This window comes from Pseudophryne corroboree, chromosome 4, assembly GCF_028390025.1.
Source record: "Pseudophryne corroboree isolate aPseCor3 chromosome 4, aPseCor3.hap2, whole genome shotgun sequence".
Classification (NCBI taxonomy): Eukaryota; Metazoa; Chordata; class Amphibia; order Anura; family Myobatrachidae; genus Pseudophryne; species Pseudophryne corroboree.
This window is the reverse complement of record NC_086447.1, coordinates 448,932,721-449,221,078: the sequence shown is the minus strand read 5'-3', so window position 1 is coordinate 449,221,078 and position 288,358 is coordinate 448,932,721. Positions and strand designations below refer to the sequence as shown.

Genomic DNA, 288,358 nt, shown 5'->3' with positions numbered 1-288,358 from the left:
CGGATTCGGGTGTGTTTTTGGATTCGGGTGTTTTTTTCCAAAAACACTAAAAAACAGCTTAAATCATAGAATTTGGGGGTCATTTTGATCCCAAAGTATTATTAACCTCAAAAACCATAATTTACACTCATTTTCAGTCTATTCTGAATACCTCACAATATTATTTTTAGTCCTAAAATTTGCACCGAGGTCGCTGTGTGAGTAAGATAAGCGACCCTAGTGGCCGACACAAACACCGGGCCCATCTAGGAGTGGCACTGCAGTGTCACGCAGGATGGCCCTTCCAAAAAACCCTCCCCAAACAGCACATGACGCAAAGAAAAAAAGAGGCGCAATGAGGTAGCTGTGTGAGTAAGATTAGCGACCCTAGTGGCCGACACAAACACCGGGCCCATCTAGGAGTGGCACTGCAGTGTCACGCAGGATGTCCCTTCCAAAAAAACCCTCCCCAATCAGCACATGATGCAAAGAAAAAGAAAAGAAAAAAGAGGTGCAAGATGGAATTGTCCTTGGGCCCTCCCACCCACCCTTATGTTGTATAAACAAAACAGGACATGCACACTTTAACCAACCCATCATTTCAGTGACAGGGTCTGCCACACGACTGTGACTGATATGACGGGTTGGTTTGGACCCCCCCCAAAAAAGAAGCAATTAATCTCTCCTTGCACAAACTGGCTCTACAGAGGCAAGATGTCCACCTCATCTTCACCCTCCGATATATCACCGTGTACATCCCCCTCCTCACAGATTATCAATTCGTCCCCACTGGAATCCACCATCTCAGCTCCCTGTGTACTTTGTGGAGGCAATTGCTGCTGGTCAATGTCTCCGCGGAGGAATTGATTATAATTCATTTTAATGAACATCATCTTCTCCACATTTTCTGGATGTAACCTCGTACGCCGATTGCTGACAAGGTGAGCGGCGGCACTAAACACTCTTTCGGAGTACACACTTGTGGGAGGGCAACTTAGGTAGAATAAAGCCAGTTTGTGCAAGGGCCTCCAAATTGCCTCTTTTTCCTGCCAGTATAAGTACGGACTGTGTGACGTGCCTACTTGGATGCGGTCACTCATATAATCCTCCACCATTCTATCAATGTTGAGAGAATCATATGCAGTGACAGTAGACGACATGTCCGTAATCGTTGTCAGGTCCTTCAGTCCGGACCAGATGTCAGCATCAGCAGTCGCTCCAGACTGCCCTGCATCACCGCCAGCGGGTGGGCTCGGAATTCTGAGCCTTTTCCTCGCACCCCCAGTTGCGGGAGAATGTGAAGGAGGAGATGTTGACAGGTCGCGTTCCGCTTGACTTGACAATTTTGTCACCAGCAGGTCTTTCAACCCCAGCAGACCTGTGTCTGCCGGAAAGAGAGATCCAAGGTAGGCTTTAAATCTAGGATCGAGCACGGTGGCCAAAATGTAGTGCTCTGATTTCAACAGATTGACCACCCGTGAATCCTTGTTAAGCGAATTAAGGGCTGCATCCACAAGTCCCACATGCCTAGCGGAATCGCTCCCTTTTAGCTCCTTCTTCAATGCCTCCAGCTTCTTCTGCAAAAGCCTGATGAGGGGAATGACCTGACTCAGGCTGGCAGTGTCTGAACTGACTTCACGTGTGGCAAGTTCAAAGGGCATCAGAACCTTGCACAACGTTGAAATCATTCTCCACTGCACTTGAGACAGGTGCATTCCATCTCCTATATCGTGCTCAATTGTATAGGCTTGAATGGCCTTTTGCTGCTCCTCCAACCTCTGAAGCATATAGAGGGTTGAATTCCACCTCGTTACCACTTCTTGCTTCAGATGATGGCAGGGCAGGTTCAGTAGTTTTTGGTGGTGCTCCAGTCTTCTGTACGTGGTGCCTGTACGCCGAAAGTGTCCCGCAATTTTTCTGGCCACCGACAGCATCTCTTGCACGCCCCTGTCGTTTTTTAAAAAATTCTGCACCACCAAATTCAAGGTATGTGCAAAACATGGGACGTGCTGGAATTTGCCCATATTTAATGCACACACAATATTGCTGGCGTTGTCCGATGCCACAAATCCACAGGAGAGTCCAATTGGGGTAAGCCATTCCGCGATGATCTTCCTCAGTTGCCGTAAGAGGTTTTCAGCTGTGTGCGTATTCTGGAAAGCGGTGATACAAAGCGTAGCCTGCCTAGGAAAGAGTTGGCGTTTGCGAGATGCTGCTACTGGTGCCGCCGCTGCTGTTCTTGCGGCGGGAGTCCATACATCTACCCAGTGGGCTGTCACAGTCATATAGTCCTGACCCTGCCCTGCTCCACTTGTCCACATGTCCGTGGTTAAGTGGACATTGGGTACAACTGCATTTTTTAGGAGACTGGTGAGTCTTTTTCTGACGTCCGTGTACATTCTCGGTATCGCCTGCCTAGAGAAGTGGAACCTAGATGGTATTTGGTAACGGGGGCACACTGCCTCAATAAATTGTCTAGTTCCCTGTGAACTAACGGCGGATACCGGACGCACGTCTAACACCAACATAGTTGTCAAGGACTCGGTTATCCGCTTTGCAGTAGGATGACTGCTGTGATATTTCATCTTCCTCGCAAAGGACTGTTGAACAGTCAATTGCTTACTGGAAGTAGTACAAGTGGGCTTACGACTTCCCCTCTGGGATGACCATCGACTCCCAGCGGCAACAACAGCAGCGCCAGCAGCAGTAGGCGTTACACGCAAGGATGCATCGGAGGAATCCCAGGCAGGAGAGGACTCGTCAGACTTGCCAGTGACATGGCCTGCAGGACTATTGGCATTCCTGGGGAAGGAGGAAATTGACACTGAGGGAGTTGGTGGGGTGGTTTGCGTGAGCTTGGTTACAAGAGGAAGGGATTTACTGGTCAGTGGACTGCTTCCGCTGTCACCCAAAGTTTTTGAACTTGTCACTGACTTATTATGAATGCGCTGCAGGTGACGTATAAGGGAGGATGTTCCGAGGTGGTTAACGTCCTTACCCCTACTTATTACAGCTTGACAAAGGGAACACACGGCTTGACACCTGTTGTCCGCATTTCTGGTGAAATACCTCCACACCGAAGAGCTGATTTTTTTGGTATTTTCACCTGGCATGTCAACGGCCATATTCCTCCCACGGACAACAGGTGTCTCCCCGGGTGCCTGACTTAAACAAACCACCTCACCATCAGAATCCTCCTGGTCAATTTCCTCCCCAGCGCCAGCAACACCCATATCCTCCTCATCCTGGTGTACTTCAACACTGACATCTTCAATCTGACTATCAGGAACTGGACTGCGGGTGCTCCTTCCAGCACTTGCAGGGGGCGTGCAAATGGTGGAAGGCGCATGCTCTTCACGTCCAGTGTTGGGAAGGTCAGGCATCGCAACCGACACAATTGGACTCTCCTTGTGGATTTGGGATTTCAAAGAACGCACAGTTCTTTGCGGTGCTTTTGCCAGCTTGAGTCTTTTCAGTTTTCTAGCGAGAGGCCGAGTGCTTCCATCCTCATGTGAAGCTGAACCACTAGCCATGAACATAGGCCAGGGCCTCAGCCATTCCTTGCCACTCCGTGTGGTAAATGGCATATTGGCAAGTTTACGCTTCTCCTCCGACAATTTTATTTTAGGTTTTGGAGTCCTTTTTTTACTGATATTTGGTGTTTTGGTTTTGACATGCTCTGTACTATGCCATTGGGCATCGGCCTTGGCAGACGACGTTGCTGGCATTTCATCGTCTCGGCCATGACTAGTGGCAGCAGCTTCAGCACGAGGTGGAAGTGGATCTTGATCTTTCCCTAATTTTGGAACCTCAACATTTTTGTTCTCCATATTTTAATAGGCACAACTAAAAGGCACCTCAGGTAAACAATGGAGATGGATGGATTGGATACTAGTATACAATTATGGACGGGCTGCCGAGTGCCGACACAGAGGTAGCCACAGCCGTGAACTACCGCACTGTACTGTGTCTGCTGCTAATATATAGACTGGTTGATAAAGAGATAGTATACTCGTAACTAGTATGTATGTATAAAGAAAGAAAGAAAAAAAAACCACGGTTAGGTGGTATATACAATTATGGACGGGCTGCCGAGTGCCGACACAGAGGTAGCCACAGCCGTGAACTACCGCACTGTACTGTGTCTGCTGCTAATATAGACTGGTTGATAAAGAGATAGTATACTACTAATATTATATACTGGTGGTCAGGTCACTGGTCACTAGTCACACTGGCAGTGGCACTCCTGCAGCAAAAGTGTGCACTGTTTAATTTTAATATAATATTATGTACTCCTGGCTCCTGCTATAACCTATAACTGGCACTGCAGTAGTGCTCCCCAGTCTCCCCCACAATTATAAGCTGTGTGAGCTGAGCAGTCAGACAGATATATAATATATATAGATGATGCAGCACACTGGCCTGAGCCTGAGCAGTGCACACAGATATGGTATGTGACTGAGTCACTGTGTGCTGTGTATCGCTTTTTTCAGGCAGAGAACGGATTATAAATAAAAGTGGTGGTCACTGGTCACTATCAGCAAAACTCTGCACTGTACACTACTGAGTACTCCTAATGCTCCCCAAAATTAGTAAATCAAGTGTCTCTCTAATCTATTCTAATTCTAAACGGAGAGGACGCCAGCCACGTCCTCTCCCTATCAATCTCAATGCACGTGTGAAAATGGCGACGACGCGCGGCTCCTTATATAGAATCCGAGTCTCGCGATAGAATCCGAGCCTCGCGAGAATCCGACAGCGTCATGATGACGTTCGGGCGCGCTCGGGTTAACCGAGCAAGGCGGGAAGATCCGAGTCGCTCGGACCCGTGAAAAAAAACATGAAGTTCTGGCGGGTTCGGATTCAGAGAAACCGAACCCGCTCATCTCTAGAAAATTTCTCTGAGTGCCGCTGCTGTTTGAATAGGAGTTTATGCAATTATTTCCAGAGTGCACCGGAGTCTATATTTATTGCAGAGGGAGGAGTGCCGGTCCAAGAAATATATATATATATATATATATATATATATATATATATATATATATATATATATATATATATATATATATATATATATATATATATATATATATATATATATATATATATATATATATATATATATATATATATATATATAGAAGATTAACCCGGCACTCCTGTAAAGGGTCTGCGTGCCCCGGTGCCATCAGTGAAACTGGATATTGTAAAAAAATGCTGCGGCACTCAAGGTCTTGTAAAGCAGTCAAATGTGTATTGGCATCACACAATAAAACACCAACGTTTCGGGGTGTCTAACCCCGTTGTCAAGATGTGAGAGTGAAAATGGAGAAGAAACTACTTACCCTTGTAGAGACAGAACCCGCCAAACCGGAGAGGAAGCCGCCTACGGTCCCGTCGTGCGCGCTGCGTGTCACTGAGTGATGACGCGTATACGCGTCGTGGGGCGCATCTGTGTTGTCACGTTGCTAGGCAACGGACCAAGCACAGAAGTCCGGAGCAGTGCGGCTGTGTAACCCGAGAAACGGAGTATAAACACCACATAGTGAACTATACACATGCACTGTGCACTAACGGGACAGACTGCTGTGGCTACTGCAGAACAGATAGGGGCTGCATAGGCCAGGGATGCCCCATAGGAATTACTGTATACATTATAATGGATAAGGGGCCATTCGGCACATAGTGAATCAGCCTGATGCACAACTGGAACACTGTACCGCCATGGAAACAGAGCGAGGTAGTGAAGGAAGAGTGAGCAGAGGTTGAAAGTGCATGCACCTGGTGTAGTGCAGATACAATTAGTACATAAATACAATGATTCGGTTCTGAAACACCAGATGGGTGTTCCTAATGTCACGTCCGCCATAGGGACCTGCACTCAATCTGTCACTAATACTGCACAGAAGCCTGTTGGCCACATATGCTGCAGTGTGACAGAGAGCGGGGTCCCAATTGCATATCTGGAACGGTATTGTCTGTAATAAGTGAACTTAGTAGAGTCCTCCATTAGGAACTACCCAAAGATGCTCCATGTTATCCTCTCATTAAGACCAGTCGGGTGTATACTATTAAGTTTAAATATCCAGGATGCCTCCTTGCGTAGAAGCAGGCCCTCCCGGTCTCTTCCACGCAGAGATCTGGGCACATGGTCTATAATGATGTGTTTGAGGTCAGAGAGCCGATGTCTGAATTCCTGGAAATGCCTGGCTACAGGCTGGTCGGAGGAGTTACCAGAGATGGCCGCTTTTATTGCCGAGCGGTGCAGGGCCATACGCTCCCGTAAGGTTCGAATAGTTTTTCCCACGTAGCATAAGCCACAGGGACAAACGATGACATAGATGATGAAAGAAGACGTGCAGGTTAATGTGTGGCGGATATTAATCTTCTTGCTGGTTAAAGGTACGTTGAATACGGCTCCCGTGATCATATGGCTGCACGTAGTGCAACCAAGACAACGGTAGCAACCAGATTTTTTTCTTAAAAACGAATCAGACTGCGTTTGGAGAGGAGTCCTGGCAATATTGGTTATATCTGCATGGACAACCATGTCCTTGATGTTACGTCCCCTCCTGTAGCACATCATCGGGGTCTTTTGCTTGAAAGGAAGATGGATATCTGAAGAAACAATGGGCCAAAGGGCCCTGTTGGCCCTGCTGAGCACCGGACTAGAGGTATCAAAGGTCGTGTTCCAAATAATTCTGTTATCGGTGGATCTTACTTTTGTCTGCATTAGATCACTACGTGACATTTGGAGCACCTCGTGCTTGATGGTTTTTAAAGCGGTGCAATCGTATCCTCTAGCAGTGAACTTGGACACCATCTTGTCTAATTCGCTCTCTAGGCGTTCCGACTGACTATTGATTCTGGCAACCCTAATCATCTGGGACTTGGGAAGTCCGAGTTTTAGTGAGCGTGGATGATGACTATTAGCCCGTAAAAGGGTATTTCTGTCAGTGGGTTTGCTATACACTCCTGTTTGCAGTTTTCCATTGCAGATGGTAACTTGAACATCCAGATAATGGATAGTTGTGGTGGACCACTGAAAGGTGATCTTGATTGGAGAGGGCCTGGAGTTAATGGACTCCAATAGTGCTTGTAGAGTTAATTCTCCTCCAGTCCAGATTATGAACAGATCGTCAATATATCTTGTGAAGAGGGCTATATGCCTTGCCGTATTGCGATCTTGGAAGAACATCTGTGCCTCCTCTTGGAGCATGTAAATATTGGCGTAGGAAGGAGCTACATTACTTCCCATCGCGCATCCGGTTCTCTGCTGATAGAACCGGCCGTCGAATAGGAAGTAATTTCTTGTTAAAATTAGCTCCAGTAGAGTCAAGAAGAGGTCCAAATCCACATCCGACATCTTTTCTGTAGTCAGGAAAGCTTTCATTGCCTCCAGGCCACCCATATGCGGGATGCTGGTATAGAGACTACATATATCAACCGTGCACAGGATCGCACCTTCCGGCACCGCGCCAAATCCATCCAGCAGCTTCAAAAAGGAGGTGGTATCCTTCAAGCAAGTGCGCTGTTTTAACACTAAAGGTTGTAATATACAGTCCAAAAACTGAGAGACTGGTTGGTATAGTGACTGGCAAGCTGAAATAATCGGGCGTCCGGGAGGTGTTTGTGGGTTCTTATGTATTTTGGGCACGGTGAACAGCACCGGAACCAGTGGAAATTTCTGCGTGAGTGCCTTATGTAGTTTGTCAGAGATTAAATCTTGTGACAGAGCTGTCGACAGAATAGCATCAAGTTCCTGCTTGTATGCTGAAGTGGGGTCATTTTCCAAAAGACTGTACGTATTGGTATCTGCCAGTTGGGATAGGGTCTCTGATCGGTAGTATTCCATGTCCAGAACAACTACCCCGCCCCCTTTGTCGGCGGGGCGGATAACAATGTCAGTATATGCTCCTAAATTCTTGAGAGCTGTCCATTCTTTTTTGGAAAGGTTACGATGGATTTGTGGTTTTGCTTTGGTATATTTACTTGCAGCTTCGTCGACCAAACGGATGTAGGATTTGATGGATTAGTAGATGGAGGATCGAAGGAAGACTGACTGCGTTTGTTTAGAAAGGGCTGAAAAACAGGGTTGGGTATAGAGGCTTGTGTCGGATGGAGAGCAAAGTATTCCTGTCTCCGTAATCTCCTGGCGAATTGGTAGAGATCAATTTTCCAGTCAAGTTCTTTATGCTGGTTAGTGGGGACAAACGAGAGGCCGTAGTTCAGCACATCGACTTCAACAGGAGTAAGGGTGCGTTTAGAAAGGTTGAAAATTAAGTTTTGTTTTTTACAGCTCGTTCTATTGAGTCTCGTGTTCTGCCCACCCCGACGGGTGGGCGCCCTTTGGTTTTGGAGCCTGTTGCGACTGCTTGACCTAAAGGGGCAGCCTGTGCTCCCTGCGACCTGTCTGAGTCTGCTACAGCGAACTCGCTGTCGCTGTTTGACGATGCTGTCGGTATAGATACATTCTCCCTACGACGACGCCAGCCCTGTCTAGGACTGGGACGAGATGTTTGGGAATTGTCGGTGCCATTCCCCATCAGCCACCTGTAGACTCTGTTGTTATCATAGTCGTCTTGGACCGTGCTCAACTTATTCTTCTTGAATTTGACAAGGTCTCTGCGATAGTTATCGCATTGAGAGCGTAATTTCAGGAGCCAGTCGTGTGATTCGTCTTGCTGCAGGGTAGACAAGTGATCCACTTAAAAGGCGGTGATTTTTTCTTTGACCACCCTAAGTTCCCTGCCTGCCTCCTCTATCACCAACAGCATAAGGTCCAGGCTGCATTTGTTGGTGATGCCGATCCACTTTTTGCAGAAGTCGGGGTTATATCTCCCAATAGTGGGTGAGTTTCTAACCCTAAAACCCCTGGGGATCATACATTCTCTGTGATAGTCAGACAGAGAGATGCCGTGCAGCAGGAAATCTATCTCTCTCCGTTTTAGTTTGAATAGTTGTTGGTACAGCTCATCAGGACCCTGCTGCTGGTCGGTAGGAGAGAGTTGTTCCTTGACAGGGCTGGCGTCGTCGTAGGGAGAATGTATCTAAACCGACAGCATCGTCAAACAGCGACAGCGAGTTCGCTGTAGCAGACTCAGACGGGTCGCAGGGAGCACAGGATGCCCCTTTAGGTCAAGCAGTCGCAACAGGCTCCAAAACCAAAGGGCGCCCACCCGTCGGGGTGGGCAGAACACGTGACTCAATAGAACGAGCTGTAAAAAACAAAACTTAATTTTCAACCTTTCTAAACGCACCCTTACTCCTGTTGAAGTCGATGTGCTGAACTACGGCCTCTCGTTTGTCCCCACTAACCAGCATAAAGAACTTGACTGGAAAATTGATCTCTACCAATTCGCCAGGAGATTACGGAGACAGGAATACTTTGCTCTCCATCCGACACAAGCCTCTATACCCAACCCTGTTTTTCAGCCCTTTCTAAACAAACGCAGTCAGTCTTCCTTCGATCCTCCATCTACTAATCCATCTATCAAATCCTACATCCGTTTGGTCGACGAAGCTGCAAGTAAATATACCAAAGCAAAACCACAAATCCATCGTAACTAGAGATGAGCGCCGGAAATTTTTCGGGTTTTGTGTTTTGGTTTTGGGTTCGGTTCCGCGGCCGTGTTTTGGGTTCGACCGCGTTTTGGCAAAACCTCACCGAATTTTTTTTGTCGGATTCGGGTGTGTTTTGGATTCGGGTGTTTTTTTCAAAAAACCCTAAAAAACAGCTTAAATCATAGAATTTGGGGGTAATTTTGATCCCAAAGTATTATTAACCTCAAAAAACATAATTTACACTCATTTTCAGCCTATTCTGAACACATCACACCTCACAATAATATTTTTAGTCCTAAAATTTGCACCGAGGTCGCTGTGTGAGTAAGATAAGCGACCCTAGTGGCCGACACAAACACCGGGCCCATCTAGGAGTGGCACTGCAGTGTCACGCAGGATGTCCCTTCCAAAAAACCCTCCCCAAACAGCACATGACGCAAAGAAAAAAAGAGGCGCAATGAGGTAGCTGTGTGAGTAAGATTAGCGACCCTAGTGGCCGACACAAACACCGGGCCCATCTAGGAGTGGCACTGCAGTGTCACGCAGGATGTCCCTTCCAAAAAACCCTCCCCAAACAGCACATGACGCAAAGAAAAAAAGAGGCGCAATGAGGTAGCTGACTGTGTGAGAAAGATAAGCGACCCTAGTGGCCGACACAAACACCGGGCCCATCTAGGAGTGGCACTGCAGTGTCACGCAGGATGTCCCTTCCAAAAAACCCTCCCCAAACAGCACATGACGCAAAGAAAAAAAGAGGCGCAATGAGGTAGCTGACTGTGTGAGAAAGATAAGCGACCCTAGTGGCCGACACAAACACCGGGCCCATCTAGGAGTGTCACTGCAGTGTCACGCAGGATGTCCCTTCCAAAAAACCCTCCCCAAACAGCACATGACGCAAAGAAAAAAAGAGGCGCAATGAGGTAGCTGTGTGAGAAAGATAAGCGACCCTAGTGGCCGACACAAACACCGGGCCCATCTAGGAGTGGCACTGCAGTGTCACGCAGGATGGCCCTTCCAAAAAACCCTCCCCAAACAGCACATGACGCAAAGAAAAAAAGAGGCGCAATGAGGTAGCTGTGTGAGTAAGATTAGCGACCCTAGTGGCCGACACAAACACCGGGCCCATCTAGGAGTGGCACTGCAGTGTCACGCAGGATGTCCCTTCCAAAAAACCCTCCCCAATCAGCACATGATGCAAAGAAAAAGAAAAGAAAAAAGAGGTGCAAGATGGAATTATCCTTGGGCCCTCCCACCCACCCTTATGTTGTATAAACAAAACAGGACATGCACACTTTAACCAACCCATCATTTCAGTGACAGGGTCTGCCACACGACTGTGACTGATATGACGGGTTGGTTTGGACCCCCCCCAAAAAAGAAGCAATTAATCTCTCCTTGCACAAACTGGCTCTACAGAGGCAAGATGTCCACCTCATCTTCACCCTCCGATATATCACCGTGTACATCCCCCTCCTCACAGATTATCAATTCGTCCCCACTGGAATCCACCATCTCAGCTCCCTGTGTACTTTGTGGAGGCAATTGCTGCTGGTCAATGTCTCCGCGGAGGAATTGATTATAATTCATTTTAATGAACATCATCTTCTCCACATTTTCTGGATGTAACCTCGTACGCCGATTGCTGACAAGGTGAGCGGCGGCACTAAACACTCTTTCGGAGTACACACTTGTGGGAGGGCAACTTAGGTAGAATAAAGCCAGTTTGTGCAAGGGCCTCCAAATTGCCTCTTTTTCCTGCCAGTATAAGTACGGACTGTGTGACGTGCCTACTTGGATGCGGTCACTCATATAATCCTCCACCATTCTATCAATGTTGAGAGAATCATATGCAGTGACAGTAGACGACATGTCCGTAATCGTTGTCAGGTCCTTCAGTCCGGACCAGATGTCAGCATCAGCAGTCGCTCCAGACTGCCCTGCATCACCGCCAGCGGGTGGGCTCGGAATTCTGAGCCTTTTCCTCGCACCCCCAGTTGCGGGAGAATGTGAAGGAGGAGATGTTGACAGGTCGCGTTCCGCTTGACTTGACAATTTTGTCACCAGCAGGTCTTTCAACCCCAGCAGACCTGTGTCTGCCGGAAAGAGAGATCCAAGGTAGGCTTTAAATCTAGGATCGAGCACGGTGGCCAAAATGTAGTGCTCTGATTTCAACAGATTGACCACCCGTGAATCCTTGTTAAGCGAATTAAGGGCTGCATCCACAAGTCCCACATGCCTAGCGGAATCGCTCCGTGTTAGCTCCTTCTTCAATGCCTCCAGCTTCTTCTGCAAAAGCCTGATGAGGGGAATGACCTGACTCAGGCTGGCAGTGTCTGAACTGACTTCACGTGTGGCAAGTTCAAAGGGCATCAGAACCTTGCACAACGTTGAAATCATTCTCCACTGCACTTGAGACAGGTGCATTCCATCTCCTATATCGTGCTCAATTGTATAGGCTTGAATGGCCTTTTGCTGCTCCTCCAACCTCTGAAGCATATAGAGGGTTGAATTCCACCTCGTTACCACTTCTTGCTTCAGATGATGGCAGGGCAGGTTCAGTAGTTTTTGGGGGTGCTCCAGTCTTCTGTACGTGGTGCCTGTACGCCGAAAGTGTCCCGCAATTTTTCTGGCCACCGACAGCATCTCTTGCACGCCCCTGTCGTTTTTTAAAAAATTCTGCACCACCAAATTCAAGGTATGTGCAAAACATGGGACGTGCTGGAATTTGCCCATATTTAATGCACACACAATATTGCTGGCGTTGTCCGATGCCACAAATCCACAGGAGAGTCCAATTGGGGTAAGCCATTCCGCGATGATCTTCCTCAGTTGCCGTAAGAGGTTTTCAGCTGTGTGCGTATTCTGGAAAGCGGTGATACAAAGCGTAGCCTGCCTAGGAAAGAGTTGGCGTTTGCGAGATGCTGCTACTGGTGCCGCCGCTGCTGTTCTTGCGGCGGGAGTCCATACATCTACCCAGTGGGCTGTCAGTCATATAGTCCTGACCCTGCCCTGCTCCACTTGTCCACATGTCCGTGGTTAAGTGGACATTGGGTACAACTGCATTTTTTAGGACACTGGTGAGTCTTTTTCTGACGTCCGTGTACATTCTCGGTATCGCCTGCCTAGAGAAGTGGAACCTAGATGGTATTTGGTAACGGGGGCACACTGCCTCAATAAATTGTCTAGTTCCCTGTGAACTAACGGCGGATACCGGACGCACGTCTAACACCAACATAGTTGTCAAGGACTCAGTTATCCGCTTTGCAGTAGGATGACTGCTGTGATATTTCATCTTCCTCGCAAAGGACTGTTGAACAGTCAATTGCTTACTGGAAGTAGTACAAGTGGGCTTACGACTTCCCCTCTGGGATGACCATCGACTCCCAGCGGCAACAACAGCAGCGCCAGCAGCAGTAGGCGTTACACGCAAGGATGCATCGGAGGAATCCCAGGCAGGAGAGGACTCGTCAGACTTGCCAGTGACATGGCCTGCAGGACTATTGGCATTCCTGGGGAAGGAGGAAATTGACACTGAGGGAGTTGGTGGGGTGGTTTGCGTGAGCTTGGTTACAAGAGGAAGGGATTTACTGGTCAGTGGACTGCTTCCGCTGTCACCCAAAGTTTTTGAACTTGTCACTGACTTATTATGAATGCGCTGCAGGTGACGTATAAGGGAGGATGTTCCGAGGTGGTTAACGTCCTTACCCCTACTTATTACAGCTTGACAAAGGGAACACACGGCTTGACACCTGTTGTCCGCATTTCTGGTGAAATACCTCCACACCGAAGAGCTGATTTTTTTGGTATTTTCACCTGGCATGTCAACGGCCATATTCCTCCCACGGACAACAGGTGTCTCCCCGGGTGCCTGACTTAAACAAACCACCTCACCATCAGAATCCTCCTGGTCAATTTCCTCCCCAGCGCCAGCAACACCCATATCCTCCTCATCCTGGTGTACTTCAACACTGACATCTTCAATCTGACTATCAGGAACTGGACTGCGGGTGCTCCTTCCAGCACTTGCAGGGGGCATGCAAATAGTGGAAGGCGCATGCTCTTCACGTCCAGTGTTGGGAAGGTCAGGCATCGCAAACGACACAATTGGACTCTCCTTGTGGATTTGGGATTTCAAAGAACGCACAGTTCTTTGCGGTGCTTTTGCCAGCTTGAGTCTTTTCAGTTTTCTAGCGAGAGGCTGAGTGCTTCCATCCTCATGTGAAGCTGAACCACTAGCCATGAACATAGGCCAGGGCCTCAGCCGTTCCTTGCCACTCCGTGTGGTAAATGGCATATTGGCAAGTTTACGCTTCTCCTCCGACAATTTTATTTTAGGTTTTGGAGTCCTTTTTTTTCTGATATTTGGTGTTTTGGATTTGACATGCTCTGTACTATGACATTGGGCATCGGCCTTGGCAGACGACGTTGCTGGCATTTCATCGTCTCGGCCATGACTAGTGGCAGCAGCTTCAGCACGAGGTGGAAGTGGATCTTGATCTTTCCCTAATTTTGGAACCTCAACTTTTTTGTTCTCCATATTTTATAGGCAGAACTAAAAGGCACCTCAGGTAAACAATGGAGATGGATGGATTGGATACTAGTATACAATTATGGACGGACTGCCACGGTTAGGTGGTATAAAAAAACCACGGTTAGGTGGTATATATTATAATAATAATACAATTATGGATGGACGGACTGCCTGCCGACTGCCGACACAGAGGTAGCCACAGCCGTGAACTACCGCACTGTACACTGGTTGATAAAGAGATAGTAGTATACTCGTAACAACTAGTATGACACTATGACGACGGTATAAAGAATGAAAAAAAAACCACGGTTAGGTGGTATATATTATAATAATAATACAATTATGGATGGACGGACTGCCTGCCGACTGCCGACACAGAGGTAACCACAGCCGTGAACTACCGCACTGTACACTGGTTGATAAAGAGATAGTAGTATACTCGTAACAACTAGTATGACACTATGACGACGGTATAAAGAATGAAAAAAAAACCACGGTTAGGTGGTATATATTATAATAATAATAATACAATTATGGATGGACGGACTGCCTGCCGACACAGAGGTAGCCACAGCCGTGAACTACCGCACTGTACACTGGTTGATAAAGAGATAGTAGTATACTCGTAACAACTAGTATGACACTATGACGACGGTATAAAGAATGAAAAAAAACCCACGGTTAGGTGGTATATATTATAATAATAATAATACAATTATGGATGGACGGACTGCCTGCCGACTGCCGACACAGAGGTAGCCACAGCCGTGAACTACCGCACTGTACACTGGTTGATAAAGAGATAGTAGTATACTCGTAACAACTAGTATGACACTATGACGACGGTATAAAGAAAGAAAAAAAAATACCACGGTTAGGTGGTATATATTGTAATACAATTATGGATGGACGGACTGCCTGCCGAGTTCCGACTGCCGACACAGAGGTAGCCACAGCCGTGAACTACCGCACTGTACTGTGTCTGCTGCTAATATAGACTGGTTGATAAAGAGATAGTATACAATACATACAACAATATACTACTATACTGGTGGTCAGGCACTGGTCACCACTAGTCACACTGGCAGTGGCACTCCTGCAGCAAAAGTGTGCACTGTTTAATTTTAAATTAATATAATATTATGTACTCCTGGGGGCTCCTGCTATAACAACCTGCAGTGCTCCCCAGTCTCCCCCACAATTATTATAAGCTTTGCCTTTTATACATTGATGTGCAGCACACTGGGCTGAGCTGAGTGCACACAGACTGAGTCACACTGTGTGACTGGCTGCTGCTGTGTATCGTTTTTTTTCAGGCAGAGAACGGATATAGCAGAGAACGGATATATTATATTAAAATAAATAAAAGTTAACTAACAACAACTGCACTGGTCACTGTGGTAAACTCTGTCTGACTCTGCACAATCTCTCTCTCTCTTCTAATCTAATTTCTAATGGAGAGGACGCCAGCCACGTCCTCTCCCTATCAATCTCAATGCACGTGTGAAAATGGCGGCGACGCGCGGCTCCTTATATAGAATCCGAGTCTCGCGAGAATCCGACAGCGTCATGATGACGTTCGGGCGCGCTCGGGTTAACCGAGCAAGGCGGGAGGATCCGAGTCTGCTCGGACCCGTGAAAAAAACATGAAGTTCGTGCGGGTTCGGTTTCAGAGAAACCGAACCCGCTCATCTCTAATCGTAACCTTTCCAAAAAAGAATGGACAGCTCTCAAGAATTTAGGAGCATATACTGACATTGTTATCCGCCCCGCCGACAAAGGGGGCGGGGTAGTTGTTCTGGACATGGAATACTACCGATCAGAGACCCTATCCCAACTGGCAGATACCAATACGTACAGTCTTTTGGAAAATGACCCCACTTCAGCATACAAGCAGGAACTTGATGCTATTCTGTCGACAGCTCTGTCACAAGATTTAATCTCTGACAAACTACATAAGGCACTCACGCAGAAATTTCCACTGGTTCCGGTGCTGTTCACCGTGCCCAAAATACATAAGAACCCACAAACACCTACCGGACGCCCTATTATTTCAGCTTGCCAGTCACTATACCAACCAGTCTCTCAGTTTTTGGACTGTATATTACAACCTTTAGTGTTAAAACAGCGCACTTGCTTGAAGGATACCACCTCCTTTTTGAAGCTGCTGGATGGATTTGGCGCGGTGCCGGAAGGTGCGATCCTGTGCACGGTTGATATATGTAGTCTCTATACCAGCATCCCGCATATGGGTGGCCTGGAGGCAATGAAAGCTTTCCTGACTACAGAAAAGATGTCGGATGTGGATTTGGACCTCTTCTTGACTCTACTGGAGCTAATTTTAACAAGAAATTACTTCCTATTCGACGGCCGGTTCTATCAGCAGAGAACCGGATGCGCGATGGGAAGTAATGTAGCTCCTTCCTACGCCAATATTTACATGCTCCAAGAGGAGGCACAGATGTTCTTCCAAGATCGCAATACGGCAAGGCATATAGCCCTCTTCACAAGATATATTGACAATCTGTTCATAATCTGGACTGGAGGAGAATTAACTCTACAAGCACTATTGGAGTCCATTAACTCCAGGCCCTCTCCAATCAAGATCACCTTTCAGTGGTCCACCACAACTATCCATTATCTGGATGTTCAAGTTACCATCTGCAATGGAAAACTGCAAACAGGAGTGTATAGCAAACCCACTGACAGAAATACCCTTCTACGGGCTAATAGTCCTCATCCACGCTCACTAAAACTCGGACTTCCCAAGTCCCAGATGATTAGGGTTGCCAGAATCAATAGTCAGTCGGAACGCCTAGAGAGCGAATTAGACAAGATGGTGTCCAAGTTCACTGCTAGAGGATACGATTGCACCGCTTTAAAAACCATCAAGCACGAGGTGCTCCAAATGTCACGTAGTGATCTAATGCAGACAAAAGTAAGATCCACCGATAACAGAATTATTTGGAACACGACCTTTGATACCTCTAGTCCGGTGCTCAGCAGGGCCCTTTGGCCCATTGTTTCTTCAGATATCCATCTTCCTTTCAAGCAAAAGACCCCGATGATGTGCTACAGGAGGGGACGTAACATCAAGGACATGGTTGTCCATGCAGATATAACTAATATTGCCAGGACTCCTCTCCAAACGCAGTCTGATTCGTTTTTAAGAAAAAAATCTGGTTGCTACCGTTGTCTTGGTTGCACTACGTGCAGCCATATGATCACGGGAGCCGTATTCAACGTACCTTTAACCAGCAAGAAGATTAATATCCACCACACATTAACCTGCACGTCTTCTTTCATCATCTATGTCATCGTTTGTCCCTGTGGCTTATGCTACGTGGGAAAAACTATTCGAACCTTACGGGAGCGTATGGCCCTGCACCGCTCGGCAATAAAAGCGGCCATCTCTGGTAACTCCTCCGACCAGCCTGTAGCCAGGCATTTCCAGGAATTCCGACATCGGCTCTCTGACCTCAAACACATCATTATAGACCATGTGCCCAGATCTCTGCGTGGAGGAGACCGGGAGGGCCTGCTTCTACGCAAGGAGGCGTCCTGGATATTTAAACTTAATAGTATACACCCGACTGGTCTTAATGAGAGGATAACATGGAGCATCTTTGGGTAGTTCCTAATGGAGGACTCTACTAAGTTCACTTATTACAGACAATACCGTTCCAGATATGCAATTGGGACCCCGCTCTCTGTCACACTGCAGCATATGTGGCCAACAGGCTTCTGTGCAGTATTAGTGACAGATTGAGTGCAGGTCCCTATGGCGGACGTGACATTAGGAACACCCATCTGGTGTTTCAGAACCGAATCATTGTATTTATGTACTAATTGTATCTGCACTACACCAGGTGCATGCACTTTCAACCTCTGCTCACTCTTCCTTCACTACCTCGCTCTGTTTCCATGGCGGTACAGTGTTCCAGTTGTGCATCAGGCTGATTCACTATGTGCCGAATGGCCCCTTATCCATTATAATGTATACAGTAATTCCTATGGGGCATCCCTGGCCTGTGCAGCCCCTATCTGTTCTGCAGTAGCCACAGCAGTCTGTCCCGTTAGTGCACAGTGCATGTGTATAGTTCACTATGTGGTGTTTATACTCTGTTTCTCGGGTTACACAGCCGCACTGCTCCGGACTTCCGTGCTTGGTCCGTTGCCCAGCAACGTGACAACACAGATGCGCCCCACGACGCGTATACGCGTCATCACTCAGTGACACGCAGCGCGCACGACGGGACCGTAGGCGGCTTCCTCTCCGGTTTGGCGGGTTCTGTCTCTACAAGGGTAAGTAGTTTCTTCTCCATTTTCACTCTCACATCTTGACAACGGGGTTAGACACCCCGAAACGTTGGTGTTTTATTGTGTGATGCCAATACACATTTGACTGCTTTACAAGACCTTGAGTGCCGCAGCATTTTTTTACTATATATATATATATATATATATATATATATTATATATCCATGCGTATATAATGGCACTCACTGTCCTTTTAACGGCCACCGGGGTGCCCTCCTTCCATAGTATAGCAAGTGATGGTTCTCTGGGACGGATTACTGCTCCTCTCCTCTATGTATAAAGAACCAGGCGGCACTCCACGGGTTTAAACAAGTAAAAAATGTATTCAAAGTGAATCAAGAAATAACAAGCATAGTGGACACCAACGTTTCAACGCCTCCTGGGCGTTTTTGTCAAGGTGCTACGCTGTGTGGTGAAAAACAAAACAAAAACCAACTAACATTACAGTTGTATTTCCTTACCTTTTAAAGGGTGTGTGTGTAAGACTGCATCCCCTCCATGCCGGCGTCCTCCTGGGGCCGGGAGCCTTGTCTCGCAGCACTTCCGGTTGGACGCAGCGGGCGTAATGACGTTCATCGCTGCGTCCTCTCTGATTGGCCTGCGCGCGGCTGCTCTCCGTTGCCAGGGGTACCGTCACTATGGAAACAGGGAAACAGGAAATGTTACAATGCCGTGATTATATCCTGGAGCAACCTAGCTCCGTGATCGGTCATCTAATCCAGTGACTAACTTAACAGTGCTACTTGCTTGGGACCAGAAGTATTTTGGATATCGGATTTTTCCGTATTTTGGAATAATTGCATACAATAATGAGATATCATGGTGATGGGACCCAAGTCTAAGCACAGAATGCATTTATGTTACATATACACCTTATACACACAGCCTGAAGGTCATTTTAGCCAATATTTTAATAACTTTGTGCATTAAACAAAGTGTGTGTACATACACAGAATTCATGTATGCTTCATATACACCTTATACACACATCCTGAAGGTCATTTAATACAATATTTTTAAAACTTTGTGCATTAAACAAAGTTTGTGTACATTGAGCCATCAAAAAACAAAGGTTTCACTATTTCACTCTTACTCAAAAAATTCCGTATTTCGGAATATTCCGTATTTCGGAATATTTGGATATGGGATACTCAACCTGTGTGTGTGTGTGTGTGTGTGTGTGTGTGTGTGTGTGTGTGTGTATATATATATATATATATATATATATATATATATATATATATGTATATGTGTGTGTGTGTGTGTATGTGTATATATATGTATATATAATATTTATTTATTTATTTATTGTGATATACCCCAGTGTATTATACTATTATTTTTATTTAACACTGTAGGTAGTCTGTCCCCAGGGGTGCTATGTTGTTGTCTATCAAGGGGCTGCTTTGTCTGCCTGTTCAGGGGCTGCTCTGTCTGACAATGGGCTGCTGTGTCCTCCAGGGGTGCTCTGTCAATCTAGGGGTGCTCTGCCCCAGTTTAAACATAATAAACTGACATATGTGCAGTCCATGCAATGTAATGTGTTCCACCGCTATACCTTTCTCTTGGTTCCACCCTTGCTTCCCATTTGTTGTTGCCGGAAGTTATTATTGCAGTTGACCTTGTATTCCACCACATAGCGTCTTTCTGGAAATAGCATCGGCGTTCCTAGGGGGTAATTCCAAGTTGATCGCAGCAGGAATTTTGTTAGCAGTTGGGCAAAACCATGTGCACTGCAGGGGAGGCAGATAAAACATGTGCAGAAAGAGTTAGATTTGGGTGGGTTATTTTGTTTCTGTGCAGGGTAAATACTGGCTACTTTATTTTTACACTGCAATTTAGATTGCAGATTGAACACACCACACCCAAATCTAACTCTCTCTGCACATGTTATATGTATCTGCCTCCCCTGCAGTGCACATGGTTTTGCCCAACTGCTAACAAAGTTCCTGCTGCGATCTACTCAAAATTGCCCCCCATATATGCTTATGTATACATTTCTGTATCTCTCTGTATTGTTGCTATGCCGATTTCCGCTCATCTCCAGGTGGGACAGATGTAACGTGTAGAAAGATTTGGCTGGTGTGAGTTCAAACTGAAATCTAAATTGCAGTGTAAAAACAAGAGTTATGGTAAAACTTACCTTCATTAACTCTTTTCCTTCGAGATCCATAGGCTCCACAGGGTTAACCTTTGGGTATGCTTGGTGGAGACCAGGATTCAGGCACCTGTGATAGCAAGGTCCACTGGCAAGTGCCTGCTTCCATTGCAGGGCAGGATATTTTACTTTCAGCTTAGTGCCTTATCCTGATTTTCATTCTTATTCAGTTCTGATACTCTAAGATAAGCTCCTATGATATTACTGAATGAGGAAGAGCATCATAAGACCACCTAACTTCATTCAATCCATCCCCAACTAGTCTTGGCCAGTGGTCCCAGGCCAGAGCCCCAAAAAAGACAGATCCTGACAATAAGTAATGCCCAACAAGCTAATGCAGCAGAGGAAAAGCCAGCAGTTGTGTGTAAATTAGATACCACAGAAGAAGACAAGGTTGAGGATGCTATTAACCTTGGCGACAGAGGAGAAGACTTCTTTGAAAGTAAATGACAAGTTAACGACAAACCCTCTGACAGTTACAGTACTTTAAATTCTTAATGCCTAAAATACTTTCCATTAATGAATTTCAAGTACTGGATATGGAATGCAATGAATTTTTACCTGCAGCAGAATATGAAGGTTCTGGGCAACCAATAAAAATTGACTGTCTGGAAGAGTTATGGCACTTCTGAAATTTTGGGCTAAACACAATAGGCTGCGAGTAGCTGGTGGTGCCGGACATTGGGGGTCATTCCGAGTTGATCGTAGCTGTGCTAAATTTAGCACAGCTACGATCATCTTACCTGACATGCGGGGGGACGCCCAGCACAGGGCTAGCCCGCCCCGCATGTCAGTCCGGCCACCCCTTCCGCAGAAGTGCCATGGCATCGCACAGCGGCGATGCCTTTGCACTTAAAGAGTAGCTCCCGGCAAGCGCAGCTTTAGCGTGCTGGCCGGGAGCTACTCATCGCTCCCCGGCCCGCAGCGGCTGCGTGTGACATCACGCAGCCGCTGCGGCCCGCCCCCCGTTCGGTCCGGCCACGCCTGCATTGGCCGGACCAAACCCACGAAACGGCGCCCAAATGCCGCCGTTCCGCCCCCTCCCTCCCAGCGATCGCCTCTGCCTGTCAATCAGGCAAAGGCGATCGCATCCCTGCTACACAGTGAGCGAACGGGTCAGAATGACTCCCTTTATGCGAGTCTGCCAGTGAATTTCCTGCTTATGGCCTCATTAAGACGTACTGAAAATTTGGCGACATTCAAGTAAGTACTTTTTGCTGTAGACTGCTTAGGTGCTAATGAATAGGTGAACGTTAATTATAGACCCCCTATACATGCTACCATATATGGACTTGCTATTTCATTCTGGACAATGAGTTTACAGATCACAAAGACAGCTTAAAAAAAATAAGGTGAAACTGAGTGACACCAGAGGCACAGTGGTTTCAAAGCTACTGATTCATTCTAGTAACATCTCATACCCGGAAAAGACTGAGGCTCTGATGTACTTTCAAGTTTGAGAGACGTTTCCCAGGGCATGTGATAATTGAGTCCTGTCAGTTTAATTGCTTAACTTTGCTTAATTTGTGAAAATCCGAATTTTGATTATGCATATTGCAATTGCTATTGTATTGCAAGGAATACATGTGAGAGCTTTGGGGTTGAACTAAGAGTAGGGAAGGACTGGGGCCATAAAATAGCCATGGTCTCGTTTGCCAGGTGGCCAAGCAGTGTGCCAGGAGGCATAGTTGATTGGCCAGCCCGGTCTCTATATCTGCCGTGTGGCTGAACCGGCCCATTCTAGCATATACGAGAAGAGCCAGCCAGTCCAGCCCTGAGTCTCAGAGCTTTTGTTTATGAAGCTTTATGTGAATGTAAATGGCCGTGCTGCATCACAAATAGACTGGTTGGCAATATATTTATTTGGAAGAACAAAAATTCATTGAAATGTATTATTTTTTGATCGGTCACTCGGTTATTATTCTTTAATATGTGAAACCATTAACACATTTCCCTTATGTGTGCTTCTGACTGCTGATAAACTATAATGAATTAAATGCTTTAAACTATGTTTTATGACATTAAACGTAAGGGTTGTAAAACAAAGTTCAAACCAGGCAGCCTTCTCAGTAACCTGGGAAGTGATAAGGACTCAGATAGTATACAGTAGTAGCAATGAGCAATATCAGAATGATTTCCTGAGTAAATAGAGATGTTGTTGACAGTCACATTGGACAGTACAGTTCAAGTTCATATAATAGAGCAAACATTTTTTTTTCAAAAACATTTTGAATACCTATGGTGTTCAGGGTCGTAAGTTCATACTAGGAGCTCAGAGGTAAGATTTGTTGGTGCCAAAAAAACCCGCCCGCATTCACTACCAACACCCTGTCCCAGCAGCACCCAGACGCACACTCACTCCATGGGTGCCAAGATAGGGAGGGGTACAAATTACCTAGCCTGGGCTTGTTAGAGAGGCCTGACCAGGGTCATTTGCTAAGGGGTACATAGTCCCGCCCCCCCCGCCCCTTCCCAAACAGCTGTCTGTGCCCTTTGCACAGCTCCAAGGAGGAGGGATGTTAGGATGAGGGGAGTGTGCACTCAAGAAGCAGTCTCTCCCCATAGGTGCTGACTGCTGTACCCCAGGGATCTGTACTTGGACCAGTGCTTTTTAATATCTTTATTGGTGACATTGCAAATGGCATTAAAGGGAAAGTATGCCTTTTTGCAGATGACACAAAGGTATGCAACAGGGTAGACACACCAGGTGGGGTAAAACAAATGATTGAGGATCTAGGTAGATTAGAGGAATGGTCAAGAGTCTGGCAATTACAGTTTAATGCCAAAAAAATGCAAAATCATGCACTTGGGTCTCAAAAATCCTAAAGCTAAATACAGTATTAATGGCACTATACTGGAAACTACTGAGAAGGAAAGGGATCTAGGAGTCACTATTTCAGATGACTTAAAGGCAGGTAAGCAATGTAACAAAGCAATGAGGAAGGCTAGTCAGATGCTTGGCTGCATTGGGAGAGGAATCAGCAGCAGAAAGAAAGAAGTAATAATGCCACTGTATAGGTCATTGGTACGGCCTCATCTAGAATACTGTATTCAGTTCTGGAGGCCATATCTTCAAAAGGATATTAATACATTAGAAACTGTACAAAGGAGGGCAACTAAAATGGTGCATGGCCTACATCACAAAACATACCCAGAAAGACTAAGAAATCTCAATATGTATAGTTTGGAGCAGAGAAGGGAAAGGGGGGACATGATAGAAACTTTCAAATATATCAAGGGTTTTAACAAAGTCCAGGAGGGAAACATTCTCCAAATGAAGAGAAGCAATAGGACACGAGGACATGCACTGAGGCTGGAGGGGGGGAGGTTCAGGGGAAATTTGGGGGAAAATTATTTTACCGAAAGGGTAGTGGACAAGTGGAATAGCCTCCCATCAGAGGTGGTAGAGGCTAAGACAGTAGAGCAATTTAAACATGCATGGGATAGACATAAGGATATCCTTACAAAGAAATAAGGATCAAATAAGGTTAGAGATAAAAATAATATTAAAAAAAAAAAAAAAAAGGGGCAGACTAGATGGGCCAAGTGGTTCTTATCTGCCGACAAATTCTATGTTTCTATGAGGAGCCCTGCCTCTTGCAGATCACATTCACCCTCCACATTTATGTACACCCCATCACCACCCAGACAGGGAGAGTGAGGACTGCAGCACATGCCCCCTGGGCTTCCGGCTTATTCCTGCATTGGGGAACATACAGTAGAACCTGAAGCAATGGAAGAGATCAGTGTACCCCCTTCTGGACTGGCACTTGGAGACTTGGAGACAACTGCCTTCTTTTGTCTCCTTTATTTATGCCCCTGATGGTGCTATTCAACAGCCTTCAATGGAATATTGCATGTGCAGCTCACTGTCCTGAAAGTAGAAACACATTCTAGCACGTTTTAATATTGAGTTTTTATAGAAGTGTCTGGCAACTGTGTGACAATTATTCATTGTATGGTTTGCAATGCCACATTGATTTGCTGCATACCTTTTGAACAATGGATAATGTATTAATTTTAATACTCCAGATTTCCTCCACAACCCTTGCAACAGTACATTAAATAGATAAAGGTAGTGAGAAAAAATGACTACCTTGAACTATGGTGAGAACAACAAGGTTCTCAGATGCTGAACCTTAGAGCTGCAGCAATCAAGGCTGACAAAGCAGTTTCAATCATATCATTGTTTCCAGTAACTGCTATTTCTGGAATTAAACATACATATTGTAAGAATGTATACTTCAAGTAAAAGCTGTAAGATACATCAGATTGGAAAGGCGATAATCAGTGTAGTATTAATTCAACAATATATAGGCCCTCATTCCGAGTCGTTCGCTCTGTATTTTTCATCGCATCGCAGTGAAATTCCGCTTAGTGCGCATGCGCAATATTCGCACTGCGACTGCGCCAAGTATCTTTGCTATGAAGATAGTATTTTTACTCACGGCTTTTTCATCGCTCCGGCGATCGTAATGTGATTGACAGGAAATGGGTGTTACTGGGCGGAAACAGGCCGTTTTATGGGAGTGTGGCTGAAAACGCTACCGTTTCCGGAAAAAACGCAGGAGTGGCCGGAGAAACGGGGGAGTGGTTGGGCGAACGCTGGGTGTGTTTGTGACGTCAAACCAGGAACGACAAGCACTGAACTGATCGCACAGGCAGAGTAAGTCTGGAGCTACTCTAAAACTGCTAAGTAGTTTGTGAGCGCAATATTGCGAATACATCGGTCGCAATTTTAAGATGCTAAGATACACTCCCAGTAGGCGGCGGCTTAGCGTGTGTAACTCTGCTAAATTCGCCTTGCGACCGATCAACTCGGAATGAGGGCCATAGTTTTAGTTATTCCACAAAATGTGGTTGATGCAGAGTTGAAAGCAAATCTGATGTAATTACTCCAGCATTCTATGCATGGAACTAAATGTGTATGTCTCACCCCATTTATAGATTAGTAGGCATTTATCATAATTTTCAGGGAGCACTTGCACCAGTCAGGCTTGGTATATTTGGTAGACAATTTATAATGTCGGCATGAGAATGTAGACATGGTTATCAAGTTTACATTCATCATTTCACCAAGGTCAGAATGTCAACAATGTGATATCCCTAACCCGTAACACTAAACCCTAACCTTAACCCTAACCTATACGCCTAATGATAATGTCGACATTTCATATGTCAACATTAGGTCCATGTTGGTATTTTCCAAGTGTCAACATCAGAGACGTAATTTGGGTCTTTGGCACCCAGGGCAAAATGAAGAATAGAGAGCCCTCCCCCCTTCATTGCTGTCCCTGGTAGTTTTCTCCAGCTGCAGCTCTCAGTAGAGAGACCACAGCCCCACACTGGGCATTGAGAGCAGGGAGGCCAGCCCCACCGCCTGCAGCAGCCACTTCTCCTTTCACCCAGAGCCGTCTTAACAGCAGTGTAGGCCCCTGGGCACAGCAATGCACTGGGCCCCCTACCCATGCTCCAGCGGTAGCGGTGGGAGGAGCTATCAGCAGCAGCTTTGATGTCCCGCGGGCAGTAGGGGGTGCTCTATCTTCTGCTCAGCATGTAGGACCTGAAGCAGTGATTTCTGCTAATTACTCCTTTACTGCACAGATGGGGCTAAACTGTAGAAGGGGTCATTGGGCTGAATGAAGAAGCCCTGGTACATGACTTCCAGGGTGGTAAGGGGTGTTTAATAGGTAGGGGAGGGTGTATAGTGGAGTGGGCTTAATATTTATAATTTTACAGTGGGAGGGCAGCTTGCTTGACTGCAGATATCTCAAGTTCCTGAAAATATATTACTTAGCTTTGAATGGGATAAAATACTAGAGAGTCCCACCTTTCAGAAGATTCTGGGGACTTGGGGATCAGAGTTCTGGAGCCAGAGCAATTCACCAACGAAAATCTAAAACTGCATATTAGGCATGTGGAGCTGGAGCAATGACCAACTGCTTGAAGACTGATATCTCTGGTTCTGGGCATAGTAGAGACACACTGCCAGTGTCCACTAAAAGGGGAGAGTCCCAGCTTTTGGCTTATACCCTTAGAAATACCCAAAGTCAGACAGAACCCGAAATATCTGGCTGGGAAAAGCAATTAACAGGCTTGGATGGGGACCACTGCTTTTAAGTCGGATATCTCCGGTTCCCCAGGGCCAATTTTCAAAAATCTGGTACCCCTGGAAAGAGGGGACCCTCAGCTATCAGCCTAGGGCCCTTATTCTCTTGGGGCCCTTGGGCAAGAGCCCATTGAGCCCATACGAAAAGACGGCCCTGCTTTCACCACATGGGAAAACCATGCCCCGTGCTCGTTACGCCACTGGTCGACATTTATTATGTTGCCATTTTTACATCCTAGTATTGACATTATGAATGCTGACATTGTCAACGTTTGCAAACTGATTGTAATGTACACTCCAACAGCCTATAATTGGAGAAAATGACATGCCTGGGAATTGGTATTTATGAATGATTTTCACAATAGGCCCTTGGTCATTTTCAGCCCCAGGCCCATGGGTTCCTTAATACGGCCCTGTGTCACACATTTATTAATATTATTTCTCCTACGTTCCTCAAAAAAATAGTTCTCCCTATATAAGACAGACTGCAACATTACCAACTCATTCACTTTTTTTGGCCGACTGTAATCTTGCGGTTATCAGATAAGACTTCATAGTTTTGCTTCTAAACATAATGTCAGTGATTTCAAGTTCATCTCTACATGGACCTTCACATCACTAATGTATTGGTGAGATATTGCTGCTTTTCTAACTAGACTAACCAGACTTATTGATACATGTATCCACAGAAATAAGTCTATTAACCACTTGCCTGGCATGGTCGCATCAGATGCGACCATGCCTGCAAGTGCTCTATCTGACCTGGTTGCACAGGATGCGACCAGTCATATAGAGAGTGTTAGCAGCGGCAGGAAAGATAAACTTCCCTCTGCTGCTGCTGTCAGAGGGACTGGAAGGTCCCTCTGCCCCCCTCCCCCTGTGTCTGCCGTGCTGCCGATCACTGCTGATCGGTCAGCACGGCAGGATCCACCCCCCCCTCCAGCGGCTGCAGACAATGGCAGCCCCTGGGGAGAGTAAATGAACCCTCCCAAGCCACCCCCAGACCCCCCTCCCCCTGTATACCTGCAGGCTGTCCCGGCTTTCAAAATGAATGGTTGTCATGTTCCCGGTGTTCCGATGGTCACAATGTTCCCAATCGATGTTTCGGGGTTATTTTTTTATTAAAAAAATAAACAAATAAATTTTTTTGCCTTTTTTTAACTAAAATCATTTGGGATAGGGTTAAAGTCATGTTCTTCACCTAATTCACTCAGAAAAAAACTGACAATTTCGGAGCGGTTTTCAGCGAAATAAATAGTCAGTTAAGTGGTTAATACAGTATATTTGTGGCATGTTATAGGAGGGCTTTTTGAATATGATCTCTTAATGTTCCATGTAAAAACATATTAATTAGTGTACTGTATGTGATACAATTACAGTGTTATATTGTAACACCATCAATTATTGCTCTTAATATTGCTCTAATATTTTTATCATATGATTTTATACTGCTTATATCTCTGAATGTGTACATTAAATTTTTCACTATTTTATAGTCAATAGATGCTGATATAATAATTTACCTGTGAACTGCGCGTTACAGTGCTTTGCTAAAGTATTCACCCCCCTTTGCATTTTTCATATTTTGTTGCCTCACAACCTGTAATTAAAATGAATTGTTTGAAGGTTTGCATCATTTCATTCACAGAACGTGGCTACAACTTTGAAGATTTTTTTTTTTATTGTGGAGCAAACAACAAATAGGACAAAATAACAGAAAACTTCAGCGTGCATAACTATTCACCCCCCTGAAGTCAGTTCTTTGTAGAGCCACCTTTTGCAGCAATTACAGCTGCAAGTCGCTTTGGATAAGTCTCTATGAGCTTGCCACATCTTGCCACTGGAATTTTTGCCCATTCCTCAAGGCAAAACTGCTCCAGCTCCTTCATGTTGGATAGTTTCCGCTTGTGAACAGCAATCTTCAAGTCTGACCAATTGGATTGAGATCTGGGCTTTGACTAGGCCATTCCAACACATTTAAATGTTTCCCATTAAATCACTTGAGTGTTGTCCTGCTGGAAGATGAACCTCCGTCCCACTCGCAAATCACAGGCAGACTGAAACAGGTTTTACTCAAGAATATCCAAGTATTTAGCACCATCCATCTTTCCCTCGACTCAAAACAATTTACCAGTCCCTGCTGCTGAAAAACAACCCCACAGCATGATGCTGCCACCACCATGTTTCACTGTGGGGATGGTGTTCTCAGGGTGATGGAATGTGTTGGGTTTGCGGCAGAAATAGCATTTTCCTTGGTGTCCGAAAAGTTAAATTTTAGTCTCATCTGACCAGAGCACCTTCCTCCATACATTTGGGGAGTCATCCACATGCCTTTTGGCAAACTCAAAACATGCCTTCTTATTTTTAACACTAAGTAATGGCTTTTTTCTGGCCACTCTTCCATAAAGCCCAGCTTAATGGAGTGTACGGCTTATTGTGGTCACATGCGCAGATACACCAGTTTCTGCTGTGGAACTCTGCAGATCCTTCAGGGTTACCTTTGGTCTCTATGCTGCCTCTCTGATTAATGCCCTCCTTGCCCGGTCTGTGAGTTTTGGTGGCCAGCCCTCTTCTGGCAGGTTTGTTGTGGTACCACGTTCTTTCCATTTGAAGATTATGGATTTGATGGTGCTCCAGGGGATCATCAAAGATCTGGATATTTTTTTTTATAACCCAACCCTGACTTGTACTTCTCAACAACTTTGTCCCTAACTTGTTTGGAGAGCTCCTTGGTCTTCATGGTGTGATGCCTCTTGCTTAGTGGTGTTGCAGCCTCTGGGGCCTTTCAGAAAAGGTGTGTTTATACTGACAGCCCATGTTACACCTAGATTGCACACAGGTGGATGTCATTTCACTAATTATGTGACTTCTGAAGATAAATTGGTTGCACCAGAACTTCTGAGGGGCTTCATAGCAAAAGGGGTGAATACATATACACATGCCAATTTTCAAATTTAGATTTATGAAAATTATTTTTATAGAGATTTTTCTCATTTCACTTCGCCAACTTAGACTATTTTGGGCAGATCCATCACATAAAATTCAGATTAAAAAAATAAAAATTAAATTACAGGTTGTAATATAACAAAATAGGTAAAAAGCCAAGGGGGATGAATACTTTAGCAAGGCACTGTATCTGATTTTTATCCTTGATAATAGACAATGAATGCAGCACTGTTAATCTCCCTTTTTTATGTTTTTACTTATGGTTGGCAACCTAATGTACTAACAGCTGCTTGGTTCACTTTATTTAATGTCATAATTATTCAATTAGATTACTCTAGTTCAGGGCTTTGTGTGTGTGTAGTTTTTTGTCCTTACTAAACAGTTCAATGAGGAAGAATTGTGATCTCAATGACTTTGATTGTGGAATGATTGTTGGTGCCAGATGGATTGATTTCAGTATCTCAAAAACTACTGGTCTGGGATATTCATGAACATTTGTCTCAAAAGTTTACAGAGAATATTGTGCAAAACAAAAACATCCAGTGAGCCACAGTTCTGTGGACACAGCTAGAAGTGAAGGGGTTAAAAAAGGAAGCTGTTTCCCTGCAGGAAGATACATTTCCCCACCAAAAGCTAGAAATGAATGAGTAAAGGCCCATGAAGGGTGATTCGCCTTTTCTGGCCTGCAGACGCAACCCCCATAGGTTTCTATGGGGGATGCGATTCTGCCAGATTTTCCAAGCTCCGTAATGCAAAGCATTCCGGGAACTGGCTCCCCACAGCTAACGCTGCTGTATGGGCTATACATCGCTGTCTATGGGCTACACATCGCAGACTTAGCCGGGAGAGGTTTCCACCGGAACCCTCCCCAGCAATGGCTGCCACACATGCATGATCAGCATGACCATTGTACATTGCAAGGACAGGCTGCCTTCGGAGCTTTTGTCCCTGTGGGTGAGGATTGATACATCCCACCATTATAATCACATTGTGCAGTGTGATTCTGGGTGCTAATATCACACCCAGATAACATTGCAAATGAATTTTTTGATAAATGGGCCCCTAGGTTTATAGAGATTACAGAGAATATTGCACACACAAAAAACAACCCAGTGAGCATCAGTTCTGTGGGCAAAATTGCCTTATTAATGAGAAAGGTCAGATGGCAATGGCCAGACTGTTTAAACTTACAGAAAGATGTCAGTAACTCAAATAACTATGCATTACAACAGTGGTATAAAGAAGAGCATCTCTAAATTAATAGTGTTCCACTCCTGTCATCTAAGAAGAGGTTTACTTTGCCTTCGATCTGCTCTGTGGGACATCATAGCAGGGATCTGATCAGCACTCTGCACAAAGTGAGCCATGGAACCTTACCGAAAAGGGACTCTCTTCAAAGATTGGCATAAGCAGTCTGAAAAAGCGAGCAATGTGCCTGTGAAATGTGTCACTAGCGTTTAAGCATTCCCTATCCTGTAAAGTCATATGTGATAAGATGATCAATGTTTCTTGCCAAACAATTTCTAATACATTTTCAATGCAAAGATAAAATTAAGAATTTTCAATCGTTGGGACTTGTGCCTTAAGGATTTATTGAACTTTTTAGGATAGGTTTTGAAATATTGCCCCTTTAGGGCAGCAAACACTAAAAAGACTGGTTGGACTGTTTCTTCAGTGTGTGGGTGCAGATCATCAATTTTCAACTCTCAAGTATATCTGAATTGTTAAGTAGTCTGTCTTGCTTGTATTACTGCCTTGCCTATGCCTAGTACTGTATTTCTGTTTTGTCAAGTATCTTTACCTTGCCAAAAATATATGCATTGCCAAGTAAATCTGCATATGTCTGTTGCTTTACCAGAGGTCTGAGAGGTATCCATCATCTTATTAGAGGTCAGAGAGCTGTTCCTAGCCTTTCTGGATGGCAGAGGTGTATGTTGCATTGCTAGAGGCCTCAGAGGTGTCTCATACCATCCAACATGACCCATTTCACTAGGTACAAAATGCTCTGTTCCTGGACTTCCTTGCCAGTGGCAGTTACAGAGGTGAGGCTGCAGCACAGTCCAAAATTCAAATAGGTTAGCCCCACCAACTGTCATCCCAAACACGGCCAAACATCACCAGCCAGGACTTATTGGCAGTTGGTGTGGCTCCCGTTGAATTTTGAACTGTGCTGCAGCCTCACCTCTGTAACTGCCACTGGCAAAGAAGCCCAGGAAGAGAGCATTTTGTACTTAAAGGAGTGGGTCATGTTGGAGGGTATGGTGTCTGCAGGGCCGGTGCTAGGGTGTTCGGCGCCCCCCTGCAAACTATAAATTTGCGCCCTTCCATATTCGACAAAGGGTCAGCGCGCGCCTTTGGCGCAGACCAGGAAAAGGGGTGTGGTCTCACAAGTAAGGGGCATGGCCACACAATAGTAACCACATTTAAATTTACCCCACACAGTAGCACAATCTTATTCATCTTATACGTAATGCCCCACCCGTAGTAGTAGCATCCTTATATGTAATGCACCCCAGTAGTAGTAGTAGCATCCTTATATTATTTGCCCCCCTAGTAGTAGTAGCATCCTTATACATAATGCCTCCCCAGTAGTAGTAGCATCCTTATACATAATACCCCCCAGTAGTAGTAGCGTTCTTATACATAGTTCACCCCCAGTAGTAGAAGCGTCCTTATACGTAATGACCCCCCAGTAGTAGTAGCATCCTTATACGTAGTGCACCCCCAGCAGTAGTAGCATCCTTATACGTAATGCACCCACAGTAGTAGTAGCATCCTTATACGTAGTGCACCCCCAGTAGTAGAAGCGTCCTTATACGTAATGCCACCTCAGTAGTAGTAGCGTCCTTATACGTAGTGCACCCCTAGTAGTAGCAGCGTCCTTATACGTAATGCACTCACAGTAGTAGTAGCATCCTTATACATAGTGCACCCCCAGTAGTAGTAGCATCCTATACATAATGCCCCCCCAGTAGTAGTAGCATCCTTATACATAATGCCCCCCAAGTAATAGTAGCGTCATTATACGTAATGCCCCCTCCCCCAGTAGTAGCGTCCTTATGCGCAATGCCCCCCCAGTAGTAGTAGCATACTTACATGTAATGCCCCCCCAGTAGTAGCGTTATTATATGTAATGCCCCCCCCCAAGTAGTAGTAGCGCCCTTACATGTAATGGCCCCCCCCAGTAGTAGCATTGTTATACGTAATGCCCCCCTGTAGTAGTAGCGTGTACTTATATGTAATGCCCCCCCCAGTAGTAGCGTCATTATATGTAATGCCCCCCCTCAAGTAGTAGTACTGTCCTTACATGTAATGGCCCCCCCCAGTAGTAGCGTCGTTATACATGATGCCCCCCCAGTAGTAGTAGTAGTGTCCTTACATGTAATGCCCCCCCATAGTAGTAGCGTCCTTACATGTAATGCCCCCCCCCAGTAGTAGTAGTGTCCTTACATGTAATGGCCCCCCCAGTAGTAGCGTTCATAATGCGCGCACACACAGACATACCTCACACAAACAATTCACACAGATATACACACACACACACCATACACACACACACACCCACCATACACACACACATACATTTCTTTCTCACCCTCCACTTACCTAAGTCTGGCTGGCCGCCACTGTAATTGCTGTCCCTCTCTCAGCAGCCTGGTCCGTGTAGCCCCGCCCCCTTCAGTCCCATTAGCCCCTCCCCTTATGTCCCGTGTAGCTCCGCCCCCTCCTCTGATCCGTACACAGCACTGTCACACAGGTGAGGGGAGGGGAGGAGGCTTTTCATGCTGCCAGCGCCGCTGCCTGTCATACAGTGGCAGGCACAGCAGCTGGCAGCAGGGGGGACGGCGCAGCAGCAGGGAAGGCATGCAGAGCAAGGGAAGCACCTCTCTGTCCCAGCGCCTCCCTGCACTGCATCCCTTCGCTGAGCGGGTAGCGCCGGACCTGGGTGTCTGTTTCCTTGCCAGAGTTCCAAGAAGTGTATGCTGCCTTGCCAGAGGACCAAGGGGTATCCGCTGCCTGGTCAAAGAAGTGACAGACACCCTGCCAGATGTCTGAACAGTGCCCGCCACCTTGCCAGAAGTTCAGGAGGTGACTGCTATCTTGCCAGAGGTTTAGAGTTCTTCCAGAGAAACCAACAAACTAAGCTGATTGCTTTATTGCACACTTTAAATGGATACCTTTGGAATGGACCTGTCTGTTACTAGGTATTCCCTGCAGATAAGCACTATGAGTACCGAGTCTCCAACAATCGAGTTATGCTTAGGTTTCCATCAAACTCTGCCAAAATATAACAAAAAATGCCAAAGGAAAGGAAAGAAGAAACATAAGAACAGATGACCATTAAGCAATTTGGAAACCACCTTACAGAGGAGGCACAATATTAGAACTCTGTTCAGTTTCCCGGCAGTATGATTCCCCATCACCAGGGTTGCCAGGCCTCCTGCTATGTGAAATGTCATACTGGATCTTTCCAGAGATGCTACTCTTTTGACTTTGTTCTGCAGCAGGGGTCAGGTGATTGATTACTTGTTCATTCACAGCATGAACTACACCTGACACCTGCATATTTGGTTTGCCTTATCCCAGCATTTAGTGCTAACGCATCAATGTTTCCTGCAATGTTACTGAACTTATTCTCTGTGCTGGACTTGTGTTCATGTGAGCTCCTCTGGTCTGCCTTGCCAAGTATATCTGTCTTGCCAAGTATATCTGTCTTGCCAAGTATATGTGCCGTGCCAAAAATATATGAATTGCCAAGTATATCTGCATTGCCTGGTGTTCCTGCATTCCATTGCCAGTGTATTATTCCTTAATAAATATTGCACCATACTCTGCGTCTCCTTGTTCACTACACCCTGGGGCTCATAACACTTATGGTCATCTTTATCGAAAATAACTAGCTAATGAGTTAGATATGACTCATGTGGAAACTTTTACAGTGAGCACTGCCAACTTCTACATTAGGTTTCATCAAGTCACAAGTGTTGAAGGTCCTTATGTCCAACACACAGAAAATGTTTTGTCTTGTTTACAAGCAAAACGTAGTTAACATCAGTGCTAGGAGGTTAAAAATTAATGAAAAGAATTACGTAAATATAATAACCAAGTTGCTATTAAGGCTACACCAAGGGCAGTACAGTGCATTGAGAGCCAACGTTTACCTGCTCAGTGTCAGATCATTGCTGAAAATAATTTTTAAATGTTACTAAGTATGGCATACAGAGATCTGGGTGTCTCAGCCGTGAAGGGTTTACTCTTGCCACCTGCATGTTTAGTGATAATTTACTTCATGAGCATGAATCATCTCCTCAGCAAATAAGCTCTTGGCATTAGATATATATATATATATATATATATATATATAAAACACAAATGTCCCGGCACTCCACATAAATACCTTTACTTGGTTTGGTGCCCTCATAAAGATTCAAATAGAACTGGATGCTGATGCGGCACTCGTAACCGATTGGCAAAGAATGGAATCAGCATTTATTGCGTGATTCCATTCTTTGCCAATCGGTTATGAGTGCCGCATCAGCATCCATATATATATATATATATATATATATACATGGAGATGGACAGCAGTCCTGTTGAATACAAGAGTAAAAGTCCTAGTGCCAGCGGTAGGTGCACAGGCAGTACACCAATATATCCAAAGAAATCATCCACGGCACTCAGTAAATAATACGCAAGGAGGCAGAAATATAGCAACGTTTCGAAGGATTTATTCCCTCATCGTCAGGCACAAAATACAATGAAAAAACATCTCACCTTATACCCCAGGTAACCCACGTGTTGGCGGCGGCGGCCGGAAATCAGAGGGACGTCGTCCACAAAGGACGTCATCAACCGCTGCCCGTTGCCATAGCCACCTAACAAAACAAACATATAGAAAAACGGGATACAATGAAGTTACGGGAAGATGCATAACTATAAGTTTTCACAATAGCATCACAATACAGCTTACAAGAAAATATATATACCATGATAAACAATTAAACAATCAAAAAACAGAGTAAAGAAAAAATCAGAATAAAGAGAAAAAGCAGACCCCTAATCAGATGCACGCATAAATCCCCGACTGCTCGTTCAGGCCCTTAGGTGCTAGAGTCTGTAGCCGATGAATCCATCTGGCCTCACACCTAAGTTCACTAAAATTACTTAGGTGTGAGGCCAGATGGATTCATCGGCTACAGACTCTAGCACCTAAGGGCCTGAACGAGCAGTCGGGGATTTATGGTATATATATTTTCGTGTAAGCTGTATTGTGATGCTATTGTGAAAACTTATAGTTATGCATCTTCCCGTAACTTCATTGTATCCCGTTTTTCTATATGTTTGTTTTGTTAGGTGGCTATGGCAACGGGCAGCGGTTGATTACGTCCTTTGTGGACGACGTCCCTCTGATTTCCGGACGCCGCCGCCAACACGTGGGTTACCTGGGGTATAAGGTGAGATGTTTTTTCATTGTATTTTGTGCCTGACGATGAGGGAATAAATCCTTCGAAACGTTGCTATATTTCTGCCTCCTTGCGTATTATTTACTGAGTGCCGTGGATGATTTCTTTGGAGATATATATATATATATAATTTTTTTATTTTTATTTTTTATTCAAGCAATGTGTGAAATATTAAACAATGGACATAGGGCCTAATTCAGACCTGATCGCAGCAGCAAATTTGTTCTCTAATGGTCAAAACCATGTGTACTGCAGGTGGGGCAGCTATAATAACATGTGCAGAGAGTTAGATTTGGGTGGGGTGTGGGATATGGCCAGGCTTGGACTGGCCCACAGGGGTACAGGGGAAACCACCGGTGGGCCCCACTGCCTGGGCCCCCACCTCCTGCTCTAAGGATCAGGTTCCAGACTGTGCACTTGAATTATACATTATACATATGTTACCTTTATACTGGAATATGGTATATTTTCTACAGTGCATTGCTGTTATTAATCTCTTATTAATCTGGTACTTTATAATGCATGCAGCAGCTGAATTTATGGTATATATTTATGAAGGAGCCCAGATGTTGCACTCTTTCATGGTTAGTCAAACAAATTATGTGGCAGGCCACACCCCCTCTGAGGACTAGCCACACCCCTAAAGATGGGCCCCTACTAGTGCATTTCCCCGGTGGGCCCTACATGCCCCAGTCCAACACTGGATATGGCTTTCCTACTTTTTAGTTTTTGCCCCCTGTTTTCAGTCATTCTCAAATTGTCTGTACACCTTTACATCTCTTGTGTCTTTAGAATTGACCGTGCCATCTCAATGGATTGCCGTAAAATATATGGCTGTAGTATGTGGGCATGGCAAATTATGCAATGCATTCTAATTCATCAATTATGAATTTTGTTACATTTAATTATCCAATGTCGGAAGCTCTATAGATGGGGATTTACTCGAGACGGCAACTGGCTCAATCCTCTCATGGGCAAGTATTGTCTTCTCTACGTTCCAGCTGCAATGTTGACAGCTGAATGCAGGATTTATTTTTCCTCACTGACGGGAGCAAATGGCATTGCACTGGGGTTCAAAGTTCCATTTGATAGCAGCAAACATGAACTTGAGCAAGGGCCATAAAAAAGGAAGAGCTGGTATTATCCTCTCGCTAGTATTATTAGTCACAAAGCTAATTCTATAGATAACAGCAACTGTTACATGATGACTGGCAGTGTACAAAGAGTGCCTTGAGTTACAAAAAGAATAAGTATGTTCCTCCAGGGATAACAGTCAAGTTTGACCGAATTGAGACATAATCTAAACATATGATTCTTGGGTTGACTAGCATTATCACTTCAGAATTACACTGAGGCCTTCTAACCTACAGTTGACACAGGATGGGTAAACTCACATTGCCTGGACTTTATTATGGACATTTATAAAAAAAAAAAAAAAAAAAAACATTCTTCAGTGTTAAGAGATAGAAATAAATGTAGGTTTTTTTTGTCTGAAATAACGTATTCTATTTATATTTCACAAGTCATTTCACTGCTTACTTTCTCATTAGCTTTGATATTGACATAAGGAACTACTTGATAGTAGAACAGGTCTTGAGAGTGTTGGAAGATTTTTGGCATGGAGTTTATTTACACTTTAAGAATGGTGAGAAGGGTCTTACAATGTTTTTTAGTCATATCCTTTTTCTTATTTTTGTTGTCCTTTTTGGTTTATATCTTGTCAGTATTTTGTCTGTGATTGTGGTGTGAATGTCAGTATTGTTTGGGATTAATGGATTGTCTATTTCTCTAACGTCCTAAGTGGATGCTGGGGACTCCGTAAGGACCATGGGGATAGCGGCTCCGCAGGAGACTGGGCACATCTAAAGAAAGCTTTAGGACTATCTGGTGTGCACTGGCTCCTCCCCCTATGACCCTCCTCCAAGCCTCAGTTAGATCTCTGTGCCCGAACGAGAAGGGTGCACATTAGGGGCTCTCCTGAGCTTCTTAGTGAAAGTTTTAGTTTAGGTTTTTTATTTTCAGTGAGACCTGCTGGCAACAGGCTCACTGCATCGAGGGACTAAGGGGAGAAGAAGCGAACTCACCTGCGTGCAGAGTGGATTGGGCTTCTTAGGCTACTGGACATTAGCTCCAGAGGGACGATCACAGGCCCAGCCTGGATGGGTCCCGAAGCCGCGCCGCCGGCCCCCTTACAGAGCCAGAAGGCAGAAGAGGTCCGGAAAATCGGCGGCAGAAGACGTCCTGTCTTCAACAAGGTAGCGCACAGCACTGCAGCTGTGCGCCATTGCTCTCAGCACACTTCACACTCCGGTCACTGAGGGTGCAGGGCGCTGGGGGGGGCGCCCTGAGACGCAATAAAAAAAAAAAACACCTTGGATGGCAAAAAATGCATCACATATAGCTCCTGGGCTATATGGATGCATTTAACCCCTGCCAGAATACATAGAAAAACGGGAGATAGGCTCGGCCCCCTTATCGGCGGCCTTATCTCCTCAGCACACTGGCGCCATTTTCCCTCACAGCTCCGTTGGAGGGAAGCTCCCTGTCTCTCCCCTGCAGTCACTACACTACAGAAAGGGTTAAAAAAGAGAGGGGGGGCACTAATTACGCGCAGTATTAAACATACAGCAGCTATAAAGGGAAAAACACTTATATAAGGTTATCCCTGTGTATATATATAGCGCTCTGGTGTGTGCTGGCAAACTCTCCCTCTGTCTCCCCAAAGGGCTAGTGGGGTCCTGTCCTCTATCAGAGCATTCCCTGTGTGTGTGCTGTATGTTGGTACGTTTGTGTCGACATGTATGAGGAGAAAAATGATGTGGAGACGGAGCAGATTGCCTGTAATAGTGATGTCACCCCCTAGGGGGTCGACACCTGAGTGGATGAACTGTTGGAAGGAATACGTGACAGTGTCAGCTCTGTATAAAAGACAGTGGTTGACATGAGACAGCCGGCTACTCAGCTTGTGCCTGTCCAGACGTCTCATAGGCGGTCAGGGGCTTTAAAGCGCCCGTTACCTCAGATGGCAGATATAGACGCCGACACGGATACTGACTCCAGTGTCGACGGTGAAGAGACAAATGTGACTTCCAGTAGGGCCACACGTTACATGATTGAGGCAATGAAAAATGTTTTACACATTTCTGATAATACGAGTACCACCAAAAAGGGGTATTATGTTCGGTGAGGAAAAACTACCTGTAGTTTTCCTGAATCTGAGAAATTAATTGAGGTGTGTGATGATGCGTGGTTTTCCCCCGATAACAACTGATAATTTCTAAAATGTTATTGGCATTATATCCTTTCCCGCCAGAGGTTAGGGTACGTTGGGAAACACCCCCTAGGGTGGATAAAGCGCTCACACGCTTGTAAGGGCTCTACCCTCTCCTGAGATGGCCGCCCTTAAGGATCCTGCTGATAGAAAGCAGGAGGGTATCCTAAAATGTATTTACACACATACTGGTGTTATACTGCGACCAGCAATCGCCTCAGCCTGGATGTGCAGTGCTGGCTTGGCGTGGTCGGATTCCCTGACTGAAAATATTGATACCCTAGATAGGGACAGTATATTTTTGCCTATAGAGCATTTAAAAGATGCATTTCTATATATGCGTGATGCACAGCGGAATATTTGCCGACTGGCATCAAGTTTAAGTGCGTTGCTCATTTCTACCAGTAGAGGGTTATGGACACGTCAGTGGTCAGGTGATGCGTATTCCAAACGGCATTTGGAAGTATTGCCTTATTAAGGGGAGGAGTTATTTGGGGTCGGTCTTTCAGACCTGGTGGCCACGGCAACAGCTGGGAAATCCACGTTTGTACCCCAGGTCGCCTCTCAACATGAGAAGACGCCGTATTATCAGGCGCAGTCTTTTCGTGGACAAGCGGGCAAAAGGTTCCTCATTTCTGCCCCGTGACAGAGGGAGAGGAAAAAGGCTGCAGAAATCAGCCAGTTCCCAGGAACAGAAACCCTCTCCCGCCTCTGCCAAGCCCTCAGTATGACGCTGGGGCTTTACTAGCAGAATCAGGCACGGTGGGGGGCCCGTCTCAATGAATTTCAGCGCGCAGTGGGCTCACTCGCAAGTAGACCCCTGGATCCTTCAGGTGATATCTCAGGGGTACAAATTAGAATTCGAGACATCTCCCCCTCGCCGTTTCCTAAAGTCGGCTTTACCGATGTCTCCTTCTGACAGGGAGACAGTTTTGGAAGCCATTCACAAGCTGTATTCCCAGCAGGTGATAATCAAGGTACCCCTCCTGCAACAGGGTACGGGGTATTATTCCACACTGTTGTGGTACCGAAGCCGGACGGCTCGGTGAGACCGATTCTAAATCTAAAATCTTTGAACACTTACATACAGAGGTTCAAATTCAAGATTGAGTCACTCAGAGCAGTGATTGCGAACCTGGAAGAAGGGGACTACATGATGTCTCGGGACATCAAGGATGCTTACCTTCATGTCAAAATTTACCCTTCTCACCAAGGGTACCTCAGGTTTATGGTACAGAACTGTCACTATCAGTTCAGACACTGCCGTATGGATGGTCCACGGCACCCCGGGTCTTTACCAAGGTAATGGCCGAAATGATGATATTCCTTCGAAGGAAGGGAATTTTAGTTATCCCTTACTTGGACGATTCCCTGATAAGGGTAAGATCCAGGGAACAGTTGGAGGTCGGTGTAGCACTATCTCAGGTAGTGTTGCGGCAGCACGATTGGATTCTCAATATTCCAAAATCGCAGCTGGTTCCGACGACTTGTCTTCTGTTCCTAGGGATGATCCTGGACACAGTCCAGAAAAAGGTGTTTCTCCCGGAGGAGAAAGCCAGGGAGTTATCCGAGCTAGTCAGGAACCTCCTAAAACCGAGCCAAGTCTCAGTACACAAGGGTTCTGGGTAAAATGGTGGCTTCCTACGAAGCAATCCCATTCGGCAGATTCCACGCAAGAACTTTCCAGTGGGACCTGCTGGACAAATGGTCCGGGTCGCATCTTCAGATGCATCAGCGGATAACCCTGTCACCAAGGACAAGGGTGTCCCTCCGGTGGTGGTTGCAGAGTGCTCATCTTCTAGAGGGCCGCAGATTCGGCATTCAGGACTGGGTCCTGATGACCACGGATGCCAGCCTGCGAGGCTGGGGAGCAGTCACACAGGGAAGGAATATCCAGGGCTTATGGTCAAGCCTGGAGACATCACTTCACATAAATATCCTGAAGCTAAGGGCCATTTACAATGCTCTAAGCTTAGCAAGACCTCTGCTTCAAGGTCAGCCGGTGTTGATCCAGTTGGACAACATCACGGCAGTCACCCACGTAAACAGACAGGGTGGCACAAGAAGCAGGAGGGCAATGGCAGAAGCTGCAAGGATTCTTCGCTGGGCGGAAAATCATGTGATAGCACTGTCAGCAGTATTCATTCCGGGAGTGGACAACTGGGAAGCAGACTTCCTCAGCACGACCTCCACCCGGGAGAGTGGAGACTTCACCCAGAAGTCTTCCACATGATTATAAACCGTTGGGAAAAACTCGACAGGTATTGCGCCAGGTCAAGGGACCCTCAGGCAATAGCTGTAGACGCTCTGGTAACACCGTGGGTGTACCAGTCAGTGTATGTGTTCCCTCCTCTGCCTCTCATACCCAAGGTACTGAGATTGATAAGATGGAGAGGAGTAAGCACTATATTCGTGGCTCCGGATTGGCCAAGAAGGACTTGGTAACCAGAACTTCAAGAGATGCTCACGGAGGATCCGTGGCCTCTACCTCTAAGAAGGGACCTGCTCCAGCAAGGACCCTGTCTGTTCCAAGACTTACCGCGGCTGCGTTTGACGGCATGGCGGTTGAATGCCGGATCCTGAAGGAAAAAAGGCATTCCGGATGAAGTCATCCCTATCCTGATCAAAGCCAGGAAGGATGTAACCGCAAAACATTATCACCGCATTTGGCGAAAATATGTTGCGTGGTGCGAGGCCAGTAAGGCCCCGACGGAGGAATTTTCAACTAGGTCGATTCCTACATTTCCTGCAAACAGGAGTGTCTTTGGGCCTGAAATGGGGGTCCATTAAGGTTCAAATTTCGGCCCTGTCAATTTTCTTCCAAAAAGAACTAGCTTCAGTCCCTGAAGTTCAGACGTTTGTAAAAGGGTTACTGCATATACAGCCTCCTTTTGTGCCTTCAGTGGCACTTTGGGATCTCAATGTAGTTTTTGTGTTCCAAAAGTCACATTGGTTTGAACCACTTAAATCTGTGGAGTTAAAATATCTCACATGGAAAGTGGTCATGCTGTTGGCCCTGGCCTGGGCCAGGCGCGTGTCAGAATTGGCGGCTTTATCCTGTAAAAGCCCTTATCTGATTTTCCATTCGGACAGGGCGGAATTGAGGACTCGTCCTCAGTTTCTCCCTAAGGTGGTTTCAGCGTTTCACCTGAACCAACCTATTGTGGTGCCTGTGGCTACTAGGGACTTGGAGGACTCCAAGTTGCTAGACGTTGTCAGGGCCCTGAAAATATATGTTTCCAGGACGGCTGGAGTCAGGAAAACTGACTCGCTGTTTATCCTGTATGCACCCAACAAGCTGGGTGCTCCTGCTTCTAAGCAGACTATTGCTCGTTGGATTTGTAGTACAATTCAGCTTGCACATTCTGTGGCAGGCCTGCCACAGCCAAAAATCTGTAAATGCCCACTCCACAAGGAAGGTGGGCTCATCTTGGGCGGCTGCCCGAGGGGTCTCGGCTTTACAACTTTGCCGAGCAGCTACTTGGTCAGGAGCAAATACGTTTGTAAAATTCTACAAAATTGATACCCTGGCTGAGGAGGACCTGGAGTTCTCTCAATTGGTGCTGCAGAGTCATCCGCACTCTCCCGCCCGTTTGGGAGCTTTGGTATAATCCCCATGGTCCTTACGGAGTCCCCAGCATCCACTTAGGACGTTAGAGAAAATAAGAATTTACTTACCGATAATTCTATTTCTCGTAGTCCGTAGTGGATGCTTGGCGCCCATCCCGAGTGCGGATTGTCTGCAATACTGGTACCTAGTTATTGTTACCAAAAAAATCGGGTTATTGCTGTAGTGAGCCATCTTTTCTAGAGGCTCCTCTGTTATCATGCTGTTAACTGGGTTCAGATCACAAGTTGTACAGTGTGATTGGTGTGGCTGGTATGAGTCTTACCCGGGATTCAAAATCCTTCCTTATTGTGTACGCTCGTCCGGGGCACAGTATCCTAACTGAGGCTTGGAGGAGGGTCATAGGGGGAGGAGCCAGTGCACACCAGGTAGTCCTAAAGCTTTCTTTAGATGTGCCCAGTCTCCTGCGGAGCCGCTATCCCCATGGTCCTTACGGAGTCCCCAGCATCCACTACGGACTACGAGAAATAGAATTATCGGTAAGTAAATTCTTATTTTTTTTTTCATGTTAAGTATTTTTTTTTTTATTATTATTATTATGGACCGTGTGGAGTATATGGAGAGAGCGAGAGAGAAAGAGACAGGAAGCAGGAGATAGCCAGTTATGACAGGAAGAGACAGGGAAGTCATTAGATTAGCGTCTAGCAGAGCTAGGGAAAATGAAGCTAACCAGTTTGCTAAAACCAAGTCTGCATATAGAATGACTCTCACCTTCTGTGTAAATATCGGTATCCACAAGTAACAGCCCTTACTATACAGCACAATGTGTCACTGATACTTTGTTGCACCCAGGAGATGGAGTACAAGTTTACATGAAGGTGGTTCAGATAATAGAAGCAGTATACTGTATGAGCTGGGATAGTAACAACAAAACAACCACAATGCACTCTGAGGTAAATGAAAAGACAATGTCTGACCACAATCCATGCATAGTAGAAGTCATATAACCAAAACTAGGTTGAAACTGGTGATGTACATTATCCTTGCTGATCCCTCTTCAGTGTCTACTTCAGCAGCAACCTTCAAGGGGTGTGTTTGTAGCATCTTTCACAACTTGAAGGGTTGAAAGGCTGAGCATTGATGACATGGTGGTGCAAAGCTTGAATGAGAATTATCTACAGTATGCTGCTTAATTAGTAGGTCCTTTTGCCTTGCTCTAGATATTCCATGTGTTTCTTGTTGGTTTCTCAGGTTCCAGTTCCAGCCTGTCTCCTACAATTGCACCACTGCTTGTTACCCTAACCTGTTACCTCAATACTGAATCTTTACTAGTGAATTTGACCTTTGGCTTTGTTTGACCAGTCTCAGGATTCTGATACTGTACTTCATGCAATATGCAGTCTCCTTGCCAGCAAGTTGCTGAGATGTGTGTACTAATTTGTGAGATACACAGGTGATAAATAGTGAACACCAGCAAAAAAGAGGTATTTGAGGTACACCAGGTGAATAGACTTAATCAGGAGCTTGGGTCTCTTGCAGTGCGCAGATTGTATAGCTGTACCTACAGTAACACCAGTGGATATATTGGAAACTGATATAGCCAGAGGCTGATCTAGTCAGTGTCAAGAATTCAAAGTGTGAAAATGACACGCGTGCAGTACGGACAGCAGCTAGACGTTTGCTTAACTGTTGTTTTAGACCCACGTCTGGTAGCCCCCAGGTTCATTTTGACAGTGAGCTGCTCCACTGTAGCGTGTCGGTTGGCCTTCACGCACCTTAGTAACCGACTTTCACCTCTCACATCAATGGAAAGTGGGGCTCCGCAGTTTCCACGCCAGTTATTCGCGATGGTACCATTTGTTCAGTCATAATACACCTTCATCACAGCAGCATGTGAATAGTTCACAAACTGCGCTGTTTCAGAAATACTGCCACCCTTGGCCTGAAAGCCAATAATCATCCCTTTTTGCACCTCGGATAAATTGCCCCTTTTACCCATGACAGCAACAACTGGTATGTGTGCAGACGGCCTATTGCACACCTTATATACCCACCAAGCCAGCGCACGACATGTGGCGTGCCTCATGGGCTACATGCAGCCAACAAATGTAGAAGATGGTCAGAATAATGTGACTCGACCGTGCATAAGTGTACTTAAAATTAAATATCTAAGATGGACTTACAGTGGACTTAAACTGAATGGAAACTAAAGGAGAAGCATCTTATAACTACATCAACAGATGGACAGCTTCAAAACTTCAAATATATGTTCATTTCTCACTCTGTATGTGAACACTCGGATTGATTCAGAGATGTAAGCTAACCCAATGGTTAGCGCACATCTCCAATGATGGAAGGACTGCGCATGCACAGGATGTGTTCTACACACGTGCAGCCCTCCATCTGATAGTCCTCTCGCAGTGTCTCCCAGCTGAAGTTTGATTGACAAATTGCGGCGTTTGGGAAACGGAGAGGGGCCAATCTTGCCAGCATTCCTGGAAACAGGTGCATGTCTTCCCTGTTTTCTGGAATGGACGAGGCCAGGGTCTGCGTGGCTGCATGCTTACTTCCTGGCCTTGCAAACTGCAATGAACTGGCAAGGAGGATGGTCGCAATGGTGCACTTGGATCGCAAATGCAGTGCTATACTCCGTGTGTATGCCCTACAGCGATAGCTATGCATGGGCCCGCGCGTCACTATCGCCGGTGCTAGATTGGCCTGCATGCAGGCACAATCTAGCATATCGCTTATTTCACCACTGGGTGAAATGAGCGCCCCCCTCGCTCAGCACACATCACGCTGTGTGCTGAGTGGGGTAGAGATGTGTGCTGAGCATTGGTGCTAGATCGCTCAGCACACATCTCTGGAAGAAATCTCCGTGTGTATACGGGGCTTTACATCTGATCAGCAATCTGTAGTTGAACTAATATTTCTTCCAGTATACCATTTATGTGAAATTACACTTTTTTAGTTTGCTAATTACAAAAGAAATGGACTCTTAATTGACATTGTATTTGACTGAGTTAGTTTGTCATCCTGTGTTACACATATGGGGATCGGCCACTTCAGGGGACTCTCTCCTGCACTGGGATCTACATTGAGCATGAGTGTTTTCCTTGTCTTTGTATATGTAAAAAAAAAATGCTATGTGATATTTGGTTGGCTCAGATTGAACTGAATTTGATTATAGCCTACTATTTTGTTACAATTGGTTATCTACCATTATCTCAGTATTATAGATTACCTGTGCATCTATTCACCATTTTATGAAAATGAAAAATTGACATATGCACTTTTGGTACAGCCTATGTGATTTTAAATGTCCTATCATTAAAAGTTACATTTTAAATACAATTTATTAATACATGATAATAGAAGTGTGACCAAGAAAAGACTGATAGCCTTTTTTGTTCTACCTCCTACGTAGAACCCGTCCCTCTATATGCTTGATTTTGTAATGAAGGGAGGAGATGATGTTGTGGCTGAGATGCAACACAGGGAGGAGATGATGGTGCAGCTGAGAGACGAAAGGGGGAGATGATGTGGCCCAGAGATGCGAAGGGAGATGGTGTGACTGAGAGGCGAAGCAGGGAGGAGATAATGGTGTGGCTGAGAGACAACACAGGGAGAAGATGATGGCTGAGAGGTGACACAGGGAGGAGATGAAAATGTGGCTGAGAGACAGGGGGAGAAGGTGTAGCTGGGAAAAACAAAGAAGAGATGGTGTGGCTAAGAGATGCAAGGGGGAGATAGTGTGGCTGAGAGGCACAAGGGGGAGATGGTGTGGCTGAGAGATGCAGGGAGGAGATGGTGTGGCTGCGAGATGGAGGGAGGAGATGGTTTGGTTGAGATGCAAGAGAATATGGTGTGGCTGAGAGGCAATGCAGGGAGAAGATGGTGTGGCTGAGAGGCAAGACAGGGAGAAAATGATGGTGTGGCTGAGAGGCAAAGTAGGGAGGAGATGATGGTGTTGATAAGAGGTGATGCAGGGAGGTGATGATGGCATGGCTGAGAGATGCAAGGGGGAGATGTTATGGCTGAAAGATGCAGGGAGATGATGGTGTGGCTGAGAGACACAAGGGGAGATGATGTAGCTAAGATACAGGGGGAGGTGGTGTGGCTGAGAGACACAAGGGGGAGATTGTTTGGCTGAGAGGCAATGCAGGCAGGAGATGAGGGTGTTGCTGAGAGTCCACACGGGAAGCAGATGATGGTATGGCAGAGAGGTGATGCATAGAGGAGATGATGGTGTGGCTGAGAGATGCAGGAGGTGGCTGAGAGGCAATGCAGGGGGAGATGGTGTGGCTGAAAGACACAATGAGATGTTATGTCTGAGAGATGCAGGGAGGAAATGATGGTGTGGCTGAGACACAGGAGAGATGATGTAGCTGAGATACAGGGGTAGGTGGTGTGGCTGAGAGACACATGGGGGAGATTGTTTGGCTGAGAGGCAATGCAGGCAGGAGATGAGGGTGTTGCTGAGAGTCCACACGGGAAGCAGATGATGGTATGGCAGAGAGGTGATGCATAGAGGAAATGATGGTGTGGCTGAGAGATGCAGGGGGTGGCTGAGAGGCAATGCAGGGGGAGATGGTGTGGCTGAAAGACACAATGAGATGTTATGTCTGAGAGATGCAGGGAGGAAATGATGGTGTGGCTGAGAGACACAGGAGAGATGGTGTGGCTGAGAGATGCAGGGGGAGGTGGTGTGGCTGAGAGGCACAAGGGGGATGATGGTGTTTCTGAGAGTCTACGCAGGGAGATGATGGTGTGGCAGAGAGGTGATGCATAGAGGAGATGATGGTGTGGCTGAGAGGCAATGCAGGGGGAGATGATGGTGTGGCTGAGAGATGCAAGGTGGAGATGGTGTGGCTGAGAGATGCATGGGGGATAGTGTTGCTGAGAGACACAGGGGGATGGTGTAGCTAAAAGACGCAGGATGGAGATGATGTGGCTGAGAGATGTAAGGGGAAGATCGTGTGGCTTAGAGATGCAAGGGGAGATGGTGTAGCTGAGAGATGCAGGGGAGAGATGATGGTGTGGCTGAGATGCAAGGGGAGATGGTATGGCTTAGAGACACAGGAAGTAGATGGTATTGCTGAGAGACACAAGGAGGGAGATGGTGTGGCTGAGAGATGCAAGGGGAGATGGTGTAACTAAGAGACAATGCAAGGGGGATATAATGTGGCTGAGAGATGCAAGGAGGAGATGGTATGGTGGAGAGACACAAAGGGCAAATGGTGTGGCTGAGAGATTCAAGGGGAGATGGTGTGGCTAATAGACAATGCAGAGGGGAGATGGTGTAACTTAGAGTCGCAAAGGGCAGGAAGTGACACAGGGGGCATGAGTCTGGTTGAACTGATGTTGTATGTTGGTAATATTCCTACAAAAACAGGCATCTTCTGGACCATGTGATATCCTACATGAAAACTGAATACCCACTGAATACGCTATCTTCCCAGGGAGGAAATATTTCTTCAAAGGTTCCCCATTGTGAGAAACCTTCATATAAATGAGGTGCAAATGAAATTAAAAAGAAACGGGTGGTGTGTCATGTTGACACACCTCATTTTCTGTGACCACACTCCATCTGGCATGTGGCCATGCCCATTTTTTGGGGCATGCACATAGTTTGGGCGGGGGGGGAGGGCCATTCTTCATCCTGCCCTGAGCACTAAAGACCCTAGTTATGCCTCTACCTCTGACATTCCCTCTATTATCTTAGGCAATTTCAGCATCCCAATTGATATCCTCACAAAATCCCCTGACTTTAACTCCTTTACCTTACATCTTCGCTTGGTCTCTCCCAGTGGACATCTTTATCCTCCCATGTGAATGGGGGCTCACTTTATCTGGTCTTCACAAACCATTGTGGTATTTCTGATTTCTCCAAATCCCCATTTCCCCTCTATCACTACCACCTGCTCTCTTTTAACTTCTTCTTCTCCATCTCTACTGCCTAAGGCTACCATCATTAAGCGCAACATTAAGGCAATTGAAACCTCTTCCCTATCCTCCCTGTTCAACTCAGTTCTCTCTCCTATTCTCTCTCATGCCCTGAGCAAGCCACTTCCCTATATAAATCATCCCTTACTTCTGCTCTTGACTCTGTCACTACAACAATCACTATTCACCCTCTCAGCTCAACACCTCAACCCTGGCACACCAAATATCTGCAAAAATGCTCATGTACTGCTGAGCGACAATGGATATCCTAGACTTAAGGGACTCTCGAGACCAAAGAGGTCCATGAAGTATTGAATTGAAAAGAGTGTGGAGGTGGGGAAGCATAATGCCAGCAAACTTTTATATTACACTACAAAGAACCTATCTAGGCTTGGCGCCTTTCCAGATTTCTGGGCTTTGATCACGTCAGTCATTTCATCTTCCGAAATATCTGTACTAAGAATCTCTGCAGATTGGGGAGATAATCTGGGGAGATTTGCTGCATCAAGAAATTAGTTGATGCGGAGTGTTTGATAGAGATGAGCGGGTTCGGTTCCTCTGAATCCGAACCCGCCAGAACTTCATGTTTTTTTTCACGAGTCCGAGCGACTCGGATCTTCCCGCCTTGCTCGGTTAACCCGAGCGCGCCCGAACGTCATCATGACGCTGTCGGATTCTCGCGAGGCTCGGATTCTATCGCGAGACTCGGATTCTATATAAGGAGCCGCGCGTCGCCGCCATTTTCACACGTGCATTGAGATTGATAGGGAGAGGACGTGGCTGGCGTCCTCTCCGTTTAGACACTTGATTTACTAATTTTGGGGAGCATTAGGAGTACTCAGTAGTTTACAGTGCAGAGTTTTGCTGATAGTGACCAGTGACCACCACTTTTATTTATAATCCGTTCTCTGCCTGAAAAAAGCGATACACAGCACACAGTGACTCAGTCACATACATACCATATCTGTGTGCACTGCTCAGGCTCAGGCCAGTGTGCTGCATCATCTTATTATATATCTGTCTGACTGCTCAGCTCACACAGCTTATAATTGTGGGGGAGACTGGGGAGCACTACTGCAGTGCCAGTAGGTTATAGCAGGAGCCAGGAGTACATAATATTATATTAAAATTAAACAGTGCACACTTTTGCTGCAGGAGTGCCACTGCCAGTGTGACTAGTGACCAGTGACCTGACCACCAGTATATAATATTAGTAGTATACTATCTCTTTATCAACCAGTCTATATTAGCAGCAGACACAGTACAGTGCGGTAGTTCACGGCTGTGGCTACCTCTGTGTCGGCACTCGGCAGCCCGTCCATAATTGTATATACCAGTGACCTAACCGTGGTTTTTTTTTCTTTCTTTATACATACATACTAGTTACGAGTATACTATCTCTTTATCAACCAGTCTATATATTAGCAGCAGACACAGTACAGTGCGGTAGTTCACGGCTGTGGCTACCTCTGTGTCGGCACTCGGCAGCCCGTCCATAATTGTATATACCAGTGACCTAACCGTGGTTTTTTTTTCTTTCTTTATACATACATACTAGTTACGAGTATACTATCTCTTTATCAACCAGTCTATATATTAGCAGCAGACACAGTACAGTGCGGTAGTTCACGGCTGTGGCTACCTCTGTGTCGGCACTCCGCAGCCCGTCCATAATTGTATATACCAGTGACCTAACCGTGGTTTTTTTTTCTTTCTTTATACATACATACTAGTTACGAGTATACTATCTCTTTATCAACCAGTCTATATATTAGCAGCAGACACAGTACAGTGCGGTAGTTCACGGCTGTGGCTACCTCTGTGTCGGCACTCCGCAGCCCGTCCATAATTGTATATACCAGTGACCTAACCGTGGTTTTTTTTTCTTTCTTTATACATACATACTAGTTACGAGTATACTATCTCTTTATCAACCAGTCTATATATTAGCAGCAGACACAGTACAGTGCGGTAGTTCACGGCTGTGGCTACCTCTGTGTCGGCACTCCGCAGCCCGTCCATAATTGTATATACCAGTGACCTAACCGTGGTTTTTTTTTCTTTCTTTATACATACATACTAGTTACGAGTATACTATCTCTTTATCAACCAGTCTATATATTAGCAGCAGACACAGTACAGTGCGGTAGTTCACGGCTGTGGCTACCTCTGTGTCGGCACTCGGCAGCCCGTCCATAATTGTATATACCAGTGACCTAACCGTGGTTTTTTTTTCTTTCTTTATACATACATACTAGTTACGAGTATACTATCTCTTTATCAACCAGTCTATATATTAGCAGCAGACACAGTACAGTGCGGTAGTTCACGGCTGTGGCTACCTCTGTGTCGGCACTCGGCAGCCCGTCCATAATTGTATATACCAGTGACCTAACCGTGGTTTTTTTTTCTTTCTTTATACATACATACTAGTTACGAGTATACTATCTCTTTATCAACCAGTCTATATATTAGCAGCAGACACAGTACAGTGCGGTAGTTCACGGCTGTGGCTACCTCTGTGTCGGCACTCGGCAGCCCGTCCATAATTGTATACTAGTATCCAATCCATCCATCTCCATTGTTTACCTGAGGTGCCTTTTAGTTGTGCCTATTAAAATATGGAGAACAAAAATGTTGAGGTTCCAAAATTAGGGAAAGATCAAGATCCACTTCCACCTCGTGCTGAAGCTGCTGCCACTAGTCATGGCCGAGACGATGAAATGCCAGCAACGTCGTCTGCCAAGGCCGATGCCCAATGTCATAGTACAGAGCATGTCAAATCCAAAACACCAAATATCAGTAAAAAGCCTCTTTTTTTCTTTGCGTCATGTGCTGTTTGGGGAGGGTTTTTTGGAAGGGACATCCTGCGTGACACTGCAGTGCCACTCCTAGATGGGCCCGGTGTTTGTGTCGGCCACTAGGGTCGCTAATCTTACTCACACAGCTACCTCATTGCGCCTCTTTTTTTCTTTGCGTCATGTGCTGTTTGGGGAGGGTTTTTTGGAAGGGACATCCTGCGTGACACTGCAGTGCCACTCCTAGATGGGCCCGGTGTTTGTGTCGGCCACTAGGGTCGCTTATCTTACTCACACAGCGACCTCGGTGCAAATTTTAGGACTAAAAATAATATTGTGAGGTGTGAGGTATTCAGAATAGACTGAAAATGAGTGTAAATTATGGTTTTTGAGGTTAATAATACTTTGGGATCAAAATGACCCCCAAATTCTATGATTTAAGCTGTTTTTTAGTGTTTTTGGAAAAAAACACCCGAATCCAAAACACACCCGAATCCGACAAAAATAATTCGGTGAGGTTTTGCCAAAACGCGTTCGAACCCAAAACACGGCCGCGGAACCGAACCCAAAACCAAAACACAAAACCCGAAAAATTTCAGGCGCTCATCTCTAGTGTTTGACCTTAAATAACTGAGGCCTTCTTGGGCTGAGGGAGGTTATATAAGTATTGGTAAAAGCCTCAAAACTCTGAGTGAATTGATTGGGGATTATAAACTATAGCTCTGCATGAGTTCTTAATAGCCAGGAGATTATAAGCGGAAATTTTAGATCGGAGTTTGGTGGCCAGAATTTCAATGGCTTTATCACCTTTCTCATAGTAATGTTGGTTGAGCGATTTGAGCTTGTTAGCTGCCTAATTGTAAAAAGCAAGAGGTTAAGTCTGACACCCTGGATTTGCCAGGGAATCCTAGGATTTGATGTTGTTATGTTTGGATTCAAGAGTCTGGAGGGTGTCAATCAGATGGGACAATTTAGCAAGCATATCTCTTTTACATTTGGAAACTAGGGCTATAAATGGCCCCTGAGTACCACATTGTCCCCTTTGTACGCCTTTGTGGGGTATTTAACTCCTGAACAGTATGGGAGAGTATATGAAGAGCTTCTATTATTCCTTTTGAGTACTTTTGCGTATGTATAAAATGTATTGTTTCTCTTAAATTCTCTCTTTCCTCCAGTTGATTGCTGGTGGAAAGAGAGAATTTAAGAGAAACAATACATTTTTGCAAGATCTTCAACAGAAAGGAGAACAGACCATTTTTTTTTTTGTAAGATCTGTCTATTTTCTTTCCATTCATTACATAAATCTCGTATAAATCTGACCATATTGTCAAAATTCACTATAAACTTTATATATCTTAAGTATAGGTCTTTTGTCTCATACAATATTGTCTGGTTGGCAATGCACATCTGAGGTTTCTTTGAGATATGATGGTAGACACATTGTTGTTAATGGGTATCTAAAAAGATACTCGGCAGTTCAGTAGGTCCTCCACGTCCTGTTATTATGGGTCTTCCCAATGGGATTTTATCATTTTTGTGGATTTTAAATAAAATATAAAAAGTGGATATGGTAGAATTTTTTCCCCTTTCACAATTTCATGTTCTGTTTTGGTACAGCTATCATTTTGCAATATAGCACCTGGTAGTTGTCCACAAGGTTAGAGAAAAGCACTTTATACCATGTTGGATTTTTCAAATGTTACTACAATTACTGCATTGCCACCCTTATCTGTATTCCCTTGGCATGTGTTATCATTTTATTAAGGTTGTCTTTTTGCATCTTATTTTTCTTTTTACACTTTCCAAATACTTAAACACAATGTTAATTTGGAACAGTTGATGTTGGTAGGATAGAATCTTGATGTTTGTACATCGGTCTGTTGGTTGCGTGGTTAAAGGTGTTATCTCTTGAACTTCTGTTGAACTGTGTTCTTGCAAAAATTCAGTCAAAGCAGGCAGAATTTCTTGGTCTTCTTCTGTAAAGGTAGTTTATTGATTGTAGAGGGAGAATTGTCTTTTGGGGATGGAGTGTTCCTTCTGTGCTTGGAATTTAGGGCATTAATCAGAGGTAAACACAGCCGCTGCGTTTGCACGCACATCCATTTCCCGGGGGTCTGCTCATGCACAGCAGCTAAAGTGCGCGTGCATGACCCTTCACTATGTAATCGCATCCCAGAAAAATGCAATCGCATAGTGATTGACAGGTGATGGAAGTCCAGGGGCATCGATGTGGCATTGGGGGAGGAGGAAAGCAGGAAACACAGGCGTGTCATGGCCATTTTCAGGGCAGCCCGATGATGTTGCCTGCATTTTCTGTGATAGGAAAACATGGTGGAAGACCGCCTGCATATGCAGCCATGCTGCGTAGGCGGTTCCGGTATGAATGGTCGACCATGTTATGGTCGATAGTCATTAGGTCGACCACTATTGGTCGACATTGACATGGTCGACATGGACGCATGGTCGACACATGAAAATTGTTGACACATGAAAGGTCGACACACGAAAAGGTCGACATGAGTTTTTTTACTTTTTTTGGTGTCGTTTTTTTGCGTAAAGTGACTGGGAACCCCAATTAGTGCACCGCGTCCCCTCGCATGGCTTGACCGAAAGTGACCTCACCGCTGAGCAGAAAGTTCCCACCATTGGTTACAATGGAGCGCATAGGCGCTACATTGTAACACTGCCGTGTGCCGCCTGTCAGTCAGTACAGGAGCACACAGCCGATCAGGAGGGTGCTACAACGTGGCGCTCCCTGATTGGCTGAAGAAACCCACTTAGACAGAAGTCAGAGTGGGTTTCTGGCATTCGGGGAAAGGGGACCCATGTGAAAACATGGGTCCCCTTTCAGTGCGTGGCTCGGGTCTCCGTTTTATTTTTTTAATCAAGTACGTGAATTACAAAAGGATTATCCGAGGAGCCTGGTACCCTGGATCTGGTGAGTCTAATTTATTCAACAGGTACCCCATGGATTCTACTGGACAAGAGGACCGACCTGCGTGTGAACATAAGGTAAGTATGTATGTATGTTTGTGTGGATGGATGTAATAAAACTTTACTTTCAAGGTGTGTGTGTATTGTCTTTTTTTGGGTATTTTTTTAGTAGTAGTACTACAGGTACCAGCGGGCCCGTTTTTCCGCCGCATGCTGGTACTTGTTGTGCTCCAAGTACCAGCATGTGGGGGAGGCTTGCTGGGCCTTGTAGTACTGCTACTAAAAACAATATCTTACACTTTTACAAAAAGGCTATCAGCCCCCCATCCGCAGCCCATTGGATGGGGGGGACAGCCTCGGGCTTCACCCCTGGCCCTTGGGTGGCTGGGGGGGGGCCTTGATTGAAGGGGTCCCCACTCCCCCAGGGTACCCCGGCCAGGGGTGACTAGTTGGATATTTGATGCCACGGCCGCAGGGCACTATATAAAAGTGACCCCCGGCTGTGGCATTATCTGTCCAGCTAGTGGAGCCCGGTGCTGGTTTTAAAAATACGGGGGACCCCCTACGCTTTTTGTCCCCCGTATTTTTGGAACCAGGACCAGGCGCAGAGCCCAATGCTGGTTGCTTAAATATGGGGGAACCCCTGTCATTTTTTTCCCCATATTTCTGCAACCAGGATCGGCTCAAAGAGCCCGAGGCTGGTTATGCTTAGGAGGGGGGACCCCACGCCATTTTTTTTACAGTTTTACAGTGCCACACAGATCCGGCCGAGATTCATTTAGAAAAAGTCGGCAGTGTTTTGCTAATCACTGCCGTAAAAAACGAAAAAAAAACACGAATGACATCGACATCGGAAAACCCGAAAATGCAGAATACGGCAGCTTAGTAAATTAGTCGTAATAAATTCAAAAAGTTGCAGTTTTACACTTTCGATGTCATTCGTGATTATTCTCCCACCAAATCGGGAGAATTACGAATGTTAGTAAATATACCCCAATGTGTGTATTGGAAAGAAAAAGAATTGTGAAATAAAATATTTGTCAGTTACATGCCTGTCTTCTCTTTTTCAATGAAACATATAAATGACATGTCTGTAATGAAATAGATACACTTGATTCTGCTACTGTCTGACCACAGCAATAAACTATTTTGATACTTCTGAGCAGTGGCGTAAGTTCGTCCCAGTTGCGCAGAGGCAAGATAAATATTGGTGCCCCCATCCTACAAAATATAAATAAATATAGCGAGGCTGCAGATTCTCATTATATGAAGCTACTTAGAATTGTCAATTCAAAAGCATTGCAACTCAGCAGATCTACGTATGTAGTGTGCAGCCACACACTACATAGATCTGCTCAGTCACTCACAATGCTGATGATTTCTCTGACAATTATTTTAAAAGTGTCATACGCAGGATTAGAACCCATGACCTATTACACTGGAAACAGGCACCTTACTGATGGAACTATTTGCTCCTGTATGGGAAGCATGAGAATACTAACTATATGAAGTTACGTGTAATTGTCAGAGAAGTAACTTAATATAGTTAGAATTCTCATGCTTCCTATACAGGAGCAAATAGCTCCATCAGTAAGGTGCCTGTTTCCCGTGTAATAGGTCCTGGGTTCTAATCCTGGGTATGATACTTTTAGATTGTGCATCTATAATAAAGAGGGTGTGACTTGTAAGGTGCAAGGGAGGGGAGTCGGCCACGGAAGATATAGGAGTGGCTGTCAATTAACTTCATTGAATGGTGTCGCAGAACATGGAACGGGAGGAGAGGTGCCCCCCTAAAGAGCAGGAGCCTGGCAGCAGCCGACTCCGTTGCCTCCCACAGTTACGCCTCTACTTCTGAGGTCATTATGGTCAGGGCCGGCGCTACCACTAGGCAGCTTTAGGCAGCTGCCTAGAGCGCCGGCCACTGGAGGGCGGCACTTAGCACAGCAGCACATTAACATGAGGGATGAGCGGGATGTCCCCACGCAACCCACAGTACCGGTTTAAAAAAAAATATATTTCTGCGGGTTTCGGAGGGGCAGGGTGATTGAGGATAAACGCCGGCAATTGATCAGCAGCTGCAGCCGCCCGTCCCTCAGCAGCTGCAGCCACCCGCCCCTCACCAGCCGCAGCCGCCCGCCTCTCACTAGCCTCATTAGCCACAGCCGCCCGCATCTCACCAGCGTCAGCGTCCACCATGGACTATGGAGCCGACACAAGCAACGGGAGCAGTGCCTCCCCGCCAACAGCAGCAGTGCTATCCTGGACGGCATCGTGATCCGGGAGATGGTGGCAACAACAGCATGGAGCAGTATTCCCACCATGGCTTCCTGGCCAGCGGTAAGATGCCGCTGCCTGGAGTCACACCCTGGACAAGTGACCAAAATTCACCCTGGCTGGGGGAGGAGGGGGGTTGGATTAATGTATATATGACTATGTATATTTGGAGTCAGTGTATATATGGAGGCAGTGTATATATGGATGTATATATGGAGGCGATGGATGGATGGATATATGTATGTATGTATGTATGTATGTATGAGAGAGACAGTGGATGTATGTATGTATTTATGTGAGAGGCAGTGTATGGATGTATGTATGTATGTAAGAGAGGCAGTGTATGTATGGATGTATGTATGTATGAATGAGACACAGTGTATGTATGTATGAGAGACAGTGTACGTATTATATATGGGAGGGCAGTGTATGTATGAGAGAAGCAGTGTGTGTATGTATGTATGTATGTATGAGAGAGGCAGTGTATGTCTGTATGTATGTATGTATGTATGTGAGAGGCAGTGTATGGATGGATGTATGTATGAGAGAGGCTATGTATGTATGTATGTATGTATGTATGTGAGAGACATTGGATGTACGTATGTGAGAGAGAGGCAGTGTATGCATGTATGGATGTGAGAGACAGTGTATGTATGGATGTATGTATGAGAGAGACAGTGTATGTATGTATGTATGTATATATATATGTATGTATGTATGTATGGGAGAGGCAGTGTATAGATGTATGTATGGGAGAGGCAGTGTATATATGTATGTATGTATGTATGTATGTATGAGAGAGACAGTGGATGCATGTATGGGAGAGGCAGTGTATGGATGTATGTATAGGAGAGGCTATGTATGTATGTATGTATGTATGTATGAGAGAGACAGTGGATGTATGTATGTATGGGAGAGGCAGTGTATGCATGTATGTATAGGAGAGGAAGTGTATGTATGAGAGAAGCAGTGTATGTATGTATGTATGAGAGAGGCAGTGTATGTATGTATGTATGTATGTATGTATGTATGTGAGAGGCAGTGTATGGATGTATGAGAGAGGCAGTGTATGGATGTATGTATGTGAGAGGCAGTGTATGGATGTATGAGAGAGGCTGTGTGTGCGTGTTTGTTTGTATGTATGGATGTATGTATGTATGGATGTATGTATGTATGTATGTATGTATGTATGAGCGAGGCAGTGTATGTATGAGAGAGGCAGTGTATGGATGTATGAGAGACAAAATCAAATAGAAAGCGATAGGCAGCTGGATAGTAGGGTGCCAGGATCTGGGAAGGGGGTACCCATCAAATAATTAAGGATGTCTTTGAGAGATACATCCTTGTTGTAGTCAATGCAGTCAGACGACTGGGAAATGTATACGACTCTGCCTAATCACTTTCCCCTTACTGACTGGGAAAGTGATAGGGGTATTTGCAATTGCAATCGAATTCCCGAAATTGTCGAATTTCGGGACTTTTTCGCCCAAAAAAAAAAATCGTCAATGCAATTCAGTACTTTCCGTCCAAAAAACGGACTTTCAAAATTCGACTTTTTGAAATTCGACTTTTGTCAAATTCGACTTTTCTGCAATGATACAAGTGCTGCAATTCGACCAAAGTATATTCAATTGAAGTTTGGAAATTCGACAACAGTGCTTTTAGACAGTAAATTCGACATTTTCAATCCGCCACACTTTGGTGGGTGAAACTAATAAAAAAAAATTAAAACATGTTTTTGTTTGTGTTTTTTTTTATTGATAATAGCATATCTATTTATATTAGAAGGGATTAGGTGCTTGGTTTGTCTTTTTTGGAGGCACAAGTATTATTTATATATTTTTTAAAATAATATATATTTTTTTAGATGGAATGGTAAAATTCAGAAAAAAAATGGCGTGGGGTCCCCCCTCCAAAGCATAACCAGCCTCGGGCTCTTCGAGCTGGTCCTGGTTCTAAAAATGCGGGGGGAAAATTGACAGGGGATCCCCCGTATTTTTAAAACCAGCACCGGGCTCTGCGCCTGGTGCTGGTGCAAAAAATACGGGGGACAAAAAGAGTAGGGGTCCCCCGTATTTTATACACCAGCATCGGGCTCCACTAGCTGGACAGATAATGCCACAGCCGGGGGTCACTTTTATACAGTGCCTTGCGGCCGTGGCATTAAATATCCAACAAGTCACCCCTGGCCAAGGTACCCTGGGGGAGTGGGGACCCCTTCAATCAAGGGGTCCCCCCCCCAGCCACCCAAGGGCCAGGGGTGAAGCCCGAGGCTGTCCCCCCATCCAAGGGCTGCGGATAGGGGGTTGATAGCCTTGTCAAAATTGAAAGAATATTGTTTTTTTCAGTAGTACTACAAGTACCAGCATGCGGGAGAAAAACGGGCCCGTTGGTACCTGTAGTACTACTGGGGAAAAAATACCCAAATAAAAACAGGAGACACACACCGTGACAAGTACAACTTTATTACACACTGCCGACACACTTAGGTGTGCGCAGGGGGGGTGCCTGGTGCGCACAGGCACCCCCTAATGTCTGGAACCCCGATCTCACATGCCTGATGCAGCGATCCCCTGATGCAGCGTCCCCTCTGCGCTGCACCCTGCCGGGTTAATGAAAGGTGCCACTGCCACCGGCTTTCAAACTCCCGGCTCCACCTCCATGTACAAAAACAGCATGATGTGACGTGATTACGTCATGCTGGTCGCACGTACACCCGCCACACGCCCACCTCTCTCCTTCTATTCTATGCCAACGCCAGCCACTGATGAGGAGCAGCATGCAGCCAGCGTTCCTCTTAGGAAGACAAATTCAATACTGACAGGCGGTCGGCAGCAGCATTGACACGTCACTCGTTTTTCCAGCAGCAGCAGTACTAGTCTGCGACTGTCAGTGTCAGTGAGTGACTGACTTGTACGTAAGCTGCTGCAGCTTGCAGAGGGGAAAGAGAGGGGGAGCCAGACCAGGCTGAGGAGGAGCACTGTATTTGCAGTGAGTGCCATCAGGGGTGTTTGTTTGGGGCACACCACAACATCTGACAATGTATCTGCTTCATTAGGATTGGTACAAGGGTAGATATTTTATATTGCGTTGACCATCAATAGATGGTGCTAGACAGGCCCAAAAGGCAGTGCTAGATACACCCCTCCGACGGTGCACCCCCTAATAAAATGTCCTGTGCACGCCTATGCCGACGCACACATACTTACCTATGTTGACACGAAGCAGTCGGTCCTTTTCTCCAAGTAGAATCCACGGGTACCTGAAAATAAAAGATAATTATACTCACCTCAATCCAGTGTCCAGATATAAATCCTCGTACTTGGCAAAACAAATAAACGAACACCCGATCCAGCGGACTGAAAGGGGTACCATGTTGACACATGAGACCCCTTTCCACGAATGCAGACACCCCCGTGACAGCTGTCACAGAAGTGTCTCTTCAGCCAATCAGCGAGTGCAACGTCCTTGCACTCTGCTGATTGGCTCTGTGTGCGTCTGAGCTCAGACAGCGCATCGCAAAGCCTCTCCATTATATTCAATGGTGGGAACTTTGCGTCAGCGGTGAGGTCACCCGCGGTCAGCGGCTGACCGCGGGTAACCCCACCGCTACCCGCAAAGTTCCCACCATTGAAAGTAATGGAGAGGCTTTGCGATGCGCTGTCTGAGGTCACAAGCGCACAGCCAATCAGGTGAGCGCCACGGAAGTAGCGCTTCCTGATTGGCTGAAGGGACCTCAGTGACAGGAGTCACGTGGTGTCCCGGCATTCGGGGAAAGGGGTCTGATGTGTAAACATGGGACCCCTTTCAGTCCGCTGGTACGGGTGTTAGTTTTCTTTTTTTAACAAGTACGTGGATTATCTCCCGGACACTGGATTGAGGCGAGTCTAATTTTTTTCACAGGTACCCGGGATCGTCGGAGACTGTGTGGCAGTCGGCGGGTCAACATAGGTAAGTATGTGTGTGTCGGCAGTGTGTAATAAAGTTGTACTTGTCACGGTGTGTGTCTCCTGTTTTTATTTGGGTATTTTTTTCCAGTAGAACTACAGGTACCAGCGGGCCCGTTTTTCTCCCACATGCTGGTACTTGTGGTTCTCCAAGTACCAGCTTGCGGGGGAGGCTTGCTGGGACTTGTAGTACTACTGGGAAAAAAAATATTCTTTCAATTTTGACAAGGCTATCAGCCCCCCATCCGCAGCCCTTGGATGGGGGGGACAGCCTCGGGCTTCACCCCTGGCCCTTGGGTGGCTGGAGGGGGGGGACCCCTTGATTGAAGGGGTCCCCACTCCCCCAGGGTACCTTGGCCAGGGGTGACTAGTTGGATATTTAATGCCACGGCCGCAAGGCACTGTATAAAAGTGACCCCCGGCTGTGGCATTATCTGTCCAGCTAGTGGAGCCCGATGCTGGTGTATAAAATACGGGGGACCCCTACTCTTTTTGTCCCCCGTATTTTTTGCACCAGCACCAGGCGCAGAGCCCGGTGCTGGTTTTAAAAATACGGGGGATCCCTGTCAATTTTCCCCCCGGATTTTTAGAACCAGGACCAGCTCGAAGAGCCCGAGGCTGGTTATGCTTTGGAGGGGGGACCCCACGCCATTTTTTTTCGGGTTTTTCCCGTTTTTCAAAATCGCGGCAAAATCCGGCAAATCGGCCGTTTTTTGCCCGCGGGACTGTCGAATCCATTTTCCATTGAATATGGTGAATTTCGGCAACCACTTGCCGAAATTGGACGGTCGAATTGTGTCGAATTAAAAAACGGCGATGATTTGCCGCGATTCGCCGCTAATTGCATATACCCCATAGTGTTGGGGGGCAGTAGGGAGATGTTTTGCCTAGGGTGCCAAGAAACCTTGCACCGGCCCTGATTATGGTGGGTACACACTTAGTGATATGCTCCTTGAGGGATATCGCCTAATGTTTTCCCTTGACTCCCGGACGGCTGATATAGTGCATACACACTGGACAACATCGCTAACGATATCATTCAGTGATGTCACACGGCGGACGGCCTGAACATGCAGTTCTGGATGATATGTCCAAATTGAGCTGCTGCACAGGCAACAGAGGAGGTCGGTAACAAACCGCAGAAGCGCGCATCGTCCATCGGTCGTAGCATACAGACTGGGCGATATTTTAAACAATATTGCTCAGAAGGGTGAAAATTAACTATATTATCAAAAATATCGCTTAGTGTGTACGCACCTTTAGGTGTTAGTCTAACTTAGATATTATCACGCTGATTGTTGTAACATTTGTATAAATACTCCATTCATTAAAGAGCAAAATTTATTTATATGATGATTTGTTAATGAATTAAGAAACTTTCCTTAAAAACACTGGGGAATGACCCCACTCTATAGTGTGTGTTTTTAATACAGTATATCTTTATTACACAAATAAATTTAGGTCAAAGTTATACAGTAACTGTGTGAAATGAATTTTTATTTGTTTGAACACTGGGGATAATCCCTCTAAGCATTGTATTCTCTATTATATAAAATCCAAAGGTTATAAAATAAGATTTTACTTACCGGTAAATCTATTTCTCGTAGTCCGTAGAGGATGCTGGGGACTCCGTAAGGACCATGGGGATAGACGGGCTCCGCAGGAGACATGGGCACTTTAAGAAAGAATTTAGTTCCTGGTGTGCACTGGCTCCTCCCTCTATGCCCCTCCTCCAGACCTCAGTTAGAGAAAATGTGCCCAGAGAAGATGGACAGTACGAGGAAAGGATTTTATTAATCTAAGGACAAGATTCATACCAGCCACACCAATCACACCGTATAACTTGTGATAACTACCCAGTTAACAGTATGAAAACAACATATCATCAGTGCAAGACCGATGCAACTATAACGTAACCCTTATTGCAGCAATAACTATATACAAGTATTGCAGAAGAAGTCCGCACTTGGGACGGGCGCCCAGCATCCTCTACGGACTACGAGAAATAGATTTACCGGTAAGTAAAATCTTATTTTCTCTAACGTCCTAGAGGATGCTGGGGACTCCGTTAGGACCATGGGGATTATACCAAAGCTCCCAAACGGGCGGGAGAGTGCGGATGACTCTGCAGCACCGATTGAGCAAACATGAGGTCCTCCTCAGCCAGGGTATCAAACTTGTAGAACTTTGCAAAGGTGTTTGTAGCAGCTTGGCACAGCTGTAGTGCCGAGACCCCCCGGGCAGCCGCCCAAGAAGAGCCCACCTTCCTAGTGGAATGGGCCTTGACCGATTTTGGTAACGGCAATCCAGCCGTAGAATGTGCTTGCTGAATCGTATTACAAATCCAGCGAGCAATAGTTTGCTTTGAAGCAGGGGCACCAATCTTGTTGGATGCATACAGGACAAACAGCGCTTCAGTTTTCCTGACTATAGCCATTCTGGCCACGTAAATTTTCAAAGCCCTGACCACATCAAGTAACTCGGAATCCTCCAAGTCACGAGTAGCCACAGGCACCACAATAGGTTGGTTCATATGAAAAGATGATACCACTTTCAGCAGAAATTGCGAACGGGTCCGCAATTCTGCTCTATCCATATGGAAAACCAGATAGGGGCTTTTATGTGACAAAGCCGCTAATTCTGACACACGCCTAGCCGAAGCCAAGGCTAATAACATGACCACCTTTCACGTGAGATATTTTAACTCCACCGTTTTAAGTGGTTCAAACCAGTGTGACTTTAGGAAACTTAACACCACGTTAAGATCCCAAGGTGCCACCGGAGGCACAAAAGGAGGCTGAATATGCAGCACTCCTTTTACAAACGTCTGAACTTCTGGTAGAGAAGCCAACTCTTTTTGAAAGAAAATGGATAGGGCCGAAATCTGGACCTTAATGGAGCCTAACTTTAGGCCCAAATTCACTCCAGACTGTAGAAGAAAACGGCCCAGCTGGAATTCTTCCGTAGGAGCATTCCTGGCCTCACACCAAGAAACATATTTTCGCCAAATACGGTGATAATGTTTAGATGTCACGTCCTTCCTAGCCTTTATCAGCGTAGGAATTACCTCATCCGGAATGCCTTTCTCTGCTAGGATCCGGTGTTCAACCGCCATGCCATCCAACGCAGCCGCGGTAAGTCTTGGAACAGACAGGGCCCCTGTTGTAACAGGTCCTGTCTTATAGGAAGAGGCCACGGATCTCCTCTGAGCATTTCTTGCAGATCTGGATACCAGGTCCTTTGTGGCCAATCTGGAACAATGAGGATTGTTCTCACTCCTCTTTTTCTTATAATCCTCAACACCTTGGGTATGAGAGGAAGAGGAGGAAACACATAGACTGACTGGAACACCCACGGTGTCACCAGGGCGTCTACAGCTACTGCCTGAGGGTTACCTGGCGCAGTACCTCTGTAGCTTTTTGTTGAAGCGGGATGCCATCATGTCCACCTGTGGCAGTTCCCACCGACTTGCAATCTGTGCGAAGACTTCGTGATGAAGTCCCCACTCCCCCGGGTGTAGGTCGTGTCTGCTGAGGAAGTCTGCTTCCCAGTTGTCCACTCCCGGAATGAACACTGCTGACAGTGCGCTTACATGATTCTCCGCCCAGCGAAGAATTCTGGTGGCTTCCGCCATTGCCACTCTGCTCCTTGTGCCGCCTTGGCGGTTTACATGAGCCACTGCGGTGATGTTGTCTGACTGGATCAGAACTGGTTGGTTGCGAAGTAAGGTCTCCGCTTGACGTAGGGCATTGTATATGGCCCTTAGCTCCAGGATGTTGATGTGAAGACAAGTCTCTTGACTTGACCAAAGACCCTGGAAATTTCTTCCTTGGGTCAGAGGCTTGCGTCCGTGGTCACCAGGATCCAATCCTGAATGCCGAATCTGCGTCCCCCGAGAAGGTGAGCACTTTGCAGTCACCACAGGAGTGACACCCTGGCCCTGGGGGACAGGGTGATCAACCGATGCATCTGTAGATGTGACCCGGACCACTTGTCCAGTAGGTCCCATTGGAAAGTCCTCGCATGGAACCTGCCGAAGGGAATGGCCTCGTATGACGCCACCATCTTTCCCAGGACTCGAGTGCAATGATGCAATGACACCTGTTTTGGTTTCAATAAGTTCTTGACCAGAGTCATGAGTTCCTGGACTTTCTCAATCGGGAGATAAACCCTCTTCTGGTCCGTGTCCAGAATCATGCCCAAGAAGGGCAGACGAGTCGTAGGAACCAACTGCGACTTTGGAATATTGAGAATCCAGCCGTGTTGCTGTGTAACACTTTCAATGAAAGAGATATGCTGTTCAGCAACTGCTCTCTTGATCTCGCTTTTATGAGGAGATCGTCCAAGTACGGGATAATTGTGACACCTTGCTTCTGCAGGAGCACCATAATTTCCGCCATTACCTTGGTGAAAATTCTCGGGGCCGTTGAGAGACCAAACGGCAACGTCTGAAATTGGTAATGACAATCCTGTACCGCAAATCTTAGGTACGCCTGATGAGGTGGATAAATGGGGACATGAAGGTACGCATCCTTTATGTCCAGTGACACCATAACATCCCCCCCTTCCAGGCTCGCGATGACCGCTTTTAGCGATTCCATCTTGAACTTGAACCTTTTCAAGTATAGGTTCAGAGATCTTAAATTCAATATGGGTCTGACCGAACCGTCCGGTTTCGGGACTACAAACATGGTCGAATAATAACCCATTCCCTGTTGAAGGAGGGGAACCTTGACCACCACCTGCTGAAGATACAATTTTTGTATTGCGTTTAACACTATCTCCCTCTCTTGGGGGGAAGCCGGTAGGGCCGATTTGAAATACCGGTGAGGAGGCACCTCTTCGAATTCCAGCTTGTAACCCTGAGACACAATCTCTATTGCCCAGGGATCCACCTGGGAATGAACCCACATGTGGCTGAAATTCCGAAGACGTGCCCCCACTGGGCCCGACTCCGCCATTGGAGCCCCAGCGTCATGCGGTGGATTTTGTAGAGGCCGGGGAGGACTTCTTTTCCTGGGAACTAGCTGTGTTGTGCAGCTTCTTTCCTCTGCCCCTACCTCTGGCAAGAAAGGACGCACCTCGGACTTTCTTGTTTCTTTGTGAACGAAAGGACTGCATTTGATAATGCAGTGCTCTCTTAGGCTGTGAGGGAACATAAGGCAAAAAATTTGACTTTCCAGCTGTAGTTGTGGAGACCAGGTCCGAGAGACCTTCCCCGAACAATTCCTCACCCCTGTAAGGTAAAACCTCCATATGCCTTTTTGTGTCGGCATCACCTGTCCATTGCCGAGTCCACAGGACTCTTCTGGCAGAAATCGACATAGTGTTTATTCTAGAACCCAGTAGACTAATGTCTCTTTGAGCATCTCTCATATATAGGACAGCATCTTTAATATGCCCCAGGGTCAATAATACAGTATCCTTATCTAGGGTATCCAATTCCTCAGATAAGGTATCCGTCCATGCCGCTACAGCACTACACACCCAGGCCGACGCAATTGCCGGTCTTTAGTAAGGTACCCGAATATGTATAAATGGACTTCAGGTTAACCTCTTATTTGCGATCAGCAGCATCTTTGAGGGTAGCCGTATCCTGGGACGGCAGGGCTACCTTTTTGGATAAGCGTGTTAAAGCTTTGTCCACCCTAGGGGAGGATTCCCAACGTAGCCTATCCGTTGGCGGGAAAGGATACACCATAAAAATCCGTTTGGAAATCTGCAGTTTTTTATCTGGAGATTCCCAAGCTTTTTCACATAACTCATTCAGTTCGTGTGAGGGAGGAAAAGTTACCTCAGGCTTCTTTCCCTTATACATATACACCCTCGTGTCAGGGACAGGGGTTTCCTCTGTGATGTGCAAAACATCCTTTATTGCTATAATCATATATCGAAGGGATTTAGCCAATTTTGGCTGCAACTTTGCATCATCGTAATCGACACTGGAGTCAGAGTCCATGTCGGTATCTGTGTCAACAATTTTGGATAGTGGGCGCTTATGAGACCCTGACGATCCCTGCGACCTAGGGTCAGGTACCGGTTGAGACCCTTACTGTCCCAATGCATCAGCCTTGTCAAATCTTTTATGCAAGGAATTAACATTATCATTTAAAACCTTCCACATATCCAACCAATCAGGTGTCGGCGCCGTTGGCGGAGACACCCCATTCATTTGCTCCCGCTCCTCTCCCACATAGCCTTCCTCATCAGACATGTCGACACAAGCGTACCGACACACCACACACACACAGGGAATGTCCTTTCTGAAGACAGTTCCCCCACAAGGCCCTTTGGAGAGACAGAGAGAGAGTATGCCAGCACACACCCCAGCGCTATAATATCCCAGGAATAACACAGTAACTTAATATTAACCCAGTAGCTGCTGTATATATAGTTTTTGCACCTAATTATGTGCCCCCCCTCTCTTTTCAACCCTCTTCTACCGTGTATCAGCAGGGGAGAGCCTAGGGAGCTTCCTCTCAGCGGTGCTGTGGAGAAAAAAATGGCGCTGGTGAGTGCTGAGGGAGAAGCCCCGCCCGCTCGATGGCGGGCTTCTGTCCCGCTTAAACAGTAATTTTTGGTGGGGGCTCATACATATACACAGTGCCCAGCTGTATATATGTGTACTTTTGCCAACATGAGGTCCCAAATGCTGCCCAGGGCACCCCCCCCCCCCTGCGCCCTGCACCCTTACAGTGACCGGAGTATGGGAGGTGTGTGGAGCAATGGCGCACAGCTGCAGTGCTGTGCGTTACCTCTATTGAAGATCATGAAGTCTTCTGCCGCCTGTGAAGTCTTCTTTTCTTCTCATACTCACCCGGCTTCTATCTTCCGGCTCTGCGAGGGGGGCGGCGGCGCGGCTCCTGGACGGACGGCGAGGGTGAGATCCTGCGTACCAATCCCTCTGGAGCTAATGGTGTCCAGTAGCCTAAGAAGCAGGACCTAGCTTCAGAGAGTAGGGCTGCTTCTCTCCCCTCAGTCCCACGATGCAGGGAGTCTGTTGCCAGCAGAGCTCCCTGAAAATAAAAAACCTAACAAAATACTTTCTATCAGTACACTCAGGAGAGCTCACTGAAAAACACCCAGCTCCTCTGGGCCTTGTATCAAACTGAGGTCTGGAGGAGGGGCATAGAGGGAGGAGCCACCAGGAACTAAATTCTTTCTTAAAGTGCCCATGTCTCCTGCGGAGCCCGTCTATCCCCATGGTCCTTACGGAGTCCCCAGCATCCTCTAGGACGTTAGAGAAATTAATATTATGTAGTGAGTCTATGAAAAGATGTGTATCATCTTAAACTTGGTACACGCCTATACCATCACCCGATATAGGTGTGTACGTAGTATGGTTGCGGTAGTGCTAGCTGATAAACGTCTTAAACCACTCCTGCAGTGGTCGGGCTTGGGAGGTTGCGTCTTATGTACTGTTTAATATTTATCGTCCTGGTTCCATAAAAGCCTGTGCACACTGAGCTATTTCTAGCACAGGGTGTATGGGGCTTGCAGGAAGTCATTGGCGTTTCTATAATGGGTGCAATGTGTGCGGTGCACACATTGCACCCATTTAAATACTTACCTTACCGGAGTCCAGCGGCGGGCGCAGCGTCCGCAGCAGTAATGGCCACCAAAATGGCCACCGCGCATGCGCAGTAGCCAAATTGGTCTCCGTATCATGGCGGGCGCCATGTTTCCGGAGACCTGCGCATGCGCAGTAGACTCCGGCACATTGCTGGAGTCTACAGCGCCGTTCAGAGGAGGGAGCCCACCTAGAGGTGCACACGGGCCCCCTCCTCTGTAGAAACGCCCCTGCAGGAAGTCAAGCTGGGGACATACTGCTTGACTGGTTAGGAGCGTTAACACAATCTGCCAAGTGATCGGAAAGGTGTGTACTGTACCCAGTTTTAGGGCGGGATGTGCTATAGGAAAAATACGTCCAAAACCTTGTTTTCGGACTTTGATCGCATAAACCGTATGTACTAAGCACTGGGCGGTGCGGAGGGTAAGGCCAGCTTTTGCTGACATTGCCCTATAAAAGCCTATGAGCTCTTTTTGCATCTTCCTGAGAGGGATCAGATTCAGATCCCTCACAGCATATACTATAGAAGCCTATGGGCTTCCTTCTGCTTTCTTCCCGAGAGGGATCCTATCTGATCCCTCCTAGCACCCCTCGCAACCCTTTGCACATGCACCCTCTGTGCACGTGCAGAAACCCAGAAGTCCTAGCATCACAAAGTGCAGCTGTTTTTGGAAGAGCTCTCCTTTGCAATACTAAGTAATCACATATGTTAGTACATAACGCCTTGTGTCTTAAAACTGCAATTTCAGACAGTACGTAATGTTGCAGTGTTGACATATGGCTACAAAGGTACCTGTACATCAGTTCTGGTATAGGCAGTCAGTGTAATTTGATACTTAAAAGTTGCCAATCATCATTTTTAATTTGTTTGATTTTTATTTTGTTTGATTTTCTTTTTATATGTTCTAAGTTCAAGCCTCACCCACATTTAAGACGTTAATCATTGAGTGTATTGTAACTCACAGGAGTTGGTACAGGTTGAGTCTCCCTTATCCAAAATGCTTGGGACCAGAGGTATTTTGGATATGGGATTTTTCCGTATTTTGGAATAATTGCATACCATAATGAGATATCATGGTGATGGGACCTAAATCTAAGCACAGAATGCATTTATGTTACATATGCACCTTATACACACAGCCTGAAGGTAATTTTAGCCAATATTTTTTATAAATTTGTGCATTAAACAAAGTGGGGTATATTTACTAAGGTCCCGATTTTGACCAAGATGCCGTTTTTTCTTCAAAGTGTCATCTCGGTAATTTACTAAGCAAAAATCACGGCAGTGATCAGGGCATTCGTAATATTTTGGAAGTCCTAGGAAAAAATCACGAATCAATACACCATCGGTCAAATACGCCTGCAATTTGGCAGAAATCGGGAATTTACTAAAAAGTGCAAAACAGAAACACTGCCGACAATAGCCAAACACTGCCGTGATGAAATACAAATCGTGAAAAAGTGCTAAAAAAAACCAGACCTGCTTTTTTATCCCGTGTTTGTATAGGCATGCACGGATCCATGAGATCCGTGCATGTTTTTCAGTGGGAAGGGGGGGGAAATGTTATAAATTTCCGAAAAAAAAAATGCGTGGGGTCCCCCCTCCTAAACCAAACCAGCCTCGGGCTCTTTGAGCCGGCCCTGGTTGCAAAAATATGGGGGAAAAATTGACAGGGGTTCCCCCATATTTAAGCTACCAGCACCGGGCTCTGTGCCTGGTCCTGGTTCCAAAAATACGGGGAACAAAAAGAGTAGGGGTCCCCCGTATTTTTGAAACCAGCACCAGGCTCCACTAGCTGGACAGATAATGCCACAGCCGGGGGTCACTTTTATACAGTGCCTTGCGGCCGTGGCATCAAATATCCAACTAGTCACCCCTGGCCGGGCCGGGGTACCCTGGGGGAGTGGGGACCCCTTCAATCAAGGGGTCCCCCCCCCCAGCCACCCAAGGGCCAGGGTGGCTGGGGGGGGGGAACCCCAAAACATACTCACCTGTCCAGGGAGCCGGTGTCCGCTGCTCCGGTGAGCGCTGCCGGGCGCCGGGTCTCCCATATGCTGCAATGTGACCCCGGTGCAGTAAAGTGACGCTGCAAAATGGCAGTGCTCTTTACAGCACCGGGGGTCACAGCGCAGGAGAAGGACCCGGCACCCGGCAGCCTCCTGAAGCAGCGCGGACTGGCTTCCTGGACAGGTGAGCATATTATCCTGCTGGGGGGGTGTCTGCGGCGCGCAGGGGTAGTCACTACGGCGGGGGGGGGGGGGGAGTCGACTGGGTGGCGGTGGTAGAGGCGATGTTGGCAAAAAATACCCCGATGATGCTGCGAAGAGGCATCGCAGGGACAGAGCTTGAATGCAAGCTCTGTCTCTGCATGCGATAATTGATACATCCCTGCGATGTAATCAATTATCGCAGTGCGAGTTTGGGCGATTTTATCACCTGTCATCTGCATCCTGGATGCGGATGGTGATAAATAGGCCTCTAAGGCTGGCAAAGACTACAGTAGCCTCCTCATAACTGAGCAATGCTCTAAAATAAGGAAAAATAAATAGTTTATATTTTATAAAATTACACACACACATCTGACGTAGGGGTCAATAAATATCTGTGCCACCTTGCCTCCCTTTACTCCAGTTTCCCCTCCTCACCCGTATTCCACACATTAGAGGATGATCCAATGGCCGCTGCTTCTTTGCTGTATACTGTTATAGGCCCTATACATTAGGCGATATCACTGAAAGATATGAACGATCTCGTTCATTAATCAACGAGATATCGTTCATATCTTTCAGTGTGTAGGCACCAATGATAAACGATGCGCGGCCCTGCGCTTGTTCATCGTTGGTGCCAGGTCGCTTATACATGCAGGCCAATATGGACAATCTCGTCCATATTAGCATGCAGTGCTATGGAGCTGGGTGATGGGGGGGTGAAGAAACTTCACTCCCGTCCCCCGCCGGGTCGTCCGTCGGCCGTATCAGCCGTCGGGCACCTCGGCGGCATATCGCCTAATGTGTAGGGCCCTTTATAGTTAAATAACTACACTGATGTAAAGCCACAATGTGCAGTAGACATCAAATGACACCATTGGTAAAGATACATATCACCATATTTATCAATGCTACTCTGTATTACCTGAAGTGACACACAGCACACATCTTACATAAAGGTAATATATAACACATCACAGGGAAGGGCTCCTATTGGAGCTACTGTTCCTGCATGTGTATTTATTACATTCGGTTGAAACTTCTTTTCTTAATGCCATGATATGCGGGTATAAGAAATTATAATTATTGAGTCTTAAACCCTATAATAAATATGCCTGGTAGTTTTTGATGCAGTTTTGAAATACAGTTTTGTAAAACTGAAAAAATGAATTCCACAAAATGTGAGGACCATGGATCAATACATGCATTGTATCTGATTAAAGATATATTTTAATTAAAAAGGTTAAAAATTACATTACATTAATTCCAGCTAACTCTTAAAGTGTTGCTAACCTTTTCAATATATAGGTTTTAGCAGATTCCATATTCTGAGGATTCGGGTGCCTTCAGTTCCCCACAGAGTATCATATTCCACTTGCACTTAAAACCGCCCCCACATGCCACGCAGACCTTCTTAATACCACTCACACCACACACATGCCACCTACACAAATATGACACTTCCTGCACAATCCTCACATGCCTACCCATATATTGCGTACACCTTCCTCTGGTGCCACTCACATATTCCCCTCAGTGCCGCCGGATGGGGGGAGCAGGGACAAATGGAAGCTTTCAGGAGGGGAGGTTTCCAAAAGTTTGATTTTAGAGCGATTGGTGCCAGGCCATGAAGGATGAATGATTAGCATGTAACAAGCTATAATCTGCCCCAAAGGGCAGTTCATATAATACAGTATTTCAAACATATGCAGGTCCAGTGATCACAGTAAGCCACTTACCAGATTCTCTCTCTGGTGCAATGATTGAGCACTCAGATCTGCAGACAAACACACAGCAGAATTGGCAGGAAAATGTGCTGCCACTGGGCATGTGCAGCAGCTCCATTCCGACCTTTATACTGCATATAATGGCCGCTGGCCAGGCTGTGGGGAAGGGCGGTTTCTGGGCAACTGGAAACCCCCTGTATTTGCCTGTTGAACATGGGTACTAATTACTCAGGCCATGGCTTGTTGGATAGGCCTGGCAGAGTCTGCCACCATCCCCTCTTACCTGTCGGCAGCTTTCTCTGCAGCTCAGTACACACAGTCTCTACCTGACTGAGGAAAGTAGGGGGGGGGGGGGGATGGAGTGATCTCACTGATTTTGCCCCTGGCTGAGAGGCTTATGGTGTCTTTGTTCATCAAGCAGTGCTTCTTTGTGGCTCTACAAATACTTTTTTCCCCATTCTGTCCTAAGGGGTCATGGTCAAGCTTCCTATGCTTTGGCCACATCCCTGAAAAGTACCCGAGTCCGGACCACCGCTCTACGGCTCTGATCCCCCTCACACCAATCACAGTGTAATCAACTTTAAATACTATTACAGATCAAGCCCAGTGGAAAAAGGGAAAGCAAGAGCTGCAGAATACTCTGTATTCCCTCCTTCTACGGTGTGCTACCTATCCTCCCGGCATTGTGAAGAGGAGGTCACATGATGTGGAATTTGACTGTTCTTATTCTCTGCTTCATAACAAAAAAAGTAGAGAACATCTGATTCTAAGTTGTGAATATTTGGGTATCCGGTCTTTAGATTGACCTCACTTAGGTTGACAGTCATTAGGTCGACCACTATTGGTCGACATGCATTAGGTCAACATGGTCTTTAGATCGACATGACAAAGGTCGACATGAGGGTTTCGGTTTTTTTAAACTAATTTTTTTAACTTTTTCTTACTTTACTATCCACGTGGACTACGATTGGGAATAGTAACCTGTGCAGAGTGCAGCAGTAGCGGAGCAAGGCAACTTGCCAAAAGCGTGGCAAGCAAAGCGAGTCATGTGAGGGGACACGGTGCATGGTGACCTTTTCCGCGTTGACCTCATGACCGTGTCGATCTAGTCACTGTCGACCAATAGTGGACGTCCTAATAACTGTCTACCTAGTTAGGGTTGACCCATTGATCCACACCCGGATAACGGCATTGCAGCTGCATAGCATCTATGCAGCTGCATTGCCCCAGGGGGTCATTCCGAGTTGATTGCTTGCTAGCAAATTTTAGCAGCCGTGCAAACGCTATGCCACCGCCCACTGGGAGTGTATTTTAGCTTAGCAGAAGTGCAAACGTTTTTATGACAGATCAACTGCAAAAAAAATTTGTGTCGTTTCAGAGTAGCTCAAAACCTACTCAGCGCTTGCGATCACTTCAGACTATTCAGTTCCGGATTTGACGTCACACACCCGCCCAGCGTTCGCCCAGCCATACCTGCATTTTCCCTAGCACGCCTGCATTTTTCCGAACACTCCCTGAAAACGGTCAGTTGCCACCCAGAAACGCCCACTTCATGTCAATCACTCTGCGGCAACCAGTGCGACTGAAATGCATCGCTAGACCCTGTGCAAAACTGCATCGTTTGTTGTGCCCGTACGTCGCGCGTGCGCATTGCACCGCATACATATGCTCAGAACTGCTGTTTTTTTAGCCTGATCGCTACGCTGCGAACAAATGCAGCTAGCGATCAACTCAGAATGACCACCCCAATCCATATTCTTGATCAAAGAGTTGTCGTCATTATCAGTGCATACTTACACAAGCCCTATACCAGGTGCATAAGATGCTTCTAAAAACATGGATCTCTTGTTGCACTCAACACAAGTGGAGATGTGTACAACTCTGATAGTCTTATTTATCAAATAATATTTGTGGTACTGTATATACCCTATAAACATCTATTTTCAGGGGATACCTGCAAATATTAAGCATCTCCATGTTGAAGATATCTGCTGCGGTCCCTCCATTTCCGACAACAACCCCAGCCGCCATAGGTTTCTGTGGCAGTGGCAAACGCTGGATTTCTAGAGGGGGGTTTCCAAATGCAATCCACAATCTCCCCCTACTGTATGCAGAACATTGGAGCAAGTGTGGGAGTCTGAGGGAGCAGTAGAAGATACTAGTACCGACCCTGGAACACATATGTGCACATTATACACTAGATAGTGCATGGAATACAGTATTAATAAATACCACTATGGATGGTCTATAGCATAGACTCATAGTAAAGTGCCTGTCTCTTCTTCCTGGCAGCTACTTTCTGGTCCAGTGCACCGATGGAGCACTCAGAGCCACACATACACAGCAAATTTGGTAAAAGAAGCTGTTACCACTAGGCATGTGCTCTGCTCTGTCCCTTAAACAGCATTTTGTGGCGGCAGCTCTAGAAATAGTATTATGCTATTGTTATCATTTCAGCCGCTGGCCAATAAGAGGGGGGTTTCTGAGCAACCAATCCCTTTTCCCCCAGCCTCTGCGTTTGCCTATGTGTGGGGAAGCAAAACAATTTTTCAGGAAATTTACCAGGAGAGGGTTCTCAACAGCAATGGCTGCTGCACATGTGGTCAGCGTACCGAACATGTGAAGTTGTGCACCAGGCGTCTCAATATAGTAATGAAGGGACCACTGCTGCCATCACTTCAATACTAACACATCACAGGGTAACAGGTGCCCCAGTCCCTGGATGTGATGTTTGATACATCTGGACAGTAAATAATTTTGGTATCCGGTCTTTAGGTCGACAGCACTTAGGTCGAAACTATTTAGGTTGACCACTATTGGTCGACATGCATTAGGTCGACTTGGTCTTTAGGTCGATGTGGTCACTAGGCCGACATGGCAAAGGTCAACACATGAAAAGGTCAACATGAGTTTTTCACATTTTTTTTTCCATTTTTTGAACTTTGTCATACATTACGATCCACGTAGACTACGATTGGGAATAGTAACCTGTGCCGAGTGCAGTGGTAGTTGAGCGAGGCACCTTGCCCGAAGCATGGCGTGAGAAGGGACACGGTGCACTAATTGGGGTTCCCGGTCACTTTATGGTGAAAACAGCACCATTTAAAAAAAAAAACAAGCCTCATGTCAACCTTTTCCATGTCGCCCTAATGACCGTGTCGATCTATTTCAGGTGTCGACCTAGTCACTGTTGACCAATAGTGGAATAGTGGTTGACCTCGCTATGTCAGGGGACATGGTGGAATAATTTGGGTTCCCAGTCACTTTACAAAGAAAACGACACCAAAAAATTTTAAAAACTCATGTCTACCTAATGACTGTGTCAACCGAGTCACTGTCGACCAATGGTGGTCGACTTAATGACTGTCGACCCAACGATCCACACCCATAATTTCTTATTGCCGTTAGTAGTGGCAATAAGATATCACAATTATCTGGTCTGAAACCCAATAATTGATAAAAAAAAATGCCCTGAATCACCCATAGACGGTTGCTCTAGGCTCTGGAGCTTGCGCAGTATGAATACAAGAGAAATCCCTCTGTAAAACTGTATTGGGTTCATCTGTGAATCGGCCCCTGAGTCAGATTGGGAGCAGCCTGCTGAGAGAGGATGCAAGTGGAGGCTTGCCAGGCTGCCTGTTGCCCATCCCTGTCATAAGCAGGCTATTTAGAAAAAAAAATGACTTTTATTTTTCTACTAGAATGCAGAGGAACCGTCAATTGTGCAGTTCCACATATAAGAATTACAACAACAAACAGTTTGCAAAGTAAATAGATGCAAAATGATGTTTGACATCACACACCTGCGAGCCACACACGGTTCCTGGAGATATGAGCAGATGACATGAGTGTATTATAGTTAATATGTGAGAAAACACTTCTGGAGTAAACACAACAATGTGCTAAATGAAACCCCAATTTCCTGAACACAAGACACTATTTCACTGTGTGCGGTGGAGCTGTCGGTATCTTCTGAACCTCACGGTGCGGTCTCTGCATGAGGAGAGCAGCAGTAACTATTTGTAGCATTATATAGTGTACTTGTTATAGGACACCACCTCCCAGATCCTCCTCTGCTCCCTCCTGCGTTGGGTAATAGGAGGAATGAATAAGGCGCCTCCAGACGCGCACACAGCTTCTAGTAATGCAGCAGCTCAGGCAGTTTGCACCGGTGGCTGTGCTGCTCTGCGCCGAGCTGTGCGCAATATGCGCCTCCTTCCAGATCACAGTTCTGCACACTAATGATGTCCATGCTCGCGTAGAGCAAACCAACAGGGACTCTGGCAAGTGCGGCAATCTTCCTCAGGACTGCTATGGAGGGGTGTCGAGGAGACTCACCAAAATCAAGGAGATCCGTGCCAGCCATAGCAATGTACTGTTGCTGGACGGGGGAGACCAGTTCCAGGGAACTATGTGGTTCAATGTTTTCAAAGGCGAAGAGGCGGCGTACTTCATGAACTACTTACAGTACGATGCGATGGTGAGTGGCCAGCTAATTACTGCTCCTAATACACGATGTGGCGAAGTGTTTAATAATTCCGACAGTGATTCTTTCTTGTAACCAACCTGTGACATTGCTATTCCTTATAAAGCCTCTGCATGCAGCATAGGGTGTTCGCATGATGGTATACAGGTATGCCTGCGGGCTATGGCACCATGCAGGATCCGGCGTTCAGGAGAGGAGCTTAGCAGCCTGGTATTCTATATACTGTACAGTAGCTAACGTCTTCCAAGCCAAAATACTTGCACATCATACCTCCCAAATGTCCCTCATTTCCATCAAACGTCATTATTGTGCTTGCGAGCCCCTGATGATGTTTCTAGATTCACTCTCTATAGGGCCCTATTTATCAACCCTTTTTCTGCATACTTTTATGTAACCACACTATGGGGTCTATTCATGCAGCAGTGAAAAGCCCTGTTTTGCGGTAAACAGGGCTTCTCTCTGCTTACCGCAATTCACAGAGCTGGTTACCGTGGAGAAGTCTCTGACTTCTCCAGCGGTACCCCCGCTCTGTGCCTGAATCGCATCACCATACCTTTGTATGGTGAGTGCGATTCATGAAGGTGCGGAAAGCTCTGCTTTCCGCTTCTCCATGGAGTTCAGGTTCGCCATCTCAGGACGGCGTAACCTGAACTGTGGTGCGGAGACATCAGGGAAGCTCAATGCTTCCCTGATCGCTGCTCGGCACCTCGTGCTGGCTCCGCCCCCCGGCCTCCCAGCAACCACTGCGGCCGGCCGGGAGGTCAACACCGTGCGCATGCGCAAAGGGACCGTCGCTGGACCCCGCGCATTGCTGGGAAGGACCGCCGGAGAAGACCTCACCGCGGGAGCCCCAGACACCGCAGCGCATCGTCGGAAGGGTAAGTATACATGAATTGCTACTTATCACGGCTATACATCGCATCGAAGCGATGCGATGTATAGTGATAAGTAGCAATTCTGATTTCGTTTTCTACATGAATAGACCCCTATGTACCAACTGCCTAATGTTTATTTCACATAACTCACCTATTAAAGACTAGCTTACATACAGCAGTTCCCATTGTTAACAAAGCTTTTCAGAGTTTGTCCCCATAACAGTATGCCATCCCATATAACTGCCTTATAACTATAGGGGCATTTTCCCAGGAGCAGGATCTTACAATCGCTCTCCCACGACCTCTGTCTGGCTCTGGGATTGACACTGTTTGTGCACATGCTCTGTGGCCGTTTCTTATGCTGGGTACACACTGGCCGATATAACGATATATTGCTGGCCCGTCGGCCAGTGTGTACCAACGATATGTCTGTGAACGCCGTCGTTCACAGACATATCGCGTCGGCTCTGCACCACACACTATGACCAATATATCTACAGATATATTGGTGCATCGTTGTGTGCATACAGGTGGTCAGCCGACCACCCGTACACATGCTGCGCAGCAGCCAGCAGTGATTGACGGCTGAACTGGGCGGGCGCATGTAAATGCCCGTCCAGTTCGTGACGTCAGTCAGCACAACACAGTGCCTTATCCGGCTTTAGATATATCTGCAGATCCATTGATCTGCAGATATATCTGCCAGTGTTTTCCCAGCATAACAAGAAATGTTTTGAAAATATGAAAGTCTCGTCCAGTGTGCTGGGGATTTTCTGGCTACCGCTGTATCTGGGAGTTACATTTAGGGATTTGGGGGTCTATTCAGGAAAAAACGAAAAATGAATTGTTCCGATGTAAAGCTGTAATAAGTAGCAATTCATGTATACTAATCTATCCAGTGACCAGCAGTGTGGTGTTCTCCAGGCGGTCCCCTCTCCGTTGTGCAGTTAGCCGGCGAGTCCGTCAGCGCATGCGCCTCTGGCTGACCTCCCAGGAAGTTGCAGGGGCTGCTGGGAGGTGAGGGGGGCAGAACCAGCACGGGTACCGGACAGAAAGCAGGGATGCTCAATCTGTCTCCGCAGTGATGTTCAGGTTGCGTCATCCTGGGATGGCAAACCTGAACTCCATGGAGAAGCAGAAAACAGAGCTTGCTGTTCCTTCATAAATCACACTCACCCTACAAAAGTATGCTGATGCGATTCAGGCACGGAGCAGAGGTGCCGCTGGAGAAGTCAGGGACTTCTCCACGGTAACCTGCTCTGTAAATAGCACGGAGCAGATAAAAGTTCTGTTTAATGCAAAGCATGGCTTTTCTCTGCTTTATGAATAGACTCCATATTCATGAACAAAAAATGAATTGTTACTTATCACTATATATCACATCAGTTCAATGTGATAAACACAAGCTTTGGCAGTGGTGTTACAAGGGGGGTGCGGCACGCACCCATGTGTCACCCGCCGAGGATGACACCCAGGTGTCAGCTGTCGAAGGTGCAGGCTCCTGCTCAGTGACAGTGACATTACGTGCAGCAACCTGGCTCCTTCCTCCCTGTAGAAGTCAGCACTGCAGGAAAAAAACTGTCTTCGGGGGCAGCCTGTAACTCCCAGACCCCCAGAGTGACGAAAACGGGGGTCAGGTCACCTAGCCATGCCCCTCCCATAAAGCCATGCCCCTTTGCACCCACAGCTGCACCGGGTGTGCTCCAGGTGAGCGACACCTCTGGCTTTGGTAAGTAGCAATTCATGTCTACTCACCTTTCCAGCAATGGAAACCGGTATGCAGGGCTCCAGTGGTGACGTCTTCAGCTGCGGTCCCCTCTACGTGTAATGGAGTCAGCCGGCGGGTCCCTTCTGTGCATGCACATCAGCTAAGCTCCCAGGAGGTTGTAGGGGCTGCTGATGCAGGGGGCTGAGCTAGTGCCGGGTGCCAGGCAGAGAGCCGCGGAGCAATGAGCTTCCTTGCCCGTTTCGCACTGCAGTTCAGGTTGTGCCATGCTGAGATGGCGAATCTGAACACCATGGAAAAGTGGAAAGCAGAGATTTTAGTTCCTTCATGAATCTCACTCACCATACAAAATAATGGTGATGCGATTAGGGCACGGAGTGAGGGTGCTGCTCTAAAAGTCAGGAAGTTCTCCACGATAACCCGCTCTGTGAATAGCCCAAAGCAGAGAAAAGCCTTATTTTCTGCAAAACAGAGCTTTTCTCTGCTTTAAGAATAGACTCCTTAGTACTTAGAGGAGAAATGTTAAATTATTAACACATAGGCCCTGTTGTCTTAAATGTACAAAATTATTTTGTTTTGTAAAAATATCGGGACCTTAACAAATCACATTTTCCAAGTCTTCATGCAGAATCACAAGTGAATTCATTAGAACCATGTTTGGATATTTCAAACTATTTTAGTCTATAAGGAATATACCTTTGCACCGACATGGAGTATGGAAATATGCTCCATTAGGGTTCCCTGAGGACTGGAGTTGGGAAAGTAGAAAAGCTTAAGGTTCAAATCTGCATTATACTTTCATGAGGGGTTACTACGTTGCAGTATTTATACAGTGACTAATGTATTGTCTGTGGTGTTTCCCACTTCACTATTTATTTTATTTATTTGTATATATCCTGAAATTGAAAGTGCACAAATGATGATGTCAATTCAGACCATTAACTTTTCCAAAGTGTTGCTAATTATTGTATATTTTGTAAGGTTTTTAAAAAATATTCTGGGGCTTTTGGATGTGTGAGAACCCTAAAGAGTGGATTTGGTTCATCCCTATATTTTTGCCAAAAGCTGAATATCTGTTTTCTGTTCTGCCCTGTATAAAGGGTTTCCTAATTAGAGTGCACAGAAAGGACTTGGGGGCCCATTTATCATGTATGGCATATTGAATGCGACCTGGGCGGCATCTTACCAACCAGGATCGCATTGCAATATGCGATCCTATCATCTGGATGTAACATTCAGCACGTGCAGGGACAGAGGCCCCAAAAGAAACCTGTCCCTGTGATGTGCTCAGATGGCTGCTGGGGGATGGGGTCGTCGCATGTGCGGTCACCTTCTGCCCAACCACAAGTGCGCTGGGCTATCACCGTTTCATATGCAGTAGCCCCGGGGACCAATATCAGGAATGCTTTGCATTCCGGATATTGGTAAATTTGGCAGCATCGCATTACCCATAGAAACCTATTTATGGGGGATGCGGTTGCCAGTAACAATGGAGGGATCTCAGCAGGTACATACATTCAGGAGATACCTATTTGCAGCTAACCCTGAAAAACATGTGTATTCGGGCATGTAGCTGCAAATATACTTTGATAAATGGGCCCCTTGGTGATATCATACCTCTGTTTGTTCATGAATGTGCAGTTGTTATGACCAGAATAAGGATGGTGGCTTCTATGGCAGATGTAAAAGTTTATATATTCAGTAAAGTGGAGATGGGCAAACTTTTGTGTCCCCAGCTAAAAGCCCTTTCAATTTTACCTATATTCAAGAATTTGATTTTGTTTTATGGGGCAAGATATTTAAATGTGCCTAATATGCGTTGTTGAGTCCCTGCTGGGTTGAAGCAGAGTACCCATGTGCAGAGGTCCGTCATGCATGTACATTAGTCAGTGTTAGGCTGCTGGCATCACAGCAGACACCACAGAGGAGGACTGGTAAGCCATTTTAAATACTGGTAGCATGTTTGGTAGAGGTGTGGTTCATAGGGTCGATCACACTTAGGTTGACAGACACTAGGTCGACCACTATTGGTCAACAGTGACTAAGTTGACACATAAAATAGGTTGGCACCAGCATTAAGTCGACATGAGACATGAGCAAGGTCAACCTGACAAAAGGTCGACATGAGTTTTTTTATAAAAATGTGGTTTTGCTTTCTTCATAAAGTGACCAGGAACCCCAATTAGTGCACCATATCCCCTCGCTATGCTTTGGGCAAGGTTCCTTGCTCTGCTACTGCTGCGCTTGGCACAGGTTACCATCATAGTCCACGTGGATTGTAAAGTATGAAAAAGTTAAAAAAAAAAAAAAATTGTGAAAAACTCATGTCGGTCTTTTGTCATGTTGACCTTGTACATGTCGACCTAGTGACCATGTCGACATAGTGCATGTCGACCAATAGTGGTTGACCTAATTGTGGTCGACCTAGAGACCGGATACCATTTGGTAGTATCACAGTGATACTGAATGAAATATGCTGCCGACATACAGTATTGTAATATATATTTTTTCTTTTTTGGTGAATGTGAACAAAAAAATGCTGATGCATGTGATGAACATGCAAACTCCACACAGATAGGGCCCTGGTCAGGAACTGAACTCATGACCTCGGCACTGTGAGGCCGCAATGCTAACAACTGCTCTGTCCTGCTGCCTATGATATTTTCTATACAGATGACAATATTGCAACATAGATACACACTTATCTGCAGTATTGACTCTTGTAGTTAATGCATTTATGATATTAGATATTAAAAAGAGACTTTATATTTCCAGTCAGACAGAGGATCTTACAGTACATACCAAAGTTCATCACTTAATAGTTCAAGGTAAATGAGTTACAATTGACTTTATTTACAATGGCATGAATATATTACAGTCAAACCTGGGTAAGTGGGAAACCTCTACTGCTGAGACTAATTGTCAGGTTCCGGCATTTTTACACCAAAAAACCTCTGACCTCTTTAACCGAGACTGATTTTTCTAGATTATCAGGAATAATCACCTCTATAACTGAGATGATTTCTGTTAGGATCTCTATAAGAGAGATTAGTGCAGTTTATTAACCTCTATAAATGAGACGACCGTCTTTAGAACTTCTGTAGCTGGGATTAGTACAGGTTTTGACAAGTCTCTACTTCTGATCAGTGATGTCAGAAGGGACACTGAACCCAAGCATGCACATATTGTACTGTACATATTTTTATTTAGCATTTAGGCACCTCTAAAAGTGAAACAAGTACTGTTTGAACCTGCATAAGTGAGAACCTCTATAATACCCCTTTTCCACTAAAAGCACGGGTCGCACACGGCTGCGACCCGTGCTACAGCCCCTTTTGAACAGCACTCACCAACCCGGCATATTGCCGCGTTGGTGACGGTACTACTGATGCGGCAGGGGCGGCGCTGGGAGATCACATGGTCTCCCAGCGCCGCCCTCCCTATACACTGTGAATGGGAGCCGTGTCGCCTCGACACGGCACCCGTTCACACTAGACAGCTAGCCGGGTTGAACACGTGTTCAACCCGGCTACCTACCCGGGTAGGATTCCCGGATCACTTGATTCGGGAATTTGCCGAGGAACCCTTTTCCACTAGGGCAAAACACGGGTAAATGCACGCCCCCGCGCATTTAACCGTGTTTCTAAGAGCTAGTGGAAAAGGGGTATAAGTGAGACAATCATCTCTTGAACCTGGATAAGTGAGAAACCGGATGCGAGATACGTTAAGTAAGACTAAAGGTGCTGTCCCCTGAGATCCCACCTAACCAGGTTTGACTGTAAAAATATTTTGCTAATTATGCCCCTTTCTCTCACTGAACCCTCAGATTGCTAGTTCTAATACACTAGTGCTGATGTGAAAACTATGTGTAAAATAAAGCAAATGTATATTATATGTAGTTTTATAAAATGTAATAAATCAGTAGTTGAGGTGTATTCTTGGACATAGCATATCCTTGACTGCCATCAGAAATTGTGGAGCCTGGGACTTACAAAATAGGCAGGCCAAACCACCCATCACATGACCAGACTATTGTAGCCTATGGGGCAAATGCAGACAATGGGCGGGATGTACTAATGTACATCGCCGCCCTGCGCCACGATGCTGATCGCATATGTACTTACATATGCGATCATCATTGCGGAGGACAGCTCTTCCGATAAGAGTTGTCCTCCGCGATGCACAGCGGCAGCCTGACTTCCGGGATTCGGCCCCAGGAGTCAGTCTGCGCATGCGCAGGGTGACGGGGGTGGCCGCAGGCATGCTGTGAGGGATCCGATCGGAGAGAAGCCCATAGGCTTCTATGGACTATCGCCAGCTAAAGCTGGCGAACCCCGCCACGGCGCTGACCTGCCGGCCGGGGGATGGTACATCAGGAAAATGCGGTAAACAGGGGGTTTACCGCATTTTCCGCTTAGCACATCCCGCCCGATGACCCATAACTGCATGTTGCCTTTGCTTCTAGATAAATGAAGTCTGGCAGGCAGCGGAGGGGTTATTGTGTGAGTGCAGGTCCCAGCAGTGCAGGCAGCACGCAGGGTGAAGAAATACCCGGGCTCTGTCAGCAGCAGCTTTGACTCTGAGACAGGGAAGGAGGCAGCAAGTATATTGGAGGTTGCCAGCGGAAGGATGCCAGCACCCAGCTGCAGCACTACGGACCATCTAGAAGTGCCACTACAGCATGCGGCATGTGTGAGGGAGGGGAGAGTAGGGGAGGAAGCAGCCAGCACATCTCACTGCAAAATATGGGACCAACTATAGACGGCAACAGGGCTGCTATTAGACTGGCAAAATAGGTAGGGTCAGGGGTGTGTTCCTCTCTCTGACCGTTTCCAAAACTCCAGTCCCTGCAGTCTCCCCCTGATGGCGGCACTGAGCATATGGCATAATGTTTATAAATAGACTAAGGCCCTGTATCCACACATTAGAAAGCAGCTCCTAATAAGAGTTTGCTCTCAGACTTATGTGCCATAGGGGCATATATATCGCTATCCGCATCTCAGCTGCAGATGGGATGTGTCAGGGTGTTTTTGGCAAAAAAATCCATGTGCGTCGGAGAGATTTGCAGGCATACGGCTTTTTCGCAAACTGTTTTTTTACATCTGATATTTGCTACATTCTTGCAATGTATTAAAATATTGCAATTCGAATGTGGACATATTTATTACATTCCATGAATGCACCGCCAGCTAAATTTGATTCTCCAATTTCCCATTAGTACATTGATGTGATTCTAAAACAATGTGGAAAGGCTATCAAAACATTATTTTAGTAAAGATAATATTAAAAATATGCCCAATAGTGTACAAGGTACTGATAGATAACACACGTGAAAACCAAAGCCCATGTCAAATGTGACTTAGAGCACTTGCTCATCAGAAAGTTCATGTGTAGATAGATCCCTTTGTTTACATAGATTGAACTATCAGCATTTGGTGTTTCGGAAACACCCTTGCAAAGTCTGTGTGTTAATCTTTTTGGAAAAAAAGACATCATTCTTGCTAATGTAATAAGAAAAATACATTGTATTGAAGTTTTGGTTGCCTGCCAAGTGCTGCTGCAATGACTATGGAAGGCAGGGAATGTGAGACCTCTGATTATTTTATGAAACTGGATTGTTACATATCTGCTGAACTCTCCAAAGCAGTGGTTCCCATACTCAGTGCTCAGGACACTCTAATACCCCTTTCACACAGCCATAAATTTCCCGGGTTAAAACACATGAACGCGCATCAACCCGGGAAATTTCTTGGTGTGAAAGAGTACATGGACAAAAACCCGGGATTTCTGTCCCTGCATTTCAACCCTGCAATCGACCAGGGTTGGTCCCGGGATGATCCCTGGACCCTGGACAGTGTGAATGGTGCAGGGACATGTCCCACCTTCCCGGGTTGCCTCTGCTGATGCTGATTGGCTATTCAGGGCACTTCCTGGTCTTGTGGTTTTTCTGAGACGCCCATTTTCAGAAAATGCAGGGCCATCCCGGGTTCAGTATGAAAGGTGCAGAGACGGGATGTCTCGGCAAAAAATGCTGGTGTGAATGGTGCCAACCCGGGAATGTCCCTGCATGAGCCCGTGGCAGAATTCCCGGGTTTTGTCCCTGCATTTCTGGTGTGAAAGGGGTATTACAGTACAGGTTTTAAAATAAGTTGAGCTTGTAAAACCCTGCTCCAAGGGTTCTGTTTACATGTAAGAAGGGGTTATAAGCTGCATTCTATATTTTTCAAAAAGTGGTAAGCTCAGCTTGCCAGGACCACTTACGCCCTCTATAGATAAAAATTATAATGCGCAGGCCAGGGCAGCAACTAGGTGTGTGCCTGCAGTGCCTGGCACATATGCATTGCATATGAACTGTGGGCAAAGAACCGCGGGCAACACTGGCAGTTCTGCACTGTGTGGCAGTGGCGGTATGTAGCTAATTGGCACCTATGTGCAATTCAATGCATTCCTGATGTTGTTACTTGCAGCTAACATAATCTTTTGATTGCTGTAGCCCATTGTAGCTTATAGGCTACAGATTGTGGGAAGAAATTCTGGCTTCGTTCCTCGGAACCCTCTGCCCAAAATGGCCTCAGTGCATTGCTTAACCATGCATGCAAAGGACCCCTGGCCGCCCGCAGAGCACATCGCAGGGATGGGCTCTTTTTGGAGCCCTGGACAGGTGCCGGGTGATACATACACCAGAAGGGATGGCATATTGCAGTGCGAACCTGGGCAGTATGATCCTGCCCAGATTGCATTCAACATGTGATCCTTGATAAATGGGCCCCTTTTTGCTCGCACATACTTTTCTTACAGGACATACTTATCTACTCTCCCGGAGGATGCAAGAGACTCCCATGTAGGGAGGCCAATCCCGGGCCATTTTTTCAATCCCAAGTATCAGGATTGAAAAATGGTCAATCCTGGGATTCCCAGAATACCTGGGATTGGCTTTTATCTATGTGGCCGCCACCCGTATACCATGGGCAGATGGGAAACTTCATATTCTCTCCCCCAGCGGTGGCTGACGGCGCAGAGTGACCTCTCGCTACATGTCACGCTGCGCTGGGGAGCTGGACGGAGGAAGCCAGGCAGCGTCTGAGCATCCTGAGGATGCTCAATGCTGATCCCTCAGTCCCCGGGATTGGACCTTCCAATCCCGGGATTGAACCCCGGATGTTTTGGGGCCTAAATCCCGGGATCCCGCCGATCCCGGGACTGGCCTCCCTTCTCCCATGCTCTGCCCACTTCCAGTAGTGCAGCAACGTAAAGTCAACAAATATAATACAGGATCACTGAGTACTGAATCAACTTACAACTACATCAAGCTGCACCCTCACCCCTGCTGTTTGTCCCATTCAGTCTGTGATGATACAATAATGTTGAGTGCTTATTCTGTGTATTTGCAGTAGCTGTTGTGTATTGTGCCTATGTTCTGATACCGAGGCTGCGTTTTCGTACAGCGGGCGATCAGGTCTAAACTGCGCATGTGTATGCACCGCAATATGCAGGCACGTTGCACGGGTACAAAGTGGATCGCCACTCAGCGATGGGTTTGTGCAAAGGATCCATTCGCACGGGCGTTCGCAAGGAGATTGACAAGAAGAAGGCGTTTGTGGGTGGCAACTGACCATTTTCTGGGAGTGGTTGGAAAAACACAGGCGTGTCCATGCGTTTGCAGGGAGGGTTCCTGACATCAATTCTGGTCCCGGACAGGCTGAAGTGATCACAGCGGCTGAGTAAGTCCTGAGCTGCGCAGAGACTGCACAAAATCGGTTTGTACAGCTCTGCTACACATGAGTTCGCACACTTGCACAGCTAAAATACACTACCTTGTGGGCGGCGACTACCTGATCGCAGCAGTGCAAAAATCGCTTGCTAGCGATCAGGTCTGAATTAGGCCCATTGTTATTATGAAATGTTTGTGTATAGCTGTTATGTGCTGCCGACACTTTGTCACACCTTTATAAATAAATAATACCACTGTATCATAGCAAACAGATCATGACAAAACCCCTTTCAAACTGATACATTTTATTGGTTCAAGTTCAAAATATGGAACCCCCTGGGTTAGCATAACTAAACTGCTTCAGAACTTCATTAAACTTGTTTAGAACATTAAATTGTGTACCCTCACGGGCTTGCGTCGCTCGCCACAAGTTACTATTCCCAATAGCTGTCCGTGTGGATAATAGTAGTAGTAGTAGCAGCAGTGTTCTGAAGCAGTTTAGTTATGCTAGTCCAGGGCGTCCCATGTTCAAAACTTGAGCCCATTTTATTTAATAAATATATCTACCTTTCCTTTGTTACCTCTCCCCTTTTCTACCTTACAGTATGTGGTATTTTATGTGAGGGTTCTTAGAATCAGGTTTCCTCTCAGATGCATTGCTACAGCGCAACCACATGTGTCTTTCATTTTCTGTGTCTGCAAAAGGAAATATTTCATGTAAACCAAAATGAGATTTGCATTTTATACAGTTGGTTCTGGTATCCTTCTAAAAGTATTATACATTTTTAATAGCACAGAATACTAGCATCATCTGTGACCTATATATTTGCAATATACAGTATAATGACACAGGGGCGGAACTACTGGAGGGGCAGGCAGTGCATTGCACTGGGGCCCCGCCGCACTCAAGGGCCCACAGCCGCCGGCCGGCATTACATGAATGAGTCACAATGACTCATTGTATGTCATGCCGCAGCCGCACACCAGCGCTCCCGTGACCCGCCCGTCATAAGGAACGATTCTGGCCACCCGCACACGAAGGAGGGAGGAGGGTCCGTCCCTCCCTCCCTCATATACAAACAGGTCACAGTCTCTCAGTGAAGGAGAGAGCCGCAGCAGCGCTTTGTTACTGGTGGAGGCGCTGCTGCTGCTGCTCCTCTGCTTCACTATAGGCTGTCTCTGAGAACAGCCTATAGGGAAGCAGAGGGGCAGCAGCAGCAGCGCCTCCACCAGTAACACAGCGCTGCTGCGGCTCCCTCCTTCACCTCCCTCCTCCTTCTTCTCTACTGCCCGGGAAGCTGCACCGAGGAGCCTGAGCCAACAGAGAGGGTAAGTCTAATTCTTCCTTCTTTCTTTCTTTCTTTCTTTCTTTCTTTCTTTCTTTCTTTCTTTCTTTCTGTCTCTTTCTTTTTTTATTTGTTGGGACTGCCTGCCGCAATGTGTAAAAAGGGGGGACTGCCTGCCGCTATGTATAAAAATGGGGAATCTGCCTGCCGCAATGTAAAAAATGGGGAATCTGCCTGCCGCAATGTAAAAATGGGGAATCTGCCTGCCGCAATGTAAAAATGGGGAATCTGCCTGCCGCAATGTAAAAATGGGGAATCTGCCTGCCGCAATGTAAAAATGGGGAATCTGCCTGCCGCAATGTAAAAATGGGGAATCTGCCTGCCGCAATGTAATAATGGGGAATCTGCCTGCCGCAATGTGTAAAAATGGGGAATCTGCCTGCCGCAATGTAAAAATGGGGAATCTGCCTGCCGCAATGTGTAAAAATGGGGAATCTGCCTGCCGCTATGTATAAAAATGGGGAATCTGCCTACCGCTATGTATAAAAATGGGGAATCTGCCTGCCGCTATGTGTAAAAAGGTAGAATCTGCCTGCCGTAATGTGTAAAAAGGGCACGCTATCTGCCGTTATGTGTAAAAGTGTATGGTGTCTGCCGTAATGTGTAAAATGGGGACGCTGTCTGCCGTAATGTGTAAAATGGGGACGCTGTCTGCCGTAATGTGTAAAAAGTGCACGCTGTCTGCCGCTATGTGTAACGAGGGCACGCTGTCTGCCGCTATGTGTAACGAGGGCACGCTGTCTGCCATTGTGTAAAAAGTGTATGCTGTCTGCCGCTATGTGTAACGAGGGCACGCTGTCTGCCGTTATGTGTAAAAAGTGCACGCTGTCTGCCGTTATGTGTAAAAAGGGGAATCTGTTCGCTGTAAGGAGTAAAAGGGTCTCTACCTGGTGTAGTGGTGCTACTGTGCGGCGTAATTTGAAGAATGGAGACTACTGTGCACCGTTTTATGAATTGGTATTATTTTGTGGACACACCCCTTCCCCACGAAGCCACGCCACTATGTATTTTTGCGCGCGCCTACGGCGCGCAATGCCCATGGGGTGAACTTGGATTGGATGGGGGGGGGGGGGGGCCAAAGCATTTTGTTGCACCTGGGCCCACCGCTTGCTTGTTCCGCCACTGTAATGACATATGGAGATATTTGAGTATATCCTTTGATCTTTCCTTCATACCTAGGGAAGATGTAATATTGTGGCACATAATGTGCAGCTAAAGTTCTTATTGCTTTGCTATCCACTCACCAGCCACAACATTAATACCCCCTGCCGAGGGACGCAGACAGCTCTGCCGGGCCCCAGTACAGGGAGGGGGCAAGGCCAATGTGGAGGAGGTGTAGCCAGACCACTCCTTATAAAATATTTTACAAATTATATTTAACCTGCGGCGGCGAGGTGTGTAGGTGTGATCGCTTCCCAGTGCTGGACTGGGGAGAGAGGCTACTGCAGCAGCAATCAGCTCTTTCTCCCTGCACTACAGCTCTGTGCAACGGGCAAGGGGGGGGGGGGGGCAGCGTGACCTAAGCCCCTGCTGTGCCCCTCCAGCAGGCTCGGGCCCAGGTAAAGAGTACCCGCTCCACCCCCTATATGATGCCAGGACCCAACCCCATGTGCTCCAGAAAACCTGATATGAAGCACCAATCACCTATATTAACACCATGGGCCCATCTGCACAGATGTATCAATTATCGCATGCAGGGACAGAGGTGAGAGAAAGCTGTGTCCCTGCGAGGTCATGAAAAATACCCCAATTACGTGCTGTGCATGCGCCGCCTGATATCGCCACCCACTACCACAGCTGCCAGCAACCCTCCCGTCATGACGACCATCCCCAATCCTGATCACACTCACCAACATCCGGGGATCGATAATCGGTGCTCCTGGAGGGCTGCTGGTCAACGGTGCTCCTTGCTCCTGTGACATCCGGTGCTGTAAAGTGAGCTGCCGCTTTGCAGCATCACTTTACTGCACTGGGGGTCACAGGAGCAGCAGGGAGCCCTGATGACCGGCAGCCCGCACAGGAGCACCGATCCCTGGGTAGGTAAGTGTAAGAGTAGGTAAATAATAATTTTTTTTTGTTTAACTGGCATCACCTTGGACACACATAGCTGATCACACTGCCGGGTCCTTGCACAGTTTTCTCTGCCCCATCATGTCATCGGCCCTTATGGCATTTGCCAGATAGCCAGTCTGGCTGTGGAGACCGTATATAACTGCCATGTAAATAAATGGAAAACTAATTCACATCGAAAGATGACTGGTATCCATTGTTATAATAATCTATTTCTGTTCACTATTTAATCTACCTAATGTACTCATACTTAGGGGCATATTTATTACAATTCATATTTGTTATATAACCTAAATTCACACTGTGAAATCAATATTTTTATGCAAATATATCTGTGTGTCTTGCCAGGTGATGGCTCTAATAAACCCACCCTGGGGAAGAGCTGGAAGGAGGCTTCCTGCTTCCTGCTTTGGGTCTCAAAGGCACATGTGCGACTATCAGCCGCTGTATGCGTTATCAGGGCAGAAAAGGAAGGATCTGGATGATCTCCCTCCAGTACAATTTGTGATATAGTAGCTCCTAGCTCATACTAGACTCCTTGGTCTAATATGCTACTTTTCATGCAGTTGAATTGTAATGTAATTAAATATATGGATTGTTTACAGTGGCCTGAATTTTAGTTTTTTATGAATTATGATATAATGAAAACTTTATATACTCAAACACCAATTCTGAAAGCAGCATGATACATAGTTGTGAAAGAAAACACACCTGTTAAGTTAGAAAAGATTCATGGGACAGAGTTGTAAGTAGTGTCTTAGGGGTCTATTCATGAAGCATTGATAAGAGTGGAGAAGTTGCCCATGGCAGCCAATCAGCTGCTCCGTACCATTGTATAGTATGCAAATTATAAATGTTACTTCAATGCTGATTGGTTACATGGACAACTTCTCCACTGGCTCACTTCTCCACACTTTTCATTGCTTCATGAATAGACCCCTTAGGGAGAGATTTATCAAAACTTGGCGATAGAGAAACTACCAACCAGTCAGCTTCTAAGTACTATTTTAAAGGCTGTATTTAAAAATGATAGGAACTGATTGGTTGGTACTTTATCTCTCTCCAAGCTTTGATAAAGCTCCCCCTTAGTCTTGGTGTATGTTAAGATCATGGAGTGTAATGTATTTTCTCGCTGCACACTCTGGTTGCCTCAGGAATAATGGTGTTTTCTTAACTCCCTAGACATGATTCATTTGCTGAAACCATTGACAACTGTTGTGAACAGAAGAACAGGTTGATGTTTATTTGCATGTGTGAAATAACCTCACTGAGGAAAGTCCCTAGAAAGAGACTTGTGCATGTGGTCTCAATCACTTTAGGCAACAGGAGCTGGCTTTACAGTTGTCATCCTATGAGGAAAAGCATTACATAAGGGAAGATGAAAAGCAAAGGGCGTCCGGAGGAGTGACAGATGCAGTTGAATGGACAGTGAAGTTGTGGTGTCAAGATTTTAGCCAGAAAGTATAACTGATATCTATGACTATAAAAGTCTTTAAATGCTGTGGATTTGTGTGCGATTGGTGCACACTTCTGATTGTGGGGATGTATGGGTCGGTTGCAGAGAAGGGGTTTACTGGGTTGCAGCTGCCTGTGTGTATATAGCAAGGAGAGCTTAAGGGAGTGGTTGTTATTTAAGTTAAAGCATGGAGTTCCCTGGACTCTTGGTTTCTAGGTTTTATCGTGGAAAACAATCAATCTTGAACTTAGGGGCCCATTTCTTAATAAATATGTGCAGCTTATTTCCAAACACACCTGTTTTTTTTTGGAAGGTGCAACTGCAAATATTTAGTATCACACCCATGTATAAAGCCGCAGGAGGAGAAAATGTGTGGTCAGTAGATTGTGCATTACAGGAATCGCGCTATTACTGTGAACACATTACAGGGACAGGCTCCTCTCAGAGTCCATGTTCCTGCAGGTGTAGAGTAATACGTGCCGGTATAATCACATCCTGCAATGTAATTCTGGTGCTCATTTTGTGCCCAGATCATATTGCATGTGCGATTATTGATAAATAATATATATTTCTTTTCTACATAGGTGCCCATTTTTTATTGTATTTTCCTGTTCTGTTGCTGCTTTTGTCTATTGCCTGTCTTATCTCTTAACTCCCTTTCCTTTTCTGCCTTTAATTGTTCCCCCTTTTTTACCTTTTGAGCCTTGTTTTTATATTTCTTCTGCATCTTTCCTGTCATCAAGTCCTAGAGGCAATAGCTGTGTCACACTGCACTGCTGTTTGGTGCACGGCTGTGCAGCATAATGTATGACAGTCATAGTGGTACTTATCTGCCATCAAATTGTATGTTACTGCAACTCAGACTGGGCAGGAAAGCCAGCTTAAACCCCTTCCCACCTGCCATGAGTTCACTCAGACTGTCATGCCCAGCAGAGGCTGAACTACCGGCAGTGCAAGCAGTGCGTTGCACTGGGGCCCGCCTCTGTCCAGGGGCCCAAGCATGTAATGAGTCAAACTGACTCATTACATGCCGCTGTGCGCTGCGGGCAACCGCTGCCCGCAGCGCACAGCTGCCCGGAGAGGAGAGGAGCAGCGGCACTGACGGGGGAAGGAGGAGGAGGGAGGTGAAGGAGGGAGCCGCAGCAGCGCTTTGTTACTGGTGGAGGCACTGCTGCTGCTGCCCCTCTGCTTCACTATAGGCTGTCTTCCGAGAACAGCCTATAGGGAAGCAGAGGGGCAGCAGCAGCAGCGCCTCCACCAGTAACAAAGCGCTGCTGCGGCTCCCTTCTTTACCTCCGTCCTCCACTTCCTCTACTGCCCGGGAATCGTCTGACGCGGCTGCACCGAGGAGCCTGAGCCGGCGGAGAGGGTAAGTATAATTCTTCTTTCTTTCTTTTTCTCTTTTTCTTTCTCTTTCTTTCTTTCTTTCTTGGGCCTGCCTGCTGTTATGTGTAAAAATGGGGGACTGCCTGCCGCTATGTGTAAAAAGGGGAATCAGCCAGCCGCAATGTGTAAAAAGGGGGGACTGCCTGACGTAATGTGTAAAAAGGGGGAATCAGCCTGCCGCAATGTGTAAAAAGGGGGGACTGCCTGGCGTAATGTGTAAAAAGGGGGAATCAGCCTGCCGCAATGTGTAAAAATGGGGGACTGCCTGCCGCTATGTGTAAAAAGGGGTAATCTGCCTGCCGCTATGTGTAAAAAGGGGTAATCTGCCTTCCGCAATGTGTAAAAATGGGGAATCTGCCTGCCGTAATGTGTAAAAATGGGGACGCTGTCTGCCGTAATGTGTAACAAGGGCACGCTGTCTGCCGTAATGTGTAAAAAGGGGACGCTGTCTGCCGTTATGTGTTAAAAGGGGATGCTGTCTGCCGTAATGTGTAACAAGGGCACGCTGTCTGCCGTTATGTGTAAAAAGTGTACGCTGTCTGCCGCTATGTGTAACAAGGGCACGCGGTCTGCAATATGTGTAAAAAGGGCACGCTGTCTGCCGTTATGTGTAAAAATGGCACGCTGTCTGCCGTTATGTGTAAAAAGGGCACGCTGTCTGCCGTTATGTGTAAAAAGGGCACGCTGTCTGCCGTTATGTGTAAAAAGTGCACGCTGTCTGCTGTAATGTGTAAAAAGAGGAATCTGTCCGCTGTAAGGTGTAAAAGGGTCTCTACCTGGTGTAGTGGTGCTACTGTGCGGCGTAATTTGAACAATGGAGACTACTGTGTACCGTTTTATGAATTGGTATTATTTTGTGGCCACACCCCTTCCCCACGAAGCCACGCCACTATGTATTTTTGCGCGCGCCTACGGCGCGCACTGCCCCTGTTTAGCATGCAGGGGTGGGGCTTCGATGCCGTTTCTTGCACACAGTGCTAAAATGTCTAGTTACGGCACTGTTGCTAGGTATCCATTTCTCTGGCCCTGAGCAGGTCCCCCTCACCAGATCCACTCCAGGGGTGAGGGGGTGGACTTGGATGGGATGTGTGTGTAACCTCCATCCACATAATGGGAGTTACAGGAAAAAAGCAGAGTACATATACAGTATGTACTGTATAATATAAAATAAGAATTTACTCGCCGGTAATTCTATTTCTCGTAGTCCGTAGTGGATGCTGGGAACTCCGTAAGGACCATGGGGAATAGCGGGCTCCGAAGGAGGCTGGGCACTCTAGAAAGATTTATGACTACCTGGTGTGCACTGGCTCCTCCCACTATGACCCTCCTCCAAGCCTCAGTTAGGACACTGTGCCCGGACGAGCAGACATAATAAGGAAGGATTTAGAATCCTGGGTAAGACTCTTACCAGCCACACCAATCACACCGTACAACTCGTGATACTATATCCAGTTTGACAGTATGAAAACAACTGAGCCTCTCAACAGATGGCTCAACAATAACCCTTTAGTTAACAATAACTATTTACAAGTATTGCAGACAATCCGCACTTGGGATGGGCGCCCAGCATCCACTACGGACTACGAGAAATAGAATTACCGGTGAGTAAATTCTTATTTTCTCTAACGTCCTAGTGGATGCTGGGAACTCCGTAAGGACCATAGGGATTATACCAAAGCTCCCAAACGGGCGGGAGAGTGCGGATGACTCTGTAGCACCGAATGAGAGAACTCCAGGTCCTCCTCAGCCAGGGTATCAAATTTGTAGAATTTTGCAAACGTGTTTGCCCCTGACCAAGTAGCTGCTCGGCAAAGTTGTAAAGCCGAGACCCCTTGGGCATCCGCCCAAGATGAGCCCACCTTCCTTGTGGAATGGGCATTTACAGATTTTGGCTGTGGTATGCCTGCCACAGAATGTGCAAGCTGAATTGTACTACAAATCCAGCGAGCAATAGACTGCTTAGAAGCAGGAGCACCCAGCTTGTTAGGTGCATACAGGATAAACAGCGAGTCAGAGTTTCTGACTCCAGCCGTCCTGGAAACATATATTTTCAGGGCCCTGACAACGTCTAGCAACTTGGAGTCCTCCAATTCACTAGTAGCCGCCGGCACCACAATAGGCTGGTTCAGGTGAAACGCTGACACCACCTTAGGAAGAAATTGGGGACGAGTCCTCAATTCTGCCCTATCCATATGGAAAATCAGATAAGGGCTTTTACATGATAAAGCCGCCAATTCTGACACTCGCCTGGCTGAAGCCAAGGCCAATAACATGACCACTTTCCACGTGAGATATTTTAGATCCACGGTTTTTAGTGGCTCAAACCAATGTGATTTTAAGAAAACTCAACACCACGTTGAGATCCCAAGGTGCCACAGGGGGCACAAACGGGGGCTGAATATGCAGCACTCCTTTCACAACGCCTGAACTTCAGGAACTGAAGCTAATTCTTTTTGAAAGAAAATCGACAGAGCCGAAATCTGTACTTTAATGGAGCCTAGACTTAGGCCCATATTCACTCCTGCTTGCAGGAAATGTAGAAATCGACCTAGTGGAAATTCCTCTGTTGGGGCCTTTTTGGCCTCGCACCATGCAACATATTTCCGCCACATGCGGTGATAATGCTTTGCCGTAACATCTTTCCTGGCTTTAATAAGCGCAGGAATGACTTCTTCCGGAATACCCTTTTCCTTCAGGATCCGGCGCTCAATCGCCATGCCGTCAAACGCAGCCGCGGTAAGTCTTGGAACAGACAGGGCCCCTGCTGAAGCAGGTCCTGTCTGAGCGGCAGAGGCCATGGGTCCTCTGATATCATTTCCTGAAGTTCCGGGTACCAAGCCCTTCTTGGCCAATCCGGAACCACGAGTATCGTTCTTACTCCTCGCCATCTTATTATTCTCAGTACCTTTGGTATGAGAGGCAGAGTAGGGAACACATAAACCGACTGGTACACCCACGGTGTCACTAGAGCGTCCACAGCTATCGCCTGAGGGTCCCTTGACCTGGCGCAATATCTCTTTAGCTTTTTGTTGAGGCGGGACGCCATCATGTCCACCTGTGGCCTTTCCCAACGGTTTACCAACAGCAGGAAGACTTCTGGGTGAAGTCCCGACTCTCCCGGGTGTAGGTCGTGTCTGCTGAGGAAGTCTGCTTCCCAGTTGTCCACTCCCGGAATGAACACTGCTGACAGTGCTAGTACGTGATTTTCCGCCCATCGGAGAATCCTTGTGGCTTCTGCCATTGCCATCCTGCTTCTTGTGCCGCCCTGTCGGGTCACATGGGCGACTGCCGTGATGTTGTCTGACTGTATCAGTACCGACTGGTTTTGAAGCAGGGGTCTTGCCTGACTTAGGGCATTGTAAATGGCCCTCAGTTCCAGAATTTATATGTAGGGAAGTCTCCTGACTTGACCATAGGCCCTGGAAGTTTCTTCCCTGTGTGACTGCTCCCCAGCCTTGAAGGCTGGCATCCGTGGTGTTGAAGTAGGGGCACCTTGACTATCACCTGCTGGGAATACAGCTTGTGAATTGCCTCTAGCACAGCCTCCCTGCCTGAGGGAGTTGTCGGCAAGGCAGATTTGAGTAAACGGCGGGGGGGGGGGGACGCCTCGACTTCCAGCTTGTACCCCTGAGATACTACTTGAAGGATCTAGGGATCCACCTGTGAGCGAGCCCACTGATCGCTGAAATTTTTGAGGCGGCCCCCCACCGTACCTGGCTACGCCTGTGGAGCCCCCGCGTCATGCGGTGGACTCAGACGAAGCAGGGGAAGAATTTTGATTCTGGGGACTGGCTGCTGGTGCAGCTTTTTCCCTCTTCCCTCGTTTGACCCGCCTGCTTTTTTTTTTTTTGAAGCCGAAAGGACTGTACCTGATAATACAGTGCGTTTCTTAGGCTGTGAGGAAACCTGAGGTAAAATATTTTCATCCCAGCTGTTGCTGTGGATACGAGGTCCCAGAGACCATCCCCAACCAATTCCTCACCCTTATAAGGCTCTATGTGCCTTTTAAAGTCAGCATCACCTGTCCAGTGTCGGGTCTCCAATACCCTCCTGACAGAATGGACATTGCAATAATTCAGGATGCCAGCCGGCAAAATATTCCTCTGTGCATCCCTCATATATAAGACGACGTCTTATGTTCGCAAAATAGTATCCCTGTTTGAAAGGGGTACAGACCACGCTGCAGCAGTCTGCAGGTCTCAGTCTAGTACCTGAGTGTGTAATTACAGACTTCAGGATAGCCTCCTGCTATTTATCAGCAGGTACCTTCAAAGTGGCCGTATCCTAAGACGGCAGTGCCACCTTGACAAACGTGTGAGCGCCGTATCCACCCTAGGGGATATCTCCCAGCGTAACTTATCCTCTGGCGGGAAAGGGTACGCCATCAGTAACTTGTTAGAAATTACCAGTTTCTTATCGGGGAAACCCACGCTTTTTCACACTTCATTCACTCATTTGATGGGGGAACAAAACACTGCCTGCTTTTTCTCCCCACACATAAAACCCTTTGTTTTTAGTGGTACTTGGGTTAATGTCAGAAATGTGTAACACATTTTATATTGCCGGGATCATGTAACGGATGTTCCTAGTGGATTGTGTATATGTCTCAACCTCGTCGACACTGGAGTCAGACTCCGTGTCGACATCTGTGTCTGCCATCTGAGGGAGCGTTGATGGCCTTTGAGACGTCTGGGCAGGCGCGGGCTGAGAAGCCGGCTGTCCCATAGCTGTTACGTCATTCAGCCTTTTATGTAAGGAGTTGACACTGTCGGTTAATACCTTCCACCTATCCATCCACTCTGGTGTCGGCCCACAGGGGCGACATCTCATTTATCGGCATCTGCTCCGCCTCCACATAAGTCTCCTCATCAATCCTGTCGACACAGCCGTACCGACACACCGCACACACACAAGGAATGCTCCAATGAGGACAGGACCCACAAAAGCCCTTTGGGGGGACAGAGTGAGAGTATGCCAGCACACACCAGAGCGCTATATAATGCAGGGACTAACTGAGTTATGTCCCCTATAGCTGCTTTTATATAATTTATACTGCGCCTAAATTTAGTGCCCCCCCTCTCTGTTTTAACCCTGTTCTGTAGTGTAGACTGCAGGGGAGAGCCAGGGAGCTTCCCTCCAACGGAGCTGTGAGGGAAAAATGGCGCCAGTGTGCTGAGGAGATAGGCTCCGCCCCTTTTTCGCGGCCTTTTCTCCCGCATTTTTATGGAATCTGGCAGGGGTTAATATACATCCATATAGCCCTGGGGGTTATATGTGATGTATTTTTGCCAGCCAAGGTGTTTATATTGCTGCTCAGGGCGCCCCCCCCAGCGCCCTGCACCCTCAGTGACCGGAGTGTGTGGTGTGCATGAGGAGCAATGGCGCACAGCTGCAGTGCTGTGCGCTACCTTGGTGAAGACTGATGTCTTCTGCCGCCGTTTTTCCAGACCTCTTCTTGCTTCTGGCTCTGTAAGGGGGACGGCGGCGCGGCTTCGGGACCGAACACCAAGGACTGGGCCTGCGGTCGATCCCTCTGGAGCTAATGGTGTCCAGTAGCCTAAGAAGCCCAATCCGGCTGCAAGCAGGCGAGTTCGCTTCTTCTCCCCTTAGTCCCTCGCTGCAGTGAGCCTGTTGCCAGCAGGTCTCACTGAAAATAAAAAACCTAAATCTATACTTTCTTTCTAAGGGCTCAGGAGAGCCCCTAGTGTGCATCCAACCTCGGCCGGGCACAAGATCTAACTGAGGCTTGGAGGAGGGTCATAGTGGGAGGAGCCAGTGCACACCAGGTAGTCATAAATCTTTCTAGAGTGCCCAGCCTCCTTCGGAGCCCGCTATTCCCCATGGTCCTTACGGAGTTCCCAGCATCCACTAGGACGTTAGAGAAAGTAATGTTTATTATTAAAAGACGTATATTACATGTCTTATTGTCCAAATATACATAAGAAATGTACACGAGCAGAGAAGGTGCCAGAGACTTTTCTAGAAACTCCCTATGCAGTTAGAAATAACTGCCATGAGCCCTAAGCAGGGGGGAGGACCCTGCAACAGGCATCAGTTGAAGAGAGATTGTAGAGGTACCTGAGGAGAGCGGTACCTCAGGAGCTGAGATGGGGATTTTACCTCATGTGAGAGACGGAGTTCGTGCTCTCAGGAGAGGAGACAGGTCCTGTATGTAAAGAGACAGGACCCTTGCAGCTTGAGGCAGCGGGAGAAGGAGCAGCAGTATAGGCGGCAGCAATGACAAGTATCAGTGACAGCCAAAACAGTGCTCAGAGGACAAGGGTGTGGAGAGGCATCAGCATTCACGTGCCTGCATTTCCCTTCTAGAGGAGGCTGTACAGTAAGTTGTGGGATATACACAGCTAATTAATGGAGATGACCAGTGCTGCATAAAAGAGAGGTCTGTACGAACTCACTGCACATCTCACACATCAGGGGCCAGATAGTAACGGGGTGGCCAGCGGTTACCTGTCTTTACCAGCAGAATTCAGTAGGCTTATAACTTGTGACTGAGCCAGCACATTGTGACAGGTTTATACACTACTCTGACTGCACAGCCTGCATGTAATATAGACCTCCACTGACTGAGTAAAAGGGCTTCTAGCCACCTGTAACACCGGACAGAGGGCTCTGCAAACTTAGTCTTAGACAGAGCTGCACCTTACAATAATATGAAAAAGAAGGGGAAACAGCTGATCTAGTTATCACCTGAAGTGAAACAAAGAACTTACAGTATACTAGGTGCTTCACAGCAACTTTATTATTTTCATCTTATTTCCAAAGACAAATCCGTGGGACTACATTAAACTACATCAGGAGCCATACGACGACAGTCCATCTAACGAGGAACCTATTTCAGTCAGGAAAGGGAGTGGAGAGCTCATTAAATATACAAATAATATATATATATGCATATATATGACCTACTAATTTCATATCTGAGAACCAAGTATATTCGGCATGATAATTACCAGTCCAAACATAAGTAACTGACCAAGTAAAAATTAGCTTGACATGTGGTAAGAAATGTAACCACTTACAGTATGTCTCCAGGACTGAAAGAAATGTAGGATGATTTCTCCTACAAGGGACGTGATATGTATTAACTGAAGATGTGTTATGTTAATGTTGTAAACGTGTAAGGGAAAAACTGTACCTGTTGTAAACTAGACATAGCAGTAAATTCATGCAATAGTTGTACGTAGATATAGACTTAAACTGGTTTAACCACATTGGATAGCACTGAGTTACTGAGGTTGACCCCTGGATATAGAAATGTAGGTTGCTGTTGTGTAATATAATTCTATTGCCTTATTTCCTCAGTCCTACCCAAATTTAAAGGATTGTACCCACATTGTGTTGAAAGCTTTCATAGATGTATACAGTTGTATCTATCTTTCACTTACTGAGGGTTTCATGTGGGTATGGTGAAACAGGGGAGTCTTAACCAAAGTGTAGAACATAAAAACAGCGCTAATAAAGAATCTAAAAAACAGGTGTTTCCTTGAAATAAATTACATACGTTTTATTATTATTCAACATATATATAAAAGAGAAAACTCTCACAGATATGAACCATAAAAATATAGAGCCTCTATAGCCAGTCTCTGACCACCGACATTTTGATGTGAATGTGCACACCTCTTGGTATTAATAATGTCCCTGTGACCGGTCACAATATCAACAGGATCCTTAGTTTTAAATATGCAGATGTATCCAATCTTGTGGTATAGTTACCAAAATTGCAGTGGATTGGCCGGGTATCCCACCTAGCGAGGGTCCAGAGGCTGTCTCCGATCCGACGCAGATGTTTTTGGTGGTTTTCCCTCTGTTAATTTTCCACGTCCATAGATTGAAATGTCCAAGATGGTAATAACTGCAATGGTATCCTGAAGGTGGCTTTAGGGTGTCTGGGTCAGGGCTGGTTCCCTTACGCGTTTCGCTGGCGTTTGGCAGCTTTATCAAAGTCTTAACCAAAGGACTTTAATAAATCTATTCATGAAAATACAAGAGAGATTGCAAGTGGTTATATATGTAACAATATATATTAAATGTAATATACATAGTATCTTGGCATTAAGGTAAACAATATTCATTGTTGGGTTTTCCCAAGTAGGCCCCATGGTATATAAATACTTGGGTGGAGGCACTTCGTTTTAAAGGTAGCTCATTTGTTAAATTTGTAACTCATTAGTCTGGTTATACGAAGAGTGGGTTACATATGGAGGCGCACTGCTGAGATATAGCAAAACTCAATAACTGTTTACCATCCAGGTGTCAGCAGCCATTATCCACAGTTAGTTTGTGTATTTATTTATCAAATTTCACATCATGGGAAAGACAAAAAAGAACAGGGAGGAGCGCAGTATAACAACTTTAGCTGCCACAATTGGGGGTGCTGGAACCTATAACAAACAAGCAGACAATAAGGTACAATACGTAGATGAAGGGGATGTGCTGAAACATGGGGAAAAAATCTATTTTACATTTTAAAGGAAGAAGAAATGAGAGAGATTCCTCCGTTGTCACAGTAGTGACTGACAAGAGAAATAAAAGATCAAAGGGCAAGAAATTAAAATTTAAACTTAATGAAGATAGTGATGGAAGTGTTAGTGAGGAATTTTTCAAAACCACCACTAACAAGGATGACAAAGTAGCAGAGTATCAGACAGTACTCCCACCAGATGAGAGGGAACCAGTGGGAGCAGATATTGTGACAGTAGTCAGTGTGAAAGGAAAAGAGGATAAAATTATAGTATTGAAGAAAGAGAAAAAGAATAACAGAGAAGTGAAAAGAGAAGAAGTGAGATATAAACTGGACAACAACAATAGTGATACAAGTGTCCTGGAAGAAATAGCTAATCCTATGGTTAATACTAGTAAAGTTGGAGAAGAAACAGAAAAAAGGGTAGCTCAACAACAGGAAGAAAGTGTTCCAAGGCATATAAAGGCTCCTGCACCATTTGAGTTGAAGAGAAAAGATGATGGTAGAGACACTAAGAAGAAAGATACCAATAGGACAAATAGTGGCCCTAGTTCTGTTATTGTAACGGCTATTCATGACACTTTGGAAGAACCAGAGAAGGAGGTTACGAGTAAAAAGGAAGTGAAGTTGAAGGAAATGGACAAAGACTCTAGAGACCAGAAAATTATTGAAGCTATGGAAATAATATACATGGACACGAGAGCTATTAAGGGATAGACCAAATGATGTAAGGTACATGGCAGAGCTAATGGAACACATAGCAGGTATACGGTTAAACCATATTAAATGGCTTACCACTCTTCTTCAGGAAGAAGTAAAAAGGAATAGAAGATCTGATGGGACTGAACTGCAAAAGAAACTTGAGAAAGTTAAGATGAATAACTGTCAATTGATAGAACAAAATAAAGAAATGCATAGGGAGATTTGTGGGTTAAAGCAAGAACTGAAAATCTTGGTCCAAAGGCAGATAGAGGAAGATGCACATCATAAGCAGAGATTCCAGCAAGAAGAGAAAAGGATGCACTCTTTGGAATCCCAAGTGACAGAGATGTCCAAACTTTTAGGAGCAGCTGAAACAACCCAACACCAGGACAAGATTACTATTAAACAACTGCAAAACCAACTAGTGCAGCTAGAGACAGAGAGTACAAAACCATTGCTACTACTACTACATCCGACACTAAAGACACTGAAGAAATGACACTCCCACATAAAGCCTTGGCTGCTACCCTGAAAGTGAGAATAAATGATAGAAGGAATGAATTGGGGGAGATAAAAAGTACCACCCCGAAGATAGTGGGTACAGTTATATGGTTTCATGTAAGAAAAGGCTATGGTTTCCTGAAAAGGCATGACACCAAAGGTGATGTGTTTGTCCACTGGACTGCTATCATAAGAAATAACCCCTTGAAACTTCTGCACAGTGTTGAAGTCGGCGAATGTGTAGAGTTTGATGTAGTGGAAGGAGAAAAGGGAGCGCGAGCAGCCAATGTGAGTGGCCCTGGTGGGGTACCAGTGAAGGGAAGCCATTTTGCTCCAAATCGACATTTTTGTTGCAATTGTGTCTGTCATTCAAAAAAAAAAAAAAGAGAGAAGTTGGGGAAGGGCAACATGTAAATGTCAATCAAAACAATGAAGATGAGATGGAAAATAAAACATCCTTTTCTATGAGACAAATGTGGCATAGACGTACAGTTCCATTACATTACCAACATCATTCCAGATGGAAAAACAAAACAAACCGGGCAGCAGATCCTCCTGATGGAGATTTAGAGCAAGAGAAACCAACACATTACAAATCTTCACCACAGCAAGAAAACTCTCAAACTTATTTTCCATGAATACTTCAGCTACTACCTCCTCAATATCCCATCCTGAGTAAAGTCCAAGAAGAATCTAATAGCTCATAGATAGAAGGAAAAGATGGACTGGTACAACAGGATTCTCTCCAGAAAGAAGTAATAGTAGAGGATTCTAAAATAAAAGCCCCCCAAAAAAACCCATCATTGATGAAAGAAAAGGGGGCTCTGTAGTCCACTCACTACCTAGTTGGCCAGCAGTTAAGATGATTGAGTTAAATTGGCTTGCTAGTAGTTTTGAATGAGGTGTAAATAAAAATATAAATGTAAAAAGAATAAGATGAATGTTCAAAATATTGTTTCTATGGTTTTGGTGTAGTTGGTGATCTGGCTACTTAATATGCAATATTATTGGTGCACCAGATCACCAGGGGGAGAATGTAACCTCCATCCACATAATGGGAGTTACAGGAAAAAAGCAGAGTACATATACAGTATGTACTGTATAATATAAAGTAATGTTTATTATTAAAAGATGTATATTACATGTCTTATTGTCCAAATATACATAAGAAATGTACACGAGCAGAGAAGGTGCCAGAGACTTTTCTAGAAACTCTCTGTGCAGTTAGAAATAACTGCCATGAGCCCTAAGCAGGGGGGAGGACCCTGCAACAGGCATCAGTTGAAGAGAGATTGTAGAGGTACCTGAGGAGAGCGGTACCTCAGGAGCTGAGATGGGGATTTTACCTCATGTGAGAGACGGAGTTCGTGCTCTCAGGAGAGGAGACAGGTCCTGTATGTAAAGAGACAGGACCCTTGCAGCTTGAGGCAGCGGGAGAAGGAGCAGCAGTATAGGCGGCAGCAATGACTAGTATCAGTGACAGCCAAAACAGTGCTCAGAGGACAAGGGTGTGGAGAGGCATCAGCATTCACGTGCCTGCATTTCCCTTCTAGAGGAGGCTGTACAGTAAGTTGTGGGATATACACAGCTAATTAATGGAGATGACCAGTGCTGCATAAAAGAGAGGTCTGTACGAACTCACTGCACATCTCACACATCAGGGGCCAGATAGTAACGGGGTGGCCAGCGGTTACCTGTCTTTACCAGCAGAATTCAGTAGGCTTATAACTTGTGACTGAGCCAGCACATTGTGACAGGTTTATACACTACTCTGACTGCACAGCCTGCATGTAATATAGCCCTCCACTGACTGAGTAAAAGGGCTTCTAGCCACCTGTAACACCGGACAGAGGGCTCTGCAAACTTAGTCTTAGACAGAGCTGCACCTTACAATAATATGAAAAAGAAGGGGAAACAGCTGATCTAGTTATCACCTGAAGTGAAACAAAGAACTTACAGTATACTAGGTGCTTCACAGCAACTTTATTATTTTCATCTTATTTCCAAAGACAAATCCGTGGGACTACATTAAACTACATCAGGAGCCATACGACGACAGTCCATCTAACGAGGAACCTATTTCAGTCAGGAAAGGGAGTGGAGAGCTCATTAAATATACAAATAATATATATATATGCATATATATGACCTACTAATTTCATATCTGAGAACCAAGTATATTCGGCATGATAATTACCAGTCCAAACATAAGTAACTGACCAAGTAAAAATTAGCTTGACATGTGGTAAGAAATGTAACCACTTACAGTATGTCTCCAGGACTGAAAGAAATGTAGGATGATTTCTCCTACAAGGGACGTGATATGTATTAACTGAAGATGTGTTATGTTAATGTTGTAAACGTGTAAGGGAAAAACTGTACCTGTTGTAAACTAGACATAGCAGTAAATTCATGCAATAGTTGTACGTAGATATAGACTTAAACTGGTTTAACCACATTGGATAGCACTGAGTTACTGAGGTTGACCCCTGGATATAGAAATGTAGGTTGCTGTTGTGTAATATAATTCTATTGCCTTATTTCCTCAGTCCTACCCAAATTTAAAGGATTGTACCCACATTGTGTTGAAAGCTTTCATATATGTATACAGTTGTATCTATCTTTCACTTACTGAGGGTTTCATGTGGGTATGGTGAAACAGGGGAGTCTTAACCAAAGGACTTTAATAAATCTATTCATGAAAATACAAGAGAGATTGCAAGTGGTTATATATGTAACAATATATATTAAATGTAATATACATAGTATCTTGGCATTAAGGTAAACAATATTCATTGTTGGGTTTTCCCAAGTAGGCCCCTTGGTATATAAATACTTGGGTGGAGGCACTTCGTTTTAAAGGTAGCTCATTTGTTAAATTTGTAACTCATTAGTCTGGTTATACGAAGAGTGGGTTACATGTGTGTGTGTGGGGGGGGGGGCTCAAAGCATTTTGTCGCACCTGGGCCCACCGTTCGCTAGTTCCGCCACTGATGCCCAGGCATATTTTTTGGTCAAGGTGTCTGTTAGGAGTAAATGCAGGTTTTGGGGTGGTGTGTGAGTTTCATACACATTACATAGAACATATACATGTACACACACATAGAACACATACAAACACACACATAGACAAACATATAACACACACAAACACAGAACACACACACCTACATATACAAACACACACACACACACACACACACACACACACACACATAGAACACAAACACACATACAAAGACAGACATATAACACATACTCACAAACACACCTACATATACACACACATAGAGCACATACATACAAACACATACAGTATAACCACACTTACATATGTGATGCCCTGACGGCAGAGCCGTAACTAGTCTTTTTGGTGCCCTGTGCCAGAGAGAGAATTTGCGCCCCACCCCCCTATTTTTCCAATAGGTACATAAAGTGCATGCCTCGTGGGGAAGGGGCATGAAACGATTGATCCCAGAGAAAGCCCATGCTATGATGCTCCTTCTCACATTTTTATAATACACACACATTTATAGACCACTGCAAGAAAATGGATTTGGTCACAAATCCTTTTTATACCACATTTATGCACTTAACTTGAGAGCTTGTTATTATTCAGTTACAATACCTTTATTAAATAACATATTTCACTATACTGCCATACCCAGAATTCAAACCTATAAATTGTTGAATTCTAATCAAACACCCTACTCATTGAGCTATTTGATTCTGCATAAAATTATGAACTCTATATGAAGTTACTGGAACTTTGTAAATAACTAATCAGCACTGGAATTGAGCAGATCTATGTAGTGTACAGCCACACATCCAATCTCTTGCAGAGACACACTACATAGATCAGCTTAACCGCAATGCTGATAATTTCTTCACAAAGTACAAGGTAAGCTTCAAATAGTTAGAATTATATAGCTTAGAATTATCTACCTTTCTATGCAAAGACAGATAGCTCAATGAATAAATTGTCTGGCTGCAATGCCACAGGCAATGGGTTCGAATCCCGGGTATGTCAGCATCTTGAAATGTAATAATATATATAGGGACGTGAGGTGCGCTAAATGGCTCAGGATGCACTGGCTAACCCCAAAGCCAGATTTACATGCAATCTATGAGCCAAAGGGTACATGTGGACATTATACACAGGTGCAGCATTATAAACTCCTGGAAATCTGGTGAGTTTTGATTAGAGATGTGTGGAAAGGATACACAGGTGAGGCACTGCCTCACCTGCCATAGACTTTTTACTCCAGAGTTTGGGCTATAAAAATGATTAGAATAATGCAAAGAAGATATTTCAAACAAATTAGTATTTTTCGTATATTTTATTCAGTCAAAACTCTGGTTTAAATGTAAGTATGACAGGAAAGACTCTGCCTCACCTGCCTCACCACACCGCATGTCACTGTGGGATGGCCAGGAGATGCTGGTCTTCAAAAAGGAGAAAAGCTGCAAGTGAAAGTAATTAAAACGGATAACTGACAAGTGCCGCCAACAGCGCCCCCTACCCTGCAGCGCTATGTGCGGTGCCCCCTCCGCATACACCTAGTTACGGCCCTGCCTGACGGTATGCCCCATGCTGGTGCTGTAGCTGAGTGAGGTGTGCTACCTCCGGGCTTGCATGAGCTCACAAGCCCGGCATTAAAGAGGATTAATTTGGGGGACAAACATACACTCTCCTATGGTTACTGCGAACCGCAAGCCCCTGTAAGAAAAGACAGCCGTGGACAGATAGTCAACCGGGCACCAGGGGAGCTGCCAGTGCGTAGGCTGCAGTGCAGTACAAAAGGGCACACTGAGCAAGCGGCTCTGAGGGTACATGTAGGGAAAGGGCTGCGGCTATCTTGCTCTCCGGTCCCCAGTGACAGTGATGATCCAGGACTCTGGCGGAGTACAAAAAAACAACAACATTTGGGCTATCAGGGGGCATTTCTGGGTACACACTCAGAACCCCCCCCCCCCTGCGTGCGCTAAGCCCCCGCAGCCCCCGCAGTGGATTGAGACACGCAGAAGTGGTACAGTGCAGTGTAAAAAAAAGAAAGTAAAATGCCCGCCGCCAGGGAGACAGGCGCTAGAGGTCAAACGTGACCTCTAGCGCCTGTCTCCTCCTTGGTGGCAGCCATTTTTCGTGGGTCTTTTTACACTACAATGTAGGGGTGGCTGGTTCCATGGGTGTTCCTCGATGTCCGTGAGTGCTCCCGGGCGCCTATGCTTCAGATGATATAGCTAGTATTCTCCCCTCTTATCTCCAGTCATTGTGGAGGCTCTGGTGCCCATTTCCTCTATTTAATGGTGTGTGTATTAGGCTCTGAACACTCCACGCCAGCATTTCCTCCTGTAGGATACAATTTAAGTGCTGTGAGAGCCCCTTCCACTTTCACTCCTTTTACCCTCCTAGTGGACCCAACAGTGGGTGGTTCCTTTGCTGATACCTCCCTGGTCCCAACCTCCACTTAGATTTAAGAACTTTGTATTAATTTCTTATCCAGGGCAGGCCCTTCTCCTGTTTACTCCAGTGCTCAAATACTGTGATTAGTATGTGACAATGCTAAATTCCTTTGTCGTATAAACAACCCTTTATGAAGTCTAAGAACACTGTACGCTGTTTGCTTAAGAGGTACCGTAAGGGTACGCTATTTGCGTAACGATCGCTCCGCCGTAGGCGAGACGCTCAAGCGTCACGTTCGCTCACGGCCCAGTGATCACAGGACACGTTATTGGTTATGACTAGAGTAATGATTCGCTATGGCGTAGCATACGCTCGAGACCACGAGGAGGTCACCAGCGGCGCAGACGCTCACAACGCTATACCTTAATGTTTAAACCTTATACCAATGAAATACTCAGAATAACTTAATGTGAATACAGGGTGTAAGTGCAACCTTGTGTAACCTGACTAACTACAAAGCTGCTTGAGCGTCACCGACGCTCAAGTGAACACTTAACACTATAGAAAATACACAGATACTGGTTTAGGGTCCAAAGCCTATTAACTGTATTATATCTAATATACTTATAAAAAGGGGATAACAGTACAAATGATACACTACAGAATAACAGAGACTTCCTAACCAAAATACAATACTATCTAATACAATTCAATACTAGTCTAGGGGAGATGTGAGAGAAAGAGAAGGGAAAAAGAGAGAGAGAGAGAGAGAGAGAGATTGGCTCACAGTAAGACAATATGATTACGGAGAGAAAACTTACGCACAAAGGGTATGATCGCATGCGCCTCGATATCCAGCTCCCGGTTATCAGCAGAAAACCGTTGATGAGAGAGTGAAGTTGGATATGGTCGGCCTGCCTATTTATGCCCCACACACAATGCAATCTCATAGTCCCTACAATCCCATTGTCCATTGGACGTCGGAATTCGGCCCTGTATCATAACAAAAGGTCATAGGGTGATTCATACAGGTGGGCTGTGCCGATTTCAAACAGCTCAGGTGGGTGGGAAACTAGGTTTCCCGCCGCATACCTGAGTATGCGTAAATAATAGAAATGGACATAAACTTCTTATGTCCATAACTATTCGCACGAGCGATTAATACGCTCCAAACCAACACCGGAATATTGCTAATTAAATACTCTTCCGATGGGTACCAAACACTGCTGTATGATTCCTGTCAGACCCTTCGTACAATACAAAGAGGGATTCCTCAGCTCAGGGACATTCTATATTAACCAAACTTTTAGAATCTATCAAAGGGATCATGATCTATAAACCACATTAATTGTGAAAATATGTAACGAATGAGTCGCACGCTACGACTACATAAACTCTACCGTAAATACGCATACCGCGCCTGCGAGTGCACGCTATTGCGGGTATGCGCCTTCACGGGAGAGCGTACGCATGCGCAGCGCGGACCAGTGTGCGGTGCAAATATGGCAACGTGCATAGAGACATTTTTCTGACTTTGACAGTCCACCCTTTGGCAGTCAATAATAACTGCCACCTTCTAAAACATTTCAAAAAGGAGAAAAATGTAAGTCAGGGGTTAATTGATTTCCATGGTGGGGTAAGGAAGAAGAGTGGAGTAGGTGTGAAGAGGGTATGACCTAGTGAGAAAGCAGAAGCATGTGTGTATGAGTCCATGTTTGGAGGGTCATGTATCATCGTGCCGTACGTGTGGTAAATCAAGCTTCGAGGTATTGCGAAGTATACATTTGAATTCCTTCTTATCCTGTGGTACAGGTCTGTGGATGGGCTGTCAAACTCTACCGAGCTCATTTCGGCTTTCAGTTGTAACAAAATGGGGATGCACATTTTAGTTGATGATACATGAATGGGGGAGGTATGTGGTTGCTGATATCTGTGCCTGTACTCCCTATCGTCTATGTGTGTCGTTACCTGAGGGTTGTAGAGATGAAGATAAAGAACACTTACGAAAAATGCAATGATATTCTATGTCAGGGAAATGTACATCTGTTGTTGAAGTTGTGTTCGGTATCTGTTGAGAGTCGTCTTCTTTGCGCTGTATTGCTCCTTGGGCATGAGCAAATAGCTTTGTCAGAGCCATCGGATTTACAAAAAATGTTGGGCTAGCGTGAGTTTAAAAGTACTAGGGAAACTGGGGATCCATGGCAAAGTTCATCAAGTGTCCATATCATAGGTTGTCAAAACTTCATCTTTGGTGCTTGTCTGTTGTCTGTATACATCTCGTCTCGTCAGCTTTCTCGTCCAAGGGGGTCTTTGTATCTTGGAGAAAAACAGAAAAACAGGTGAAAGAAACGGACCGTATAATCGCATTTTCATCACATTCTGGTTTCTATCATTGGGTCATAAATCAAATCCAGGTTAATTACGGTTTCCTCACTCCTCAAGCTCATCACTTTTGTACTTTGTTTGCACCTCATTAAAGCCTGCCCGCATCTAAATATCAATCCAATCGATATAACGACACCCAAGATACATAGTAGAAACTTTCCAACATCCATTATGACTCCTTGAGCCCAGTCTCCTAAACCGGAGAACCAATTTCGCGGGTTCAACCATGACACCCAACCAGTCAGCTCATTACCTACAGCAGCAAGGGTGAGATTGTGTTTTCGACGAAATTCCCACTTTAATTGCAAAATATCGTCCATCTTTTGGTCTATGACCTCTACCGGATCCTCGGTGCTATTTGTGATATACGTGCAACACTTTATGCCATACTGTGTTGCCAATGTAACACAATATCCGCCTGTTACTGCTGTAAGATAATTAAGAACCATCCTATGCTGAACTAGTTCTGTTTTGTAAGCTTGAAGTTCTCTTCCAGTGTATCTAAACGTGTCATCATACATTTCAGTGATATTATCTAACAAATTGGCGAGTGCGGAAATGTATCTATAATTCATCACTCCTCGAGCGGTACGAGTGAAATCTAACGCTACCAGAACCTGAATCCCGGTGGATTCATGGATAAGATCAGAGGCCGGATGCTCTAACCTTTCTGACAGTTGTCTTTTAACTCGGTGCTCGTAATGAGTGTGAGTATAAGGAGCTTGGGCACCACGGTGTATGTCCTTCATTTTGTCATGTGTAACAGTCATCACTTCAGGCAATACTTTTCCAATATAACACAATCCTTCAGAGTTTGGGGCAAGCCACTTGTACGCCTTTCTCCCGCATATGAAATATGCATCATCGGGGAGAACATAAGGGACGGAGAAGGACATGATCATGTTACAAACCTTCCAGGTGAAATCTCCTGACCCTAATTCTTCCATCTGCTTAATGCACGTATCAGTTTGTACGATATGTGCACAGTATCCTGGTGATACCTCTCCAACTCTAGTAATCCTATTTCCTAAGGTATATCGATACCGGAAAGATTTTCCTCTACTGGCTATGTGGCGTACCAGCTCTGTATCTGTAGGCATTCTATCTGCTCTGTGTGAAAAGGTCATGGTAAGGTTGCTCCATGACACTTCCCAATTTCCCGGCTTACGGGGATTGGAGATATTAAAACATAAGAGGGACCTATCCACATGGTATTGGTGGAGCTTCAAACTAGGAGGGCTGGAGATGTTAAACCTCCGGTCCACCGGTCTCCCACCACTTAGCTCAAGTACCTCCCCTAACGTTAAAGGAAATGGTACTAGCCCTGATTTGCTGTGACCCTGAGGTACTTGAGAGCATACCCAACAATCTGTTTGGTTTAATACGTTACCCACTAAGGAGTGATAGTCACTCAATGGATGCCGGTCCATATGGATATTAAAACTGGATTGGCATTTCTTTATGCATCCATCTTCAACCAAATTATCACAGAGCCTACAGATACAATTTTCTTCAGCTAACAATCCATCACAATTTCTTCTATCGGATCGTTTTCTGATACTCGCCTTTGCTTGTTGGTTTGGTTGATCTTGGAAAACTACGCCTCCATCATCATAATCGGAACCCATTCCAGATCCTCTCTCGACCTCTATGGTACTCTCGCCGGAACAGACTGCTCTGGTCAACATCATGGTTAACATCAAAATCCGGATCACAGTCTCTTGGGGCAAGTCCATCTTTGAGGAGGAAATAGAGAAGAATGAGAAGGGGGAAAAAGAAATTTTAAGGGAGAGGGGATGGGAAGTGGAGAAAAACAATAAAAGGGAGAAGGGAGTCGACAACTGCTTTCGGTCTTCAAGGCTCAGGTGCCGCCTCAGTCCTCCTGGAACAGACACTCCAGTGATACAACCTCTACCGTCTGTTCCTTATCACGGGACTTCTCTGGATCAGCAACCTTTTTGCAGTGGGATGAATGGACCCAAGTCTCTCTCTCAGCAACCTTCAATGCTGTGGTGCTAGTCAATAAGACCTGGTATGGTCCTTCCCATCTATCAATAAGACAACCTGAGCGTAGAAAATTTCGTATCATTACATAATCCCCAGGTTCAATGTCATGACAATTATTATCTGGTAAATCAGGAATCACCAACTTCAGATTATCATTTTGACTCCTCAACTGCTTACTCATGTTAATTAAGTATTTTACAGTTACTTCATTGTTACATTTCAAATCATCCTGAGGGTTAATCATGACATGCGGTTGTCGACCAAACAAGATTTCAAAAGGAGACAGATTAAGAGGGGACCTGGGAGTGGTTCTGATGCTATACAAAACAATGGGTAAAGCTTCTGGCCACGTCAATCCTGTCTCTGCCATTATTTTACTCAATTTATTTTTAATAGTGCTGTTCACTCTTTCGACCTTCGCACTCGCCTGTGGACGGTACGGAGTGTGCAGCTTGCTATCAATTCCCATCAACTTACACATTCCTTGAAAGACATCACCTGTAAAATGGGTACCCCTATCACTTTCAATGATTCTAGGGATACCATATCTACATACAAACTCCTGCACAATTTTCTTAGCTGTAAACATAGCGGTATTTGTAGCTGCTGGAAAAGCTTCGACCCAATTCGAGAAAACATCTATACAGACAAGTACATATTTCAAATTTCGACATGGGGGTAATTGAATGAAGTCAATTTGTATTACCTGGAAAGGGCCGCCGGCAGGTGGGATATGGGATGGTTCTGTAGGTATTGCCTTTCCAATATTCTTTCTCAGACAGGTAAGGCATGACATTGCTCTTTTACTCGCATGAGAGGAGAATCCTGGGGCGCACCAGTATGCTCTTACCAATTTGCACATCCCCTCCTTGCCTAGATGAGTCAGCCCGTGAGCTGCTTCAGCCAGACATGGAAGATATGCCCTGGGGGCCACTGGTTTACCATGTCCATCCGTCCAGAGCCCTGAGGACTCCTGGCCATATCCCTTTGCCTTCCAGACTGCTCTTTCCTGTATGGAACACAAATTCTGCATCTCACACAACTTTTGTGTGTTGATGGTATTGAATACCATCAGTTGTGTGGTGTCTGTCTGTATGGGGGTAGCAGCTGCAAGCTTTGCGGCTTCGTCTGCTCGGCTGTTACCAAGGGATACTGGGTCTTGGCTATATGTATGTGCTTTACATTTGATAACAGCCACTCTGTCGGGTTCCTGTATCGCTGTTAGAAGCCTTTTTATATAAGCTGCATGCGCTATCGGTGTACCAGCTGCCGTCATGAAATTTCTGAGGCGCCATAGGGCTCCGAAATCATGTACTACCCCGAAGGCGTATCTAGAATCGGTGTAGATATTGGCTGACTTACCCTTAGCCAATTCACATGCTCTGGTTAGGGCGACCAGTTCAGCAACCTGGGCTGAGTGAGGTGGGCCTAGCGGTTCCGCTTCTATGGTGTCTTGGTCATCTACGACTGCGTATCCAGTACACAAGTCTCCCGAGTCTGACTGTCTATGACAACTACCGTCAGTGTAGAACGTGAGTTCTGCATCTTCCAGTGGATTGTCACTGATGTCAGGCCTTGCGGTAAAATTTTGGGTCAAATATTCCATACAATCATGGGTATCTTCCTTTGCATTAAATCCTCCTTCCCCATCACTCTCACCTTCCACCCTTTTGTGTCTGACCAGGCACACCTGGGAGAAATGTTGCAGGATTTAATGCGCTGCATCTCTTTATGGTGATGTTTACTGGGGCCATTAATGCCAATTCCCATCTTGTAAACCTTGCTGATGAGACGTGTCTGGTTTGGGCAGAATTCAATAAGGCAGATACCGCATGCGGTGTATGGATTGTGAGGTTGTGGCCTAGCACGACATCTTCGCTTTTTGTCACTAGCAATGCTATCGCCGCAACGCTACGCAAGCATGTGGGGAGGGATCGCGCTACTGTGTCTAGCTGAGCGCTGTAGTATGCGACTGGCCTGCTGGCGTCACCGTGTTTTTGGGTTAGTACACCTGCTGCGCACCCAGCACTTTCTGTTCCGTATAGTTCAAAGGGTTTCCCATAATCTGGCATACCTAGTGCTGGCGCCTGCGTTAGGCACTGTTTAAGTCTCTCAAATGCTGTTTCGGATTCGTCTGTATGCGAAATCCGATCAGGTTTGTTTGAAGAGACCATTTCCTGCAGAGGTAGCGCCAATATGGAAAACCCTGGGATCCAATTACGGCAATACCCACACATTCCTAGAAACGTCCTGATCTGTTGCTGGGTTTGTGGCAGTGTCATGTCTCTAATGGCTTGGATTCTATCAGCGGTCAGGTGTCTCAGTCCTTGTGTTAGACAGTGTCCCAAATATTTTACCTTAGTCTGGCATAATTGTAACTTGTCTTTGGAAACCTTGTGACCTGTGTCTGAAAGATGAAACAGGAGCTGTTTCGTATCCTTCAGGGATGCCTCCAATGAATCAGAACACAGTAGTAGATCATCCATGTACTGTATCAACACTGATCCACTCTCCGGTTGGAAAGACTGTAAACAATCATGCAAAGCCTGAGAAAATATACTTGGACTATCTATGAAACCTTGGGGTAACCGAGTCCACGTGTATTGGACTCCTCTGTATGTGAATGCAAACAAATATTGGCTGTCAGGGTGCAAAGGTACCGAAAAGAATGCGGAGCAGAGGTCAATAACAGTGAAAAATTTGGCAGTGGGAGGAATTTGCATTAGGATGACAGCTGGATTAGGCACTACGGGGAACTGACTCTCAACTATTTTGTTAATCCCCCTTAGATCCTGCACTAGCCTGTAACCCCTCCCCCCACTCTTTTTAACAGGGAAGATGGGACTATTTGCTGTGCTGGACGTTCTTACTAGAATGCCCTGTTGTAGCAAGCGCTCTATTACTGGGAAAACTCCTAACTCCACCTCTGGCTTCAGAGGATACTGTGGGATTTTTGGAGCTATCCTACCATCTTTTACTTGTACAACTACTGGAGCTACGTTTGCCATTAATCCAGTGTCCTGTCCATCTTTTGTCCAAAGTGACTCTGGTATCTGAGATGTCATCTCTTCTACTTGGGATGGGTTCCTATTTGTCATAATGGAATGTGACATTAATTTTGATGGGGAGTCTAACATGTCTCGTACTTCCTGAGCGTGATTCTCAGGGATGTCCAAGAATACACCTTCAGGAGTACAATAAATGACGCAACCCATTTTACATAGTAAGTCTCTTCCCAGGAGATTAGTTGGTGCCGATGCAGCCAGCAAAAAGGAATGCTTGGTATGCAAAGGCCCTATTGTAATCTCGGCTGGTTTGCTAACAGGGTAGTGCTGGACTACTCCTGTTACTCCCATGGCTGGAATTGTCCTACCAGTGGTTCTCATGCCCACTGTCGAATTTATCACTGACTTGGCCGCCCCTGTGTCTACAAGAAAGTTTAAAGTTTTTCCAGCTACATTGATTGCAATCTCTGGTTCACTTCCAAGACTGGCAATCAACTTAACTGGCTGCAGATTACAGGTATGGCCACACCCCTAGTGGGTATGTTGACCTCCCTGAATCCCGCTGGCAGCAACAACTTGTGAGGGAGTTAGCTGGGAACTACCAGAGGCATGCCAATCTCTGTTCGGGGGATATCTTTTTGTTTCCCCTGTATGTGGCTCAAAACTCCGCCTCTGTGGGCCCTGCTCCCAATGTCGTGTGTCGTGTCGTTGTCTAGGGGGTTGAAAAGATCTTTGTACACTCTTTGTTCTACATTCTCGTGCATAGTGTCCCGGTCTGTTACAAGAAAAACATGTTATTACACTTGCCTTACCCACAGGATTCGGTGGTACATACGCAGGCTGCCTTGTGGTCAGCGCCTGTATACTTACTGACATCAACTTATCACTTTGCGACTCCCTGTGCCTAGTGATGTTTCTGTCGTGATCAATAGCAGCCTCTCTCAATGTGGACACCGACAGACCTCGCCAACATGGCTGCGTGGTCTGTACCCTAGCTTTTAATGTTTCTTTCAAACCATCCATCAGTACAGATACTGCTACTTCTCGATGGTTTGGGTTGGTCTTAATGTCTTCTATACCAGTGTACTTTGCCATTTCTAATAGTGCCCGGTGAAAATATTCTGTTGCCGTTTCGGACTCCTTTTGCTTAATGGAGAATATCTTGTTCCATTTAACAACGGCTGGGAAATACTCCTTTAGCTGTAAATTTATCCTTTTTACATTATCCTTGTTGTACACGTCTGTAAGCGGTACATCTTTATCCAATGCACAGTCAGCTAAAAATTGAGTTGCGTCAACATTGGAAGGTAAACAAGCTCTTAGCAGTATCTGCCAATCCTTGTTGTTGGGTTCTACAGTGTTACCTAGATCCCTGATGTATTTTTGGCTAGCAACTAAGTCCTTCCTGGGGTCAGGAAATTCGGACACTATTGTTCTTAATTCCATTCTGGAAAATGGAGTGTACATGGCAATGTTCCTTATGGGAGTGGCTCCAGACACATCTGTTTTTCCATTGGGAACTGCTATTACCCTTACAGGAGCAATTCTAACAGCCTCTTCCTGTGTAGATTCTACTGCTTGTTGTGGTACAATTGTTTCAGTGTAGTGCATGGTGCCGTACTTACCCGTTGACACGACCTCACCTATCCCTCCGCTAGGGGCTTTCGCTAATCTCGTGGGTGTTGCTGTGCCTACTGTGGTCTCTGCTATGGTGGCCGCAAGAGAGAGAGCTGAAATTGTTGCTGAATCGTCTTCTTGATCACATTCCTGAGGAAAGTTCAAAACAGGGTACAACTTGCACGGGTTAATAATTGCATGAGTTACTTGGTTACCATCATTTACATTTACAGGGTTACTAAGTGTTTGTGTTTTACAACCCAGTGCGTTTCTCTCCGCAATCAACTTCTCTCCTGCTATATATGGTGGAGGAGGAGCTGTGGCTATCAGTTTCCTTACTGCTCCAGATCCCGCCGCCAGAGCCAAACCTCTCTGTATCTCACCTTCCTGGTGCCATAACTGTAAATAATCATGATGCTGAATTCGTCTCTTTGTTGATTTTATGAGACATATCCTCCTCCTTAAATTTTGTAACACTTCTGGACTGAAGCTACCTATTCTTGGGAATTTGTCCCTGTCTTGTACAGTCATTCTCTCCCATTCATCACATAAAACCTCTGTGTGACTACCGTATTTTTCACACATGATGTATCTTGCCGACCCGACTGGTCGGTTCTCTGAATCAACCCGAACCGAGGTTGATCGCCCCCTACCTGAACAACTGGCCCCCATAGTCTGCAGGTGTTGCTTACTACTCCTGTTGATCTTTAAATCACGGTCTTCAGCGAACCCTTACAGCAAACCAAATTATTCAAAAATAGGCCGGCGGTGGCGGTTTACCGAGTACCCCACTCACTCGCCCACCTCGACCAATACGACCTGATCACACCGACGTGGTGCTGGCGTACTCGATACAGGGCCCTACCAAAAGAACCTTCGGTTTACTGGAACATATGAGGGTTACCCGCAGGACACTTACTCTTTCCAGTAAAGGTGGGGTTGTTAGATAGTTCCTGAGTGACCAGCGAACTTCCCTTTAAAAATAAAAAATTACACAAATCACGTCAGAATGTACAAATAGCGTTTGTGACCACTTTACTCTAATGGTATTAGGTCAGATTACTAACTACTGCACACAATTACGTGCGGTCCAATCGTTCAGTACATAAGCACTACCTGTTATGTACTGAGAGATTTAATGGAATCGATGTTTCCGGCCGCGATTCCTTCAGCATGAGCTTATGGCCTATATGGGTTCTGCACCAACACCCCAGGCGTTGTGCCTCTTGTACCTTTATAGCGGACCTTTTAGTACCTTGTGACCTCCTGGTCTTGTTACCTTATGACCTCCTGGTCTTGTTACCTTATGACCTCCTGGTCTTGTTACCTTATGGTCCGCTATACTCTAATGCTCAAATATTATTTAACCAGGGATGCCTCCCTAGCCACCGTATATGTCACTTACACGTATGTCCCTTGACGAGTACCCGACTTTCCTTTTGGTTCAACCTCTAAGTTATATAAACTTATGTGATAAAAACACACTCACTCAACACATGTACACTTTTGTTTCTATATCTATTTCTGCGCAGAAATTTTTCTTCAGTCCAACTGTGTTACCAATTAGGAGCAGGATCTGTTAAACTAAATTTCAGATTTTTCCAAAAATAGATTTGCGTTATTTACCGCGTCGCGTTATCTACCGCTGTGCGTTACTTATCGCCTTTGCGTTAATTCACCTTTTTCGTGACTTTGAGCTACGTGGGCGTAACCGGACGCTACGTTGCGTAATGTACGCTGCGTGCGTCTGCCTTTGGATTGCGTACGCAAGTCTTTTGTTAGGGACACGTGTACGCAAAACAAAGATCCACCGTAACACAATTTCTATTTTTATCAATGTAGATGATCCCTGATCATCTACCGCACACCACACTGACTGCCTTGTCTCCCAGACAAGCCGTGTGTTGGTCTATACTTTAACTATTACCTCTACTATGAAATAACAGCAAATCTCTTTTAGCACTTTCTATCAACTATAAAAATTGGCAAACAGGAATAGTGATATACGAAATTTGAAAAAGAAATGCAGATATATATGTATGCGTGCGTGTATACGCAAGACAGAAGAGAAATAAAACAGTTTTAAAAGACACAAGCGTTTTGTTCTTACTTCCGGTTCCCGGATTCCTTCAGCACTCTTTATCTAAGCGAAGCAGACGCTTATCCCGTCAGCACTGCGAGACAACCTCCCACCCTTTGCTGGGGGGATAATGTCTGCTGATCTACCTAGTGCAGATATGAGAAGGATAGGACGAGCCCCCAATTGACAATGCTAAATTCCTTTGTCGTATAAACAACCCTTTATGAAGTCTAAGAACACTGTACGCTGTTTGCTTAAGAGGTACCGTAAGGGTACGCTATTTGCGTAACGATCGCTCCGCCGTAGGCGAGACGCTCAAGCGTCACGTTCGCTCACGGCCCAGTGATCACAGGACACGTTATTGGTTATGACTAGAGTAATGATTCGCTATGGCGTAGCATACGCTCGAGACCACGAGGAGGTCACCAGCGGCGCAGACGCTCACAACGCTATACCTTAATGTTTAAACCTTATACCAATGAAATACTCAGAATAACTTAATGTGAATACAGGGTGTAAGTGCAACCTTGTGTAACCTGACTAACTACAAAGCTGCTTGAGCGTCACCGACGCTCAAGTGAACACTTAACACTATAGAAAATACACAGATACTGGTTTAGGGTCCAAAGCCTATTAACTGTATTATATCTAATATACTTATAAAAAGGGGATAACAGTACAAATGATACACTACAGAATAACAGAGACTTCCTAACCAAAATACAATACTATCTAATACAATTCAATACTAGTCTAGGGGAGATGTGAGAGAAAGAGAAGGGAAAAAGAGAGAGAGAGACGGAGAGAGAGAGAGAGAGAGATTGGCTCACAGTAAGACAATATGATTACGGAGAGAAAACTTACGCACAAAGGGTATGATCGCATGCGCCTCGATATCCAGCTCCCGGTTATCAGCAGAAAACCGTTGATGAGAGAGTGAAGTTGGATATGGTCGGCCTGCCTATTTATGCCCCACACACAATGCAATCTCATAGTCCCTACAATCCCATTGTCCATTGGACGTCGGAATTCGGCCCTGTATCATAACAAAAGGTCATAGGGTGATTCATACAGGTGGGCTGTGCCGATTTCAAACAGCTCAGGTGGGTGGGAAACTAGGTTTCCCGCCGCATACCTGAGTATGCGTAAATAATAGAAATGGACATAAACTTCTTATGTCCATAACTATTCGCACGAGCGATTAATACGCTCCAAACCAACACCGGAATATTGCTAATTAAATACTCTTCCGATGGGTACCAAACACTGCTGTATGATTCCTGTCAGACCCTTCGTACAATACAAAGAGGGATTCCTCAGCTCAGGGACATTCTATATTAACCAAACTTTCAGAATCTATCAAAGGGATCATGATCTATAAACCACATTAATTGTGAAAATATGTAACGAATGAGTCGCACGCTATGACTACATAAACTCTACCGTAAATACGCATACCGCGCCTGCGAGTGCACGCTATTGCGGGTATGCGCCTTCACGGGAGAGCGTACGCATGCGCAGCGCGGACCAGTGTGCGGTGCAAATATGGCAACGTGCATAGAGACATTTTTCTGACTTTGACATATGTGATAAAATTTGCAAGGGGAGGTTTGACAATATGTTCTCCATTACAGAATATGCTATAAATCAAATGAATAAAGTTAAGCAATGGTGTCACTGGTGTGAACGCTTATAGGGCCTAATTCAGACCTGATCGCAGAAGCAAATTTGTTCTCTAATGGGCAAAACCATAGGGGTCATTCCGAGTTGATCGCTAGCTGCAAAAAAAATGGCACTTCTGCGCATGCGTACACGGAGCAGTGCGCACGCGCGGCGTACTATTACAACGAACGATGTAGTTTCACACAGAGTCTACCGATGCTTTTCAGTCGCACTGGCTGCCGCAGAGTGATTGACATGAAGGGGGCGTTTTTGGGTGTCAACTGACCGTTTTCAGGGAGTGTTCAGAAAAATGCAGGCGTGCCAGGAAAAATGCAGGCGTGGCTGGGCGAACACAGGGCGTGTTTGTGATGTCAAAACAGGAACTGAACAGTCTGAAGTGATCGCAACCACTGAGTAGGTTTAGAGCTACTTGGAAACTGCACAAAAAAACTTTGTAGCCGCTCTGCGATCCTTTCGTTCGCACTTCTGCTAAGCTAAAATACACTCCCAGTGGGTGGCGGCATAGCGTTTGCATGGCTGCTAAAAACTGCTAGCGAGCGATCAACTCGGAATGACCAACCATGTGCGTAATTCAGAGTTGATCGCAGCAGCAAATTTGTTAGCTAATAGGCAAAACCATGTGCACTGCAAGGGGAGGGGGGGGGGGGGGGTCAGATATAACATGTGCAGAGAGAGTTAAATTTGGGTAGGTTAGACGCCGCCTATGGGGGAGTGTTTGTTTACATAGCAAGGGTGGGTGCGATCGCTTGTGCAGCAATGCTATGCAAAAACAGTTTTGTGCAGAATAAGACTAGGGTATGAGTTACTTACCCTGTGCGATGAATCCAGCGTTGATGGTCCCGGAATTGACGTCAGACATCCGCCCTCCAAATGCCTGGACACACCTGCGTTCACCGCAACACTCCCAGAAAACGGTCAGTTGACGCTCCGGAACGCCTTCTCCTGTCAATCTTCTTGCGGTCACCGCTGTGACCACTTTCTTCGCTAGCGGCGTCGCTGCCTGGCGACGGCCGTCACCGGGTAACGACACGCCTGCGCGATGCGGCCACAGCACATGCTCAGTTCCGACCCGATCGCACGGCTGCGACGAAGTGCAGCATGCGATCGGGTCGGAATGACCCCCATGGTTTTGTCCATTAGAAAACACATTTGCTGCTGCGATCAGGCCTGAATTAGGCCCATAGGATGCATGTTACTTGACCTGGGTGGATGTGAACGTATCTGCAGCATGTTACCGCGAGACAAGATCCTGCGATACCTCAATGTCCTTAAATATATGTACAGTAGCATGTTTGTAAAGTCTAAGGGTGAATTTGGGTGATCATATGTGTTTTTGTACTTAGGTTTCTATAGTCGGGGCAATGGTGGTTCCCGTATACCTGCCTATGGCTATTTTGTATTTAATAATGGCCAGATTGCACCCTGTTCAAAGGGTTCTGGGATAAATGGTCGACCTAGTTAAGGTCGGCAGTCATTGGGTTGACCACTATTGGTCGACATTAACATGGTCAACATGGGAAAATGGTCAACACATGAAAATGGTCGACACGGGACAGGTTGAGACATGAAAAGGTCGACATGGATTTTTTCATTGTTTTTGGTGTAATTTTTTGCATAACATGACCAGGAACCCCAATTAGTGTACCGCATCCCTTTGCATGGCGGGCAAACTGCGGGCAAGGTGCCTTGCTCCTCTACTGCATTGCTTGGCACAGGTTACTATTCTCACTCGTAGTCCATGTGGATGGTAAAGTATGAAAAGGTTAAAAATCTATTCCCCCCCAAAAAATGCCATGTCGACCTTTTCATGTGTCGACCTGCCCTTTGTTGACCATTTTAATGTGTCGACCATTTTCAAATTTCGACCATGACAGTGTCGACTAATAGTGTTCGACCTATTGACTGTCAACCTAAGTAGTGTTGACCTACCATCCAGATACCGTTCAAAGAGTTTCAGTCAGTTTTGCCATCTCTGTATGATCTGTGAAAGTGGCATCCAGCAAGGAATTGCCTCATGGTCTGATTCTCCTGTTGACAGATGTCACGGCAAGGTGGCTATTGTTATATCCTGATAAAACTAAAGCCAACTTTTTACTGTTTTTTGGGGGAGGATTTTAGGATACCCAATACCAGGTTCCGTAGAGCAATTTGTATGCAGTCTCTCAGACCTGTGTTGGAGATCTGAGATGTAATAGTGGCATTGCGCACAATGCCTATGTTCACATACTACTGTGTAGTTGAGATTTTTTTTTTTTTAAACTTAGCATGCAGGAAAATTTCCACAAAGCGCATGTGTTACAGAGTGTGCGCACAAAGGTGCTGTTGCCAGTATCAGAAAGGTTATGGAAAAGTGATTGTGATCGACGCACAAAAATGTTCTGTTCTGTTGGGTGTGTTGTGGGAGTGTAGCGGGCATGTCAGTGAAAGTGGCTGTGTATGCAGACGCTTTACTGCTTACATGGGAGGCCATTCACAGATGGAGAAACTGCATCAGCCATAGGGCTGGTGCAGTTCTAAAGGGGTGACCGATGGTAGCATAAGGACATACCAATTGGTATTACTGTGTGGATGTGCATTGAAAGTGGGCTTCTCAGTCCTTGCACATTCAGCCGCAGGGAGGCAAGAAGTTTGTAGCATAATTTGCATAAAATCACAAATGGGTGGCTGCCAATAGACACTGCTGTGCACGCTTCTTTATCCACCACTGAAACAGGCCCATGATGTTCAGCTAGGGCATATCAGAGGGCCACTGTTCCGGCCTTTATCTGACCTTGGACCTTATTCAGAGATGGACACTGCTACGTCCCACAGCGTTGTTTGCCTATACTGGCATATACACATGTAGTGAGCGCATTGCGCCTGCGCTGCCTCAAACTTTACGGCCGCATCCCAGAAGGATGTGGCCGCAATGTGATTGAGAGCGTCGGGTGTCCGCGGGATGGTGACGCAGTGTTGGGGGTGTGTGGTGGGCCGAATGGGGGGGTGCCGGGAGCGTTTTTGGGGTGGCTGTGTGATGTTACATGCAGCCACTACAGTTCAAAAAATGTTGGCGCTGACAGGGGTCAACCTTAGTTTGATGCATCAATCTGCGCACATTTCTGAATAAGGTCCCTTGTTATGTCCCCAATGGGCATGGTTCATTTATTGCACCCAGCGGACGGATCAGTTACAGGCACAATCCCAGAGTATTTGTGATACATTGTTTACCAATATTTTCAAAATGCATTGGATTTGGTTAATGAATGGGGAGCGAGTGCTGTCATGGGCAAAAACGGTAACTCCTATTGCATCCTAAGTTATTTAAATGTATGGGTTTTCAGCTGGATGATGGGTACTATGTTGATCATTGTTGGCCCATGGGGTGTGCTGTGTCATGCACTTTTTGTAAAAAATGTCGACATTCTTTCATACATTGTAGAATTTTCACAGGAATCTGCGATTGATTGGGTAGTTGCACATTGCTTAGACCAGTGGTTCCCAAACTTTCTTGAGTCACGGCACCGAAGAGTATCAGAATTTTTTTCATGGCACCCCCTAGGCCAAAAGTGTCTTTTTTGAGAAATTCAGAAAATAATATTAAATTAAGTAAATTGTGATTAAATATCCTCCTTAGGATCAGTTATATGGTGAGGGACAAGATCCACTTCTGGTTGTCCACATATTTTATGATTGGAAGCCACAAGCACTGGTTTTCTCTATTACATTGACCCAGGGCCGGTGCTAGGGTGTTTGGCGTCCCTCTGCAAACTATAAATTTGCACCCTACCATACTTTACAAAGGGACAGTGTGCGCCAAAGGCGCAAACTGCAAAAAGGGTGTGGTCTCACAAGGAAAGGGTGTGGCCACATAATTGTACCGTCATTTCAAATTATGCCACACAGTAGTACAATCTATTTCACAGTACACCACACAGAGTGCTTTTGATTCATATAACACCACAAATTAGTGTCGTTTATTCATATTAGAACACACAATAGTGCCTCTATTCACGTTACACTACAAAGTAGTGCCCCTTATTTGCATTATGCTACACAGTAGTACCCCTTATTTATGTTACGCTACACAGTAGTGCCCCTTATTCACATTATGCTACACAGTAGTACCCCTTACTCAGTTTACACTACACAGTAGTACCCCTTACACAAGTCCTGACTCCTCCATCATATCCAGTCTGCACTTTGTTGTTAGGGTATATGGGTTAGGCTTTAAAGTATTAGAGTTAGGGTTATGTGTGCCATACATCAGACCAACCTTCCTCCAACTATCCAACTTGTCTATCCAGCTAAAATACTTCACCACACACCTAACCAAATTTTTCATCAGACTCACCAACATGCCAACTTTTTCAGCACACCAGCCAACTTCTCTCCAATGTGTGATGTCACAGAAGTAAGTGGACAGGCTATGCATTAATGAATATATCATTTTTATTTTTATTTTTTTAAAGAAAAATAAAGGTTTGCAAGTCTATTTATTATTTTCAAATTCTAAATCTTACCCTTTGAACTATTCCAGGACAGATGGCTAAGGATGCAACCAGGAAGCGGTGTGGTAGCATAATCTATCATGCTGCTTCCAGCTATTCACTGGGATGGGCTCTTATCAAACCCTGTATCCCGGCAAGAGCTGAAAATTCAAGTGAAAGTATTCCATTCATGCTTAAGGGGGTGATTGTGGGTGTTGGTGTGATCGAGGTGTTGGTGTGATCGCGAGGTTGGGTGCTGGCAGAGGAGACTGAAGGTGCTGCTACAGGGTAGGGGGGTGTATTGGGAAGGGGGGGGGTGCAGACAGGGGAGACTGAGGGTGTTACTGTCCCAGGTTGGGGATGTGGGCATGTAGAGACTGAGGGGTCTATTTACTAAGACTGGAATGGAGATAAAGTGGACGAAAATAAAGTGCCAGCCAATAGGCTCCTAACTGCCATGCTACAGGGTGTGTTTAAAAAAAATGACAGGAGCTGGTTGGTTGGGACTATCTTCGTCCACTTTATTTCCATCCAAGGTTTAGTAAATGGACCACTGAAAGTGCTGCAGAGGTGAGAGGAGGGTGATTGCTTATATCTATTTACAGCTGAAATATAAAGATAACAAAAGACATAAACAGAACACTACACGTGACAATACCCATTCCCTAATGTACAATAGTAGATGGAGAGAGCACAGCAGTGACAGGTAGACATAATGGGGGCAATGGATATAGCTCTGTGATAAACAGCCCAGAGATACCACATTAAGGGGTCTATTTACTAAGCCTTGGATGGAGATAAAGTCGCTGGAGATAAAGTAGCAGCCAATCGGCTCCTAACTGTCATTTTTCAAACACAGCCTGTATCATGGCAGTTAGGAGCCGATTGGCTGGTACTTTATCTCCAGCGACTTTATCTCCATCCAAGGCTTAGTAAATTGACCCCTAAATGGATAAAGTTACCCACCCCACTTACTTAGGTGGCAGGTCTCTGGTTGGCTGGTAGGCAGATCGGCTTGTCCCTCTGTCAGGCAGCAGGCTGGTCTCTGGATGCTGGAGGGCAGGGTGCACTCACTGTGCAGTAAGGGTGAATGCATACCCTCCAACTGTACCTTTGTGGCAGGTACAGTACCTTTTTTTATGGTCTGTACCAATTTTTGACTCTCCAAACTACCATTAAAAGTATAGGAAAGGGTGCATGGCCACACCCCCTTTACCTGTGACCACGCCCCTTTTTCTAATTTGAACCAATTTTTATGTGTAAATTGTTGGAGGGTATGTGAATGGAATACAAGTAGTAACATACCCTCCAACATTTTACACATAAAAGAGGGCTTGTCCTCGGGTAAATTGGGCGTGGCCACGCCCCCTTACCTGTACTTTCAATGTAAATTTTGAGAGTCAAAAATCGGTACATGGCAGGTACAGACCATAAAAAAAAGGTACTGTACCTGCCAAAAAGGTACAGTTGCAGGGTATGGTAGAAATAGAATACACAGTTCCTCTCTGCGTCTACTTCCTGTGTACACACAGCACACCTCCCTGACTGTCATGTAACTGTAGTCCTGCCCCCAGCAAACAGCCACTTCCCTTGCTGGACCTCTTTTGATCAGTACTGTGGAGACGCTGGGGTGATTTATCACCACTACTGTATGTTTATTGCTTGCCTGTCAGCCAAAAGGGTGAGTGGGGAGGAGACGCGATGCTGCATCTAGGAGCTCTGCTTGGCAGTCAGTGAAGGAGAAGGGAGCATGGCTCTTCACACTGCTGGTGCAGCTGCCTGTCATACGGTTTGACAGGCACAGCAGCAGCAACAGTGAGTGAACAGCAGCAAAGTAGCAGAGCTGGGAGAGCGCCTCTCTAGCCTAGTGCTGCCCTGCATTAATCATCAATAATTTGAATTGATCCTGGACCACCAACCCAGGGCACCCCTTTAAGTACCCCAAGGAACTGTAGAGTGTCTAGGCACACAGTTTGAGAACCACTGGCTTAGATTATTTTATGGTTTTGGAATCTGGTAACTCTTTCAGGTGTCTGGAGTTGTGTTTTTATTCAGGCATTGTTTCTACATTTTGGGGTTTCAAGGGGTTAAAGTGAGCCAAAATGGGGCCATACTGTGTTCCAACAGTTCCGTCTCCGCTGGCCCACCTAACCAAGGATGTCAGGGAGCTGTCGCAGGGAGATGCTGGGCGCCTGCTGAGATTTTGTTACCAGCGAGCGCCCGGCTCCTGCACCGCAGCTGGAGTCAGGAGTTCACTCCTATTGATAAAGCTAAATATTTATCTTATTTAAAACCCTTTATGAGGTCTAAGAACACTGTACGCTATTGACGTATGGAGTACCGTAAGGGTACGCACGTTGCGTAGCAATCGCTTAGCCGAGGTCGAGACGCTCAAGCGTCACGTTCGCTCCCGGCCAAGAGATCACAGGCAGGCACGCTATTGGCTGCCGACTAACGTAATGGTTCGCTATAGCGTAGCGGACGCTCGGGACCACGAGGAGATCACCAGCGGCGCAGACGCTCACAATGTTAAACCTTTATATCTAAACCATAAACAATGTAATGTGCAGCAAAACCTTAGTGAAGAGATAGGGTGTAGATGCAACACAGTGTAACCTTATTAACTTAAAAGCTGTTTGAGCGTCACCGACGCTCTGTGAATACTTAACACTATAATAAATACACAACTACCGGGCTTAGGGTCTAACGCCTTATATGAATGTTATACTTGAGAAAAAGAATAATACAATACAAGTCATACACTACAATATAACATAGACTAACTAACCAGATAACTACACAGGAAATACAATACAATACTATTACGTTTAAGAGAATACGAGAGAAAGAGGAGAAGAGAGAGAGAGAGAGATATGGCCCATAATAACAAGAAAGACAATATGATTGCAGAGAAGCTTACACATGTGAGGAACAATCGCTGCGCATGTTAGTCAATGCTGAGAATCTTTGTGGAGAAAATACTTGAGCTTACCCATACTGGCTGTCCCTATATACACAACCCTACAATACCGCATGGGACAGAAGCTAGACTCCATTTTGGGAAACCTCCCATGATTCCAAGGACTGCAACACATGGTTGAAAGGGGGATGCTAGCAGCCATTTTAGATTTGCAGGTCCAAACACATGGCACTCTCTGCTACACCACAATCACATAGCAGAAGACACAAGACTCCATTTTATTCCAAAATGTCCAAGCCTCAAAACAATGCCTATGTTCTGATTTTACAATTCCAAACCATCTAAATCACCTTTCACAATTTCAAGCAAACACAGTATCTCAATAACCAGAGCATATGAGCTATCACAAGACCAGACCACCAGGTACCCACAAGTATCAGCCTGCCATTGCTACAAGCACATATTCAAAAGTAACTGCATGGTGGTATTCATGATTAACAAGATATATTATAACAAACCAGCACAATCTATTTTAAATCACCATAGGCAAACAAATACCACAAATGCTATGCTACAGGTTGTCTAATGTCCCAGCTACCATCACAGATTCCCAGATCTATCACACAAACAAGTTACAATATCCTATTTAAACCAGCACCATTGACCTTAAAGCAATCTGTCTATATTTCCTTATCTAGCCATGTGAATTCAATACTTAGCCTTTAGCTTGGAGGTCAGTCCTGGGGATGTAGCCGTCATGCTGCTGGGTGCCAGGTAGCTGTGTGAGTGAGTGAGCCCTGTGATTTCCAGTGGATAATATCATACCTGCATTCCAGCTGTGGGGGGGTGTCAACCACAGGAAGTGTGTCTTTCACAGTATGTGGGCTGTCTTGTATCAGGGAGCTGAGCATGTGAGCTTGGTTATGCAAAATGTTGGGTGATGACTAACACATTCCTGTCTTCTGGAGAGCTATTGTTTGGCGAATACAAAACAAAACCCTGTCTCTGGGTTTTGTTCGATATTCATGATGTCCACTTTCAGTTGAGACAATGACATCTCAGCAATCATTCTTCTGGAGACAAACCCTAACCCATTCGTAAACACAGGTGTTGGCCCTCCTCATTGAGTCTCAAAGCTCAGTGTAATTAAAGGCTATTGTACTCCGTCTGCGGGAAAGATACTGATTTGGAATACAATTAATCTTCAATTAGTATTCCTGTGCTTAACTATGCATAACACCATGTGAAGCCCTCCCAACATGCAAACTATTGTTTGGGGAATCTCTAAGGTCAAAGAGCCATTTGAGACCCACTGATACCTGCTGGACTCAGGGGAATATTAACTTATAAAATACATTATATGGTTAAATTATGTAACGATTGAGTCGCACGCTACGAACACAAACTACCGTAAATGCGCATACCGTGCGCCTGCGGGTGCACGCAACAGCGAGTATGCGCACGCAGGGGAGAGCTCACGCATGCGCAGCGCGGACATGTATGAGGTGCAAATATGGCAGTGTGCATAGTGATATTTTTCTGACTTTGACAGTCCACCCTTTGGCAGTCAACAATAACTGCCACTTTCTAAAACATTTCAAAAAGAGAAAAATATATGTCAGGGGTTAATACATTTCCATGGTTGGGTAAGGGAGGAGAGAGGAGAAGGTGTGAAGAGGGTATGACCTAGTGAGATAGCAGAAGCATGTGTGTATGAATCCATGTTTGGGGGGTCATGTATCATCGTGCCGTACGTGTTGTACATCAAGCTTCGAGGTATTGCGAAGTATACATTTGAATTCCTTCTTATCCCGTATTAAGGGTCTGTGGATGGGCTGTCAAACTCTACCGAGCTCTTTTCGGCTGTGGTTGTAACAAAAATGGGGGAGCACATTTTAGTTGATGATACATGAATGGGGGGGATATGTGATTGCTGATATCTGTGCCTGTATTCCCTATCGACTATGTGTGTCATTACCTGAGGGTTGTAGAGATGAAGATAAAGAACACTTATGGTAAATGCAGTGGTATTCTATGTCAGGTTAATGAACATTTGTCGGTTGAAGTCTTGTTCGGTGTCTGTTGAATGCAGTCTTCTTTGCGCTTTTGCTCATAAGGTGCGAGCAAAAAGCTTTGTCAATGTCCATAGACTTACAAAAGTGTTGGGCTAGCGTAATTTTAAAATTTCTAGGGAAACTGGGGGTCTATGGCATAGTTCATCAAATATCTGTGTATAAGGTTGTCAAAACTTCTTCTTTAATCCATCAGTTGTCTGTATACAGGCTCATCAAATTCCTCGTCCAAGTGGGTCTTTTTACTTTGGAGAAAACGGAAAAACAGGTGAAAGAAACGGACCGTATAATCGCATTTTCATCACATCATTGTTTCTACCGTTGGGTATCTTTCATTTTGGCATGTGATACAGTCATTACTTCAGGCAGTACTTTTCCAATATAACACAATCCTTCAGAGTTTGGGGCAAGCCACTTTATACGCCTTCCTCCCGCATATGAAATATGCATCATCGGGGAGGACATATGGGACGGAGTAGGACATAACCATATTACACATCTTCCATGTGAAATCTCCTAACCCTAATTCTCCCATCTGTCATGTACACGTATCAGTTTGTATGATATGTGCACAGTATCCTGGTGATACCTCTCCAACTCTCGTAATCCTACTTCCTAGGGTATACCTATATCGGAAAGATTTTTCTCTACTGGCTATGTGGCGTATAAGTTCTGTATCTGTAGGCATTCTATCTGCTCTATATGAAAAGGTCATGGTTTGGTTACTCCATGACACTTCCCAATTTCCCGGCTTTCGGGGATTGGAAATGTTAAAACATACGAGGGATCTATCCACATGATATTGGTGGAGCTTCAAACTAGGAGGACTGGAGATATTAAACCTCCTGTCCACCGGTCTCCCACCCTTTAGCTCAAGTACCTCCCCTACCGTTAAAGGAAATGGTACTAGCCCTGATTTGCTATGACCTTGAGGTACTTGAGAGCATACCCAACAATCTGTCTTATTTAACACACTACCCACTAAGGAGTGATAGTCACTCAATGGATGCCGGTCCATGTGGATATTAAAACTGGATTGGCATTTCTTAATGCACCCATCCTCAACTACATTGTCACAGAGCCTACAGATACAGTTTTCCTCAGCTAACAATCCTTCACAATGTTTACAAATAACATGGCTGCTAGATCGTTTCCGGTACTCGCCTTTGCTTGGTGATTGTGTTGCTATTGGAAATTTACACCTCCGTCTCAGTCATCGGAACCTTTCTGGATCCTTTCTCGACCTCACTGGTACTCTCACCGAAACAGACTGCTCTGGTCAACATCATGGTCAACAGGAAAATCCGGATCACAGTCTCTTGGGGCGAGTCCATCTTACAGGAGGAGAAAAAGGAGAAATTTGTAATGGGGGTACAGGAAAACAGTTTGAGGGGGAGAGAAACTTGTTACGATAATTAGTTCTCTAGTCTTGTTGTTCTTAAGGTGCTGTCTCTCAGTCTTCCAAACGAACATTCCGGTGATGCAATATTCCTTCCAAACCAGCGAACTTTCTGTAAGGAGCAAAAAATCTTGCATTACCATTTGTCTAACTGATGTGTGACATACCATCTTTAAAACATGAAAACATGAGTGAGAAGAGAGAAAACAAAAAAAAACAAAAGAGAGAGAGAGAACAATTTATATATATATATATATATATATATATAACATAACACATCAATAAACAACAACAGGAAAAAAAACATTTTTCAAACATTTTAAAACATTGTCAGATCATCAGGCTGTCATATCTACATGTCCAATGGTATCCTTGCATTGTCCCTCCCACCAGCACCTCCATACTCTGTATCTGGCCAGGATACATTGATGCGGATAGGTCATGCTGGGGTTTGGTAGACTTCTGCAAAGACCAAGCAGATATGCAATGTTTGAGTCCTATCAATAATCGTCAGAGATGGGGAGAGAAAAGAGACATTTCACAGATACATTTACAACGTTTCACCCGGTCATTCCTGTGTCTTCAGGGAATGACCTCCCAATTTATTAACTGTTACCTCAGGCTTACCATCAGTCCTAATGATCACCTTTTATAGTTTGGTGTGTCATATTCATGCTCGTATTCTTGTCTAGGGGGTCTGACTTTATGTGGGCTGTTGCAGTTACTGGCATAATGCCCTTCTCTTTTGCAAAGATCACAAACCCTGGGCTTCCTCCAAGTGTCAGTGAAATGGAGTCTTGGTTGATTTGATGCCTCCTCAAATGCTTGGATGCTCATCACCATCATCAACCGCTTTCCCTGTACCTCCCTGATTCCTTGGATACCATGATTATGTCGTTGTCTAGGGAGTTGATATACCTTCTATGAATCTTTGATCATACACTTAGATCTTTCCTAGGATCTGGGAAATCAGACATGATTGGTCTCAATTCTGTCCGGGACCAGGGACGGCGCATTGCACTGTCCTTGACGGGAATGATTCCCTGATCGTCAGTCTTCCCATTGGGGACTGTGATCACCCTGACAGGACTAAATTCAATTACATCACCTTGTGTTGGTCTTACAATATAGGGTACATTTGTTTGCGCGTGATATATAACACCGTACGTACCTGTGGACACGACCTCACCTGACCCTCCGTTAGGGGGTTTGACTATTGCCTTTACCGATTTGGTCGCGTCCACCTGGATGTCTTGTAGGATGGCTTCTGGAAGAGGTGCCGACATCGTTCTGGGCTCACTTTCTTGTTTGTATTCCTGAGGGAAGTTTGACATGGGGTGCGACTTGCACAGGTTAACATTTGTGATTTTTACACTTTCATTTTTATAAACATTATTACATTTGTTACTTTCGTTCTTAATACAGTTACTAAGTGCATTTTTATCGTACAACATTGTGCCATTTCTCTGCAACCATAATCCTCTCCATTGCCATGTCTCTCTTCCCAAGATGAGGGTCAGATATGTAAGTTAAATTTCTTTGCATTTCACTTTCCTGTTGCCATAATTTTAAACAATCATAATGTTTGATCCGTCTCTTTACTGATTTAATGAGGCCTATCCTTCTCCTTAGATTTAGTAACACTTCTGGGCTAAAGCTGCCTACTCTTGGGAATTTCTCCCCGTCATGTACAGTCATTCTCTCCCATTCATCACATAAAACTTCTGTGTGTGAGCCGTATTTTTCACACATTACGTACCTTGCCGACCCGATTGGTCGGTTCACTAAATCAACCCGAACCGAGGTTGATCGCCCCCTTCCTGAACAACTGGCCCCCATAATTTGCAGGTGTTGCTTGCTCTACCTCTGACCTTTATATCAGGGTCTTCAGCGAACCCTTACAAAAAACCAAAATGTTCACGATAGGCTGACGGTGGTGGTTTACCGAGTACCCCACTTACTCGCCCACGCCGACCAATACGCCCACACACTGATATAGTGCTGGCGTACTCGACCCAGGGCCCCTATGAACCTTTGTTTACTGGAACATGTGGGTGTGATCCGCAGAGCATTAACCCTTTCCAGTAACTGTGGGGTTGTTGGATAATTCCTGAGTGACCAGCGAACTTCCCTTTTAAAAAATAAAAAATTACACAAATCACGTTAAAATGTACAAATAGCGTTTATGACCTTCGTACGCAAAATGGTACCGGTCAGGTTTACTAATGCACACAATTACGTGCGGTACAATCGTTCAGCACATAAGCAACTAATCTTATGTGCGGAGCGACCAGTGGAATCGAAAATTACGGCTGCGAATTCCTTCAGCCAGAGCTTAATGGCCTATATGGGTTCCGCACCAACCCTTCTTGGTGTTGTGCTACTTGTCTCTATAGCGGACTTCCTTGTCTGCTGTACCTGGACCTCCTGGTCTGTTATGCGACCTCCTGGTCTGACCTCCTGGTCTGCTACACTCTAATGCTCAAATTTTATGTTTAACCAGGGATGCCTCCCTAGCCACCATGCACGTCACTTACATGTATGTACCTCCACGAGAACTCGATACTTTTCTTGTGGTTCAACCTCAAAATTGTATAATTGCAAACACTCACTCACCACATGTACACTTTTGTTTCTATTTCTATTTCTGCGCAGAAATTTCCTTTAAACCAGATGTGTTGTAAATTTGGAGAAGGATCTGTTAATTTAAATTTCGGATATTAAAATAGATTTGCGCTATTTATCGCCTGTTGCGCTATTTATCGCCTGTTGCGCTATTTATCGCCTGTTAAAAATCAACACTATCGTGTGACTTGAGTTACGTGGGCGTACCCAGACGCTCCGTTGCGTAATTTACGCTGCGTGCGTCGGCCTTTGCGTACGCGAGTCTCAGCCCTTTGTTAGAGACACGTGTACACAAAACCAATGTCCACCGTAACACAACTAACACGTTTATCAATGTAGATGATCCTCGATCCTCTACTGAACACCACGCCAATCTCTCCTTGTATTTTTAGGTAGAGTTACATGTGCGCTTTACACTTTATCCCTTAATGCATTACATTTACACTTTTACTATGAAATAGCGACAAATCTCTCTTAGCACGTTTTATCAATTATAAAATGGCAAACAGGAGAGTGATATATGAAAATACACGAAAAAGAAATGCAGATATGCGTGTGTGCGTACGCAAGATAGAAATAAACAGTTTTAAAAGACACTAGCGTGTTGTTCTTACCTCCGGTTCCGGATTCCCTCAGCACCCTTTACTAAGCGAAGCAGACGCTTATCCCGTCAGCACTGCGAAGAATATGATCTCCCGCCCTTTGCTGATGGATAATGTCTGCTGAAATTACCTAGCAGAGATATGTGAAGGACAGGACGAGCCGCCAATTGATAAAGCTAAATATTTATCTTATTTAAAACCCTTTAAGAGGCCTAAGAACACTGTACGCTATTGACGTATGGAGTACCGTAAGGGTACGCACGTTGCGTAGCAATTGCTTAGCCGAGGTCGAGACGCTCAAGCGTCACGTTCGCTCCTGGCCAAGAGATCACAGGCAGGCACGCTATTGGCTGCCGACTAACGTAATGGTTCGCTATAGCGTAGCGGACGCTCGGGACCACGAGGAGATCACCAGCGGCGCAGACGCTCACAATGTTAAACCTTTATATCTAAACCATAAACAATGTAATATGCAGTAAAACCTTAGTGAAGAGATAGGGTGTAGATGCAACACAGTGTAACCTTATTAACTTAAAAGCTGTTTGAGCTTCACCGACGCTCTGTGAATACTTAACACTATAATAAATACACAACTACCGGGCTTAGGGTCTAACGCCTTATATGAATGTTATACTTGAGAAAAAGAATAATACAATACAAGTCATACACTCCAATATAACATAGACTAACTAACCGGGTAACTACACAGGAAATACAATACAATACTATTACGTTTAAGAGAATACGAGAGAAAGAGGAGAAGAGAGAGAGAGAGATATGGCCCATAATAACAAGAAAGACAATATGATTGCAGAGAAGCTTACACATGTGAGGAACAATCGCTGCGCATGTTAGTCAATGCTGAGAATCTTTGTGGAGAAAATACTTGAGCTTACCCATACTGGCTGTCCCTATATACACAACCCTACAATACCGCATGGGACAGAAGCTAGACTCCATTTTGGGAAACCTCCCATGATTCCAAGGACTGCAACACATGGTTGAAAGGGGGATGCTAGCAGCCATTTTAGATTTGCAGGTCCAAACACATGGCACTCTCTGCTACACCACAATCACATAGCAGAAGACACAAGACTCCATTTTATTCCAAAATGTCCAAGCCTCAAAACAATGCCTATGTTCTGATTTTACAATTCCAAACCATCTAAATCACCTTTCACAATTTCAAGCAAACACAGTATCTCAATAACCAGAGCATATGAGCTATCACAAGACCAGACCACCAGGTACCCACAAGTATCAGCCTGCCATTGCTACAAGCACATATTCAAAAGTAACTGCATGGTGGTATTCATGATTAACAAGATATATTATAACAAACCAGCACAATCTATTTTAAATCACCATAGGCAAACAAATACCACAAATGCTATGCTACAGGTTGTCTAATGTCCCAGCTACCATCACAGATTCCCAGATCTATCACACAAACAAGTTACAATATCCTATTTAAACCAGCACCATTGACCTTAAAGCAATCTGTCTATATTTCCTTATCTAGCCATGTGAATTCAATACTTAGCCTTTAGCTTGGAGGTCAGTCCTGGGGATGTAGCCGTCATGCTGCTGGGTGCCAGGTAGCTGTGTGAGTGAGTGAGCCCTGTGATTTCCAGTGGATAATATCATACCTGCATTCCAGCTGTGGGGGTGTGTCAACCACAGGAAGTGTGTCTTTCACAGTATGTGGGCTGTCTTGTATCAGGGAGCTGAGCATGTGAGCTTGGTTATGCAAAATGTTGGGTGATGACTAACACATTCCTGTCTTCTGGAGAGCTATTGTTTGGCGAATACAAAACAAAACCCTGTCCCTGGGTATTGTTCGATATTCATGATGTCCACTTTCAGTTGAGACAATGACATCTCAGCAATCATTCTTCTGGAGACAAACCCTAACCCATTCGTAAACACAGGTGTTGGCCCTCCTCATTGAGTCTCAAAGCTCAGTGTAATTAAAGGCTATTGTACTCCGTCTGCGGGAAAGATACTGATTTGGAATACAATTAATCTTCAATTACTATTCCTGTGCTTAACTATGCATAACACCATGTGAAGCCCTCCCAACATGCAAACTATTGTTTGGGGAATCTCTAAGGTCAAAGAGCCATTTGAGACCCACTGATACCTGCTGGACTCAGGGGAATATTAACTTATAAAATACATTATATGGTTAAATTATGTAACGATTGAGTCGCACGCTACGAACACAAACTCTACCGTAAATGCGCATACCGTGCGCCTGCGGGTGCACGCAACAGCGAGTATGCGCACGCACGGGAGAGCTCACGCATGCGCAGCGCGGACATGTATGAGGTGCAAATATGGCAGTGTGCATAGTGATATTTTTCTGACTTTGACACTAAGCTCTGGCTTCCGGCTACGGCAGTGTGCACTATGGGAGAGACGTCATGACGTCTCTTCCATATTTCCGAGGAGCGGGCAGCCAGACAGCAGCAGCAGCAGCGATCGGATTCAGGAGCGGGGCTTAAGGTAAGTATTGGGGGGGTTTGTGTAAGGGGCACTACTATTGGGGGCATTATTACTAGGGGCACAACTACAGGGGGCATTACCTCTGGGGGCACTGCTACTGGAGTCATTACTACAGGAGGCATTACCACTGGGGGCACTTCTAATAGGGGCATTACCACTGGGCACTACTATAGGGGGAATTACTACTGGGGGCATTACTACCGGGGCACTACTACTGGGGGCATTACCACATTACTCCTCTGGCTAAGAATGGACATGGGAAGCCCACCACCAAATGATGGCTGGGCTTACACCATCAAATCTTTCGATGCCAGCGCAAAACCTCTATTGCATGGCTGGCCGGGGATTGGACTGGGGGCGGGACCCGGATTAAGCTTTGGAACACCTTCAAATGTTGGAACACCTTCAGTGGTGGTAAACAGCAGAATACACCCATTGAATGGTAAAAACACTAACATCAAATCAAAAGGATTGGTGATTTCAAACAATCGTTTTCTGATGTCTATCTCTGACCCCTCTGTAGAGTCTCACAGGATTTATTACCCAGTATTGCACTGTAGATTGCTGTGTTCTGTGCCCTGATCCTCTGCCTGTAGCTGCTGGGCACCATTAACTCTTGAGGCTCCGGCAGCCTGGACGTTGTGGCGGTTGGCAGGTGGGCCCATTAAGACCCAGCAGGCCCTAGGCACCTGCCTCTACCGCCTTGTGGATAATCCATCCCTGCCCCTGTGTATTGTACAACCAAAAGGGGGATGGGAAAGGGAGATCTTCTGCGCTAGTCAACCATTTATTCCAATTATTTAATTATTTACAATAAATCCCCAATTTATTATTATGAAATTATTTTGATTTCATCAACTGGGGGTGCTGTTATAGACAACAGAAGTAGGGAGCAACAGAATAAAACAAGAAAGGATTGTCTCTTTGTTGGTGCACTTATGAAGAAAGACCATTACTAAAATTTTACTTTTATTGGTATTATTAAAATTACCCCTTAATGTGAAAAATAAAGAACAGAATTATAAAGTGAAAAAATAATAAACAAATTAATTTATTAATAATAACATTTCAATGAAATAAAGCACAGTGAATTATTTTTGTGTATGTAAACACCCTTATAATTTCCATTAGGACTCATTTCATCAACAAATTAGCATTTATATTCAAAGTTGCTGAAAATATAAATGTGTCAGCCTTTATTTCAGTCCTCAAAAGTTGGATATGTATTCAGGTACCAGGATCAGTAAAATATAGTTTTAGACAGTCATGACAGATGGTATCATTGCATATACCAATATAACCACTTGAATGAATACTATATTATATAAGCATACTTTTATAATATTGGTTATTAAATATTATAGCTCTGAGAATACTATCAGAGTTGTGTATTCAATTTGCTAAGCATCTGAATAAATCCACTCATAAAGGTGCCCGTACTACGTCTATTGAGGAGGTAGAATCATGCAAGTCATAATCAAAATGTCAATAGACATGATTATTTCTTATGGTAGCTAAATGTACTTTTAAGTACCTTTTATTGTGAGGCTGTAAGCCGTGCCTATAAAGCATATCATTATTATGAGGCTCTATTCATGAGAAGTGTCCGAACGCTTATTTCTCTTATGGCTGAATTAGTCTTTTTATTGCAAACCACGTCTATTATGCAAACTTATCTCATGGATATCAAGCAGACTGTGATTGTCCAATAATAAAAATGTTCTCTGTAAATCTGCTCATGGTAGTATAAAGCTATATACCACATCCAGAATGCAGTCAATTTTATTAGAGCTCTATCATATGGGCATATATCTGCTAACAGTGGTTACAGACTTATTTAATGGAGTCTTTTATACCCCAGGCCACGTCTATTGTGCAGATCCATCACATGAATAATAAATGGAATACAGCTGTCGAAGTATGATAATATTCTCTAAACATCTGCTGACTGTAGGATCGGGCAATTCAACTTTGTTATAAAACGAATTATTTCTCTAAATCTCATTATAGCTTGGAAGAAATACAATATATGTAAGTATGTAAGTAGTGCTGATGATAAGGTTTGTATCATAAACCAATATATGTGAATGTAGCTTAAGCTTAAGAACATTAGCTTGTTACTATTGTAACATACCTCTGGTGTTAGTTGTTAACAAGTTAGGCAGATTATTAAACAATGTTGCCATGTAGTTCCCAGTATTAGCCTCATGGACTTTGGCTGTTGTAACTAGATTGGTTTTATAATGAGTTGGATATCATCTATCATCCCCTTGATGAAGTCCTTTGCCATAGGACGAAACGCGTTGGAATTGGGACTTGCTGCTTAACCCTGAACTTCCCAGAGTGGACAGATAAGCTGTTTTTATTCTACTATCCTGTACGTTTGTTACCTGCATTTGCGTCAGGAATTTTACTCATTCGCCATAATGTTATGAAACTGGGATTTACTGCTTAACCATGAATGGTCCCAGAGTGGACTGATAAGCTGATTTTATCCATTTATCCTGTACGTTTGTTACCTGCATTTGCTTCAGGACTGTATATTAAATCTATATATGTTTTTATGTCAACATACTCTTATTCGGTTATTGGGACCAGCTAGGTTCCTAATTAAGAGTTACTGGTTTTATACAGTACACACTATGTTTCTCTTTCTGTTTTTACATGCATCAAAGTGTCATCAGAATTGAAGACGTGTAAAGAGATAAGTTATACTTTGTAATTCTACACTTTGTCACGTTCCACAGGGTGATTTATCACCTTTCGCTCTAAACACCATTAGGCGCTCCTTTGCACTTCATTTTTGTATATCTTAAACTCACCTCTGGGCAGGAGCTGCCACCCACTAAGAGTTGGGGGTTGTTTTAATTTTACTAGAGCCACATATTCATTATACACTGTTGTTTATATTGGGATCGTCCTAGGCGCTATTCTCTATTTTTTTCCATATATATATATATATATATATATATATATATATACACACACACACACACACACACTTGCTCCTGCATAGCAAGCCTGCAGATTCTAACTATATGAAGCTACTACAAAACCGTTGCAACTAGGAAGAACTATGTAGGGGTCCAGCCACACACTACATAGATCTGCTCAGTCACAATGCTGATTATTTCTCTGACAATTAATTTGGAAGTGTCATATCCAGGATTAGAACCCACAACCTATTACACTGGAAGCATGCACCTTACTGATGGAGATATCTGCTCTTGCATAGGAAGTATGAGAATTCTAACTATATGAAGTTACGTGTAATCGTCAGAGAAATAACTTTATATAGTTAGAATTGTCATGTTTCCTTTATATGAGCAAATAGCTTCATCAGTAAGGTGTCTGATTCCAGTGTATCTATAATAAAGAGGATGTGATTTGTAAGGTGCAGTGACTAGTGTGGAAGTCGGCAACAGAAGAGATACCGGCTGCTGTCAATTAACTTAATTGATTAATGTCACTGAACACATGGAGGTGCCCCCCTTCAAAGCAGGAGCCCGGCGGCAACTGACTCCGTTGCCTCCCAGAGTCCTGCCTCTGCTGATAATGCACATCCACATGCACAGATGAATCCCTAAAATAGGTGTCCAGTAGCTAAGTAGTTTGTTCGGGTACATTAATACATGCAGACATTCATGTTGTCATTGATCTCCTGTCCCCAGCTGCACATATTTTCCAATAGCTCTGACAGGCAAATTCAACAACTTAATGCAATACCTCTGCATTAAGTTGTTGAATTTGCCCGTCAGTGTACATTCATGTATGGCAGTAACATAATATCACAGAGGTAATACTCCTTATCAGAACGTGCCTTATACTAACTGCCGGTAATTATATCCCTCACTGGCAATCCATGCTGACTACTCCATATATCAGTGGCCATTATACCGGTGCCCGGAATTCCCACTCAGTTGGTGGGTCCACGCCACCAACCAAGTGTGAATAGAACTTGCAGCGTGGCGAGCACAGCAAGGAGACTCGCGGCCTCGCTGCTGGGATTCCAGCAGATAGGATGCTGCTGTTACTATACTGACAGCCGGCATCTTATCTACCGGTATTTCATACCAGATCCCTACTGTGTATTCTCTATATGTGACCCTCAGTGTTTGTGTGCTTATCTATATGTGACCCTACCTATGTATATATGTGTCTGTCAAGAATATTTGGTGCCCTGTGCCAGATAGAGAATTGGTGCCCCCCCCCCCCCCCCCCTCCCCATTTTTCCAATAGGGACATAAGACACATGCCCTCATGGTGAAGAGGCATGAGGAAATATGGACACAAATTCTCTTTATACAACATTTATGCACTTAACCTGAGCTTGTTGTTGTTATTAAGTTACAGTAGCCTTTATTAAATAACACATTTCAATATATGGTATGCGGTTAGCATACTGACAGTCGGGATCCCAGTGGTCACAATACAGACGCCGGGATCCCGACAGGGGCACCATACAGCCGACAGTAGGTGATTCCCCCTCTATGGGTGTCCATGACACACCTGCAGCATGGCGCTCCCCCCCCCGCCCACCGGCATGCCACTGCTCAGGATGCCAGTGTCGGCATAATGACATTCGGCATCCCGAGCGGCAGTAAATCATACCGATCCCCAATATACTGTCATACCCAGGATTCAAACTCATAATCTGTTTCATTGCAGTCACCCTACTGGTATAGACACCCTACTATTTGACCTATTTGATCCTGCATAAAACCTATTATATGAAGCTACTTGCACATTGTAAAAAAAATAATCATCATTGCATTTGAGCAGATCTATGTAGTGTGCAGCCACGCTTCCAATCCCTTGCAGCCACACACTACATAGATCTGCTCAGCTGCAATGCTGATCATTTTTTTCACAAAGTGACAATGTGACTGAATAACAACGAGCTCCCAAGTTAAGTTCATGAATGTTTGTTTATTTTTTTTACCAGTTATTTATATAGCGTACACATATTCCGCAGCGCTTTACAGAGAATATAGGTATTAGCGATGGAAGGGGTGGGGGAAGGAGACAGGGATGGTCAGGAGATGTTGGGCTGCAATAAGGGGGAAAGCTACAAGTGAAAATATTTAATTGACAAGTGCTGCCAACAGCGCCCCCTACCCTGCATCACTATGTGCAGTGGCACACTCCGCACATACCTAGTTATGGCCCTGGTGTCCCTTCTGTATTTATGTATGTCTCTGTATCTAAACCTCCTCCCTGTGTATGTGTATATGAACTGCCCTATATATGTACGTCTCTGTGTGTGACCCTCCCTGTATATGTGTCTTTATGTAACTCACTGTCTTTGACCCATGTGTTAAGCTGGGCACACACTTTCACGATCTCTCTGATGTTCAGGTTAACGTTCCCGATCAGCAGAGAAGTGATCACAGCAGTATCCGGTCAGTAGATCTACACTAAAAAGGTCTACAGTCAATAGGTCGACCACTGATGGTCGACATGCATTAGGTTGACAGTGTCAAAAAGTCGACAATCAAAAGGTCGATAGGGTCAGAAGGTTGACGTATGGTTGATACGTGTTTTTAGGGTCTTTTTAAAAGTTTTTACAACTTTTGCTGCATTTACTATCCATGTCAAAAACTATTACAATTAGTAACCTTATGGCGAGCGGACGCATTTCATCAAATTGACTATCCATGTCACAAACTATCACCATGAGTAACCTTGTGGTAAGCGGAGCGAGCCACCGAGCCTGAAGCGTGGCGAGCGGACGCATTTCATCAAATTGACTATCCATGTCACAAACTATCACCATGAGTTACCTTGTGGTGAGCGGAGCGAGCCACCGAGCCTGAAGCGTGGCGAGCGAACGCATTTCATCAAATTGACTATCCATGTCACAAACTATCACCATGAGTTACCTTGTGGTGAGCGGAGCGAGCCACCGAGCCTGAAGCGTGGCGAGCGAACGCATTTCATCAAATTGACTATCCATGTCACAAACTATCACCATGAGTAACCTTGTGGTGAGCGGAGCGAGCTACCGTGCCTGAAGCGTGGCGAGTAAAGCAAGCCTGCGAGGGGACGCAATTCAAGAAATTGTGGTAAAAAAAAATTTAAAAACACAAAACATCCACATTTTTTTTGTATGTTCACCTGTTGACCCTGTCGACCTTTTGACTGTTGACCTTATGACTGTCTTTTTAATGTCTATCTTCTGTATCACATCCATCACAACAGCAACCAGCAAACATCCATCATCCCTCACTCGTAGCAATCCTCATTGTGGTAGCCTTGCCAGCAAGAGCATTGATGCTCCCACTCCCCATATTTTAAATAGGTAAAGTGCACACTGAAAGCGCACGGGCTAAAAAAGGGGCGTGTTCTTGCTGGGAAGGTGCATGACCACACAATAGTAACCCCAATTCAAATTATGCCACATTCACATTAGGGGAATTCAATTGTTTTGTGCGCCCAATCTCCCGTCTAATATGATGGGAGATCGTGGGGTTCAATTCAGTGTTTTTTTATGTAGCGCTGATCTTGCCAGGCTACAACTGACCAAACTAATAGGCGCAATGCAAGACGTCCTGTTTGAGCGAGCGCTCAAACTGGTCACTTTTTTCAGCTTGCGCCCCCCAGATGACAACTGTGCAAAGAGAATCAGAATCAGCTTTATTGGCCAGTGTACTCACGTACACTAGGAATTCTTTGTGGTACAATGCATCGCCAAGCAGCAACATGGAGGAAAAAATGTAGCATACATTACAAACATTACACATATGAGTTCATACTGCACATATGCAACTGTACAGTAGACATATTATACATTTAAGACTAAAAACTAAGGCTGCTTGGCAGAGCAGCACCGAGGCAGCCATCCGCGGCGCCAACTAGAACTCACACAATGCACATAATACAGAAGATTTAAGTATTACATCAAAAGATAAACCACACAGACAAAGACACAGAAAGAATAATGCATGATTGGTGTAGGCATTTTGAGTAATAACCTCCAGGGGTTGTGTATTCCACCCTCACAAGGCACCAGGTGCGGCAGCCATCTTAGGCGCACTGCGTAGGATTACCCAGGGTGGAATAGTCCACCCCTAGAAGACACACAAAATGGGGAGATTGCAGAGTCCTTAAGATCAGAGTAGGGTACCAATAAAAACATCAGGTCCACGCATTTTTCATCCCATCCACAAGCGCACCAGATAAGGCAGCCATGTTGGGCGCACTACAAGGTTACACAGAGGGAGATGAGCCATACAGGAGCCAAATGCATGTATGGGAGAACTGACACGTGTGTAGGAGTATGCCATACCCTGCATGGAAAGATCCAAATGAAGCACACCCCGCCCACGGAGGAACCATCAGAGGCAGCCATGTGGGGCGCACTGCATAGGTTACTGCTGGCAGGGTGTTCAACCAATGGAGGTACACATTACGGGAATAGCACACAGTGGGGTGGAAGTACCGTGTAAGAAGAAAGAGAAGAGAAAGACACATTTGCAGGAAAACTGTACTAACATTATTTCTCTGACGTCCTAGTGGATGCTGGGAACTCCGTAAGGACCATGGGGGATAGCGGCTCCGCAGGAGACTGGGCACAAAAGTAAAGCTTTAGGACTACCTGGTGTGCACTGGCTCCTCCCCCTATGACCCTCCTCCAAGCCTTAGTTAGATTTTTGTGCCCGGCCGAGAAGGGTGCATTCTAGGAGCTCTCCTGAGTTTCTTAGAAAAAGTTTAGTTTTAGGTTTTTTATTTTCAGTGAGACCTGCTGGCAACAGGCTCACTGCATCGAGGGACTAAGGGGAGAAGAAGCGAACCTGCCTGCTTGCAGCCAGCTTGGGCTTCTTAGGCTACTGGACACCATTAGCTCCAGAGGGACCGAACACAGGCCCAGCCTCGGAGTCCAGTCCCAGAGCCGCGCCGCCGGCCCCCTTACAGAGCCAGAAGCAAGAAGAGGTCCGGAAAATCGGCGGCAGAAGACATCAGTCTTCACCAAGGTAGCGCACAGCACTGCAGCTGTGCGCCATTGCTCCTCAGGCACACTTCACACTCCGGTCACTGAGGGTGCAGGGCGCTGGGGGGGGGGGGGCGCCCTGAGCAGCAATAAAAACACCTTGGCTGGCGAAAATACATCACATATAACCCCCAGGGCTATATGGATGTATTTTAACCCCTGCCAGAATCCATAAAATTGCGGGAGAAAAGTCCGCCAAAAAGGGGCGGAGCCTATCTCCTCAGCACACTGGCGCCATTTTTCCTCACAGCTCCGTTGGAGGGAAGCTCCCTGGCTCTCCCCTGCAGTTACTACACTACAGAAAGGGTTAAAAAAGAGAGGGGGGCACTAATTAGGCGCAGTATTAATAAAACAGCAGCTATTAGGGGAAAAACACTTCTATAAGGTTATCCCTGTATATATATAGCGCTCTGGTGTGTGCTGGCATACTCTCCCTCTGTCTCCCCAAAGGGCTAGTGGGGTCCTGTCCTCTATCAGAGCATTCCCTGTGTGTGTGCTGTGTGTCGGTACGATTGTGTCGACATGTATGAGGAGGAACATGGTGTGGAGGCGGAGCAATTGCCTGTAATGGAGTTGTCACCCCCTAGGGAGTCGACACCTGAGTGGCTGAGCTTATGGAAGGAATTACGTGACAAAAATGATGACATGAGACAGCCGGCTACTCAGCTTGTGCCTGTCCAGGCGTCTCAAAAGCCATCAGGGGCTCTAAAACGCCCGTTACCTCAGATGGCAGATACAGACGCTGACACGGATACTGACTCCAGTGTCGACGATGAAGAGACGAATGTGACTTCCAGTAGGGCCACACGTTACATGATTGAGGCTATGAAAAATGTTTTACATATTTCTGATAATACAAGTACCACTAAAAAGGGTATTATGTTTGGTGAGAAAAAACTGCCTGTAGTTTTTCCTGCATCTGAGGAATTAAATGAAGTGTGCGATGAAGCGTGGGTTGCCCCCGATAAAAAACTGATAATTCCTAAAAGGTTATTAGCATCATACCCTTCCCGCCAGAGGATAGGGCACGTTGGGAAACACCCCCTAGGGGGGATAAAGCGCTCACACGTTTGTCTAAACAGGTAGCACTACCGTCTCCTGATACGGCCGCCCTTAAGGAACCTGCTGACAGAAAGCAGGAGAATATCCTAAAATGTATATACACTCACACGGGTGTTATACTGCGACCAGCAATCGCCTCAGCCTGGATGTGCAGTGCTGGGGTGGCGTGGTCGGATTCCCTGACTGAAAATATTGATACCCTAGATAGGGACAGTATATTACTGACTGTAGAGCATTTAAAAGATGCATTTCTATATATGCGTGATGCACAGAGGGATATTTGCCGACTGGCATCAAGAGTAAGTGCGCTGTCCATTTCTGCCAGAAGAGGGTTATGGACGAGGCAGTGGTCAGGTGATGCTGACTCCAAAAGGCATATGGAAGTATTGCCTTATAAAGGGGAGGAGTTATTTGGGGTAGGTCTATCAGACCTGGTGGCCACGGCAACTGCTGGGAAATCCACATTTTTACCCCAGGTAGCCTCTCCACATAAGAAGACGCCGTATTATCAGGCGCAGTCCCTTCGGCCCCATAAGGGCAAGCGGGAAAAAGGCTCCTTATTTCTGCCCCGTGGCAGAGGGAGAGGAAAAAGGCTGCAGCAAACAGCCAGTTCCCAGGAACAGAAGCCCTCTTCCGTTTCTGCCAAGTCCTCAGCATGACGCTGGGGCTTCACTAGCGAACTCAGGCACGGTGGGGGCCCGTCTCAAGAATTTCAGCGTGCAGTGGGCTCACTCACAGGTGGACCCCTGGATCCTTCAGGTGGTATCTCAGGGGTACAAATTGGAATTCGAGACGTCTCCCCCTCGCCGTTTCCTAAAGTCTGCTTTACCGACGTCTCCCTCCGACAGGGAGGCGGTATTGGAAGCCATTCACAAGCTGTATTTCCAGCAGGTGATAATCACGGTACACCTCCTGCAACAGGGAAAGGGGTATTATTCCGCGCTGTTTGTGGTACCGAAGCCGGACGGCTCGGTGAGACCTATTTTAAATCTGAAATCCTTGAACACTTACATACAAAGGTTCAAATTCAAGATGGAGTCACTCAGAGTGGTGATTGCGAACCTGGAAGAAGGGGATTATATGGTGTCTTTGGACATCAAGGATGCTTACCTCCATGTCCCAATTTACCCTTCTCACCAAGGGTACCTCAGGTTTGTGGTACAGAACTGTCACTATCAGTTTCAGACGCTGCCGTTTGGTTTGTCCACGGCACCCCGGGTCTTTACCAAAGTAATGGCCGAAATGATGATACTCCTTCGAAGGAAGGGAGTTTTATTTATCCCTTACTTGGACGATCTCCTGATAAGGGCAAGATCCAGGGAACAGTTGGTAGTCGGGGTAGCACTATCTCAAGTAGTGTTGCGGCAGCACGGTTGGATTCTCAATATTCCAAAGTCGCAGCTGATCCCGACGACACGTCTTCTATTCCTAGGAATGATCCTGGACACAGTCCAGAAAAAGGTGTTTCTCCCGGAGGAAAAAGCCAGGGAGTTATCCGAACTAGTCAGAAACCTCCTAAAACCAGGCCATGTGTCAGTGCATCTATGCACAAGGGTCCTGGGAAAAAATGGTGGCTTCCTACGAAGCAATTCCATTCGGCAGATTCCACGCAAGAACTTTCCAGTGGGACCTGCTAGACAAATGGTCCGGATCGCATCTTCAGATGCATCAGCGGATAACCCTGTCACCAAAGACAAGGGTGTCTCTCCTGTGGTGGTTGCAGAGTGCTCATCTTCTAGAGGGCCGCAAATTCGGCATTCAGGACTGGGTCCTGGTGACCACGGATGCCAGCCTGCGAGGCTGGGGAGCAGTCACACAGGGAAGGAATTTCCAGGGCTTGTGGTCAAGCCTGGAGACATCACTTCACATAAATATCCTGGAGCTAAGGGCCATTTACAATGCTTTAAGCCTAGCAAAAACCTCTGCTTCAAGGTCAGCCGGTGCGGATCCAGTCAGACAACATCACGGCAGTCGCCCATGTAAACAGATAGGGCGGCACAAGAAGCAGGAGGGCAAAGGCAGAAGCTGCAAGGATTCTTCGCTGGGCGGAAAATCATGTGATAGCACTGTCAGCAGTGTTCATTCCGGGAGTGGACAACTGGGAAGCAGACTTCCTCAGAAGGAACGACCTCCACCCGGGAGAGTGGGGACTTCACCCAGAAGTCTTCCACATGATTGTGAACCGTTGGGAAAAACCAAAGGTGGACATGATGGCATCCCGCCTCAACAAAAAACTGGACAGGTATTGCGCCAGGTCAAGGGACCCTCAGGCAATAGCCGTGGACGCTCTGGTAACACCGTGGTGTACCAGTCAGTGTATGTGTTCCCTCCTCTGCCTCTCATACCCAAGGTACTGAGAATTATAAGACGGAGAGGAGTAAGAACTATACTCGTGGCTCCGGATTGGCCAAGAAGGACTTGGTACCCGGAACTTCAAGAGATGCTCACAGAGGACCCGTGGCCTCTACCTCTAAGAAGGGACCTGCTCCAGCAAGGACCCTGTCTGTTCCAAAACTTACCGCGGCTGCGTTTGACGGCATGGCGGTTGAACGCCGGATCCTGAATGGAAAGGCATTCCGGATGAAGTCATCCCTACCCTGATCAAAGCCAGGAAGGATGTAACCGCAAAACATTATCACCGCATTTGGCGTAAATATGTTGCGTGGTGCGAGGCCAGGAAGGCCCCTACAGAGGAATTTCAACTGGGTCGATTCCTGCATTTCCTGCACACAGGAGTGTCTATGGGCCTAAAATTAGGATCCATTAAGTTCAGATTTCGACCCTGTCGATTTTCTTCCAGAAAGAACTGGCTTCAGTTCCTGAAGTTCAGACGTTTGTCAAGGGGGTGCTGCATATACAGCCTCCTTTTGTGCCTCCAGTGGCACCTTGGGATCTCAATGTAGTTTTGGGGTTCCTAAAATCACATTGGTTTGAACCGCTTAAATCTGTGGATTTGAAATATCTCACATGGAAAGTGGTCATGCTGTTGGCCTTGGCTTCGGCCAGGCGCGTGTCAAATTGGCGGCTTTATCCTGTAAAAGCCCTTACCTGATTTTTCATACGGTCAGGGCAGAATTGAGGACTCGTCCTCAATTTCTCCCTAAGGTGGTTTCAGCGTTTCACCTGAACCAGCCTATTGTGGTACCTGCGGCTACTAGGGACTTGGAGGACTCCAAGTTGCTGGACGTAGTCAGGGCCCTGAAAATATATGTTTCCAGGACGGCTGGAGTCAGAAAATCTGACTCGCTGTTTATCCTGTATGCACCCAACAAGCTGGGTGCTCCTGCTTCTAAGCAGACTATTGCTCGTTGGATTTGTAGTACAATTCAGCTTGCACATTCTGTGGCAGGCCTGCCACAGCCAAAATCTGTAAAAGCCCATTCCACGAGGAAGGTGGGCTCATCTTGGGCGGCTGCCCGAGGGGTCTCGGCTTTACAACTTTGCCGAGCAGCTACTTGGTCAGGGGCAAACACGTTTGCTAAATTTTACAAATTTGATACCCTGGCTGAGGAGGACCTGGAGTTCTCTCATTCGGTGCTGCAGAGTCATCCGCACTCTCCCGCCCGTTTGGGAGCTTTGGTATAATCCCCATGGTCCTTACGGAGTTCCCAGCATCCACTAGGACGTCAGAGAAAATAAGAATTTACTTACCGATAATTCTATTTCTCGTAGTCCGTAGTGGATGCTGGACGTCCATCCCAAGTGCGGATTGTCTGCAATACTTGTACATAGTTATTGTTAACTAAATCGGGTTATTGTTGTTGTGAGCCATCTTTCCAGAGGCTCCTCTGTTGTCATGCTGTTAACTGGGTTCAGATCACAGGTTGTACGGTGTGATTGGTGTGGCTGGTATGAGTCTTACCCGGGATTCATAAATCCTTCCTTATTGTGTACGCTCGTCCGGGCACAGTATCCTAACTGAGGCTTGGAGGAGGGTCATAGGGGGAGGAGCCAGTGCACACCAGGTAGTCCTAAAGCTTTACTTTTGTGCCCAGTCTCCTGCGGAGCCGCTATCCCCCATGGTCCTTACGGAGTTCCCAGCATCCACTACGGACTACGAGAAATAGAATTATCGGTAAGTAAATTCTTATTTTTGTGAAAAAGATAAATGTCCTGGTCTCATGAGAGCAGTGCGGGTGGGTATGAGAATGTGGGGTGCACACTAATGTCCAATGGAACTGACCCAGCAAAGTCTGGTCCTGATGCGCACGTCCCTCAGTTCCCTGCTCAGCTTGAGGGGTAGTCCCGGGGGCAGTCATGATGTTCTTGGACAGAGAAGTAGTAGGCATTGGTCCTGGTGTTCTCATGGCAGAGGTGAGGAGAGGCCACATAATCTTCCAGATTTCTTTCTTGATGCTATTCAATGTTTGTTCATCTGTTTTTTTAACTGTTCATTTTCAAAACGATTAGAGAAAGGAACGCTTTGAGTATTGGAACGCACAGCTGACATGCACAGCTGTGCATGGTTGAAGTTACAGATATACTATGGGAAATTGACCCAACTACAGCTGAGGCAAATGTCCCACTAATCAAAGGTGTTACATTACATAGTGTTTGACTAAACAAACACCAGCCCAGTCAGCCTTAATTAAATATGCGGCACTGACCAAGCTTTGAAACACAGGTATTTTAAATTACAAACAAAAGCATAAATCACAAAACTGTCTAACAAATGATTTGAACATACATTTGGAATAGAGATGATTTGCATAGGTGCAGATAGCAACAGGCAGATTACATGGTGAGATTTGAACATACATTTGGAATAGAGATGATTTGCATAGGTTCAGATAGCAATAGGCAGATTACATGGTGAGATTTGAACATACATTTGGAATAGAGATGATTTGCATAGGTGCAGATAGCAATAGGCAGATTACATGGTGAGATTTGAACATACCTGAGGATGAGAAGAAAAAGGAAGATGGTTAAGTTCAGTCCAATGCAGGATCTGTTTTTTTAACTGTTCATTTTCAAAACGCTTAGAGAAAGGAACGCTTTGAGTATTGGAACGCACAGCTGACATGCACAGCTGTGCATGGTTGAAGTTACAGATATACAAAGATAGATCCTTTGCCAAACTGGAGGCCATATATGTTGTAGAAAACAACTGAAATGTTGGAAGTACGCTGCTGTGTCTGTTATCTTTTTATTGGAGTCCTTGGAGTGCTGGCTCACCTGGGATCTGCACCCAGACATTACATTATTATTGTGGTTTGCCGGCCATAACCTGCATTATATATATATATATATATATATATATATATATATATATACACACATACACACATGTATGTATATGTATACAGTGGGGATTGAAAGTTTGGGCACCCCAAACAAAAATTAATTTTAATGTGCAAAAAGAAGCCAAGGAAAGATGGAAAAATCTCTAAAAGGCATCAAATTACAGATTAGACATTCTTATAACATGTCAAAAAAAGTTTGATATAATTTCCATCATTTACACTTTCAAAAGAACAGAAAACAAAAAATGGCGTTTGCAAAAGTTTGGGCACCCTGCAGAGTTAATACCTTGCACTGCCCCCTTTGGACAGCTGAGACCTGGCAGTGTCATGGATTGTTCTCAATCATCGTCTGGAAAGACCAGGTGATGTCAATCTCAAAGGTTTTAAAAGCCCAGACTCATCTGACCTTGCTCCAACAATCAGCACCATGGGTTCCTCTAAGCAGTTGTGTAGAACACTGAAACTGAGAATAGTTGACGCTCACAAAGCAGGAGAAGGCTATAAGAAGATAGCAAAGCATTATCAGATGCCCATATCCTCTGTTCGGAATGTAATTAAGAAATGGCAGTCATCAGGAACAGTGGAAGTTAAAGCAAGATCTGGAAGACCAAGAAAAATATCAGACAGAACAGCTCGCAGGATTGTGAGAAAAGCAAGTCAAAATCCACGTTTGACTGCACAATCCCTCCAGGAAGATCTGGCAGACACTGGAGTTGTGGTACACTATTCCACTATAAAGAGATACTTGTACAAATATGGTCTTCATGGAAGAGTCATCAGAAGAAAACATCTTCTATGTCCTCACCACAAAAATCAGCGTTTGAAGTTTGCAAATGAACATATAGACAGGCCTGATGCATTTTGGAATAAAGTTCTGTGGACCGATGAGGTTAAAATCGAACTTTTTGGCCGGAATGAGCAAAGGTGGTACGTTTGGAGAACGAAGGGCACAGAATTTAATGAAAAGAACCTCTGTCCAACTGTTAAGCATGGGGGTGGATCAATCATGCTTTGGGGTTGTATTGCAGCCAGTGGCACAGGGAACATTTCACGAGTAGAAGGAAAAATGGATTCAATAAGATTCCAGCAAATTTTGGACGCTAACTTGATGCCATCTGTGAAAAAGCTGAAGTTAAAGAGAGGCTGGCTTCTACAAATGGATAATGATCCTAAACACACATCAAAATCCACGGTGGATTATATCAAGAGGCGTAAACTGAAGGTTTTGCCATGGCCGTCACAATCTCCTGACCTCAACATAATTGAAAATCTATGGATAGACCTTAAAAGAGCAGTGCGTCACAGACAGCCCAGGAATCTCAAAGAACTGGAAGACTTTTGTAAGGAAGAATGGGCGAAGATACCTCAAACAAGAATTGAAAGACTACAAAAAGCATTTACAAGCTGTGATACTTGCCAAAGGGGGCAGTACAAGGTATTAACTCTGCAAGGTGCCCAAACTTTTGCAGACGCCATTTTTTGTTTTCTATCCTTTTGAAAGTGTAAATGATGGAAATAAAATCAAACTTTTTTTGACATGTTATAAGAATGTCTAATCTGTAATTTGATACTTTTTGGAGATTTTTCCATCTTTCCTTGGCTTCTTTTTGCACATTAAAATGAATTTTTGCCTGGGGTGCCCAAACTTTCAATCCCCACTGTGTGTGTGTGTGTGTGTGTGTGTGTGTGTGTGTGTGTGTGTGTGTGTGTGTGTGTGTGTGTATATATATATATATATATATATATAATGTATTTACTTTTTTGCAAAAATTTTTTTTTAAGGATACAAACAAACGTAATGCAAGGTTCTTACCTAAATAGACACCATCACACACATGGACTCAGGCGTGGCCATCGACCTCCAGTTCCAGACCTGATGACATCATCCACCACTCAGGATGCTGGGGGCCAGGCCAGTGTCAATGCAACCAAACACATCCACTAAAAACAACATGGAAATAATATCAAAACAAACTGAAGTACTTTAGTTTGTTTTGATATTATTTCCATGTTGTTTTTTTAGAATAATATAAAAAACCCAGACTGATGTGACAGTAATGCCTATATTACCTTAGTCTAAGCTTTATATTATAATAAATTGAATGTACTGTAGTGTACCTTCTAACCACTACCATATTCTCCTCTTTCTGCTTAAGTTTAGAGGAGATACATCATCTTGTATGCCCTGTATGTATATTCATTCCTGTCCTGCTGTCATGTTGCTTCTTACTAGCCCCCCACAACCTCTCCATGATGTCTGTTTCCTCCCTACCAAGCCGCCTTCCTCTTCTCCCCATGCTGCCTCCCTCTCCTACCTGTGCCTCCTCCCTCTTCTGCCGCCTCTGAGTCCTCCTGCTGCCTTCTACAGCAGTGTAGAGCTTCCAGTGCTTTCCCCGCTTAGATACAGCTGGGAGCCAGTGGAGTACCAGGCTACCAGCATACAGCTCCTAGCCGCCTACTAGACATGAACCCATGGGAGCCAGCAGGTCACATGGGAGTTCTGTCGCCGCAGGTCAGATTTTACCACAAGGCAGGTAATGACACTAGCACCCTGGGATCACATGACTACCAATACAGTGAGCCAGCAGGAGTTCTTGCTACAGGCTGCATATGTTCTCTAGTTTCCATATTTACTGTACATGTATTTGTAATAGTTAAACATATTGCTATATATTGCCCTATATGGTAATGAGATATCACAGCAGTGGCGTGTTGTTGGGTGAGGCAGATCCTTTCTTGTCATACTAACGTATAACCCAGAGTTTTGTCTATGTATGTATATTTGTCTATATAAAGACTATATAAAGTATATCAAAGTGAATATCCATCAGTATATACTGCTGCACCTGTGTACAAAGCCCACATGTACCCTTGGGCTCATATATTGTGTGTTAATCTGGATCTGGTGCCAGCCAGCGCCTCCTGAGCAATTTACCTCACCGCACGTCCCAGGATCACAGGGCATGCTACGACTGTTTACCAAACCACACTGGACAACAGTCCTGAACTACAGTCCTTACATACAGTACATAATCTAATACCATGTAAAACAGTGGTTATAACAACTATTGCAGCAGAGCAGTAAATAGAGTTTGCTTATCAATATATGATCTGAAATAAATCAGCTTAAATTTCCTGACGTTGTCCACAAGCATTTAGAGATTTGGCTGTTAAGATTGAAGTTGTTGAGTACCAGCTACTGTAAAAGCTGGGTACACACTAGACAATGTGTGTAACCCAGCAATATCGGTGGCAACGGGAACCCGGCAGGGGTGCTGTCATCGGCAAGAGCATACACACTAGCTGATGCTGGGAGCAACGCCGGGAGCCATGCTGCATGCAAGCAGGTCAAACGGAGAACGCCTACACACTGGATGATTTGAATGATGTGCTGTTCCAATCCGTCGGAATGAGGCACATCATTCAAAATATTGTCTAGTATGTACCTGGCATTAGTTTGTATATCTGATGGGGACACTGTCTGTAAGCACTACAACATAAAGAGTCCAGGTACCCTCACCAATAAACCGTGTCTAATGTCTCTTTAAAAAATAGTGTGTGTGTGTGGTGGGCAGTGGGGGGCTTGACCCCCTCAAGAGATGGGGGGAGCACCAACTCTTTTTTTCTGGCACAAGACACCAAAATATCTAGTTATGGCTCTGCACCAATCTGCTAGAATGCTCAGAACAGTATGTAGACACAATCTTAAGCGTTTGTGTAGCACAAACTGCAGTTGATCCTATATACTGTAAAGACAGCACAGAGTTTTTACAGCACCGTTTAGTAGCACAGAAGCTGTTTAGTGCACAAATTCTTAATAGTTATGCCTGTAAGAAACATGAATACAGGAGATACATCCATATATGGTTTATCAAGCTAAAAAGTACAGAGAATTATACAACCTGACAGTTTGCTATGGAAATACAGTTGAAGCATAGAATGGTACTGTAGAACCAGATGTAGATTCAAACCCAGATGATATAGAAAGAGCGATGGGCACTATCGGTTTAAGTGTGGAGCAACATGTTTATTATACATGGGAACACGTTAACTAATGACATCTGGACAACACTACAGGCAGTGTACCAAGATGAAGGATTTGCAAATGTATATTGTATGATACAAAATGGAGTAATTTCAGCAGTATGAATGTTTACATAGACAAAATGATGTCTGTTTTTTAGCAACTAATGTCTGTTGGAGTGCAAATAGATAATGAAGAGATTGTTACAGAACTTAATGCCTGAGTTTGGCGGCTTAGTTGTGGCGTTGGAAACAAACACAGCAAAATTAACCACATAGTGAGTGCGAAGTTACTTTAGTTCCAAGAACATGTGCCCTGTGAGTCAAATTCTGAGACTCCTGCATTGAATATAAAAAGTGAAAATTTCAAAAAAATCAAGTTCAAGTGTTATAATTGTCACAAGATAGGTCAAAAAGATTGCACCTCCAATCATCTACTGGAGTATAATGCTGCAGTTTTATGTGGAAGCATGCATGTAATTAGTGTCGGATGTCAGGTTGCTTGCAGTATGACTAACCTGGTGCCCAAGTGATATTCTTCATATTGATGGAGAATACTATGTGACAGTGATCGGTTGGAGACCATTTACTGACACATGTTTTAAAATGTTTGTGTGTGAACAGTATGTTTTATTTTGTAGATATGTTGACATAGCTACAAAATATAACTTCCCCTATTTGAATTTTGGACTGTGCTGCCGCCCCACCTCTGCAAGTGCCACTGGCAAAAATGTCCAGGAACAGAGCATTTTGTACCTAATGGAATGGGTCATGTTGGAGGGTATGCACGTCCCCTTCCTGCAAGACCACACTCTTTTCAGGGGGAGGGCCTATTTGGTGTCAGCCAGAGTCTCCGGGGACAGCACAGGATATCTGGGGATGCTGGACACACCCCCAGAGTGATGTAACTAAGGGGCTTCCCGTGAGGCCACACCCCCATAGTGACATAAACAGCCTTTCAGTGAGACCATACCCCCTTCCAACAAAGTCATGACCAGTTTTTGGGTGCAGGGGAGGATGGGCTATTAATTGCAGTGGGTGTCACTGACCCCGGTGCCACGACTAGAGAAAAGCGCTATATGAATACATTGTATTATTTTTATTCATTTCCACAAGTGAAGCTGTCACGAAGAGATTTGCCTTTTTTTGGTCAACCTGAAATAACTTATGCCGACTTTATTCTGCTCGGTTTTGGCTCCTGTTCTCAGGGCCTGATTAAGGGTACCAACCACCCTAGGCTAATACCACCAATTTTTTCACTTAGATTTTTTTTTTTTTTGCTCATATTCAGCTAAAAATAGATACACATATGCCCTCACAGTGCCAGATATGCCCCCACAGTGCCAGATACGCATATGCCCCTACAGTACAAGGTACAGATATGCCCCCACAGTGCCAGATACGCATATGCCCCTACAGTACAAGGTACAGATATGCCCCCACAGTGCCAGATATGCCCCCACAGTGCCAGATACACATATGCCCCCACAGTGCAAGATACAAATATGCCCCCACAGTGCCAAATACACAAATGCCCCTACACTGCCAGATACAGGTATGCCCTCATAGTGGGCGGGATGTACTAAGGTGTGGTGGAGTATTCTGCCACACTTCGCCTACATACTAATTGCATATGTACTAACATATGCGATTAGTGTAGCAAATGACAGCATTCACCGATAAGAGCTGTCTTTGCGATGCTGGAGGAAGGAAGCCCGCCGCTTACCTGCGCTGTGACTCCTGGAGAAGGAAGGACAGAAACACCCGCTCCACTCCCGCTGCTGTCAACACAGTATCCACCAAATCAGCGGAGCCTGGGCCGGGAGAGGAGGTCCCTGTACAGCGCTGCTATGACATGAAGATGGCTGCCTGCCCGGCGAGGCCAGAGGAGAAGGGCAGCTGGGACAGGACATCTTGCCGGCGGTGCGCAGAGCTGGGCGCTGGATGGAGACCAGAGGTACACAGGAGGGCAAGGGGGGATCCGATTGGATCCCTCAGGGTGGTTGCGGAAGGAAGCAAAAGCTGGCATTACCTTCCACACTGAAAACCCGGCGGCCGGGTTTTAGTACATATGAAAATGTGGTAAAACCCCAAAAATGCATGTTATACTGCATTTTTCCTTTAGTACATCCCACCCAGTGCCAGCTATGCCCCCACAGTGCCAGCTACAAATATGCCCCCACAGTGCCAGATACACATATGCTTCCACAGTGCCAGATACACATATGCCCCCACAGTTCCAGATACACATATGACCTCACAGTGCCAGATACACATATGCCCCTGCAGTGCCAGATACACCTATGCCCCTGCAGTGCCAGATACACATATGACCCTGCAGTTCCTGATACACATATGCCCCAACAGTGCCACATATAAATATGCCCCCACAGTGCCAGATACACATATGCCCCCACATTGCCAATTACACATATGATCCTACAGTGCCAGATACACATATGCCCCCACAGTGCCAGATATGCCCCCACAGTGCCAGATACACATATGACCCTCCAGTGCCAGATACACATATGCCCCACAGTGCCAGATATAAATATGCCCCCACAGTGCCAGATACATATATGCCCCCACAGTGCCAAATACACATATGATCCTACAGTGCCAGATACATATATGCCCCCACAGTGCCAGATATGCCCCCACAGTGCCAGATATACATATGCCCCCACAGTTCCAGGTACACACATGCCCCCACAGTGCTAGGTAATATGCCACCACAGTGCCAAATACACATGTACCCTCACAGTGCCTGGTACACATATGTCCCCACAGTGCCTGGTACACATATGTCCCCACAGTGCCAGATACACATATGTCCCCACAGTGCCAGATACACATATGTCCCCACAGTGCCAGATACACATATGTCCCTACAGTGCCAGATACACATATGTCCCCACAGTGCCAGAATCACATATGTCCCCACAGTGCCAGATACACACATGCACCCACAGTGCCAGGTACACATGTCAATAGCCTGGGCTCCCTTGTATGCCTTCACCTGTGAGGTCCCCTGCTGGGGTATCACCGATGGCTCTTATGGAAATTGGATATCAGATTGATGTTTCCCCTGTGCAGGCACACATCCAACAACAGATGGCCTTTCTTCCACAGTCAGTGACAGTTGGTCCGCACCTGGTTAGTTGAACCGCGGTCCACGTCGCTGGTCGGGAATTCACCGATCCTCTCCTGGGCAGGCCCGTCCTTCTTTAAAGGCTGCAGACTGCAGCGGTTCTGGGAGCGCGGGCGGGTACGGCGCGTGACGTCATGATGCACATTACATCTGCACCCGCTGTGCCCCCCCAAGACCCAGCGCTCCAGGCTGCACCCTGATCAGCCTATTGGTTGATCAGGCTCTGCCTGTCCTAAATCATGAGTAAAGGGAGTAGTGCCTATGTTTAATATATGTGTCACTGTTGTGTGTTTGAAAGTTTTACAAAGATTGAATAGACCTAGGAATGTACTTTTCTATAAACCTGAGGCAGCTTAAATGTGGGGAGTTCCCACTTCCCGGAGTCCTGCACATGCAATTGCCGTAAATGTACAAATGGAATATACAAAATGCTTGGGAGTGTATATATGCAGTCACCTCAAAACATGGAAATATCATTCATACAGGGAATATAGTGCACCCCCACCCCCTAAAAAATAGGGTTACCACCTCATCTCTTTATTTCTGGACTCATATTAATTACACAGGTTCTGTGGCTAGCTGACTTCAAGACTCCATTTCACCTGGTTTTAATCAGCCACAGAACTTGTGTAATTAATATGTGTCCAGAATTAAAGGAATGAGGTGGTAACCCTTCTAAAAAATCCACCCAGTCCTTCAGAGCTGAACACACCACAATTTTGAGCTTTAAAGTCCTACACCTACCCGATTAAGGGGGTCATTCCGAATTGTTCGCTAGCTGCTTTCGTTCACAGCACAGCGGTCAGGCAAAAAAAGTCACTTCTGTGCATGCGTATGCACGCGCGACGTACTATTACAACGAACGATGTCGTTTCACACAAGGTCTAGCAAAGCTTTTCGGTCGCACTGCTGGCCGCAGAGTGATTGACAGGAAGTGGGCGTTTCTGGGTGTCAACTGACCGTTTTCAGGGAGTGTTCGAAAAAACGCAGGCGTGCCAAGAAAAACGCAGGCATGGCTGGCCGAACGCAGGGCGTGTTCGTGATGTCAAAACAGGAACTGAATAGTCTGAAGTGATCGCAAGCGCTGAGTAGGTCTGAAGCTACTCTGAAACTGCACAAAATTATTTTGTAGCCGCTCTGCGATCCCTTCGTTCGCACTTCTGCTAAGCTAAAACACACTCCCAGTGGGCGGCGGCATAGAGTTTGCACGGCTGCTAAAAACTGCTAGCGAACGAACAACTCGGAATGACCACCTAAAACTGGTGCATTTTCGCAAAAGTTGATGCATTATATCCAAAACAGCATTTGTACCGTGCTGCTTCTTCATGCATGAGCCTTAGTGGTAACACTTCTAAAGACCTGTTTATCAAAGCCACCTATCATTGGCAGCTTTTAAATGACAGTAGTAATTAATACAAAACCAGGTTTGTTTAGCACTAATTCCTATTGCCATTTTAAAACCATCTGTTAAAGCGGCCAAATATCACAGTCTGCACAAACCCTCTATGGATTCCTGCTGCTATGGGAAACGTTCATCACTGACACAGGCAATTGGTTGACTGCCCAGGCACTAAAAGGGCAGTGATTGAAAAACTCTGAGCAGATGTTTCTACCACATGTATTATATACTAAGAATTTCCAGTAGTGCAGGAGATTGCTCTTCCACAAACACTACGGTTTAAGGACAAAGTATATATTCATAAAATTACTTTTTTTTTAAAGAGTATATTAAACAAGCCCTAAAGTAGACAAATCACATATGGCCCTAAACAATCTGTACTCTATGCCTAACAATGATCTTGTCAATATGAATTAGCCGGAAAACCCAGTTGTCACATAACCCACTGTTAGGGTGCATACACACGGTGAGATTCGGACTTATCCGATTCTCACCGTGCGACAGGGGGCCGGGTCGGCACTTAGCCAGTATCGCAAGCACATAATGAGTGTGCTTGCGATGCTGGCTATGTGCGATGTCAATCCTGACTATCTCTTCTATAGAGATAGCCAGGATTGACTTGCCTGCACAGTCTATTTTTTCTGCCGATGCCGACCGCGCGGGGCCGCGCATCGGCATCGGATCGGGATCGCAAGGTGACTGTCACCTTGCGATCTGCACTATCTTTTCTTCCGATTCTGACTATATAGTCAGAATCGGAAGAAAATATCTTACCGTGTGTACACACCTTTAGACTGTATGGTTTCCAGCTGCACTAATAAATCAGTGTTTTGTGGCCAACATTACATCACCATATACAGTACCACATGTGGCCTAAACTGCCTTGTATCTCAATTCCGGGTGTGGTATGGAAGGTAGATAGTAACTAGGTCAACCACTATTGGTCGACAGTAACTAGGTTGACAGGGTCTGTAGGTCGACATTGTCTAGGTCGACAGGTCAAAAGGTCGACATTAGTTTTTTATGATTTTTTTGTGTCGTTTTCTTCGTAGAGTGACCAGGAACCCCAATTAGTGCACCGTGTTCGCTCGCCATGCTTCGGGCAAGGTGCTTCGCTCCGCTACTGCTGTGCTCGGCACAGGTTACCGTTTCCAATTGTATTCCACGTGGATTGTTAAGTATGAAAAGGTTCCAAAAAAGAAACAATCGTGAAAAACTCATGTCGACATTTTGACCTGTCGACCTAGAACATGTCGACCTAGAGACCCTGTCGACCTAGTTACTGTCGACCAATAGTGGTCGACCTAGATAGTGTCACCCTAGAGTCTGGATCCCCTCAATTCCTACCCTCATGGACTAAAGACATTCACTTGCAGAGCCCTCTTTACCTATTGTTCCATTTTGTAATTGTTAGTATGTTCTGTATTGCGAGTCAATGTACAAGGGGCCCAATTCAGATCTGATTGCAGCAGCAAATTTGTTAGCTAATGGGCAAAACCATATGCACTGCAAGGAGGGGGGGGGGGGGGGAGGCAGATATAACATGTGCAGAGAGGGTTAAGGGCCATACACACTAGACGACTATTCTGCCCGATATGAAAGATTACGACGATTGTGAACAATATATCATTCACATCGTCTAGTGCAGAGGTGGCCAAATGGTAGATCGCGATCTACTGGTAGCTCGCGGAGCATCCGCTGGTAGATCGCAAAAGATTTAATAGAAAATAACTGTAAGTAGCCTGCCGCCACTGCTGCTCTTCACAGTTCCCAGGGATGCAGTGTGCGGGTGCGTGGTGACATAATGACGTCACCCACGATGTGAGGAGCCTGGGCGCTAGTTGGATCCAGTTTGATCCAGCCGGTGGTAGCAACGACAGGAGAAGCAGCCAGCAGGAGGCCATGCAGCGTGAAAGTGGGAGCTGTGACTGCGGGGAGAGGAAGAACCGAAGCTAGGCAGCGTGACAACTTGTCGGGTAAGTTATGCAAAGGGGGGGATTCTTCACAAGGGGAGGGACAATCTGCAAGGGGGGGGGGAGATCTGCACAGAGCATAGTATCTTCACAAAGGGTATTTTTTTTACACATGGGGATCTGCAACAGGTGGAGGATTATTGTACAGGGGGCTATTATGCAGGGGACTGGAAGAGGGGTATATATGCAAAATGGGGGATTCGCACAGAGGAGGGTATTGTACAGGGGGCTATTATGCTGGGGAGTGGAAGGGGAGGTATCTGCACAAAGGGGGGATTTGTACAGAGGGGGGTTATTTGATGTTGTCATTTTTAATGCTATTTTTAAATGTGCGTTATTATTGGTGCTGTTATTTGATGGCATCATTATTAACGCTATTCTTAAATGTGAGCGTTATTATTGGTGTTATTTGATGCCGGTAGATCACCGGTAAGTAGTGAACAAAAAGTAGATCCCAGGTCCCAAAAGTCCGGCCACCCCTGGTCTAGTGTGTATGGCCCTACCAATCAACGATGCGCGCACCCGCGCTCGTTGATTGGATGTCGGTGGTTGGCCATGCAGCATGCTCAATATGAGCAATGTCACTTGTGACATCGCTCATCACAGCATGTGTGTACGGAGCCGTGATGAGCGATGTTCACTAGGTGACATTGCTCCTCCTCCCCGGCAGTGGCTCCATTCTAGCTGAGCCGCTGAATGGAGCCGCATGTAGCTCAGTCACCGTTCAGCGCCTCCGTCATAATTTCTCCCACTGCCCCACCAATTAATTTTCTCCCACTGGCCCACCAATTAAGTTTTTTTCACCCACTGTCCCACCAATTATATTTCCACTGTGCCACCAACTTAATGAAAAATTCGTTATAATGGGTTCATAAATTATATATACAGAATATAAATATATATAATCTATGAACCCATTATAATGAATTTTTTTATTAAGTTGGTGGCACAGTGGAAATTGGTGGGGCAGTGGGTGAAAAAAACTTAATTGGTTCCCCCTTCTACAGCCCCGCCCACACACCCAGAATTGCCTCCCCAATATTAAAATATGTGAAAAAGTTGCCAATTCCAAAGATATCTTTCGTCTTTCAAATTGTTTTAAAAATTGCTTAAGGGCCCTACACACCTGGCGATTGGCCGCTGTGGTGCCCGACGGCTGACACGGCCGGCAGGCGACCCGGCGGCAGTTGGGAGGTGACGGCGGGAGTGAAGTTTCTTCTCTCCCCACGTCACCCGGCTCCATAGCACTGCATACTAATATGGATGAGATTGTCCATATTGGCCTGCATGTTTAAATGAGCTGGCACCAACGATGAACGAGCGCGGGCCGCGCATCGTTCATCGTTGGTGCCTATACACTGAAAGATATGAACGATGGGATTCGGTCTTTAGGTCGACAGTAAGTAGATCGACACTGTCTGGGGAGACCACTGTTGGTCGACAGTAAGTAGATCGACATGGTTTTTAGGTCAACAGGGACTCTAGGTCAACATGTTCTAGGACTAGGTCGACATGAAATAAGGTTGACATGAGTTTTTCAATTTTTTTTTTCATTTTTAGAACTTTTTCATACTTTACGATCCACATGGGCTACAATTGGGAATTGTCCGAAGCAAGAGGGGACACGGTGCACTAATTGGGATTCCCGGTAACTGGACAGAGAAAACGACACCAAAAAAGTTTAAAAAAAACTCATGTCGTCCTTTTTGTCATGTCGACATAGTACATGTCGACCTAGAGTCCCTGTCAACCTAGAAACCATGTCGACCTAAGTCTTATCTACCTAACATACCACATCCATGAACGATATCGTTCATTAATGAACAAGATCATTCATATCTTTAAGTGAAATCACTAAGGGGCAGAAGTATTAAGCCTGGAGAAGTGATAAAGCAGTGATAAGTGGAAGGTGATAACGCACCAGCCAATCAGCTCATGTTCATTTACATATTGGAGCTGATTGGCTGGTGCGTTATCACCGTGCACTTATCACTGCTTTATCATTTCTCCAGGCTTAATACATCTGCCCCATAGTGTGTAGGGCCTATTAAGGCCCATATATACGGGCCGATGCAGGAGAGATGTGTGCTGAGCGAACCGCTCAGCACACATCTCTCCCGCCGCTCAGCACAGATTGTGCGGGGGGAGGACGGGGGGGCCGCTCACTTCACCCAGCGGGTGAAGTGAGCGACCCGCTAGATTGGCCTGCACGGCAGGCCAATCTAGCAGCAGCGATAGCGATGCGCGGGGCTGCATCGCTATCGCTGTAGGGGGTACACACAGAGCGATCCTGCTTAAATTCTAAGCAATCTAGTCAGATTGCTTAGAATATCGCTCCGTGAGTACCCCCCTTTAGTGTGTAGACTCAATTTCGTTTGTCTCTGGGAAGTTCAAGGGAAATTTCTCATCTTCCACAGTGTAAAAATAAAGCACAGAAACAAAATAACCCACCCAAATCTAACTCTCTCTGCACATGTTATATCTGTCCCACCCCCTGCAGTGCACATGATTTTGCCCATTAGCTAACAAATTTGCTGCTGCGATCAGAGCTGAATTAGGCCCAATGGCCCTCATTCCGAGTTGATCGCTAGCTGCCATTTTTCGCAGCGCAGCGATCAGGCAAAAAATCGGCACTTCTGCGTATGCGTATGGTGCGCACTGCGCACGCGTGACGTACTTTTACAAAAGCCGATGCAGTTTTATACAAGCTCTAGTGATGCTTTTCATTCGCACTGCTGGCCGCAGAGTGATTGACAGGAAGTGGGTGTTTCTGGGTGGTAACTGACCGTTTTCAGGGAGTGTGTGTAAAAACGCAGGCGTGCCAGATAAAAACGCAGGAGTGGCTGGGAAAACGTAGGCGTGGCTGGCCGAACGCAGGGTGTGTTTGTGACGTCAAAACAGGAACTAAATAGTCTGAAGTGATCGCAAGCTAGGAGTAATGGGCCCTACAGACACGGCGATCCGCCGCCGAGCAGCCCGACCGCCAATATGGCAGACGGGCGACCCGGCGGCGGGGGGGGGGGGGGGGGGGCAGTGACGGGGGGAGTGAAGTTTCTTCACTCCCCCGTCACCCGGCTCCATACAAGTGCAGGCAAATATGGACGCGATTGTGCGTGCACAGCCGATGGAGCACCAGCGATGAATGAGCTTGGGTCCGCGCATCGTTCATCGCTGGTGTCTCCACACTCAAAGATATCTTTGTAGATTGTCGGCCAGTGTGTAGGGCCTATAAGTCTCAAGCTACTCTGAAACTGCACAATCTTTTTTTGTAGCAGCGCTGCGAAACTTTCGTTCGCACTTCTGCTAAGCTAAGATACACTCCCAGAGGGCGGCGGCTTAACGTTTGCACTACTGCTAAAAGCAGCTAGCGAGTGAACAACTCGGAATGTTGCCTAACATGTTGGTGCATTGTAAGGCTATGTACACATCAGTGCTGCGACGAGTAGCAGCGGGCGGAGGAGCGGGCCCATGCTGCATTCGGAAGCATGGCCCTCGTAAGGGGTGGTAGTCATGTGACCGCCGGTCGGCTGACCGACAGTCACATGACCTCCTCCGTGAGCCCGACGGCTCACTATCCCGATGGTCGGCATGCCGACCAACAGGGACTATTTCCACTCGTGGGTGTCCACGACACCCATAGAGTGGGAATAGAACCCGTGGCGACCGCAGGTCGCCACCGAGCCCGCAGCGTGGCGAGCCCGCAAGGGGCTTGCTGCACTCGCCCCTCCCCGCCGGGATCCCGGCGTCGGTATGCTGCCGGGATCCCGGCGTCGGTAAGGTGATCGGCGGTCAGGAGCCCGCCTGTCACCCATACTACACCCCTCGTAAGCAACATTGCATGTCAGAAATCCATGGAGGTCCGATGTGAAATGCAGCATACGACCCACGGGTATGCGCATACCACACTATAGCGTACACAATATACAATTTTGTTAGAAACTGCCCGGTATCAGCCGGATCCTATGTGATATTGCATAGTGTGTATGCACCTGAAGTGAAAGGTAATATTTTGTCTGTGTGTTTTCCTCAGTTGTACAGTGCTTCAGAATCCTTTATGTGTAACTCTTTCTAAAGGCAGCCATACACTATATAATTATCTGCCCAATCAGCCGATAATCGACTGATAGGGCAGATACTTGCGTGATAAATCTGTCTGCCTGACAGGTGATAATTTGTGCTCTGATATACTCAGCATCAGGCAGACAGTGTATGGCCAGCATAAATAATAATTTACCCATATGTGTGTTAGGGAAATGCTGAGAGTGACTGTATGCACTGTAACACTAGAGCGGAAAAACCCTTTATAGGGAAAGATGCAATAAATCCATTATAAATTATTCATGTACTTTGAATAATCGGGAGCAGATTTGTGGCTTTATTCGCCTTTTTAGCAATTCCAACATGTGCTGGCTTTATATTTTCTTTATCTGTCACAAAAAAGGAAAACATGGAGGCAAGGGTGGGAGGGGGAGGGGAGAAGGAAAGTCAGTTGCACAGGAAAAGAAATTATGAAAGAAGCCCCTAATTTATGTATCTCATCAATTGCTCATATTTTCAAGGGGGTGCTACCACAGATCATATTGTAAATGCAAAGTAAGGGGAAAGGAAAAGGATCTGTCTTTGGTGCACAAAAATTAAAATATAACTTTTAATTGTTTCCATTAAAATTGGATTTGACACTATATTGTAGCGTATTCTACTGAGTAGCTAATATGCGAAATATTAAAACCACAAATAACAAATATGTGAAAGTATAACAACACTGTGAATTACAGAAGAAGAAAATCAAATAAACATAGATTTAAAAAAGCTGAGCGTCTGTTTGGTGTCTGTTCTGTTAAATCCCTGTTTTAGTATATATCAGTATTATTTCATATTTGTATTCCACATAGATACAATTGTGTTCAAATAATAACCTCAATGTTTAGAAGAATGTTTCTAGCACTTCAATGTTTGAAAAAATGTTTCTGGTACAGAGCCCGGATTCTATGACTAGAACATATGTTGCAATCTTAAAGGATGTGATACATTGTTCCTGTGTTCTTTAATTTGTTACGAATCACTTAGATTTCCAAGATCAGTCACACATAGGTTTATGTGGCGTCACTCTCATTAATATATAGGACCGTTGTAAACATATAATATACCTTTTAGTTATAATATCAAGTCCCCATATAAATTTTACTGATATGCAGATCTCAGTATAATAGTATGATATCTCATTACACAAATTATCAGATTATTAGTCGTCTTATTTAGGATGTCACACTCCAGTGTTAGTTCACCTCTCACTTATAGTGTCAGGTGTCTATCTCGTACCATAGGATCTCATATTCAATTCCCCCTTATTATTATTATACACAGTTATCTTATTATTGGTATTTTATGATATCACCACTCACTTATAGTGTCCGGTGTGCATTATGTGCTTTAAATATCGCAATCCAGTGTCAGTACACCTCTCATTTATAATGTCAGGTATCTGACTCGTACCATAGGGTCTCACATTAAATTCCCAATTATGGCACACAGTTATCTATTATTGGTGTACCATAATATCACCTCTCACATATAGTGTCAGGCGCATTATATACCGGGGAGTGACCCCGTGGTACTTCTCATATGTGAGATTATATACTGGTTCGCCTCTCACTTATAGTGTCAGGCGTATTATATATTGGGGGGGGGTGGGGGTGATCCTGTGGTACTTCTCATGTATGGAGTTATATATTGGTTCACCTCTCACTTGTAGTGTCAGGTGTTCAATTCTGCCTAGAGTTGGTTATTCATGAGTATCAAACTTTATATCGCTAGAGATTTGCTTTAATGATGATTTAGCAAATTTATAATAATCAAAAAAAGGGGATGGATGTAGTGTATAAATAGCGCTTGATTGTTTACAACAAATATGAGATGATCTTATATAGAGGGAGTTCACAACATAATAAGTGTGTATAGATAAATGTTAGACTGCGGTCAGGTATACGACAGGCACTCTGCGGCTAGGCTATATTCAGCCGGCTGCTGTGATCTATTATAACTGTTCAAGTTATTCACTCTTCACCCGAATGTGTGACTCCGGGTGACATCACTATCTACATTAATAAAAGTGCCGTGATTATCAGTGGTCCTCTAATTAGGGTCTGGTCAAGTAACCATGTGATCACATAATGAGAGCCAATTACCTGTACAGATCCCTTAAACGGAATATTGTGTGTTATCAATATATGCACATTAATGTCTAACAATTCTCTTAAAGTGAGTCTGTACTTCAGTAATGACTAGCATTTGTATCTATAAGCGGTCTTTATTATGCTCCAACTGGTATATTGTTTCACATCCCGCATGTAGATTGCCTATCCCAGCTCGTATCTATACTGCATATATTATGTAGTCTCGCTCACACGGGAGTGGATCTAATGTCCGACTCTCTGTCACTTCATAATTACCAGTATCGATCGCAGTGTTCTAAGACCTAGCTGTACATTCTTCTATGCTGAACACATTTAATCACAGTATTGTGAGACCTAGCTGTATATTCTTCTAAGCGGTCTTTGTTATGCTCCAGCTGGTATAATGTTTCACGTCCCGCATGTAGATTGCCTATTCCAGCTCGTATCTATACTGCATAAATTATGTAATCTCGCTCACTCGGGATTCTGAGACCTAGCTATACATTCTTCTATGCTGAACACATTAAATCTCTAATACATTTCTTTATAATTTTATATTTTTAAACAGGAGAAGCAGGCGCGTAGGACGCTTCGGTCCTACGTACGTTTCACAATAGCTTCGTCAGAAACATTTTTTCAAACATTGAAGTGCTAGAAACATTCTTCTAAACATTGAGGTTATTATTTGAACACAATTGTATCTATGTGGAATACAAATATGAAATAATACTGATATATACTAAAACAGGGATTTAACAGAACAGACGCTCAGCTTTTTTAAATCTATGTTTATTTGATTTTCTTCTTCTGTAATTCACAGTGTTGTTATACTTTCACATATTTGTTATTTGTGGTTTTAATATTTCGCATATTAGCTACTCAGTAGAATACGCTACAATATAGTGTCAAAACCAATTTTAATGGAAACAATTAAAAGTTATATTTTAATTTTTGTGCACCAGTATCTGGACGCAATAAGATTCAAAAAATAAGAATTTACTTACCGATAATTCTATTTCTCGTAGTCCGTAGTGGATGCTGGGGACTCCGTAAGGACCATGGGGAATAGCGGCTCCGCAGGAGACTGGGCACATCTAAAGAAAGCTTTAGGACTATCTGGTGTGCACTGGCTCCTCCCCCTATGACCCTCCTCCAAGCCTCAGTTAGGATACTGTGCCCGGACGAGCGTACACAATAAGGAAGGATCTTGAATCCCGGGTAAGACTCATACCAGCCACACCAATCACACCGTACAACTTGTGATCTGAACCCAGTTAACAGCATGATAACAGAGGAGCCTCTAGAAAAGATGGCTCACTACAGCAATAACCCGATTTTTTGGTAACAATAACTATGTACCAGTATTGCAGACAATCCGCACTTGGGATGGGCGCCCAGCATCCACTACGGACTACGAGAAATAGAATTATCGGTAAGTAAATTCTTATTTTCTCTAACGTCCTAAGTGGATGCTGGGGACTCCGTAAGGACCATGGGGATTATACCAAAGCTCCCAAACGGGCGGGAGAGTGCGGATGACTCTGCAGCACCAAATGAGAGAACTCCAGGTCCTCCTCAGCCAGGGTATCAATTTTGTAGAATTTTACAAACGTATTTGCTCCTGACCAAGTAGCTGCTCGGCAAAGTTGTAAAGCCGAGACCCCTCGGGCAGCCGCCCAAGATGAGCCCACCTTCCTTGTGGAGTGGGCATTTACAGATTTTTGGCTGTGGCAGGCCTGCCACCGAGTGTGCAAGCTGAATTGTACTACAAATCCAACGAGCAATAGTCTGCTTAGAAGCAGGAGCACCCAGCTTGTTGGGTGCATACAGGATAAACAGCGAGTCAGTTTTCCTGACTCCAGCCGTCCTGGAAAATAAGAATTTACTTACCGATAATTCTATTTCTCGGAGTCCGTAGTGGATGCTGGGGTTCCTGAAAGGACCATGGGGAATAGCGGCTCCGCAGGAGACAGGGCACAAAAAGTAAAGCTTTACGATCAGGTGGTGTGTACTGGCTCCTCCCCCTATGACCCTCCTCCAAGCCTCAGTTAGGTACTGTGCCCGGACGAGCGTACACAATAAGGAAGGATTTATGAATCCCGGGTAAGACTCATACCAGCCACACCAATCACACCGTACAACCTGTGATCTAAACCCAGTTAACAGTATGATAACAGCGGAGCCTCTGAAAAGATGGCTCACAACAATAATAACCCGATTTTTGTAACTATGTACAAGTAATGCAGATAATCCGCACTTGGGATGGGCGCCCAGCATCCACTACGGACTCCGAGAAATAGAATTATCGGTAAGTAAATTCTTATTTTCTCTATCGTCCTAGTGGATGCTGGGGTTCCTGAAAGGACCATGGGGATTATACCAAAGCTCCCAAACGGGCGGGAGAGTGCGGATGACTCTGCAGCACCGAATGAGAGAACTCCAGGTCCTCCTTAGCCAGGGTATCAAATTTGTAGAATTTTACAAACGTGTTCTCCCCCGACCACGTAGCCGCTCGGCAGAGTTGTAATGCCGAGACCCCTCGGGCAGCCGCCCAAGAAGAACCCACCTTCCTTGTGGAGTGGGCTTTTACCGATTTTGGCTGTGGCAGGCCTGCCACAGAATGTGCAAGCTGAATCGTACTACAAATCCAGCGAGCAATAGTCTGCTTAGACGCAGGAGCGCCCAACTTGTTGGGAGCATATAGTATAAACAGCGAGTCAGATTTCCTGACTCCAGCTGTCCTTGAAATGTATATTTTTAAAGCTCTGACAACGTCCAACAACTTGGAGTCCTCCAAGTCGCTTGTAGCCGCAGGCACTACAATAGGTTGGTTCAGATGAAATGCTGACACCACCTTAGGGAGAAAATGCGGACGAGTCCGCAGTTCTGCCCTGTCCGAATGGAAAATCAGATATGGGCTTTTGTAAGATAAAGCTGCCAGTTCTGACACTCTCCTGGCCGAAGCCAGGGCTAGTAGCATGGTCACTTTCCATGTGAGATATTTCAAATCCACAGTTTTTAGTGGTTCAAACCAATGAGATTTGAGAAAGTCCAAAACAACATTGAGATCCCACGGTGCCACTGGAGGCACCACAGGGGGCTGTATATGCAGCACTCCCTTAACAAAAGTCTGGACTTCAGGAACTGAAGCCAATTCTTTTTGGAAGAAAATCGACAGGGCCGAAATTTGAACCTTAATAGATCCCAATTTGAGACCCATAGACAATCCTGATTGCAGGAAATGTAGGAATCGACCCAGTTGAAATTCCTCCGTCGGAGCACTCCGATCCTCGCACCACGCAACATATTTTCGCCAAATGCGGTGATAATGTTGCGCGGTTACTTCCTTCCTTGCTTTAATCAAAGTAGGAATGACTTCTTCCGGCATGCCTTTTTCCTTTAGGATCCGGCGTTCAACCGCCATGCCGTCAAACGCAGCCGCGGTAAGTCTTGAAACAGACAGGGCCCTGCTGAAGCAAGTCCCTTCTCAGAGGTAGAGGCCACGGATCTTCCGTGATCATCTCTTGAAGTTCCGGGTACCAAGTCCTTCTTGGCCAATCCGGAACCACTAGTATCGTTCTTACGCCTCTTTGCCGTATAATTCTCAATACTTTTGGTATGAGAGGCAGAGGAGGAAACACATACACCGACTGGTACACCCAAGGCGTTACCAGCGCGTCCACAGCTATTGCCTGCGGATCTCTTGACCTGGCGCAATACCTGTCCAGTTTTTTGTTGAGGCGAGACGCCATCATGTCCACCATTGGTCTTTCCCAACGGGTTACCAGCATGTGGAAAACTTCTGGATGAAGTCCCCACTCTCCCGGGTGAAGGTCGTGTCTGCTGAGGAAGTCTGCTTCCCAGTTGTCCACTCCCGGGATGAACACTGCTGACAGTGCTATCACATGATTCTCTGCCCAGCGAAGAATCCTTGCAGCTTCTGCCATTGCACTCCTGCTTCTTGTGCCGCCCTGTCTGTTCACATGGGCGACTGCCGTGATGTTGTCCGACTGGATCAACACCGGTTTTCCTTGAAGCAGAGGTTCTGCCTGGCTTAGAGCATTGTAGATTGCTCTTAGTTCCAGAATGTTTATGTGAAGAGACGTTTCCAGGCTCGACCACACGCCCTGGAAGTTTCTTCCTTGTGTGACTGCTCCCCAGCCTCTCAGGCTGGCGTCCGTGGTCACCAGGATCCAATCCTGTATGCCGAATCTGCGGCCCTCCAATAGATGAGCACTCTGCAACCACCACAGAAGAGATACCCTTGTCCTTGGAGACAGGGTTATCCGCTGGTGCATCTGAAGATGCGACCCTGACCATTTGTCCAACAGATCCCTCTGGAAAATTCTTGCGTGGAATCTGCCGAATGGAATTGCTTCGTAAGAAGCCACCATTTTTCCCAGGACTCTTGTGCATTGATGTACAGACACCTTTCCTGGTTTTAGGAGGTTCCTGACAAGCTCGGATAACTCCTTGGCTTTTTCCTCCGGGAGAAAAACCTTTTTCTGAACCGTGTCCAGAATCATCCCTAGGAACAGCAGACGTGTTGTCGGAATTAACTGGGATTTTGGAATATTCAGAATCCACCCGTGCTGTTTTAGCACTTCTTGAGACAGTGCTAATCCCATCTCTAGCTGTTCTCTGGACCTTGCCCTTATTAGGAGATCGTCCAAGTATGGGATAATTAATACGCCTTTTCTTCGAAGAAGAATCATCATCTCGGCCATTACCTTGGTAAAGACCCGAGGTGCCGTGGACAATCCGAACGGCAGCGTCTGAAACTGATAGTGACAGTTCTGTACGACGAACCTGAGGTACCCCTGGTGTGAGGGGTAAATTGGAACGTGGAGATACGCATCCTTGATGTCCAAGGATACCATAAAGTCCCCTTCTTCCAGGTTCGCTATCACTGCTCTGAGTGACTCCATCTTGAACTTGAACTTCTTTATGTACAGGTTCAAGGATTTCAGATTTAGAATAGGTCTTACCGAGCCATCCGGCTTCGGTACCACAAATAGAGTGGAATAATACCCCTTTCCTTGTTGTAAAAGGGGTACCTTGACTATCACCTGCTGAGAGTACAGCTTGTGAATGGCTTCCAAGACCGTCACCCTGTCGGAGGGGGACGTTGGTAAAGCAGACTTCAGGAAACGGCGAGGTGGATCCGTCTCTAGTTCCAACCTGTACCCCTGAGATATTATCTGCAGGATCCAGGGATCTACCTGCGAGTGAGCCCACTGCGCGCTGAAATTCTTGAGACGACCCCCCACCGCCCCCGAGCCCGCTTGAGAAGCCCCAGCGTCATGCTGAGGCTTTTGTAGAAGCGGGGGAGGGCTTCTGTTCCTGGGAAGGAGCTGCCTGTTGCTGTCTCTTCCCCCTTCCTCTGCCTCGTGGCAGATATGAATATCCCTTTGCTCTCTTGTTTTTAAAGGAACGAAAGGGCTGCGGTTGAAAAGTCGGTGTCTTTTTCTGTTGGGGAGTGAATTGAGGTAAAAAGGTGGATTTCCCGGCTGTAGCCGTGGCCACCAAATCCGATAGACCGACACCAAATAACTCCTCCCCTTTATACGGCAAAACTTCCATATGCCGTTTTGAGTCCGCATCGCCTGACCACTGTCGCGTCCATAAACTTCTTCTGGCCGAAATGGACATAGCACTTACCCGTGATGCCAGTGTGCAGATATCCCTCTGTGCATCACGCATATAAAGAAATGCATCCTTTATTTGCTCTAAAGACAGTAAAACATTGTCCCTATCCAGGGTATCAATATTTTCAATCAGGGACTCTGACCAAGCTACCCCAGCACTGCACATCCAGGCTGTCGCTATAGCTGGTCGTAGTATAACACCTGTATGTGTGTATATACTTTTTTGGATATTTTTCATCCTCCTATCTGCTGGATCTTTAAGTGCGGCCGTCTCAGGAGAGGGTAACGCCACTTGTTTTGATAAGCGTGTGAGCGCCTTGTCCACCCTAGGAGGTGTTTCCCAGCGCGCCCTAACCTCTGGCGGGAAAGGGTATAAAGCCAATAACTTCTTTGAAATTAGCATTTTTTTATCGGGGGCAACCCACGCTTCATCACACACCTCATTTAATTCATCTGATTCAGGAAAAACTATAGGTAGTTTTTTCACACCCCACATGATACCCTGTTTTGTGGTACCTGTAGTATCAGCAATATGTAACGCCTCCTTCATTGCCAAAATCATATAACGTGTGGCCCTACTGGAAAATACGGTTGATTCGTCACCGTCGCCACTGGAATCAGTGCCTGTGTCTGGGTCTGTGTCGACCGACTGAGGCAAAAGGCGTTTTACAGCCCCTGACGGTGTTTGAGGCGCCTGGACAGGCACTAATTGATTGTCCGGCCGTCTCATGTCGTCAAACGACTGCTTTAGCGTGTTGACACTATCCCGTAATTCCATAAATAAAGGCATCCATTCTGGTGTCGACCCCTTAGGAGGTGACATCCCCATATTTGGCAATTGCTCCGCCTCCACACCAATATCGTCCTCATACATGTCGACACACACGTACCGACACACAGCAGACACACAGGGAATGCTCTTAACGAAGACAGGACCCCACTAGCCCTTTGGGGAGACAGAGGGAGAGTTTGCCAGCACACACCAAAAGCGCTATATATGACAGGGATAGCCTTATAATAAGTGCTCCCTGTATAGCTGCTTTAATAATATAGTTTTGCCACAATTTTGCCCCCCCTCTCTTGTTTTACCCTGTTTCTGTAGTGCAGTGCAGGGGAGAGCCTGGGAGCCTTCCTGACCAGCGGAGCTGTGTGAGGAAAATGGCGCTGTGTGCTGAGGAGATAGGCCCCGCCCCTTTTTCGGCGGGCTCGTCTCCCGCTCTTTAGTGGATTCTGGCAGGGGTTAAATATCTCCATATAGCCCCCGGAGGCTATATGTGAGGTATTTTTAGCCAAAAAAGGTTTTCATTTGCCTCCCAGGGCGCCCCCCTCCCAGCGCCCTGCACCCTCAGTGACTGCCGTGTGAAGTGTGCTGAGAGGAAAATGGCGCACAGCTGCAGTGCTGTGCGCTACCTTAAGAAGACTGAGGAGTCTTCTGCCGCCGATTCTGGACCTCTTCTCGTTTCAGCATCTGCAAGGGGGCCGGCGGCGAGGCTCCGGTGACCATCCAGGCTGTACCTGTGATCGTCCCTCTGGAGCTAATGTCCAGTAGCCAAGAAGCCAATCCATCCTGCACGCAGGTGAGTTCACTTCTTCTCCCCTAAGTCCCTCGTTGCAGTGATCCTGTTGCCAGCAGGACTCACTGTAAAATAAAAAACCTAAGCTAAACTTTTCTAAGCAGCTCTTTAGGAGAGCCACCTAGATTGCACCCTTCTTGGCCGGGCACAAAAATCTAACTGAGGCTTGGAGGAGGGTCATAGGGGGAGGAGCCAGTACACACCACCTGATCGTAAAGCTTTACTTTTTGTGCCCTGTCTCCTGCGGAGCCGCTATTCCCCATGGTCCTTTCAGGAACCCCAGCATCCACTAGGACGATAGAGAAACATATATTTTCAGGGCCCTGACAACGTCTAGCAACTTGGAGTCCTCCAAGTCCCTAGTAGCCGCAGGCACCACAATAGGTTGGTTCAGGTGAAACGCTGAAACCACCTTAGGGAAAAACTGAGGACGAGTCCTCAATTCCGCCCTGTCCGAATGGAAAATCAGATAAGGGCTTTTACAGGATAAAGCCGCCAATTCTGACACGCGCCTGGCCCAGGCCAGGGCCAACAGCATGACCACTTTCCATGTGAGATATTTTAACTCCACAGATTTAAGTGGTTCAAACCAATGTGACTTTTGGAACCCAAAAACTACATTGAGATCCCAAAGTGCCACTGAAGGCACAAAAGGAGGCTGTATATGCAGTACCCCTTTTACAAACGTCTGAACTTCAGGGACTGAAGCTAGTTCTTTTTTGAAGAAAATTGACAGGGCCGAAATTTTAACCTTAATGGACCCCAATTTCAGGCCCATAGACACTCCTGTTTGCAGGAAATGTAGGAAACGACCCAGTTGAATTTCCTCCGTCGGGCCTTACTGGCCTCGCACCACGCAACATATTTTCGCCAAATGCGGTGATAATGTTTTGCGGTTACATCCTTCCTGGCTTTGATCAGGATAGGGATGACTTCATCCGGAATGCCTTTTCAGGATCCGGCGTTCAACCACCATGCCGTCAAACGCAGCCGTGGTAAGTCTTGGAACAGACAGGGTCCTTGCTGGAGCAGGTCCCTTCTTAGAGGTAGAGGCCACGGATCCTCCGTGAGCATCTCTTGAAGTTCCGGTTACCAAGTCCTTCTTGGCCAATCCGGAGCCACGAATATAGTGCTTACTCCTCTCCATCTTATCAATCTCAGTACCTTGGGTATGAGAGGCAGAGGAGGGAACACATACACTGACTGGTACACCCACGGTGTTACCAGAACGTCTACAGGTATTGCCTGAGGGTCCCTTGACCTGGCGCAATACCTGTCGAGTTTTTCCCAACGGTTTATAATCATGTGGAAGACTTCTGGGTGAAGTCCCCACTCTCCCGGGTGGAGGTTGTGCTGAGGAAGTCTGCTTCCCAGTTGTCCACTCCCGGAATGAATACTGCTGACAGTGCTATCACATGATTTTCCGCCCAGCAAAGAATCCTTGCAGCTTCTGCCATTGCCCTCCTGCTTCTTGTGCCACCCTGTCTGTTTACGTGGGTGACTGCCGTGATGTTGTCCGACTGGATCAACACCGGCTGACCTTGAAGCAGAGGACTTGCTAAGCTTAGAGCATTGTAAATGGCCCTTAGCTTCAGGATATTTATGTGAAGTGATGTCTCCAGACTTGACCATAAGCCCTGGATATTCCTTCCCTGTGTGACTGCTCCCCAGCCTCGCAGGCTGGCATCCGTGGTCACCAGGACCCAGTCCTGAATGCCGAATCTGCGGCCCTCTAGAAGATGAGCACTCTGCAACCACCACAGGAGGGACACCCTTGTCCTTGGTGACAGGGTTATCCGCTGATGCATCTGAAGATGCGACCCGGACCATTTGTCCAGCAGGTCCCACTGGAAAATTCTTGCGTGGAATCTGCCGAATGGGATTGCTTCTTAGGAAGCCACCATTTTACCCAGAACCCTTGTGCATTGATGCACTGAGACTTGGCTCGGTTTTAGGAGGTTCCTGACTAGCTCGGATAACTCCCTGGCTTTTTCCTCCGGGAGAAAAGCCTTTTTCTGGGCTGTGTCCAGGATCATCCCTAGGAACAGAAGACAAGTCGTCGGAACCAGCTGCGATTTTGGAATATTGAGAATCCAATCGTGCTGCCGCAACACTACCTGAAATAGTGCTACACCGACCTCCAACTGTTCCCTGGATCTTACCCTATTCAGGGAATCGTCCAAGTAAAGGATAACTAAAATTCCCTTCCTTCGAAGGAATATCATCATTTCGTCCATTACCTTGGTAAAGACCCGGGGTGCCGTGGACCATCCATACGGCAGCGTCTGAACTGATAGTGACAGTTCTGTACCATAAACCTGAGGTACCCTTGATGAGAAGGGTAAATTTTGACATGAAGGTAAGTATCCTTGATGTCCCGAGACATCATGTAGTCCCCTTCTTCCAGGTTCGCAATCACTGCTCTGAGTGACTCAATCTTGAATTTGAACCTCTGTATGTAAGTGTTCAAAGATTTTAGATTTAGAATCGGTCTCACCGAGCCGTCCGGCTTCGGTACCACAACAGTGTGGAATAATACCCCGTTCCCTGTTGCAGGAGGGGTACCTTGTTATCACCTGCTGGGAATACAGCTTGTGAATGGCTTCCAAAACAGTCTCCCTGTCAGAAGGAGACATCGGTAAAGCCGACTTTAGGAAACGGCGAGGGGGAGACGTCTTGAATTCTAATTTGTACCCCTGAGATATCACCTGAAGGATCCAGGGGTCTACTTGCGAGTGAGCCCACTGCGCGCTGAAATTCATTGAGACGGGCCCCCCACCGTGCCTGATTCTGCTTGTAAAGCCCCAGCGTCATACTGAGGGCTTGGCAGAGGCGGGAGAGGGTTTCTGTTCCTGGGAACTGGCTGATTTCTGCAGCCTTTTTCCTCTCCCTCTGTCACGGGGCAGAAATGAGGAATCTTTTGCCCGCTTGTCCACGAAAAGACTGCGCCTGATAATACGGCGTCTTCTCATGTTGAGAGGCGATCTGGGGTACAAACGTGGATTTCCCAGCTGTTGCCGTGGCCACCAGGTCTGAAAGACCGACCCCAAATAACTCCTCCCTTTAATAAGGCAATACTTCCAAATGCCGTTTGGAATACGCATCACCTGACCACTGACGTGTCCATAACCCTCTACTGGTAGAAATGGACAACGCACTTTGACTTGATGCCAGTCGGCAAATATTCCGCTGTGCATCACGCATATATAGAAATGCATCTTTTAAATGCTCTATAGGCAATAATATACTGTCCCTATCTAGGGTATCAATATTTTCAGTCAGGGAATCCGACCACGCCAACCCAGCACTGCACATCCAGGCTGAGGCGATTTCTGGTCGCAGTATAACACCAGTATGTGTGTAAATACATTTTAGGATACCCTCCTGCTTTCTATCAGCAGGATCCTTAAGGGCGGCCATCTCAGGAGAGGGTAGAGCCCTTACAAGCGTGTGAGCGCTTTATCCACCCTAGGGGGTGTTTCCCAACGCACCCTAACCTCTGGCGGGAAAGGATATAATGCCAATAACATTTTAGAAATTATCAGTTGTTATCGGGGGAAAACCACGCATCATCACACACCTCATTTAATTTCTCAGATTCAGGAAAACTACAGGTAGTTTTTCCTCACCGAACATAATACCCCTTTTTGGTGGTACTCGTATTATCAGAAATGTGTAAAAACATTTTTCATTGCCTCAATCATGTAACGTGTGGCCCTACTGGAAGTCACATTTGTCTCTTCACCGTCGACACTGGAGTCAGTATCCGTGTCGGCGTCTACATCTGCCATCTGAGGTAACGGGCGCTTTAGAGCCCCTGACGGCCTATGAGACGTCTGGACAGGCACAAGCTGAGTAGCCGGCTGTCTCATGTCAACCACTGTCTTTTATACAGAGCTGACACTGTCACGTAATTCCTTCCAACAGTTCATCCACTCAGGTGTCGACCCCCTAGGGGGTGACATCACTATTACAGGCAATCTGCTCCGTCTCCACATCATTTTTCTCCTCATACATGTCGACACAAATGTACCGACATACAGCACACACACAGGGAATGCTCTGATAGAGGACAGGACCCCACTAGCCCTTTGGGGAGACAGAGGGAGAGTTTGCCAGCACACACCAGAGCGCTATATATATATATACAGGGATAACCTTATATAAGTGTTTTTCCCCTTATAGCTGCTGTATCTTTAATACTGCGCGTAATTAGTGCCCCCCCTCTCTTTTTTAACCCTTTCTGTAGTGTAGTGACTGCAGGGGAGAGACAGGGAGCTTCCCTCCAACGGAGTTGTGAGGGAAAATGGCGCCAGTGTGGTGAGGAGATAGGCTCCGCCCCCTTATCGGTGGCCTTATCTCCCGTTTTTTTATGTATTTTGGCAGGGGTTAAATGCATCCATATAGCCCAGGAGCTATATGTGATGCATTTTTTGCCATCCAAGGTGTTTATTATTGCGTCTCAGGGCGCCCCCCCCAGCGCCCTGCACCCTCAGTGACCGGAGTGTGAAGTGTGCTGAGAGCAATGGCGCACAGCTGCAGTGCTGTGCGCTACCTTGTTGAAGACAGGACGTCTTCTGCCGCCGATTTTCCGGACCTCTTCTGCCTTCTGGCTCTGTAAGGGGGCCGGCGGCGCGGCTCTGGGACCCATCCAGGCTGCACCTGTGATCGTCCCTCTGGAGCTAATGTCCAGTAGCCTAAGAAGCCCAATCCACTCTGCACGCAGGTGAGTTCGCTTCTTCTCCCCTTAGTCCCTCGATGCAGTGAGCCTGTTGCCAGCAGGTCTCACTGAAAATAAAAAACCTAAACTAAAACTTTCACTAAGAAGCTCAGGAGAGCCCCTAGTGTGCACCCTTCTCGTTCGGGCACAAAGATCTAACTGAGGCTTGGAGGAGGGTCATAGGGGGAGGAGCCAGTGCACACCAGATAGTCCTAAAGCTTTCTTTAGATGTGCCCAGTCTCCTGCGGAGCCGCTATTCCCCATGGTCCTTACGGAGTCCCCAGCATCCACTTAGGATGTTAGAGAAAGACCAATATCGCTCCCTCTCCCACAAGGTACAGACTACATTTGCTGAATACGTGACAGACCCCTTGGAGGAGAAATTAATTATATATAATCAGGCTAAATCTGTATTGGAAAATTTTTTACTCTCTCAGGCTCAATCACGACTAGATTACACGAAAAATAAATATTATAGATGGGGAGCCAGGACGGGACGTTTATTGGCCTCATTAACCAAAGGCTATAAGCGAAGAAATCATATTGTTTCCATTAAAGACACTAGGACTTCTCTTTGTCTGACACGCACATCTGACATATCAAAGGCTTTTTATGACTACTATTGCAAACTATATTCTGCAAGACCATCGACCCCAGAATCATTAGAAGACGTCATTAGGGAGGCCAACTTACCTAGTCTAGATCCAGAACAAACTGACCTTTTAAACTCAGAAATTACTGAGGAAGAAATAAGGCTGGCAATCTCATCCTTACACACTGGCAAAGCACCGGGACCAGATGGCTTCTCGGGAGAATACTTTAAAATCCTATCCACAGACATTGTCCCGACGTTGCTAGAATTATATCGCACTATCCACAAACAACGCCCACACTATCCCTCCTTTAATGCTGCCTATACGACTCTCATCCCGAAGCCTGACCGTGACCCCACACAATTGAGTTCATATCGTCCTATTACTCTATTAAATGTGGACTTTAAAATTCTATCCAAAATAATGTCCTCTCGATTACAATTATTTTCCTCTTCCCTTTGTTCACCTCACCAATTAGGATTTACTCGAGGCAGGCAACTAGTTAAGGGTATTCGAACAGCCATTGCTTCCATTGTTGCTTCCAACAATAACCCCACCGTCCCCAACATGCTCTTGAGCCTAGACACCCAGAAAGCTTTCGATACTGTATCCTGGCCCTTCTTATTTAAAGTTCTGTCAACCAGAAATTTTGGCTCAGATTTTATTAATCTCATACAGTTCTTCTATAGTTCCCCCACAACTCTTCTCTTAGTAAACGGCACGAGAAGTGATCCTATTGTCATGTCTAGAGGCACCCGCCTGGGCTGCCCTTTATCTCCATTACTCTTTAATTTATCCCTCGACCCCTTACTCCGTATAATTGATTCCTGGCCCACCCTGAAAGGTATTTCGATTGGCTCGGTGGAAGTAAAACTCACTGCATTTGCGGACGACGTTCTGATATACATGTCTAATCCTAAACACTCCCTCGGGCCATTGCTGGAGTTGCTTGACAGGGTGGGATCCCTATCTGGTTTCTTTATTAACTTTGAAAAATCCAGTGCATTTTATCTTAAAAAGGGTTTTTATAGACCTTTGTGGGCAAAGCAGCTACCTCTAAACTGGGCTAAAAAGACACTCCCATACCTGGGAGTCATCCTCCCCAAGAACATTATGGACCTCTATGATGTAAATATTGGGAAAACACTTTCAAAACTCACAAGGGATATTGAGGCAATGGTACACTTGCCACTTTCCTTTTTAGGAAGGACGAATATAATAAAAATTATATACTTCCCAAAACTCCTCTACCCACTACAAGTCCTCCCCCTCATACTTTCTAGACAAGATCTCCTACAAATGACGGCGACCTTTAGGAAATTCATTTGGAACAACAAACGCGCGAGAATTGGTCTGTTTAAACTAGGTCAGCCTAAAACAAATGGGGGAGTTAACTTTCCAGACATCCTGACGTATAGTTATGCTTCCCATGTTCGTTATATCAAAGACTGGTTGTCTAGCACCCACACATACGCTGACTCGCTTCTCGAACAAAATTTTATTCCGCAAGTGTCCTTGGTAGCTTTCTTACACTTGACTGACGCTGAGATTTCATCTGACTTAATGCTCAATCCCCTTTTAATGACTACGAGGAAAGTTTGGCTGTCATTGAGACATAAATACAAACTACACAAACATATATCTATTCATTTGCCTTTTCTAAATAACCCGGGTTTTCAAAATGGAGAAGCCGCTCCTTCTTTTAAGGAATGGAAATCCCTAGGAATATGCAATATAGGCCAGCTCCTCGATCCTGGATCCCATAAACCATTAACATATGCGGAGGCCTTATCTAAATACCCTTGTATTGGCCCACAGAATTTTGCTTTTTTTCAAGCCCAACATTATATAAGTAAAATTTCTAGATTAATACCTACAACTGATTGGGGAAACCAACTAGACCACATATTAATGCGACCAGAACAATCTAAAGGGGCTATCTCATTCTACTATAAACAGTTCCACACCACACTAGACCATTCTTTATATAAAACTGGAATAGCTCAATGGTTGGAACACTTTCCCAATTTGGACGTAGATGGGTTACTACGCATGTTACATTTTTCAATAGCCACGTTCCCAGCCGCTAAATACACAGAAATGTACCTAAACATCTTTCATAGATCTTATATTTCTCCCCACAGGGGTTTCTTGATAGGCCTACTAGCTGACTCCTCCTGTCCTAAATGCGGCCACCCTTCGGCCGATCTATATCACTGCTTCTGGGCCTGCCCGCTTCTAAGAAGGTTCTGGTTAGTAGTATGGCGCTTTGCCTCTCAGCATTTAGTGAATTACACTCCCCTTACACCGGAATGGGCCATATTTGGTATTGCACCCCCTGGTATTAGAGTTTCCAAACCCGTCAGGAGGTTGTTGTTGGCAATCTCCTCGGCAGCTAGGAAAGCTATCTTGCAAATGTGGGTTCATAACTCTGCTCCGACACTGGAAATGTTTAGGGACAAACTATTTTTCATCTACCATATGGATTGGCTGGAGGCCTCACTTCAAAAAGAATCTCGCACAGAATCCTTTTTCGCAACATGGGAAAGTTTTATTGAAACACTTCCTATTCATACCAAAGAGGCCATTAGTCAGTGTTTTCGCAACACACTTTGGTATGAAACTAGAATTTTTCTTGGAGACCCTCCCATCGAGTTTGATAGTGCTAATTAGGGGCTATGACGTGTTCCTGTCTCTCTGTACGTATATGGAATATTTATAGATGCTGCCTGGTACTTTAGAATATTGTGCAAACTGCTTGTATCTAAGTTCCTCTTTGCGTCATGTATTACATTTTGTGACTGCCACGTTATATCTGTTTGTTTTGTTCTTCTTTTCTTTGATCGTCACTCACAATGTCACTGTGCTTATTGTTACTATATCTAAAGAAATGCTTCAATAAAGAAAGAAATGTTTTAAAAAAAAAATTTTTGTGCACCAAAGACAGATCCTTTTCCTTTCCCCTTACTTTGTATTTTCTTTATCTGTAAGTTACTATTATATGTAAAATATACAAAGTTTAAGGCTGTGTACACACGGCGTGATGCGCCGTACAGGCCGACATTGACCATTCAACATGGCCGGAGCCCGGCCCCGCCAATATAGTCAATGTTGGGCTGCCTGCACAGTCTATTTTTCCTTGCGATGCCGACCCCGTGGGACCGCACATCAGCATCGCAAGGACTATACACACGGGCCCTCATTCCGAGTTGTTCGCTCGCAAGCTGCTTTTAGCAGCATTGCACACGCTAAGCCGCCGCCTACTGGGAGAGAATCTTAGCTTAGCAAAATTGCGAACGAAAGATTCGCAATATTGCGAAAAGACTTCTCTGTGCAGTTTCTGAGTAGCTCGAGACTTACTCTGCCAGTGCGATCAGTTCAGTGCTTGTCGTTCCTGGTTTGACGTCACAAACACACCCAGCGTTCGCCCAGACACTCCTCCGTTTCTCCAGCCACTCCCGCATTTTTCCCAGAAACGGTAGCGTTTTTACACACACTCCCATAAAACGGTCAGTTTCCGCCCAGTAACACCCACTTCCTGTCAATCACACTACGATCTCCAGAACGAAGAATAAACCTCGTAATGCCGTGAGTAAAATACCAATCTTCATAGCAAATTTACTTGGCGCAGTCGCAGTGCGAACATTGCGCATGCGCAATTAGCGGAAAATCGCTGCGATGCGAAGAAAATTACCGAGCGAACAACTCGGAATGACCACCACGGTAAGATATGCACTATATTTTCTTACAATTTTAACTATATAGTCAAAATCGAAAGAAATATTGCACCGTGTGTACACAGCCTTAGGCAGGTGTGGAAAAAATGCTGCAAAGTAAGAATGCTTTCAAAAATAGAAGTGTTAATAGTTTATTTTTATCAATTAACAAAATACAAAGGGAATGAACAGAATAGAAATCTAAATCAAATCAATGGTGGGTGATTCAGACCTGATCACTGGGCTGCAAACTTTGCTGTCCTGCGTTCGCCGCCTCCAGGGAGAGTGTAATTTCGCTGTGCAAGTGTGCGATCCCATGTGTACTCAGAGCTGCAAAAATCCACTGTGTGCAGTCTGTGCGCAGCCCTGGACTTACTCCTTCAGTGCGATGAGAACAGGCTGATCGGGGCCAGAGCTGACGTCAGACACCCTCCCTGCATTTTTCTGGACACTCCCAATAAACGGTCAGTTACCACCCGCAAACGGCCTCTTCCTGTCAATCACCTTGCGAACACCCATGCAATCGGATTTTTCGCACCATCCTGTCGCTGACCGGCGATGCCCTTTGTTGTTGTCCGGCGCGTGTGCGCATTGCGGTGCCTACACATGCGCAGTTACTACCTGATCGCCCGCTGTGCGAAAACACACAGAAGCGATCAGGTCTGAATCACCCCCAATATTTGGTGTGACCACCGTTTGCCTTCAATATAAATAAATATACACACACACAGTATGGTGGCTCCTGCATGATCTAATGGAAGGCTTGTTCCCGAATTCCTGTTGTATGAATTATTTGATCCACTGAGATGAGTTATCTGTTGTGAATTTCACCTGAGTGATATATTCACCTAAGCGAATTTAGAAGCCTCCCTAGTATCTGTTGTAACATGGATGCACCATAAAGTGATACCATTATGATCTGTCTTGATAAAGATTCAGAATGATGGATCGAAACGTTGACGACTTTAATCCAGCCATTGACTGAAATAAACTTTATTGTGAAAAAGATTTCTTCTGGAGAGTGCAGCTCCATCTGATTGGACACTGCATATATACATACAGTACGTGTATACTATATATTCAGTATATATAACCTTCATTACACTGAGTGGAGAAGTGAGTCAGTGGAGAAGTTTCCCCATCAACCAATCAGCAGCTGTGTATAATTTTATAGTATGCAAATTATAGATGTTACTTCAGTGCTGATTGGTTGCCATGGGCACTTCTCCACTGGCTCACTTCTCCGCTCTTATCACTGCTTAGTAAATGTACCCCATATATGTCTTAGCAAAGTCTTATCAAAGGTCCTAGGCTCTCCTGATTTAGTATGGCCTCTAATTAGTTCAGCTCAACCAGGTATTTTTTAACCTTCATGTTAATTTGGGTTCCGGTATGAATGGTCGACCATGTTATGGTCGACAGTCATTAGGTCGACCACTATTGGTCGACATTGACATGGTCGACATGGACACATGGTCGACACATGAAAAGGTCGACATGAGTTTTTTAACTTTTTTTGGTGTCGTTTTTTGCGTGATGTGACTGGGAACCCCAATTAGTGCACCGTGTCCCCTCGCATGGTGCCTTCGCTTCGCTCGGCACAGATTACCGTTCCAATCGTAGTCCACGTGGATCATAAAGTATGGAAAAGTTCCCCAAAAGAAAAAAAAGTTAAAAAACTCATGTCGACCTTTTCATGTGTCGACCTTTCATGTGTCAACCATTTTCATGTGTCAACCATGTGTCCATGTCAATGTCGACCAATAGTGGTCGACCTAATGACTGTCGACCATAACATGGTCGACCATCTGAACGGATACCGTTAATTTGTACCTCATGCATTGGTTGAATGAGGACTTTGAGCTTTGCAAGGCTAGGAGAGGGATCATCAAATCTATTTTTATTTCTGCTCTTAGATTAAGTTTATTGTTACTAATACCCCTTTTCCACTAGCAAGCACGGGTCACAGCCGGGAGCTTGACACGGCTGCGACCCGTGCTAGAGCCCCCTTCTACACTGCGCTCACCAACCCGGCATATTGCCGGTCTGGTGACGCTGCTAGTGACGCGACAGGGGCGGCGCTGGGAGATCACATGATCTCCCAGCGCCGCCCTTCCATACAGTGTACACGGGAGCCGTGTCGCATCGACGCGGCTTCCGTTTACACTACAACCCTACCCGGATCATTCCCGTGTCCTACCCAGGTAGCTACCCGGGTAGGATTCACGGGTCACTTGATCAGGGTTTTTGCGGGGGGACCCTTTTTCACTAGCAAAAAACACGGGTAAATGCGTGCCCCCGTGCATTCACCCGTGTTTTTTGAGCTAGTGGAAAAGGGGTAAAAACTTCTTGTGACCTAAAGTAACCGGACATACAGTATGTACACCATAAAATTACCCAAATTGCCCTGCATTTGTTCTATAACAAAAGTGGGCACAAAACAGATTTTAAGTGGTATTCTGCACAGCTTTGCCTATATCCATGATTATATTGCCAATATATAGACAAAATAAATGGTTTGTTCAATTGATCTCTCCACGGCAGACACAACAGGCACAACATAGTACATTATCATGCATGGACCCGCAGCATTTACTACATATATTTATCACCCTTCACTACATTTGTTATGGTTACAGCTGATATTGTGTAAAACTGAATGGTTCATATACTGTATAGTAAGTAATAGTACTGTGTGTGTAAAGCATTTTGTAGAGCGCAGATGATTATTTTGTCTCTATGAAATACTATTTATGTACTTAGTAAAGTATACAGTCACCATGTCGACATTCAGAATATTGACATTCAGTATGTATAGATGCACTGACACAATGTCGACATTTCTAGGACTATTTTAGGGTTAGGCATCAGCAGGGGTGTATCTAGGGGTCCGAGCGCCCCTGGCAAAGTAAGGGGCTGGCACACCCCCACCCCCTACACACATTTGAAATAAGGTCTAAGTATTGGAAATGGGGCATGGTCTTGTGGGGAAAGGGCATGGGCACAGTAGTAGTTCCAATTAAAATTATGCCGCACAGTAGTGTCCCTTATTCACATTACACCGCACAGTAGTGTCTCGTATTCACGTTACACCATCCCTCCCCCTTAACTCTTACCCACCCTAACCCATCCCACCCCCCACCCCCCCAGCCTCTTCAGTGGTGCCTAACCCTAACCCACCCTTCCTAATCTCCCTCCCTGCAGCCTAACCCTAACCCTCCCACTCTCGCAGCCTAACCCTAACTCTACCACACGGCTTGCCAGTGGAGACTTTGGCACCAACTCGATCCGGATTTTGGCATTCTGCATCGCTATCTATGTTGAGATGCCAGCATCAGCATTCCGAGCAGTTTTGGGTTGCTGGCGTCAGCTTTCCGACCGCCGGTATGCCAAACGCCGGCATCTTGACTGCATCCCGAATGAAATGCTAATGAGATGCTGTGAGATGAGCCTCAAATGGACCCAGCCATTAACCAAACACCATTAGTTGGATGGTAGAAGTGCTTCCTGTTAGAAAAAAACATCAGGGTGCCATCACTTCCAAGATAAAATGATCCATTATACAATTAACTGATATACATTTCCTTGAACCTGACCTTGAAATAGGTAAGTTATGTATTTTCTTGATTTCACTCAACAAGTTAAAGTTTTCGCTTACTTACTACTTACTTACATCTAACATGCATGAAAATCGTGTATTTTTCCAGGTACTACAGTCCCTTCTCCCAAACACTGACACTTTTTTATTATCTTCAACAACAAATAGATCTATAGCACTGTGCTATATAACAATTGCTGTGTACCTGGTGAGAGTCTGTTACTGCTGGAGTTGCGCCGGTGTCCGGCAGCACCGCACCGCAATCAGACTCAAAATAAACTACAGTTCCCAGCAGCCCTTGCTGCCGGGAGCTTCCAGCAACAAGGGCTGCTCGGAGCTGTAGTTTATTTTGAGTCTGATTACAAGTGCGGTGCTGCCGGACACCGGCGCCGCTCCAGCAGTAACAGACTCTCACCAGGTACAGTCTGACAGTACTAGTTTTCTACCCTTTGGCCATGGGTGGCACCGCCAGGCGGCGCCCCCTCCTTGCCTGGCGCGTGCCATCCTGGCCAATGGGTAGATGCGCCCCTGGGCACCAGTTAGGATAAGGCTAAGAGAAATTTCACTATAAATACCATTTTCAACATTGCAATTGTCGACATTTACAATGTTGACACTCTAACAATGTTTTTGTCAATATTGTAACATTATTTAACAATATTTTAACATTCTGAATAGGTTGACATAATATACCACACCCATACTAGTGCCTGTTGGCCAGAGGAAAGCATCTTCAACATGGCTAAGAATAGGAAATGCACAAACAAAACTCTTAGAGCTATGGGCCTACTTCAGACCTGATCGCAGCAGCAAATTTGTTCTCTAATAGACAAAACCATGTGCACTGCAGGGGGGGGGGGGGAGCGGATATAACATGTGCAGAGAGCGTTGGATTTTGGTGGGTTATTTTGTTTCTGTGCAGGGTAAATACTGGCTGCTTTATTTTTGCACTGCAATTTAGATTTCAGTTTGAACACACCCCACTTAAATCTAAAGCCCCATACACACTAAACGAGTTCCCGCCAACGCCGATATTGGCGGCGGCGGGGTCCCGGCGGGGTTCCTGCATCGGCAAATGCATACACACACAAAAGTAGATTCCACACTGCAATAGGTTGCAAAAGAGACATAAACTCTACATAATGTAATTCAAATGAAGAGATCTCGGTTGCACACATTTGCATATGGATCAGGAGACCGCCGATCACCATACCCACGTCAGGATCCCAGCTTTGAGATGGCCGGTGCAGGGGTGGGGGACATTGGGAGAGCAACAAAGCCCCTTGTGGGCTCGTTGGGCTCACCACACAGCGGTCACAATACTAGCTATGGCAAGTCTCTAGTGGTCCTACGCTACATGATAATAGCACCACTTGGAGTCATACATTCAGAGGCGGATTGGCCATAGGGTTAACAGGGAAGATTCCCGGTGGGCCGACGCATCAGTGGGGCCTGTTTTGTTTGAGGACATGTGGTCCTTTTTATAGACATAATGAATAAGATGCAAAATAATTTGCATATATGAAAATTACTTTGCCACTTACCCTGTGATTGCAGATGATCTAGTGTATGCTCTGCATGCCTGCTTGGCTGACATATAGGATTGAGTGAATAATAGTGATTGGGATACAGTTGGTGTAATAAGCAAGAAAATATATCTTTCTAAAGACTGATATAGTTTCCTAAATTCTGAAAATGTATCATATAATGTGCTCATAATATTTAATTGTATTTCTTTTTAACTTCCCCCTTGATGTTGGACAAGCCCACTATCTGGGAAGTCTTGGGGGAAGGGTGCTGCTACCATGGCCCATGGCTAGACCTTACACCTCTGGTGCTGCCCATGGGGGGCCACTAGTACAAATTTTTCCAGGGCCGCTTTTTGTTCCCAATCTGTCCCTGCATACATTTATATAATTTTAAGTGAGAGCCTGCTCACCTGGAGGCACCCAAAAACCCTAAAATATGGCACTACAAGGATTAGCATAGTCAACTACTGGTCCCATCCATGCCTCTCAGAACAGTGATACTCAGAATGGTAGTTGATCAAATCAATTTATTGGTTGACCACAGGTGTAAAGAAGGAGCTAATCTAGACAAGAAAAAAGAAAAGCCCCCAGCACACTGCAATGAACCAGAAGAGTTGGTTCTCAATTTTGGAAATGTCGACATTCACAATGTTGACAGTCCGTGTTAGTGTTAGGCTGCAGTTAGGGTTAGGACTCAAATAAGCTAAAAACGCTATGTTGACATGCCACCTGTCAACATTCTGGCAATGTCAACATTATTTTTATGCTGACTTTATGGTCATGTTGACATGTCGACATTTTGAATGTTGAGATTCTGAATGTTGTCATTTTGTACCTGTATAAGCTGTGTCACACTTGCCGACTCTCTTGAAGTGTCTGGAGACTCATGTGAGAGCAGGTCACCCTCCTGGTGCATCATCATGGCCCTGCCCCCTGTGTAGTGTTGAAATTAGTGGCATTGTGGGGGGTGTGGGCACAATTACGTTATTTGCCCCGACCCACTGCCCACAGTAGGAACCTGCATCTCCTCTCCAGGAACTCTACTGAAGGGAAGAAATAACAAGTAAAACATGTTTTCATAGAGCTGATGTACAGTTCAACGTACATCTATTTAGGGACTGTATCTTGTGTGTTTTCATGCTGTGCGCACACGCCAGTATGGACAATGCAGAGTAGTACACATTTTAGCCACACCATCTTTGCCCCCACCCACAGCCTCTTCCACAATGTCCTTGCCCCCTATGCCAGGAAACTCCCCCCACATATCCTGTTGCTGTGCCAAGTTCAGTGAGGGCACTGGGAGGTATGCAGACCTGCATGTAAGCTTAATTACACATTTCCAAATGTATCTTGCACCTAGCATAGGCTGGTGTAATGCCGCACTAATGATCAGTATTAAACCCATAAGAGGCAGGCGCATTGCGCAATTGTGTAAGCTTTGTATACAGACAAATATAACCTTTTTTTATTGTGTACATGGTTCAGGAGCACATGCATCTAAGCAGCAATTCCCAGTTCTGCCAACTCCAGTCAGGGGAGTCTGATTATCACCGATTTGTTAGTGGATCGGCAAATTCCTACATGTTAAAAATCCCTGACTCAGCCATTATTTTTGGGGTCAGAACCATCAAACAGAGGATTTCCAACGTATTGGATTTTGCAGATGACCTATCCCAGGCAGAATGGCAAATTGCCACTATAAATCTCAGACGTAAGTCTGTATCAGGCCCATAAGCCTTTACTTCATGTGTTTAATATAAGCAAATACCTCTTTTAATGATGATTTTTACTTATTTATTTTAGGCACTGGGAAATCATGAATTTGACAATGGAGTTTCTGGACTCGTAAGCCCTTTCCTCATGAATGTAAAATTTCCTATTCTGAGTGCAAACATTAAACCGGATGAACATATTGCATCTAATATTTCTGGCTATTTTCAACCTTATAAAATCTTGACGGTTAGTGGTGAACAAATTGCAGTAGTTGGATACACCTCTAAAGAGACACCAGTATTGTCAGATTCAGGTGAATTTGTTAACCCTATTCCTGTCTTCATGTTTATCCACTGTAATATGGTTTAGAATATGTTGTATTTTTTATTTTTATGCTACTTCCGTCTTCTACAGTTTAATACAACTTAATGTATAACGATTTAAGCTCATCCTGGGTAGGTTAGAAATCTCGCATCCTCTTTAGCATGTCTTGGTAACCAGCTGCAGAACATTTCCCAATTCATGAATACCCCTTTCACACCACACGAATAACTCGGTAACGACCCAGTATACTGCCAGGTCATCACGGGTTGCTGTGCGGTGTGAAAGGGTCAGTCCTGAAATCCTGGGTCGCCTGACCCGGTAATTCAACCCAGGAATAAAGAAGAGTTATTCATGGGCTATTACCGGGTCAGGTGCAGTGTGAACGGGATATCCGGGTCGATGAGACCTGGTACCCACTCACAGCATAGGGAGAGGCGGCGTCTCTGCATCCATCCCCAATGCTGCCGTGGTCTCCTCCCGATTGCGATCTGAAAGCGGTATCATTGTACACTTTAGAGCTCATTTATTGCTTGATGTATGTCTGTCTTTTTTGTTTGCATAACATATGCGTGATAGGACTGTGAATATGCCTACAGTATATGTCTTTAATTATGCAGACTTTGTGTTATCTGACACATGCAATTCCTTATGACTCCAGAGGCAGATAAGGGGATGGAAGGGGCGGGTGAGTGTAGGCCATGTATGGTAAGGATGTGACCACATAATTGTGACTATGGTAGACCAGGTAGCAGACAAACATACACCTCTCCAGAAACAAATGTGTTGTAGGTGTTTGATGTGTAGCTGACCGATTACATCTGCGTTGGATGCATTGTGAGATGTGTCTGACTGGACATATGCACGGAAAAGCAATTTTTCATATGTGCACCTTATCTTGCTGACATTTGGGATTAGTGAAGGGGATGTAAATGCATTCAACTTTACATGAGACCCTTTTATCAGTGTGATTAAGGGAGAGATGTGTCAAACCTTCTACAGAGTGTAGAAGTTGTCCATAGCAACCAATCGACTGATACCTATCATTTATAGACTTTATTTGATAAATGCTAGCCAGCAGTTAATTGATTGCTATGGGCAACTACTTCATTCCTTTAGGTTTGATATTACTCCCCCTCAAAAGAAAAATTATAATATTTTAAGATAAATACATACCACCCCTAGCCCCTGCTCTGTTTCTTTTGCCATTCACCTTGAGGTTCCTCCCCATTCATCATCTATCAGCAAATATTCTATCGCGCCCAGTGGCGTAACTAGGAATTTTTCTCCCCCAAGCCAAAAAATTCTCTGGCGCCCCTCCTCCCATAAACGGCACTGCAAAAGTGAATAGGTGCGCGCGTGCCGGAAAAGGGGGCGTGGCCTCACTAAAATGGGTGTGGCTTCACTGAAACGAGCGTGACAATTTAGGTAAAGTCTTCCTTATACCCCAGTTTTGCAACCTGCACGCCGAGACATTGGCCACCACAGGGGAAAAAAAATGATCCTGATTCATGTCCCTAACATTATTTGTCATTTTTCCTCCTTATAGTAGTGCCCCTTACACATTATGCCACACACACTGCAATGGCCCTTAGACATAATGCCACACACCATAATGCCCATTACACAATATGCCACACACCGTAATGCCCCTGACACATTACACCACACACCGTAATGCCCCTGACACATTACACCACACACCGTAATGCCTGTGACATATTATGCCACACATCGGAATGCCCATTATAAATTATGCCACACACTGCAATGCCCGAGACATTATACCACATACCACAATGTCCATGATATAGTATACCACACACCGTAATGCCTGTGACACATTATGACACACACCGCAATGTCCGTGATACACTATGCCACACACCGCAATGCCCATTACACATTAAGACCTACAGTAAGGCTTCTAATTACTTTTAAATTACCTGCTCGTTGCCAGGGATTTCATGCTCTTGGTTCCATGCAGTGCCAGGGGTTGTCATGCTCGGGGTTGTCATGCTTGGGGTTTCATACGCGTTGCCAGGGGTTTCATGAGCTGGGTGTTGTGCTTGTAACCAGGGGGTAATGCTTGTTGCTAGGACTGTGCTCCCAGTGCCACATATGCCCCCAGTGCCAGATATTCCCCCACAGTGCCAGATATTCCCCCACAGTGCCAGATACACGTCCCTACACAGTGCCAGATATGCCCCCAGTGCCAGATACAGAGATGCCCCAAGTGCCAGATACAGAAATGCCCCAGTGCCAGATACACCTGTCCCCCCAGTGCCAGTTATGCCCCCAGTGCCAGATACAGAAATGCCCCCACAGTACTAGATATGCCCCCAGTGCCAGATATGCCCCCAGTGCCAGATACAGAGACGATCCCAGTGCCAGATACAGAAATGCCCCCCAATGCCAGATATGCCCCCAGTGCCAGATTCAGATATGTCCCCAGTGCCAGATACATAAATGCCCCCCAATGCCAGATATGCCCCCAGTGCCAGATTCAGATATGTCCCCAGTGCCAGATACATAAATGCCCCCCAATGCCAGATACAGAGATGCCCCCAGTGCCAGATACATAAATGCCCCCCAATGCCAAATATACCCTCAGTGCCAGATTCAGATATGCCCCCAGTTACATATGTCCTGTGCCCCCCCCCTCCTTACCGCGCTGCTGCTGCCGCCCTGTGTTTTAGTGTTAGGGTAGGAAAGCACAGCATGCGCCTCTCCTGCCCCTCAGCTCAGTCTCCGGCGGTGCAGGTGTCTACTTTCAATTAGGCGCTGATCTGTGAGCCAATCAAAGCTCGCGGTCCGGCAGCCAATCAGGAGCCTTGGCTGCTGGACCGCGAGCTCTGATTGGCTCACAGGCCGGCGCCGAATTGAAAGTAGACACAGAGGGGCAGGAGAGGCGCACGCTGTGTGCTCTCCTCCCCTCAAGAAGCAGCAACAGCAGCATCATCAGCAGAGGGAAGGAGGGAGACAGCAGATTGACTTGCAGACGGCTCGTCCGCACGTCAATATGCGCTAAATCAGTGGTGGCGCCCCCCGCAGCCCTGCGCCTCCAAGCCACTGCGGGGGCAGTAGTTACGCCACTGATCGCGCCCCTTCCACCTTAGCCTCACTTTCCCACTCTCCTACCATCTACCAGGGTTAGGCTGCAGAGGAGGGGCTACAGTCAGCGAAAATGGGACTGTACTTACCAGATTGTTAACACATCACATGACTCTATTGGAACTGATGGTCACATGACCAAGTAAATGACCGCTAGGCCACCAGAAATGATAGTGTCTACATGATGGATGTACTGTAGACTAATTGGAAGAGGGCCTAGCTAAACAATAGATCATGTATTTCAGAGCATACCTTACAACTTTTAGATGCGAAAGGGTGCATGACCTTGTGTCCACTCAGCCATCCACCATGTTGTGTAATATTTTAGAGGTATGCTACCACCCTCTCACAGCATTAAATGGGTGCCATGCTCATCCATTCACCACTGTTCTCCAGCTACAGCAGCTGTGACAGAGTGCCCCCCAGTCTACCATGGTGGAGGGACAGTGCCTGAAAAGCAGGATTGTCCTTCTGTAATCGGGAACTTTGGGAAGTATGCTCATAGTGGAGTTTGGCACAGTAGTAAGGGATGCATTTGTGTGAGTAATAAGGTGAGAACATGGGTATAGTAGGTGCAGGGGGTTGGTGCCACCTTTGGGGCCTGGCCCTCCCACCGAACCCAGTTATTCTGGTAGCCACACAGTCACAATCACCTCCTAAGCCCCGTGGCTTTCTCTTTTTTGATGTTTAAGCATCAGTGAGGACAGGGTTAAGCAGTCGGCTGGGAAACTGACAGCAGACTACTCCTTTTTGAAGCCTCAGCATCGGTGAGGACAGGGAGTAGTAGCCGTCTGGGTGGAGCAGAGAGAGAGAGGAAAGTCAGTCTGTAGCATTTAAGATAGATATTCCCTTTCTTAAATAATGGTAATATCCTCTACAGCACAGGTTCTCAAACTCGGTCCTCAGGACCCCACACAGTGCGTGTTTTGCAGGTCTCCTCACAGAATCACAAGTGAAATAATGAGCTCCACCTGTGGACCTTTTAAAATGTCAGTGAGTAATTAATACACCAGTGCACTTGCTGGGTTACCTGCAAAACATGCACTGTGTGGGGTCCTGAGGACCGAGTTTGAGAACCACTGCTCTACAGTATACAGCATAGATCTAGAGCTAAGTATCACTTTGATATTCTGTGATCGGGACAGCCTCACTAGCCAGTAATCCTGAGGAAAGACTTGGGAGAACAATTACTAGTAACAACATCTGTGCGCTGGAGCCATTTCAACCACTATCTCAGACATTCCACGAGAGTTCAAAAGTTATGGTGGAAACAGGCCCAGAAAAAACTGTAGGACTTATTTTAAACTTGTTTTCAGTCTGTGATAGTTGAATAGAGAATAGGTTTGAACTTTGAACAAGCCCCCAGCTTCACGGATTGTAACCTTCCTATTTGTAGCTACATGTATTGGCTTTATTTGTATTTATTGATTGATCAATTATTTTGTTTTTCAGGCCCAAATTTAAGATTTGAAGATGAGATCTCTGTTTTGCAAGATGAAGTTTCTAAAGTTTTAACTCTTGGCGTAAACAAAGTGATCGCGCTGGGACACTCAGGCTTTGAAACCGATAAACTGATTGCTCAGAAAGTGAAAGGAGTGGATGTAGTAGTGGGGGGACATACAAATACTTTTCTTTACACAGGTCAGTTCTATCAGCTATCATCCTTCTTTTTTTTCTTACATTTGCTGTGTTATGTTGACATGTTGAATATTTGGAAGAAAAATTCAGTAAATCAAACATGCCGATTAACACCAAACTGTGTTAACCTCTGTTTGCTATTAAATGTTATCTGGTGGCTCCAATGCAGTTTTAGTTATAAAATAAAGTGAACATGCTGACTTCTTCTGCGTGCAGTGCTCCAGTCCTTATATATGGTTCTTGCCTTGACCTTTCATGTAGGTAACCTGGCAGGACTAGATAAGTAGTGCAAGAAATATACAGTATATTGAGTCGCACGGATCTTTCTTTTCACTGAAAGAGCTTTAAGCATTTTTGTGTACGTCAGTCCTATTCAGAATTGGATGGATCCGTCCTGTCATGAAATAGTGAGTTTTGGGGTGGGAACTGGGCAGTGGCAAAATGATCACTCAGAACCACCATAAAACATGGGCGTGTTGTGAGCGTGAATCAAAAGCTGTGTGTGATTCTGAATCATGCATATGGGGAAGGGAAGACTGTTTCAGATGGATCTCTTGCTCCTATGAGGCTGATGCAAGTGCAAATACTGACGCAGCTACCAATGTTAACTCAATTGGCGGTGCAGGTTTCTGCTTGGACACGCACAAGTTCCAGCAATAGTTGGATTCTCATAATCACATAAAGTAGTAGAACAGACTTTTACGGTAGCCAGCGCCTACAGCCACGTTGCGTGCTTTTCAGAATCAGCCCCATTATGCATAGAAAATGTTTATTAAGAGAGATTTAATGGATTTGTATATACCTGTAACTTACTGATTTGGGGGAAAAAAATGGCTGCAAATCAGGACTAAGGCACTGTCAAAAAGATACCATTCTGGTGCTGATCTTACAAATTCATGTCAATCTGTAAACCGCCTTCTCGCGAACCATTATCTGTCTCTCAGATGAAGAGGGTGGGCCAGGGTGCAGGTACCATAAAGCCAAATTAACTTCCACCTGGTTTCACAGTGGTTTATAAAGTAAGTACTGTATGAGAAATGAATTTGAATGACAGGTTTAGCATCATGTTTACAACTAATAAGGTGCAATGAGATGTTTTTACCATGGCTGACCAGTCCCATCAATTCCTGGGAAATGGTTTCGCTGTTGACAAAATTCTTAAATTTTGCATTGATGACAACTTGAAAAATGAATTCAGTTCCTTCTTATATTATGTGCTATTCCCTGAACCACAACATCTGAGAACTAATATGACAACTTTATTTAGGTCAGATTATGATCTCATCAGTCTAATACTACTATAGGTGGGATGCATCAATGTAAAAAGAATGCTATCAGACCTCTAAAAATGCAGTTTCCTGAGCTTTCCAATCTATAGATGGCATTGCCTAATAGAAGTTTAAGTTTCCTGAGGGTGTCCCCCGTGGCTTGCGCATGCCCTGGCCGACAGAAAGACTCCAAGGTCATAAACCTGGAAATCCTTATATAGCAAAGGACATCTCTTATCGGGAGAGCTGTCCTTGCAATTTTACTTTGTAATTGTTTAAGCATACAGCATTACTAAACTTCCCTATGCTTGCAATAAGTGGCCGGGGGCTGCTTGATGCATCCCGCCCTATGTGACAATTAAGCTGGGTACACACAAAGCTATCTATGATATATATTGGATGATGCTGTGATCCATGACATATAGCAATGACCATAATATAGTGTGTACCCTAAATCCACCCAAATTATCGTTGTGTTTGCATTGTCCCATTGGATGTTCTGCACGTCCAGTAGGATGATTCCATGGACTATGCGTTGTTAATTGAAGCATGTAACAATATATGAAGCCATTGTACGATGCATTGTGTAGTGTGTACGGTGATGTGATATATTATTACATCGCGTTGGCGCTTTGATGGGTTACACCGTGGTTTAAGTGTGTACCCAGCTTTACCCAGGAAACAGGACAAATACAATTCTTAGCATAACTTATAGGCCCTACACACATGCCGATTTGTTTGAAAGATATGAACGATCTCGTATCGGCCGTCGGGCACCTCAGTGGCGGATCGGCATGTCTGTAGGGCCCATTAGTGTTACATGTGTTTTAAATTACATATATGTTATTACAGGCACACCGCCTTCCAATGATGTCCCAGTTGGTGAATATCCTTTTATTGTAAAATCTGACGATGGACGCTCTGTGCCAGTTGTTCAAGCATATGCATTTGGAAAATATCTTGGCTACTTAAATATTACTTTTGATGCACAAGGAAATGTTTTACATTCTTCTGGAAATCCAATTTTGCTGGAAAGCAGCATTCCAGAAGGTCAGTACATGTTCATTGTAAAGAACAACAAAAGTGTTCCTTATGCAACTATAAAGTGTTTTACGTGATTGTGTCTGAAAAACCTATTAACCTAGACCAGTGTCTCATTTCCACAACAGCTCATATTTTCAGCAGTTCATTAATTATGCTCAGGTGACTTAGGCTGGGTATACATTGTTCACAGACATAACACGTCAGCCCTGCAGCACAGCCGATACAGTCAGAGCCGAAATGCAGCTGTGCACATACTAGACGATACATAGCGGGTACCCATAATACACACACACTCCCGCAGGTCACAAGCAACATCCCCCATTGTCCCTGGAGCAGGATGCAGCATGTCACATGGCTCCTCCCCATTGGACCTGGCATCAGCAAGTGTGCATGCACTTGCCGCATGACAAGTCCCATCGGCGCCAATGTCGGGCTGGGTACACATCGCTAATTGTGAACCATCTTAAGACCTCACAGGGCCCTAGGCAAGATACTGGTTTGGGACCCAAGGCAAGATACTGGTTTGGGGCCTAGTAGTAAGGTACATATAAATACACTCAGCTCTCACCCTTTCACAGCTTTCTCCCCATCACACAGCTCTCCCCCTCACTCATACAGATCCCCCTCACACACAGCTCCCGCTACCACAAATCCCACCCTCACGCGGATCTCCTTGTAGCACAGATCCCTCCTCACATAGATCTCCTCGTAGCACAGATCTCCCCATCACACATATCTCAAATAGCACAGAAGATCCCATCCTAAACACAGATCTTTTCTTAGCACAAAAAAAATCCCCCCTCATACAAATCTCTCCTTAGCACAGACGATGCCCCTCACATAGATTTGTCTGTAGTACAGAAAATCCCCCTTCACACAGATCTCACCCTACCACAGAAGACCGCCCCCCTCACACACACACACACACCACTCCCCCTTCACAGAAGATCCGCCCCTCACACAGATCTCCCCTTAGTATGGAAGATCCCTTCTACAGCTCTTCTCTTAGAATAGAAGATTCCCCCCTCACATACATCTTCCCATAACACAGAAGACTCCCTCACAGATCTCCCACTAGTGCAAAAGATCCCCACTCATACAGATCTCCCCCTAGTACAAAAGATCCCCTACACAGATCTCCCCCCTAATACAGAAGATCACCCTCAAACAGATCTTCCCCCAGCCAGTTCAGAAGACCCCCTCACGCAGATCTTCCCCTAGTACAGAAGGCCCCTCCTCACACAGATCTCTCCCTAGCACAGAACCCCCCCTCCCATCCTCACTGCACAAATCACCTCCCTCACACTTTTGACTGGTTTCCTCATCAGAAGATCTCCTTCCATCCTTTCTACAGTATCTTGAGCTCCTTCATTTTTGCATCATGCTGCTGCTGCTGCTCTACCTCTTTTTGTTATGCAAAAGTGTCTCCAGTTCCGGCTCCCAGTGCACACTACCGGAGGTTGCATGTTTTGTTTTTACTCAGGCATTCACAAAGACAAATGTCTAGCAGCTGGTAAATGGTGGGGCGGTTCTGAAGCGGGGCGCAGGTTGCTGTTTGCAGCATTCAGTGCAGCTGCAAGGATGCGGTTAGTCTTAACAAAACAGAATCCTACAGATGCTGATAACAATGCTTATGCTGCAAGAACAGCTGTCCCATTTCCCCATCTCCAATGGTTAGTAACACAAATAGGTGGAGGAAACTGGATTCTAAATGTGGGGGCAGCTGGAAACAGACAGGCCCCCTAGGTTTTGCCACCCCTTAGGTGGGCATCTGTACTGCCTTCTCATTAATCCGGCCCTGGATACTGATATATTGGCAAGTCTGGCATGTGTACGGGTGACCTTCCAATCTCCCGTAAACTGGCTGTAAGGACTGGCATCACAGCTGGGTGGGCAAATGCAAATGCCCACTCCCGGTTGTGACGTCTGCTTATTAGTAAGTGTGTATGCGTCCAAAATCAGCAACTACAGTATGTTGGCGGATCCGTTGGCATAGTGTGTACCCAGCCTTAGGGGCATATTCAATTAGCTGTGGTTTCCCTCAAAAGCACGTGAATCGGCAGCTATACCGCCGATTCACGTACTATTCGACAAGTCGAATTCCCCGACTTGTCGAATAAAAATGCTTGGGATTGAATAGGTCGAATTACGATTCGACCTTAAAAAGTCAAAAACTGCAGTCTTTTCGATAGACGGCAGCTTTCGACACTAATTGAATATAACCCTGTGTGTTTCCGTCCAAAAACGGGACATTTTTCGGGAGAAAAAACCCAGTAATTAATTGAATTGCCCGATATTGACATCGGCCAGTGGCAAATTTCCCATTAGGGATCTGAGGCACGTGCCTAGGGGCGGCACTTGGATGCTTGTGTTGGTACTGTCAGACCAAAAAATACCAGTAACTGCAAAATATTTCCACTGTACAGTATCATATGTCAACTTGAATGGAGTGTAAATCGGTAGGACATGCACATACTGCCTGTGTAAACTGTCCTACTTAGTAAATATGTATACATAATTAAAATGTCATAATAGCTTATTTTATTCCTTTAAATTGGCTATCGTCAAATGAGGGCTTATAAAAAATCAATAAAAATAATAAAATTAGGCAGGCAGGGGCAGATATTACTGTTGTGCCAAGGGGCTCCCTTACCCCTAAATCTGCCCATGACATCAGTCAAAAATCGTGATAAACCCCTATTTTTTTTGAATATTGCCCATAGTCTACTTGACTGGCTCAATAATTATGCTAACTGTTTTCACAGAGAAAAGTTCTAATGCATGAGCTGTTGGTAGTGCATGAGGCCCGGCTTGGGAAACAGTGGGTTTATAGTAACTATTAAAATAAAATGAATGTGACAGTTTTTATATGCTTTGTCTGTGCAAATTTGATTAATAATTAACTTAAACAAATATTATTAGTAATGTTACCTTTAAACAGTTCTGTTAAGTTTGAACATCTGTGTAAATAGTTACATTGGGCGGTATTCAATTCTTTTCACCCCCTTCCACACCCATTCTGTTTCTGCTGACGCGCATGGTATCATCATTTCAGCTCACTGCCCCCGAGGTAGGGAGGCGCCCAACCCTTTACGCAGCTAAACTTGACAATGGGCACGATATGCGCGATGACGGGGATCACTTTAGAAAGGAGATTGGGCATGATATATCATTTGAATACCACCCATTGGGGGAGATTCAAATGTTTGAAAAGTCAGTTGGGAGTCTGCTTTTTCGTATCTAATAGGAAAATACAGACACCCAACCGACTTTTCAAACAGTTTAATTCCCCCCATTGAGTGTACATTTAGGAAAGGCAATATTGCAAGAGGTATTATGGTAATGCATCAATAATAAAGGATTGTAATATACAGGGATTAAAGTGGGTCGGAACGGGGCAGAACTGCGTTTCGTCAGTTGTAATTGTAACCGGTTCCGCCTCCGCCCGGCCACAGCAACTAAGTGCAGCACTATTAGCAGGCTTCCCTCCTTGCAGCCCCGCCTCCGCCCAGCCACAGCATCTAAGTACAGGCAGCTGCGTCTGCCTGATTTTAAAGCACTGGTCATCTGTGAGTCGGCTCTGCACACATGTCTATCTGGCTCCCTGCCTCTGCCCTCCCACCTTACCTGGACACAGCTGTGCCTTCTTTCTAACATATGAAGCAGAACTCGGAGGAGGCTCAGGCTGGCTTCCCTATGGCTGTCCCGCTGTGAGCACCCACCTACGCCGCCCATATCAATAGATGTGGGTGGGCAGTGCTATAAACAGTGATGGATTTGGCCCACCCCACAACCTCGCATCCCTCTTCTCTGGGAGCGGCTGCGGGAATAACACAGCGCAGTGATGTCAATGTACACCTGTGTATTCTGCCACAAGAAAAGGAGATGCTGTGTGAGTGGATCCACGCGGACACCGGGATAATAGATTATAGAGATTCATCACCAGCACTGGTTATTGTGGTCCTTCCTTGGGGGTCAGTATGATACACAGACGGTCAGGATGTCGGTCGTCAGTATTCCGACAACGATATCCCGGACGTCAGTATTCCGGCAGTGGGGCGAGCGCAAAGAGTTCTCTTGCGGGCTCAGTGACTCGCTGCGCTCGTCACAGGTTCTATTACCACTCTATGGGTGTCGTGGACACCCACGAGTGGGAATAGCCCGCTTGTCAGCATCCGGAGTCTTATCTCCGGTTCTGGTCCCTGCGGTCTTCCGGTTAGCTGGCTGGTGTGTTTGCGGTGGATAGGAGCTGCAGCAGCGAGGTCCTCCGGTGCGGCTGCCAATTGTCTGGAGTCCGGGTCCTGGGGAGCGGAGCATGGCAGCCGGAGGTGTCTGTTTCGAAGTGTTCTGTTGCTGGGGTGCGGCGTCTGGGAGGCCTGAGGTAGTGTCTGTGTGTTGGTTCCACATGTGTCCTCTGTGCAGGGAGCTGCCATGTTGGAGGCCAAGCCAAGCCAATCGGTATCCCAGTTCAAATCCTGCCAATCCGGTGCAGTCTTCCCTTATAAAAAGAGGTTGATGCTTAGTCATGGTGCCAGTGCTTCAAGTTACTTGCTGCTGTAAGGTTCTCAAGCTCTGTGCTCCCAGGTTAACCCCTGGTATCCTGGTACTGTTGTGGCCGCCCGGTGGTCAGTTCTGTTATTGCAGTCCTTTGCTCCCAGTCCACCTGCTCCTGCGGTTTAACTGCTGGGTCCCCTATCTGGTAGAGGGTCTCCGTTTGCTGACGGTGCTCACAGCGATCCTCTCTTCAACATCGTTGTTCGAGTCATCTCTTCATTCAGTGCTTTTCAGCATCATTTACAAATCATTAGTCATCTCTTCATTCAGTGTTCTTCAGCATCGGTTACAAATCACAAGTCATCTCTTCATTTAGTATTCTTCAGCATTGTTTCCAAGTCACGAACATTTCGTCTTTCAGAATTCACTCAGACTTATCTCCTAGTCGTTGTGTATGATTGAGGTCTCAGTAAAGCTGAATTAATCTTTCTTCAGTGTATCGTTCTCAGTCATAGTCCTTTCTGCCTACCTCTCTACATCTTCGGGCCTAAGTCTTCAATCCGTGAGTAAGAACTACATTCAGCCACCTCATTTCCTTCCTTTGCCGATAGCTGCTCCCTCAGGGTGGGATGTACCAAACTCTACCGCTGCGCTAATTGTCTTCTCACCGCTCCATAGAAACATAGAAACATAGAATTTGACGGCAGATAAGAACCACTTGGCCCATCTAGTCTGCCCCTTTTTTATTTTATCCTTTAGGCAATCTCAACCCTTTTTTAACCTTGATTCTTTGTAAGGATATTCATATGCCTGTCCCAAGCATGTTTAAATTGCCCTACAGTCTTAGCCTCTACCACCACTGATGGGAGGCTATTCCACTTATCCACTACCCTTTCTGTGAAGTAATTTTTCCTTAAATTTCCCCTGAACCTCCCCCCCTCCAGTCTCAATGTATGCCCTCGAGTTCTAATACTTCTTTTCCTTTGAAGAATGTTTCCCTCCTGAACTTTGTTAAGACCCTTTATATATTTGAAAGTTTCTATCATGTCTCCCCTTTCCCTTCTCTCCTCCAAACTATACATGTTAAGATCTTTTAGCCTTTCCGGGTAAGTTTTGTGATGTAGGCCATGCACCACTTTAGTTGCCCTTCTTTGTACACTCTCTAATGTATTTATATCCTTCTGGAGATAGGGTCTCCAGAACTGAACACAGTATTCCAGATGGGGCCTTACCAATGACCTATACAGTGGCATTATCACTTCTTTTTTCCTGCTACTGATTCCTCTCCCTATGCAACCAAGCATCTGACTTGCCTTTCTCATTGCTTTGTTGCATTGCTTTCCTGCCTTCAAGTCACTTGAAATAGTGACTCCTAAATCTCTTTCCTCCTCAGTAGTTTCCATTATAGTACCCTTGATACTATACTTCTTAGCCTTTGGGTTTTTGAGACCCAAGTGCATGATTTTGCATTTTTTAGCATTAAACTGTAGTTGCCACGTTCTTGACCATTTCTCAAGCCTACCTAGGTCATCAATCATTTGTTTGACCCCTCCCGGTGTGTCTACCCTGTTGCATATCTTTGTATCATCTGCAAAAAGGCATATCTTCCCTTCAATACCATCTGCAATGTCACCAACAAAGATATTAAAGAGAACTGGACCAAGTACAGATCCCTGGGGTACTCCACTGGTAACATTTCCCTCCATAGATTGCACTCCATTAACTACAACTGTCTGTTTCCTATCCTGCAACCAGGTTCTTATCCATTTCACTAATTTATAATCCACCCCCAGGCTTTCAAGTTTATTTAGCAGTCTGTGATGTGGGACAGTGTCAAATGCCTTACTAAAGTCTAGATATGCTACATCTACAGCTCCCCCTTGATCTATTATTTTCATCACAGAGTCAAAAAAGTCAATAAGATTTGTTTGGCATGATCTCCCACCAGTAAATCCATGCTGTTTTGGATCCTGTAAGTTGTTTGATTTAAGATATTCCACTACTCTTTCTTTTAATAGTTTTTCCATTACTTTCCCTACTACTGATGTAAGGCTTACTGGTCTGTAGTTACTTGCTTCTTCCTTGCTTCCACTTTTGTGCAGTGGAACTACATTTGCTCTTTTCCAGTCCTCTGGAATATCACCTGTATTTAGTGACTGGTTAAATAATTCTGTTAAAGGTGTAACCAGGACATCTTTTAGCTCTTTGAGTATCCTTGGGTGTATTCCATCTTGTCCCATTGATTTATCCACTTTTAGTTTTGAAAGTTCTGTTAGGACCTTCTCCTCTGTAAATGTATTTTCATCTACCTTATTTTTATGAATGTCCTTGCAATTTAACTGTGGCCCCATCCCTTCTTCTTTAGTAAATACTGAGCAAAAATAATTATTTAGGTGATCTGCTATTGCCTTGTCTCCCTCCACCAAATGCCCACTCTCTGTCTTAAGTCTTATTATTCCTCCGTTTGATTTTCTCCTTTCACTTATATACTTAAAAAAAGTTTTGCCCCCTTTATCTACTGACTGGGCCATTTTCTCCTCAGCTTCTGCCTTTGCACGTCTGATCACTTTCTTAGCATCCTTCCGTCTGTCCAGATACTCCTCTTTGTCGTTATTATTTTGAGTCTGTTTGTATTTCCTAAAAGCCATCTTTTTTGCTTTCACACTAGTTGATACTACTTTTGTGAACCACACTGGCTTCCTTTTCCTGGTGCTTTTCCTAACCATTTTGATACAAAGGTCTGTTACACTTAGTAATGCACTTTTAATTTTTTTCCACCTCTCCTGCACCCCTTCCAAGTTCCTCCAGTCTGCCAATGAATCACTTAAACATCTCCCCATTTTTGCAAAGTCTGCATTTCTAAAATCCAACACCTTTGTTTTTGTGTGAGAGGAGTTGGATCCTGTCTTTATACTAAACCATACTGCTTGATGATCACTGGATCCCAGGTGCTCACCCACATATATATCAGATATTCTATCACCATTTGTAAGAATTAGATCTAATATTGAGTCTTTGCGAGTGGGCTCCCTCACCAATTGCTTGAGAGATGCTCCCTGTAAGGAATGTAGAAATTTGCCACTTGTAGCTGAACTTGCAAAAGACCCCTCCCAATTTACATCAGGTAAATTAAAGTCTCCCATGATTATGACTTCTCCCTTAAAAGCCATTTTAGAGATGTCCAACAATAGGTTCCTGTCCAAATCCTGCCCCTGGCCTGGTGGTCTATAGATCACCCCAATGCGAATAATGTCATTCTTCCCAGTTTCTATGGTGACCCAAAGGGCCTCAGTTTTGGCTTCAATATTTTGTATTAAAGTGGCATTTATGCTTTTTTTCACATACATTGCTACCCCTCCTCCTATTCTTCCTATTCTATCTTTCCTAAATAAATTGTATCCTGGTATAGTTAAGTCCCAGTCATGATTCTCATTGCACCAAGACACTGTAATAGCCACAAAATCCAGGTTATCCCTTGTCATTATCGCAATTAGCTCTGGAATTTTGTCTCCTAAGCTCCTAGCATTTGCAGACATAGCTTTAAAAAATGTTTCTGTGCATTTGTTAGTAGTAGCCATGTCCAGAGCGTACAAAATAAATGACAAGTTTAAAGTTGAAATTACCTGTTTGGGGATGTTGCTCAGTATTTGTTTTCTTTTACTAATCAGTAATCATACTCTGTCCTTTACACCACGACTATACCTTACTAAATATAAAGACATAGTACACCTGACCACAATGGGTTAATGTTCAAAAGAGGTAATCACCAGTTAGTATGCATAGGAACATTTCTCCTCCCCTCCCAGCGCTGCCATTCTGTCCCATTGTTTTCTCTACCAGCAATTGCCGGTATGAGCTAACAGAAGTATCGCTGCTCCTCGGTTGCGGCCATTCAGCGTTGTGTGTGTGCTGCGCTCGGCTCTCCATAGATACCCTCCTGCGCATGCACACTGCTGCGGACACTCAGAGCTCAGCGTGCACATGACGGGATCCTGAGACATGCACATGCGCAGGAGGTTATCTATGGAGAGCCGAGCGCAGCACACACAACGCTGAGTGACCGCAATGGAGGAGCAGCGATATTCTGTTAGTTCATACAGGCAAATGCCGGTAGAGAAAACAACGGGACAGAATGGCAGCGCTGGGAGGGGAGGAGAAATGTTACTATGGAGATGTCAACAGAGTGGTGAGAAGGCAATTAGCGCAGCAGTAGAGCTTAGTACATCCCGCCCTCAGTCAATTATCAGTCATCAGGTCCCCAACCCAAGCCAAGCGTGACACCGTTAGCCCGGGATTCCAGCTATCGGCATTGTCAGCAGTCGGGATTCCGGCGTTGGAATCCTGATCACCGGGATCCCGACCGTCCAACAAATTAACTGCATCCCACCCCTCCTTTCGCTGGTATGAATACTGAGTCTACAGTAGTGCAGATACATGTTATTGCTTACAGGGGTGTCAGAACGTTTTTAGGTTGGGGGGGCAAGATATCATTTCCGTTTGGCGCCCCTTAATCGCTAAATGTCGCCCCCTCTGTTATACCTCATAACAAAAATGGAGAGAGAGAAAAAGACATGGAGAGAGAGAGAGAGAGAGAGACATGGAGAGTGACAGAGAGAGATACACGGAGAGAGAGATGGAGAAAGAGAAAGAGAGGTTTATCATCAGCAGCAGAATGTGAGGTGCCCAGGAGAGCAGTTACCTGGAGGTCTCCGGGAGGAGGCTGCATTGCTCTTCGGCCAGGCAGTGGTTCTGCAGGAGCTATGGTGGACTCCCAGGCCATAGGCATTTGTCTGGCAAAAATTAGGTGGTCGTGGGAGGGAGGGGGAGAGATAGGCGGGAGGAGGGGAGGATGGGAGGATAGACAGTGACGAGGCGTCTTAGGGGTAGCAGGAGAGATTGACACAGACAATTGGTATCAGGGGGAGAGAGAAAGAGAGAGAGGAGAGAGAAAGAGGGTTTCATGGAAAAAGAGGGAATGAGCAAAAGAGAGGAGCGAGAAGAGAGAGAGGGTGTCAGAGAGAAAGAGATGAGAGATTGTCAAGGAAAGAGAGAGAGGGAGAAACAGTGTCAGGAGAGAGGTGGTGTCAGGGAGAGAGACAGCGTTGGCGAGTGAGAGGGAGAAAGACAGTGTCAAAGAGAGGGAGAGAGAGGCACAGTGTCAGGGCGAGAGAGAGAGAGTGTCAAGGACAGAGAGACAGTGCCAGGGAGAGAGAGAGAGACAATGTCAAGGACAGAGAGACAGTGCCAGGGAGAGATATTTAGTCAGGATCAGGGAGAGAGGGAGAGACAGTGTCACAGAGAGAGAGAAAGCTAGAGTGCCAGGGAGAGACAGACAGTGTCAGGAAGAGAGTGGGGAAGACAGTGTGGTGAGGGGACAGAGAGACAGTGTCAGGGAGAGAGTGATATAGTGCCAGGGATAGAGGAAGAGGGAGAGAGAGGGAGAGGGAGCCAGCTGGACATACACTACCCGACTACAGTACAGGTATCTTATGGGGGCAGACACTTCCCGGCATTAGGCTCCACCCCCAAATGCCCGCAAATCACGGCACTGCCACTTTGAGCCAACCAGGGCAGGTAGGACAGGGACAGATCAGGCTGGGTCAGGCTTGGTATCCCCTCTCTCGCTACATCCTCCATAGCTGCAGGGCTTCCAGTGTTTTGGGGTCAACCATGCCCCGTCATCAGGATAAATAGCAAAGGTTCCACAATGCCTAACAAAATACATAAACAAATGGGCAAGACAAGAAAACAATGACTTAAGGCCCATACACACGTCCCGATAAAATGAGCGACGTCGCTCATTTTATCGGCAAGTGTGTATGCCGCCAGCGACGACCAATGCGCAGCCCCACGGGTCGGCAACGATCGTCGCTGTCGGCAGTGCATGCATGCAGGATCTGGACTGTCGTCCAGGACCTGCATGTACAGCTAGCGGAAGGAAGCGTGACGTCACTGAGCAATATGAGCGGTCATATCGCTCAGTGTGTACAGTCGGCCGCCGACCGGCCGGCCCAGGAGGTGAAACATTAGACGACGTCGCTCAAAGAATAACATCATCTAATGTGTATGGACCTTTACAGTACAAGACAATGTAGGACAAGTATAGGGTATATAAACATTGTTGCATCAAGGGACAGGACACCAAAATAATAATTAGGGTGTCAGAAACCGAGGGTTAGGTAGCGATAAAGAGAGTATGGAATAGAAAATAGTCTAAAAGAATTAAAATCACATGAAGGGAGAGGGCCCTGCTCAAGAGAGTTTACAATATATTTTATATATATATATATATATATATATATATACTGCACTACAAAGCACAAAGATGCTTTAACGCACTTAACGTTTCGGGGTACGTAACTCTATCATCAGGACACACTTGTTTGTATGATTTGGGGATGTGCTCCATTTCCTTAGGATACAGCAAAGTGTACACTGCAGAAAACCTTAAATATTTTACCTACTAGACCCTCCGCAGCTGTCTTCACATGTACGCCGTCCTCAATTCCAATCTGACCTCTTCCGGTTGCAGCGCTGGTCTGAACAATCAGAAATGGTTTGGCAGCGTACACATGGAGACAGCTGCAGGGGGTCTGGAAGGTAAGACATTTAAGGTTTGTTTTTTGCACTGTATACTTTGCTGTATCCTGAAGAAGGGAAGCACATCCCCAAATCATTGATGTATTAAAGAACAGATTTTTCACCATCAAAAAGTCACTAAATGATTACCTCCATCTTTGCGGTCTATTGCGGGTGCCGTCCACCTAGGAACGGCACCGATGCAGGATTTGTCTCCTTGGGGACTGCTAGAGTGTGGGATCCTTTGTATGGTGTGTGTTTACAGGCCCGGTGACAAGGGGGGTCAAAGGGGACACGCGTCCCAGGCCTCACCACTGTGAGGAGCCCCAAGGTCCAGCGGCAGCAGCAGCATGGCATGGATCCAGATTTAAATAATTATACAGATTGCGGCTTCGCTACATCATGCCAGCTGCGGCCCGCCCACTATGTAGTAAAAGGACATTTTGGTGGTTCAGCTGCAGCGGCACCCCCGTGGTCACCACCCAGACCAGACCCAGCTCAGCTGTCTGGGGCTCCAGCAGCCAGTCCCCGTGTGCAATGACGTTGCATGGATATTCGTAAGACCCTCGTCCTTCCCTCCTCTCCTCTCCGCCCGCCCTGTCTCTGCTTTGTGAGGAGCGGCCAAGTGGGACTGTGGCTAGACAGAGTGCCAGCCCGGCGCGCAGACACTCAGGCAGGCTGTCACTCATTTTTATTCTCTGGAGTCTGGACCACAAACATAATCAGTGACTGAGCTATAGTGATATATCCGCTCTCTAGGAGGGATGCGTGGGTCTGAGGTCAAGGGGGGGGCGCAAGGTTTCTGTTGCCGTGTGTGTGTGAGTGTGTGAATATATATATATATATATATATATATACACACATACATACATACACACACACACACACACATACATACAGTGGTCGAAGTGAGTGGAAATTTTGAAGTGGGGGTATGCAAAAGTCAAGGACGCAATTATGTGGTGCGCGGTCACCCAAAAGGGGGCGTGTCCAGTGTAGTAGAACCCCTTATACTATCTAGTACTGGTGCCCCTTTCACCTTATAGCACACGGTACGAGCCGAAATTCACATTATAGCACACGGTACGAGCCGAAATTCACATTGTAGCACACTGAATGGGCCGAAATTCACATTGTAGCACACTGAATGAGCCGAAATTCACTGTGTAGCACACTGAATGAGCCGAAATTCACTGTGAAGCACACTGAATGAGCCGAAATTCACTTTATAGCACACTGAATGAGCTGAAATTCACATTGCAGCACACTGAATAAGCCGAAACTCACATTGTAGCACACTGAATGAGCTGAAATTCACATTGTAGCACACTGAATGAGACGAAATTCACATTGTAGCACACTGAATGAGCCGAAATTCACATTGTAGCACACTGAATGAGACGAAATTCACATTGTAGCACACTGAATGAGCCGAAATTCACATTGTAGCACACTGAATGAGCTGAAATTCACATTGTAGCACACTGAATGAGACGAAATTCACATTGTAGCACACTGAATGAGACGAAATTCACATTGTAGCACACTGAATGAGACGAAATTCACATTATAGCACACTGAATGAGACGAAATTCACATTATAGCACACTGAATGAGCTGAAATTGTGACAGCAGGGACAGCCAGAGTGACCACAGGGAGAGAGGGAGTGACGACAGGGAGAGAGGGAGTGACGACAGGGAGAGAGAGAAAGTGACAGGGAGAGAGAGAGAGTGACGACAGGGAGAGAGAGAGAGTGACGACAGGGAGAGAGAGAGAGTGACGACAGGGAGAGAGAGAGTCACGACAGGGAGAGAGAGAGAGTGGCGACAGGGAGAGAGAATGATGACAGTGTCGACAGGGAGAGAGAGTGACGACAGGGAGAGAGAGTGACGACAGTGAAGAGAGTGACGACAGGGAGAGAGAGAGAGTGACGACAGGGAGAGAGAATGACGACAGGGAGAGAGAGAGAGTGACAGGGAGAGAGAGAGTGACGACAGTGACAACAGAGAGAGAGTGACGACACTGACGACAGGGAGAGAGAGTGACGACAGTGACAACAGGGAGAGAGAGTGACGACACTGACGACAGGGAGAGAATGACAACAGGGAGAGAGAGTGACGACAGGGAGAGAGAGAGTGACGACAGTGACAACAGGGAGAGAGAGTGACGACACTGACGACAGGGAGAGAGAGTGATGACAGTGACGACAGGGAGAGAGAGTGATGACAGTGACAGCTGGGAGAGAGAGAGTGACAGTAGGGACAGGGACGGTAACGACAGGGAGAGAGGTGACAGCAGGGGAACATTACCTAATTTGTTGCGGGTGAGCGGCGGGCGGCTGGTGGCGGTGAGCGGCTGGCGTCGGTGAGTGGTGGGCGGCTGGCGGCGGTGAGCGGCTGTGAGCTTGTACAGCGCTCTACACAGCCGCCGGCCACCGCGCAGGGACGGGGAGCAACATGTGCAGCAGGATGGCCACTTCCCTCGCCTCCTGCTGCACTTTCATTTGCTCATTTCCGGGTCAGTGGAAGAAGTGGCGGTATGCCGCCCCACTTCGACCACTGTATAATATATATATATATATATATATATATATAATATGCATAGACATACATATACACACACGCACATACACACATCTTACTTACAAACACACGCACAGCATACATACACAAAACATACATACACACTGAGTACATACATACAGGCACACAACCCCCCAACACCCCCCCCCCCCCCCTTCAATAACAGAAAGCAAAACTCCTTTTATAATAGACTGCCCACCCTGTCATATGTCACTGTATGTGACACAAACCTGGCCTCCGCACAGTCACTGCCTCACCTGTTCAGAGGCTGTTTACGAGGATCTGTGTGAAAGCCCCATTCAAGAACTGCTTGGGATGGGAGGAGCTGCGCGCGGCCACTGCAGCTCCCCCTACATGCAGCCAGTGCTGAGCCCAGCCTCTCAGTGTCAGCCGCTGCCTCATGCCTGTGCCAGCAGCTCCGATGTATCGGCAGCCAGGGAGGGGGGTTTGTAGGTACTCAGACACCCCCCACCCCTTGCGTGCGCGTGTGGCCACTGTGGTTGGCGGTGGAGCCACTGCGGGGGAGGAGGCGTTCGGGACCACCTGAGAGTGACACCCGAGGAAGCAGGAGGAGCAGCCAGCAGCGGTTATTCACCTGACCGTCTGCCACTCCTCTGATCGGTAGATCAGCGCCTGTCTCATCTTTGCGGGGGGCGAGCTGCCCCCTTGCCCCCCCCATTCCGACGCCCCTGATTGCTTATCATGTCGTTACTTTAAAGTTTTATGAGAGCATTCTCATTCTGCTTCTGTTAACATGCTGAACACTGTTTACTGTGACTGTCACTAACCCTAGGTGCTGCTTCCACCATCCCCCCAACCACCCACTACATGTGATCACCCTGCTCCCACTGTACCCCACTGCATGTCATCACCCTGCGCCCACTGCCCCCCCCCCCAACCGTCACTGCATGTCATAGCCCCGCTCCCACTGCCTCCCCCAACATCCCCCACTGCATGTCATCACCCTGCTCCCACTGCCTCCCCCAACATCCCCCACTGCATGTCATCACCCTGCTCCCACTGCCCCCCCACACACACACACACACACAAACACACTGTATGTGATCAACAAGCTCCCACCCTCCCCTCACTGTATATAAATAAAGTTCTACAGTAAAACAGGCCATTCTTCAGGTTGCAGCAATACCATTTCACAAAGGCAGACTGAGGTGAACCTGAACCATATACAGGGTGGGATGTACTAAAGGGAAAATGCGTTAAAACCCCCAGTTTTTTACCACACTCCCATATGTACTAACCCCCATGGCTTCATTATGGAGGGTAACGCTAACTATTCCACATTCTTTATGAGAGGATCCGATTGGATCCCTCACAGCACCCTCCTGTGACCGCCACGGCTGATACCTGGAAGCCCATTGCTGGCGCTTAGTACAATGGACAGCTCTTATCGAGAGAGCTGTTCTCTGCGATACTAATCGCATATGTTAGTACATATGCGATTCGTATCAGTGCAATGTGTGGTGGTATGTACCTAAAAAATGCTTAGTACATCCCGCCCACTGTATGGTTATACTTTCAAGTCCAACAGCAATTTCACAAAGGCTGAACATAATTATAGAGGAGTGGCTGGGGGTATGGCATCTGCCATGTGGGCGGGGCTATGGATGTAGCTCCCATGGGGGGCGTCATAGAGGGGGGAGTTCCACCACCTCTCTAGGACCACTTTAAGCACTGGTAATATATAACATGTACCACTTCTTCACCCATATAATACTTCTACAAGTTAGTCATGCCTTGCAGTAAAGCGTAAGACAAGGGTTCCCATGCTTACTAGGTGTCACAGGGAAGTCCTGATTTCTTTGCTACTGGAAAACTTTAGCATAGAAAATGTATTTTATATTATTTTCTTTGCCAGCGCTCAGACTCCTATGCTTTTAGCTGCTTTCTTGTATCCACTGAGCATAAAGAAGCAAGGAATCTGTAAGCTTAATGTTATATTAGCATTCCAGGATTTATGGGTTCATGAGGGTAACTGAAAAGGGGGAGGGAGGGTGTTGGGGTGTCACCATGCATGCTGCTCCAGTGCCCTGCTCCGCTGTCCCATATCCTCTGTGCACTATGCCTAGAGGAGAATAGCATGGTCGGCAGGTTTGATGAGTTCCCTTGTTGTGTGACCGCATTATTTTATCAATTTAAAAACCTGATCTTTTAGAAGTACATGGGATGTATTGCCCATAGCACAGGATGTTTTTGTATGTAATCTTCATGTGAAATGTAAGCATAACATCTAATGTGCTCATTGTGCCTTGATTAAAGAGACTGTGATAAGCAAGCATAACATGAACAGAATTTTAGAATAATTACATCTTGGCGACCTAAGCGGAAAGGAAAGGGCCAAGACTGCAGGATAACCTGTCTCCAAGGCTGAGCCCCCGATAAAAGTGCTGATTAACAAATGTTACTGGTACTAACTAAACATATATATTATGTATATCACCTAACATGTAAACTTCTACAGTATACGGAGTGGTATATTTCTGGCAAAACTGTACACATCATTTTGATCTGTTTTGCTAATGTGCATGCGTCAGCATTCAGACATATTACATTGGGTGCTACATAACATTGTGCATGTACTGGCTGCTTGTATTATGGTGGGAAGAAAATCTCATAGGACAAATACTCATCTGAACAATACGAAGCATATTGTATAACTGGGTGGCAGTTAAAATACCACTAGTCAGAATCCTGGCGGTGACAAAGTAGTTGCCAGAATCCCCGCGAGGTAGGTGATTCTCCCTCTGTGGGTGTCCACAACACCCATAGAGGGAGAAGATATCCTTTGGCGATTGCAGTGAGCCACCGTGCCCACAGCATGGCAAACGCAGCGAGCCCGCAAGTAGCTTTGTAGCTGGTGGCTGGGATGCCGCTGACAGTATACTGCCGAACCAATATAAGCAAATGTTGTCAATGCCATGTATGTAATATACATTTTTTTTATTTTCTAGATCCAGGACTTTTAGCTGAAGTAAACAAATGGAAGCAGCAACTACTTAGCTTCTCTGCTCAAGAAATTGGAAAAACTTTAGTATTTTTAAATGGCTCTTCTCTGGAATGTCGATTTCGGGAGTGCAACTTGGGAAACCTTATATGTGATGCTATGGTAAGGGGCTATTAATTTAATACCCCCCCCCCCCCCTTACAAAAAAAACAAAACCATTTTATAAATATATATATCTCTGTGTCTATATATTATATAGCATCTTTATCATCATGCTCATCTCTTGTAATTTTTAGTAGCAGAAAGTATGCCTAATTATTCATAACTCCCCCTTGGTTATACAATTATTTTAATGGACTAGGGACTATGGGGGTAATTCCAAGTTGATCGCAGCAGGAAATATTTTAGCAGTTGGGCAAAACCATGTGCAGTGCAGGTGGGGCAGATATAACATTTGCAGAGAGAGTTAGATTTGGGTGGGTTATATTGTTTCTGTGCATGGTAAATACTGGTTGCTTTATTTTTACACTGCAATTTAGATTGCAGATTGAACACACCACACCCAAATCTAACTCTCTCTGCACATGTTATATCTGCCTCCCCTGTAGTGCACATGGTTTTGCCCAACTGCTAACAAAGATCCTGCTGCGATCAACTCAGAATTACCACCTATATTCAGCTTCAGTTGCAGTTTTGCTAATTTAGCAAAACTGCAACTGCATATGATCGCATGCTGGGGGCCGCTGAGCACAGGGCAAGGCCACCCAGCACTGCAGTCACTATCTAATTGCGATCGCATCACAATTAGATTGCAATCGCAGCAACTGGGGAAGATCCCTGTCAGTGCAGCTTGGCTGCGAAGGCAGGTGCTGCATGGCCATGTTTCCCTTCGCATTGGCCACATGCGACATCACGCAGCCGCCCCTAAAATGGTCCGGACATGTCTGCATTGTCCGGACCACCCCTAACATTGCGTCACCACCCCTCTGATGCCTATCGCTGTCAATCATAGCGCGATCACATCCTTCCAGGATCGCACTGTGGAAATCCGTACATGCACTGTGCGGCCGCAGTCCATTTGCAATTTTTGGACATTTGCAATCAGTGCTAAGAATGCCAAATTGATTTCTCTTACGTCCTAGAGGATGCTGGGGACTCCAAAAGGACCATGGGGTATAATAGACGGGATCTGCAGGAGCTTGGGCACACTAAAAAGACTTAAAACTGGGTGTGAACTGGCTCCTCCCTCTATGCCCCTCCTCCAGGCCTCAGTTAGTTAGACTTTGTGCCCAGGAGTGACTGGATGCACACTAGGGGAGCTCTACTGAGTTTCTCTAGAAAAATACTTTTGTTAGGTTTTTTATTTTCAGGGAGCACTGTTGGCTACAGGCTCCCTGCAGCGTGGGAGTGAGGGGAGAGAAGCAGGACCTACTTCTGTGAGTTTCAAGGCTCTGCTTCTCGGCTACTGGACACCATTAGCTCCAGAGGGTTCGATCACTTGGTGCGCCTAGCTGCTTGTTCCCGGAGCCATGCCGTCACCCCCTCACAGAAGCCAGAAGGCAGAAGTCGGGTGAGTATGAGAAGATCAGAAGACTTCAGGATGGCAGAAGACTTCAGTGACGGAAAGGTAAAGCACAGCGGTAACGCTATGCTCCATGCTCCCACACACATATCACCAACGGTTGTCACTGGGTGCAGGGCGCTGGGGGGGGGGGGGGGTGCCCCTGGAGGCATGTTACTGAAGTTTTGTAAGGGCGGCATATGATTGTGGGTGCCGAGGCACCTTTTACAGACCCCCGCCGGCATTTTACATGAGTTTGAATTTGGCGGGCCGAAGCCGCCGGGAAGGGGGCGGAGCTTCGGTCCGCGGCTCACACGCGCCATTTTCTCCCTGCACCAGACGGAGGGAGAGACACTGCCGGGACCTCCACGCTGATTTCAAGTAAAGGGGGGATCTCCAGAGGGGAGCCGCAGTGGGGTACCAGTCTTTTTGATAATAAGGCAGCGCTGGGTACATATATTCGTGTACCAATATACAGGCACTGGGGTGTGAGCTGACATCCTCTTCTGGGCTGCATTGTGGGCCTGTCACCTTGCTGGGACGGTTCTGTGTGTGTTGTGTGTCGATACTACGTGTCGACATGTCGGAGCCTGAATGTTATTCACCAGAGGAGGTTATGGGAGGTGGGGATGCGGGGCTAGATGTAGCACTGTCGACGCAGCCGACTCCTGATTTACTAGCATTACTTAATACAGTAAATTCCAATGTAGCTTCTTTATCTAAGAGGTTAGATAAGTCTGAGTCACAGACGCAGGTGTGGAAAATGTCCATGGAGGAGGCTTTATCTCAGGTACAGACCCCATCCGGGTCCCATAAGAGGCCTTTTACTTAGGTGGGGGATATGGATACCGACACGGACTCTGATTCCGAGGTCGATTTCACTGAGGCTGCGTTACATCCACGATTAGTTAAGAGTATTCAGTACATGATTGTGGCTATAAAGGATGTTTTGCAAATTTCTGATGAACCTGCGGTACAGGAACCAAGGATTTGCTTGTTCAAGGGAAAGAAACCTGAGCTGAAGTTTCCCCCCTCTCATGAAATGAATACTCTTTGTGAAAAGGCTTGGGAGTCGCCGGATAAGAAATGGCAGATTCCCAAGAGGATTTATATGGCGTATCCTTTCCCCTCTGATGACAGGGGAAAATGGGAGACATCTCCAACTGTTGATAAAGCTCTATCCCGTTTGTCTAAGAAGGTGGCGCTTCCGTCTCCTGACACGGCAGCTCTCAAGGATCCGGCGGATCGCAAGTTGGAGACGTGTCTGAAGTCCATTTTCGCTAATACGGGTGCATTGCTCAGACCTGCTGTGGCGTCGGTATGGGTGAGTAGTGCTATTGCTAAATGGGCTGAGAATTTAGCTAGTGACATGGATACTCTTGATAAAGATAATGTCCTTCTAACTCTCGGTTATATTAAGGATGCTGCGGATTACCTAAAGGACGCGGCAAGGGACGTCTGTCTCTTGGGATCAAGGACCAATGCCATGTCGATATCTGCCAGGAGGGCCTTGTGGATCCATCAATGGAATGCTGATGCCGACTCCAAGAGGTCTATGGAAGCTCTACCCTTTAAAGGTACTGTCTTGTTTGGGGACGGCCTGGCGGACCTAGTCTCGACCGCGACTGCGGGTAAGTCCTCTTTTCTTCCTTATGTAACTACACAACAGAAAAAGGCACCACATCAACAAATGCAGTCCTTTCGTCACAATAAATACAGGCGGGGGAAAGGTTCGTCTTTCCTCGCCTCAAAGGGTAGAGGACGGGGAAGAAAACTTCCTGCAGCCTCAGGCGCACAGGACCAGAAGTCCTCCCCGGCTGCTACCAAGTCCACCGCATGACGCTGGGGCTTCCCTGGGGGAGTCCGGACCGGTGGGGGGCCAACTTCAGGTATTCAGCCAGGTCTGGATTCAATCAGACCTGGATCCTTGGGTGTTAGAAATCGTGTCTCAAGGATACAAACTGGAGTTTCAGGAGATGCCCCCTCACCGGTTCTTAATTTCGGCATTACCAGTGGTTCTTCCGGACAGGGAGGTGGTCCGGGCGGCGATTCAAAAATTGTGTCTACAGAAGGTCATTGTTCCGTCCCTCCGTTCCAGCGGGGGGAGGGGTTTTACTCGAGCCTCTTTGTGGTACTGAAACCGGACGGTTCGGTCAGACCAATTCTAAATCTAAAATCCCTCAATCCATACTTGAAAGTCTTCCAAGTTCAAGATGGAATCCATTCGAGCGGTGATTGCCAGCCTGGAGGGGGGGGGGGATTTTATGGCGTCAGTCGACATAAAGGATGCCTACTTACATGTGCCGATATATCCTCCACATCAGGCTTTCCTCAGGTTTGCGATACAGGATTCTCATTACCAATTTCAGGCGTTGCCGTTTGGGCTTTCCACGGCTCCGAGGATTTTCACCAAGGTCATGGCAGAAATGATGGTTCTTCTTCGCAAACAAGGGGTTTCAATTATCCCGTACTTGGACGATCTCCTGATAAAAGCGAGGTCCAAGGAACGGGTGCTGAGAAGTGTAGATTTGTCACTATCTGTTCTGCGACAGCACGGTTGGGTGCTCAATTTGCCGAAATCCCAGTTGATTCCGACCACTCGGCTTCCTTTTCTGGGCATGATTCTGGACACGGAGTTACAGAAGGTATTCCTTCCAGAAGAAAAGGCTCGGGAACTGCAGACGATGGTCAGAAAACTTCTGAAGCCGACAAGTGTGTCGATCCATTAATGTACTCGGGTTCTGGGGAAGATGGTTGCGGCATACGAAGCCATTCCATTTGGCAGATTTCACGCCCGCGTGTTTCAGTGGGACTTGCTGAGCAAATGGTCCGGATCTCATCTACACATTCACCGGAAAATAAGTCTATCTCCCAGAGCCAGAATTTCTCTCCTGTGGTGGCTACAAGCTCATCACCTCCAGGGGGGACGCCGATTCGGTATCCAGGATTGGGTACTTCTGACGACAGATGCAAGTCTCCGGGGCTGGGGCGCAGTCACCCCAGGAAGAAATTTCCAGGGAAAATGGTCGCTCCAGGAAGCCTGTCTCCACGTAAATATTCTCGAGTTAAGAGCCATTTACAACGGCCTGCTCCAAGCAAGAAGTCTACTTCAGGATCGACTGGTCCTGGTACAGTCAGACAACATCACAGCGGTGGCCCATATAAACTAGCAAGGCGGAACGAGGAGCAGAGCGGCAATGGCGGAGGCCACAAAGATCCTTCGCTGGGCGGAACAACACGTCAGCGCACTGTCAGCAGTTTTCCTACCGGGGGTGGACAACTGGGAAGCGGATTTCCTCAGCAGACACGACCTCCATCCGGGAGAGTGGGCTCTGCACCAAGAGGTATTTGCAGAAGTGACAAGACGCTGGGGAATTCCGTTGATAGACATGATGGCGTCTCGGCTCAACAAGAAACTCCCAAGGTGTTGTTCCAGGTCAAGGGACCCACAAGCCACTGCAGTGGACGCCCTGGTGTCTCCGTGGGTCTTCCAGTCGGTGTATGTGTTCTCTCCACTTCCTCTCATTCCAAAGGTGCTGGGGATCATTCGTCGAGCAAGGGTTCAGGCGATTCTCGTCGTTCCAGACTGGCCAAGAAGGGCCTGGTACCCGGATCTTCAGGACTTGCTGGTGGAAGATCCTTGGCCGCTTCCTCTAAGAGAGGATCTGTGGTTGCAGGGTCCATGCGTGTTTCTAGACTTACCGCGGCTGCGTTTGACGGCATGGAGGTTGAGCGCCAGATCTTAGCTCGTAAGGGTATTCCCAGGGAAGTCATTCCAACTCTCATTAAGGCTAGGAAAGAGGTTACGGCGAAACACTATCACCGTATCTGGAGGAAGTATGTTTCCTGGTGTGAGCTTAAAAAGGCTCCTGCGGAGGATTTTCACTTGGGTCGTTTTCTCCACTTTTTACAGGCGGGCGTAGATGCAGGCCTGAAATTGGGTTCCATTAAAGTGCAAATTTCAGCTTTGTCTATTTTCTTTCATAAAGAGTTAGCTGCCCTCCCAGAGGTTCAGACCTTTGTGAAGGGTGTAATGCATATCAATCCGCCGTTTGTACCTGCTGTAGCTCCATGGGACCTCGATGTCGTCTTACGGTTTCTCATGTCTTCCTGGTTTAAACCTTTGCGTAAGGTCGAGTTGAAATTTCTCACTTGGAAGGTCGTTATGCTTTTGGCACTGGCATCTGCCAGGTGAGTGTCGGAATTGGCAACTTTATCTCATAAAAGCCCGTACTTGATTTTTCATTCGGATAGGGCGGAATTGAGGACTCGTCAACAATATCTTCCGAAGGTGGTTTCTTCATTTCACATTAACCAACCTATTGTGGTTCCGGTAGCTACGGAAGAGGTGGCGATTCCAAAATCTCTGGATGTTGTAAGAGCGTTAAAAGTATATGTTTCTAGGACAGCTGTTACTAGGAAAACTGAAGCGTTGTTTGTTTTGTATGCGGCCAACAAGATTGGTCATCCTGCTTCAAAACAGACTATTGCACGCTGGATTTGTAGTACGATCCAGCAGGCTCATTTGTCGGTAGGACTGCCGGTGCCGAAATCGGTTAAAGCCCATTCTACCAGGAAGGTGGGCTCATCTTGGGCGGCTGCCCGAGGTGTCTCGGCGCTACAGCTTTGCCGAGCGGCTACTTGGTCGGGTTCAAACACTTTTGCTGGGTTCTATAAGTTTGATACCCTGGCCGATGAGGACCTGGCGTTTGCTCAGTCAGTGCTGCAGAGTCGTCCGCACTCTCCCGCCCGTTCTGGAGCTTTGGTATAATCCCCATGGTCCTTTTGGAGTCCCCAGCATCCTCTAGGACGTAAGAGAAAACAGGATTTTGGTACTCACCGTTAAATCCTTTTATCCTAGTCCGTAGAGGATGCTGGGCGCCCGTCCCAGTGCGGACTATTACTTGCAGTGTGTTTTCTTACTGGTTAAGTTAGTTTGTACACGAGTTGTGTATTGGTTTGTTGCAGCTGGTTGCTGGAGTTTTATGCATACTGTTATCTGGTGTGGCGTTATTCCAGCTGTACGATATGTTTATGGTGTGGGCTGGTAGTTTGGTAGCCCTTAGTTAAAACAAAAATCTTTCCTTGTACTGTCCGTCTCTCCTGGGCACAGTTCCTATAACTGAGGTCTGGAGGAGGGGCATAGAGGGAGGAGCCAGTTCACACCCAGTTTTAAGTCTTTTTTACTGTGCCCAAGCTCCTGCGGATCCCGTCTATACCCCATGGTCCTTTTGGAGTCCCCAGCATCCTCTACGGACTAGGAGAAAAGGATTTAACGGTGAGTACCAAAATCCTCTTTTCTCACAAATATTTAAAATGCCTGCTCTAATATATATTGTAAACGCCTGCACCTCTTATTACCATATCCCATGAATGTGCGCTATACATCGCAAAACACTGCATCCCATAAGAGAAAACAATACACCCACACATTATCTGAGTTCCAAAGCTCATTGATGTATATATTTGTTATTAAAAAGGATATGGATTCAATATATATTACAAAGTACAGTATACCTATAGTTACATGGTTACACTCACACAGTAAGCAGTTAGAACATACAATTACATACAGTTATATGCCATTACATACAGTTTCAGTTACATGCCAGCGATACAATTACCATTCCCTCCAATGCAGCTTATGTCTCCCTCTCTCTGTAAATAAATACAGGAACTGAACTGCCAGCAACTCCTCCATCATCCTCTGAGACCAAAAAGCAAGTAGCTGACCTCCTGTGTGGTCAGCTTATGTCTCATCTAGTTTCTGGGGGAGGGGACTCATGATGAGTCACCAGTTCCTTTGTATATGGTAATCAGATTCAGCCATGAAGACATCCAAAGGGCTGGCCTGAGTTTCCTGTTTGGAATATCTATTGTTCTAATAAAAGTGATCCCAGCTTCCATACATCTAATCATAACTAACCGCTGCAATGTCCCACAACTTCACAACAAGTATCAAATGAATCTACACATCAATCTGGTTGCTTCAATAGTAAACATGACCGGTCTATTTTGCTTTGTTCAAATAATACACATTCATGACATTAATTCATTAGATAATTTTAAATCAGTATAATGTCTGGCGCTTGCTATTATTATAATTATGTACTGTATGAAATAAGTGTCGAATCCATCTTTGTGGCATGTCCGTGTAAATGCGTATGTTTCCATATGTTGCTGTGCTCGCTGCGCATATTTGCAAGTATAGCACCTTAAATAGTTTGTATGTTCTCTTTATGCAAATTTTTTTACTTCGACAGTCTACCCTTTGGCAGTAAACAATAACTGCCATCAATTATTAACATAAGAAAAAATATTTCATACCATAATCGGTGACCTAGACACAAGTATGTATGCATTTTGCAAATCAGACACTTGACTATATTTGGGGAAGACAGGGAGGAGGACGAGACATCCTCTATATGCACTCGGAGTTCACGGGACCACTGGTTGGGTGTGAGACAACATTCAACCTATAGAGTATGCTGGGACAGTGCTTTGGCCTATAATGTCTGATTTGCGACGAACATTTCACACATACATGTACCTACGTCTTTGTACACTGATGTTTGGATTCAATTGAGGTTCTGCTGGGTAGATGAAGAAGACACAAACAAATCATGACAGTGACATATAAAATTTTCATGATCTATATATTCCTATCATTTTCTGAACATTGTTTACATTTCTGGAACGTATGCTAGGTCTGTTTAATCATTGAACAAGGGTTATAAGTAGTGTCCTTCCTAAATAACGTAAACCTTCGGAGTTCGGGGAGAGCCACTCATAAACCTTTCTTCCACATATATTAATGAGCTCTTTATCTGCAATGTGTGAATAGCCATTGTCTGACTGTTCCTGATTACCTCTGAACTCCATAACTACTAGAACTTTGATTTTTCTCTGACTTTAACAAACTGATCGACTAATCCTGGGATCCTATAAGGAAATCACTCATTCCTACAGAACCAGTTCCAGTCCCACACTCGACTCCTCATAAAAAAACCTTGCAAAAATAGAATATCCTGAAAGAAAATGTTTGTCAGCGGGAAAGAGAGAAAAGAGAAATAGAACAAAACAACTCTTGTTCATAACAAATCAATTACAATGACTGGTCTTTCTGCAGTCCTTTAGTACGCTCAGGTAGTGTCCAACAGTGCCGCCTCTCAGTCTTCACGGAACAGAGTCTCTGGTGATACTTTTGCGATCTCTTTGCCTTGCTCTTTGAATACACAGTTCACTTGCAACACACAGTTCACTTTGCTGTCCGCCTTGCTCTTTGAACACACAGTTCACTTTGCTCTCCACCTTGCTCTTTGAACACACAAACTCGATGAATGTGAGCAATAAACTACTTTGTCACGAGTTCTCTCCAGGTCAGCGACCTTCTTGCAGTGGGACGAGTGGACCCAAGTCTTTCTTTCGGCAACCTTTAGTGCTGTCAACAAATCTTGGTATGGTCCTTCCCACCTGTCTATTAGGCAACCTGAGCGTAAGAACAATCACACAGTCTCTTGGTTCACAATCAAGACAGTTAGCATTTGGCATACCAGCAATCAACAGTTTCAAGTTCTTTTGTCAAGTTCTCAAATGCTGGCTCATCTCAATAAGGTACTGTACTGTCACCTCATTGGTGTATTTCTGATCATTGTGCGGATCAATCATGACATGAGGTTGTCTTCCAAAAACAACCCAAAAAAACCACAAATACCAAAACAAAAACAAATTTCGAAGAGGGTGATTCGTCGAGTGAAGATCTGGGAGTGGTTCCGAAGCTACATAATACTAGTGGCAGTATCTATGATCACAATAGTACAATTTCAGGCTTTGCTCCTACTTCTAGGCGTACCATTATCTACACACAAATTTCTGCGCAATTTTTCTTTGCGGTAAACACAGCAGCATCCGTGGTGGCAGGAAATGCCTCTACCCAGTTTGAGAAAACATCAGTGCACACCAATACATAACAATAATTCCTAAAGGGTGTTAACTGTACGAAGTCGATTTGTATTTCCTGAACAGATCTGTCTGCAGGAGGGATATGGGATGGCTCTGTTGGTATTGCTTTACCAATATTCTTCCTCAAGCAAGTAAGACAGGTCATTGCTCTCTTACCTGCATGAGAATAGAATCCTGGTGCACACCAGTAGACTCTCATCAGCCTGCACCTACCCTCTTTGCCTAGATGAGTCAGACCGTGTGCCACCTCAGCTAGACTTGGAAGGTATGCTCTAGGTGCTACTGGCTTACCATGTCCACCTGCCCACAGTCCTGAGGACTCCTGGCCATACCCCTTTGTCCTCCAGACTGCCTCTTCCTGCAGGGAACACAATTTCTTTTTCTTAATTTAACTATCGTGTGTTTGCAATGTAGAGTACCATGAGCATAACTCAAAAAGAAAAAAGAAACATCTCTAGAGGAGAGAAAGAAGAAGAAAAAGAAAATGTCAGGTTTGCCATTCACCAACAGACATATCAGTGTCTATACAAAATTTCCCTTCACCAGTATTCCCATTCTCCACCCTTTGTGCATGACAAGGCACACTGCAGTAATGCTGGTGTTATCGTGCAGTTGAGATATACTGGGTTCGGGCAGAACTCTGAAGGACCTAGGCATGTGGAGTTTGAACTGTACTTGGGTCCATGTATTGTACCATCCTGTGTGAACGCAAAAGATGAAGAGGAAAACTGTAGAGAAACAGAATAGAGGTTGGTGACAGATGAGTTTGTAGAGGTGGAGAAGATTTTATAAAAATTTGACAACTGGATTGGGCACTACGGGGAAGTGATTCTCTACTTGGTCTACTCCTTAAAAAAAACTTTGTGTGTGTCTTATCTCTACTGGGACTATCCCAGTCATCAATCCAGTGTCCTGTCCATCCTAAGTTCATAGGGAACCCGGTATCTGTGAGTTAATTTCCTCTACCTGTGATGGACATGCATCTAGAACAGAGAAATGTAACATTAGTAAGTTGCATTTATTCTGTTCTTCCCATTAACCGAATCTGTGTTTTCTATATGGCTTATGATTCCTTACTATATGTCCCTTGGTCCCGTCTATGTGTTTAATAATGTGGCTTGTGTTTTCTGACTAGGGGATCTATATTGACTACGTGTCCTACTACTCCTACAATCTCTGGCAAAATGCCCTTCCTTCCTACAAGTGTAACATATTATTGACCATTAGGGATCTGGGGTTTGGACTGATGGGTCTTTCCTGTATGTGCCAGTATACTTACCGTCCTCAACCTCTCCACCTGTTGTTCTTTGCGCCTAGCACTATTCTTGTGATGTTCAATAGCACACTATCTAAGATTAGCTACTATGACCCCTTTCCAATTTTGCAAAGAAGTCTGCACCCTGACACTCAATGCCTTATTGAGCCCATCCATTTGCACAGAGACAGCCACCTCCCATTTGCCGAATTAGTGTTTACCAGTGATCTTATCCAGATGGAGAGTTATCTATTTCTGCAAAAGACAGAAACAAAAAAAAGTTGAACAAGCTTCTAGGTCATGCAAAGTATTTCATTCAATCCTTCTCATCCCGTATTAAGGGTCTGTACATGGTCCAACAAACATTTCCGAGTTCATCTTTACTAGGGGCATTACTAGGAATGAATACTTCTTATATGGTAACTGAAAGAAATACCCAGGGGTTACCTTGTCTCTGTCCGCTTTCCTACTGGCAAATACTAATGTGCAGACAGGTTTTTCTCCATTTCTGACGTTACTTTCTTGATTTTTTTTTTTTTTTTTTACTATATATGTACACGAATGATACCATACTTACCTGTTCCACTGGTCTCAGCCACTTCCCCCACAGGCTACTGCTCCTCTTTTACCGGTTGGATACTCCTCTGGGTGCATGAGAAATGGCTGAAAACAATCAGGTCACCTTCTCCTCCTAAATAAAACTTCAACATTCATTAGCACATATATAGGTTACAGTCATATTTTTCATATTTTTATTATTTTCTATAGTTTGTATGCTGGCCGTAACTGCTTCCACATCTACATAAGGCGGTGTACTTGCATTCTCTTTTTTTTTCCCCCTACTTATTTATTGTTGCTACAAGTTCAAACAGTTCTTATATTTCCATTCTTGTCTTATATGACTTTGGTTAAACTTACCACCTGCAATACCTTAGGATCAAACTCACCAACCCCTCTTGCTGTCACAGGTTTAAACAATGTGTATGTCTGACCCTTTGTTTTTGGGATTTTATCAGACATATTCTTATCCTTAAGTTCTGCAATACCTCTGGTTCAAAGCTGCCCACTTTAGGGAATGGTTCCCTATCTTTGTCAGTCATACATACCCATTCAGACAAAAAGTCTTCCGTGTGTGATCCATATTTACCACACATAACAAACCTCGCTGACCCCTTGGGCCGCGGCACCTCAACCTGAACCCTAGTTACCAAACGCCCACTGCTTGTGCAATTGGATCCCATCGCGGACTTTTTCCTTTTTACGCAATCCCCAATGCACACCGCAGATAGACGGTGAAAGTTCTCAGAGCGCTTTCACCCACTCCTCCGCTGAGTACCACGACTCACTCCAATAGTGACCACCGCGAACCCAGTGAGGCCCCTATCTAGTTTCTATTTACTGGAAGTGTTTAGGAGTGACTTACCTATTCCAGTAAATATACACCGCTGGAGATTTTCCTGAGAGAGACCAGCGAAAACTCCCTATAACCTTATACACAAATCACACTTGCGTATGCTCTATACAGCGCTAATGGTACAGCGATTTTACGCAACAGCTCGCAAAGGGGTATCCATTTGCGCTATATATATCGCACCCACAAATGCGCAGTCCAATCGCACAGCATATAGGTACTTGTTACTTATCTGCCGTACGACCTCGGGTCGTTGTACAAACTGGAACACTCAGTCCGGAGCGTTATACCAAAAAAAACCTTTTTACTTCAATACTTCACAATACAATGCACTATCACGCTCCTCTACAAATCACCTCACGATTTGCGTATTTCAATCTATATTAACGTGAGTCAGCCACTTCACGCCACCAAGCCTCCTCTTACTTGACGTACCACGGGACCCGACTTCCAGGGGTTCAGTTCCACTCACTCCTACGTTTGCTCGCTCAAGTACACTTTGTCTTTTCTGTACAGAAAATTTGGATTCATTCAGATAGGCAGCTTTACCCCAGAGGCAATACAGTTTAAAAACTAAATTTAGAGTAACCCGCTTTTGAAATCTGATCGCTATGTGCTATTGTATTAAATGTCTACTATCCCACCTTTGAACTAAACGACACTATTGTATAATTTGTACTTAGCGCCCGCATTCTTACGCACTTTGCGCAAACACACGACCGTGCGTGTCTCTTACACTGCATGCGCAGTCCTTTACTTTGCCCCAGACACGTGTACAAAACCCTGCGTCCGCAATAAATCACACAGCTCTATAAATGTGAACAATACTAATTACTATTGCCCACTAGACACAACTTGTTCTGTATAAACTTTTATGCAGACCTGCGTTTGTGTCTTTACGCTTACTTCCTTAAAATACTGTTATGTCAAATGTACCTATAAATTTACATATATAGCAACAAATGTATCCTATTTCACACAGATCTATAATGACTCTAGCAATAATCAATAATTTAAATGATATGATTCAGATTGGATAGCTATCTTGCAGAACATATACTGATATAAATATACACATAATTATAATAATTATATATATGTACCATTCACTGGTCTCCTGAGACTCATTTACCCATTCAGTGCTTCTAATTTTCGCATATCAACAGAGGCTCATATGCCTGTTCAAGAGGGTAGTGGGACAGGTTAATTAACATTTCAATGGCTATCCTAAACTAGCAAGCAGAGTTAACTGAATCCTAGAGGTAAAAGAAAAAAAAACTGTTTTTATATCTGTGTGTAATTCTTACACTAAGTATTCATCTATTAACGCTCACTAGGCCCAGCTGAAACTATTTGTAATTGACTATGGCGTGGGTTAAATAAATGCATTGGTAACTCATAAATGGTGATTGATGTGACCAAGGAGAGCTGATTATTCTGATCAGTGAAAATCAGCTATTCAGAAAATGACCCTCCCAAAATGGCCGCTGCTCCTCCCCTTTCCACATCCATGAGGATTACATAAAATGGTGGACAGGCCATGTGGCTAGTCCAAAATGGAGGACAGACCATGCGGCTTCCTTTGTCACAAATAAATCACACATCATACAAGCACCAGATTATTTTAGGCCTGAGTTAAAAATAAAAACTATATCAAGGCTATGCAGCAACTTTTAAATGTACTTTTAACCCTACTTAACAGATAAACAATCCAATCTGAGTCAAACACAATATGACTTATTTGAACCTTGTTTTGCAACAATAAAAATACATTTTAGCATCTTAAATATTATGAGAAACGCATTGTCCCTTGAATTTCATATCAGCGGCTTACTGATACCACAACAATACATTAACGTGGATGTTATTTTCATTAGCTTCTCAATGCGTCCATTGGAGCCGGTCAATGTACAGTGCATCATCAAGAACGTGATATCGCGGACCAGCCCCCATCTAAGAATGCCAAATTGATTTCTCACAAATATTTAAAATGCCCGCTCTAATATATATTGTAAACGCCTGCACCTCTTATTACCATATCCCATGAATGTGCGCTATACACCGCAAAACACTGCATCCCATAAGAGAAAACAATACACCCACACATTATCTGAGTTCCAAAGCTCATTGATGTATATATTTGTTATTAAAAAGGATATGGATTCAATATATATTACAAAGTACAGTATACCTATAGTTACATGGTTACACTCACACAGTAAGCAGTTAGAACATACAATTACATACAGTTATATGCCATTACATACAGTTTCAGTTACATGCCAGCGATACAATTACCATTCCCTCCAATGCAGCTTATGTCTCCCTCTCTCTGTAAATAAATACAGGAACTGAACTGCCAGCAACTCCTCCATCATCCTCTGAGACCAAAAAGAAAGCTGACCTCCTGTGTGGTCAGCTTATGTCTCATCTAGTTTCTGGGGGAGGGGACTCATGATGAGTCACCAGTTCCTTTGTATATGGTAATCAGATTCAGCCTTGAAGACATCCAAAGGGCTGGCCTGAGTTTCCTGTTTGGAATATCTATTGTTCTAATAAAAGTGATCCCAGCTTCCATACATCTAATCATAACTATCCGCTGCAATGTCCCACAATTTCACAACAAGTATCAAATGAATCTACACATCAATCTGGTTGCTTCAATAGTAAACATGACCGGTCTATTTTGCTTCGTTCAAATAACACACATTCATGACATTTATTCATTAGATAATTTTAAATCAGTATGATGTCTGGCGCTTGCTATTATTATAATTATGTACTGTATGAAATAAGTGTCGAATCCATCTCTGTGGCATGTCCGTGTAAATGCGTGTGTTACCATATATTGCTGTGCTCGCTGCGCATATTTGCAAGTATAGCGACTTAAATGTGTGTAGTTTGTATGTTCTCTTTATGTAATATTTTTTTGACTTCGACAGTGCTGAATAAGGTCCTAAACTCAGAGCTAGAAATTACTAGATCCATAGAAATCCTTTTACGGTGTCCAGGCCATACACACGTAATACTCTAATGCAGTGGTTCCCAAACTGTGTGCCTAGGCACCCTGGGGTGCCTCAGAACACTAGCGGGGGTGCCTTGGATTAGTGGTCCAGGACCAATCAAAACTATTTTTGGTCAAAGTAATTGACAAAACTAGTGCTTGTGGCTGCAAATTATAAAATAGGAGGACAAACAGAAGCAAATATTGTCCTGCAACACACTAAAGAAACTAAGGATAACACATAAACATAATTTATTTATTGTTTTCTAAAATTCTCATAGAAACTTTTAGCCTAGGGGGTGCCGTGAAAAAAATTTTTTCTGATACTCTAGGGCGCCGTGATTAAAAAAAGTTTGGGAACCACTGCTCTAATGTCTTATTCTACAGTGCTTCTCAAATCCGGTCCTCGGGACACACTAACAGTGCATGTTTTCCATATCTCTTTGCTGGAGCAGAGGTGTATTTATTACTGATTGACACTTTTTAAAAGGTCCACAGGTGGTTGTAATTTTTTCACTTGTGAGTCTGTGAGGAGACCTGGGAAACAGGCACTCTGGGAATTTAATTAGTTGCAGTAAATTTTTCTGCAAAAAAAGACAGGCTTTTCGCAAAAAAAAATTTTGTCTGTATTTTTTTGGGCAATTCAATTAGTACCCATTTTTGTGCGTAAACACTCGGAACCGGGATAAGTTCCATGTGTTTTTGCGATCTCAGCCGTGAAAAGACAGCACTTATCAGGGATTTTGTTTCTCCTGCCTCTGGGCTATCAGCTTCAATTGAATTACCCCCCAGAGATCAATTAGCTGCAGTAATTTACCACAGCTAATTGAATTCCCCCTTAGTGTGTTCCAAGGATTTGAGAAGCACAGCTCTATAAATGCTAATCATATACTCAAAGACACACATAGGGGTATATTTACTGAGGTACAGGTTTATAGAAGTGGAGATATTGCCCATAGCAACCAGTCAGATTCTAGCTATCTTCTAGAAGGTGCTAGATCACAGGTTCTCAAAGTCGGTCCTCAGGACCCCACACAGTGCATGTTTTGCAGGTCTCCCCACAGAATCGCAAGTGACATAATTAGCTCCACCTGTGGACCTTTTAAAATGTGTCAGTGATTAATTAATACACCTGTGCATCTGCTGGGTTACCTGCAAAACATGCACTGTGTGGGGTCCTGAGGACCGAGTTTGAGAACCACTGTGCTAGATAAATGATAAGTAGGATCTGATTGGTTGCTATGGGCCGCACCTTAGTAAATATACCTGCATCTTAGTAAATATACCACAAAGTGTCATCATATTCTTCAGTGACCTTTTTTAAAGCAATACCTAGTGTAACCCTGGTTAGGGTTAATAATATTTTGACACAGTAATATAGAGTTATATTTCAGTATATTACAGATAAAATGTCCTACATTCATATATTAACTGTTATGAATCGCCACTGCAACTATTTCCTGTCTGTACCCTGTACATTTCCCAGTCTGCCTGTCTGTTCCTGTGTCATGTTGACCTGTCATTGTGTTCCTGCATCCTTGTATCCTGCTTCAATCCTCAGTGTACTGTCCCTGCCGGTCCTGCACCCGTGCCTTGTTGGATTCTGTTTTGTACCGGTTATCCAGTGTCCATTCCTGCTCTGCGTTCTTGTCTTGCTGTGGACCTTCAGTTATTCTTGTGTCTTGTCCTGATCCATGTCCAGGCTCCTGTAAAGTCTCTGTGAATATACCCTGCCAGCTCTGGTTCTGTGTACATCCAGTCTGTGTCAGTGGTTATCAACAGCAAAGTACATTCACTCCAGCCATGCTGCAAGTCTGCAGCATTTCCAGTACACCTGAACCTATTCTGTAGTTACAGCTTAGCCACTGTGTGTTACTACAGTCTGCAGCCTAGTCACATAGGTCATCCAGCAGGTCTCTCTGCAGCTAGGTTCATGCTGTCAGTACTCTGCTTTTAATCACAGTGCACACCCAGCACCTGTTTGTTTTCCAGCAGTTAACCATCGCCTGGCTGTGTTCACCTGCAACAAGCACCTTATTACTTCAGGTATCATTGTCCTGTAAGCTGTGAGGAGTATGATGGTTAGGGTTAGGCTGAAGGGAGAGGGGGGGGTTAGGGTTAGGCTGTGGCAGGGGAAGGTTTAGGTTAGGCTGCTGGAGGGTTGGCTTTGGGTTAGGGGTAGGCATAGGGTTAAAATACTTACCAGGATCCATCGAGATTCTGAACATCAGGATGCCACTGTCGGCATTCTTATTGTCGGGATTCCGACACCCAGGATTCCGATACCATCCTCTTGATGTTTGGCTGCTAGCTTGAATGTTACAATCAAAATATGACAAAATCCCCAGTGTTTTATTCGGTACACACAGTAGTCACAGACTTGCTTTATTGCTTTGCTTTCAATGCAGACTCATTAGACTAGTTACCTCTGACACCAGTTACCAAATCCTGCGTATTAAATTCAATTTATTCCAAAAATGAGCTTTAATTTTATCTGAATTTTTTTTTTTGTGTGCTTGGAGAAAATCTAAGTGCTCAATTTCAATCTTTCACTTTCAAGAGTTGTCACTTGTTAAGTTTTTGCAACATATATGAAACATAACCGTAATCCATAAGCACTTGGGGTAGAACATCTTTATATGAAACATTTAGCCAAAGTCTTTCAGTATTTTTAAACATATGCTATGTATGTGTGGTTCTCTTGATTTTTGGTTTTCTTTCCTTATCTCAGATTTCTAACAATATTCGAAATCCTGATGAAGTTGTTTGGAACCATGTTTCCCTTTGTATCATTAATGGTGGCGGAATAAGAGCATCAATTGATGAGAGATCCAGTAATGGTGTGTATTCCCATTTACTGCAATGTGTGTGATTATTTATTTTATAGAAGTGTTTATATCTCACTAAGGGGAAAATGGATCATTTATTGCAAATATATAACAATCATCTCCCCTGTCTCCACAAGCATATTAGCAATTATTATCACCAGTTTGCATTATTACTTTCTTGCTTGGACAGCTCTTTCGAAATAGAGCTGTCTCAGTTTATAAATCACTTCCAGGTTTCAGACCCAGCACTTGAAACTCACATGTTCCACCTTCAGTCTGTGCATGGCAGTAGGCTTCTATAGCCAACATCATCTATCAATAGCACTTTGTAGAACTTGGTGCATGAGGGCACATTGCAGCCCCATAGGTCTACATATTGGACTATTGTGCCATGGGACCACAGCAGATATCAGATACAGGACAGGATTTAATGAAGTCTGAGTTAGGTAGCCGTGCAGGATGCAGGCTGAACTCTTGACATTTTTTTAAAGGTGCAATCACGTACAAAACATGGTTTAGCCTTGTAAATGATTGTCCCTTTAAATAAAAGTCAGTCGGACTTCATTACATCCCAGCCACAGTATCCAGGGCCACCTTTTCATATGGGTTCAGTGGGCACTTGCCCATGGGCCCCAGGAGTATGAGGGCCCCAAGCTGATATAGCTGAGGGTGCCCTTTTCATGGGGTACCAGATTATGAAGATCGACCCTAGGGTACCAGAGATATCGTCTTCACAGCAGTGGTCCCCATCTTCCCAGCCAAATATCAAGACTTCTGTCTGACTTAGCGTTTTTCTGAGGGTACACTCCAAAGCTGGGACTCTCCCCTTTCAGTGGACACTGGCAGCTAGTCGCTACTATGCCCAGAACCAGAGATATCAGCTTTCCAGTAGCTGGTCCCTGTTCCAGCTCCACACGTCTGGTATCGGTGAATTGCTCTGGCATCTGAACTCTGATTGCCAAGTCCCTAGTGCCTTGTGAAAGATGGCACTCTCTAGTTTTATTATCCCATTGAAAGCGAAGAAATCTATTTCCAGGATCTGGAGCCATCTGCAGTCAAGTAAGTTGTCGTCACACAAGAAAATGATGAATATTAAGCCCACTCCACGATCCACCCCTCCCCTGCGTATTAAACACCCCCTACCACCTTGGAAGTCATGTTCTGGGGACCCTTTTTACAGCCCAATGCCCCCTTATACAGTTTAGTGTTCTCCCTCTCACCCCATCTCCCTCCATCTGTCTAGTAAATGAGTAATTAGCAGAAATGACTGTTCCAGGTCCTACATGTTGAGTGAGCGGAAGATGGAACATCCCCTACCGCCCGCGGGACATCAGAGCTGCCCCTGTTAGCACCCCTCACCCCTGCTGTGAAGGACGGGTAGATGCCCCAGTGCATTGCTTTGTCCAGGGGCCTACACTGCTGTTAACACGGCCCAGACAGTATCTGCTGTTGAACTATTTAATACGTATGGAGATCTATATGTATTACAATATACAAAAATATGCTACATACTGGCCTAGTACAGTTATATATTTTCATTATTTATTATTTAACAGTTTCCTATATAGCGCAGCAAATTCCATTGCACTTTACAACTGGACACAATGATAAGACAAAACTGGGTAATAACAATCAGTCACAGAGGTAGGAAGGCCCTGCTCGCAAGCTTACAGTCCATGGGAAAATAGGCATTAATACACAAGAATAGGTGCTATCTATTGCATAGTTGTCCACCAGATTGCAAAGGTTCTTGGTGGGCTGCATGATATCACATCACAGCAATGATGAACCAGGGTAGGAGGAAGGGAAAGTCAAGAAAGAGAAAATATGTGGAGGAAAGTGTGGACTGTACAGTGGGGATATAATTGGATAGGAAAGCTATGAAGGTAATGTGAGTGGTTCTGGAATTTGATAAGCTTGTCTGAATAGAAGAGTTTTCACGAAACGCTTGAAGGTTTGGAGGCTAGAGGAGAGTCTTATTGTACATTCCACAGAGTGGGTGCAGCCTGAAGAAAGTCCTGCAATCGTGCATGGGAGCAAGTAATGGGTGTAGATCTTGTGAAGAGCGAAGGGGCCGGGGTGGGAGATATTTTGAGATAAGCAAAGAGATGTATGTTGGTGTAGTATGGTTAATAGCCTTGTGCAGTGGCGTAACTACTGCCCCTGCAGCCCTCGCGGTGGCTTGGGGGCGAGGGGCTGCGGGGGCGCCATCACTGCTTTAGCGCAGATTGACATGCGGACGAGCGTCCGCATGTCAATCTGCTCTCACTAACCCTCCGCTGCTGTAAGGAGGGACACGGAGGGCACAGCGTGCGCCTCTCCTGGGTCTCCGGCGGGTCTAATAAAGGAAGTGCCATTCGTGAGCTCTGATTGGCTCACGAACCAGCACTTCCTTTAACAGACCCAGGAGGGACACAGGAGAGGCGCGCGCTGCGCCCTCCGTGTCCCTCCAGCACAAAACATTTTGACTTGTTTTAAGGACATTACATCAAAGTTGGATCAGCCTGTAGTGTTTTTCCACTTTAATTCTGAGTGTGACTCCAAATCCAGACCTCCATGGGTTAATAAATTTGATTTCCATTGACAGTTTTTGTGTGATTTTGTTGTCAGCACATTCAACTATGTAAAGAACAAAGTATTTAATAAGAATATTTCATTCATTCAGATCTAGTATGCGTTATTTTAGTGTTCCCTTTATTTTTTTGAGCAGTGTATTTTTGGATTGTGGGAGAAAACCGGAGTACCCGGAGGAAATCCACACAAGTACGGGGAGAATATACAAACTCCATGACCTCAGTGCTGTGAGGCAGTAATGCTAACCATTACACCATCCATACATGGTTATCTTGTGGCATGTTGAGATTGATGCAGATCAGGGGTTCGGTATTTTAATTTAGGACTAGTAGCCCTTCTCCCACTCAGACCACATTCACTTAAAAGCACTTTATAACTTAATCATTCAATTATTATTACATGATTTTAAACTAATAAGCACCACCTGTTTTGTTCATATGTTTTTAAATCCAGTCATCAGGACAGAGAGACATGTGAGTTCGCTGCTGTGCTGTTTATTCCATCACCAACTCCAGACACACTGCACACTGGACCACCGACTTCCCAGCATCCCCCTGGTCCTAGGGACCATCACTGAAGATTCAGGCTTACACATGTTAGTAAGGGAGTGTCTACAAATATTAAGCATTCTAATACACTAACATCACATCCTCTTTTCTTTAAAGATAAGCCCTATACGCTTCAATGCAACAATTAACAACGTCATATTAAGAACATCATCTAACACATTTCAATGAGTCTCTCAGGTCTGCGTATTTCCCTTTTGGGTCTTTCATACACAGTCTGTGTTTCATCGACCATGTTGGACCTTTCAAGAATCGTGGTTTGTTCACCATTATCAGGATCATCATATATGTCAGATGAAGGGTATTCTTCAGTCATGTTGTCTTCATTATGGTTAGGTTGAGATCTTAAATCCACCCGATTTCTTCTTACTTCCGTTCCACGCTCTGTACGTATCGTATAAGATCTTGGTGCTACTTGTGCTTGCACAATACCTTTCTGCCCCCAAATACCTTTCTCGTGATCTCTGAGACGGACTTGGTCACCCGATTTTAGATCAGATAAGCTTTTTGCTCGCCTGTCATGGAACAGTTTCTGTTTTGCCTGTTGACGTTCCTTACTCAGTCTGACCAACGCTGAGTTATGTGTATTAAGCAGTTCATCATGTATCGGGAGATTTGCTCTAATCCTCCTTCCCATCAGCATTTGTGCAGGAGAAAGTCCATTCTGTAAAGATGTACTGCGGTAGATTAAAAGACTTTTGTAGAAATCTTCTTTACCTTCTTGAGCTTTTTTTATGAGACTCTTTACAGTTTTTACTGAACTTTCCACCAACCCATTTGAGCGTGGATAGTGGGGACTTGACGTAGTATGGACAAATTCCCACTCATCAGCAAATTGTCTAAATTCAGCACTGGAAAACCGAGGACCATTGTCAGTGAACACTTCCATAGGAACACCATGCCTTGCAAAGATTGACTTCATGCAATTGATTACGGCTATACTTGTAGTTGTATGTAGTGTCTTCACCTCAGGGTAGTTAGAGTAATAATCAGTCACGACAATGTACGTTTTCCCATTACAATCAAACAAATCTGCGCCAACTTTCTGGTACAGTCTCTCTGGCACTGCGTGAGGACTCAGTGGCTCGACTCGTTGTTTCGGTCTATACGTAAGACATAATTCACATGTAGCTGTAGTCTGTGCTATGTCTTGGTTCATTCTTGGCCAATACATAACTTCTCCGCTTACATTTTTCTTCTCCTAAGTGGCCTTCATGTATTTTGCACAGCATAGTTTTTCTTAGTCGTGCAGGTATGACAAACCTATTGCCTTTGTAAGTAATACCATCGACAACTGTAAGGTCACTGCGGTACATCCAATAATCATGGATAGACAGCGGGCACGCATGTTTTTCTGCTTGCCAACCTTTCAGAATGATATCTTTCAACACTTTCATTGTGTAACTTTTTGGCTTGAAATCTAGTTATTTCTGCAGATCTGCACATAGTCACTGCCTTTTCTAGTGTTAGGTCTTGCTCTCTCAGCAATCTCTCTCTGAGTCCATTATCAGGTATTCCACAGACAATACGATCTCTAATCAGTGAATCCTTTAAATCACCAAACTCACAGGTTTTACTGAGTGATTGCAGCTCTGTAACATACTGATCAAATCCATCTACAGACTTCTGATCACATATGAAAAACTTATATCTTTCATATGTCACATTTTTCCTTGGCACAAAATAATCTTCAAACTTTTGCATTATAGAAGATAGCACCATATTCTGCCCCTCATCAAACTGAAAACTGTTATAAATGTCCAGCACATCCTCTCCTATCACATGGAGGAAAATGGATGCCTTCGTTTTGCCAGCCTCTGTATCAGCTCCACATGCAGCAAGATATATATTAAACCTTTGCTTAAATCTTTTCCAGTTTTCAGACAAGTTACCAGACATCAGCATGCCGGTTGGAGGAGCTAGTTTATCCATGGTTACTCACTGTTTGAAGAGAGGAGCACACGGCAGGCTTTGCAGACACCGAGTATCACAGGCTTACAGACTGCTGCAAGATTCTTTCAAACTCTGAGAGCACTAACAGTCCAAGTTAAAATTCTTCTGACACCATGTTTTGTTCATATGTTTGTAAATCCAGTCATCAGGACACAGAGACATGTGAGTTCACTGCTGTGCTGTTTATTCCATCACTAACTCCAGACACACTGCACACTGGACCACCCACTTCCTAGCATCCCCCTGGTCCTAGGGACCATCACTGAAGATTCAGGCTTACACATGGTAGTAAGGGAGTGTCTACAAATATTAAGCATTCTAATACACTAATATCACACCACCTTGACTAAACTATTAAATAGTCTCCACCACATCATTAAATAGCTAACACCAATGCACCCAAATCTTTAAAGCTTTCACACAATTACCTTCTTCCAGTGAAGGGGGGTACTCACGGAGCGATAATCTAAGCAATCTGACTAGATTGCTTAGATTTTAAGCAGCAATCACTCCGTGTGTACCCCTCACAGCGATAGCGATGCACAGCCCCACGCATTGTTATCGATGGTGCTAGATTGGCCAAGTTAGCAGGTCGCTCATTTCACCTGCTGGGTGAAATAAGCAACCCCCCCCCCACGTCTCCCCCCGCATGCTCAGCACACATCTCTCCCACATCTGCCCGTGAATACGGGCCTTAAGTAAGACTCCGGAGCTATGAACAGTAGTATGATATCTCGTTTGTCTGGTTGCTGTCTGATAGTGTGAACGTGTCAACAGAATTGTTGCCCCGTGTGTGACTTGCTGTGATGGAAATGGAAGTTGTCAGACAATGAGCCGTTAGAAGGGGATAATGGCCACGCTATTGCACACAGGAGATGGGAATAAGACAAAAGTGGAGAATGTGACACACTGATGGGGAAGAGATGGCCATCGGTAGGTAAATCATTGATGATGCCATCTGTGTTTAACATCAATGGCATGAACTAATCAATTGTTTGCACTCATCCATGACATTCCTGCAGCGGAGTAGGCAGACAGCAGGCAAATCACTGAAGGGTGCGGGGCTTAGAGGTAGGTCCGTGGCTAAGGTCTGTACCCCTGTACCCAGGGGAAAAAAACACCCAATACATTTCTGCCTCTTGCACCTTGGTGGCAGAGGATCATTGGTTGTCCACCATCAGTGGCAAAACCTTCAACCTGCAGTAGCAATACCTGTGATGCTGATGAAAGGGAAAGGGAAAGTCTGTCACAAGGGAGGTTGTGGGAAACAGAGCAAGAGGCTGTCACACTCAGAGGAGGAGATGGTGGGGGAGTCAGTCACGTGGCTGAAGTACTTACAGGGGAAAGCTTTCAAACCTGTCAAACACATAGGGAAGGAAAGGGGAGACAGAGAGAACATTATCAGTATAAAATTAAAGGTCTTAGCTTGCTTTTCCCTCACCGTTAGCACAAAAATAAAATAAAGTGTAAAAATAGAAAATACATATATTTCTCTGACGTCCTAGTGGATGCTGGGAACTCCGTAAGGACCATGGGGAATAGCGGGCTTCGAAGGAGGCTGGGCACTCTAGAAAGATTTATGACTACCTGGTGTGCACTGGCTCCTCCCACTATGACCCTCCTCCAAGCCTCAGTTAGATTTTGTGCCCGGCCGAGGTTGGATGCACACTAGGGGCTCTCCTGAGCCCTTAGAAAGAAAGTATAGATTAGGTTTTTTATTTTCAGTGAGACCTGCTGGCAACAGGCTCACTGCAGTGAGGGACTAAGGGGAGAAGAAGCGAACTCGCCTGCTTGCAGCCTGATTGGGCTTCTTAGGCTACTGGACACCATTAGCTCCAGAGGGATCGACCGCAGGCCCAGTCCTTGGTGTTCGGTCCCGGAGCCGCGCCGCCGTCCCCCTTACAGAGCCAGAAGCAAGAAGAGGTCCGGAAAATCGGCGGCAGAAGACATCAGTCTTCTCCAAGGTAGCGCACAGCACTGCAGCTGTGCGCCATTGCTCCTCACACACACTTCACACTCCGGTCACTGAAAGTGCAGGGCGCTGGGGGGGGGGGGGCGCCCTGAGAAGCAATTATAACACCTTGGCTGGCAAAAATACCACAATATATAGCCCTAGAGGCTATATATGTGGAAAATACCCCTGCCAGAATCCAGACAAAAGCGGGAGAATAGGCCGCGGAAAAGGGGCGGAGCTATCTCCTGCAGCACACTGGCGCCATTTCTCCTTCACAGATCCACTGGAAGGAAGCTCCCTGGCTCTCCCCTGCAGTCTACACTACAGAAAAGGGTAAAAAAAGAGAGGGGGGGCACTAAATTTAGGCGCTGTATATAATTATATAGAAAAAGCAGCTATAGGGGACATAACTCAGTTAGTCCCTGCATTATATAGCGCTCTGGTGTGTGCTGGCATACTCTCACTCTGTCCCCCCAAAGGGCTTTTGTGGGTCCTGTCCTCTGTGGAGCATTCCTTGTGTGTGTGCGGTGTGTCGGTACGGCTGTGTCGACATGTTTGATGAGGATAATGATGTGGAGACGGAGCAGATGCCTTTAGAAGGGATGTCACCCCCTGCGGGGCAGACACCTGAATGGTTGAACTTATGGAAAGAAATGAGTGCACGTATAGACTCCTTACATAAGAAATTTGACGACATGCCTAATGTGGGACAGCCGACTTCTCAGCTCGTGCCTGTCCAGGCGTCGCACAGGTCATCAGGGGCTCTAAAACGCCCGCTACCTCAGACCGCAGACCCAGATGTCGACACTGATACTGACACCAGTGTCGACGACGATGAGTCTAATCTGATGCCCACTAAGGCCATTCACTGCATGATTGAGGCAATGAAAGAGGTGTTACACATTTCTGATATAAATACAGGTACCACTAAAAAGGGTATTATGTTTGGGGAGAAAAAACTACCCATAGTTTTTCCCCCATCAGATGAATTAAATGAAGTGTGTGAAGAAGCGTGGGCTTTCCCTGATAAAAAATTGGTAATTCCTAAGAAGGTACTAATGGCGTTCCCTTTCCCGCCAGAGGATAGGTCACGTTGGGAAACACCTCCTAGGGTGGCTAAAGCACTCACACGTTTATCAAAAAAGGTGGCACTACCGTCTCCGGATACGGCCGCCCTCAAGGAACCTGCTGATAGAAAGCAGGAGGCGATCCTGAAGTCTGTATATACACACTCAGGCATTATACTTAGGCCAGCTATTGCGTCAGCTTGGATGTGCAGTGCTGCCGCTGCGTGGTCAGATAAACTGTCAGAAAATATTGACACATTAGACAGAGACACGATCCTGTTAACCATAGACCATATAAAAGACTCAGTCTTATATATGAGAGATGCACAGAGGGAAATCTGCCGACTGGCATCTAAAGTTAGTGCATTGTCCATTTCTGCTAGGAGAGGCTTATGGACTCGCCAGTGGAAAGGAGATGCAGATTCTAAAAGGCACATGGAAGTGTTGCCATATAAAGGTGAGGAATTATTTGGGGATGGTCTCTCGGACCTAGTTTCCACAGCAACGTCTGGGAAGTCAGCATTTTTACCCCATGTCCCCTCACAGCCTAAGAAGGCACCGTTTTATCAGGTTCAGTCCTTTCGGACCCAGAAAAACAGGCGTGGAAAAGGCGGATCCTTTCTATCCAGAGGCAGAGGTAGGGGAAAAAGGCTGCAACAAACAGCAGGTTCCCAGGAGCAAAAGTCCTCCCCCGCTTCTTCTTCCAAGTCCGCCGCATGACGGTGGGGCTCCACAGGCGGAGCCTGGTACGGTGGGGGGCCGCCTCAAGAATTTCAGCGATCAGTGGGCTCGCTCACAGGTGGATCCCTGGATCCTTCAAATAGTATCTCAGGGGTACAAACTGGAATTCGAGGCGTCTCCACCCCACCGGTTCCTAAAATCTGCCTTACCGATTGCTCCCTCAGACAGGGAGGCGGTGCTAGCGGCAATTCACAAGCTGTATTCCCAGCAGGTGATAATCAAGGTACCCCTACTTCAACAAGGCCGGGGTTACTATTCCACACTATTTGTGGTACCGAAACCGGACGGTTCGGTGAGACCCATTTTAAATTTGAAATCCTTGCATAAAAAAATTCAAGTTCAAGATGGAATCGCTCAGGGCGGTTATTGCGAGCCTGGAAGAGGGGGATTACATGGTATCCCTGGACATCAAGGATGCTTACTTGCATGTCCCCATTTACCATCCTCACCAGGAGTACCTCAGATTTGTGGTACAGGATTGCCATTACCAATTCCAGACGCTGCCGTTTGGACTGTCCACGGCACCGAGGGTATTTACCAAGGTGATGGCGGAAATGATGATACTCCTTCGAAAAAAGGGAGTTTTAATTATCCCGTACTTGGACGATCTCCTGATAAAAGCGAGGTCCAAGGAACAGTTGTTGGTGGGAGTAGCACTATCTCAGGAGGTGCTGCACCAGCACGGCTGGATTCTGAATATCCCAAAGTCACAGCTGGTTCCGACGACACGACTACTGTTCCTGGGAATGATTCTGGATACAGTCCAGAAAAAAGAGTTTCTCCCGGAGGAGAAAGCCAGGGAGTTGTCATCTCTAGTCAGAGACCTCCTGAAACCAAAACAGGTATCAGTGCATCGCTGCACGCGGGTCCTGGGAAAGATGGTGGCTTCTTACGAAGCAATTCCCTTCGGCAGGTTCCATGCCAGAATCTTTCAGTGGGACCTGTTGGACCAGTGGTCCGGATCGCATCTTCAGATGCATCGCTTGATAACCCTGTCTCCAAGAACCAGGGTGTCGCTACTGTGGTGGCTGCAGAGTGCCCATCTTCTAGAGGGCCGCAGGTTCAGCATACAGGACTGGGTCCTGGTGACCACGGATGCCAGCCTTCGAGGCTGGGGGGCAGTCACACAGGGAAGAAACTTCCAAGGACGATGGACAAGTCAGGAGACTTCCCTACACATAAATATTCTGGAACTAAGGGCCATCTACAGTGCCCTAAGTCAAGCAAAATCCCTGGTCCTACACCAGCCGGTGCTGATCGAGTCAGACAACATCACGGCAGTCGCCCATGTAAATCGACAGGGCGGCACAAGAAGCAGGATGGCGATGGCGGAAGCCACAAGAATTCTCCGATGGGCGGAGACTCATGTACTAGCACTGTCAGCAGTGTTCATTCCGGGAGTGGACAACTGGGAAGCAGACTTCCTCAGCAGACACGACCTCCACCCGGGAGAGTGGGGACTTCATCCAGAAGTCTTCCAGATGCTGGTAAACCGTTGGGAAAAACCACAGGTGGACATGATGGCGTCCCGCCTCAACAAAAAGTTAAAAAGATATTGCGCCAGGTCAAGGGACCCTCAGGCGATAGCTGTAGACGCTCTAGTGACACCGTGGGTGTACCAGTCGGTTTATGTGTTCCCTCCTCTGCCTCTCATACCAAAGGTATTGAGAATAATAAGAAAGCGAGGAGTAAACACAATTCTCGTGGTTCCGGATTGGCCAAGACGAGCGTGGTACCCGGAACTTCAAGAGATGCTCTCAGAGGACCCGTGGCCTCTACCGCTCAGACAGGACCTGCTACAGCAGGGGCCCTGTCTGTTCCAAGACTTACCGCGGCTGCGTTTGACAGCATGGCGGTTGAACACCGGATCCTAAAGGAAAAGGGTATTCCGGAAGAAGTCATTCCTACGCTTATTAAGGCCAGGAAAGATGTTACGGCAAAGCATTATCACCGCATATGGCGGAAATATGTTGCATGGTGCGAGGCCAAAAAGGCCCCAACAGAGGAATTTCAACTAGGTCGATTTCTGCATTTCCTGCAAGCAGGAGTGAATATGGGCCTAAAACTAGGCTCCATTAAAGTACAGATCTCGGCTCTGTCGATTTTCTTTCAAAAAGAACTAGCTTCAGTACCTGAAGTTCAGACATTTGTGAAAGTAGTGCTGCATATTCAGCCCCCATTTGTGCCTCCTGTGGCACCTTGGGATCTCAACGTGATGTTGAGTTTCTTAAAATCACATTGGTTTGAGCCACTAAAAACCGTGGATCTGAAATATCTCACGTGGAAAGTGGTCATGTTATTGGCCTTGGCTTCAGCCAGGCGAGTGTCAGAATTGGCGGCTTTATCATGTAAAAGCCCTTATCTGATTTTCCATATGGATAGGGCAGAATTGAGGACTCGTCCCCAGTTTCTCCCTAAGGTGGTGTCAGCGTTTCACCTGAACCAGCCTATTGTGGTGCCTGCGGCTACTAAGGATTTGGAGGACTCCAAGTTGCTAGACGTTGTCAGGGCCCTGAAAATATATGTTTCCAGGACGGCTGGAGTCAGAAAATCTGACTCGTTGTTTATCCTGTATGCACCCAACAAGCTGGGTGCGCCTGCTTCTAAGCAGTCTATTGCTCGCTGGATTTGTAGTACAATTCAGCTTGCACATTCTGTGGCAGGCTTGCCACAGCCAAAATCTGTGAATGCCCTTTCCACAAGGAAGGTGGGCTCATCTTGGGCGGCTGCCCGAGGGGTCTCGGCTTTACAACATGGCCGAGCAGCTACTTGGTCAGGGGCAAACACGTTTGCAAAATTCTACAAATTTGATACCCTGGCTGAGGAGGACCTGGAGTTCTCTCATTCGGTGCTGCAGAGTCATCCGCACTCTCCCGCCCGTTTGGGAGCTTTGGTATAATCCCCATGGTCCTTACGGAGTTCCCAGCATCCACTAGGACGTCAGAGAAAATAAGAATTTACTCACCGGTAATTCTATTTCTCGTAGTCCGTAGTGGATGCTGGGCGCCCATCCCAAGTGCGGATTGTCTGCAATACTTGTACATAGTTATTGTTAACTAAGGGTTATTGTTGAGCCATCTGTTGAGAGGCTCAGTTGTTTTCATACTGTCAAACTGGATATAGTATCACGAGTTGTACGGTGTGATTGGTGTGGCTGGTAAGAGTCTTACCCGGGATTCTAAATCCTTCCTTATTATGTCAGCTCGTCCGGGCACAGTGTCCTAACTGAGGCTTGGAGAAGAGTCATAGTGGGAGGAGCCAGTGCACACCAGGTAGTCATAAATCTTTCTAGAGTGCCCAGCCTCCTTCGGAGCCCGCTATTCCCCATGGTCCTTACGGAGTTCCCAGCATCCACTACGGACTACGAGAAATAGAATTACCGGTGAGTAAATTCTTATTTTATTCCCATGTGAAAAAATGCTGTACTCAACTAATAAAGCACACTTCCATGAAGTTCTTTCACTGTTGCCATCCTGAAAAGGGGATACATAGGGAGAATCATAAGCCCATTGTTCTGCGAAAACACCCATAAGCCTATTAGTGTTTTATGGTTTTATATTTTATGCAGAGCTGTGTTTTTGTCTTTATTTGGCAAATGTGAAAGGGAGGATTAACAAGCACATTTTTAGAGTCTGATTTTCCAGTCATCCAGTTGACCTTTATGCAAATATTTTAGTTGCAAAACCTTTTACTTCTCACAAGCTGTTGCTTCTTGCTTATATATTATGGTCAAAATCCAACTGTAGCCAGTAGCTATGCTTTATTTCCCTAGTTTTATGTATCGGTTTATTGATATTTCTTTATCTATAACACCGAATCATGTGCAAACATTTTTTATTTTCTGTCGATGCCTTGGAAAAGTTGACAGCTTTACTCACCTCGCTAGTCACCTCCTTTAACAAACAAACCAATACTCATTTTGTGACCAAGACACAAGTTCCATTTAGTACACAATATGCTTTTTATTCAAAGCTAGCAATCTATGCATAATTTAGATGACTTCACTTTTCTGAAATTCCTAAGCATTTCCAAATAACAGTCTGTTATACTGTTCATGAAGACTAAAAATTAGCATGGACTCTACTGACACAATCAAATGTGGAAATATATTAAACTAGCTGTTCTACTTGTTCTTCGCACGGGAGTTTTTGGTTTTCAGGGTTGTAAATATAAATGAGTGTTCACAATTTGGTAACTTTGTAGAGATGTACATTTGAGATGTCTTAATGTAAGTAAATATTAATACACAATTCTTGGCGTTACCCGAGAAGCATCCGTCGCAGATACAGTAAAAAGTGACGGGACTGTTTTGTAGATTACTAAATTGTACACACTGGAGGTGCAATCCAAATTTTGATCCTATTGTCCATTTGTGTGATATTTTTCAGGCAACGCAAGCCAAGCATCGGTAATGACATCATTGTGTCAACCGTCTTTTCATCCCCTTAGGGGAGGAATATAAAAATTTGATTTACGTAGTTTTCCTATTTCCCACCTGAAGAATACCTATGTTAAATGTCAGCTTCCTAATGTATGTGAGTGAGTGAGGACTTTCACATATATATATATATATATATATATATATATATATTTAGATGTATTAAATTTGTCTTTGTATATATATCTCTGTATATAAAAATATATTTTATTTAGAAGAGACAACTTTACTAACAGTAATTACTCACAGTAGCAAAGGGAATAAATTCACAAAACAAGTGAATTATAAAAGCTGGTTGAAATTCTGTGATTACAATTTGTTTGGTAAGCAGACAGGAAAATAACACACAAAACCCTATATATATATATATATATATATATATATACACGTAATGTCTTGCCACAGTTTACTAGTGTGATGTACAAGATTTTAAGAGCTGCAGCGTTTGAATAACATTCAGAACTGTATAATTTTGTCTTGTCCATTTCATTTTGGCAAGCTAGGGAGATTTAAAATCAGGAGGAGCGGTATATGAAAAACATTATGATAAAAAAAAGACAAACGCAAGGTAGCATGTACTTGTTATTAATGCAACATTTTTCATTTAATTAAGAACCTTTACTTGTCTTTATATGGAGCAGGAAAAAATTGTAAAGAAAAATTTTAAGGTAACGTTATGCAAAGTTTCTTTGGTTGCATGGCACTGTGGTTAAAACCATGGAATCATGGTTAACTTCTGGAAACAAAACTTGTAATGACTGACATAACATGAAAACAAAAGGCTGTAAATATTCAAATGAATTTTCACACAGATAAAATAATCCACACAAATATAGGGGCTGATTCACAAAATCAGCAATGGGAGCAGCATACGCAGGCGTAGGTCCTCTCCTGCGCATGCATTTAATGCGGATAAATAACAAGAGAAAAAAGAAAAAGAATTCTGCGCCTAGAGACACTGTGAACTTAGAATAATAAAATAAAAAGAAATCTCTTGTTCATACAATATTTATGTAAAACTAAGAACAAAGAGGAAAAACCCTCAAGATCCAATGTAAATGCCTCCTATCTGCTGCCGTCAAAAAACAGGGCGGAACTCAACTCTGACTAGAAATCCACTTAGCACATAAAGATGAGACAGCACTGACTGGAGACATATAAATAAAAATACTACTTTTTACTGATTAGACAATATGCATTCATTATACACATGCCGGCTGGCCGGTCAGTAAGATTACATATCACTTTAAACAAAAACAATTACTAAAAATTAAGAAAATAGGAAAACAGATAGAAAACTCCAAATATTAAAAAATTTAAAACTTAGATCAAACATCAAATAATATAAATTACATTTCAGACTATTTCATAAAATATAGTGATAGCATCAGTTTCCTCCAGTTTTCTATATAAGACAGGTATTAATTTCACTGTCATTCACCGATATGAGAAAAGTACTCTGATAAAACTGATCTTCTGTGCACTAAGGGGGTCATTCAGACCTGATCGCTCGCTAGCGTTTTTTGCAGCGCTACGATCAGGTCAGAACTGCGCATGCGTATGCACCGCAATGCGCAGGCGCATCGCACGGGTTCAAAGCGGATCATGCTGTGCGATGGGTTTTACGAAGAATCCATTCGCACAGCCGTTCGCAAGGAGATTGACAGGAAGAAGGTGTTTGTGGGTGGCAACTGACCGTTTTCAGGGAGTGGTTGGAAAAACATAGGCGTGTCCAAGCGTTTGCAGGGTGGGTGTCTGACGTCAATTCCGGCCCCGGACAGGGTGAAGTGATCGCAGCAACTGAGTAAGTTCTGGGCAACTCAGAAACTGCACAGATTTTTTTTGTACCGCTCGGCTGCACATGCGATCATACACTTGCACAGCTAAAATACACTCCCGGTGGGCGGCAACTATGCGAACGCAGGACTGTAAAAACCAGCTAGCGAGCGATCAGGTCTGAATGACCCCCACAGTTTCAGTGATCTGCCTTAGATCAATAATAGATCAATAATAAAAGTCTAAAGTCCTGGCCAGGGCTTTTTTAAGAAATGTATCTTGTGCAATTGCTGGGCATGAGCCCACTCACTTCCACCTGGAGGGTCCTGTTTTCTCAGCTCCTATTAGGATCGCTGGACCTTTAGAAGATAGGTTTTTCAGGATGTTGCTTCTTCTTAGGTTTGGTGGTATAGTGCCGGTTTGTGTAAGTAACGGGGCTTCTAACGCATCTCTCCGCCTCCTAAATGGATTCAGCGGCTTCCTCAGAGGTAATGGGTCACTAATCCCCTTGTCGGGTTTACATATCTGTATCCCACCTGTACGTGACTACATCATAGCCGTTTCCCACTGTGAGCGCCGGTGCTACTACTTCCACTGTTGATAATCCCCCACACCTCGCTTCAGAATCTCTCAGTGCGCATGCGTGTTTGCAGGCTTAGATGTTAGTGCGGACGCCGGCTGTGTGTCAAGCCTCATTCTGAAATTCCTAATGCACATATAATAGTTATGAGCGGCTCCATATTATCCTAGGTAGCCGGCTGCATTCCAAACCACATTTTAGAGTTTCTTAAAATTATATTTACCATTGTAACATCTTTCATTATGTGCACAGTTATTTTGTTTCCATTTTTACAAACAAGAAACTACAAGCTACTGAATTAAATAATGGATCACTTTTTTTGATTTGACACAAGATGGAGGTGATATGGGCTTTATATCCCCCTATCTGTGTGATCACGAGACAATAGCTACTAAGGGGGCACATTGTTTGAAACAGGAGACTGTGTGGGTCGGCCAGTATTGGGGAGATACAATAGGGCATAATGTGCTCTTCCCCATGTTTTAAGGAGGAAAACATGGCGCCGGTGCGCCTTTATACACAGCCATGCTGCATATACAGGGCGGCTACCGGTAATCTCGATGGTCGCAATGCCTGCGTTGCATTCACATTTTTAAATGTGATTGCAGCGCTTGGCGGCACTTCTCATGCTGGGCAGCCTTACCCTGTACTGTGCGGCCCCCAGCATGAGATTTTTTTCAGTAGCAGATTTTGCGATTTAGTAGAATCTGCTGCTGAATGAGGGACATTAACATAACTCATTTTCATCACTAAATACTATAGAAAGCTCTTAGGGTGTTTATAAATTATATTTCAGCAATAATTTAAGGCTGGAACTTGAATAGCTTTTTTGAAATGAGTTAAGGATGACTGTAAATTCTGTTCAGTAACAATAATAATAATTTTATTTATATAGTGCTCTTTCTCCAACAGGACTCAAGTCGTAGTATGTGTTCTGAATATTATATATATATATATATATATATATATATATAGAAGTAATTCCAGTTTCCTGGGGGGCACTCTCCTTTAAACATCATCACATGGAGCTTCTTTAATCCATAAAGGCTTTATTTGGTCACATAATTGGCTTTATTCAGTCGACGTTTCGGCTCTACAAGTGGAGCCTTTCTCAAGACAAGCCTTATAAATAATTTTATGTTGAAAATAGTCACAACCTATACAAATAACAAATACATAGAAATGAATAAATACAATCAAATCTCACGGGCCCAATCAGATAATCACCATAGCTGTGCAATCCGTGTAATCAGTAAAATCAGTAAAAGGAGCAGAGAGTGTTGGATAGTGACAAGCCAAAGATATTTCAACAAGGATATCTATCTCTCTAATAGACATATCCAGTAAAGTACATAGCCAATCACCACTCCACAGTGTGACGCCTACAAAGATAATAATAATGGCGTACTTACTAGAGTAAATATAACTCAAAAAAATAGCAACAATATAGCACTGAGGATGGATCCGTGGTTACTCCAATATAGTTAACCTGTGGAAAGAACAACAGGAGCTCTATAGCCATTTCAAAAACTAATGGTTCAATCTCAAATGTCACCCATTTCATAGGGTAATTTCACTTACTTCACACAATAGAAATATCCTGGATGACTATCCAAATAGTGGCACTTTGCACAGTGGAGCCTCTGCACAAAAGATATTAGAGATGCACCATAACCAATAAGTCCCTTCATATTTAAAGGATTGGTCTCAATCAGTATACACAAGATGTAATGTAAGCCATATCGTTTCTTACCCCTAAGGATCACGAATCAACATCCAGTCAGTGTGGCTGCCTGATGTCTAATGTGCACAGCGTGCCTTATAAACTCATTAAACCGGAAGTGCCATCTCACCCACAATAATGTGTAAATCACCGTTTATCATAAACACATACTGCTCTTTGGATCTCTGGGCTTCCCCACTGTAGTCCTTATCGCCCTATTAACTAAACAAAGTCATACAGACTTATCCCGAATTCGAGTACTACACACTTCATGGCCCGTCACGGCCGCGTGCGTGTCATCCCCCGGAAGTCGCATACCCGATGCGTTCCAACTCCCGGAAGTGGTAAGTAAGAAAATTCTCACGATCTCCGGCGTGTATCGTAACCTGGCAACCTGACGCCAAGACATATGACAGTGTGGTAAGTGAGACCACGGCGCACACCACCACTCAGACGTGATATATTTAAAGCCTTCCCGGAACAAGTATGGGTGATTTTTAATCCTCCAAAATCCACTATGTCATCCTCGTTATAAAACAGCTCTGTCACCAACAACTCTCATTATAAGCTCACTCGTAATAGACTAAAGGTGTAATATTCAATTAAGAATATTCATAACCATAGATCTCAAAAGAATCCTGTATAGTTCAGGGTCAATAAACCCATAGTTACAATCTAATTAATTTAAAGAACATATACCTAGATCAATATATATATATATATATAAGGTGTATCTAATCAGGCCAGTGGGAATAGACTTACAGAGAAACAGTTATAAATGATATACTAAACATATACTATAAAAAATTAATTAAAAATATTCAGTATCGAGATACACCAATCCTAATAATATAATGTATCCATGTCTCAACATCACAAAAAATATATCAAAAGAAAGAAAACACTAATAGACATGTTACAAAAAAATATTCATGGTGTTATATTCATTAAGTCCCCTCGGAGCAACAGTATCAAGTCTGTTGATCCAAAAGCTCTCTTTCTTTTTTAATGCTAATGTCCTATCTCCCCCATTAGAAGGAGGGGGGATCCAGTCAATCAGCATAAATCTAAGGTTCGTCACCTGGTGTTTATTTTCCAAGAAATGTCTCGCTACAGGTTTGTCAGAGAACCCAGTTTGGATGGCGGCTCGTATTGTGGTCCTATGGTTCGCCTTCCGGTCTCTAAAACATCTAGATGTAAGCCCCACATAATAGAGACCGCACGGACAAATTAAGAAATATATCACATGATCTAATTTGCAATGCAAATGGTATTTTATCTTGATATTTTTCCCTGTGTGTGGGTGTGCAAAGCTGTTTCCAGTCCTCATGGCCCTACAGGTGGTACAGTTGCCGCAAGAGAAACAACCCGGCTTTATACTCATCATTTGGGTAGGGTTCATTCGCTCATCAGGGACCAAGGTAGGCCGCATAAGCAACTGCTTCAGATTAGCCCCACGCCCATAGGCCATCAAAGGTGGCCCCATGTGTGTAAATGGCAATAGGGGGTCTGTCGCTAGAATTGGCCAATGTTTGCGTAGGATCTTATTAGTTTCTGTGGCATGGCTATCATATCTGGTAGTATAGATCATTCTACCGACATTCTTACGGTTTTTAGAAACCTTATGTAAAAATATATTACGTGCCTTACGCAAACATTTCTCTAAAGTGCGTGTAGTGTAACCACGCTGTCTAAATCTGCACATCATTTCTTCCAATTGGGCTTCCCTAGCCTTGTCTTCTGTGTTATTCCTCATAACACGAAGTAATTGAGTTACAGGCAAATTGTCTTTTAGTGCAGGTGGATGAAAACTGCTCGTAAGTAATGTGGTATTCCTATCCGTAGGTTTCCTGAAAAGCGTGGTAGTGAACCCTCCCTTGTTATGTCCTATAGTGACATCCAAAAAGTTGACAGACTCCGCTGAAATCTCATATGTGAACTTAATGGGGCTATCGAGATTGTTCACCTGGTCTATCATATCCATAAAGGACTCACGAGTGTCCAACCATACCACAAAAACATCGTCTATAAACCTTTTATAGATCTTAATGTTCTGTCCAAACTCAGCAAGTATATGCCTCTGTTCAAATACCGTCATGTACATATTCGCATACGAGGGAGCGAGGTTAGATCCCATTGCGGTACCTGATACCTGGTAATAGTATTCATTCTTATACTGAAAGTGATTGAGTCCTAATACCAGGTTGGTTAGCTCTAGAATGTATTCAGTTGGAATTCCCTTAGTCGGTTCCAGGGCGATCAGTTCTCTCAATGCTCCCAAACCTTCGGCGTGGGGTATTACAGTGTACAGTGATTGTACATCCATTGTAGCAAGTAATACATTATCAGGCAAATCCTGACAAGTTTTTAAATGTTCCAATAAATCACTGGTATCACGAATGTAACTAGGACTCTTAATAACATACGGCTGTAGTAGGGAGTCAATGAACTGGGCTATAGGTTGTAGCAGCGATCCTTCAGCTGCTATTATCGGTCGCCCCGGTGGATTTCGTAAGGATTTATGCACCTTGGGCAGTGTATAAATTATTGGGCAACTAGGTTTGTCAACCGTCATATATTCATATAAATCAGTATCTATCCATTGGTTGTCAAAACCTCTCTTAAGGCATGCGTCAATTTGACTTTTGACATGTGTCAAGGGATTGTTCCTAACCTTCCTGTATGTTAATTCATCTCTAAGTTGACGATTGATCTCTAAATCATAGTCCACCCAGTCCTGTACGACCACAGCCCCACCCTTATCTGCTGGGCGAATTACCAGATTATCATTTGAACGTAATTTTTGGAGAGCTTGTCGCTCATCCGCGGGTAGGTTGTCGTACAGTCTGGGGGGTTTTATCGAACGAGTATCTTTAGCAACCATTCTAAGAAAAGTTTTTAAGCTTGAATTAGTAGACGGGGGATCAAATTTAGATGATCTTTTAAACTGCGTTTTAGATTTATTACATTCTTTACCCGCAAAATGTTCTCTAAGACGTAAGTTTCTACCAAACCTGTACTGATCAATGGTGGTCTCAAATGTTTTATGTGGAAAAAAAGGAACAAAAGACAAACCACGGGCTAATAGGCGTGTTTCTGCCTGATCCAATACTGTGGAAGAGAGATTGAATACGGAACTTAAGTCTGATTCCTGCGACCCTGTCTTTTTGCCACCGCCCCTCCTCGTGTGCGTGCGATGCCTTTTGAGGTGCCTACGGGGGGTGTGGTCCTGGAATCGGTTCCTTGATCTAAAAAACGTTGATCACTGGTTTTATTATCCGAGAGATCAGTCTCTGAAGTAGAGACAGTCGAACCCAGATCCCTAGAATAGTTTTGACGTCGCTGCTGCCTATATGGTCGAGTGTGTCTATCAGCAAACGACTGGTTGCTATTACCAAGTAACCAACGGTACACTGTATGTGTCTGATAGTCTGTTGTTACCGTGGTCAACTTCTTCCTTTTAAAAGAAGTCAGCTCTTTACGATAAGAGTCGACTTGATTTTGTAATCTATCAAGCCACCCAGAACTCTTGTCTTCCCTCAAAAGGGGTATTGATGTAATCTCAAGTTGTTCTAACTCGCCTTTGACCTTTTTTAGCTCATTACTAGCTTCCTCAACAACTAGCACAAGCAAATCAAGGGAACACTTATTCAAAATCCTGCACCATTTGGTGCAAAATACGGGATTACTACGACCCAATGTCGGGATATTGTTGATTCTAAACCCCCGGGGAATTAATTTACGGCGATGATATTCGGACAGAAACTGACCATGTAACTGGAGGTCAACCTCACGTCGTTTAAGTTTTAACAATTTATAGAAGACATCCGCCGACGTCTCCGCTGGTAATGCCTCGAAGTCCACTCTATCAAACAACACTTTCTCAATCTCATCATCAGTAAATGAAATTGTCCCTTGTTCTGCCTGTGCTAGAAGTCCCTCATCAAACAGACATGTTGCTCCATGGGCCATAATCAAACCAACTAAAACATAAAAATCCTGATACTGAAAGTCTCTAGATTGAAGTTATACATTCACGTATATACATACATAGGTAAATACAAATGACGGGTGTCAAGAAAAGAGTGACAGTAATTTACTGACAATCCATAATATCCATGGAGGTCCTGCACTCGCGTCCGTAAATAATCAGCTGTGGGGTGCACCCAGTAGAATCCACACAATCTTGGTAGATCAACGTATATAGAAGTAATTCCAGTTTCCTGGGGGGCACTCTCCTTTAAACATCATCACATGGAGCTTCTTTAATCCATAAAGGCTTTATTTGGTCACATAATCGGCTTTATTCAGTCGACGTTTCGGCTCTACAAGTGGAGCCTTTCTCAAGACAAGCCTTATAAATAATTTTATGTTGAAAATAGTCACAACCTATACAAATAACAAATACATAGAAATGAATAAATACAATCAAATCTCACGGGCCCAATCAGATAATCACCATAGCTGTGCAATCCGTGTAATCAGTAAAATCAGTAAAAGGAGCAGAGAGTGTTGGATAGTGACAAGCCAAAGATATTTCAACAAGGATATCTATCTCTCTAATAGACATATCCAGTAAAGTACATAGCCAATCACCACTCCACAGTGTGACGCCTACAAAGATAATAATAATGGCGTACTTACTAGAGTAAATATAACTCAAAAAAATAGCAACAATATAGCACTGAGGATGGATCCGTGGTTACTCCAATATAGTTAACCTGTGGAAAGAACAACAGGAGCTCTATAGCCATTTCAAAAACTAATGGTTCAATCTCAAATGTCACCCATTTCATAGGGTAATTTCACTTCACACAATAGAAATATCCTGGATGACTATCCAAATAGTGGCACTTTGCACAGTGGAGCCTCTGCACAAAAGATATTAGAGATGCACCATAACCAATAAGTCCCTTCATATTTAAAGGATTGGTCTCAATCAATATACACAAGATGTAATGTAAGCCATATCGTTTCTTACCCCTAAGGATCACGAATCAACATCCAGTCAGTGTGGCTGCCTGATGTCTAATGTGCACAGCGTGCCTTATAAACTCATTAAACCGGAAGTGCCATCTCACCCACAATAATGTGTAAATCACCGTTTATCATAAACACATACTGCTCTTTGGATCTCTGGGCTTCCCCACTGTAGTCCTTATCGCCCTATTAACTAAACAAAGTCATACAGACTTATCCCGAATTCGAGTACTACACACTTCATGGCCCGTCAAGGCCGCGTGCGTGTCATCCCCCGGAAGTCGCATACCCGATGCGTTCCAACTCCCGGAAGTGGTAAGTAAGAAAATTCTCACGATCTCCGGCGTGTATCGTAACCTGGCAACCTGACGCCAAGACATATGACAGTGTGGTAAGTGAGACCACGGCGCACACCACCACTCAGACGTGATATATTTAAAGCCTTCCCGGAACAAGCATGGGTGATTTTTAATCCTCCAAAATCCACTATGTCATCCTCGTTATAAAACAGCTCTGTCACCAACAACTCTCATTATAAGCTCACTCGTAATAGACTAAAGGTGTAATATTCAATTAAGAATCTTCATAACCATAGATCTCAAAAGAATCCTGTATAGTTCAGGGTCAATAAACCCATAGTTACAATCTAATTAATTTAAAGAACATATACCTAGATCAATATATATATATATATATATATATAAGGTGTATCTAATCAGGCCAGTGGGAATAGACTTACAGAGAAACAGTTATAAATGATATACTAAACATATACTATAAAAAATTAATTAAAAATATTCAGTATCGAGATACACCAATCCTAATAATATAATGTATCCATGTCTCAACATCACAAAAAATATATCAAAAGAAAGAAAACACTAATAGACATGTTACAAAAAAATATTCATGGTGTTATATTCATTAAGTCCCCTCGGAGCAACAGTATCAAGTCTGTTGATCCAAAAGCTCTCTTTCTTTTTTAATGCTAATGTCCTATCTCCCCCATTAGAAGGAGGGGGGATCCAGTCAATCAGCATACATCTAAGGTTCGTCACCTGGTGTTTATTTTCCAAGAAATGTCTCGCTACAGGTTTGTCAGAGAACCCAGTTTGGATGGCGGCTCGTATTGTGGTCCTATGGTTCGCCATCCGGTCTCTAAAACATCTAGATGTAAGCCCCACATAATAGAGACCGCACGGACAAATTAAGAAATATATCACATGATCTAATTTGCAATGCAAATGGTATTTTATCTTGATATTTTTCCCTGTGTGTCGGTGTGCAAAGCTGTTTCCAGTCCTCATGGCCCTACAGGTGGTACAGTTGCCGCAAGAGAAACAACCCGGCTTTATACTCATCATTTGGGTAGGGTTCATTCGCTCATCAGGGACCAAGGTAGGCCGCATAAGCAACTGCTTCAGATTAGCCCCACGCCCATAGGCCATCAAAGGTGGCCCCATGTGTGTAAATGGCAATAGGGGGTCTGTCGCTAGAATTGGCCAATGTTTGCGTAGGATCTTATTAGTTTCTGTGGCATGGCTATCATATCTGGTAGTATAGATCATTCTACCGACATTCTTACGGTTTTTAGAAACCTTATGTAAAAATATATTACGTGCCTTACGCAAACATTTCTCTAAAGTGCTTTGATGGCCTATGGGCGTGGGGCTAATCTGAAGCAGTTGCTTATGCGGCCTACCTTGGTCCCTGATGAGCGAATGAACCCTACCCAAATGATGAGTATAAAGCCGGGTTGTTTCTCTTGCGGCAACTGTACCACCTGTAGGGCCATGAGGACTGGAAACAGCTTTGCACACCCACACACAGGGAAAAATATCAAGATAAAATACCATTTGCATTGCAAATTAGATCATGTGATATATTTCTTAATTTGTCCGTGCGGTCTCTATTATGTGGGGCTTACATCTAGATGTTTTAGAGACCGGATGGCGAACCATAGGACCACAATACGAGCCGCCATCCAAACTGGGTTCTCTGACAAACCTGTAGCGAGACATTTCTTGGAAAATAAACACCAGGTGACGAACCTTAGATGTATGCTGATTGACTGGATCCCCCCTCCTTCTAATGGGGGAGATAGGACATTAGCATTAAAAAAGAAAGAGAGCTTTTGGATCAACAGACTTGATACTGTTGCTCCGAGGGGACTTAATGAATATAACACCATGAATATTTTTTTGTAACATGTCTATTAGTGTTTTCTTTCTTTTGATATATTTTTTGTGATGTTGAGACATGGATACATTATATTATTAGGATTGGTGTATCTCGATACTGAATATTTTTAATTAATTTTTTATAGTATATGTTTAGTATATCATTTATAACTGTTTCTCTGTAAGTCTATTCCCACTGGCCTGATTAGATACACCTTATATATATATATATATATATATTGATCTAGGTATATGTTCTTTAAATTAATTAGATTGTAACTATGGGTTTATTGACCCTGAACTATACAGGATTCTTTTGAGATCTATGGTTATGAATATTCTTAATTGAATATTACACCTTTAGTCTATTACGAGTGAGCTTATAATGAGAGTTGTTGGTGACAGAGCTGTTTTATAACGAGGATGACATAGTGGATTTTGGAGGATTAAAAATCACCCATGCTTGTTCCGGGAAGGCTTTAAATATATCACGTCTGAGTGGTGGTGTGCGCCGTGGTCTCACTTACCACACTGTCATATGTCTTGGCGTCAGGTTGCCAGGTTACGATACACGCCGGAGATCGTGAGAATTTTCTTACTTACCACTTCCGGGAGTTGGAACGCATCGGGTATGCGACTTCCGGGGGATGACACGCACGCGGCCGTGACGGGCCATGAAGTGTGTAGTACTCGAATTCGGGATAAGTCTGTATGACTTTGTTTAGTTAATAGGGCGATAAGGACTACAGTGGGGAAGCCCAGAGATCCAAAGAGCAGTATGTGTTTATGATAAACGGTGATTTACACATTATTGTGGGTGAGATGGCACTTCCGGTTTAATGAGTTTATAAGGCACGCTGTGCACATTAGACATCAGGCAGCCACACTGACTGGATGTTGATTCGTGATCCTTAGGGGTAAGAAACGATATGGCTTACATTACATCTTGTGTATATTGATTGAGACCAATCCTTTAAATATGAAGGGACTTATTGGTTATGGTGCATCTCTAATATCTTTTGTGCAGAGGCTCCACTGTGCAAAGTGCCACTATTTGGATAGTCATCCAGGATATTTCTATTGTGTGAAGTAAGTGAAATTACCCTATGAAATGGGTGACATTTGAGATTGAACCATTAGTTTTTGAAATGGCTATAGAGCTCCTGTTGTTCTTTCCACAGGTTAACTATATTGGAGTAACCACGGATCCATCCTCAGTGCTATATTGTTGCTATTTTTTTGAGTTATATTTACTCTAGTAAGTACGCCATTATTATTATCTTTGTAGGCGTCACACTGTGGAGTGGTGATTGGCTATGTACTTTACTGGATATGTCTATTAGAGAGATAGATATCCTTGTTGAAATATCTTTGGCTTGTCACTATCCAACACTCTCTGCTCCTTTTACTGATTTTACTGATTACACGGATTGCACAGCTATGGTGATTATCTGATTGGGCCCGTGAGATTTGATTGTATTTATTCATTTCTATGTATTTGTTATTTGTATAGGTTGTGACTATTTTCAACATAAAATTATTTATAAGGCTTGTCTTGAGAAAGGCTCCACTTGTAGAGCCGAAACGTCGACTGAATAAAGCCAATTATGTGACCAAATAAAGCCTTTATGGATTAAAGAAGCTCCATGTGATGATGTTTAAAGGAGAGTGCCCCCCAGGAAACTGGAATTACTTCTATATACGTTGATCTACCAAGATTGTGTGGATTCTACTGGGTGCACCCCACAGCTGATTATTTACGGACGCGAGTGCAGGACCTCCATGGATATTATGGATTGTCAGTAAATTACTGTCACTCTTTTCTTGACACCCGTCATTTGTATTTACCTATGTATGTATATACGTGAATGTATAACTTCAATCTAGAGACTTTCAGTATCAGGATTTTTATGTTTTAGTTGGTTTGATTATGGCCCATGGAGCAACATGTCTGTTTGATGAGGGACTTCTAGCACAGGCAGAACAAGGGACAATTTCATTTACTGATGATGAGATTGAGAAAGTGTTGTTTGATAGAGTGGACTTCGAGGCATTACCAGCGGAGACGTCGGCGGATGTCTTCTATAAATTGTTAAAACTTAAACGACGTGAGGTTGACCTCCAGTTACATGGTCAGTTTCTGTCCGAATATCATCGCCGTAAATTAATTCCCCGGGGGTTTAGAATCAACAATATCCCGACATTGGGTCGTAGTAATCCCGTATTTTGCACCAAATGGTGCAGGATTTTGAATAAGTGTTCCCTTGATTTGCTTGTGCTAGTTGTTGAGGAAGCTAGTAATGAGCTAAAAAAGGTCAAAGGCGAGTTAGAACAACTTGAGATTACATCAATACCCCTTTTGAGGGAAGACAAGAGTTCTGGGTGGCTTGATAGATTACAAAATCAAGTCGACTCTTATCGTAAAGAGCTGACTTCTTTTAAAAGGAAGAAGTTGACCACGGTAACAACAGACTATCAGACACATACAGTGTACCGTTGGTTACTTGGTAATAGCAACCAGTCGTTTGCTGATAGACACACTCGACCATATAGGCAGCAGCGACGTCAAAACTATTCTAGGGATCTGGGTTCGACTGTCTCTACTTCAGAGACTGATCTCTCGGATAATAAAACCAGTGATCAACGTTTTTTAGATCAAGGAACCGATTCCAGGACCACACCCCCCGTAGGCACCTCAAAAGGCATCGCACGCACACGAGGAGGGGCGGTGGCAAAAAGACAGGGTCGCAGGAATCAGACTTAAGTTCCGTATTCAATCTCTCTTCCACAGTATTGGATCAGGCAGAAACACGCCTATTAGCCCGTGGTTTGTCTTTTGTTCCTTTTTTTCCACATAAAACATTTGAGACCACCATTGATCAGTACAGGTTTGGTAGAAACTTACGTCTTAGAGAACATTTTGCGGGTAAAGAATGTAATAAATCTAAAACGCAGTTTAAAAGATCATCTAAATTTGATCCCCCGTCTACTAATTCAAGCTTAAAAACTTTTCTTAGAATGGTTGCTAAAGATACTCGTTCGATAAAACCCCCCAGACTGTACGACAACCTACCCGCGGATGAGCGACAAGCTCTCCAAAAATTACGTTCAAATGATAATCTGGTAATTCGCCCAGCAGATAAGGGTGGGGCTGTGGTCGTACAGGACTGGGTGGACTATGATTTAGAGATCAATCGTCAACTTAGAGATGAATTAACATACAGGAAGGTTAGGAACAATCCCTTGACACATGTCAAAAGTCAAATTGACGCATGCCTTAAGAGAGGTTTTGACAACCAATGGATAGATACTGATTTATATGAATATATGACGGTTGACAAACCTAGTTGCCCAATAATTTATACACTGCCCAAGGTGCATAAATCCTTACGAAATCCACCGGGGCGACCGATAATAGCAGCTGAAGGATCGCTGCTACAACCTATAGCCCAGTTCATTGACTCCCTACTACAGCCGTATGTTATTAAGAGTCCTAGTTACATTCGTGATACCAGTGATTTATTGGAACATTTAAAAACTTGTCAGGATTTGCCTGATAATGTATTACTTGCTACAATGGATGTACAATCACTGTACACTGTAATACCCCACGCCGAAGGTTTGGGAGCATTGAGAGAACTGATCGCCCTGGAACCGACTAAGGGAATTCCAACTGAATACATTCTAGAGCTAACCAACCTGGTATTAGGACTCAATCACTTTCAGTATAAGAATGAATACTATTACCAGGTATCAGGTACCGCAATGGGATCTAACCTCGCTCCCTCGTATGCGAATATGTACATGACGGTATTTGAACAGAGGCATATACTTGCTGAGTTTGGACAGAACATTAAGATCTATAAAAGGTTTATAGACGATGTTTTTGTGGTATGGTTGGACACTCGTGAGTCCTTTATGGATATGATAGACCAGGTGAACAATCTCGATAGCCCCATTAAGTTCACATATGAGATTTCAGCGGAGTCTGTCAACTTTTTGGATGTCACTATAGGACATAACAAGGGAGGGTTCACTACCACGCTTTTCAGGAAACCTACGGATAGGAATACCACATTACTTACGAGCAGTTTTCATCCACCTGCACTAAAAGACAATTTGCCTGTCTCTCAATTACTTCGTGTTATGAGGAATAACACAGAAGACAAGGCTAGGGAAGCCCAATTGGAAGAAATGATGTGCAGATTTAGACAGCGTGGTTACACTACACGCACTTTAGAGAAATGTTTGCGTAAGGCACGTAATATATTTTTACATAAGGTTTCTAAAAACCGTAAGAATGTCGGTAGAATGATCTATACTACCAGATATGATAGCCATGCCACAGAAACTAATAAGATCCTACGCAAACATTGGCCAATTCTAGCGACAGACCCCCTATTGCCATTTACACACATGGGGCCACCTTTGATGGCCTATGGGCGTGGGGCTAATCTGAAGCAGTTGCTTATGCGGCCTACCTTGGTCCCTGATGAGCGAATGAACCCTACCCAAATGATGAGTATAAAGCCGGGTTGTTTCTCTTGCGGCAACTGTACCACCTGTAGGGCCATGAGGACTGGAAACAGCTTTGCACACCCACACACAGGGAAAAATATCAAGATGAAATACCATTTGCATTGCAAATTAGATCATGTGATATATTTCTTAATTTGTCCGTGCGGTCTCTATTATGTGGGGCTTACATCTAGATGTTTTAGAGACCGGATGGCGAACCATAGGACCACAATACGAGCCGCCATCCAAACTGGGTTCTCTGACAAACCTGTAGCGAGACATTTCTTGGAAAATAAACACCAGGTGACGAACCTTAGATGTATGCTGATTGACTGGATCCCCCCTCCTTCTAATGGGGGAGATAGGACATTAGCATTAAAAAAGAAAGAGAGCTTTTGGATCAACAGACTTGATACTGTTGCTCCGAGGGGACTTAATGAATATAACACCATGAATATTTTTTTGTAACATGTCTATTAGTGTTTTCTTTCTTTTGATATATTTTTTGTGATGTTGAGACATGGATACATTATATTATTAGGATTGGTGTATCTCGATACTGAATATTTTTAATTAATTTTTTATAGTATATGTTTAGTATATCATTTATAACTGTTTCTCTGTAAGTCTATTCCCACTGGCCTGATTAGATACACCTTATATATATATATATATATATATATATATATATATATTGATCTAGGTATATGTTCTTTAAATTAATTAGATTGTAACTATGGGTTTATTGACCCTGAACTATACAGGATTCTTTTGAGATCTATGGTTATGAATATTCTTAATTGAATATTACACCTTTAGTCTATTACGAGTGAGCTTATAATGAGAGTTGTTGGTGACAGAGCTGTTTTATAACGAGGATGACATAGTGGATTTTGGAGGATTAAAAATCACCCATGCTTGTTCCGGGAAGGCTTTAAATATATCACGTCTGAGTGGTGGTGTGCGCCGTGGTCTCACTTACCACACTGTCATATGTCTTGGCGTCAGGTTGCCAGGTTACGATACACGCCGGAGATCGTGAGAATTTTCTTACTTACCACTTCCGGGAGTTGGAACGCATCGGGTATGCGACTTCCGGGGGATGACACGCACGCGGCCGTGACGGGCCATGAAGTGTGTAGTACTCGAATTCGGGATAAGTCTGTATGACTTTGTTTAGTTAATAGGGCGATAAGGACTACAGTGGGGAAGCCCAGAGATCCAAAGAGCAGTATGTGTTTATGATAAACGGTGATTTACACATTATTGTGGGTGAGATGGCACTTCCGGTTTAATGAGTTTATAAGGCACGCTGTGCACATTAGACATCAGGCAGCCACACTGACTGGATGTTGATTCGTGATCCTTAGGGGTAAGAAACGATATGGCTTACATTACATCTTGTGTATATTGATTGAGACCAATCCTTTAAATATGAAGGGACTTATTGGTTATGGTGCATCTCTAATATCTTTTGTGCAGAGGCTCCACTGTGCAAAGTGCCACTATTTGGATAGTCATCCAGGATATTTCTATTGTGTGAAGTAAGTGAAATTACCCTATGAAATGGGTGACATTTGAGATTGAACCATTAGTTTTTGAAATGGCTATAGAGCTCCTGTTGTTCTTTCCACAGGTTAACTATATTGGAGTAACCACGGATCCATCCTCAGTGCTATATTGTTGCTATTTTTTTGAGTTATATTTACTCTAGTAAGTACGCCATTATTATTATCTTTGTAGGCGTCACACTGTGGAGTGGTGATTGGCTATGTACTTTACTGGATATGTCTATTAGAGAGATAGATATCCTTGTTGAAATATCTTTGGCTTGTCACTATCCAACACTCTCTGCTCCTTTTACTGATTTTACTGATTACACGGATTGCACAGCTATGGTGATTATCTGATTGGGCCCGTGAGATTTGATTGTATTTATTCATTTCTATGTATTTGTTATTTGTATAGGTTGTGACTATTTTCAACATAAAATTATTTATAAGGCTTGTCTTGAGAAAGGCTCCACTTGTAGAGCCGAAACGTCGACTGAATAAAGCCAATTATGTGACCAAATAAAGCCTTTATGGATTAAAGAAGCTCCATGTGATGATGTTTAAAGGAGAGTGCCCCCCAGAAAACTGGAATTACTTCTATATACGTTGATCTACCAAGATTGTGTGGATTCTACTGGGTGCACCCCACAGCTGATTATTTACGGACGCGAGTGCAGGACCTCCATGGATATATATATATATATATATATATATATATATATAGTCTTTTTATTTTAAATAGGGTCTTATTGAATTATGTACCATAGTATTGACTTACAGGGGTGATGTCGGGAGATGAGCACTCTCTATGGGGTTCAATTTACTAAGATGGGATTTTTTTTTAGAACTGGTGATGTTGCCCATAGCAACCAATCAGATTCTATCTATTATCTCCTAGAAGCAGCTAGATAAATGTTAAGTAGAATCTGATTGGTTGCTATGAGCAATATCACCAGTTCTAAAAACTCCCACCTTAGTAAATGTACTCCTATGTTGGATAAACTGATATAATATGGGAGATGGACTTTATTTTTAATAAACATATCCTTTCATGTCCTTATCCTGCACGGGTGTACTACGATATACCCGCGCTTGGGATCCCAGCCGCTGGAATGCTGGCAGCGGGGCAAGTGCAAAAGAGCCCCTTGCGGGCTTGCTGCACTCGCCACGCTGCGGGCACTCTATTTATTCTCCTTTCAGGGGTGTTGTGGACACCCCAAGAGGGAGAATAGTTGTCGGTATCCCGGCGCCGGTATGCAGAGTGTGCATGCCGTTGTTTGCGGCATACACAATGTGAGATATTTTAGTCAATATCGCTCAGGAGGGGGAAAATGAGCGATATTGACTAAAGTATCGCACAGTGTGTATGCACCTTTAGTTATGCTGTCTGTAAAGACAAACTCCATGGACAGTTAAGGATTCTTGAAATTATTTTACAGTTAGGATCATTAAGCAGAGTTTTACTTCAATATATAACATATGCTATATGTAATAAGTACATGTGACCCAACTTATACATTGTGAGCCTATAAACCACAATCACGTTTTCCAATGCTGGTGTCTGATTCTAATCCATTTCAGTCTTCACTCAAGAAACAAAGGTTGTGCCTTATTTTCTGTGTATGGTTTTTATAATTAATGTAATGTACTACTAGACTTAGAAAAGTGTGATAAATAATACTTGTATATATTCACAGGAAGCATAACTACTGAGGACCTGATATCAGTGCTCCCCTTTGGTGGTACATTTGATCTGATTGAAGTCAATGGATCCACCCTAAAAAAGGCATTTGAGCACAGTGTACATCGTTATGGGGCTAGTACCGGAGAGTTTTTGCAAGTTGGTGGTATGTTGAATTTTTCATTTAATTACAGCATATTATTGCATAATGGATACCTAGTACAGCTATTGTGCAAGAATGATAGATTTTGTAATTTGTGAACTCATTATACCAGGTATCTGTTTATCATACACTAAAGGGACCCTGGCCATATCACCTCAGTGTCTGTCGGCTGCTCTGTCCCGTCCCCTTTCTATCCGCTGCTCTGTCTTGCTTCCTCTTTGTCTGCTACTTTGTCCTGCCCTGCCTGTCCCCATCACTGCCTGCGTACCCCCTGCATGCAAACTCCTTCCTGTCCCCATACTTACCACGCTGTGTGGCCACGTGTAAAGGGGATGTGGCCACGCCCCTTGTCCTATACTTTCAGTGGTAGTTTGGAGAGCCAAAAATTGTTACAGACCATAAAAAAAGGTACTGTACCTGCCACAAAGGTACAGTTGGAGTGTATGCTAGTGCCTGTCCCATCACTTTAGCATTGGGAGCCATTCGGGCATGAGCTCTAGCTCCCACTGTGGATGCATGTTGGAGATGGGACAGACTTTAGCTAATTATAAATGTTATCTGGACTAAGATGTACTAAGCAGTGAAAAGAGTGGATTAGTGAGCCAGTGGAGAAGTTGCCCATGTCAACCAATTAGGTGCTCTGTATAATTTTATAGTATGCTAATTATAAATGTTACTTCAATGCTGATAGGTTGCCAAGAGTAACTTCTCCACTGGCTCACTTCTCCACTGTTTTCACTGCTTAGTACATCTCCCCCTATGAGTCATTAAGGGGTCTATTTACTAAGACTTGGATGTAGATAAAGTCAACAGAGATAAAGGGGTCTATTTACTAAGCCTTTGATGGAGATAAAGTCGCTGGAGATAAAGTACCAGCCAATCCACTCCTGTCATTTTTCAAACACAGCCTGAGACATGGCAGGTAGTGGCTGATTGGCTGGTACTTTATCTCCCTCCACTTTATCTCCATCCATCGCTTAGTAAATGGACCCCTAAGTTACCAAGCTCATAGTTTCTGTAAAACATTACAAATAACCATGTATCTGCTCACTGCGTGTTATGTCAATTATATGTGATTTATAAAAAGATTAATGGGTAGAAAAATATATAAAATACTTTATTATTTACATTTTGTTCCACACTAACCCCAAGACTGTCTCTATCAATATGGAAAATGCACGCCAGCTAAAAGACTACTAGCATTACTTGTGCAACTAGACCTTTATCACTTATACCCCTTTTCCACCTCTGTAGCACGGGTTGCAGCCGTGTCACCTGACACGGCTGCGACCCATGCTACAGCCCCCTTCCCACAGCGCTCACAACCCGCCATATTGCGTTTGCAGATCAGTACACCGCGTGATTGCACGGCTCACCCACCCCTAGAAACAACTCTGGCTGGACACATCCTGAGACCCCAGCATACACATGTCTTTTTAATATACATCTTTCAGAATGTACGTTCAGAGTAAAACTGTGTCCACCTCTAAATTTTTGTACATTGCATGAAGTCCCAATTGGCCGTTAGAGAGAGAAAAAATGTATTGCCAAGAGAGTGAGTGTTTAGCTTTGGTTATTAAAGAAAGCTCTGCACCCTCAGCATTTTGCATGGTCACGTGTGTTTAATGACATGATCGCACACGTGGCTGCTTTCTTTATATTGGCCCACACCATGATGTTAATTACAAGCAGTGCAGCTGGTGTAATGGTTAGCATTACTGCCTCACAGCACCACTGGCGGATCCAGCAGGAGGCGATGAGGGCGAACGCCCCCCATAATTCAGCGACCCAGCCCCACCCCATTGTTGTTTGTGCGGGAAGTGGAGGCCGGGGGTCAGGGAAGCTGCGTGCGACGGTCGGGAACTGGCCGCATTGAGTCAGCGCAGCAGAGAGACAACACCGCGTGGGACCACCCATTTTGTCCCGGCCCCTGCTACCAGCGGCACTCAGCAGCACAATTCTCTGCGCGGCGTGTGCAGCGGCATTATTTCCTCCTTCAGCCGCGGTCTTATATCCACGTCCCTGCACTGTGAAATCCTAATAATCCATTAGTATGTAAATGGGAGCAGAGTTACGAGAGGGTGAGGGGGGAGTTTACACCCCACAGTTCTTCACAATCTTCCCATTTCCACCCACGGAAAAGGGGGCATTCTGACACCTCATACACAGGCACCCCTTCACCTATAAGCCCATTGCTACCTCAGCCTTTAATACTAATATATATATTATATATATATATATATATTTCTCTGACGTCCTAGTGGATGCTGGGAACTCCGTAAGGACCATGGGGAATAGACGGGCTCCGCAGGAGACTGGGCACTCTAAAGAAAAGATTAGGTACTATCTGGTGTGCACTGGCTCCTCCCTCTATGCCCTTCCTCCAGACCTCAGTTAGAATCTGTGCCCGGCCAGAGCTGGGTGCTCCTAGTGGGCTCTCCTGAGCTTACTAGTAAAGAAAGTATTTATTAGGTTTTTTATTTTCAGTGAGCTTCTGCTGGCAACAGACTCACTGCTACGTGGGACTAAGGGGAGAGAAGCAAACCTACCTGCTTGCAGCTAGTTTGTGCTTCTTAGGCTACTGGACACCATTAGCTCCAGAGAGTTCGAACACAGGCACCTGTCCTCGATTGTCCGTTCCCGGAGCCGCGCCACCGTCCCCCCTCGCAGAGCCAGAAGAACAGAAGCTTGAAGACGACGAAATCGGCGGCTGAAGACTCCTGTCTTCATTAAGGTAGCGCACAGCACCGCAGCTGTGCGCCATTGCTCCCAGCACACTTACACACTCCGGTCACTGTAGGGTGCAGGGCGCTGGGGGGGGGCGCCCTGGGCTGCAATTGAAGTACCTTTGGCATAAAAACATACATATATACAGTCTAGCACTGTATATATGTAGAAAACCCCGCCATTTTTTTACATGGAAAGCGGGACAGAAGCCCGCCACTGAGGGGGCGGGGCCTTCTTCCTCAGCACACCAGCGCCATTTTCTCTTCACAGCTCCGCTGGAAGCAGCTCCCCAGGCTCTCCCCTGCAGTATCCAGGTACAGGACGGGTTAAAAAGAGAGGGGGGGCACATAAATTTAGCCGCAAAACAATACCAAAAAAAAAGCAGCTATTGGGTAAATCACTTATTAGCAGTGAAAATCCCTGTGTTATATAGCGCTGTGGTGTGTGCTGGCATACTCTCTCTCTGTCTCCCCAAAGGACTTTGTGGGGTCCTGTCCTCAGTCTGAGCATTCCCTGTGTGTGTGCGGTGTGTCGGTACGGCTGTGTCGACATGTTTGATGAGGAAGGTTACGTGGAGGCGGAGCAAGGGCAGATAAGTGTGGTATCGCCCCCGTCGGGGACGACACCTGATTGGATGGATATGTGGAAGGTCTTAAATGACAATGTAAACTCCTTACATAAAAGGTTTGATGACGCTGCAGCCTTGGGACAGCCGGGGTCTTAGCCCGCGCCTGCCCAGGCGACTCAGAAACCGTCAGGGGCTCAAACGCCCTCTATCTCAGATGGTTGACACAGATGCCGTCACGGAGTCCGACTCCAGTGTCGACGATGATGAGGCACATTTACAGTCTAAAATGACCAAGGCCATCCAATACATGATTATTGCAATGAAAGATGTATTACACATTTCTGAGAGTAACCCGGTTAATACCAAGAGGGTTTATATGTTTGGGGAGAAAAAGCAGCCAGTGACTTTTCCCCCATCTGATGAATTAAATGAATAGTGTGAAGAAGCGTGGAGTTCCCCTGATAAGAAATTAGTGATTTCTAAGAGGTTACTGATGGCGTACCCTTTCCCGCCAACGGACAGGTTACGTTGGGAAACATCCCCTAGGGTGGACAAGGCGCTGACACGCTTATCTAAAAAGGTGGCCCTGCCGTCTCAGGATACGGCCGCCCTAAAGGAGCCTGCGGATAGAAAGCAGGAAGCTATCCTGAAGTCAGTGTATACACACTCTGGTACTCTACTGAGACCTGCTATTGCTTCAGCCTGGATGTGTAGTGCTGTAGCAGCGTGGACAGATACTCTGTTAGACGACATAGATTCCCTCGACAGAGATACTGTTTTGCTAACCCTGGGCCATATCAAAGATGTCGTCTTATATATGCGAGATGCTCAGAGGGACATTTGCCTGCTGGGCTCTAGAATTAATGCTATGTCCATTTCTGCCAGGAGGGTCTTATGGACTCGGCAATGGACAGGAGATGCTGATTCTAAAAAACACATGGAGGTTTTGCCTTATAAGGGTGAGGAATTGTTTGGGGATGGTCTGTCGGACCTCGTGTCTACAGCGACAGCTGGAAAGTCGACTTTCTTGCCTCAGGTTTTCTCACAGCCTAAGAAAGCACCGTATTATCAAATGCAGTCCTTTCGTTCCCAAAAAGGCAAGAGGGTCAGGGGCGCATCCTTTCTTGCCAGAGGCAGGGGTAGAGGTAAGAAGCTGCACCATGCAGCCAGTTCCCAGGAACAAAAGTGCTCCCCTGCTTCCACTAAGTCCACCGCATGACGTTGGGGCTCCACAGGCGGAGCCAGGTGCGGTGGGGGCGCGTCTCCGAAACTTCAGCAGCCAGTGGGTTCGCTCACAGGTGGATCTCTGGGCTATACAAATTGTATCTCAGGGATACAAGCTGGAATTCGAAGCGACTCCCCCCCGCCGTTACCTCAAATCAGCCTTGCCAGCTTCCCCCATGGAAAGGGAGGTAATGCTGGCGGCAATTCACAAGCTGTACCTCCAGCAAGTGATTGTCAGGGTCCCCCTCCTTCAACAGGGAAGGGGTTACTATTCCACAATGTTTGTGGTACCGAAACCGGACGGTTCGGTCAGACCCATTCTGAATTTAAAGTCCTTGAACACTTATATAAAGAAATTCAAGTTCAAAATGGAATCGCTCAGAGCGGTTATTGCAAGTCTGGAAGAGGGGGATTTTATGGTGTCGCTGGACATCAAAGATGCTTACTTGCATGTCCCCATTTACCCACCTCACCAGGAGTACCTCAGATTTGTGGTTCGGGACTGTCATTACCAATTCCAGATGTTGCCGTTTGGCCTGTCCACGGCACCGAGAATATTTACCAAGGTAATGGCCGAAATGATGATACTGCTTCGGCAGAAGGGAGTTATAATTATCCCGTACTTGGACGATCTCCTCATAAAGGCGAGGTCCAAGGAGCAGTTGTTAATCAGCGTAGCACTCTCTCAGGAGGTGTTACTACGGCACGGCTGGATTCTGAATGTTCCAAAGTCGCAGCTGATTCCTACGACGCGTCTGCTTTTCCTGGGCATGATTCTGGACACAGAACAGAAGAAGGTGTTTCTCCCGGTGGAGAAGGCCCAGGAATTAGCATCTCTGGTCAGGGACCTCCTGAAACCAAAACAGGTATCGGTACATCACTGCACGCGAGTCCTGGGAAAGATGGTGGCTTCATACGAAGCCATTCCCTTCGGCAGGTTCCATGCGAGGATTTTTCAGTAAGATCTGTTGGACAAGTGGTCCGTATCGCATCTTCAGATGCATCGGCTGATCACCCTGTCCCCGAGGGCCAGGGTGTCTCTTCTGTGGTGGCTGCAGAGTGCTCACCTTCTCGAGGGCCGCAGGTTCGGCATACAGGGCTGGGTCCTGGTGACCACGGATGCAAGCCTCCGAGGATGGGGGACAGTCACTCAGGGAAGAAACTTCCAAGGGCTGTGGTCAAGTCTGGAGACTTCTCTACACATAAATATACTGGAATTAAGGGCCATTTACAACGCCCTGAGTCAAGCAGAGCCCCTGCTTCAAAACCGGCCAGTGCTGATTCAGTCAGACAACATCACGGCAGTCGCCCATGTAAACCGCCAGGGCGGCACAAGAAGCAGGATGGCAATGGCGGAAGCCACAAAGATTCTGCGATGGGCGGAGAATCACGTGCAAGTACTGTCAGCAGTGTTCATTCCGGGAGTGGACAACTGGGAAGCAGACTTCCTCAGCAGACACGACCTCCACCCGGGAGAGTGGGGACTTCATCAAGAAGTCTTCCAACTGATTGCAAACCGTTGGGAACTGCCACAGGTGGACATGATGGCGTCCCGCCTCAACAAAAAGCTAAAAAGATATTGCGCCAGGTCAAGGGACCCTCAGGCGATAGCTTTGGACGCCCTAGTGACACCGTGGGTGTACCAGTCGGTATATGTGTTTCTTCCTCTTCCCCTCATACCAAAAGTACTGAGAATAGTAAGAAAGAGAGGAATAAGAACAATACTCATTGTTCCGGACTGGCCAAGAAGGACTTGGTACCCGGAACTGCAAGAAATGCGCACAGAGGACCCATGGCCTCTGCCTCTCAGACAGGACCTGCTGCAACAAGGGCCCTGTCTGTTCCAAGACTTACCGCGGCTGCGTTTGACGGCATGGCGGTTGAACGCCGGATCCTAGCGGAAAAAGGCATTCCGGATGAAGTTATTCCTACGCTAATAAAGGCTAGGAAAGACGTGACAGCAAAGCATTATTACCGTATATGGCGGAAGTATGTTGCTTGGTGTGAGGCCAGGAAGGCCCCTACAGAGGAATTCCAACTGGGTCGTTTCCTGCACTTCCTACAGTCAGGGGTGACTATGGGCCTAAAATTGGGGTCCATAAAAGGTCCAGATTTCGGCCCTATCCATTTTCTTTCAAAAAGAACTGGCTTCACTGCCTGAGGTTCAGACATTTGTTAAGGGAGTGCTGCATATTCAGCCCCCTTTTGTGCCACCAGTGGCACCCTGGGATCTTAACGTTGTGTTGGATTTCCTGAAATCCCACTGGTTTGAGCCACTTAAGACCGTGGAACTAAAATATCTCATGTGGAAAGTGGTCATGCTGTTGGTCTTAGCATCGGCTAGGCGTGTGTCGGATTTGGCGGCTTTGTCATGTGAAAGCCCATATCTGATCTTCCATATGGACAGGGCAGAATTGAGGACTCGTCCCCAATTTCTCCCAAAGGTGGTGTCATCGTTTCATTTGAACCAACCTATTGTGGTGCCTGCGGCTACTCGGGACTTGGAGGACTCCAAGTTGCTGGACGTAGTCAGGGCTTTGAAAATATATGTTTCCAGAACGGCTGGAGTCAGGAAGACTGACTCGCTGTTTATTTTGCATGCACCCAACAAGCTGGGTGCTCCTGCTTCAAAGCAAACAATTGCTCGCTGGATCTGTAGCACGATTCAGCAGGCTCATTCTGCGGCTGGATTGCCGCATCCAAAATCGGTGAAGGGCCATTCCACAAGGAAGGTGGGCTCTTCTTGGGCGGCTGCCCGAGGGGTCTCGGCTTTACAGCTTTGCCGAGCGGCTACTTGGTCGGGTTCAAACACATTTGCAAAGTTCTACAAGTTTGATACCCTGGCTGAGGAGGACCTGGTGTTCGCTCATTCGGTGCTGCAGAGTCATCCGCACTCTCCCGCCCGTTTGGGAGCTTTGGTATAATCCCCATGGTCCTTACGGAGTTCCCAGCATCCACTAGGACGTCAGAGAAAATAAGAATTTACTCACCGGTAATTCTATTTCTCGTAGTCCGTAGTGGATGCTGGGCGCCCGTCCCAAGTGCGGACTTTCTGCAATACGTGTATATAGTTATTGCTTAACTAAGGGTTATTGTTATGAGCCATCCGTTGAGTGAGGCTCAGTTGTTGTTCATACTGTTAACTGGGTAAGGTTATCACAAGTTGTACGGTGTGATTGGTGTGGCTGGTATGAGTCTTACCCTGGATTCAAAATTTATTTTCCTTGTAATGTCAGCTCTTCCGGGCACAGTTTCCCTAACTGAGGTCTGGAGGAGGGGCATAGAGGGAGGAGCCAGTGCACACCAGATAGTACCTAATCTTTTCTTTAGAGTGCCCAGTCTCCTGCGGAGCCCGTCTATTCCCCATGGTCCTTACGGAGTTCCCAGCATCCACTACGGACTACGAGAAATAGAATTACCGGTGAGTAAATTCTTATTATATAATAAAGAACAAATTCCTGTGTATCATTAATTAATGGACTAAACTATTTTATATATGGTGTATCACTAGTGTCTGTGTATGTTAGTAGTGTATGCATGGTGTATCACTAGGGCCTAGCGGACTGGATTGGAAGGGAGAGGAGTCCGGATTAATTTTAAAACCACCACTCCTATAGGAGAAGTCTAGATCCGCCCCTGCACGGCACTGAGGTAATGGGTTTGATCCCCATCTGTGTGGAGTTTGTATATTGTCCTCATACTTGCGTGGGTCTCCTCTGGGTACTCTGGCTTCCTCCCACACTCCAAAAATATACTAGTAGGTTAATTGGTTCCCAACAAAACTGAACCCTAGTGTGTATGTGTGTGCATATAGATGGGCCAGTTGTATCTGATCTGCAAACAAATTCTGTTTCTAGTCAATTGTGCTTGAGAATCTATTTATGATTTTTGTACCATCCACACAGTTTGCTTCCTCTTCCCTGTGTAGCAGCCTTTGTATGAAGTAGATGTACATACCACATGCATGTCTAGTGGGAGGAAAAGATTAGATGCTTCTTTATATTGACAATGATTGCAGGATAATTGCATGGCAAAAGAAAAACAATGAACCTCTCCGTGCATCTTTTTGCAAGTAACACAAAGTTATTTATGTTGTAAAAAAAAAAGAAAACTCCTCCTTATTTTTAGAAAGGATTGCACCTTTAATTCCACGAGAGTAGCATTACAGCTCACCCAAAGATGGTTTATATTGATATCTTTCTTTCTTTTTTTTTTTTTTTTATAGGGATAAAAGTTGTGTACAATACAGATAAAGACCCTGGACAAAGAGTTGTCAGATTAGAAGTTATTTGCACCAAATGCCGTGTGCCAAAATATGTTCCGGTGCAAATGGACGAAGTATACAAAGTTGTTCTTCCTGACTACATTGCTAAAGGGGGGGATGGTTTCAGTATGTTAAAAAATGAACGTTTGAGACATGATAGCGGTAAGTGTCCAAGATATGCTGCACAAAGAGCTATAAGTGTATACTCACATTTGTTACAGCATTGGATCACTGATGCTTTACATTCACGAGAGCTTGTCCTCATTCCAAAAATGCCTTTCCCCCAGAGATAGCAATTTAGCAAATCATGAATGGTAAAGGAGTATCCCATTTCCTAACCATGCACATTTTTTTTAATTATTATTATTATTATTATTTTTTTTGCGCATGTACAGCAAGTACAAAAGTAGCATTAAGGTTTTCGTTTTTGGGTCCATGAGGGGTGAGTGTCTTTAGATTGGAGGAAAGTTCTTGTGTACCAGATTTCTAAATGCCAGGATTACACTTTAATATAAAAATGAGAGGAAACAAACATTCTATGGGCGGGATTCAATTCTTTTCACCCCTTTCTACACCCGTTCTGTATCTGCCCTCGCGGGCATGGTATCATTATTTCAGCTTGCTACACTTGGAGTAGCGAGGAACCCAACCATTTACACGGCTAAACCGGATTACTATTGGCGCGATATGCACGATGACGGGGATCATTTTAGACAGGAGATTGGGCGTGATATATCATTTGAATTCCACCCTATGGCCCTCATTCCAAGTTGATCGCTCGCTAGCTGCTTTTAGCAGCATTGCAAACGCTAGGCCGCCACCCTCTGGGAGTGTATCTTAGCTTAGCAGAATTGCTAACGAAAGATTAGCAGTTCTGCTATTAAATATTTCCCTGCAGTTTCTGAGTAGCTCCAGACCTACTCCTAGATTGCGATCACTGCAGACTGTTTGGTTCCTGGTTTGACGTCACAAACACACCCTGCGTTCGGCCAGCCACTCCCCGTTTCCCCAGCCACTCCTGCGTTTTTCGTCTAGCATGCCTGCGTATTTTAGCACACTCCCGGAAAACGCTCAGTTACCACCCAGAAACACCCACTTCCTGTTAATCACTCACCGATCAGCAGAGTGACTGAAAAGCGTCGCACAGCCCTGTGTAAAATTGCATAATTTTGTGTGAAAGTACTTAGCGCGTGCGCCCTGCTGCCCATACGCATGCGCAGAATTGCCGGATTTTAGCCTGATCGCTCGCTGACGTTTTTAGCAGAGTTGCGAACAACTCGGAATGACCCCCTATGTATCTTTCCTTGTTAGTGCCTATAGTGTATGTCCATTCACAGGAGTGTGTGCCTATTATTAGGCAACAGGTTTGTGAAATCTGTCGTTAAGCCGCCCATGTAGCTTAGTTAATTTAGGTCTAACTCTGAGCTGCAAACGCAGACTGACTGCTTTGTACAATTTGTGTAGAGGCACACCAGGCCTACAGGCACACACAGACACTTATTCTAAATGAATTAACCAGAATTATTGGTTCTGAAGTTTTAGTTTTGTTTCCATTATTCCACTAGACTATGGGGTATATGCAATTGCGGTCGAATTCCCGAAATTGTCGAATTTCGGGTCATTTTCGACCAAAAAAAAAATTTGCCTATGCAATTCAGTGCTTTCCGACCAAAAAACGGACTTTCAAAATACGACTTTTTGAAATTCGAATTTTTGCAAATTCGACTTTTCTGCAATGATATAAGTGCTGCAATTCGACCAAAGCATATTCAATTCAAGTTTGGAAATTCGACAGCAGTGCTTTTAGACAGCAAATTCGTCATTTTCAATCCGCCACACTTTGGAGGGTGAAAACAAATAAAAAAATTTTAAACATGTTTTTTTTTGTGTTTTTTTTTTTGGGAATAGCAGATCTATTTATATTAGAAGGGATTAGGTACTTTTTTTTTTTTTTTGGAGGCACAAATATTATTTATATATTTTTTAAAATATTATTATTTTTTATTTATTTTTTTATTGCTGGAACGGTAAAATCCTAAAAAAAAATGGCGTGGGGTCCCCCCTCCAAAGCATAACCAGCCTCGGGCTCTTCGAGCTGGTCCTGGTTCTAAAAATGCGGGGAAAAAATTGACAGGGGATCCCCCGTATTTTTAAAACCAGCACCGGGCTCTGCGCCTGGTGCCAAAAATACGGGGGACAAAAAGCATAGGGGTCCCCCGTATTTTTAACACCAGCATCGGGCTCCACTAGCTGGACAGATAATGCCACAGCCGGGGGTCACTTTTATGCCGTGCCCTGCGGCCGTGGCATTAAATATCCAACTAGTCACCCCTGGCCGGGGTACCCTGGGGGAGTGGGGACCCCTTCAATCAAGGGGTGTCCCCCCCAGCCACCCAAGGGCCAGGGGTGAAGCCCGAGGCTGTCCCCCCCCATCCAATGGGCTGCGGATGGGGGGGCTGATAGCCTTTTGTGATCTTGAAAAGAATATTGTTTTTTCCAGCAGTACTACAAGTCCCAGCAAGCCTCCCCCGCAAGCTGGTACTTGGAGAACCACAAGTACCAGCATGCGGGAGAAAAGCGGGCCCGCTGGTACCTGTAGTACTACTGGAAAAAAAATACCCAAATAAAAACAGGACACACACACCGTCGACAGTAAAACTTTATTTCATACGTCGACACACACATACTTACCTATGTTCACACGCAGACATCGGTCCTCTTCTCCATGTAGAATCCACGGATACCTGAAAATAAAAGATCAATATACTCACCTCAACCAGGGTCCAGAGATAAATCCACGTACTTGTAGAAAATAACAAACCGGACACCCGACCAAACGGACTGAAAGGGGTCCCATGCTGACACATGGGACCCCTATCCCCGAATGCAGAGAGACCTCTCAGTGACAGCTGTCACTGAAAGGTCTCTAAAGCCATTCAGGAAGCGCAACTTCGTTGCGCTCACCTGATTGGCTGTGCGCTGTCTGAACTCAGACAGCGCATCGCATAGCCCCGTCCATTATATTCAATGGTGGGAACTTAGCGGCTAGCGGTGAGGTCACCCGCCGGTCAGCGGCTGACCGCGGGTTAACCCCACCGCTACCCGCTAAGTTCCCACCATTGAAAGTAATGGAGCGGCTTTGCGATGCGCTGTCTGACAGCACAGACAGCGCACAGCCAATCAGGTGAGCGCCACGGAAGTAGCGCTCCCTGATTGGCTGAAGGGACTTCAGTGACAGGAGTCACGTGATGTCCCGGCATTCGGGAGAAAGGGGTCTGATGTGTCAGCATGGGACCCCTTTCAGTCCGGTATGGAGCGGGTATTTGCGTTTTTTTTTTTTTTACAAGTACGTGGATTTATCTCTCTGGACGTGGATTTATCTCTGGACGCTGGAAGGTGAGTATAATTTTTTCACAGGTACCTCGGATCGTCGGAGACCGTGGCAGTCGGCGTGTCAACATAGGTAAGTATGTGTGTGTCGGTAGTGTGTAATAAAGTTTTACTTTCACGGTGTGTGTGTACTGTTTTTATTTGGGTATTTTTTTTCCAGTAGTACTACAGGTACCAGCGGACCCGTTTTTCTCCCGCATGCTGGTACTTGTGGTTCTCCAAGTACCAGCTTGCGGGGGAGGCTTGCTGGGACTTGTAGTACTACTGGAAAAAACAATATCTTTTCTCTAACGTCCTAGTGGATGCTGGGGACTCCGTCAGGACCATGGGGAATAGCGGCTCCGCAGGAGACAGGGCACAAAAAGTAAGCTTTTAGGATCACATGGTGTGTACTGGCTCCTCCCCCTATGACCCTCCTCCAAGCCTCAGTTAGGTTTTTGTGCCCGTCCGAGCAGGGTGCAATCTAGGTGGCTCTCATAAAGAGCTGCTTAAAAAAAGTTTTTTAGGTTTCTTATTTTCAGTGAGTCCTGCTGGCAACAGGCTCACTGCTACGAGGGACTTAGGGGAGAGAAGTGAACTCACCTGCGTGCAGGATGGATTTGCTTCTTAGGCTACTGGACACCATTAGCTCCAGAGGGATCGAACACAGGCCCAGCCATGGAGTCCGGTCCCGGAGCCGTGCCGCCGACCCCCCTTGCAGATGCCGAAGTTGAAGAGGTCCAGAGGTCCGGAAACAGGCGGCAGAAGACTTTCAGTCTTCATAAGGTAGCGCACAGCACTGCAGCTGTGCGCCATTGTTGTCGGCACACTTCACACCAGCGGTCACTGAGGGTGCAGGGCGCTGGGGGGGGCGCCCTGGGCAGCAATGTATAATACCTTTTTCTATGGCTAAAATACATCACATATAGCCCTTGAGGCTATATGGATGTATTTAACCCCTGCCATATATCGCAAACTCCGGGAGAAGAGCCCGCCGTTTTAGGGGGCGGGGCCTATTCTCCTCAGCACACAGCGCCATTTTCCTGCTCAGCTCCGCTGTGAGGAAGGCTCCCAGGACTCTCCCCTGCACTGCACTACAGAAACAGGGTTAAACAGAGAAGGGGGGCATATTTTGGCGATCTTTTTATATATTAAGCGCATATAACAGAAACAACACCTTTTAGGGTTGTTTATATACATTTTTATAGCGCTTTGGTGTGTGCTGGCAAACTCTCCCTCTGTCTCCCCAAAGGGCTAGTGGGGTCCTGTCTTCGATAAGAGCATTCCCTGTGTGTCTGCTGTGTGTCGGTACGTGTGTGTCGACATGTTTGAGGACGATGTTGGTGTGGAGGCGGAGCAATTGCCGGTAATGGTGATGTCACCCCCTAGGGAGTCGACACCGGAATGGATGGCTTTAATTATGGAATTACGTGATAATGTTAGCACGCTGCAAAAGTCAGTTGACGACATGAGACGGCCGGAAAACCAGTTAGTACCTGTCCAGGCGTCTCAGGCACCGTCAGGGGCTGTAAAACGTCCCTTACCTCAGTCAGTCGACACAGGTACCGACACAGATTAATCTAGTGTCGACGGTGAAGAAAGAAACGTATTTTCCAATAGGGCCACACGTTATATGATCACGGCAATGAAGGAGGCTTTGCATATCTCTGATACTGCAGGTACCTCAAAAGGGGGTATTATGTGGGGTGTGAAAAAACTACCTGTAGCTTTTCCAGAATCAGAGGAATTGAATGACGTGTGTGATGAAGCGTGGGTTAACCCCGATAGAAAACTGCTAATTTCAAAGAAGTTATTGGCATTATACCCTTTCCCACCAGAGGTTAGGGCGCGCTGGGAAACACCCCCTAGGGTGGATAAGGCGCTCACACGCTTATCAAAACAAGTGGCGTTACCGTCTCCTGATACGGCCGCCCTCAAGGATCCAGCTGATAGGAGGCTGGAAACTACCCTGAAGAGTATATACACACATACTGGTGTTATACTGCGACCAGCAATAGCCTCAGCCTGGATGTGCAGTGCTGGGGTGGTGTGGTCGGATTCCCTGACTGAAAATATTGATACCCTGGATAGGGACAGTATTTTATTGACTATAGAGCAATTAAAGGATGCTTTTCTTTATACGCGAGATGCTCAGAGGGATATTTGCACTCTGGCATCGAGAGTAAGTGCGATGTCCATATCTGCCAGAAGAAGTTTATGGACGCGACAGTGGTCAGGTGATGCGGATTCCAAACGGCATATGGAAGTATTGCCGTATAAAGGGGAGGAATTATTTGGGGTCGGTCTATCGGATCTGGTGGCCACGGCAACAGCCGGAAAATCCACTTTTTTTTACCTCAGGTCACCTCCCAACAGAAAAAGACACCGTCTTTTCAGCCGCAGTCCTTTCGTTCCTATAAGAACAAGCGGGCAAAAGGACAGTCATTTTTGCCCAGAGGCAAAGGAAGGGGTAAGAGGGTGCAGCAAGCAACTACTTCCCACGAACAGAAGCCCTCCCCGGCTTCTACAAAGCCCTCAGCATGACGCTGGGGCTGTGCAAGCGGACTCAGGGGCGGTGGGGGGTCGACTAAAGATTTTCAGCACACAGTGGGCGCGCTCACAGGTGGACCCTTGGATCCTGCAGGTAGTATCTCAGGGTTACAAGTTGGAATTCGAAAAGTCTCCCCCTCGCCGGTTCCTAAAGTCTGCTTTACCAACGTCTCCCTCAGAAAGGGCGACGGTATTGGAAGCCATTCACAAGCTGTATTCTCAGCAGGTGATAGTCAAGGTACCCCTCCTACAACAGGGAAAGGGGTATTATTCCACACTATTTGTGGTACCGAAGCCGGACGGTTCGGTAAGACCTATTCTAAATCTGAAATCCTTGAACCTGTACATACAGAAATTCAAGTTCAAGATGGAGTCACTCAGAGCAGTGATAGCGAATCTGGAAGAAGGGGACTTCATGGTGTCCCTGGACATAAAAGATGCTTATCTGCATGTCCCAATTTACCCTTCACACCAAGGGTATCTCAGGTTCGTGATACAAAACTGTCATTATCAGTTTCAAACGCTGCCGTTTGGTTTGTCCACGGCACCTCGGGTCTTTACCAAGGTAATGGCCGAAATGATGGTTCTTCTACGAAGAAAAGGCGTATTAATTATCCCTTACTTGGACGATCTCCTGATAAGGGCAAGGTCCAGAGAACAGCTGGAAGTCGGAGTAGCACTAACCCAAGTAGTGCTTCAACAACACGGGTGGATTCTGAATCTTCCAAAATCTCAATTGACCCCGACGACACGTCTGCTGTTCCTGGGAATGATTCTGGACACTGTTCAGAAAAAGGTGTTTCTCCCGGAGGAGAAAGCAAGGGAGTTATCCGAACTTGTCAGGAACCTCCTAAAACCAGGAAATGTGTCAGTACATCAATGCACAAGAGTCCTGGGAAAGATGGTGGCTTCTTACGAAGCAATTCCATTCGGCAGATTCCACGCACGAATATTTCAGTGGGATCTGCTGGACAAATGGTCCGGATCGCATCTGCACATGCATCAGCGGATAACACTGTCACCAAGAACAAGGGTGTCTCTTCTGTGGTGGTTGCAGAGTGCCCATCTGTTAGAGGGCCGCAGATTCGGCATACAGGACTGGGTCCTGGTGACTACGGATGCCAGCCTACGAGGCTGGGGAGCAGTCACACAGGGAAGAAACTTCCAGGGCGTGTGGTCAAACCTGGAGACGTCTCTTCACATAAATATACTGGAGCTAAGAGCGATTTACAATGCTCTAAGCCTGGCAAAACCGCTGCTTCAGGGTCAGCCGGTGTTGATCCAGTCGGACAACATCACGGCAGTCGCCCACGTAAACAGACAGGGCGGCACGAGAAGCAGAAGAGCAATGACAGAAGCTGCAAGGATTCTTCGCTGGGCGGAAAATCATATCATAGCACTGTCAGCAGTGTTCATTCCGGGAGTGGACAACTGGGAAGCAGACTTCCTCAGCAGACACGACCTCCACCCGGGAGAGTGGGGACTTCATCCAGAAGTCTTCCACATGATTGTGAACCGTTGGGAAAAACCAAAGGTGGACATGATGGCGTCCCGCCTCAACAAGAAACTGGACAGATATTGCGCCAGGTCAAGAGACCCTCAGGCAATAGCTGTGGACGCTCTGGTAACACCGTGGGTGTACCAGTCCGTGTATGTGTTTCCTCCTCTGCCTCTCATACCAAAGGTACTGAGAATTATACGGCTACGGGGAGTAAGAACAATACTCGTGGCTCCGGATTGGCCGAGAAGGACTTGGTACCCGGAACTTCAAGAGATGCTCACGGAAGAGCCGTGGCCTCTACCGTTAAGAAGGGATCTGCTTCAGCAGGGACCTTGTATGTTCCAAGACTTACCGCGACTGCGTTCGACGGCATGGCGGTTGAACGCCGGATTCTAAAAGAAAAGGGCATTCCAGAGGAAGTTATTCCTACCTTGATTAAAGCCAGGAAGGAAGTGACCGCACAACATTATCACCGCATTTGGAGAAAATATGTTGCGTGGTGTGAGGCCAAGAAGGCCCCAACGGAGGAATTTCAATTGGGTCGATTCCTACATTTCCTGCAGGCAGGATTGTCTATGGGCCTCAAATTGGGGTCTATTAAGGTTCAAATTTCGGCCTTATCGATTTTCTTCCAGAAAGAATTGGCTTCAGTGCCTGAAGTACAAACCTTTGTCAAAGGTGTACTACATATACAGCCCCCGATTGTGCCTCCAGTGGCACCGTGGGATCTCAACGTAGTTTTGGATTTTCTCAAATCCCATTGGTTTGAGCCGCTCAAATCGGTAGATTTGAAGTATCTTACATGGAAAGTAACCATGCTACTGGCCCTGGCTTCAGCCAGGAGAGTATCAGAGTTGGCGGCTTTATCGTACAAAAGCCCATATCTGATTTTCCATTCGGACAGGGCAGAACTGCGGACGCGTCCTCAGTTTCTGCCTAAGGTGGTTTCGGCTTTTCACTTGAACCAGCCTATTGTGGTGCCTGCGGCTACTAGCGACTTGGAGGACTCCAAGTTGCTGGACGTTGTCAGAGCATTGAAAATATATATTTCAAGGACGGCTGGAGTCAGAAAATCTGACTCGCTGTTTATCCTGTATGCACCCAACAAGATGGGTGCTCCTGCGTCTAAGCAGACGATTGCTCGTTGGATCTGTAGCACAATCCAACTTGCACATTCTGTGGCAGGCCTGCCACAGCCTAAATCTGTAAATGCCCACTCCACAAGGAAGGTGGGCTCATCTTGGGCGGCTGCCCGAGGGGTCTCGGCATTACAACTCTGCCGAGCAGCTACGTGGTCAGGGGAGAACACGTTTGTAAAATTTTACAAATTTGATACTCTGGCTAAGGAGGACCTGGAGTTCTCTCATTCGGTGCTGCAGAGTCATCCGCACTCTCCCGCCCGTTTGGGAGCTTTGGTATAATCCCCATGGTCCTGACGGAGTCCCCAGCATCCACTAGGACGTTAGAGAAAATAAGAATTTACTTACCGATAATTCTATTTCTCATAGTCCGTAGTGGATGCTGGGCGCCCATCCCAAGTGCGGATTGTCTGCAATACTTGTACATAGTTATTGTTACAAAAATCGGGTTATTATTGTTGTGAGCCATCTTTTCAGAGGCTTCTTCGTTGTTATCATACTGTTAACTGGGTTCAAATCACAAGTTGTACGGTGTGATTGGTGTGGCTGGTATGAGTCTTACCCGGGATTCAAGATCCTTCCTTATTGTGTACGCTCGTCCGGGCACAGTACCTAAATGAGGCTTGGAGGAGGGTCATAGGGGGAGGAGCCAGTACACACCATGTGATCCTAAAAGCTTACTTTTTGTGCCCTGTCTCCTGCGGAGCCGCTATTCCCCATGGTCCTGACGGAGTCCCCAGCATCCACTACGGACTATGAGAAATAGAATTATCGGTAAGTAAATTCTTATTTTTATTATCACAAAAGGCTATCAGCCCCCCCATCCGCAGCCCATTGGATGGGGGGGGACAGCCTCGGGCTTCACCCCTGGCCCTTGGGTGGCTGGGGGGGGGGACCCCTTGATTGAAGGGGTCCCCACTCCCCCAGGGTACCCCGGCCAGGGGTGACTAGTTGGGTAGTTAATGCCACGGCCGCAGGGCACGGCATAACAGTGACCCCCGGCTGTGGCATTATCTGTCCAGCTAGTGGAGCCCGATGCTGGTGTTAAAAATACGGGGGACCCCTACTCTTTTTGTCCCCCGTATTTTTGGCACCAGCACCAGGCGCAGAGCCCGATGCTGGTTTTAAAAATACGGGGGATCCCTGCCCAATTTTTCCCCTGCATTTTTAGAACCAGGACCAGCTCGAAGAGCCCGAGGCTGGTTATGCTTTGGAGGGGGGACCCCACGCCATTTTTTTTTCCGGGTTTTTCCCGTTTTTTCCCATTTTTTAAAATCGCGGCAAAATCCGCCAAATCGGCCAATTTTCGCCGGCGATTCTGGCGAACCCGTTTTTCATTGAATATGGTGAATTCCGGCAGCCACCTGCCGGAATTCACCTGGCGAATTGAGTCGAATTAAAAACCGGCGAAAAATTGCCGCGATTCGCCGTGAATTGCATATACCCCAATATTACAAAAGTCACATTTATGTCATCCTAGTGTTGACCTTTACAAATAAGGAAAGTAAATGTTGTTCTACTTGTTTTTTCCCCTAGGTGATTTGGATGTGGCAGTTGTTGGAAATTACATAAATAAAATGCTAAGAGTCTACCCTGCTCTGGAAGGGAGGATACAGTTTTCCAAAGAGGAATCTAGCAGCTCATCGTCCACTTTCATCTATATGAACACTCCCATGATCTTGATTACATCTCTTATTATGTCCGTACCGTCACTATTCTGCTAATTGATCTCAATGACCTAAGACATGTTAGTTTTAACTTTATAAGAATTCAATAGTCACAACTACTGTCTACTTACTTTTCATGCATGACTTACAGTTCCCAAAAGACAAGTCACTCTTTCAAGACCTTTAGTGTCATTTTGCTATATAATATATATATATATATATATATATATATACATATATATATATATATATATATATATATATATAAAATGCATTTTTTATTATATATATATTTACAACTTTTTGGAAAGTATAAATGTCAATAATCTTCCAACATAAACTATTTAAGTGAGACATTGAACACTTTGCTACATTTTGACATCTTTCAAGATTTTCACCATGTATTCATCAATCAAGAACATAGAGTTTAGGCAAACTGGCAATTATGGGAACCCATATGGTGTAGATTTACAGTTTATCTATCTCTATTACAAGGAAACACATTTGCCCCTACACTATTGTATTGTATTGTATTGAAGCCTGTTTAATTCACTGTTTATAAGTGCACATTTTAAAAATATACTTTTGTTTAGATTTTTTAGTTATTAAAACATTCTTTTTTTTCCACTGCCATTTGACACACTATAACTTTATTTTTGTTGACATGTTTATTGTTTTCAATCACACTAGTATAGTACCCTCATCATACTGTATCGTATCACAATTTAAGGATTTCCATGTGTAATAATGTGGATTAATTCAAGTCAATCAGATTACTTTACCTGTACGTAATGAAGGAAGCCTGTTGGGGGCAAAATGCAATACTACTTTAGAGGTTCTCATAGTATACCAAGCGCAAAAGGGATCAGGTACTGAAATTGCCAGTAAGATATCAGTGGGGCTTAACTTTATATTTTTGAATAGGATATATATACATTTCTCTAACATGATGCACATTGTTAATTATCCGTTGTGTCAAACTTAAAAGACACACGATAAATTTCAGTGATGAAAACTGGGATGACTGCGTTAAGTTTAAAGGGTAGGGGACACTTGCTGAATTAAGTTTTGTATTTTTATTTTCATTGGTTAACACCGTATTTCTCAAATTACTTTGAATCACGGCGCCCTAGAGTATCAGAATTATTTTCACAGCACCCCTAAACCAATTGTTTCTTTTTGAGAAATTCAGAAATAAATATTAAATGAAGTACATTGTGTTTATATGTCATCCTTAGGTTCAGTTATATGGTGAGGGACAGGATTCACTTCTGTTTGTCCACATGTTTTATGATTGGAAGCCACAAGCACTGGTTTTGCCTAGAACAATGATCATTTAAATTGGTCCTAGACCACCAACCCAGGGCACTCAGTCTGGGAACTACTGGATTAACAAATATCTTTACTTCTTCCTTAGTTTTATTACATGTTCTTCTACACCCATAGGCATAACTATAGTGGATGCAGGGGTGGCATTAATATGGGACCCAAAGATTTAGGGGGCCCTGGACTCAGCTCATATAGTAGTCTACCAAGTTCTTCATATTGCCTTCTAAGAAATTGGGTCAAGCCAATTGCCTGGGCCTGAAAAGGGGAACTTGTCAGTGGCAATCTCTTTCACTTCCTCTCAGTAAAGCTTCACACTGATGTGAGCCATCTCCCAAAGACACAGCTGACCAGTGAGCCCAGCACTATTGGAAAGTAGGCTTCTCCTTGTTTACAGTCTTTGTGCAGCTGAGGTGTGGGGGGATGGGCTATGGTGGGGGCATTGAGCTTCAACATTAGGACTGTCCCATAAAGGGCAGTGTGTCTGAATTAAGGAATTAAGATCTCGATTCAAAATGGAATGTGCTGCATTAGGAAGTATTTTCCTCATGTAGGAGCTGGTTGCTTCCCATTCTCTGTGTGGCATTATATGAACTGGTGGCACTGTGTGGTATAATGTGAACTAGGGCACTTCTATGAGGCATAACATGTAGGGCACTTCTATTGCGCATAAAATGAACTAGGTTATTAGTAGGGGGCATAAAATAAGCTAGAGCCCTACTGTGGGGCACTATTACTGTATATTGCATAAAAATACCCATGGCAATATTATGGGGAATAAAATGACCAACCACTGTGGAGAGTGGTCTCTCTAGAAACAATGGGGAAGGGCCCCTTCAAAATGTTGCTATGGGGCCCACAAAGTTCTGGTAACGCCCCTGTCTACACCCTTTGTGTTCGCATTGTCCTGGCATTTCCTATGGAAAATGCAACAAAAATGCAATATAAATATATAGTTCCCGCAGTATAATCATATTAGAAATATTCCCAGGTTATAGAATACACAGATTTATTTTTTTAATTAGTACATTTGTTTAGTATTTTGTACCATTAATGTTTAGAAGATAGTAATCATACAAAGGAAGCGAATGAAGTTAAGTATTTTTGAAGCTGTCAATGTCTGACTTTACTACAGTGCTTTTGATAATTTCTTTCTGTTCTTCCACATTCTGTATATACCTCATGTATATGTACCAAAGAACCACGTACTGGAATAAAGCTGTGTATCTGTACATTTTATTTTGAGATGTTATTATTTAAAAATATATGCACGTCACAAGACTGAAACATTATAGAATAACTGTGTATAATTTTGGTCTTATGAATCTTAGCTTGGTTATTGGCACATAATGTGAATACACAGCCAGTGATTTTAATACTTTTTTAAACAACTGTAGCATCCAGTATGAACTTGTCTGGTTAGCATAACTGAATGCCAATAGCAATTCATCTTCAATAGTTTATTTTCGTTTGTTTCACTGGCAATATCTAGCACTGTATGGATGCAAAATACTGTATCGTTTGCAAAAACTTGGATGAGTATGGGGGTATTCCGTTAGCCTAGGTGAAAAATATACATTATGGTAAGAACTTACCGTTGATAATGGTAT

General features: G+C 45.3%; 1 protein-coding gene across 1 annotated transcript; it reads left to right on the top strand.

The window, feature by feature from the left end:
- Positions 1–76,378: 76,378 nt before the first annotated feature.
- NT5E (5'-nucleotidase ecto) lies at positions 76,379–287,987 on the top strand. Its single transcript, XM_063916966.1, has 9 exons — positions 76,379–76,794; positions 192,033–192,255; positions 196,830–197,018; positions 199,136–199,333; positions 215,953–216,107; positions 233,870–233,978; positions 266,267–266,416; positions 275,158–275,358; positions 285,292–287,987. Exons 1-9 carry the CDS (start codon positions 76,459–76,461, stop codon positions 285,477–285,479), a joined length of 1,749 nt encoding a protein of 582 aa, XP_063773036.1. The 5' UTR covers positions 76,379–76,458; the 3' UTR covers positions 285,480–287,987.
- Positions 287,988–288,358: the final 371 nt, after the last annotated feature.

Coding starts and splice junctions, on each gene's coding strand:
- NT5E (XM_063916966.1), top strand. CDS start 76,459: ATGCAGCAGCTCAGGCAGTTTGCACCGGTGGCTGTGCTGCTCTGCGCC. Junction 266,417..275,157: donor AGAGTTTTTGCAAGTTGGTG/GTATGTTGAATT, acceptor TTTTTTTTATAG/GGATAAAAGTTGTGTACAAT. Junction 275,359..285,291: donor ACGTTTGAGACATGATAGCG/GTAAGTGTCCAA, acceptor TTTTTCCCCTAG/GTGATTTGGATGTGGCAGTT.